Here is a 266,039-nt window from a genome sequence, read left to right on the forward strand (position 1 = left end):
AGTGAGATTGAGGCTACTGCAAGGGAAGACCGCTTCGGGTGTGGGAAGTTGAGTAAAGGGTCAGTGGGTTGTATTGATGGGAATGGTGTGGAGGGAACAGTGGATTTAATTTAGCGGTTCAGCTGATGTGTGAGGGACTGGATGGGGTGAGGGATATTGCTGGCTGGTTGTGTAAATGTGTTCCGTTCAAGGAGATTGAGAGTTGTTTTTTGGGAAGGGGTGGTGTGTGTTCTGTGATTGACCAGTTAGGGATGGGGAAGAGATGGTATGGAGTTAGGATGAAAGTGATAAGGTGGCTTCACTGTACTGAAAGAGGTTTTGTTTGCTTAGTTAATAGTGGTGAAACATTTATGTAGTGGGGTGTGGGTGGAAATCCTGCACGTGTGTATCTCCATATCTTGGGAATTGAGAGACGTTGTTAAAATGAGACTGAACCCTCAAAACAGATGTGAGTGGTATGGCTACTCCTTAAAGAGTTACTGTTGATTGAAACAATTATATGAATAAACAGTGTTTTACCTTTTTTTAAAATCTATATTAAGTTGTAATACTAAGAGAACTTCTTGAAGAGGTCTTAGTGTATGACGTAGAGCAGCAGGTGTCTTTTTGGCAGTCTCAATCCTTTGGATTGACGAGTTTATTTTTTATTTATTTATTTTGAGACAAAGTCTCTGTTGTCTGGGCTAGAGTGCCGTGGCGTCAGCCTAGCTCACGGCAACCTCAAACACCTGGGCTCAAGCGATCCTACTGCCTCAGCCTCCCGATTCGCTGGGACTACAGGCATGCGCCACCATGCCCGGCTGATTTTTTTCTATGTATTTTTAGTTGTCCAGCTAATTTCTTTCTATTTTTTTAGTAGACACAGGGTCTCACTCTTGCTCAGGCTGGTCTTGAACTCCTAAGCTCAAGCCATCCTCCCTCCTCAGCCTCCCATAGTGCTAGAATTACAGGCGTCAGCCACCATGCCCGGCCTGATGAGTTTAAAGATTGTCTAAACTCTACGGTCCAAGGGAAAGGTAGCTTGAATTAAAGATAGAAAAAATGCACTAAAGCTGATTTTGAATGCTAAAATAATTATACATGATTTTTTTTGGTCTTCTTAGTTTGTCTTATTTGAAAATTGGCACTTTTTATTGTGAATTTGAATTACAACAGATTACTTGGACATTTTGTTCTCCGAATACATTACTTATCTTCCAGTAAGGATGTCTTGTGATGGTCTCATTCTGTTCTAGGTCAAAATTAATAGTTACAGATTCTTACCTTTTTGTGATTATTTTTACAAATTTTACTGACATGTATTCAATTCTCTTGGAAATGTTGCAAATCTGAGGACATCCCCATGCCATTTTTCTTTTATCCTGCTTTGATGTTGGAAAGAGTGTAATCCTTGTTTTGGCTACCCATAGTTCAAATATAAAAATTAATGCTGTGTTTGTAGTCTCTCAGATTGAGATGAATAAAAATTAGTGTATTAAATGATACAGTAGAAGTATAAAGGTACTGGTGAGAGCCTGGAAATCTTACACTAACTCAGCCAAGCAAAGTGGTCTCCCAGTTTTGAACTAGATGTTCCTAGAGTGGAAGGACATTTAAGTTTTGAGGCTTGAAAGTATAAACATAGTATATTTGGGGAGTGGAATGAGATGAGGCTGGAATCTTAGTTTGAGGCTAGGGTGAAGGACTACCCTAAAAGAGTCAGGAGGCCTTGATTGTTTAAAAAGGGGAATAACATAAGCAGACTTGTGATGTTCCTCTCTGCCTTTGCTTCTGATGCCCCTCTCTACCTGGAATGATCTCACTTCCCCTTCCTTTGAATTTGAACTCATTCTTCTAAGACTTCTGTCATCAGCTATTTCTGAAAGCTTCCCCTTTCTTCCTTTTTCCATTATCCTCTATCAAGCTAGATTGGGTGTTCCCCCCTTAGAGTTCCCATTCACACCTTATACATAATTTTATTACTGTAATTCAGTTGGCAGTCAGGCAGGAAAGGTGTTTCTCCCTTATGTGAAACAGAAAATGAAGCTCAGAAAAATAAGACTTGCCCTAGAAAGTAAGTGGTAGACCCTGGAGTTCTGACTTCTAGACCAATGTTGATCCTCATATTACAAGTCTACATTTGCTGATATATTTATTCTACATTGTTAACTTTCTTCCATAAAGTAGAGGAGTTTCTGTTTTTACTACATTGTTCATTGCTTAGCCAGTAAATGATAAAGCCAATGGGTGCAAAGAACCACAGTAGGCAGAAGTAAAGAAAATGAGGAATGTTATATTAATATCATGATCAGATTTCTTGGTAGATAATTGAATTAAAATAATTAATGGAGGGCTTAAATTTTGTATATATGTTTTTGTAGGGGGAGGAATTGTGTATAAATAAAAAAACCCTCTTTTTTTCAGTCTCTCATCTTAGTAAAACAGCTCTATTTGCAGATATACTTGATTATGGCTCTTGGCTAAAAGCCAGAATTCTTCCAAAGGGGTGGGTATTTTTCATCTTTGAGATCATAAAATTTATGATACTGTTAGGAGGTTAGGAGATATGTGAAGACTATAAAGCACATCCATAAAGGCATTCATTCAGAAATTTTCAAAGCTTCAAAAGTAGAATTGATACAATTTTTAATTGTTTTGGTAGAGCTTGTTTTGAGATATTTGGTTTAGAAAATGTTGAGATAAGTAGAAATAGAAACAAAGCACATTCATTGTTTTCTGTGTTTTAGCATGGTAACTTTTAAAAATCGTGATAAGGCTGGGTGTAGTGGCTCACACCCGTAATCCTAGCACTCTGGGAAGCTGAGGTGGGAGGATTGCCTGAGCTCAGGAGTTCGAGAACAGCCTCAGCAAGCGTGAGACCCTGTGTCTACTAATAATAGAAAAATTAGCTGGGCGTCATGGTGCATGCTTGTAGTCCCAGTTAGTTACTCAGGAGGCTGAGGCAGGAGGATCCCTTGAGCCCAGGAATTGGAGGTTGCAGTGAGGTATGATGACACCACTGCACTCTACCTGGGGCTACAGAGTGAGACTGTCTCAAAAAAAAATTGTGATACAATTCATAAAACGTAAATTTAGCATTTTAAAGTATGTAGTTTAGTGGTATTAAGTAACTTCATGATGTTGTGCAGCTAGCACTACTGTCTGGTTCCAAAACATTTGTGTCATTCCAAAAGAAAACTTTGTACCCAGTAGGCTGCTACTTCACACTGTCTCTTCTCACCAAGTCCCAGGTGACCATTAATCTGCTGTCTCTATGGGTTTGCCTATTCTGGATATTGCACATAAGTGGAATCATAATATATGACCTTTTGTGTCTGGCTTCTTCCACTTAGCCTGCTTTTGAGATTCACCAGTGTGGTGGCATGTAGAAGTACTTAACTCCCTTTTATGGCTGAGTAATATTCTGTTGTATGGATGTACCACATTTTATTTATCTGTTCATCAGTTCATGGATATTTGGGATGTTTCCACTTTTTGGCTTTTGTGAATAGTGCTTGTATGAATATCATGTACAAATTTTGGCTTGAACACCTGTTTTCAATTATTTTGGGTATGTACCTAGGAGTGAAATTACTGGGTAATATGGTAATCATCTGTTTAACTTGTTGAGGAACCACCAAACCGTTTTCCACAACAGCTACATCAATTTACATTGCTGCCAGCAATGTGTGAGGGTTCCAATTTCTCCACATCCTTGCCAACACTTGTTACTGTTTTTTTTTTAATGGCCATCGTAGTGAGTATGAAGTGGTATCTCACTGTGGTTTTGATTTACATTTCCTAGTGATTAATGATGTTGAGAATCTTTTCATCTGCTCATTGGCCATTTGTGTATCTTCTTTGGAGAAATGTCTGTTCAAATGCTTTGCCCATTTTTAATTGGGTTACCTTTTGGCTGAGCTACAGGAGTTTTACATATTCTGTTTACTAGTCACTTATCAGATATATGATTTGAAAATAGTTTCTTCCATTCTGCGAGTTGTCTTTTTCTTTTTTTTTCCTTTTCTTTTTTTTTTTTTTTTTTTTTTGAGACACAGTCTTGCTCTGTTGCCCTAGCTAGAGTGCAGTGGCACATCATCATAGCTCACTGCAACCTCAAACTCCTGGGCTCAAGCAATCCTCCTGCTTCAGCCTCCTGAGTAGCTGGGACTACAGGTGGGCACCACCATGCATGGATAATTTTTTTCTATTTTTTTTTTTTTGTAGAGATAGGGTCTTGGCTCTTGCTCAGGCTGGTCTCCGACTCCTAACCTCAAGCAATCCTCCCGCTTCAGCCTCCCAGACTGCTAAGATTACAGGAGTGAGCCACCGCTCCTGGCCTTTTTATTTTCTTAATGTGTTTTGATGCACAAAAGTTTTGAAGTTTGATGAAGTCCAGTTATCTATTATTTTGTTGTTTTTGCTTATGCTTTCAGTGTTATGTCTAAGAAACCATTGCCAGATCCAAGGTCATGAAGATTTACTCCTATATTTTCTTTGAAGAGTTTTATAGTTTTAGCTCAGAATCCATTTTGAGTTCATTTTTGTATATGGTGTGAGTTAAGGGTCTAGCGTCATTCTTTTGCATGTGGATTAACTTGAAGCTTTAATCAATAAAATACATAATACTATAAGCACATATAGTTAAATGAAGCTATTTTGTGGTGATATTCAATCACTGTTTGGACAATTATGGGGGAGAAATGTTTCTGAATGCAGTTTTGAAGGCCATGCCTTAGATTTGAAGTGTGGGGATATTCTAAAGCTACTTATGAGTCAGTAAAACTTTTATGATCAGAAAACTTCAGTATGGCAAGCTAGATAATCCTTATGTTAAAGTTATATAAGTGATTTTTTTATTAAGAGTATTTTTGTTCTCAGATTGTGTAGGGTGAAATCTTTGCTTAAAACTAAAAAAAAGATTTGGTCTATAGTTAATCTATTTAGCTAGAAATTGGCATTAGATATATCTTAATAGCAGTCATATTTATGTGTTATATACTAATAGTTTGTGATTGTTCAGATCTGGAACCTATCCAAATATTTTGAGCCAACTTTTTATTTAATATACAAGAGTCTCGGCCGGGCGCGGTGGCTCACGCCTGTAATCCTAGCTCTGGGAGGCCGAGGCGGGTGGATCGCTCGAGGTCAGGAGTTCGAGACCAGCCTGAGCAAGAGTGAGACCCCGTCTCTACTAAAAATAGAAAGAAATTATCTGGCCAACTAAAAATATATATACAAAAAAAATTAGCCGGGCATGGTGGCTCATGCCTGTAGTCCCAGCTACTCGGGAGGCTGAGACAGTAGGATCGCTTAAGCCCAGGAGTCTGAGGTTGCTGTGAGCTAGGCTGATGCCACGGCACTCACTCTAGCCGGGGCAACAAAGTGAGACTCTGTCTCAAAAAAAAAAAAAAAAAAAAATATACAAGAGTCTCACTATGTTGTCCAGGTTGGGGTGCAGTGGCTATTCACAGTAAAGATCATAGTGCACTACAGCCCTGAACTTCTAGACTTAAGGGATCCTCCTGCCTCAACCTCCCAAGTAGCTGGGACTACAGGTGCATGCCACCATGCCCAGCTAATTTTTCTGTTTTTTCTAGAGACAGGGGTCTCACTCTTGCTCAGGCTGGTCTTGAACTCCTGAACTCAAGCTATCTTCCCGACTCAGCATCCCAGAGTGCTAGGATTACAGGTGTGAGCCACTGCACCTGGCCTAGTGGATGTGTTTTAAAACAAGTGTGGGAAGTCTGTGCTTAATCAGCCCCAAGATGATAGTTCAGCTCTGATTATATCCACTGCTGGCCAGAGAATAATTTTTGTTCTGCTGGCTACTGTAGCATTTCCATTCAAAATTAGCCTTTGAAGATTTCTAGCAAGAGAAAAAAACCCTTGAAGATATGTGCTACGGAACCTTTTCCCATCCAAGTACTAACCAGGCGGGACCCTGCTTAGTTTCCAAGAACAAGATCTGGAACATTTAGGGTGGTATGGCCGTAGGCTAAGGAACCTTTTCAAAGGCACTGATAACTTAACTCTGAGGCTATTAGCTCCAGTGAATTGTAGAGTATGACTTACCTGAGATATACCTGAGATATTCAACAAATATTTATTGCATTCCTTCAATGTGCCAGGGTTGGGAGTAGATGAAAAGGAAACAAAAGAGGCAATGACCCTGTCCTCTTGGAGCTTTCGTTACATCAGAAGATGACAGACTGTGAACAAATAAATCATATGAGAAAATAGATGCCAAGAAGAAAACTTTTGAAAGGGTGCTGGGATGTTGGGGGAGGAGCTTATTTAGCTCAAGTGGTTAGGGAGGGCTTCTTTGAGGAGGTGACTTTGAATAGAAACCTGAATGTCAAGAGACCAGCTAAGATCTCCTAGTGTAGGCTCCAGGCAATGAAGTCAAAGACTGACTCGTGCTACCTCTTTTTACCGTTTTCTCCTTCCCAAGTGCCCAGCATATTCTTTAAACTGGCTGTATTATTGAACAAAAATTCTTAGTATACCTTAGATCCCTTCACATCTTCGATTTCTTACTATTTGAAATAGATGAATTACTGTTTTGCTTCTAAGCAAAACAGAACAAAACCAGGTATTTTCCTTATGAGAGGAGGCTGTGTTCCCCAATGGAAATGTTAGTGGAGTAGGAGTCAGCCTGGTCTTGCCTCAGTGTAATCTTGTTTAAGTCTGTAAGCATCTGTTTCCTTATTTGTTATTAAACAAAACAAAAGCCCTACCTACTTTGCAGGGTTTCTTTGCTAATCAAATGAGAAAATACACTTTGTAAATTATACAAGTATGTGTGAAATGCAGCATATTCTATTAATATACTTTTCGAATCAAAGTATCTCAATGGAGAAATGTTTTCCCACCAATTTAAAGATTTTATCTTTCTACCCATCTGGTAAATTTTAGCACCAAATGTCTAAACTCATTGATTAATCAGCAGGGGTTGGGTTCTTAGAAAGTAGTAGTGTGGTAGAAATTGTGCTGAATTTGGAGCTATTAATAGATGAGAAGTTCTTTGGGAAACTATAAAGCAAGGATTGATAAACTTTTTCTGTAAAGGGCCAGGTAGTACATATTTTAGGCTTTGTGGGTTGTGGAGTGTCTGTTGCCAATGACTCAGCTCTGCTGTTGTAGCAGCCATAGGCAATGTGTAAATGAATGAGTGTGGCTATGTTCCAATAAAACTTTATTTATGGACACTGAACTATGAATTTCAAATAATTTTCATGTGTCATGAAATACTATTTTCTTTTGATTTTTTTTAAATGTAAAAATGTAAAATGTAAAACCTTTAAAATGTAAAAACCTTTCTTAGCTCACTGGCTGCACAGAAACAAGTAGTGAGGTGGGTTTGGCCTGAGAGCTGTATGTAGTTTGGCCATAGATGCTATTAAAGGTTGGGCAGAATAAGGTGTTAATTAGGGATGGGAGGGTAGGTGATTGATACATAGAAATTACAGAATTTTGATGATGAAAGAGATGGAGATGATTTTAACCCCTCTTATAATTTGGATCCAGAACTTTTTCACATAAAATGGGCATGTTTAATTGAGAAAATGACTTTGCCAAAGCAAAACTGGAGGATGGAAGCAAGGAAGAAGATAGTTTTAGTGTTATAAACTCCCAAGGATTATGATGTGGTTTTGCAGTGTATGTATCTGTGCAATTCAGGGTTGTATATAGTGTGTGCATGTGGTTCCAAATTATATTTGGCCGCTTATTAGGAGTAGTAGTTAAGAGTGGGCTTGGGAGTGAGATGCCTGTGTTGAATTCTGGCTCTGGTTTTTACTAGCTATGTGATCTTAGTAAAGTTACTTAATTTTTTAAGCCTTAGTTTCCTCATTTGTAAAATGAGAATAAAAATATTACCTCAAGGTTCTTGTGGTGATTACATGAGAAAATGCATGAAAGGGTTTACAAGTGCTTGGCACATAGCACTCAGTAGGTGTTAACTGATAGTATTCATTTTAATATATGTTGTACATGCCTTATTTGTTTTGTGCTTCCTTTGGTTCTTTTAAGAAACTATAATGTCCTTAACTGGTTCTTTTGCACAGGTTGTTAATAGAAAACTCTGCTTTAAAGGATTAAAATAATATAGAGGTAGATTAAACCCTTTTTCTACCCAATTTCCTGCTCTCCCAGAGGTAACCATTTATTAAGAGTTGGCTGTGGACTTGTATGGTCCTTTTTCTCTGTATTTACATGAATATGTGTGTGTATGTAGAAATGAAAAAAAATTATATGACTTACCTTTTTCCCAAAGATTATGACTTAGGACTCTTTTCATGTCAGTATGTCTATGTCCACTTCATTCTTTCTAACGGTTACATAGTATTTAATACTATATGTTTCTCTAGCTTTAAGTACCAGGATCAGTTTAGAGTATATTCTTCTAGTCGTTTTAATATGTGTTTACACATATATGAGTACCTTTTGAAATACATAGTTTTGTAGGTTTTTTTCACATAAATGATATATAGATGTATATTTTGCACTACAACTTTTCTTAATGGTGTATATGTAGGAGATTTTTATACATCAGTATATGTCCATCTCTCATTTTAATTTATTTTATTTTATTTTTTGAGATGGGGTTTTGCTCTGTCGTCCAGGCTGGAGTGCAGTAATGGGATTATAGCTCACTGTAACCTTGAACTGGGCTCTGGCAATCCTCCTGCCTCAGCCTCTCCAGTACCTAGGACTACAGACTCCCATGCCCAGCTAATTTTTAAAAATTTTTTGTAGAGACTGGGTCTCGCCATGTTACCCAGGCTGGTCTCAAACTCCTGGCCTTAAGCAGTCCTCCGCCTCAGCCTCCCAGAGTGCTGGAATTACAAGTGTGAGCCACCATACTCAGCATGGTTCTTCTATTCCATTAGTCCATTTGTCTATTTTTGTTCTGAAACCACATTGTTTAAGTTATTATAGCTATATTATATGTAAATGTCTGGTAAGGCAAATTCTCAATGTTGTTTTTGAAGATTTTCTTGGCTTTCTTTGTACTCTTTTGAGAATGAGCTTGTCAGTTTTGGACAAAAACACCTCTTTGGGATTTTTTTTTAAGAGACAAAGTTTTACTCTGTCGCCCAGGCTGGAGTGCAATGGTGGTATAATCATAGCTCATAGCAACCTCGAACTACTGGGCTGGCTCAGGTGACTTTCCTGCCTTAGCCTCAGAGTAGCTAGGACTACAGGCAGGCACCACCATGCCCAAATAATTTTTTTATTTCTTGTAGGTATTGGGTCTCACTATGTTGTCCAAGCTGGTCTCGAACTCCTGGCCTCAAGTTGTCCTCCCACCTCAGTCTCCCAAAGTCTCCCAAAGACTACAGGCGTGAGCCACCAAGCCGAGTCTCTTTGGGATTTTGATTGAGTTTGCATGGATTTTGGAATAATCTGGAGGGGCTGGGGGAATTGTAAAGATGTTGATATTGGGTCTTTCCAAGGAACATGGTACAGTTTATGTATTTCAGTAAAATTTTACAGTTTTCTGTTTTGTTTTGTTTTGTTTTTTATTTTTTTTTTTGAGATGGGACCTTGCAGTGTCACCCAGGCTGAGGGACAGTGGCATGATCATAACTCACTGTAACCTCTAGCTCCTAGGCTCAAGAGATCCTCCTGCCTCAGCCTCCCTGCCAGTAGCTGGGACTACAGGGGATGCCACCAGACTTAGCTAATTTTTTAATTTTTTTGTAGAAACAGGGTCTCATTATGTTGCCCAGGCAGGTCTCGAACTCCTGGTCTCAAGCAGTCTCCCACCTCAGCCTTCCAAAGTGCCAGGACTACAGGTGTGAGCCACTGTGCCCAGCCTAGTTTTCTTTACATAGGTGTTGCATGTTTCTTGAGTTTATTCCTAGAGTAATATTTTATAGCTTTGTTGCCCTTGTGAACAGGATAGTTGTTTTTTTTTTAATTATATTCAGAGTGTTGATTTCTGTATGTTAATTTTGTCTTTGGCCTATTTGCTGAGCTCTCTTGTTAGTTCCTATTATTGTGTTTTAGTTGATTTGTTTGGATTTTCTAGGTAGATAATCATATAGTCTGCAAATTTTGAGTTTTGTCTTCTGCTTTCTAATATTTGTACATCTTGTTTTATTTCCTTAGTTGGTAGCAGGATTTCTTGGCTTATTCCTGACTTTAATGATTGTTTATGTGAAAGATGCTTACTCTCACTCATAAGATATATGCTAATTGAAACCAGACTGAGATTCCTTTTTTAAAATCTATCAGAATGTTAAAAATCAAAATGTTTGATAACACTTTTTGTTGTTAAGGCTGTGGGGTAAAAGACACTCTCACACATTGCAGGTGGGAGTTTAAATTGGTACAATGCCCATGGAAGGCAATTTGGCAGCATTATATAAATATATACATGTATTACATGCACTTTTCTGGATATATTAGTATACTTCAGTAATTCAAAATAAATATGCAAATTTCCTTTGATCCAGTAATCCTAGTTTATATATATGTATATATATGTGTGTGTGTGTGTGTGTGTGTGTATGTAAAGTGAAATCTGCAATGTTATTTGAATACTACAAAACAAGAATGAGAAACCTGTATGTACTGAAAAGAAAAGAAAGTATCTTAAGTTATTATGACTGTAAAAACAGTTTAGTGTATACTATGAAACTTTTTGTGTAGAAAGGGAAGGAGAGAACATATATTCACATTTACTTATTTGCCTAAAGAGACTCTGGAGGAATACACAAGAATCTAATGAGTGGTTACCTGTTAGGTGGGGTGGGCACTGAATGGATAGGAGGCAGGATTGGGAATACACCTGCCTGTTATATACGTCTTTATTTGATTTTTAAACCATACAATTGTATTATACTTTTAAACATTAAAATATAAATGGTTTCTTGAATTACTTTAGCTCCTCCTAGGACATTTTTTTGAGACAGGGTCTCACTCTTTTTCCTGGGCTAGTGGTGTCAGCTCACTCCAACTTCAAACTCCTGGGCTCAAGCGATCCTCCTGGCTCAACCTCCCATGTAGCTGTGACTACAGGCACGTGCAACCACTCCCAGCTAATTTTTAAAATTTTTTGTAGAGACGGGGTCTCAGCTGTGTTGCCTAGGCTGGTCTCAAACTCCTAGCCTCAAGTGTTCCTCCAGCCTTGGCCTCTCAAAGTTCTAGGGTTATAGGCATGAGCCATGGCACCCAGCCTTTTTCCTTTTTCTTGATCTTTCTCTTCTATGTTGCAGGCTTTCTTCAAATGGATGGCTTCTGAATTTGTTCATATTTAAGAATGAGCTAGTAGAAGGGCTGACTGGGAGTTCTTTGCACCTGGACAGGGTTGTCAACTTTGAGGTGAATGGGTAGGCAGCTGGCTATTACACTTGGAGGGCCCAAATGCCAGAAGGCAGAGGGCTTTGCTCTAGGGTACCCTAATTCTTCTCAGTTTATTGAATTTGGTATTCTATATGCAGAGATTTATTTCTTTTGTGGGAAGGACTCATCAACTGTATCATAATTTAGACCTCAATTTCTGTTTTCAGCCTTTTTCTTATTCTGGACCTCTGTGGGATCAGCCTTCTCTTGTGTGTGGAGCCTCTCTGGGATTTTGCCCTGCAAGTCTGCTCTCTCCTGGGTTGGAACCCTTTCTATTACATATTTTAGATTGTAGCATCCTTTATTTGTGTTATCAGCCAGTTGTTTTTTGTCTGCTCTCTGTCAGAAATTGTTGAAATCTCTTTTTCCTTCTTCCTGAAATGGAAGAAATTGTTGAAATCTTGTTTCTGCTATGCCATTTCCCATTCAGGTCCTTGACTTGTGATTTATACTTTTGTACTCCTTTACTGTCACTTTTCTGGGGTCTTGGAAAGTACAAGAGATATAGATGTTCAATTCACCTTGTTAAACCAGAAGTCAACAGTAATACATCTTATGCTTGGATAAACTGTAGGCTCCTTGAGGACAAGGACTGATTTTTGTTCTTTTATCCTTAGACCTTGATACAATGCCTGGCACATTGGCACATGGTAAGTGTTTATTGGTATGAATATGAATATATGAAGAGAGAAGATTTATTATTATTATTTTTTTTTCTTTTAAAATTTGAGACAGAGTCTCACTCTGTTGCCCAGGCTAGAGTGCCGTGGTGTCAGCCTAGCTCACAGCAACCTCAAGCTCCTGGGCTCAAGCAATCCTCCTGCCTCAGCCTCCTGAGTAGCTGGGACTACAGACATGTGCCACCATGCCCGGCTAATTTTTTCTATATATATTTTTAGCTGTCCAGATCATTTCTTTCTATTTTTAGTAGAGACGGGGTCTCGCTCTTGCTTAGGCTGGTCTCGAACTCCTGACCTTGAGCGATCCTCCCACCTCGGCCTCCCAGAGTGCTAGGATTACAGGCGTGAGCCACCGTGCCTCGCTGAGAGAGGATTGTTAATGGAAAATTTACTGTGTCACTTTGTTTAAATATGCATTTTTTCAATTGCTGGTTATAAAAATTGAAGAAATTATTTGAGCCAACCAATGGGTTGAGCAAGTACTGATTTTATCAGTGCTGGATTTCATATGGATAGAATCATGGTAATGTACAAGGGGAAAAATATTTTGAACTTTTAATGCAAATGCTCCAAGCTTATACAGTCACGTGTCACTCCATGATGAGGATACATTCTGAGGGATGCATTGTTAGGTGATTTTGTTCTGTGAACATCATAGAGTGTACTTACACAAACATAGATGGTATAGCCTCCTACACACATAAGCTAAACGGTAACCTATTGCTCCTAGGCTACAAACTTGCACAGCCTGTTACTGTATCTAATCCTGTAGGCAGTTGTAACACAATGGTATTTATGTATCTAAACATAGTTAAACACATTAGAACATAGTAGAAAAGGTATAGTAAAAATAGGGTATTATAATCTTATAGGATCATCTTCATATATACAGTCTTGTTACCTGAAACGTCGTTATATGGCGCATGACTGTATATCAAACATGTTGAAGGAGTAGAGATAGAGTACAGATTTGTGAGATTTTTCCTGTAATTTCAGTCTCTATAGAAGTACTTTCCCAATTACCTTTATATACATTCCTCAGGCTTAGATAAGTTTATTTTACCATTTTATGAAGAAAAAATGGTCATACATAGGTTATGATATATAGCTGTGAACTTAGTAAGAGACTCCAGGTTTGAAGCTTGATTTTTATAGACTTTTTCACTGAGTTATGTTTTTACATTGCTGCATGTAGAACAGATATTATCCTGGTCACTGCAGCATTTATCTTTAGCAATGCCAATATGGTTTATTATTGGAAAGCTTTACAAAATGTATTAGATACTTTTCTGCCTTCCTAAATAGAGTCTTCCGAAGATCATTTAATGTTTTCTTGAGTGTTGTTGAATAGTGCTTTAATATAGTGCTGCCCCTTGGGTTATTAAGAGATAGAAAATAAAAGCTTTCATTTATTGATTATTATATTGTGCCTGGCACTGTGCTAAGTATTTTATATGTATATTTTCACGTTAGTCCTGTGAGACTTCACAAATAAAATCAAGAATGAATGAGGTTAAATAGTTTACCTAAAATATCCTCTGAGGAATGAAAGGCAGAACCAAGATTCGATTCCAGGTTTCTCACACTCTGTGTTCTTAAATTCTGTTTTATGGTTAAGAAACTGTTGGATCCACGATGGCCCCAGATGTATTATGTTTGGTGAAGTTCTTGGCCTAGTTTTTAAAATTGGTTTTTCTTATTCATTGTTTAGGGTACCAACTATTACATCTTATTGTTGTCTGGCTTTTCCCCTCTAAAATAGGGATTCTTAACCTAGGAGGCCAGGCTGAAGATGAGAGTGGACAGAATTAGAGTAGGAAGGTAGCATAGTTTTAAAAAGGCATATTTGATACTATGATGGTTTTGACTTTAGTAAAAGTGTGTTACTTTAAGTTTCTTAAAGAGGACATCATATTTATTGAGATATTAATATAAAAATAACCAATATAAATGTAAAAGTCAATTTTTAGTAAATCTATAGAGTTGTAAAACCTTGGTTACAGTCTAATTTTAGAACATTATCATCACCCCTAAAAGATCCCTCATGCTCATTTGCAGTCATTCTTGCTCCTATGCCCCAGGCAACCACTAATCTAGTTTCTATTTCTATAGATTTGTATTTTTCTGGACATTTCATATAAATGGAATCACACAGTATGTGGTCTTTGTTTTTTTTTTTTTTTTTTTTTTTTGAGAAAGAGTGTCACTCTTTTGCCCTGGTGATCAGCCTGGCTCACAGCAACCTCAAACTCCTGGGCTTAAGCAATCCTTCTGCCTCAGCCTCCCGAGTAGCTGGGACTACAGGCATGTGCCACCATGCCTGGCTAATTTTTTGCTATATATATTTTTAGCTGTCCAAATCATTTCTTTCTATTTTTAGTAGAGACGGGGTCTCACTCTGGCTCAGGCTGGTCTTGAACTCCTGAGCTCAAATGATCCACCCGCCTCGGCCTCCCAGAGTGCTAGGATTACAGGCGTGAGCCACCGCGTCTGGCCGGTATGTGGTCTTTTCCTTTGGCTTCTTTAACTTAGCATAATATTTTCAAGGTTCATCCTTGTTGTAGAATGTATCAATACTCCATTCCTTTTTATTGCTGAGTAATATTCTATTACATGGCTATAATACCTTTTGTTTATCCATTAATGAGTTGATAGACATTTAGATTGTTTCCACCTTTTGCCTATTGTGAATGGTGCTGCTATGAACACTTGTGTGCAAGTTTTTATGTGGACATATGTTTTCATTTCTCTTGGGTAGATGGTATCATATGGTAACTCTGTTTAACTTGTTGAGGAACTGCCAGATTGTGTTCCAAAGCAGCTGCACCATTTTACATACCAGCAATGTATGAGGGTTCTGTTTTCTCTACATGCTTCCCAGCGCTTGTTACTGTATTTTTTTATTGTAGCCATCCTCATGGATATGAAGTGTTATTTCATTGTGGTTTTTGATTTGCATTTCCATAATGAGTAATGATGTAGAACATCTTTTATGTGTTCATTGGCCATTTATATATCTCCTTTAGAGAAATGTCTATTCGGATCTTTTGCCCATTTTTCAATTGGATTATTTGTCTTTTCATTATTGAGTTCTTTATATATTCCCGATACCAGTCCCTTATCAGATATATGATTTGTACATATTTTCCCCAAGCCTATGGGTTGTTTTTTCACTTTCTTGATGATGGTATCTTTTGAAGCTCAAAAGTCCAAAATTTTGATTGGGACAGCTTTTCAGTTTTCTCCTTTATTACTTGTGTTTTTGTTGTTGTATCTGGGAAATTATTGCCTAACCCAAGGTTACTGAGATTTACTCCAATGTTTTCTTTTAAAAGTTTTATAGTTTTAGCTCTTACATTTGGGTCTGTGATCCACTTTGAGTTAATTTCTGTGTGTGGTGTGAAGGTAGGGGTCCAATTTTATTCTTTTGCCTGTAGATTCCGTTTGTTCTAGCACTTTTTGTTGAAAAGACTGCTCTTTCTCCATTGAATGGTCTTGGCCTCTTTGTTGAAAATCAATTGACCATGAATGTTAGGGCTTACTTCTAGACTGTCATTTCTATTCCATTGATCCTATATGTCTATCCTTAGTCTGTTGTTCATTTCTAATTTAATTCTTTTGTGATAGGTTAGCATAATTTGTATGATTTGAGTCCTTTTAAATTTATTGAGATTTGTTTTATTACACAGAATATGATCTTTTCCAGAGAGACTGTTCCATGTGTGCTTGTAAAGAATTTATATTTTGCTTTTGTTGGTTGGAGTGTTCTAGATATTGCTTAGGTCAAGTTAATTGATAGTATTGTCCAAGTTTTCCATATACTTGCTGGTTTTCTGTCTAGTTGTTCTCTCCATTATTGAGAGTGGGGCATTGAAATCTTCTGCTATTATTATTGAATTGTCTATTTCTCTCTTCAGTTTTGTCAGTTTTTATTTAATGTATTTTGGGTCTCTATTGTTGGATGTGTATATGTTTATAATTGTTATAGTGTCTTGATGATTTAACCCTTTCAGTCTTATAAAATGCCCCTCTTTGTCTCTGGTAACATTTTTGTCATAAAGTACTGGTTTTTAAAAGACTAAGGAAAGATTCCTTTTCCCATTCCTCTTATTTGTGTCTTACCCTATAGCTTGAGAAACCAGGTGTTAGAATTATTATACCATAGCACTAATACTTGCCACTCTTTTTTATATTAGTGCTCTAAGATTTCTTTCTTTTTTTTTTTTTTTTTTGAGACAGAGTCTCACTCTGTTGCCCGGGCTAGAGTGCCATGGGGTCAGCCTAGCTCACAGCAACCTCAAACTCTCAGGCTCAAGCAATCCTTCTGCCTCAGCCTCCCGAGTAGCTGGGACTACAGGCATGCGCCACCATGTCCGGCTAATTTTTTCTATATATATTTTTAGTTGGCCAGATAATTTCTTTCTATTTTTTTTTTTTGAGACAGAGTCTCGCTTTGTTTCCCAGGCTAGAGTGAGTGCTGTGGCGTCAGCCTACTCACAACAACCTCAAACTCCTGGGCTTAATAGATCCTACTGCTTCAGCCTCTCGAGTAGCTGGGACTACAGGCATGCCCCACCATGCCCAGCTAATTTTTTCTATATATATTTTTAGTTGTCCATATAATTTCTTTCTATTTTTAGTAGAGACGGGGTCTCGCTCAGGCTGGTCTTGAACTCCTGACCTCGAGCGATCCACCCGCCTCGGCCTCCCAGAGTGCTAGGATTACAGGCGTGAGCCACCGCGCCCGGCCTTTGTATATATACTCTTGTATGTTGTTTCCCAAGTCCAGAGTTATTTCAAAATAAAAAGTTAAAAAAAATTTCCACCTAAGTGAAGCTTTACTAGTTATCTTTTTTCACTTGCAGGTAATACTATTCTTATTAAGTGACTTTGAAAGTATATCGATTTGGCAATGTAACCTCATAGAGCACTTCATGAGCACTTAGTTCATTCTTAGCTCTGGTATTAACACAGATATGTCCCAGTAGCATCATCTGGTTGGCAAGTTTCTGGGAGTTGTTATACGACTCTTTCTTTTCCCTCACAGAGATATCCATTCAGGCAGTAAAACTTGCATCATTTTTTAATACTACCTTAATGTATCTTTCTTCTTTTTTCTTTTTTTTTCACGTCAGACAGGTAATGTGCCAATATCATAACAAGATTTTAGGGAGGCACATCTCACACGTGTGTGAACACCCAGTCATCACATTTATGAACTACAGAAGGATCAGTGTATCTTGAATCTATCCTTCCTGCCATGATTTTCATTTAAACCTCATCATCTCTTTTCTGAATTATTGCAGTAGCTTTTTAATCAGTCTCCTGTTTTGCATTGTATGCACAGAAGTCCTCGGTGACTCTTTGCCTCTCTGTCCTCATCTGCCTGCTTCTGATATGCATGTAAAGTGCTCGTGGTAACACTCATATACTTACTCCATGCTATTTCATGCCTTTGCTTATGATCTTCCCTCTGCCTAGATGAGCTAATTTTCTTTCTTTGAAACTCAGCTCAGGTATCTTTTCCATGAAACCTTACTAGAGATTCTGACTTTATTCTTCTGCATGTGGCTATCCAGTTGTCCCAGCACCATTTGCTGGAAAGACTATTCTTCCCCATTGAATTGTCTTGGCACCCCTGTTGAAACTCAATTGACCATACATATGTGGATTTATTTCTGGACTCTATTCTGTTTATATATACACTATATGTATGAGTACTATAATATCTTAATACTGTAGCTTTGTAGTAGGTTTTTAAATCAGAAAGTATGAGTCTTCCAAATTTGTTCTTTTTCAAGATTGTTTTGGCTTTGGTTATTGTGGATCCCTTGAAGTTCTGTGTGCATTGTAGGATTAGCTTGGTATTTTCTGCAGAGAAACCAGCTGGAATTTTGATGGGAACTGAGTTGAATGTGTGGAATGATTAGGGGTGTTTCTCTCCATTTTGTTTGCTTTAGTTCAAGTTTTTTTCCTTCAGTTTTTCAAATTTGATATTTCTGTGTATTTTTGATTTGACATAATTCTTAACAAATCTTTGTGGCAAATTGTGCCCTCCAAGGTATGTAACATACTAACAGGTATACAGGCTTATCTTTATAATACATGATTGTGATAAAAAGGGAAGAATTTTCTTATTGGTGATTTGACCATTCACTTGAGAAACTTTTGTCCTTATTATGTTTCACATTTTTACATGTTCATTGTGGAAAGTTTTAGAAAATACAAAAAAAAAGCAGAAAAAAGTCCATAATTCTACAGTTTAAAGTTAATTTGTGTGTATGTGTGTATTCAGAGTTAATATCATTTGTGTATATGGAAGCTCGTGTATATGTAACCATATAATGTACAGGGAACATCTTTTCATCTCACTGAAAACTGCAGTGTTATTTTTAATGCTATATCATACCTCATTTTGAGATATTTATTTTTTTTTTTTTTGAGACAGAGTCTCACTCTGTTGCCTGGGCTAGTGTGCCGTGGCATTAGCCTAGCTCACAGCAACCTCAAGCTCCTGACCTCAAGCGATCATCCCGCCTGGGCCTCCCTGAGTGCTAGGATTACAGGCGCAAGCCACCATGCCAGGCCTGAGATATTTAATTAAACCTCTATTAGGTTTATGTTTAGTTAAGTTTTTCCAAATTACAAGTGTTGTAATGAATGTCTTTATAGTTAAATCTTTGTGTAGATTCTCGACTATTTTCTAAGGCAAGTTACTATATAAGTGGAATTGCTGGCTTAAAAGGATACATGCTTCTAAGTCTATCTTGCTATTCTTTTAGGATGGTATATTAACATTTGATAGTAGTTTTTGTTAAAATCTGATGGCAAGCTCATAAATAAGTCATTTGTGCTATTTAAAAGTAATATTGGATGTTCATAGGAGCATATTCATAATAGAAGATAGAAATAATCCAATCCATTGACAGAAGAATGGATGAACAAAATGTGATATATACATACAATCGAATATTGTTCAGCCTTAAAAAGGAATAAAATTCTGGTTCATGCTACAACATCTATGAACCTTGAAAACATTATACTAAATTAAATAAGCCAGACACAAAAGGGCAAATGTTGTCTGATTCTACTTACATGAAGTACCTAGCATAAGCAAATTCACAGAGACAGAAAGTAGAATAGAGATTACCAGGGGTGGGTGGGAGTACAGAGAATTATTGTTTAATGGGTATAGAGTTTCAGTTTGGGATGATGAAAAAGTTCTGGGAATGGATAGTAGTGATGATTGTACAACAATGTGAATATACTTAATGCCAGTGAATTATATACCTAAAATGATTAAAATGGTAAATTTGATGTTTTGTATGTTTTACCACAGTAAAACAAACTGCTATTGGATGAATTTTAAACAAAAACCACCTAGAAATCATGTGGTTGTTTTTTTTTTCTTTTTTTTTTTTCATGTCCCCATATTAATAGAGATGGGCACGGTTGTTTTACTTATTGTGTATGTCACCCTGTAGCTAAGTGAACTCAGGGTTTGGGCACTTGTTTTGTATTTGATGGATTGATAGATTGGGCTGAGAACTAGGTTCCTAACCAATATTCTTGCATACGAAGACAGATTGAGCTATATACCAAGTAGTCTGCTAGGCACCGATGGCTACAGTGGTAAACAAGATAAGACACAGTCCCTGGAGTCTGCTTGTTGCTAAGATTGAACAGAAAAAAGAATAAACTTCTTATTAAGAAAAAAGGGATTAAAAATCAGGTGACTTGTTTTCTCCTTAATGATTTCCTTTGTGGGGTGATTTTAAAATATCCTTTTTCCCCCTTCAGGTTGCTATGGAAATATATGACCACATAAAAGGAAGTCCATTCTGCTAATTCTGATACCTGAGATGTAACTGGATTGAAGAGTGGAGCAGGAAAAATTTTAGTGCCAACTTTAATTACAATGGCCACTGATTCAGGGGAGCCAGCCAGCACAGAAGATTCTGAGAAACCTGATGGAGTTTCACTTGAAAGCAGAGTTCCTCAAGTTGCTGCAACTTTGACAGTAGAAGCTAGGCTAAAGGAAAAAAACATTACCCCCTCTGCTTCTGGAGAAACTGTAGAAAGGAAGAGATTTTTCCGCAAGAGCGTTGAGATGACAGAAGATGACAAAGTTGCTGAATCCTCCCCCAAAGATGAGAGAATAAAGACTGCAACAAATATTCCAAGAGTAGATAAACTTCCTACAAATGTGCTAAGAGGTGGACAAGAAGTTAAATATGAACAGTGTTCAAAGGCAACTTCAGAAACTTCAAAAGATTGTTTCAAGGAGAAAAATGAAAAGGAAATGGAAGAAGAAGCAGAAATGAAGGCTGTAGCTACTTCTCCTAGTGGCAGGTTCCTGAAATTTGACATAGAGCTGGGAAGAGGAGCATTTAAAACAGTATATAAAGGACTGGACACTGAAACATGGGTTGAGGTTGCTTGGTGTGAACTGCAGGTGGGTATATAATCTTGGTTTTAATAAATTCCATTCTTAGCTAGCCTGGCCTTCTGAGTGATCTGGGATTGAAATATATCATGGATTAAAATAAAATGAAGGGCTTGTCCCCCACCTTGCAGAAATTATGCTCCTTTCTTAGATCCTCTTAGGAGCTCATGACAAACTTTTTTTTTCTCCTGTTGTTTTCCCCTCAGTTTTAAAGGGGGAAAAAATCTGTCATGGCTTTTTTTGGGGAGAATTCTCTTGATTTATTAGCCTTAGGAAATTCCTGGAATTCTTAATGGCTCCGTTTGAAAACTTTTCATAAATAGTGCCTTATGAGTTGATTGTTATACTAAATACTTGAGAGTGGGATATAGGGATATATTTAGTGTGACATATACTTTTTCTCTTTCTTTCAACAAAATTTTAGGGGTTCATATGGTGTTTTTCAGAACAGGAAAGGTTTTTCTTGACTCTTTGAGGGTCTCTGTTGATATAAACTCACCATGCCTTTGAGTTTACCTCAGAGAGGATCTCTGGAAGAAATAATCACTAGAATCTACTGAGCTTAGTCCATTAGAATATGTTTAGAAATGATAAATGAAAGCAACAGGAGAATGAATTACCTAGGTATTTGGTTCCATAATAAATGTTTGTGTAGTACTTTTAAGTAATGAATGACTAACCGGGGACAGAACATCATAGAAGAGGTTATAATGAGAATAGTTTCAGACAGATGTAGGTCAGGTATAAGGAAAACCCTTGTGACCTCAATAAGCTCATGGGAAATAGTGTTCACATGGGTTGCTTAAAATTAAGATTGAATAAAGCCAATCACTAAGTACAGGTTTTTTTGGTGTTTGTTCAAATTCCAGTGGTCTTTGTAAGTGTGGGTTTGTATGTACAAAATACCATGATTTGACCTGTTCTGAATTTGCCATAGGTTGCCATACAGATAGGTTGGAATTTACTCCAGGTTCCTGCATTTCTAGGAAGCTTTTTGTTTAATGCCATGGTTTCCAAACTTTACTGTCTACAAGCATCAGCATTTGGTTCATAGGCCGATTGTGGAGCCTATTGCCACAGATTTTTGATTCAGATCTGGATTGGGGTGCAGGACTGCAATTGTAATAAACTTTCTAAGTGCTTCTAACTTAGGAAATTCCTTAACTACTCTTTGGAAAGCAAGTTTTACCTATCAGTCAAGCCATTCAAGTGGTCCTTGAAAAGTGTGTGCATGTGTGAGATTTGTTTGGTTTTCTTCTCACCTCCTTTTTACCCTTTAAGAATTTTGTAAGGTATATGTTATAGTAGAAATTTTAGATAATACTGGCAAGCAGGCATCAAAATCACCTTTCTACCACTTTGAGCACAATGCTTTAAAAATTTTAGTATGTCTATCTTTCTGCTAAGTATATATATGTCATTCTATAAGGTTTTATAATCTTTATTTTCACTTATATTGAATGTCTTTTCATCGTAAGTGTACATTTACATAATTATTTTCAATAGATGCTTAGTATTTAATCATAAGGTTTGTATGAGTTATTTATCTCGTCCTCTGTTGTTGGATATATAGGTTTTTCTCTAATATTTCACTATTAAAACCATGACTGTGGTGACCATCACTGTATATATATTGAAAATTATGTAAATTTTAATTTCATCTCTGCATTATGATATCTTTTAGTTATATCATTTAGTCTATAAATGAGGGAAATAATTTTCATTCACTTGGTAATAGGGTATATAGTGAAGATAAGTTAAGTATTTTGCAAATTGTGTACTCTAGCTGTGTTAAAGGATGTTTAGGTAAAACATGAAGAAAATATTCCCATGGGAGAAACTGCTTAGGGGACTGCCTTCTATCATTCACCCGTGGAAAGATTGAAAGATCTCATAAGGTATTACTACTCAAATTGTGGTCCTTGGACGAGCAGTATGAACATCACCTGGGTGCTTGCTGGAACTGCATATTCCCAGGCATCATCCCAGACCTTCTGGATCAGAATCTACCTCTTCGTAACACTTCCTGGTGATTCACAAGCACAGTAAATAGAGTATGGAAAGCACTGAAATATGGGACCAATCCAAACAGCTAGCTGAATCAGAGTAGGAATTCCCTTAATACAATAACATGAACTTTATATTATATCATATGTACTGATTTCTGGCCTCCACTGCAGACTTCTCAAATTAGAATCTCTAATAAATGGGTCCCAGGAACTTGTTCTTTAAAAGTCCCCTGAGTGATTGGATACATAGCCAGCTTTGGGAATCTCTAATGTGGAGCAAATGTAATAAATGTATGAAGTACATTTTAATTTACACAGAGAGCAACAACTGCAATTTTCTGTTCTGAAGGGAATGTGAGAACTAGTGGGCTTATTTGATCTGTTTTTGGATATTGCTTCATCTTCTGCATATTTGAAAATTAGAAAAACTAGCTTATTTAAAATCTCAGGAGAATAAGGGATATCATCTTTTAATTACTTTCCTGGGTACTATGCAGTTTGTAATGTACAATTTCATTCTTCTACAAACTCCTATTTATTGTATAAAGAATTTTGTAGAAAAATGCCCCAGTGAGAGGTTTAAATTATTCTACTTTCTTTTCCAATATTTATTTATATATATGTGTCTGAGATTTTTTTATTTTATTTTTTTTTTTTTGAGACAGAGTCTTGCTTTGTTTCCCGGGCTAGAGTGAGTGCCGTGGCGTCAGCCTAGCTCACAGCAACCTCAAACTCCTGGGCTTAAGCGATCCTACTGCCTCAGCCTCCCGAGTAGCTGGGACTACAGGCATGTGCCACCATGCCCAGCTGATTTTTTCTATATATATTTTTAGTTGTCCAGATAATTTATTTCTATTTTTAGTAGAGACAGGGGTCTCGCTCTTGCTCAGGCTGGTCTCAAACTCCTGACCTGGAGCGATCCACCCGCCTCGGCCTCCCAGAGTGCTAGGATTACAGGCATGAACCACCGCACCTGGCCAGATTTTTTATATATATATAAATTGATATTTCCATACTTTTATCTTCTTATCAATTTGGTATATATTTTCTATTTATTAACATTATTAAAACTATATTTTATTGCATTCACACTACCTCTTGCTTAATCTTCTCCCCTAATGGTTAGGCAATTCTTTTCTTTTTTTAATTTTATTTTTGCATGTATGATTTGAAAATCACAGCTCAACAATAGGGTGTGGTGGTTTTTTTTTTTTTTTGAGACAGAGCCTAGCTCTGTCACCCAGGCTAGAGTGCATTGGCATCATCATAACTCACGGGAACCTCAAACTCCTGGGTTTAAGCAATCCTTTTGCCTCAGCCTCCTGAGTAACTGGTACTACAGGCATGTGCCACCACGCCTGGCTAATTTTGCTATTTTTAGTAGAGACGGGGGTCTTGCTCTTGCTCAGGCTGGTCTCAAATTCCTGAGCTCAAGTGATCCTCCCACCTCGGCCTCCCAGAGTGCTAGAATTACAGACATGAGCCACCTCGCCTGGCCCCGTCCATCCGTCTTGCTCTATTACCAGGGCTAGAGTGCAGTTGTATCATAGCTCACTGCAGCCTCAAACTCCTGGGCTCAAGCAATTCTCCTGTCTCAGCCTCCCAAGTAGCTGGGATTACAGGCACATGCCACCATACCTGGCTAATTTTTTTAAATTTTTTAAGTTTTTGTAGAAACAGGGCCTCACTATGTTGCTCAAGCTAGTCTCGAACTCCTGGCCTCAAGTGATCCTCTTGCCTTAACCTCCCAAAGTGCTGGGATTACAGGCATGAGCCACAGTACTCGGCCCTTTCTGCATTTATTAATTGGAATTACCTCTTAGCTTTTTGTGGTCTCTCCTCAATATGTCTGTTAAGTTTCTGAAAACCCAACAATAGTGGTAGAGATACTTTAGTACAGTTAGTAATATGGATATTATATAATTTCCATTTATCAAAATTAGTATTAATTGATCACTTATGCAGGTACTTAATTTGAATATTTTCTTTAATCTTTGCAATAGTTATATGAGGTAAGGATTATTAGTTTTCATATGGTAGAACTAAGGTATAGATATATTAAGTAACTTGCCTAATGGGGCAGATTTGGGATTTGTATTCCATCAATTACATATATATAACATTTGCATAGGTGATTTAAGAATTCCCCTCCACTAGTTATTTGAGCAGATCATTCTTTCATGTTTTTAACCATTTTAGAACAAATGATTTCTTAAATGGAGTCTGTTTAAAATAAGGTTTTTAACATTAAACTGATGAAACTCAAGGGATACCAGTTAGTGGTGTCATTGAAGGACACTCCCTGGCATAGGGGCCTCTGAGGAACAGTTTCATAGTTGGGTTGTCATGGTGCAGTATTTGGCCTTCACCTTTTATCAATGTCCAGAAGTGGTCTGACATGTGAGGAGACTGACTTGTGCTAACTCAAACTCCTAAATCTAGGATACAAATTTATTAATTTAGAATGAGAAATATAGTTGTTAGGTAATGTGCTGCATGTGGTCTGTAGGCTAGATGCATGGGAAGCTAAATTATAATCAGATAAACTGGTTTGGTAAGTATAGAGTCAGAACAAAGTACTAGATGTTCCTGTGTATCTTCCTGATAAGGCAATAGACTGAGCAAATGAACTGAATGTTCAGATCCTGGCTGGATGAGGGCATCCTCTTTGTTCAGCAATTCTGAAAGACAAATGAACCTGGTTCTGTATGACTACCATTTATGAGCACTTTTTTCTTTTTGTAGACACAGGGTCTTGCTGTATTGCCCCGGCTGGTCTCAAACTCCTGGCCTCAAGCGACCTTCCTGCCTCAGCTTCCTGAGTAGCTGGGACTAAAGGTGCAAGCCACCTCACCCAGCAATAAACACTTTTTTTAGGTGTTAATGCCATTGCTGTCTCAAAGTTTTAACATACTAATATGGCTAGACTATGACTATTATACCCTGATTTCTTGGTTGATACTTTGATGTCACCATTTACAAATTATCATTACCCCAGTGTGTGTTTATTTCATTTACCATTAGTTCTGGGGTGCTACACCATCCCTCCACAGAAAGTGGTTTGTGAATGAGATGTTTGCAGTCATTGGGGTAAATGGTGTTTCTGAGAGGCAGAGTGATGAACTAGAAAGGATTCATTGTTCAGTGTACTGGGGTTCCAGTGTTGCCTGTGCTAATTAGTACCGTGGGCAAGCCAAAGAGCTTAACATTTTAGAGCTTTAATTTTTTATTAAATACTTTTCCTTTAAAGAGAAATACAATAACTGTTTTGTATGTACAAAAAAGAATAACATATGGAAATTGTGTACCTACTGCTCAGCTTAAGAAATAAACATTGACAATTAGAGATAATGCTTGTAAAGCATGTGACACATGTTTGAGTGTTCAATAAATGGTAGTGATAAAATACTGAACAACCTCATGTTTATCCAGAATATTCGTTGATAGAGTACTTTGTAAGCTAAGCACAATTTTGAAGGCTTTGTAGTATTCATCATTACCTGAACAAGTTATTTTATAATATCGTTTTTATATAGTTGATGATTTCTTTTTTTGCATTTGCAGAAACAGATCCATGCAGCCTCTGACTTGGTTCTGTAGATCATTGTTGGTGTTTGCATTAAGAGACATAGCTGATAAGGCCATAGTTTACCTTTTGGAAATGAAATGCTTCTTATCTTGAATAAATACATAGGCAGGTTAGTCATGTTGGTATTGTGCCACCTCTCGTGAAAGGTTTTTTTTTTTGTTTGGTTTTTGAGTTTTTTTGATCATGGAAGGTTTTGTGTATATTTCTAGCATTCCATATATTATTAATATAATTAAGTGTTAATATTCATAAAAGGATAATATTTCTTTTTAAAGTAGTATGGAATAGTTGAAATCTGTTGGGTAAATTTGACTTCTTTTTATCAGCCATATAAATTAATATTTATAACACCGAAAAATTGATGTTTGATGCTTTTTATTTTTGGTGGCCTTACCTTGAGACAGCAAGATTCAGGGATCATTTTCATAGACTAGAATTTTCTTGGCTTCTGACTATGTCAACTGTATTAGCTGTCACTGCTTTCTAGTTTGCCTTTCTTGTGTAACAATTCTTATTGGCAATGTGTGAAAGTTGTTATTCTATCGAAGTGGTTATCATTAATACAATACTGTATGTTGGTTTGTGTGTCTGTGTGTGTGTTTAAAGGAGGATTACCATAACAGCTAAAAGCTCTACTTTATTTTCCTCTGGATTTTGGTGCTAGTTTAATAGGTTTACTTTTCCCTCACTGAATTAGAAGTGGATTTTTGAACATCTTGGCTCTACCTTTTTAGTGGACTTTATTTCCAACAGTATGACTGGGATAGCAGTTATAATTTTGTAAAGTTGTTTACTCCTAATGCTGACTACTTTTGGTCTATGGGATCAGAGGATGAAGTGGGGTAGTTTAGTTTGGCACATGAAAGACTCGTATTCCACTATTTTAATCAGAAGGCATCAGAATTTATTCATTATTCTTCAGAGCAGATCTGCTAATCTATCACGAGTGGATAACTTCTAGCTAATTATAGGGGCATTTAGGACTTATTAGTCATCTTAGGTTAGATAAAAAAGCATAAAGACTCTACTTGTTTCCAGGTATCTTCCAAGTTTAGCATTCCTTACTTTTGTTCTTTGAGTTCCTAAACTTTTTAAAAAATATTTTTTATTGTGGCAAAATGCACATAAAAAATTTACCATTTTAGTCATTTTTAAGTGTACAATTCAGTGGCATTAAGTACATTGACATTGTTGTACAGCCATCAGCAGTATCCGTCTCCAGAACTTTTTCATCATCCCAAACAGAAATTCTACACCTGTTAAACAATAACTTCCCATTCCCCACTCTCCCTAGCTCCTGGTAACCACTCTTCTACTTCCTGTCTCTATGAATTTGCCTATTCTAGCTACCTCATATAAGTTGAATTGACTAATGTTTTCCTTTTGTATCTGGGTTATTTCACTTAGCATAATGTTTTCAAGATTCATCCATGTTGTAGCATGTATCAGAATTTCATTTCTTTTTGAGGCTAAACAGTATTTCATTGTATGTATATACCACATTTTGTTTGTCCATTCATCTGTAGATGGGCATTTGGATTGTTTCTATGTTTTGGCTATTGTGTATAATGATGCTGTGGATGTGGTTGTAAAAATGCATATTTGTGTCCCTGCTTTGACTTCTTTTGAGTATATACCTAGAAGTAGAATTGCTGGATCATATGTTAATTCTCATTTTAATATTGTGAGGAACTGCCATACTCATTTTCCATAGCAGCTGCACCATTTTACATTCTCACTAGCAGTGCACAAGGTTTCTCCCTATTCTTGCCAACACTGGTTATTTGTTTGTTTATTTGTTTATTTTGATAATAGCCATCCTAATGGGTGTGAAGTGGTATCTCATTATGGTTTTGATTTGCATTTCCCTAATGACTAATGATGTTCAGCATCTTTTCTCAAAGTTCTGGAGGCTATAAATCCCAGATCCAGGGTCTGGTAGAATGGGTTTCTGGTGAAGGGTTTCTGATGAGCGCTGTCTTTCTGGCTTGGTGAGAGGAGTGGAGAGAGTGATTTTGGTCTCTTCTTACAAGGATACTAATCCTATTGGATCAGGGCCCCACTCTTATGACATCATTGAACTTTAATGACCTCCATAAAGGCCCTACCTCGAAATACAGTCACACTGGGGGCTGGGGCTTCAACATATGAATGAGGCTGGGTGGGCACAAACATGCAGTCCTTAACACAGGGGTTGACCTGCTGATCTCCTTGCCTAGTTCTGTCCCCTCAAAAGTGTGAGGGGAGCTAAAAGGCTGGTGGGCTGAGTCATTTTTAGTCTAGAGAGTAGGAGAGAGAGTTAGCTTTTCTAGTCTGGGGGATAGGGAGCAAAGAAACTTCCTCAATGTCTAACAACTTGTCAGTTGGTACAGAGCTGGCCCTCAGGGGAGAGACGTCTGTACCTCCGCTATTCATGGGATTGTCACTACTTAAGGTATCCTAGTGTCCCTCTGAGTAAATCAAGGACCTACAAGAGGGAGATTGAATGTTAGGAGAGAATAATCACTTTTCAGACTTGAATTAATAGCCTGGATAATCAAATAGAAGTAGTGTCTAAAAGTAGACACCTAGGTAAAAATCAGGTAAATATCTAGACTCACCAAGAAAAAAAAATCATACTTACATCTAACTTCTTCAATGCTAGAAGCTAAGCATATGGTAGATTACAGATTATTAAGGGGAGAAAGCTGCACCATCCAATAATCTCTAACCAGTCAAGATGATATTCATCTGCCAGGGTGAAAAAGATATTCATGGACCATAGTGCAGAAAACTGTACAACAGTTAAAAAGAATAAGATAGACCCATGTAACTAACATATATAGACATTGAATTGATGAAATATTTGATATCTACAGCTAGAATAGACTGAATGTAGGGGGAAACAATAATTTATTACTTTAGTTCTAAACCAGTTTAACAAAACCTAAGTGTTGGTGGGGGAATGACAGAAAAATGGGAGTGACAGTGTAAGGGTGATTAAGTCTTCTACATGTCTCATCTATATGGTGTGATAGAAAGAGAGGAAGTATTAGTATTTTAAATTATCTATTTATTTGTTTATTTTAGGTAGATGGACACTAGATGCAGTAGGGAGAACTGATGGATAACTTACTTTCCTATAGTAGAGAAATATGTTTGATTTTGAGTGTCTAGAAAGGGATGCTAACCACTAGTAAAAAGGAAAAATATGATATACCTCTTAGATAATAATAGAAAGAAAACAAAGTAAAAAAGGAATATAGGCTGAGTGCAGTGGCTCATGCCTGTAATCCTAGCACTTGGAAGGCTGATGCAGGAGGATTCATTCACTTGAGTCCAGGAGTTCGAGACCAGCCTGAGCAACATAGTGAGCCTCTATCTCTATAAAAAATACAAAAATTAGTGGGTTGTGGTACTGCATGCCTATAGTCCCAGTGACTTTGGAGGCTTAGGCATGAGGATTGCTTGAGCCCAGGAGTTTGAGGTTGTTGTGAGCTATGATCACACCACTGCACTGTAGCCCGGGCAACAGAGCCAGACCTTGTCTCAGGTAAAAAAAAAATTTTATATATATTTATGCATATATATGTGTATATATGTATCTATATGTATATATACAAATAAGATGGAGTAAAATTAAGTATGTCACTTGCTATATAAAATGTGGACATGTTGCATTTGCTTATTAAAACTTAAGACTGTCAGATGGGGTTAAAAGACAAAACCCACATGTGTTCACTAAAAATATACTTAAAGCAGTGATGAAGGTTAAGGTAAAGGCATAAACAAGCAAAGGGAAAGCAGGAGTGGCAATGTTAATATCTATCAAAGGAGGAGGAAAGTAAGATTAAAACATTAGGCAGGATATTATAAAATTACATACTTCATAATTTAAGAAGATACATCAAAAACCTGTAGATACCAAAAGTATTTTGTCTAATAATTTAAGCTCAGAACCTTTTTAAAAAAGGATAAACATATAATTTTAGTAGGAAATTTCAGGTACATTTCTTTCAGAATAGGAAAGATCTAAAAATACACACAAAAAAAGAGTAAATATAGAGGAATTGAATAATCTACAATCCAAAAACTTCATTTGATGAATACATAGAACTTTATATCCCTCAAACAGGAAATATACATTTTTATGTATACAAGCCACTAAAAACAGTTATATATGCGGCCCAAAGAAAGAGATTTTACATTTTGCATTACCCAATAAAATTGGAAATAAATAATGAAATAACCAAAAGATTGTTACCTAATTGAAGAACAGAAATCACACTCCTAGATAAATTTTGAATCAGAGAGAAAATAAAAACTGAAATTATAAACTAGAAAGCAATGAAAAAGAGAAGACATTACAACAAAACCTGTGGGTCATTGCAAAAGTTTTACCCAGTAGAAAATTTATAGCCTAAAATATCTAAATATCTTCATTTTCTTTCTTTTTTTTTTTTTCAAGATGGGCTCTCAATATATTGCCCAGGCTGGTCTCTAACTCCTGGCCTCAAGTGATCCTCCTGCCTCTGCCTCCCAAAGTACTGGGATTACAGGCATCAGCCACCATGCCTGGCCAATATCTTTGTTATTAATGAACAGTAACCAAAAGGAATTTAGTGCTCATTTTAAGAAATTAGAAAAATAGCAGGAAAAGAAAGGAAGAAGGAATTAATAAAGATAAGTGAAATTCATTTAAAAATTGTAAATGTAAAAATAGTAGGATAATAGATTCTACTATTTTTGGCCCTCTGAAAAATGATTAATGAACCTGATAAAGAAAAGAGGGCAAAAATACATGAGGACAGAAATGAAAAATGAAACATAGCCATGTTCTTTGTAAAAAAACTATAATGTGCAGCTTTTTTTTGGTGGGGCGTTGTGAGGAGTGGTGTTCAGTTGGTTTGTGTTTTTGTTGTTGTTGTTGAGACAGAGTCACCATGGGTAGAGTGCAGTGGCATCATTGCAGCTCACTGTAACCTCCAACTCCTGGCCTCTAAGTGATCCTTCTGCCTCAGTCTCCTGGGTAGCTGGGACCACAGGTGCGCACCCCAATGCCTGGCTGGGTTTTTTTTTCTTTCTTTTTGGTAGAGATGGGGTGTCACTCTTGCTCAGGCTAGTCTTGAACTCCTGAGCTCAAGTAATCCTTCTGCCTCTGTCTCCCAGAGTGCTAGGATTACAGGTGTGAGCCACTGCGCCTGGCCTATAATGTACAACTTTGATGACAAATTTTTGCCAATATTTAGTGTGAAAGAGTTTATTGAACAAAGTTGAGAGATTTGCTGAGAACATCTATAATATCCACCATCTAGATTCCACCTTTAACATTTGATGAGGAATCTTAAATCTTAACAGATTACTCCTAAACAAAATATAAATCTAAGTGTACCCAAGAAAAAAATAAAAGCAAAGATTTAATAGGGTAGTTATTATAGAGGTTATAGAAAGGTGATTATTTTTTCTTAATACCAGGACAAGAGGGCATCCGAGAATATGCATGCAGCATTGTGTATTATTGAGAAAAATTGGATCAACTCAAATGTCCATCAGTGGATGAATGGATAAATTGTGGTAGAATTACACAATGAGATACTATAAGTAGTTAAACAAACAAGGACTGTGCATATTAAAATAGATGAACATAAAAATATAATATTGAACAAAATAATTTTCAAAAGGATATATAAATACCTATATGAAATTTTAACACTTTTAAGACTATATTGCTTATGGATACAATTATACAGTTAAAACAATTTTAAAAACTTGCATGAATTGAGATATTGGTTACTTCTGGGATAGAAAGGAAGAGGATAGAATCAAGGAGGGATACTTAGGGGGCTTCAACTATATCTGCAGTATTTTGTTCATTTCAAAAATGGAAGGAAATATGGCAAAAATGTTAAAATGCAACAAAGCTGATTATTAATATTAATATCTTTTCCCTTTTATTGAAGCTTTATTTTTAAAAAATTAAAATTTGAAATTGACAACTTATGTATGTATTTATAGAGTACAGAGTGATGTGATGATTTATGAATATATTGTAGAATATTGAAATCAAGTTAATTAACGTATCCATCATCCCAAATACTTTTGTGGGAGAACATTTGAAATTTATTCTCTTAGTGATTTTGAAATGTATGATACATTATTATTTACTATGTTCACTTCACTGTGCAATATATCTCAAAGAAAAAATCCTATTTCTCCTAATTGAGGCTTTGTACCCTTTGAAGATCATCTCTCCATTCTCTTTATGTCTCAATTTTTTGAAAATTTAAAAAGAGCAAAAAAAAAAAAAAAAACCACATTAAGAACACATGGATTCAGAGCTTGAGTTCCTGGTAACCTTTAAATGATAAGTGATTCCGGTGTTGAAACTACTATACCTCAATTAATTTCATGAAGCTTGTGTAATATTAATACTGAATCTTTTTTTTGTTTGTTTTGTTTTTTTGAGACAGAGTCTTGCTCTGTTGCCCGGGCTAGAGTGCCGTGGCGTAAAGCTCACAGCAACCTCAAACTCCTGGGCTTAAGCAATCCTTCTGCCTCAGCCTCCGGAGTAGCTGGGACTACAGACATGTGCCACCATGCCCAGCTATTTTTTTTTTTCTATATATTTTTAGCTGTCCAGATCATTTCTTTCTATTTTTAGTAGAGACTGGGTCTCGCTCTTGCTCAGGCTGGTCTCGAACTCCTGAGCTCAAACGATCCTCCTGCCTTGGCCTCCCAGAGTGCTAGAATTACAGGCGTGAGCCACCGTGCCCGGCCAATACTGAATCTTTATATCATTTTTAAAAAGAGAAAACTATAGCTAAATTTCATATAGGTGTTAAATTCTTTAGTAAAATGTAGCAAATGGAACTCATCAGTGGATCAAAAGAGTAATATGCTGTAACTGGGTAGGTTTTGCTTTAAGAATTTAAGAATAATTTCATATCAGGAAACCCATCTACAAACCATATGATCATATCAGTAGGTGCTGAGAAAATATTTGATAGAATTCAGCATCTACTCCTAATTAAATAACAAAAGTAAAGTGGGAATATAAGGAAATTACTTCAACATTTTAAACTATTTATGGAAACAAAACCAAAACTGAGTAAATAATCTAGCTATGAGCTGATAAAGCTGTTTTTATGAAGATCCAGTGTAAAGGAGTGATGACTGTTATCATTTTTTCCTACTATTGTGGCTGTTTTAGAAAAATCAGTTAAGAAAACAGAACCATAGAAACATTGGGAAAGAAATAACATTATTTCTTTCGGCTGATGATTCTGCTCTGGTGTAGGATGGCAGAGTGGAGGCCCAAGCCTTCATCGTTATACTGACTTTAACAGAGCAATGATTGCCTCAAGACAACAGAGCACTGGTCAAGTCAGAGCCTACCCACGTGACACCAAAACCAGATGTAGACTTTACATTACAAGAAAAGGAAACTACAGATCGAAATACCTCACAAACATAGATGAAAAAATGTTTGGTGTAATATTAGCATATCAAATCCTGCAATATATAAAAAGGATAACACATTGATGACCATGTGTTTTCCCAGAACTGCAAGTATTGTTCAACATTTGAAAATCAGTGTAATTTGATATATTAACAGACTAAAGAAAAAACACCATTTCAACAGATGAAGAAAAAGCATTTGAAAATACCAGCATCCATAGATAAAGGGCATCTATAAAGGAAAAAAACCTACAGCTGACATCATACTTAATGGTGAAAGACTAGATGCTTTCCCTTTAACAAGGCAAGGATATCTGCTCTCACCATTCCTATTCAACATTGTACTGAAAGTTCTAGCCAGTGAAATAAGACATGAAAAAGAAATAAAAGGGATGAAGATTGGAAAGGAAGAAATAAAATTGTTTCTACTCACAGACGACACGATTATCTACGTAGAAAATTCCAAGGAATCCACAGAAAAGCTCCCGGTACTAAGTGATTTTTCTCAAGGTTGCAAGATGCAACATTAATATATAAAAACTAATTATATTTCTATATGCTAGCAATGAATAATTTAAAATCACAATTTTTAACAAGTACCATTCACAATAGCATAAATATAACAATATGTACAGAATCTGTATGCTGAAAACTAAAACACACTGATGAAAAAAAATCAAAGAAGACCAGAATAAATTGATTGGGGCTGGAAGACTCAATATTGTTAAGATGTCAGTTCTCTTCAAATGACCTAGAGATTCAAGGCAGTTACATCAAAAGCCCAGCAGGAATTTTTGTATATGGGCAACCTGATTCTAAAATTAATAGGAAAAGGCAAAGGAACTAGAATAGCCAAAACAATTTTGATAAAGGAAAACAAGTTTGGAGGATTCATGTTAACTGATTTCCAGACTTACTCGGAAGTTACAGTAATTAAGACATGTATGGTGTTGGCAAAGAGAGAGACACAGAAAAAAAAAACCAAACAGAAAAGAAATGAGAAAGACACAGATCAGTGGGAAAAAGTAGAGTTCAGCAACAAGACCCAAACAAATGGTCAAGTGATTTAAAAAAAAAAAAATGCAAGGGCTCTTATCACTGGCTGCTCTGGCTATGATCCCAGCCGTCGGTTCATAAGTTTGCAGCTAAGGCTCCCGAGGTGGCCCTGGTCCTTCCTGATGGCAGCAGTGGCCCTGGCAGCTGCTGACTCTTCTTCTGAGATGCCGCAGGCGACAGGGGCCGGAGGGCCCACCGCCTGCGAGACTTCTACTGGTTGCGTTCATTTCTGGCAGGAAGTATTGCTGGATGCTGTGCCAAAACAACAGTTGCCCCATCGGATCAAGTAAAGATTTTATTGCAAGTTCACAATCACCATTATAAACATTTAGGAGTATTTTCTGCATTGTGTGCTGTTACCCCAAAAGGAAGGATACCTTGGGTTGTATAAAGGAAATGGTGCAATGAAGATTCAAATCTTTCCTTGTGGTGCAATCCAGTTTATGGCATTTGAGCATTACAAAATGTTAATTACTACAAAGCTGAGAGTTTCAGGTCCTGTGCACAGATTAATGGCTGGATCCATGGCAGGTATGACAGCAGTTATCTGTACTTAAACTCTTGACATGGTTACAGTACGCCTAGCATTTCAGATGAAAGGGGAACACGCCTATACAGGAACTATTCATGCATTCAAAACAATTTATGCAAAGGAAGGTGGTTTCCTTTGATTTTACAGAGGCCTGATGCCTACTATATTAGGAATGGCTCCATATGCAGGTATTTCAGTTTTTACTTTTGGAACCTTAAAGAGTATTGGGCTTTCCCATGCTCTTACCCTTCTTGGCAGACCTTCATCGGACAATCCTAATGTCTTAGTTTTGAAAACTCACATAAACTTACTTTGTTTGTGGTGTTGCTGGAGCAATAGCACAGACAATATCCTATCCATTTGATTTAACTCATCGGCGAATGCAATTAGGAACTTCTCTGCCAGAATTTGAAAAGAGCCTTACCATGCAGGATACTATGAAGTATGTCTATGGACACCATGGGATTCGAAAAGGATTATGTCGTGGTTTATCTCTTAATTACATTCGCTACATCCCCTATCAAGCAGTGGCTTTTACAACATATGAACTTATGAAGCAGTTTTTTCACCTCAACTAAAAAAAAATTGTGGTTTGTCTTACTTAATAAACTCTGAGGGGGAGCAATAAAATGTTAATTTAATTATGGGATGAACACTACTTGAATCGGGATATTTACCCTTGTTACAGGAACCATTGGTATTTTAGTACTTGATTTTTTTTCATTTTTACTCACAAATCAAAAGTGCTTACCATACTTTTTGATGCCAAACATTATACCTTAGAACACTGAAAAAATATTTCTAAGCTGATGCTGCTAAATAATTAGGTTATTTGAAGCTGTTTTAAAGTTTTATTTGGAAGAAGAACTAACTTCAAAACAGGGTTCAAGAGGTTGCCATTAGCTTTATCATGCTGTTCCAGGTTTTTATTATAATCATGATTTTTAAAAAACTCTAACATTGTTTATTATTAAAATAAGCAGTCTTGGCTGTATTGCAGCAGAATGATGAGAACTGAATTTTTGAGTTCCATAAGACAGCCAGCATTGAAGTATTATTATCTCTCTTATAATTCTGCTCTACTACATAAAAGGACACTTTTTTCCTTTATTTTTAAAATAAAATTAATGTTGTACTTAAAAAGTAGCCACATAGAGACAAAGATAAATGAAGAGGCTGGATGCTACAGCACGATGGCATGTGAATTTAGTTCCAGCTGCTCTGGAGGCTGAGATGGGAGGAACTCTTGAGCCCAGGATTTTGAGGCCAGCCTGAGCAACATAGTGAGACCCCATCTCTAAAATAAATGAAGGAAAGATAGAAGGATGGATCGGGTTTTGCTCAAATGTTATTACCAGGTACTATGTGTGATTTCCAAATGTTTTTAAGAGTCAGTGTATTTCCCAAAGGTAGTAATAATAAATACTAAATATCTTTGCTCTCAAAAACAAAGTAGCACTATAGATTTGTTTTTGTTAGATGATTTGGTTTATATTAGAAAAGTTATTTAAGTGGACTGTGAAGTATCCATTAATGTAGATGTGAATATCAAAGAATGTTTCTAAGGTATTATGTTGTGATACATCAACTAGTTCTTCCATGTAAAATAATTTTAGTGTAATATAAACAAGTAGAAATGTAAAGTATGATTTGACTTATTTATACTAAGAAAATCGTGAAATGTAAGAATTCCATTTATTGTGTTTAGAGCAGTTTTATTATTATTATTATTATTTTGAGACAGAGTCTCACTCTGTTGCCCGGGCTAGAGTACCGTGGCGTCAGCCTAGCTCACAGCAACCTCAAAGTCCTGGGCTCAAGCAATCCTACTCTCTCAGTGTCCCAAGTAGCTAGGACAATAGGCATGTACCACCATGCCCGGCTGATTTTATATATATATATATTTTTAGTTGTCTAGCTAATTTCTTTCTGTTTTCTTAGTAGAGATGGGGTCTCGCTCTTGCTCAGGCTGGTCTCGAACTCCTGAGCTCAAATGATCCGCCCATCTCGGCCTCCCATAGTGCTAGGATTACAGGCGTGAGCCACCGTGCCCGGCCTATGTTTTATTATTATAAGCATGATAGAAATGAGAGGGGAAAAATTAAAGTTCTGTCTTCAGAAATAGTAATTTGTAGAATTGATATGATTTTTAGGACATTAGAAAACTAAGTTGAAAGTGTTATTTTTGCTTCAATTTTTATTTTTTTGCATAAAAGACTTCTTGTCATACTTCAGTAAAAATTTGATGAGTTGGTTTCATTTTGAAAGTCTTTATTTTAAAAATAAATATGTATCTTTGTATGACCTATAAGTGTACCAGCAGGTAGAAGTACTTGTGCTCTTAAAACTATTTTGTATAGTTTCATTTCTGTGTCACATTGTAGCTAATTACTGTTATTAAATCTTAAAATAATTTAAATGTATAAAATAAGTATCTCAGTTATGTTATCAATAAAAGGACACTGCAAATAAAAAAAAAGTGCAAGGGCAGTTCAGCATAGAAAGGATAGTTGTTTCAACAAAAGATGCTGGAACAATTGGACATGCCTATTCAACAAAATGAACCTCAACCTGAATCTCACAGCTTATACAAAAATTAACTCTAGGCCACGTGCGGTGGCTCACACCTGTAATCCTAGCACTCTGGGAGGCTGAGGCAGGCGGATCGTTTGAGCTCCGGAGTTGGAGACCACCCTGAGCAAGAGCAAGATCCCGTCTCTACTAAAAATAGAAATTAGCTAGACAACTAAAAATATGTACAAAAAATTAGCCGGGCATGGTGGCGCACGCCTGTAGTCCCAGCTACTCGGGAGGCTGAGGCAGAAGGATTGTTTGAGCCCAGGGAGTTTGAGGTTGCTGTGAGCTATGCTGATGCAAGGGCACTCTAGTCTGGGTAACAGAGTGATACTGTCTCAAAAAAAAAATAAAGAGTGAAGAGAGGGCTTGACTATAAAGGGACAGCACAAAGGAATTTTTTTTGGGGGGGGGTGATGTAACTGTTCTGTATTTTGTTTGTGGCACTGGTTACATGACTATGTATTTGTTGAAATTTATGGAACTTATAGTCAATTTTGCTAAATTTAAATTTTAAAATAAAGTTAAATATGTGGCTTAGGAAAAAGGAAGCTGAAATATTATCAGCTTCCCCTGTACCCCCTACACAAAAAACATCTTAGGCTCTGGATAAATGGAAAGATACATACCATGTTCTTAGATGCCTTTCTGTTTTTTTTTTTTCTTTTTTTCATTGTGTGCCCATTCTTGGAGGGTCTGAACTAATTTTATTCCTCAAAATTGGCCTTTACAATCTCCCATGACGACCTCCCCCATAGTAGTTCCTGGGCTTGTGGGGGAGGGGTGTCTTGTTCAGCAGCAGGGTATTGGCAATCAGGCCCAGTGGGATGCTAGATGCAGAAGATTTGCAGGCTTCCTCAGATCATCTCTAGTCTTCATGATATGATGATTCACAGATCAGGAAATGTTACAGATGAAGTACCAGGGCAGTTTTCCCAGAGGGCTTTTTATTATCCTTATAAAGTTAACCTAATTCCTCAAAACAATCTGGGCATATCTGAAAATATGCCATTTCAGTCAAAGCCTTGATAAATTAACCAGTGCCTTCCATTGTGTCCATTTTGTTGTAAGCTATAAATAATTAAACAGAAGGAAAAAGGTTTTCTTGACTTATTTTTGTCGGGCCATATTCTCTAGGGTTTCTGCTTCCCAGTGGACCACTTACATACAAAAGCCTCATGTGCTTCTCATAGGTGGAAGAAAACAGGAATTTAAATGTCTGCTTAGATGGCCTTTAGATGCAAGTTTTTTCCAGATTAATACACACATTTAATATAATTCCAACTAGGATCCCAACAGATTCTTTTTTATTTTAATTGGAAAAATGATCTTAATGTTTGTATGAAATATAAACAGATAAGAATAGCCAAGAAAATAATGAAGAATAGGAAAGTGACTTGCCTTACGAAATATTAAACAAACTGGAAGCCACTGTATTCAAACAGTATGGTAACTGACATAGGAATAGATTGGTGGAAAGAAGCAGAACACAGTATAGATGGAAACTTAATATACAATAAATGTGTTCTTTATGTCTATGGAAAAATAGTTTAAGTGATGCTAAAGCACAACTGATTAACCATGTAGAAGAAAATACTGCATAAACTACAGTGAATTCCAGATGGGTTAAAAAGTTAAATGTCAAAAATGAAGTCTTAGGAAACTAAAATTTAGGTATGTATTCATATATTGCTGAGTGACTATGGTTGTCATTGAAGGAAAAGACTCTTCCATGCCAGTCTTCTTCCCCTAGTTTTCCAGAGATAACTGTAGCTACTCATTTATGTATCCATCTAGTCTTATTTCTGTGTATTTAAATATATGCAAGAAAATGTGGCTGTAGAAAACAAAGGATTATTCAGGATGGTTCTTTTTTAAGGTACAAAGTGTCATATTGTACATTTTTTTGAGATTTCATTTGTCACTCAGCAGTATGTCTTAAAGATCTATCTACCTCAGTACACATAGATCTATGTTGTTCTTTTTTTTTTTTTTTTTTTTTTTTTTTTGAGACAGAGTCTCACTTTGTTGCCCGGGCTAGATGAGTGCCATGGCGTCAGCCTAGCTCACAGCAACCTCAAACTCCTGGGCCGAAGCGATCCTACTGCCTCAGCCTCCTGAGTAGCTGGGACTACAGGCATGTACCACCATGCCTGGCTAATTTTTTCTATATATATATTTTTAGTTGTCCAGATAATTTATTTCTATTTTTAGTAGAGACGGAGTCTCGCTCAGGCTGGTCTTGAACTCCTGACCTCGAGCGATCCACCCGCCTCGGCCTCCCAGAGGGCTAGGATTACAGGCGTGAGCCACCGCGCCCAGCCTGTTCTTTTAACTGTTACTTGGATATAACCAAGTTTAGCATGCTGTGACTCATTTAATCCTGGGTAAGTTACTTAACCATCTTAACCTCAGTTTCTTTATTTGTAAAATGGAATGATAGTGTCTCAAATGGTTGTTGTGGGGGCCGAATGTGTAAAGTTATATATAAACTGTATAGAACAGTACATGGCATGCAATAAGCTTTATTATTGACATTTTGGTTGTTTCTAATTTTTCACAATTATAAACTATTCTGCATTGAATATCCTTTTACATATTTCCTTGTATACATCAGGGAGTTATGGGAATAAAGTAACCAAAAGTGAATTTTTCAGGGCTCTGGTGTGCTGTGCACACCATATAATATACATATAATATAGAGCTATTATGAAGTCTTAACAAAAAACCCTTTTTAACGGAAGTCTTTTCTTTTGCCTCTAACAAGTTACCTTTTTCTGGATACTCTTGAGTTTCATAAAAATACATTGCTATCAAGGTAAGTTTTTATCTTTATCAAACAAAAAAAAAATGTTTTGTTTGGATCCTTTTCATATTTTTGTCACTACTCTGGATTTATTTATATATTTCCTTTGTTATTCTGGGAAGGGAAAGGAATTAATTTAATATGTTGTCAACCATCTTGAAGTGAAAATTATTTTTATTTTTATTATTTATTTATTTATTTTTTCCTTATTAAAATGTGTCATCCTGGCGCAGGGGCCATGCTAATCTTATCTGTGTCATTCCAATTTTTGTGTATATGCTGCCTAAGCGAGCACTTGAAGTGAAAATTATACCTGAATGTTTATTAACAGGCATATTTGAACTTATTTTTTTATAATATCAAAACTTAAAATGCTTCTATCATTCCCTTCTCTCCCACTCCCCCTTGCACAAACAGGAATTGTTTTTATTCTTCTTTCTCTACTAATTAGGTTTTAATGAAGTAATCTGGAATTTTAATTTCAGACTGTATTTTTACATTATCTGTCATCTATTTTAGTTAATGTTTAGAAAACTCATTCAATTTTACCAATCACAGTAGCCATGATTACTTAGGCTTAACTCTAAGTAAAATTTATTGGAAATTTCTTATTATTTTTTTTCCTTTTAAAGGGCAGTTTGCTATTTATTTGTGGTTTCTTACTATTTATTATATGCCACACCTTCCTTTTCCAACAGGTTTATTTGGCCACATTTTTATTGAAGTTCTTTGAGCAATAATTTCAGAAAGGTTTACTTTCCATGTCCCTGTTGTCTGTAAATGTAGGTATTTTTCTCTTTTACACTTCATTGATAGATTATCTGGGTGCATAATTTTAGGCTCACAGTCTTCCCTCAGAATTCTGTATAATTGCTTCTTTGACTTCTAGCATTTAATGTAGCAGATTAGAGGTCCAATGCCTGTTTGAAGGTTTTTCCCTGGTTAATAACCTGATATTTCTGTCTGGAAACCTAAAGCACTTTTATTTTGGCAGTTCAGAAATTTAGCTAGAATAAATGTCTAGTTGTCTAACATTTTGATTATGCTTGCCCTGATATTATAGATCTTTCAGATGTGGAAACTCAGGGATTTCTTAGAGAAACTTTCCTGTTGTCTGTTTTATTACTTTTTTTCAATTTATTTTGAGATATTTTTCAAGAAACTGATTTATTATGCAGGCAGGTTTATAATGTAGTTATGAAATGTAACAACTGCATTGTGTGGGAGGTGTCAGTAACTATTAATATCTAAGAGGATATCAGTGATTATATAGGTCTTGAGAAAAGATTTGACAGGCTAAAATAAATAAATACACAAATACATACACAAATACAATAAAGCACTCATTTGAGTGGTGTTGGAAATGTGCTTGAGAATTTCTATGACTTTAATTTGGAAATTGTTCCTCCATTTCAGGACCGGAAGTTAACCAAAGCTGAGCAGCAAAGGTTCAAGGAAGAAGCAGAGATGTTGAAGGGTCTCCAGCATCCTAATATAGTTCGATTTTATGATTCCTGGGAGTCTATATTAAAAGGAAAGAAGTGTATTGTGTTAGTGACTGAACTGATGACATCCGGAACCTTAAAAACGTAAGTTGACCCTGATATTGCCAAAGAAGTTTTATTTGGAAGTAATTTTCAGGAGTCATAAAAGGTGTTTATAAAATAATAATACTTAATTAAAGAATTTGTAGAATCTGAATCTAGTGACTATATTTCAAGGTAGGTTAAAAAATTGAGATGTTAATGAAGTTTATTAGAAAATACAGTGCTGAGAAATTAATATTTGTGGGATATCACAATTTTAGAATTGGAAATCATTGTGGAGAGAATATAATTTCATTTTGTAAAAGATAATCAAAGGTTGGGGGGCTTGGCCAAGTTCATATATCTAGTGAACAATACTATATAATTATAGTCTTATTTCTAACCACAATTTTTCATTTGATAGTATAATCACTTGGAAATATTAAATGTGGGGTATACTTTTTGTTTCCTAGCATTTTTGCACTAAAATTTTTATAGTTAAACCCTCTGGTGACTCTATGTAAGCAGTTATTAGGAAGTAGAGAAGGACTTTTTTTTTTAAATTGTGCTGCCATTCGACAAAAGGCCACTTTTGAATGATTTCTTGTTTTGAATTAAAAATGCTACACTTGGTAGGATGACTTACCTAAGAATGAGATCTTAGATTTAAAATTGTTTTGCTGTAACAAATGATAGAAAACAACTCAGTAGTGGCAATCATAGTATATACATTAACAACTCGCTTGTGTGATTTTTCACTAATAATGTTCATACAATAAGCTGGGTATGTTGGTTTATACGTGGTTTTTTGTTTCTTTGTATAGGTACTTAAAACGATTTAAAGTCATGAAACCAAAGGTCTTGAGGAGCTGGTGCAGACAAATTTTAAAGGGGTTGCAGTTCTTGCACACTAGGACTCCTCCTATTATTCACCGGGATCTGAAGTGTGACAATATTTTCATCACGGGACCCACAGGATCTGTGAAGATTGGTGATCTAGGACTAGCCACCTTAATGCGCACATCATTTGCTAAGAGTGTCATTGGTGATTAACATTTTACAGTTTATTGGTTGGGTAAAGGGAGATTTTTCAGTTGTATACATCTAGAACAGGGATCAACCAACTATGGCCCAAGGGCCAAATTTGGCTCACTGCCTGTTTTTACAAGTCAAATTTTATTGTAACACAGCCACCCCCACTCATTTACCGATTGTCTATGGCCACTTTTGCACCACAGTGGCAGAGTTGATTAGTGTGACAAAGACCGTATGGACTGCAAAGCCTAAAATATTTACTGTCTGGCTCTTTACAGAAAAGTTTGCCAATCCCTGGCCTAGACTGGGAATTTGCTTTGAAATATCTATTATATATTGACTTATTTCTGAGACATCCTAGTGTATTTTTGAGGGGATATATTTAGGATTATTGAAAGGTTCTGAGGACTTAAGGAAAAGAATTATATTAAGTTAATTCAGAAAAATTTGAATAACTAAAAAGGATAGAAATAAAAACATTTTATTAATCATTACCTAATCTTGAGCATTACAAATTATACTTTATCAGTACAGAAAGTTAAGGAAATTCTTTAAGTACTTTATGTAGATATAACAAGTATTCAATGAATTTTATACTTATAAATTTTCTCTTTTATGCTTATATATTACCTGTGTAGAAATTAACACAGGTAATCTTTATGGGAAAAGGAATGTGATCTTGGTGGTATTTTTCTCAAATGTGGTTGTGGTGTTATTTTGTAGGGACTCCTGAGTTTATGGCCCCAGAGATGTATGAAGAGCACTATGATGAATCTGTAGATGTCTATGCTTTTGGAATGTGTATGCTGGAAATGGCTACTTCAGAGTACCCTTATTCTGAGTGTCAGAATGCAGCTCAAATATACCGTAAAGTAACTAGTGTAGGTATAACTTTATTCTTTTTACTTTACAAATTGTTACATTTCATGTTGAAATTAGTAAAGTTGACCTAGTCAAGCCTAATTTTGGTTTAGTTCTGTATAACTATGCTAAATTTAACAGTTGTAATGAAACAAGCTTTGTATTTATATTATATACCTATACTTTATTGGGTTCATGTAAAATATTGTCTCTTAGTATCTTTGGGAATATCTACAGATATATTATCTATATCCATTTGTTTGTAAAGAGTGTTTAGATATTTATTAGGCAGATTTTATTTTTCAAAGCTGAATAATAGATTGGCTAAATGGTTTTGAAGGTTTCTTCTAGTTTTTTTTTTTTTTTTTTTTTTGAGACAGAGTCTCACTCTCTTGCCTGGGCTAGAGTGCCGTGGCGTCAGCCTAGCTCACAACAACCTCAAACTCCTGGGTTCAAGCGATCCTCCTGCCTCAGCCTCCCGAGTAGCTGGGACTACAGGCATGTGCCACCATGCCTGGCTAATTTTTTCTATATATATATTTTAGTTGGCCAGATAATTTCTTTCTATTTTTAGTAGAGACGGGGTCTCGCTCTTGCTCAGGCTGGTCTCGAACTCCTGAGAAGGATCCACCCTCCTCGGCCTCCCAGAGTGCTAGGATTACAGGTGTGAGCCACCACGCCCGGCCGAGTTCGACTTTTTAAGATTCCAGATATAAGTGAGATCACGTGGTATTTGTCTTTCTGTGTCTGACTTATTTCACTTAATGTAATGTCCTCTAGGTTCCTCCATGTTGTCACAAATGACAGAATTTCCTTCTGTTTTTTAAGGCTGAATATAGTATTCTGTCATGTCTGTATGCCACATTTTGTTTATCCATTCATCCATTGATGGATACTTAGGTGTTTCCATATCTTGGCTGTTGTGAATAATGCTTCAATGAACATAGGAGTACATATATCCTTTCAACATACCGATTTCAATTCCTTTGGGTATATAGCTGGAAGTGGAATTGCTATGGTAGTCCTATTTTTAGTTTTTTGAGGAAACTGCACACCATTTTCCATAATGACTGTACTAATTTACATTCCTACCAACAGTGTACAAGGGTTCCCTTTTCTCTGCATCCTCACCAATACTTGTTATCTTTCGTTTTTTTGATAAGAGTTATTCTAACAGGTGTGAGGAGGTACTGTTTTTTAATGCATGCTGTATACCACATGCTTTAATCTTTATAAGATAGGTGCAGTCTTCAGTTTACAGATGATGAAGCTGAGAATCAGAGGTTGTGCCTTGCCCAACTTCCCACAGCTACTGATAATGGTGGGTTTTGACCCCAAGTCTGTCTGACTCTACAGGTTTGTGTAAGGAGACAATAAGAAATAAGGCCACAATCCAGAATGTGGGGCATCGTACAGGACAAATGCCCTAGTTTCTCCAACAAATCAATTTCATGAAAGAAAGGAGGGAGGCTTTTATAAAATACAAGAGACTTAAGGGTAATGGTGATCTGGTAAATGTTTAACAACTGATTCTCTGAAAAGAGAAAAAGTGCTGATCTATATAGTATTTGCTGGTTTTTGTTTAAATCCACTCACTATGGCTGATTTCAGGTTACCAATGTGACCTCACTGAATGCAGAGTTGGGAAGAGATGCACAATTGCACTCAGTTTGTATAGTATTCCCATCATATAGATACAATAGCTATAAACAACCTCATATGCATAAATAATAGTAAAATATAGCAAAGTAGGGAGTGATGTTTTTAGTATGTATTACCTTGGCTTTTAATATAATTAATTGTCTGTTTATATAATTTAATTTTTTTAAATGGGCATGTTTAACAATTGGCCTGCAGAATTCCAGAAAATGTAATAGTTCTTGTGAGCTGGTATGAGCCAGCTCCAGTGTACCTTACATGTAATGTATAGACCTAATTTAGATCCTGATTTGAACAAACCAATTATAAAAAGACATCATTTAGACAATTTTGAAAATCTCAGTGTGGACTGGGTATTAGATGACATTAAGGCTTACTGATGATTATTTTAGGGTAGATAATGACATGATTTTTTAAAAAGGTCCTTATCTGTTTGTTAGAGATATAAACTGGAAAATTTATGGGTGAAATGACATGATGCTTGAGGTTTGCTTTGAAATATTCCAGGATACAAATGGTAAGGGGGTAGATAGCTTGATATAAATGTTGACTGTTGTTGAAGCAAATAATGGTTACATAGGACTTGATTATACTATTCTACTTTCAAATATGTTTGAAAATTTCTGTAAGAGCTCAGAAAAAAGAGATAAGGCTAGAGTGTCTTTAGTTTGGGCCTGTATTTTAGAGGGCCATGAACAGAAAAGGATTTTGTGCTTGATTTTGTAAGTTACAGCTCCCCAACTATTTTCACTTAAGAGTACAGAAATGCAATAATTACTCAGAGATGGGAAATGGGTAAGAGATCAGTAGAAAGGTCAAAGAGGGCTTTTTCTAAGAGTAGAATGATATAAGTCTAATTTTTGAAAATGACTTTATTATTTTACATTAAAATCACAAAGATGTCACATTACAATTCAGATTTCCATCTGTCTTAAAGCTTCTTTTTTTTTGTTTTTTGTTTTTTTGAGACAGAGTCTCGCTCTGTTGCCTGGGCTAGAGTGCCATGGCGTCAGCCTAGCTCACGGCAACCTCAAACTCCTGGGCTCAAGCGATCCTCTTGCCTCAGCCTCCCGAGAAGCTGGGACTACAGGCATGCGCCACCATGCCAAGCTAATTTTTTCTATATAGATTTTTAGTTGTCTGGCTAATTTCTTTCTATTTTTAGTAGAGGCGGGGGTCTCGCTCTTGCTCAGGCTGGTCTCGAACTCCTGACCTCGAGTGATCCTCCCGCCTTGGCCTCCCAGAGTGCTAGGATTACAGGCGTGAGCCACCGGCCAAAGCTTCTTGATTTGGGGTCCAAATTCACTCCTAATCTCACCAGATTTATGTAGTATATGATAATGGGCCTTCTTATTCTGTGTCCTATGAGGTGGTATGATAGGCCTACAAGTAGACCTTAGATTACCTCATTCCATAACAATTATTCTTTCTGTTATACCTTTTTGCTTCCAGCTTAATTTGAAAATTTCTATTAAATGACTGCAATGATCTTACTTGGATTGTTTTTTAAAATCTAAAACTCATAAATAAAAGGTAATCTAATGTAAAATAAGTAAATTCAGGCAGCTGACACAGTAATCACAGGAACATTTTGAATTGTCTGGACCTCATTTATTTCTTATTGAATTTCTAGAACCTGATAATTAGTTTGAGGTAGGTTCTCTCAATATTTTAGTCTTGCTTAGGGATAAAAATAATATAGATTTCTCAGAAGTTTTTATATATATATATATTTTCATACATACATAGATATATGTATATACATACATATCTAGTGATTGCTGACTGCTTCTAGCCATTCTTGAAGACTTTTAAATATATTGAATTGGTATGTTTGAAATAGAGAAGCTCTTATTTTGAATTTTCAAAAGTTTTAAAAACATTATTTCTCATTCCAAAAAATACTTGTTTATTATGTTTTGTTAATTGGGATTATACTGTATGTACATTTTGAGATCCTACATTTTTCCCTGCTTAATATTATGACAATTCCTCGTGTCATTCATTACTCTGAGGAGATTTTTAGTTTCTGTATAATATTATCGTATATATATAACATGTGTAATTTGCCTCTATTGTTGGAGATTTAGATTATTTTATAATTTTTTACTATTATTTGTAGAACTATGACAAAATCCTTGTCAGAAAAGTTACAAAACATATACTGCATGCATATATTTATCTTGTTTAAAACTTAAATATGGTTTAGTGATTTAAAAAGTACATGTCATGTTGACTTGAGCTTTCAATGCTTAATATGTAACTAGAAACCACTTTTCTTCTACCAGGGCATAAAACCAGCCAGCTTCAATAAAGTCACTGATCCTGAAGTGAAAGAAATTATTGAGGGATGTATTCGTCAAAACAAATCTGAAAGGTGAGTGCAAGTGCAGTGAAATGACGTAAATGATGGATGCATTTTTCTTTTATCTTGCAGTGGGTCATTTTCTGACCTTTCAGTCATGCTGAGTATGATTTTTTAGTGGAAGCTAAACCATACTGTCTATAATTAAGTGTATCAGTACATGTTGTTTGCCATTTTAGACTTTTGATATCATGTGCTGAATTTTTCTTGAACCAACATTTGGGTTGTATTTGTGTATGTGTGTGTTGTGATAAGCGTTTATCACTTTCAGCCATCAGCTTAACTAACAGTCAGTAGGCCCTCACAAGGTAACTTGCTTCTAACACATGAGAATAGACAGATATTTTTTATTCGATCATACATCTTTGTGTCATGATAAAGCTAATATGGATATCTTTGTTCAAGAAATAGTATTCTAGATTTATTTGTGTCATAATTCGTGTTTGTCTTATGAAAAACTCTCTTTAGTCTTAGCTTTCATTTCCCTTTAATTTGAGCTTTGGACAATTGCCGACTAAAATTGGTGGGGTCATGTTTTGGTTTTTACCTCCTTATTGATGATAATTAATAAAGGTGACTTATCCTTTGTCAAAATTATTTCCACTAGCATTTCATTGACCCTCCCTATTTTTATTAATATTAGTTTCCTATTTAGATTTAGTGTTGTATATCTGAGAATATGTAAAGCCACCAAGGTAAGGCCTGTTTAATTATAGCTTTTTTATAAAACATTCTTCATGTTTGTACTAACAGGCTACATCTAGGTATTTTTTAAAAAAAATTTTGGTGCAATATGCACAACCTAAGCTTTATCACAGTAGCTATTTTTAAATGTACAATTCAGTAGCACTAAGTACATTCATATTGTTGTATAACCATTACCACTATTTATCTCCAGAGTTTTTTCATTATTCCAGACAGAAACTCTATACCCCTTAAAAAATAGCTCCCATCTCTTCTTCCCTCCAGCCCCTGGTAATCTTATTCTACTTTCTATCTTTATGAATTTGCCTATTTTAGGTAGCCCATATAAATGGAGTCAAACGATATTTGTCCTTTTGTGGTTGGCTTATTTCATTTATCATAGTATTTTTAAGGTTCATCCAGGTTGTAGCATGTATTAATTTCCTTTTTAAGGCTGAATAATATTCCATTGTATGTATGTACCACATTTTGTTTACCCATTTACCTGTTGATGGACACTTGGGTAACTTCCTTACTTCCACCTTTTGGATTTTGTGAATAATGCTGCATGGATATTGGTGTACAAGCATCTGTTTGAGTCCCTGCTTTCAATTCTTTGTGGAGTATATACCTAGGAATGGAATTGCTGGGTCATATGGTAATATATTTAACTTTTTGAAGAACCACCAAACTTTTTCTGCAGTAGCTATACCATTTGTCATTCCTGACAGCAGGTTACAAAGGTTCTAATTTCTCAACATCCTCACCAACACTTGTTATTTGCTGTTTTTTTGGTATTAGCCATCCTAATTGGTATGAAGTGGTGTCTTATTGTGCTTTTGATTTGCATTTCCCTAATGATATAGAATGCCTTTTCATATGCTTATTGGCCATTTGTATATCTTTGGAGAAATATCTATTCAAGTCCTTTGCCTATTTTTAATTGTTTTGTTTCTGTTGTTGTTTTTATTGTTGTTGACTTATAGGAGTTTAGGCATACTTTTTAAAATGAGGCGAAAAATACTATGTAGAATTAGCTATTTTAGTTTGGATTCTGATTGTTGTTTGTGTGGCTTTTTAATTATGGTCTGTTACCAAAGAACATTGAAATATTCAAAAGAATTGATGCCATATTAGTGTATTGGAAAAAGCACAGGATTAAGCATCAGACCAAGAGTCAAATCTGGACTCACACTTAGCTAGTGTGATCTTTAGCAAGTTACTTAGTTCCTCAAAACAGGTATTATTTTGTTGATTTTTAAAAGTATACATCATTATTTATTTAGTTTATTTTTATTTCGATAGATTTAGAGGTACAAGTGGTTTTTGGTTACATGATGAATTATATAGTGGTGATGTCTGGGTTTTTAGTGTACCTGTTGCCTGAACAATATACATTGCACCCAATATGTAGTTTTTCTTCCGTCACTCTCCTCCCATCCTCCCCGCTTCTGAGTCTCCAATGTCCATTGTACTACTCAAAGCAGATATTATTTTGATGACTAAAAGGATAATGAATGTATAATATATAAAATACCTAACAATAATAGGTAGTCAATAAATGATGTCTTCTGCTATTGTTATAATTATTGTTATAATTATTCGTCAGTAAAAATACTTAGACAAAATTTTCATTGAAAGGCCAAGGGGCTGAACTTGGTTGTGCCTCCGTAAAACGCATCTTACATTAGCCTTAAAACTAATTAGTTTGAGCAAGCTTATTCTTTTTATGACACTGTCTTAGTTAAATGTTTGTCTCTTGATCACTAGAAATGTAGAGGGTTGAAAATCCTCAACTTGAAGGATAACATGCTGTCTATATGCTTTTTCTGTTTAAATAGTACAGGAGGGGCTCTCTATGTAGGCATTATGGAATACATCAGTTTCAGCTCCCTAGCCTGTAATACAGATAGATTAAATATTATATATCTGTTTTAAAAATTAGTAAAAGAAAAGTAAATTAAATTCCCTAGCTTGTAAAAAAATCCTTTGCAGCCATGTCCTTTGTTTCTCTTCAGAGATGGTTAATCCCTGATATTAGGCTGGAGTTGTATCCATTATATACTCTGGCCTTTTAAAACCAGAGTTAAATACTTTAAGAAAACCACTGGACTTTGCCAAACTACATTAGCTTCACCCATGGCATTCTCTGAAGAGTAAAGTGTACTGACTAGATTATTGTTAATGGAGTCAATGACTTCCATTTATAACATTTATAAAAGAGTTAGAATTTCTTTTTTTTTTTTTTTTGAGACAGAGTCTTTGCTCTGCCCAGGCTAGAGTGCTGTGGCGTCAGCCTAGCTCACAGCAACTTCAAACTCCTGGGCTCAAGCAATCCTCCTGCCTCAGCCTCCCGAATAGCTGGGACTACAGGCATGTGCCACCATGCCCGGCTAATTTTTTGTATATATTTTTTTAGTTGACCAGATAATTTCTTTCTATTTTTAGTAGAGACGGGGTCTCGCTCTTGCTCAGGCTGGTCTCGAACTCCTGAGCTCAAATGATCCACCCGCCTCAGCCTCCCAAGAGTGCTAGGATTACAGGCATGAGCCACCACGCCCGGCCCCAAGAGTTAGAATTTCTAATTTACTTTAGAGTTTATATATCTACAAGAGTTTTTAGTTTCCATTGTTGAGAATCTGTTGTTTGAGTCTGAGTAACTTAAGCAAGTGGCTTAGGGAAGCTAATCAATTCATCGAACATGTACTGTAGTACATCTCCAGTTTTCTCTAGGCATACTTTTAAGTATGTTAAACTTCATTATCCAAATGTATTACTGATAATAATCTTGAATTAAGATCATTATATAAGCATGTTAGTTGGGATTTCTTTGCATCCCTGATAATCAGTGGGATATAAGATTTGGTTTTTATAACCAGGCAGATTAATGATTTAATTAATAGGAAATTTAAAATAAGGTTGTTGCATTGATACAATTAATTTTTATTAATTAGAGGTCTACATCTTGGCTATGATTGGAATAATTGATAATGAGATATGTATTTTGCTTATTAGGTTGTCTATCAGAGACCTACTAAACCACGCATTTTTCGCTGAGGATACAGGACTGAGGGTGGAGTTAGCAGAGGATGATGATTGCTCAAATTCATCCTTGGCTTTAAGACTCTGGGTTGAAGACCCTAAAAAATTGAAAGGCAAACACAAAGACAATGAAGCTATTGAGTTCAGTTTCAATTTAGAAAAAGATACACCTGAGGAAGTGGCATATGAAATGGTAAGTAGATCCTACCGTTGTTCCCCCTACCCCCTTGTAGTATCAATTCCTTTCTCCTTCTCATTGCTTTCTTTCCTCTCATTTTCTCCTTTTTTAAAAATTTAAATTGTTATATTATAAATGTTTTCTCTACAATAGTATATTAAATTTGTATGCACAATATAAAGAATAATAAAACACTACCTTTGTTAAGAAATAGAACATTACCAATACCTTAGAAGCCACCCATGTGCCCCTCCCAGTTGCATTTTCCTCCCTCATCACCACAAGGAATATCTACCCTGACTTCTGTGTTACTCATTTCTTTGCTTTTCATTATAGTTTACCTAAGTAATATATTGTTTTGTTTTGAAATCCTAAATGACAAGCACACACCTAGGCGGTTATGGAAGGGGTGATGTTGGTATGATTAGATGAAGTGTCTCAGGAGAGGATAAGCTGAAGAGAATCTCTTGGTCATAGTCTGGCTTCAGTTTCCCTAAGAGTTTATAAGAGCTGCTTCTGAGGCTATTGTGTGAATGAAAAATTAATTGTCTGGTAACCACGTAGTTTGACAGGGAGTGGGCCTCTCTGACTCTTCCGTTCTCATCTCCCTGTTACAAGCCGCAACCCTTAATAGTAGATCACAGCAGGTAACTTCTGTGGGGTGAAATGCATGTCCACACCTGCTCCAGGCAGGTGCAGTGCTGATGGGAGGGGTGTGCAGGAGCTGTAGCAACATGTGGTCAAGACCAGGCAGTACAGACCATCTGATCCAGGCTCACCTGGGCATTCTGGTCTTAAGTTAAAAAGAAAGATGCAACAATGACAGTGGGGATCTTGGAGATGATAGCCTTTAACATGTCTGTCTTTCTGGTTTGGTTCCATTGTTCTAATGTAGAATGATTACCTTAGGGATCTAGAATACAGCTACCACCCTGGTATTTCCCTTTATTATCTCTTCCTAGACTTCATTCACTGCTGTTTTGTATTTCATATTTCCTAAATCTCATATATTTCTCTTTCTTGGCTTATCATTTTATTTCATGGCACATTTCCTATGCTAGTTTTTTTTTTTTTTTTTTTTTTTGAGACAGAGTCTCACTCTGTTGCCCAGGCTAGAGTGCCATGGCGTCAGCCCACCTCACAACAACCTCAAACTCCTGGGCTCAAGCAATCCTTCTGCCTCAGCCTCCCAAGTAGCTGGGACCACAGGCATGCGCCACTATGCCCGGCTAATTTTTTCTATATATTTTTAGCTGTCCAGCTAATTTTATATTTTTTAGTAGAGACGAGGTCTCTCTCTTGCTCAGGCTGGTCTCGAACTCCTGACCTCAAGTGATCCTCCTGCCTCGGCCTCCCAGAGGGCTGGGATTACAGGTGTGAGCCACCGCGCCCGGCCCTCTTTCTTTTTTTTAAGGATTTTTATTGTGTATATATCCGAAGATCACTGAAAGCTTATGCAAGTCTTTCTCCTTACAGTCATTTAATCTTTTTAATGAAGTGATTTAAAGTATTTACTGCCCAATATATTATCTTCTTTACATAAACTCATATCAGGGCTATCCAACTTCTATCAAGTGGCATACTGGATTCCTACATGTTTGGGCTCTGCATTAAAAAACAAAGTCTGACCTCTAAGAGATTAGTTTCACTGAAGAACAGCGGGGCTTACCTATTTTCTTTTTAGTATGGCTGATTAAAGAAAGTTAAATTGAGGAAAAGGGAATTTCAATTCAATTAAAGTAAGGTCTCTTTCGAGTAACCGACAATAAGATAAAATGCTCAGAGGTGGTTATTATTTTGCTCAAGTGACAGAAGTTGCAAGCAAAGAATTATAGTCTATGAAGCTAATGGTAAAGAATGTTAATTCTAAGAGGCCAAGAGAAAAACCTGATTTTGATCAAATTATGATAGGAGATAATGGAATAGTCTCCTATGGAAATATATATATTCTGAGATACTGGTGAACCTTTCAAGGTGAAAAATTCTGCAAATTTCTGTAATAGTGGGGTAGATATAGGATAATGTTTATCCTGCTGTTCAGGACTGCAAGTTAAAGCTTAATTGTAAACTTGAAAATAAAGAATTCTTAGGATACTATCCCTAAAACATAGTATTTGGAAGCTAAATATATTGGGTGTCACATTTACTGAGGTACTCAATTAAAAAATAATAAGATATGTCATAAAATATGTTTATATTCCTCAAAGTACACATAGGAGTTATGTATTTAAAATTTTAAAGCTTAAAATATTATTGCATTACTAACAAATTTTTTTGCGATTGCAAACTTTTTTGTGATTATTTTATAGCTTGGCAGAATGTAACTGGGAAGTGAATTTTGTGGTATTATTTTCATATTCAGCACATTTATTAAGTACCTACCACGTGCAAAGCACTGTGTTAGGTACTCTTATAGAAGGATAAAACAGACTCTGATAGCCTCAAAAAGCTCATCACCCTGTAAGAAAGATGTGTAAATTACATACCGCTTTCATATGTAGTACTTCCAAAAGTAATTTGGAGTAAGTTGGTTAAAACAAGCAAACAAATCCATACCCATGCCATTTAAGTCTTGTAATGAATCACAAAAATAATTAAGAACCTGAGGCCACAATTTAATGCTAATTCCACAGGGGAGTATGCCTAGTTCACCATTTTATCGTCAGTGTTAAATGAAGTCCGTGGAATGTTCGTGCTCAATATATCTCTTTAATCAAGATTATCTTTAACTCTACTAAAAAGCATTATATTGTAAAATTCCAAGCTGAGCTCAAAGATGATACCCTTAAAATGCAAAGTAGTTCCTGAGAGCCTGAGAATAGAAGGGTGAAGCAGATGCCATCAAGATACTGGTCAAAACCAGGAGGCCAAAGATGAGAGGATACTTCCCCCCTACTGCTTTCGCTGGTCTTTGTAAGAGTATACGAACATCTCTCTTGTTTGTTTCACTAAAGAATAAAGTAACGAGATGAGAGGAATAATATAAAAGATAAATAATAATTCCTAGGTAAAGAAATGGAACAGCTTCTCAAACTCAATGACTTAAAGTGGCTCAAAGGACTGGAACTAAAGGAGGAACACTAACCTTCTTCTAACCTCACCTCCATTGCTTCTGCCAGTGATGTATCTTGATTTGGGTCTATATTCCATCCACTGTTTTGGATGCTCAGTGGACTTTTTCAATCTGTCAATTCATATCCTTTAGTTTCTGGGAAATTTCTTGAAGTATTTTGTTGATCACTTCTCCTTTGTTTCCCCTTTCTGGAATTGCTATTATTTGGATTTTTGGCCTCTTGGATTGGTTCTCCAATATTCTTTTCTATTTTCCACTTCTTTGTCTATTTATTCCGCTTTCTGGCAGATATTATCACCTTTACTTTCTAACCCTTCTATTGAGATTTTCATTTCTGCTATCATGTTTTGAATTTTAAGAGTCTGTTTTCATTTTTCATCCATTCCTTTTTTAGAGTAAACTTCTTGTTCTTTGTTTTGCAGATACACTATTAGTCTCATCTCTCTAAAGTTAGTGTTTTCTGACATTGTTTCTCCCTGCATAGTCTGTTTCCTCCAAGTTGTTGTTTTTCTTTGTTGGTTTTGTGTTCTGTCTTCTTGTTAGAGGCTTTTCTCATATTTCTCATAATTCTTGGCTATCTGCTCATGATTAATAGTAGGAGACTATATTAGTTTTCTATTGCTATGTAACAAATTACAACAAATTTAGTTCCTTAAAACAATATCCATTTATTATTTCACAGTTCTGTAGGTCAGAGTCCTGGTGGGCTTGGCTGGATTCTCTGTTTAGGATTTCACAATGCCAAAATCAAGGTATTGGCTGGCCTGGGCTCTTATCTGGAAGCTCTGGGGCGAATCTGCTTTCAGACTTATCCAGGTTGTTGGCAGAATTCAATTCTATGTGCTTGTAAGACTGAGGTCTCTGTTTTTCTTGCTCGTTGTTAGCCAGGGGGCCACTTTCAGCTCCTAGAGGCTGCTCTTCAGTCCTTTCATGTGCCCCCACCTCATCTTCAGAGCCAGCAATGGCATGCTGAATCCTTCTAGTATCATCAACTAGTAGAAGATTTACCCAGATAGTCTCCCTAGCTTAAGGGCAACTGTGCTATATAGCAAACACAATGATGGGTGTGATATCTCATCATATTCACAGGTTTGAGGATTAAGAGGGGACATCTTTGAGGGGCCATAATTTTGCCTACCACAAGGACTAATAAGCTGATGGTTGGTGTGATTGCTTACATAGGACTTATTAACTTTAACATTTACTGTAGGATATCTGGGTGGTCTGTTAATTGGGGAATCTCTGATACCAGAATTTATAAGTCTTTCATCTTGGGTTGGTTAGATTCCTTAGAGAAGCATCTTTCAATCTACTTCTTGGAGGATAAAAGTTTGGTTACTAGTATTTTGGTAGCCCTGTAGGGAAGAAGGCTGGGCGTTTCTGCATTTGGCATTCAGCTGCATATGGTCACAGACTTGTGGGGTAGGGGAGAAGCAATCACCCAAAGGTGTGGAAGGGAAGGTGGGATGCAGGGACCTAAGTAACTGCTTCTGGAAACCCTTTCACTTAGTCTTCCTTATTTAGCCATCTCTTTTGACTTCACCCTCAGTTCTGGAAGTACCTAGTATTGCCCGTTTCTGTGCCTTATCAGTATCCTTTGGTATACATGGGAATGATTCTCAGTTTTCCTTTGTTTACCTTTCTCAGGTCTGGTAGGTCAATTATTACTTGTCTTATTTATTTTCCATATTCTAAGGTATCCAAAATCCTATTGCTGTTGTCTTTCTCTTATTCGCCCTGTCATTGTGGGTTTACAACTGAAAACTCCACTTATTATGGGGTTTTCTTTTTTGAGCCTTAGGAGGGAGCAGAATTAAATATCTGTGCCCCATTTAACATTTTAATCATCTTTCAACTACCATGAAATTTCCCGGAGTCTGCAGACCTCCTATACATGCTTTAAAAAGCAGATTGTGGGACTGAGAATGATATGTCATGGTACCTCAAGTGAGCTTCTCTGATGCTCAGCCCTAGTCCTGAGACAAGGCAGAACACTTTCCTGTTCTCATTTTTCTAATGCCTAGTAAGATATGGTACTTTGCTATGAGCATACTTCCTTCTGCCTAAAATGTTGGTCTCCACTCCAGATTTGGTCTCCACTCCACTGCACCTCCCTCAGTAGCCTGAAAGTTTCTTTTTTGGCTTTAATCCAGGTCAGAATTTACCTTCTGCTGTGATACTTTATTCTCTCCAGAGAGGCATGTGCTCCTACTTTAGGGCTATTGCAGCAACTCATTTCTACCTCATTTTAAGTTTATGGCCATCTCACACAACCAAATTGTGTGTTCATACAGGACGTACAAAGGACCAACTTAGTCACCTATATTTCTCTGGTGTCCAGTACTGGGCACATTGTAGACACTTAATGTTGCTAAATGAGGAAACCGTTTTTAATCTTTTACAAACCTTAATGGTAGTCATAAATTACCTGTAATAAGGCTGCATGTACTGAAACATCAAGTTTTTTTTGTTTTTGTTTAAAGCCAGAATCATTTTTAACAATGCTTGGTAAAACTATTGATTTTCTCATGCCAATTAAAGGCTCTGGCATTTATGTATGTCTTTGATTAAGGGAGACTATAGAAACAAATTAACTGTTATTTAATAGTGTTTGGAATTTGGGGGCATAAAATACTAGTAAAATAAAAGTTAACATCTTAAATGTTAAAGAAGTAGTTTGCTTATTATGTACATTTTGTTTGTAGGTAAAGTCTGGATTCTTCCATGAAAGTGATTCCAAAGCCGTTGCTAAATCCATTAGAGACCGGGTGACCCTGATAAAGAAAACGAGGGAGAAGAAACCTGCTGGCTGCTTGGAAGAACGCAGGGATTCTCAGTGCAAGTCGGTGGGGAATGTAGTCCCTCAGCACCAGAATACAGCTTTGCCCCCTGCTCCTGCTAAGCACGCCAGAGCTGAATGTGAAGAAACTGAAGTTGATCAACATGTTCGACGACAGCTTCTACAAAGAAAACCACAGCAGCACTGCTCCTCGGTTACAGGTAACACCATTATAATTTGTAAAAGCAAACAAATGTGCAGTTGTATTCCCTAATCTTTATTTTTTTGGAAGGGGGCAGTGGTCAATGGCCTATTTTTTTTTCTTTTCATATATTCCCTTATTTTTAAATAGCACTTTTGTGTTTTTTTGTTTTTTTTTTTTTTTGAGATAGAGTCTCACTCTGTTGCCCGGGCTAGCGTGCCGTGGTGTCAGCCTAGCTCACAGCAACCTCAAACTCCTGGGCTCAAGCAGTCCTTCTGCCTCAGCCTCCCGAGTAGCTGGGACTACAGGCATGCGCCACCATGCCCGGCTAATTTTTTTCTATATATATTTTTAGCTGTCCAGATCATTTCTTTCTATTTTTAGTAGAGACTGGGTATCACTCTTGCTCAGGCTGGTCTCAAACTCCTGACCTCGAGCGATCTGCCCGCCTCGGCCTCCCAGAGTGCTAGGATTACAGGCGTGAGCCACCGCGCCCAGCCACTTTTATGTTTTTCAAAGCATTCTATTATCTATCATTTCAGCAAGGCTTTTACAAGACCCCTGAAATAGGCCAGCTAGTTGCTTTATTTTAAAATTAAGAAACTGTTTTGTTAAGTGACTTGTCTAAGATGCTAGTTGCATAAGAATTATAATCTAGCATCTAGTTTTGTTTAGGGAATAATTAAATGACTTAACATTCTTGAGGGTTTAACATAAATCTTTTAATAATGAAAATTTGGAACTAAAGATACAATTTATTCCTCAAGAAGGAATTTTCTAGACTTCAAGACCCTTTGTATTTTAGGCTAAAGTATAAAATTGACACAATTCCTTTTATTTTCTGCTGTAATGTATTTATTCTCTTCTCCAGAAGGATACAGTATTTGCATAGTAACATCCAGTTGTTCTACAACGACAGTATTTTTTCCCCTAGGTTCTAGGATAAAGAGAATATGACACTTAGCATTTTACTGAAATCCTAATGTCAGGTGTTGATTAGTTAGGGATATACATGAAATGGCCAGCAAATGGAGTTGATTTTTATGTGATTCTTTGTTTTTAGGTTTGCTTCACTGAGAGAATTTTAGCTATACCACAATGTCAATATTTCATTGCATGATGGTTTTTGATTAATTCTGCAGTATTCACATTTTATTTGAAGCTGTCACAGGTTGCCAGAGTAAAAAAAAAAAAAAACATTAAAGAAACACTTATCATTACCTATACCATTTGGACATTGTGCTTCGAGTCTTCCCTTCTACCTGTTGCTTATTTTCTTTGTTATAGGTGACAATTTGTCTGAGTCAGGAGCTGGATCAGTTATACATTCAGATACTTCCAGTCAGCCCAGTATAGCCTATTCCTCAAACCAGACGATGAGCTCTCAAATGGTTTCTAACATCCCGCAAGCCGAAATAAATGTTCCAGGGCAGATTTACCCATCTCAGCAACTAGTAGGACATTACCAGCAAATTTCAGGGGTGAGGTGAACTGTTACATTTTCAAATGTGTAATCAGTATATTTACTGTAAATGGGGGAGTTTATCTTTAATCTTTTTTTTTCTTGTTTAACAGTTGCAGAAGCAGCCAAAGCTGACTCAGCCCCATATTTTGCCTTTGGTTCAAGGTCAGTCCACTGTTTTGCCTGTACATGTCCTTGGAACTACCGTTGTTTCACAACCCCAAGTTTCCCCATTAACTGTCCAGAAGGTCTCACAGATAAAGGTAGGACACATTTTAGAGGCTCTGTATTCATTTAAACAAATTTAACACTGCCTATATTTTCTGACAGGCAAAGGTTCTCTTTCATAAATTCAGCATAGTTTAGGTAAAGGTCACTGAAAGCTAAGTTTTTTATGTTTTCCTTCACCCAAGACAATGCTATTGAGGATGTGCCTAATATTGTACAATGAGAATCTTGAGACACTGCTTGTATAATTGGAGAAGAAACAGAGAACTCAGTATATATGGACAAAAGATTTATTTAGGGCTCTGATCTCTTCTTCTTGGCAATGATGGTTTGTTCTTTGTATTGAACTTTTCCAGCCTGGTTTGAATCTGGAGGGATGTCTGTTGCAGTTAATTAGAAATAGTATTTCATAGACTTTTTTTTTTTTTTTTGAGACAGAGTCTCGCTCTGTTGCCTGGGCTAGAGTGTCATAGTGTCAGCCTAGCTCACAGCAACCTCAAACTCCTGGGCTCAAGTGATCCTTCTGTCTCAGCCTCCTGACTAGCTGGGACTACAGGCATGTGCCACCATGTCTGGCTAATTTTTTTCTATATATATTTTTAGCTGTCCAAATCATTTCTTTCTATTTTTTAGTAGAAACGGGATCTCGCTCTTACTCAGGCTGGTCTCGAACTCCTGACCTCAATCGATCCTCCTGCCTTGGCCTCCCAGAATGCTAGGATTATAGGTGTGAGCCACCGCGCCCAGCCTAGTATTTCATAGACTTTCATAATTTTTAGCATGTTCATCTAAATTTTTTTTTTTTTTGAGACAGAGTTTCGCTCTGTTGCCTGGGCTAGAGTGAGTGCCGTGGCATCAGCCTAGCTCACAGCAACCTCAGACTCCTGGGCTCAAGCGATCCTACTGCCTCAGCCTCCCTAGTAGCTGGGACTACAGGCATGCGCCACCATGCCCAGCTAATTTTTTGTATATATATTTTTAGTTGGCCAGATAATTTCTTTCTATTTTTAGTAGAGACGGGGTCTCACTCTTGCTCAGGCTGGTCTCGAACTCCTGACCTCGAGCGATCCACCCGCCTCGGCCTCCCAGAGCTAGGATTACAGGCGTGAGCCACCACGCCCGGCCTAAATTCTTGACTTGTTTTGGTTCATGTTTATTTCTGTGGGAGAAATAAGTGTTTTTGTCTTTCAGACTCCTAAAGTCAGTGTTATTCATTTCTGACCATGAGTAAACAGTCTGTGTGTGAGTTCATGTATCAAGACTGTATCCTGGTTCCCTAGGTTATGGACTCTGTACACATGGTTGGGCTCTTCTTTGCCATCACCCTGTTTCTCCCCTCACCCCCCACCAATCATACCCTGCGTGTGCTTTCCCTGAGAGTGAGATAGTCCAAGCTCCTGGGCATTCTCTGTTTAGCTAGCATGCTGTAGCTTAGAATGCAGCTAAACAGAGAATGCCTGGTTTAGCTAGCAATTGGTGCATCTTTAAGAGATTGGTATATAGTCAGTCATAGTTCATCAGCAAACTTTTAATGACTACCACCACCTTCTGGGGATATGAAGTAAAATAAAATATGGTTCTTGCCCTCAAGGAGCTCAGTCTTGTAAGGGAAAGCATACATGTACTTGACAAATGCCAGATGCATTTAAAATCTGCTGGGGATAGATTTGGTCTGATAGAATTAAAGGTGACTGGTATTTGGCTAGTGTTGATAAGTAATATGGTATATATCTGTAATTGAGCTCATTGTGGTTTGATTTGTCTCTTTCTAAGCCTATAATGCAAAGTGCATTGAATGGGTGCTTAAATTTAACTTAAGTTTCTTTTTTTTTTTTTTTTTGAGACAGAGTGTCACTTTGTTGCCCGGGCTAGAGTGAGTGCTGTGGTGTCAGCCTAGCTCACAGCAACCTCAAACTCCTGGGCTTAAGCGATCCTACTGCCTCAGCCTCCCGAGTAGCTGGGACTACAAGGCATGCGCCACCATGCCCGGCTAATTTTTTCTATATATATTTTAGTTGGTCAGATAATTTATTTCTATTTTTAGTAGAGACAGGGTCTCGCTCAGGCTGGTCTCAAACTCCTGACCTCGAGCGATCCACCCGCCTCGGCCTCCCAGAGGGCTAGGATTACAGGCGTGAGCCACCGTGCCCGGCCTTTAACTTAAGTTTCAACCACATAAGTAGATAGGTATGTGTATTTTAAACTGTTTCAGAAATTTAAAAATTTTAAAAATGAAAGTGTTATTTGCTTATTTAAAAATAAAGGCCATAAAGTTATAAAGAAGAAAGTGAAAATCACCTGTTATCTCTCCAGCTAGAGGTAACTTATTATTTATGTTTGAGGCATAACTTCTAGATTTGTCTTTTTTTCTATGTACACATATATAATTTTGTTTATATATACATATGTATATCATATGAATACTATTTTTATAGCCTACCTTTCATACAATATGTAGGGACCACATAAGCAAGCACCTTGACCTGACCATTTTGGTCTTTTTATGAGCATGGTCGCCCATGTTCTAGGAAATTATTGCAGCCAATCTATATTTATTTCTGCCAACTCTTCTCCTCCCTTCTTGAGGGAATCTCTACATTCATTTTAGCTATGATATTGAAATTTTTTGCACTTTCTCTTGGGACTTCCTCTGTTGGGTGTGTGAAAGTATCAGATTCAGATACTTTGAATCTCTGCCAGTGTTTGAATGAGTTATGTGGTAAGTGCCATGAGTAATATATTGCTGTGACTGGTCTCAGCCCCTTAGTGCATTTAACTAGCATTTATTCACATTGTTAGGATTTTTATAGGACTAATGCTATACCTAACACCTTTTTGATAACTTGCTGAAATTTTTAGAGCATAGCATTATTTTATCTATCAATCTGTCTGGGACAGTCCCATTAAAATGGGCATAGTATATGCATTTATAATTTGAATTTTCTTGCACCAGCACCAGGAACTACAGCTGGCCTTTGGAGCAGATAGACAAACTTCACCCCAACCTAAGACTTTAGACTTTTCAGTTACTGGAGTTCCACAACCAATCCTTTCTACAGTTTCTCCTCAGACATTGCCTGCTTCCCAGACAACTTCCCAGCATCCAACAATTGATCTTCAGCTTGAGCCTGGCCCTAGAAATGGGAATCAGGCATTAACCAAAGCACCAGATGACAGTCAGACTTCTAGTTTCTTACCGGTTAATCACCCTCAACCGTTGTCAAGTCATTCTTCTGCCCAGTATGTGAGCAGTGCACAGAATGCTGCTGGTACAGTTCAGCTCCCTTCTGATTCCATCTGGGGGCATTTAGGGGCCCATCAGCCTTTAAAAAAGATACATTCAGTATCACAGCCTTACCCAGTGGGTACCTCAGGAGTCTGTAACTCCTGGTTCTTCAATGCCACAAAGCCAGACTGTGCATTGAAGGAGCCTTGTTTCCAAGCCTCTATTCAGCAGGAGCCATTAATTTTACAACCTAAGATTATGGCATTGCCACAGAAAAATGTTCAGCAGGATTGTATTCTGCAAGAGCCTGAAGCTCTTGCAAGTCGGCAACAGCCAAAGGATGGTATTGAAAGTGTGATTCAGCCCCTGGAATGGCCACCTTATTCTGTTCAACACACTTATCCAGGGCATCTGCAGAACTACCATCCTTACCATTGAAGGCTCCTGTGCAGCTGCCCTTTGTGGTACATCCCCAGGGACAAACTTCTTACTCATCACAGCCAACTTACCCAATCCAGGCTCCAGAACAGCCTGTTTATTCACTGCCAACCCTGGAGCATCCTCTTTACACTGTACAGCCACCGGGATCATAGCCAGACTATTCTATGCAGACTTCTTTTCCAGTCCCACCTGCAGTACAGCCCTCTTATTTGGCACCAGCCCAAGGGCAGCCTGGTTATCTAGTGCAACCTCCGGTTCGGTCACATTTTCCAGACCAGCCAGCATATGTGATCCAGGCAGCTTACCCTGTGCAACCTATGGAACAACCTGCTTATCAGGCACTACCTCTTGAGCATGTCTCTTATTCAGGACAAATTGCTTACAACATCCAGACAACTGAACAGGCAACCTTCATAACCCAGCAAGTATACCCAATAAACCCTCCTGATAATAAGCAAGTACATGTTACAAATTCTGCAGATCAGAAGTTATACTCTGTATCACCTTTTGTAGCACAAACTTGTGAGCAACAAGCTTATTTAACACAACCCCAAGGTAGTTCTTCTTTAACGTTGGAACGGCAAAAGATGCATTTAACATCAACGTTAGATACACAGACGTGTTCTACTGAACCTTTATTTAATGTCCAGCATTCAGTGACTCCATCCCAAGCAGATGCCAGTTTTGGACACCAGCAGCTAAAAGCTCAGGCTCAGTCAACTAGCATTACATCTCAGAGGGCAGTGGAAGGACAGCTTCAAAACCCTGGGCAGATGTCCTTCATTCAGCAGGCCTCTTCACAGGCCCAGATCCAGTCCCCGCATTTTTTAGTACAGCTTTCCCAATCACATGTAACACCAAGCCAGGTTTCTCACTCAGCTTTCATTCAGCATCAGCAGATGACTCATTCATCTCATAGGCAAGCACAGAAAACCCATCAATTGTGTACTCAAGAAGGTCCCATAAATCAACAGCAATCTTTGTGTAGTCAGTGTGCTCCTCTCCAGCAGCAGGTACCTCATTCACAGGCACCTAACCAAGTTCAGTCATTACTAGGTATTCCAAAGACCATTACAAACATGGTCCAGATTATACCTCCTTTGCAAGAACATTTGCAACTGGCGGCAGTGGAACAACAATATGTAATATAGCCTTTAGAGCAGCCTCAAGTGCTTCAGGCATTAGACAACAGTCAAACTTTTCCCCTACAGAAAAACCTAGCACAGCATCAGCCAGCATACATCCAGCAGCAGTCTGCTTACCAGCCACAGTGGCGAGCATCTTCTAGCTTAGTGCCCGTTTCTGGGTCATCAGAACCACAATTACAACAGCAGACCCTCTATCAAAGCTCTGGGATAGCCCTTCCAAGTCAGCCATCTTCTGTTCATCTTCTGACTCTTAGCATTCCAGTACAGGCTTCCACTGCCTTTCAGAGCATTTCTGTGTTACAGACATAGCAATATTTACAAGGCCAAGAAATTCTAAAGGTAAATCCTCCTGGGGGAAAATGTGAATGATTGTGATTTTTCTGTAATGTTCAAGGGTCAGGAAGATAGTGAACTGGATTGGGAGTCACAGTCCCTGTTCTGGCTCTTTTCCATACTCACTGGGTGATCTTGATTCAAGTCTTATCTAAGTTTCCTCATGTGTAAAGTGAAGGTATTAAACCAGATGACAACAAAAAAAATACTTGAGCACCTACTTGGGATATTATCAGTGAATAAAATATAAAAATCCCTTCTGTCATTGAATTTTGTTGTCTAATGAGGAAAGACTGCCAATACCTATTATAAGAAAGTAAATTATACAGTATAAGGAGCTTTGGGGAAAATACAGAGCAGGGCAAGGAGGAAAGTGGGTTGCAGTTTTAAAGAAGGTGGCCATCAGAGTAGGTCTTATTGAGAAGGTAACATTTGAGCAGACACTTGAAGGAGGTGAGAGAGTCAGCAATACACATTTTAGGCAGAGGGAATAATGGGTGCAAAGGCCCTAAGGAAGGAGTGTGTCTGGCGTGTTTGAAGAATAGCAGGGAGACCAGTGGAGCTTTCCAAGATCTTTTAGTCCTAAATGTTAGGAGCCTATGGTTCTCTTACTGTTCTACATTTATAGTAAAGCATTTGCTTTCCATTCTTGAGATACTTCACTTAGGATAATGGTCTCCAGTTCCCTTTGTGAGATAAAAATTAACACTGTCGAGTGATTCTTATGTGCCAAATACTATTCTAAAGGCATTACATGCATTATCCTCACACCAACTCTAGGAATCCTATCATTATCTCTGTTTACAAGTGAGGAAACTGAGGTTCAGAGAGGTTAAGTAATTTTCCCAGTGTCATACAGGAGAGCTAGATTTGAACCCAGCACTCTCAGTCATTTCACTACATAGTCTCTTTGTAAGATAGTTATCCTCCCTGCCAGAATTGGAGGAAAAGGGTCTGATGACTTCAGTGAGATTTAGTTTACTCAGGGGATTGGTTGAATTAATTAAAGGAAAGAAATGAGAATCTGACTTCTTTTTTTTTTTTGCTCTTCTGCTCTGCTTTAGGTAATCCAAAGCAATCTGAATTTATTGAGTTTGGCTAATAAAATGCTTTGAGGTCCTTAGATAAAATATGTGCTGTGCTGTAAGTTATTTTCTAGTGGTGATATATTAATCTTCCAAACATTTATTACCTCAAATATTATGTGTTTTATAAAATTCTCTCTTCATCAAGGGCATAAATTATAATGAATTCTAATATGTACATGCTGACTCCTAACAGAAGTGAGCAAAGATAAATAAAAACCTTTGCAGCTGAAGTTTCTTCAGACAGGGCATACTATTCCAGGATTAATTTTTTAAGAATAAAGTGTTTCACAAAGCATTTCAGATTGAAATGTTCATTTCTGTGGGCAGATTGCATGAATTGTATACTTTCTTTACCTAATTAAAAAATTTTCCCAACATCTTATTATGAAAGCTTTCAAGTATATAGAATAGTTGAAAAAATTATAGCATGAACACTCATATACCTAACACCTAGATTATACAGTTAACTTTTGCTATATTTGCTTTTTCACAGTATTTATTCATCCCATTATCCCTTTATTAATCCATCTTATTTTTCTACTGCATTTCAAAGTTTAAAGTAAGTTGCTGACATCAGTATATTTCATTCATACATACTTAGCATACAAAAACTGACTAGAACTCAGTATTTATTTTTTAGTTTGAATTTATATACAGTAAAATCCACAGATCATAATTCAGTGAGTTTTGACAAATGTGTACACCTGTGTAACCCAAATCATTATCAAGATATAGAACAGGTGTTAGCACACGTGTTCTGTAGATAGTATTTTAGGCTTTGCAGTTTACATAATCTCTGTTGCAATTACTCAGTTCTGTTGGTGTATAAATGAAAACAACCATAGGCAATATGTAAACAAATAGGCATGGCTGTGTTCCAATAAAACCTTTTGCTCACAGAAAAACAGGTGGTGTGCCAGATTTGGCCTGAAGGCTGTAGCTTGCCCACCTCACGTCGAATATTGCCATTACTCCAGAAAGTTCCTTCATGCCTAGTCATCGTCCCCACACCCTGTGAGAGTCAACTACTATTGATTTTTTTTTAACCGTAGATTTGTTTATCCCGTTCTAGACCTTCATATAAATGGAATCATATAATACATACTCTTGTGTAAGGCTTCTCTCACTCAACATGTTTCTTAGATTGACGCACGTTGTTGTGTGTATCGGTAGCTCATTCTTTTTTTTACTTCAGAATAATATTCCATTTTATGAATACACCAAATTTGTTTATTCATTCTACTATTCACAGACACCTGGGTGGTTTCTGGTTTTTGGCTATTATGAATAAAGCTGCTACGAACATTCTTATAAAAGTCTTTTTGTGGACACGTTTTCATTTCTCTTGGATAATACCTGGAAATAGAATTGCTGGGTCATAGAATAAGTGTCTAACTTTTTAGGAAGTTGCCAGTTTTCCAAATTGGCTACACTATTTTACACTAACACCAGTAATGTATGAGAACTCCACACCTTCACCAACATTTGATAGTGTATTTTAAATTGCAGCTATTCTGGTGGGTGTGTAGTGGTATCTCATTGTGGCTAATTTTTATTTCCCTGATGACTATGATGTTGAGCACCTTTTCATGTATTTGTTAGCCTTTATATATCTTTCTTTGTGAAGTGTCTGTTCAAGACATTTGCTCATTATATTTGCTTCTGTTTGTCTTTTTATTATTGGCTTGTAGGAGTTTTTTATGTATTCTGGATTATACCAGTCCTTTGTCAGATACATGTTTTTTGTTTTTTTGTTTTTTTTTTGAGACAGAGTCTCGCTCTGTTGCCCAGGCTAGAGTGAGTGCCGTGGCGTCAGCCTAGCTCACAGCAACCTCAAACTCCTGGGCTTAAGCGATCCTACTGCCTCAGCCTCCTGAGTAGCTGGGACTACAGGCATGCGCCACCATGCCCGGCTCATTTTTTTCCATATACATTTTTAGTTGGCCAGATAATTTCTTTCTCTTTTTAGTAGAGACGGGGTCTTGTTCTTGCTCAGGCTGGTCTCGAACTCCTGAGCTTGAGCGAACCACCCGCCTCAGCCTCCCAGAGTGCTAGGATTACAGGCGTGAGCCACCGCGCCCGGCCCAGATACATGTTTTATAAATAATTTGTCCAGTCTGTGGATTGCCCATTCATTTTTTTTTTTTTTTGAGACAGAGTCTCTGTTGCCCGGGCTAGAGTGCCGTGGCATCAGCCTAGCTCACAGCAACCTCAAACTCCTGGGCTCAAGCAATCCTTCTGCCTCGGCCTCCCGAGTAGCTGGGACTATAAGCATGCACCACCATGCCTGGCTAATTTTTTAATATATATTTTTATATAATATTATATATACTTTTAGTTGTCCAGATAATTTCTTTTTATTTCTTTTAGTAGAGACGGGGTCTCGCTCTTGCTCAGGCTGGTCTCGAACTCCTGAGCTCAAATGATCTGCCCGCCTTGGCCTCCCAGAGTGCTAGGATTACAGGCGTGAGCCACTGTGCCTGGCCTGCATATTCATTTTTATAATAGTTTTATTTGAAGAGACAAAGTGTTTAATTTTGATGAAGTCTAATTCATCAAAATTTTCTGTTATAGTTGCTGCTTTCTATAGCCTAAGAAACTTTTGCCTACACCTAAGTTACAAAAATACTCTCATATGTTTTATAGTTTTATGTTTTATGTTCAAGTCTGTAGTCCACCTTGAATTAATTTTCATGAATGTTGTGAAGTTAGGGGTAAGGAGTCAGGGTTATTTTTTTCCTATATGAATATCCCATTGTTTCTGCTCCACTTGTTGTAAAGACTTTCCTTTCCCTGCATCCAAACTAACACTTGTTATGTCTTTTTGATTGTGGCCATCTTAGTAGGTGTGAAGTGGTACCTCTTTGTGGCTTTGATTTGCATTTCCCTGAAGGCTAAAAATGTTGATCATCTTTTCATGTGCTTATAAGCCATTTGTATATCTTTTTTTATCTTCTTTGGAGAAATTTCTCAGCAACAAAATCAAACAAGCCAATTAAAAAATGAACTAAAGATTTTTTTTTTGAGACAGGGGCTTCCTCTATCACCCAGGCTGGAGCACAGTGGCCCCCCTGCAACCTGAAACTCCTAGGCTCAAGTGTTCCTCCTGTCCCAGCCTCCTGAGTAGCTGGGACTACAGACATGTGACACCACTCTTGGCAAGAGTTCTTTTCTTTATTGTTTGTTAATTTTCTGGGGTAGATATGGAGTCTTACTATGTTGCCCAGGCTGGTCTGGAACGGCTGGCCTCAAATGTTCTGTTCACCTTGGCCTCTCAAAGTGCTGTGGTTATACCTGTGAGCCACCATACCCAGCCTAGTTATAAGAGTTCCTTATGTATTCTGGATACTAGGCCTTTATCAGGTATATGATTTACAAAATTTTTTCCCACTCTGTGGGTTGTCTTTTCACTTTTTTGATGGTGTCCTTTGTGGTATAATTTTTAAAAATAATTTTATGAAGTCCAATTTATCTATGTTTTCTTTGATTGCTTTGTGCTTTGGTGTCATATTTAAGAAACCATTGTCTAATCTAAGGTCATGAAGATTTTCCCCTATGTTTTCTCCTAAGATTTTTAAACTTTAGCTCTTAAATTTAGATCTTTGATCCATTTCAAGTTAATTTAGTTTGAGGTAGGGGTCCAATTTCATTTTTCTCATGTGGATATCCAGTTTTTCCAGCGATATTTATTCAAAAGACTATTTACTCATTGAATAGACTTGGCACCCTTGTTGACAATCCATTGACCATAAAAGTATGAGTCCTCCACATTTGTTTTCCTTTTTAAAGATGTTTTGGTTCCTCTGGGTCTCTTGCATTTCCATATGAATTTTAGGATCAGCTTGCCAAGTTTTGCAGAAGAGCCAGCTGGGATTTTGCTAGGGATTGTGTTAACTCTGTATATTGCTTTGGAGAATATTATCTCCTAAAAATATAATCAAGTCTTCCAGTACATGAACATAAGATGTCTTTTCATTAAATTAAGTATTCTTTAAGTGTTGGTGAAGGTGTGGAGAAAAGGGAACCCTTGTACACTGTCAATGGGAATGTAAATTGATACAGCTCTTATGGAAAACAATATGAGAGTTCCTCAAAAAATTAAAAATAAAACTACCATACAATCCAGCCATCCCACTTTTGGGCATATATCCAAAGGAAATGAAATCAGTATCTTGAAGTGATATCTGCACCCTCATGTTCATTGCAGCATTATTCACAATAGCTAGGATGTGAAAGCAATTTAACTATCTGTTGATGGATAAAGAAAATGTGGTGTTTATATATACAATGAAATACTATTCAGCTATTAAAAAAGAAGGAAATCCTGCCATTTGTGTCAATTTGGATGAACCTGGAGGACATTATGCTAGCTGAAATAAGCTGGACACAGAAAGACAGGTACTGTATGATCTCACTTATCTGTGGAATCTAAAAATGTCAAACTCATAGAAGCAGAGAATAGACTGGTGGTTGCCAGAGGCTGAGGGGTAGTGGAAATGGGGAGATACAGGTCAAAAGGTATAAACTTTCACTTATAAGATGAATAAGTTCTGGGGGTCTAATGTATAGCATGGTGACTGTATAGCTAATAGCACCATATTATTTACTTGAAGTTTGCTAAGAGAGTAGATCTTAAGTGTCCTCACCCCTCCCACACACACAGTAATTATATGTGGTGATTGATGTGTTAATTTGATTGTAGTACTCATTTTTACTATATATCAAATCAATTTTTGTCAATTATTACCTCATAAAGCTGGAAAAATAGGCAATCTTTTTTTTAAATTTTTATTTATTTATTTATTTATTGTTTTATTTCAGCTCATTATGGGGGTACAAAAGTTCAGGTTATATATATTGCCCATGCCCCCCCCATCCCCCGGAGTCTGAGCTTCAAGCGTGTCCATTCCCTAGACAGTGCTCATCGCACTCATCACATAGGTATGCACCCATAATAGGCAATCTTTAATTTCAGCAATATTTTGTAGTTTTCAGCATACAGATCTTATACCTCTTTGTTAAGTTTATTCCTAAGTTATTCTTTTGGATGTTATGATAAATGGAAGTTTTCTTAATTTCCTTTTTGGATTATTCATTGCTAATATTTACAAATACAACTGGTTTTTGTGTGTTGCACTTGTATTCTGCACCTTTACTAAATTTATTAGCTCTAATAGTTTTCTTGTGGATTCTTTAGGATTTCCTATAATAAGATCATGTCATCTGGGAATAGAGATAGTTTTAATTTTTCCTTTCCACTTTAGATGTCATTTCTTTTTTAAAAAAAATTGCTCTTGCTGGAACTTCTAGTGTAATGTTCAGTCGGAGGTTAGAGCAGATATCCTTGTGTTGTGCCTGATCTTAGTGGGAAAGCTTTCAGTCTTTCACCATTAAGTATGATGTTACCTGTGGGTCTTTCTACTTTTGAAGAACTTTATTCAGGTATAATTTATGTACAGTAAACTATATATATTTATAGTGTACAATTCAATGAGATGACAGATACAGACCATGATCAAAATAGTGAACATTTCCAAAACACCCAAGAGTTTCTTGTGTCCCTTTTCAGTATTTTTGTGTGTTTGCTCTAGGGATTTTAATTTACATTTTTAATTCTTCACAGTTTCTACGTAGATTTAATATTGTTTTTAATATCATATCATAAAATGTAAGAACCATGCAATTATTAATTTCTTCCAGGCTTTAAGCTATAATTGTTATATATATTACATTTACATACATTATAAGCTACACAATGCAGTGTTCTAATTTTTGCCTTATGGCCAGGCATGGTGGCTCACGCCTGTAATCCTAGCACTCTGGGAGGCCAAGATGGGAGGATGGCTTGAGCTCAGGAGTTCGAGACCAGCCTGAGCAAGAGCGAGACCCCGTTTCTACTAAAAATAGAAGAAATTAGCCGGGTGTGGTGGTGAGTGCCTATAGTCCCAGCTACTCTGGAGGCTGAGGCAGGAGAATCACTTGAACCCAGGAGTTTGAGGTTGCTGTGAGCTATGATCATGCCACCCTACTCTAGTAGGGCAACCGAGTGAGACTCTGTCTCAAAAAAAAAAAAAAAGTGTGTGTTTGTTGAACACTGTCAAAAAAATGTTCCCAAAAGGCACATATTTCTTGGTATATATTCACAATGTTGAAACTGGTAAGAATAAGGACATTAGTCATTTGTATTGATTTCCAGTGACATTATTCAGCCCTCTCCATTTTGTAATGTAAATCAGTTAGAATACTGACGATGTTTAAGTAGGGGGGAAACTTTCAGGTTGATTTTATTCTCCAGGAAGGAGCCAATTTCTGAAATAGCAGCACAGTTGAAATCTTCAATTAGGGATGTTGGTGGAATGAGTTAAGAGACTGATTATCCGTGAATTACCATTATAAGGTATTTAAGGAAAAGGCAAACTATTGTTTTAGGGGGATAACAATTATGAAAGCTGTTTTTTTTTTATTTTATCATACTATATATGTTATATTCTCAATTTCTATGTGTACATTCCATTTTGACACTGCAGTTCTAACAATTTGGACTTAATATTGATTACTGGCTTTAGTATGAACTACTAGTTTTTATACCACAACTACCCCATTCTTGATCCTTAAATTTTGCTAAGTGCTTGTGTAGTTTGGAGAATGGCTTTATGTAATTTTTTAAGGCTTCTTGGGTGTGCAGGTTTTGATTCTTTGGGTATCTGCAGAAACAGACTTGTCATTTACATTCACTCATGCAAGATAACTTGTCCAGGTATTAAAAAAAAATGTTTATAACCTTTTCTTCCCTTCTACATAATTTAGTTCTTTAGTCTTCTTATAGTTAATGGTTCAGAAGGGAGCCCTAAGCCCAGTCTAATTTTGGGTTCCTTTTTTCCCCTAAGTGCTTATAGGTAGTATTCTTTATCCTCATAAGTGATAAGTTTGGCATATATCTTTTATGTGTATTGATATGGATCTTATTATTTCTTCACATGAAAATAGCTTTTTAAAAATAACTTTTCTGCTGAGTGTGGTGGCATGCACCTGTAATCCCAGCTACTTTGGAGGGTGAGACAGGAGGATCTCTTGGGCCAAGTTTGAGACCAGCCTTGGCAACGTGAGACCCTGTCTCCAAAAAAAAAAACCCAAACAAACAAAAACAAAAAAACCCAACTTTTCTTCTTATAAATACTTTCTTAAAATACAGAAAAGTATAAAGAAAATTAAAATTACCTATTATCCCTCTTCTCATAAATAAAACCTTTTAAGTTTTCCAGACATTTTTTCTATGCATACATGTACACAAACATAATTTTTAGTATTTATTTTATCAGAATCAGATGATACCAGCTTTTTAAAAGATTTCTTTCTTTCCTTTTTTTTTTTATGGAGACAGGGCCTTGCTCTGTCGCCCAGGCTAGAGTGCAGTGGCCCGATCATGGTTTGTTGTAACCTCAAATTCCTGGGCTCAAGCAATCCTTCTGCCTCAGCCTCCCAAGTACCTGGGACTACAGGCGCATGCTTCCATACCTGGCTAATTTTTTACTTTTTTGTAGAGATGGGGGTCTCACTATGTTGCCCAGGCTTGTCTCAAACTTCTGGCCTCAAGCGATCTTCCTGCCTAAGCCTCACAAAGTGCTGGGGTTACAGGCATGAGCCACTGTGCCTCACCTAAATTTTTTTTTTCTTACTGAGGTATATAGAGCCACGTATATGTTAAGGCACCCTAATTGTAAATATGCAGCTTGATAAGTTTACACATATGTATACTTCCATGAAATGCAAATGAAGATAAAGAACAGTTCCAGCTCCCTAGGAAGATCACTAAGTTTCATCTACATTGTTGTGTGTATCAGTAGTTTTATTTCATTGTTGTGAGCTGTTCCATTGTAGAATATCCCACAATTCAGTTATCCGTTCTCCTGTCAATGTACATTAGGTTTGATTCTAGTTTTTGGCTCTTATGGATAAAGCTACTGTGAGCTTTCCTGTATATTTTTTGGAGGACATATGCACTCATTTCTCTTGTGTATATACCTAGGAGTGGGATTTCTGGGTCATAGGATAATGACGTATTTAGCTATACTTGATAATGGCAAGCAGTTTTCCAAAGCTGCTGTACCAAAATATGTTCCCACCAGCAATGTATGAGAGTTCCAAGTTACTCTGTATCCTTACCAACACTTAATATTGTCAGTCTTTTATTTTATCTTATTTAATTAATTCATTAATTTTTGATACAGAGTCTCACTCTGTTGCCCAGGCTAGAGTGTGGTAGCGTCAGCTTAGCTTACAGCAACCTCAATCTCCTGAGCTCAAGCAATCCTATTGCCTCAGCCTCCTGAGTAGCTGGGACTACAGGCGTGTGCCACAGCACCCCGCTAATTTTTCTATTTTTAGTAGAGACAGGGTCTTGTTCTTGCTGAGGCTGGTCTCAAACTCCTGAGCTCAAGTGATCCTCTCACCTTGGCCTCCCAGAGTGCTAGGATTAAAGGCGTGAGCCACCTCGCCCAGCCTGTCAGTCTTTTAAATTTTAGCCATTATGGTATATGTGATGTGGTATATATTGTGGTTTTTTGTTTTTCTGGGACAAGGTCTCATTCTGTTGCCCAGGCTAGAGTGTAGTGGCGTCATCTTAGCTCATTGCAACCTCAAACTCCTGGGCTCAAGCAATCCTCCTGCCTCCGCCTCTGGAGTAGCTGGGAATACAGGCACGTGCCACCAATGGCTAGCTAAATTCTTTTTATTGTTTTTTGTAGAGACAGGCTCTCACTATTTCCCAGTTTGGTGTCAAACTCCTGGGCTCAAGCAGTCTTCCCACCTCAGTCTCCCAAAGTGCTAGGAGTTCAGGTGTGAGCCACCACACCCAGCCCTATATTGTGGTTTTTAATTTGCATTTCCTTGATAAGTTGGGCATCTTTTCATATATCTGCGTGCCAGAATGAGACTTTGTCTCTAAAAAAAGAAACTATCATTATTTTATTTTGATGATTAACATGCTCCAGGTTTGGGGGCCCATTCATTGTGGTTCCTGTGTCCTTTAGATATGTCTCTATCATCCTTTGAATACTTCCTTACTTCTGGCATGGCAAGATATTCCAGGCTCATTTTGTTCTTTCCCTGTCCCCGCCTTGGAATCAAGCCATTTCTCCATGGAGCCCTGATTCCCTTTAGTGGGTAATGTATTTTAGAAAAAACCTGTGAGTACGGGTTATGTTTGCTGCTACTTAAGAGTCATTGCTTCTAGGGTTCTCAGCAGATCGGCTAGGAAGTATGTGTGTATGTGTGTGTCTGTGTTATATATTCATTCCTACACCTTCAGCTGACTTTGCTTTTAACTGTGTTCTACGAAAGAATTTTTTCTTTTGCCATGCATCTCCAGTGTGTACTCAACATTTCCAGTGTGTACTCAACATCTCCACTTGATTGCATGATAACATTTCAAATGTAATATATCCTAAATCAAACACTTTCATTTGCACTTCCCACCACACCAACACCAAGCCTGCTCTTTTCGCTATCATTCCTATCTCGGCAAATGGCAACTTTATTTTTCCTGTTACTCAAGCTGTATAGCTGTGGTCATCTCTTCTTCTTTTTCTCTCATATCCCACTTCAAACCATCCTCTTAGTTTAGAAATATATCTACATCCTGGCTTCTTCTTCTCAACACCTTCACCATTATCATGCTGCTCTATTATAATACATCTCTTACTTGAATAATAGCAGTAGCCTCCTAATTGTTCTTCTTTCTGCCTTTGTTCCTTCATAACCTTTTTCTCATTATAGGAAGCAGAGTGATCCTTTTAAAATGCAAGTCACATGTCTCAACTCTACCCAAGACCCATTGCCCATCTTACTCAAAAGTGAAAGCCACAGTACTGTACTTAATGGCCTATAATGCCCTGCATGATCTGGATTCCCCTGCCCAACTCTCTGACCTCATGTAGATTTTCTTTGATTTCCATTGTATTCTTGAGTGATGATTACATCCCGTCAGAGATCTACAGCTTGAGAACAAAGAGATGTATACTTTCTGTATGTTAGTACACTTTGATCTGTTGTGGTTCTTCTATACAGAGGTGTGGTTTACTTTTACCACCATAATGGCTTTTTTAATGCTGTGAAACAATCAAATACATTAAAGATCATGGTCTCCAACATGCGTAGGTACCAAAATTCTTCCTTTGTACATCCTAGCTAATTTGTGTTTACTTTTTTAGGGTCTGTACCTTCCAGAATGCTAAATGACTCAGTCAGTTCTCTCCTTTTCTTCAATGTGCATTCTCACTCCTGTCATTAAAAAAAAAGAAAACAATGTTAATTGCTCTCTCCAAATACCTGTAGAAAGCTTGAGACAAGCAGTGCCTGACTAGTTTGCTATTTGGTACAAACTCATGGTCACTCAACTGGGGGCAAGATATTAGGGTAAAAGTATGAAGTATAAGTCTCCTTTCAGTTAGGCTCCCTTTAATTCAGTTCTGTCTACCTTATAATTAATGAAACTTTTTCCTAGTTTTTGTCACTCTTGTATCTCAGTCTTTGAGGTGTTGGTATGTTTTCATCTTTTTGGCCTGTTTAATAGCCTGAGTGTCAGGAGTTTTATCCAAGGAACTGTCTTTTAGATGAGTTATTTCTTAGGGTAAATTTCATTATTCAGAATCTTGGCTTCACCAAGGATTGGGCTTAGATAAGCAATGGCTTTATAAGTGAAGGATTCTATATAAATATAAACATATGGAATTGGGCATCATGCACAATACCACCTTTCTTTAATTAAAAAAGCAAAAATTCTACTGTTAACCATATATACATTCATACATATAGGCTTGAGCCAGTGTGTGTCTTTAGTTAGACCTGACTTGGAAATCTGGCTTTTTAAATTACTCACTGTGCAATTTGAGGAAAGTTATTAAATCTCTCCAAGCTTTGGTTCTTTTCATTAGTAAAATGTTTTAAAATGCTTGTGAAAAATGCCGATCTTGCATTTGTAACTTACTTTGAAATATATAAAAATGAGATGGATTGATGGATAGATGTGTGATAATGTGTATATAATAAAATCCTGTAGACTATGGGTGATGGATATATGGATTTTCACTGAACAATTCAACTTTTCTATATGTTGGAACATGTTTACAATGTTAGAAAAAATGCCTATCTTGCAGGCTTATTAGGATTAGATGAAATAATGTGAGAAATGCCTGACATGTAGTAAGTGCTCAATAAATAGCGGTTGTTGAAAAGAACTTCATGGGAGAGACGTGCTTTATAGTGTCAATAATACAATCAGGCAGTTTATGAAATATTATATTTAAAAGTATCTCCCATTTTTACTGGTCTTCTTCACTTCAGAATAACTGAATAAGAATCTCTGGGATGTTGTACATAGGCTTGGCTTTTCTTTTCTTCTTTTTTTTTTTCTTTCCTTCCCTCCTCCCCTTCTGTTCTTTTCTCCTCCCTAGATATTATAAAGTATAGCCAGGGCAGAGAACCCCTGATGGGGGAAGGGAGGAGTGGTAGAGCAAGTACAAGAGAAAGTAGGGTTAGGTAACTAATAGCCTCTATGGTATAGAGAAGGGGTCCTCTTTGGAATCATTTGGGAATTGATTTCTTTTTTTTTTAACTTAATTTTTACCTATATCACTTATAGACTCAGCTTCCTCATTGGTAAAATAAAGATAATACCTACTGATTAGAGTTGTTGTAAGGGTTGAATTTAGTTAAATAATGTATATAAAGTCCTTAGCACTTAATACTAGTTGTTCTATATAATAATAAAAATAACATTATAATAATGAAAAGACATTTATTGAACAGTTATTCTTGTGTCAGGTATTGGTTAGGTACTGGGGATATTGCAATAAATCTTACAGATACAGTCTCTTTTCTCAGAAAGCTAATTGTATCGTGCAGGAGAAAGATCTAGAAACAAGTATACAAAAGGGCCAAGTAAGAAAGGAGAGAATGGTATATAGCATGGAAATCCAGGCCTAGTTTTGCTTCTCACTTTGGCCATGTCCTCATTCTTCAAGAGAATGCCCAGAGGTGCTTTAGGTTTATTGGACTTTGCTAACAAGTTATCAAGGTCTCAGATATCAGATATCAGGGTATCATTAGGAAAAGGTATTGGTGCCTATCTTTCATTTGGATTTGAAGGTGGGGGCAGGAGAGGTGAGCACAATGTACTATTTCCTGCCTCCCCCTACCCATCCTGGTCAACCTGTACTGAGAGATTTTTTTTCCTGGCTGAATTAGACTAGCTTCTAATTATAGATTAGATAATTAACTCTTTAACATAATCACTGTTTAAACATTGATAACAAATACTTTACCAAATAGTTTTTTTGTACACATAAGATTAAACAAAATTTATCCAACTTAAATGTTTATATGGTCTTGGCAAGTTGGAGCTGCAACATGGTGTCCTGATGTATACAAATCCAAAGGCAAAGCCTATGTATTAAGAAAAGAAAAACAAAACATACTTACTATGGCAATAATCTGGAATTATATTTTATAACTATTTGTAATTATTAATGAAGTTATTAATGCTACTTTGTGTTGATCCTCAGAATCATGGCTATGTTTGGTTTATCTGCCTTTTAATCTGTTAGCTTCAAATTAAGTTCTGTCATAATATTTCAAAGTTTCAAAATTAATATTTACAAATAGATGCTGGGCAATTTTTGCAGATGTCTTTCAAATTTAGCAAAAATTTTTGTTTTTACTTTTGTCTAAAACTATAGTTAGCCTTCTGTATCCATGGGTTCACATCCATGGATTCAACCAACTGCAGATTGAACACACAGTATTCTTCGAGTGTGAAACCCTCTAATGAGGGCTGACTTTTTGTATCCGCAGTTCTGTAGAGCTGACTGCAGGACTTGAGTGTCCAGGGATTTCAGTATCCTTGGGAAGTCCTGGAACCAATCACTTGCAGATACAAGGGATAACTATACTGTAACGTTGCATATTGAAATAATGGGGACCTGCCCTAAAATTATCAGATTTGAGGGTTGATAAGTTTGTTTGTACAAAGCAGAATTAATTTTTTTATTACCAAAGCAAGATAAATATAGATAAGCTTGTTTAACAACATGGTGTATATTATTCCAGACTGTTTTGTGTATGTACATACATATACGCACACACACACACACACACACACACACACACGTGTATTTTTTTTTTTTTGAGACAGAGTCTCGCTGTGTTGCCCAGGCTAGAGTGAGTGCCGTGGCATCAGCCTAGCTCACAGCAACCTCAAACTCCTGGGCTTAAGCTATCCTACTGCCTCAGCCTCCCCAGTAGCTGGAACTACAGGCATGCGCCACCATGCCCGGCTAATTTTTTTCTATATATATATTTTAGTTGGCCAGATAATTTCTTTCTATTTTTAGTAGAGACGGGGTCTTGCTCTTGCTGAGGCTGGTCTTGAACTCCTGACCTCGAGCAATCCACCCGCCTCGGCCTCCCAGAGTGCTAGGATTACAGGCGTGAGCCACCGCGCCCGGCCAACACACGTGTATTTTTTAAATGTAATCATAACGTATACACTCTTTTATAATCTTTTTTTTTACTGAAAAGATTATCTTAAATGTTTAAACATTTTTTAAAAGGTTGCATAAGATCCTTTAGTATGGATATACCATTATTTAATGGAGCAAGTAAGGGAGAAAAACATCTAACTTTTTTTGCTGTTTGCAGCTATATTCCATGTTGTGAGGATCATTCTTGTAGCTAAATCTTTATATGCATTCTTAATTATTTCCTTAGGAAACATTTCTTTTCTTTTTTTTTTTTTTTTTGAGACAGAGTCTCACTCTGTTGCCCGAGCTAGAGTGCCGTGGCATCAGCAACGTGGCTCACAGCAACCTCAAACTCCTGGGCTCAAGCGATCCTACTGCCTCAGCCTCCTGAGTAGCCGGGACTACAGGCATGCGCCACCATGCCCGGCTAATTTTTCTATATATATATTTTTAGCTGTCCATATAATTTCTTTCTATTTTTAGTAGAGACGGAGTCTCACTCTTGCTCAGGCTGGTCTCGAACTCCTGAGCTCAAACAATCCGCCTGCCTTGGCCTCCCATAGTGCTAGGAGGAAACATTTCTTACAATGGAATTACTAGACATTTTTAAGACTTGATATGTATTGCCAAATTGCCCATCAGAAAGATCTGCCCAGCTTACAATCCTACCAGTGATTTATAAAAGTACCTGTTTTCTTCTATACTTAGTATTTGCTATTCTTTAAACTTTCTAAATTATAAAATATGTGTAGTAACATAAAAAAATAGGAAAATGGGGAAAAAATCACCTAGAATGCTATTTCCCTAACATGGCTATGATTATAATATTTGTTATAGTATTCCAGGCTTCAGTCATATGCATAAATGCTTATAATTATACATACAGGATTTTTTTGTGCTTTTTTCGTTCATTGTGAAGTATTTTTTCCTGCCTTGGTTTTCATGATTCCAGTTTTTAATGGCCACATGATATAATAAGTATTCATATTTATCTAACTCTTCCTCTATTCCTGGACAATTAAATTGCTGCCACTTTTTATTATTTTATATAATACTACAATAAAAACAGATGTAACTATCACTTATTGAACATTTACTACAAGCTTTATACTATGTGATTTTTCCTTACTTTGTATTATTTTCTTAGGATTGAAATCCAGAATTGGTAACTTCAGATCATGAACATTTTTATGGCACAGCCATTGTTACTATGTCAGCCTTTCCTTTCTTATTCCTTTCTACCATCATACATTTACTGGAAGCCTAATATGTGCCAGGCACTATGCTAAGAGGCACTGAGACTACAAAATGGATCAGTTGGAGTCCTTGAAGTCAGACATTAAACATATATGGTAAAGAAGAATATGATAAAAGGCATTACTAGATGATGGGTCTGTCCATCATCTGTCTGTCTATTCATCCATTCACCTATCCATCCCACACACATGATTTTCCCCCTGAGCATAGGAGAGCTAGTTTCAGACATGATGCCCTTTTTCCCCTAAATATTTCAGTATAAGAATAAGAATGGCTGGGTGCATTGGGTCACGCCTGTAATCCTAGCACTCTGGGAGGCTAAGATGGGAGGTTGGCTTCCGGTGAGGAAGTTTGAGACCAGCCTGAGCAAGAGCAAGGCCTCATCTCTACTAAAAATAGAAAAAAATTAGCTGGGCGTGGTGGTGCACACCCGTAGTCCCATCTACTTGGGAGGCTGAGGCAGGAGGATCATTTGAGCCCAGGAGTCTGAGGTTGCTGTGAGCTAGGGTGACACCACGGAACTCTAGCTCAGGTGAGAGAGCAATACTCTGTCTAAAAATAAAAAAAAAAAAAGAAGAAGGACATTTTCCTAAATAAGCACAATATAGTGACCAAATTCAGAGAATTTAACATGGATGTATAATACTATTATCTAATCTGTTCTACCCATTAAAATTTCACCAGTTATTGACATAATGTCCTTTATGGCAATTTCCTTCCAACCCCTTGATTCCAGGATCTAAGTGAAAGTCTTTCACTGCCTTTAGTTGTCCTGTCTCTTTTGTTTCTTTTCTTTTCTTTTCTTTTTTTTTTTTTTTTTTTGAGACAGAGTCTCACTCTGTTGCCCGGGCTAGAGTGCCATGGAGTCAGCCTAGCTCACAGCAACCTCAAACTCCTGGGCTTAATAGATCCTCCTGCCTCAGCCTCCCGAGTAGCTGTCTATATAATTTCTTTCTATTTTTAGTAGAGACGGGGTCTTGCTCTTGCTCAGGCTGGTCTCGAACTCCTGACCTCGTGATCCTCCTGCCTCCACCTCCCAGAGTGCTAGGATTGCAGGCGTGAGCCACTGCACCCGGCCAATTCATGGATTCTTATTTTATTGAGTGGCTTCTATCCTCTTACTGTATTTACTTATTTTGATGCCCAAATTGTCCCAGATTTGAGCAGTGAGAACCCCTTCAGTCTGGCTACTATGTACTTTTGATATATTCCCATCATTTTTTGAGCAATTCTTTATTTTTTGGCTTAGCAAGATGATCCAGGCTCATCTTATTGTTTCCTTGTCCCAATGCTGGAATCAACCATTTCCCCAAAGAACCTTCATCCCTTTTAGTGTAGAAACCAAGATATGAGCTAAGGTATATGTTTTTAAAAGAATCCCCAAAGCGATTTTGCTTGTCTGTTTTTGGAACCTACCATAACAGAGGCCTCTTGTCTATAGGAGTTCCTTTAAGACAATTTTCCCCTCTTGATCCAGGATCTGATTGAAGATCATGCATTGCCTTTAGTTGTCCTATCTCTTTTGTTTCCTTTAATATGGAACAGTTCCAGATATTTGCTAAATGAATTGGACTGAGGAGGTGTTGAAACAGTACAGGAATATAAGTTGAGTCACAGCATATGGAAGAGCCCAACTCAAGCAAAAGAGATACAGTTTAGTCACTTCAAGCAGACAGATGAGGCTAGAGAATCAGGCAGGGACCAGTTCATTGAAAACTTTATTTGCCTTTTGAAGAAATTTAACCTTACAGAAAATGAGGAGCCATCATAGAGAGTTTAAACTGGGTAGGAAAAGATTGATTTTGTTAGATTTGCATTCTAATGTCACTCTGCTGTCACCAGTGGCAGTGTATAGAGGATGGATTAGGTAAATGTAAAATTATTTTCCAAAAGAGTTGGCATTTTCCCTCTTAAGGGCTTAAACTTTTCTCCAGAAGCCAGTGTTGCAGCTGCTGAATAGTAACACCTCAAAGGAATAGTTGGAAGTGGTCTAGTGAAAAGAGATGAGACTACACATCACATGATAAGTTAAGACTTAAGTAATTGATTTATCTTCTGGCAGAATGGCAATAACTCTTAAGTAGTAGTTTTACAAGCAAGACTGGAAGCTTAATAGTAGTGTCCTCCACTGAAAAATAACACAAACAAAAGTACATAAAACAGTTCTAACTTCATTTAATGAAAAATTTTGCTGAATAAAATGTACTTGATGTACTGCTACATTTTGTATTTCATTATCTTTGGTAATATATCAATAATAGGATCGATATAGACATTCAATAATATAGACATTCTACCTGATTTGCAAGGCAACCAAAATATGAAATGTAACAATCATGTTTTCTGAAACAACAGCAAATTGTATCTTTAGCTTGAATTTTGCCATTAGTATAATAAGTTTTATGTCTGTACTATTTACAGCCTGTATCTCAACCAGCTGGAGTTGAACAAGCAGCTGTTCCAAAACCAGACTTAGTTCGAAGGTAAGTATCTTGAAATTAATACCATGAAAACAATGAGGGTATGCTGAAATGTGTGCCTTCATTAGGTGCTTAGTGTATCCTGAGTAGAGAATCTTTTGTGTTCTTATATTTGTGTGGATGTTTAATAAAAATGGTAGATATTATTTTTACTTTTTATGTCAATAGGGATCATATGGATTGTGAGATTAATTTGCCATTTTCTTGTTCTCGTCATACTATTCTGTTTTAAGAAAAGCTGATAAAGATTAATTTTAAAAAAAGAAGTAAGAAATAATATAGAGTAAAATTCCAGCTAATCTAAGGAAATAAATTACAACCAGATATATAATTATATTATTATTTAGTTGTTGTAAACTGGTATTTTTCTGATGTTGTTTAGATTGGGTAATTTCTATTGTTCTGTCTTTAAGTCCACTGATTCTTTCCTTTGTCCTAGTCATTCCACTATTATGCACATTCAGTGAGTTTTTAATTTCTGGGATCATATGTTTAGTTCTGTAATTTCCATTTGGTTCTTTTTAATATCTTTTATTTCTTTTATAAGATTTTAGTTTTTTCATTTGCTTCAAGATTATTTGTAATTGCTCATTGAAGCATTTTGATGATGGCTGCTTTAAAATTCTTGTTAGATAATTCCAACATCTGATTCATCTTGGTGTTGGCATCTGTTGATTGTCTTTTTGCATTCAAGTTGTGGTTTTTCTGGCTTTTGGTATGACAGGGGATTTTATTTGCATTTGTCTCCTGGACAGTTTGGACGTTATGTTAGGTAACTCTAGATCCTATTTAAACCTTCTATTTTAATAGGCAGTCACCCTGTTTAGGTGCATAGGTCCTGGCCTACTTTTGTGGGCTGTGATTCTAATAACAATTTAGTTTTCAAAGTCCTTGTAATGCTATTCTGGTCTTTGTTTGCCTGGTATGGCACCACTGGCTCCCAAAGCTGGGCCAAGAGGTGGAGAGTGCTTCCCTAGGCCTGCTGCCCCAGGCCCACTTTCCAGGCCACACTCTACTTGCTGGTGGAGTTCCCACCAGTGCCATGGGGAAAGAAAGGGCCTGCTCAAGTTCTCTTCTGCTCCTGGGTTCAGGGTCAGGAGATACTGGGCTTGTGCTGCGTTTTGCCTCTGGACTAAGAATTGGGAGACACTGAGCCTGGACTGCCTTTTGTCACCGCATGGGTACTCGGAAGATAGGAAGTTGTGGGGTTCCTAGCCAGTCTGCTTTCATCTTTTTACTCTTCAGTACCCTCCTGTGGTTGTCTACTGTATTACTTCTAGAATCTTTAGCTGTGCTTAGGGGAGAGGAGCAGGGAGTGTTGAGATTCTGCCATCTTGTCCCAAACCCTAAACTAGTGTTTTAAGTAATTTTGGAATGTGAATGATATAGTCTCATTGGCTAAAATTATGTCCCTTTTATCCTCTGATAAGATTGTTACTGCTATTTCTTTGTAGATTTGAAATCTCTAAGAGCAATATTAATATATCTTCTTTCACCACTGATTGTGCAAATTCTTTTTCATATGGACACAGAAAACAATTTCAGAGTTATTTTTAGCTCTTCTTGTACATCTCTATACAGATGCTTCATGAATAGTTTTACGAGAAAGGACTTTCCTAAAAATTACTTTAAAAGATATCTGTTTGACAATGATGATGTCTGGTGCTTACCAATCTTATCATTTAAATTGCAAATGTGTTTATTGAAATTTTTGTATTTATTGAAATATCTTCAAGTTTATTAAAGAAAAAGCTGAAGAATGCCTTTGACACAGTTAAACTAAAAGGTAGCCTGTCATTTCATAGTTATATTTATTCAAACCTGTAAAATATGACTAATTAGAATTAATCATGTTGAACCATTTTTATATCATTCATTTTCATTTCTTGTTCTGCCTCCTGCACTACACTTGTCTCCCATACCTTGTCTGTCTATCCACTGTTGAGTTCATTACATAAATAGGTATATTTTGAGTGAGAATTTGTTTTGGTTTTAGAAGTTTTATTTGAACATATTAACAAAGTAATCCCCAAACAAACAAGATAAAATTCCTTGAGAACATCCCCTAGTAAAAGATTCCACAGAGCCAGGTGCAGTGGTACATTCCTATAATCCCAGCTGTTTGGGAGGCTGAGATGGGGGCATCACTTGAGACCAGTTCGAGGTCACAATGTGCTATGATCGTGCTTATAAATCACCATCGTGCCCCAGTCTGGGCAATGTAGTGAGACCCCATCTCTAAATCAAAAATTAAATTAATAAAATTTTTAAAAGATTCCACAAAAGGTCTACCAATGTTTTTCTTTCATGCTCATCACTGTGAGAAGATGTTTGCCAAATAAATACAGTGTAATCTCAGTTTTTCGTAACTTTAAAAAATAGCTTTATTGAAATATAATTAGCATACCATATAATTCATAATACATTTAAAGTGTATAATTCAATGGTTTTTAGTATAGTCATAGAGTTGTGCAATCATAACTTTTAAAAAGATATTGTTGTATTTATTTATTTTCCTTAAACTCATTATGATTGTATACTTGGGAGTTTTCCTTAGAATTTTACCATCAGGATTGGAATGAGTTGCTTTCTTTTTTAAATTACTAGCTTGAATCAAGATGTGGCAGCTGTGAAGGAAAACACCAATAATCCTGATAACCCAAGTGGAAATGGCAAACAGGATCGGATCAAACAGAGAAGAGCTTCCTGTCCCCGACCAGAGAAGGGGACTAAATTTCAGCTTACTGTACTTCAGGTCAGTGTGTAAATATGGTTTTGATTAAGAGTATGTGCAGAGGTCTAGAGGGTCTAGGGAAGGGAAATGCTGCAGAAGTGACTGTAGAATATTGGGAAACCCTCTAAACTAACTTTACCTCCATCAAAAAATTTCTCATAAGGGCATTATGTGTTAAACTTGGGAAATATAGGGAAAATATAAGGAAGAAAATAAAATTCACTTGTAGCTACCCACTCAGAGATAGCTCATGTTAATGTTCTAGTTTGTTTTTCTCTCTTTTTTCTGTATGTATATGTAGTATTTTACATTACTAGATTGTAATAGTATTAGTAATAGCAAAAATCTATTGGAAAAAAAAATTTTTTTTTGAGACAGAGTCTCGCTCTGTTGCCCCAGCTAGAGTGCAGTGGCATCATCACAGCTCACTGCAACTTCAAACTCCTGGGCTCAAGCGATCTTCCTGCTTCAGCCTCCTGAGTAGCTGGGACTACAGGCCTGTACCACCATGTCCTGCTAATTTCTTCTATTTTTAGCAGAGACAGGTTCTCACTCTTGCTCAGGCTGGTCTAGAACTCCTGGCCTCAAGCGATCCTCCCGCCTCAGCCTCCTAGAGTGCTAGGATTACAGGTGTGAGCCACCACGCCAGGCCAGAAAGAAATCTATTGAATTTTTTTGTGGTAGGCACCCTAAATAGTATCCATTTGTTTTATCATTTAATCCTTCAATAACCCTGCATGATAGGTAGTAATATATACTCGTCTTTACAAATGAGGATACTGGTTGGGCACGGTGGTTCACACTTGTAATCCCAGCATTTTGGGAGGCCCAGGCAGGAGGATCCCTTGAGGCCAGGAGTTCTAGATCATCCTGTGCAGCACAGAGAGATATGAGACCTTATCTCTACAAACAAACAACCAAAAAATACAAACAAATGAGATACTGAATATCAGAGGAATAATGTAATTTGCCTGAGGTCACTCAACTAGCAAGTGATAGAGTCAGATCTGAACCCAGTTTGACTATAGTAAAGCCCATGTCTCTAACCAATATGATACATGTTTTCAGATGGATGCTTAAACCTATATATAATTTAAACCTGCCTTTTAAAAAACTTGATATAGCATGTATATTTTCCTGTATCATTAAGTAATTTTTCAATAACATTTTTTTTTTTTTTGAGACAGAGTCTTGCTTTGTTGCCCGAGCTAGAGTGAGTGCCGTGGCGTCAGCCTAGCTCACAGCAACCTCAAACTCCTGGGCTTAAGCGATCCTACTGCCTCAGCCTCCCGAGTAGCTGGGACTACAGGCATGCGCCACCATGCCCGGCTAATTTTTTCTATATATATTTTAGTTGGCCAGATAAGTTCTTTCTATTCTTTTTAGTAGAGACGGGGTCTCACTCTTGCTCAGGCTGGTCTCGAACTCCTGACCTCGAGCGATCCACCCGCCTCGGCCTCGCAGAGTGCTAGGATTACAGGCATGAACCACCCCGCCTGGCCTCAATAACATATTGTAAATGGCTGCATTAGATAGCCTCTTCTACAGAGATATAATTTTGTCATTTCTTGTGTTGGTCTTCATTTAGGCTCTTTTTTTCTGTCTTTCTCCTAGTCTGTCTTTTTCCTAACTTGCTATCTTTCTCTCTCTCTTGTCTGTCTGTCTTTCTTTCTCTGCAGCAAACATCCTTGAATACAAATCTTTATCTATCCCTGATTATGTCCTTAGGATAGGTCCATAGGAGTAGAATTAGTGGGTCAAAAAATATGAAGATTTTTAAAGTTTCTAGATGCATGTTGCTAGGTTGCTGTTCGGAAAGCTTGGGCCAGTTTACATTTCCATTAGCCGTGCCTCTTCTTTTGCTTAGAGACAATTTGTAGGATTAAGAAAATTTTGGAAATAAATAACTGGATTTAGATCTTTGCATTGTGGATAGCTATAGTGACCACTGTAATTTTTTTTTGCTTTTTTATAAAAGTTATGTTCCATTTTCTTTTACACAGGATCATAGTTCTAGCTTATTTTTTACTGCATAATTTGAACCTGTTAGATTTGTCATCAAATGGCTATTTATGTGGTAGTTCAACAAAGGAAAACAGAATCTTTTTAGATTCTGACCTATTTAAACCATTTTCCGTACATATTGATTGTATGTGAACTAATCTAGATGTTTCCTGCATAATTGCAAAGAGAAGACAATGACTCTTAAACTGGTGAAATGTTTGTACTCAGGTATCAACCTCTGGAGACAACATGGTGGAGTGTCAACTAGAGACACACAACAACAAGATGGTCACCTTCAAGTTTGATGTTGATGGTGATGCACCAGAGGATATTGCAGACTATATGGTAAGTATAGTAAAACCAAATTATTTTCCCTTCAACATTCTATGTCTCTTTTTCCCCTCTAATTCTCTCTCCATTTATTTGGAGGCATCATTTTTTTTAAAGTGTACAGTTAGTTTTTAAAATTTGTACAGAGCTACCAGCCCTCTGGGAGGCCGAGGCGGGTGGATCGCTCGAGGTCAAGAGTTCGAGACCAGCCTGAGCAAGAGCGAGACCCCCGTCTCTACTAAAAATAGAAAGAAATTATCTGGCCAACTAAAAAAATATATAGAAAAAATTAGCCAGGCATGGTGGTGCATGCCTGTAGTCCCAGCTACTCGGGAGGCTGAGGCAGTAGGATTGCTTGAGCCCAGGAGTTTGAGGTTGCTGTGAGCTAGGCTGATGCCACGGCACTCACTCTAGCCTGGGTAACAAAGCAAGACTCTGTCTCAAAAAAAAAAAAAAAATTGTACAGAGCTAAATCAGTTATGATCAAGGGTAAGTCACTTCATCTCCTTCAGCTTAAGTATATTTATCTGGAAATATGAGGGGGTTTCATTAAGAGATGATCTAGATCAATGGTTCTTATCTCTGACAGCATGTTAAAATCACCTGATGAGCTTTTTAAAAACAATTCTGTGACCTGGGCTCCTTATTAAATCAGAATCTTTAGAGGTGAGGGTTAAGCATCAATAGTTTGTAAAGTTACCCAGGTAATTCTAATCTGTTAGTCACTGATCTAACACCTTGTATGTAGGTACTCAAGTTATATTCATCATTTCATTTAGTTTTTAATATTTTCTATGACTTGTAAGGTTTAAGTTAGTATTTTTTTCCTCTTTTTCTGATGGGGATGGGACTAGGGTAGAAGGAAGAGTCCATAATACTTTTGTTTCCACCAACTTTCTTTGTATATGCATTCCTAGCCAGGCAAAACTAAACATTTTAAAAGTTAATCATTTTGTCAGTTCTCCCTCTTGTTTAACATAGTATTTTCTGAACTGCCTCTTCTTTCATATTTTTCCTGAATGTTTAGCCTATTTAAAGATCTGTTGGGCCATTTTTTTTATTATCTTTGTAGATGTTTTGTTTTGTGATTTGTGATTTAAAAGTTTTTAGGGTTTGGATATCTTAGTTTTAAACATTGCCTTAGTTAGTTATATTCTTCAAATCATAACCAATTTATAGAATGCTGAATATTTTTTTTAAATGCTAGCTTCTTCTCTGGTAGGTAGTGCCATTGTGACAAATGTCTTTGGTCTCAAAATAGAATAATTTAATGTATTATGTGGCATTTTATTGGTGATCTTTGTTAATTCTGTTGTGGCACTTAGATTTAGATGCCCAATTTAAATTTTTTTCTTTATGGTAGTCACCATTAATACAATATTATAATTTTGAAGAAACTAAATTCATTCTCATGAATAGGCTTACTTTTACTTTTGGGCAGGTTGAAGATAACTTTGTGCTGGAAAGTGAGAAAGAAAAATTTGTAGGAGAATTGAGGACTATCGTAGGTCAAGCCCAGGAGATTCTTCATGTCCACTCTGCTGCAGACAGAGCCACTGGAGTTGACTCTATTACTGTGGAATCCAACAGTAGCCAAGTAAGAGAAATAGTTTACAAACAGGTCTTTTTGGATATGTATCAGGAACTTCTTTATTTATCTATTCATTTTTAATTCAGACAGGATCATCTGAACAAGTACAGATAAATTCTGCATCCACTCAAACCAGCAGTAAGTATATTTAATAAAATTTACAATTTGGCTTTTGAAGATGTTAACCAATAAAATGATTTGATAAGTTGTTAATGTAGGTTTTCCCACACTTTGAAAGGATGTAATAGCTCAGAAGTAAAAATCGATCCTCCAAATTTCCTCCAAGTGTTGGTTCTTTATCTGATTAATTTATTTCTGAGTTGTTGCATGGTATGTTACCAGAAACGCAGTCACATACCGATGACCTTTAACAGCATAACTGTTTGAAACTTGATTGGTAAGTTTTGTTTTTTTCTGATTTGAGATGGACAGAAACTTTTTAAACAAAAATAATTAGGTTCTAAGTTTGCCTCATGGTTTAAAAGTCATTCATGTCTTGATTTCATTCTCCCAGTGATATGCTTCTACATGCTCTGGTCACTAATAACTTCTTGCAAATCAGATACTGGATAAACTTGCAGAGAATAAAACTAGGGTCTTCTATTTTCTGTTCTGTTGACTTTATCTTTCCATTCTTCTCAGCTCTGGTGATGGGTATGTTAGAAGAGTGTCTGAGAGAGGGAGAAGAGCTGTAGACAGATGAGGACCTCTAAAGGAATTATGACAACTTGAAGAAGCAAAAGGTGGTGTAGGAGTAATAGAATCAGATAACATTATCCTGAAATTTAGTTTGACTGCATTAGGGTGGCAGAGTCCTCCTATATCTTATTTTTCTGGGTAGCTGAGATCTGAGCAGGTTTCAGACTGACGAAGTAAAGTTTAAAAGAAGAATTACTTATTTGAGTAAGTTTACAAAGTAGGAGTTAAGATGTAGGGGGTTATTTTACTTGATTTTAAAAATTGTCATATAGTAAAATTGACTTTTTTTCTTTTGGTGTACAGTTCTGTAAATTTTAATGCATGTATAGATTTATGTAAGCACCACCATAATCAGGATACAGAACAGAAGTGGTTCTGTAGGTAGGTTTTAGTGGGAAATGTGCTTTCCATTTTTTCAAAGAGTACCTTACTTCTAATTGCTATTGATAACAATGTTTTTTTCAGTAGAATGTAAAATCCTTCTCTAAAGATGTTATGTGCTTAGTTCTTTAGACTTTTTGTCAGGATTGGGAGATCTGGTCTCATAAATTACATATATCCTAGCACTGTTGGAAATGGAGATACAAGACAAATTGTTTTTTCAACCTGGCTTCCTTAGTCAATAAGGTAAACAAATTGACAGTTGCTGAACATATTCAATTTTTGCTAATTCTTTCCGCAGATGAATCTGCTCCTCAGTCATCACCAGTTGGTCGGTGGCGATTTTGTATCAATCAAACGATAAGAAACCGTGAGGTTCAGTCTCCTCCTTCTCTTCAGCATTCTATGTCTACGGTTCCTGGGCTACATCCACTTCCTAGTAAGCTTTTATTCTCTGCCAGGTTTGTCCAGACTCAAAGGATAGGGTTGCAAAACATATACTATATCTTTAGCTGGTTTCTATGGGTACTTTGTGCTCATGAGAATATTCATAACCATTTTTGAAGACATTAATATTAGGGTATATACTAAGCCATTTTTATTTGATATTTATGGGGGGAAAAGTTTTTTTTTTCCTTGACAGGTTGATTTGAATTCTGTTTATTTTGGTCTCATTTATAAGAATACTTTCTTTTTTCCTTTTCCTTTTTTTTTTTTTTTAACAGAAAAGGTCTCACTCTATCACCCAGGCTGGAATATGGTTGCATGATCATAGCTCACTTGCAGCCTGGGCTCAATTGATCCTCTTCTCTCAGCCTCCCAAGTAGCTGGGACTACAGGCATATACCACCATGCCCAGCTAATTTTTAAATTTTTTGTAGAGATGGGGTCTCACTATGTTGCCCAGGCTGGTCTCGAACTCCTGGCCTCAAGCAATCCTTCCTCCTCAGGCTCCCAAAGTACTGAGATTACAGGCATGAGCCACAGTACTCTGCCAGCCAAGAGTACTTTCATACAGGTTCTCATTTGTCCCTTGCTCCTTCTGTCTCTTTTGAGTTTGGGTACTAGTCCATGGTTTGTATGCATCAATACATGCTTAGCCATTCTTTGTTATTGTTCCAGGTCCAAGAAACACAAGTAATAAGGAAATATCACAGGACATACTGCTCCCTATAGAAAATAATCCATGCCAGCGTGCACTTTTCACCTCCAAATCAGAACACAAGGATGTAGTTGATGGTAAGATTTCTGAATGTGCTAGTGTAGAAACTGAGCAGCCACTTTATCAAGTGGAAGATAATGGGCAGATAATGGCACCAGTTACTAGTACTTCCAATTATTCTGCTACTTCAGTTTGTGCCATTCCAATTGAATGTGAGGGACTCACCAACCAAGCAGGCATATTCATACCTGTGTATTCATGTCACCAAGCTGCCAGTCAGGCTGACGTACTTATGGCCCATCCTGGTGAATCAGCTCAGATTTCTGGTAACTCTCTTACCACTCCGGCATTTGTATCTGATCAAAAGCCTCAATCCTTATCAGTACAACAGCCAACTATGGATGCAGAGTTTTTTTCCCAAGAAGGAGAAATGACACTGAACACTGAAGCAATTTCTCCTAAGACAGTTATTCCCACTCAGACCCCTGGCCTTGAACCAACTAGTCTTCTACCCACTACTGTCTTGGAATCAGATGGGGAACGACCTCCAAAAATGGAGTTTGCAGACAACCGAATTAAAACTCTGGATGAAAAATTAAGAAACTTGCTCTATCAGGAGCATAACATCTCTAGCATCTATCCTGAGAGTCAGAAGGATACTCAAAGCATAGACTCTCCATTTTCTTCCTCTGCTGAAGATACACTCTCCTGTCCAGTGCCAGAAGTCATAGCCATCAGTCACTGTGGAATTCAAGATAGCCCTGGACAATCCCCTAATTTCCAACAGACAGGCTCTAAGATTCTGTCCAATGTGGCTGTGAGTCAGCCTGCTAACGTGTCAGTGTTCAAAAGGGACCTGAATGTGATAACTTCTGTACCCAGCGAATTGTGTTTACATGTAAGTATTATTCTTTCTAACCCATTCCTTATTCTTTGCTTATGATTTTAAAGAAATGCCTTCTCTTATAAAATTCTGTGCTTTGAACTGAAACTGTCTATATCACAAGATTCTGAGGTGACAGGTATTTAAGAAGGCCATGACTTAGGCTGCAGGTATCCATAACTTCTCAGCAGAGATGGCAGAACTATCTTTGGTAAGAGAGCCCTGTGGTGAATTAGCTGGGAACTTGTGAGCAATGTCTATATTTGTATTAATGATGGAACAGAAACTGATTCATAGATTATTTCAGTGGGTAGAACTTACTTTTAGATTTCCACTTAAAATACCTGTTATTACTTTCCCTCCCCCCAAATTTTATGGTTTTAATTTAATCATGTTTGGAAGACTTTGATTTATTTGAAAAAAAAATTGAAAATAAAAATCATCCATTAATCCCATGACTTATTTTTTTTTATTTTAATTTTTCATTTTTGAGAGATAGGGTCTCACTATGTTGCCCAGGCTAGTTTTGAACTCCTGGCCACAAGTGATCCTCCCACCTCAGCCTCCCGAGTAGCTGGGATTACAGGCCCAAGCCACTGCGCCCAGCCCATGACATGTTTTTTAAGTATATAATGTAGGAACTTTAATTTCCCTTTTCTACCCATTTACATCACAGAGGTAACCATTAATAATTTGGTGTTTATCCTTGTTGACTTTTCTTAAGCTTATACAGATCTATTTACATACATATCACATTTTATTCACAAAACCAATATTGTGCTGTATACATATTGATCTGCAACTTAATTTTTTCATATTACAATATATCGTGAACATCTTTCTAAATCTTCACCACTGTATCTCTTTGTCATTGTTATTATTATATAAGTAATATATGCTTGCACCTAAAGTAAGATCCAACCCACCCCCAAACCTATAGACATAGCTGTTAACCAATTTTCCAGATATAGTTTTAATTAGTATATAAATATTTATATAGACATACTTCTTTATATATATCTTTATGTAGACATAGATACATGTTTTTTTTTTTGTTTTGTTTTTTTTTTTTAAGACAGAGTCTCGCTTTGTTGCCCAGGCTAGAGTGAGTGCCATGGCGTCAGCCTAGCTCACAGCAACCTCAGACTCCTGGGCTTAAGCGATCCTACTGCCTCAGCCTCCCGAGTAGCTGGGACTACAGGCATGCGCCACCATGCCCAGCTAATTTTTTCTATATAGATTTTTAGTTGGCCATATAATTTCTTTCTATTTTTAGTAGAGACGGGGTCTCGCTCTTGCTCAGGCTGGTCTCGAACTCCTGACCTCGAGCGATCCACCCGCCTCGGCCTCCCAGAGTGCTAGGATTACAGGCGTGAGCCACCGCACCCGGCCTAGATACATGTTATACATTTATATACATATACTTCTTTACATATATGTGCTATTCTGCATTTTTTTTTACTTATTATGGGCATCTGTTCATGTCAGTACACATGGTTCCACCTTAACTTTTTAAACAACTGTGTAATATTCCACTGAATAGATACAATTGAAATTTTTTGTATACTAGTAACTTTAAATTATGGAATTAATATACAAACACAAAAGCGATTGAAGAGGATAGAAATTAGAAGTAACCATTGTATAACATCCTTCCACACCCCATCCTACTCTCCAAACACTCTTAAGTCCCTGGTTTTAATTCTTGTGGTCATTGCCATTAATAGCTTATATATAATATATGTATTTATTTCTTGATTTAGTAATTTTAAGTAATACCTAATGACTCACTGCTATGAAGGGTGAGGAAATTATTATATTTTCCCTTCCACCTTTCTTTCTCATACACCTCTCAGTTTTTTTTTTACTTATATTACTTTCTTAACATTGGCAAAGTTTATGACATTTGCATTCCGTTCTTGAACAATTGGTTGTCTATGCCTATAGGTTGATTGTAAAAATTGACAATCAATAAACCATTTTATATTATGATTATGTGTATTATCCAATGATCACATATTATGATTGGAATCATAAAGTAATTTTCTGTCATTTAAACTTTGTTGCTCATATGTGACTCCCAAGTATTGAGGTCAAATGGATTCTTTTATTTTTTCTTTATTTTTATTCATTTATTTTTTTTCAGAGACAGGATCTTGCTCTGTCACCCAGGCTAGAATGCAATGGTGCAATCATAGCTTAATGAAGCCTCAAATTCCTGGGCTCAAGCAGTCCTCCCACCTCAGCCTCCTGAGTAGCAGGGAGTACAGGCGTGTGCCACCATGCTTGGCTAATTTTTTTTTTTTTTTTTTGTGGTAGAGACGGAGGTCTCACTATGTTCGTCAGCTGGTCTCAAACTCCTGGCCTCACATGATCCTCTTGCCTTGGCCTCCCAAAGTGCTGGGATTACAGGTGTGAGCCACTGCGCACAGCTGGATTCTTTTATTTGTTTCATGTCCACTGCTACATCTGGACATGTAGATATCATATTTAGCTGCTGCTGTTTCTGGTGACCTAGGATTCCTCTTTTTTCCCCTGAAATACTTCTTTGAGTAATATTTTCAAATATTTTGCATGGGTGACTAATTTGGTCTTTGTTTTGCTTTACACTTGATTAACTGAGTACAGATGGTAGGATCACAATGTTTTCCTCTGAGAATTTAGAAGATGTTTCATTGTCTTTTAGCCTCTAATATTGCTGATGAGAGCAATGTCACTTTGATTATCATTCGTTTATAGGTAACCTGCTTTTACTCTAGACCAATGCAATGCTGTCCACTAGTACTTCCTACAATGTAGAAATGTTCTGTATCTGCACTATCCAATACAGTAACCACTAGCCACATATGACTGTCAAGCACTTGAAATGTGGCTAGTGCAACTAAGGGCCTGAATTTTTTATTTACTTTTATTTTAATTAATTTAAATTTAGACAGCCACATGTGGTTAGTGGCTACTGTATTGGATAGTCGGGGTCTAGAGGCTTTTAGGAAACTTTTTTGGAGCTCTGATTATCAGAATGGTCTAGGTGTGTCTTTTTTCCATTAATCTTGTACATCACTTTTGTGGACTTTTTGAGTTTAAGGATTTGTGTCTTTTTCAGCTCTGGTAAACTTTACTTTTGTTTTTTTCCTTCCCCTTCACTGTCTTTCTTCTTTCCATTTAGAAATCGTAGGAGATAGACCAGGTGCAGTCTCTCATACCTGCAATCCTCGCACTCTAGAAGGCTGAGGCAGAAAGATGGCTTGAGCTCAGGAGTTAGAAATCAGCCTGAGCAAGAGCGGCACCCCAACCCCGCCCCCATCCCCACTCCACCCCCGGCCTCCCGTCTCTACTAAAACTAGAAAAATTTGCCAGGCTCACTGGCACACGCCTGTAGTCCCAGCTACTTGGGGGGCTGAGCCAGGAGGATGATGTGAGCCCAAGAGTTTGAAGTTGCAGTGAGCTGTGATGATACCACTATACTGTAGCCTGGGTGACAAGAGCTAGACTCTGTCTCAAAAAAAAAAAAACAGACAAAGAAGAAATTGTAGGAGATATATGGTATCCCTAATGTATGCTCCATATTTCTTAACAGTTTTCTCTCATTTTTAATTTTGTTTTCCTTTTACCTTATGTTCTCAGATATGTTTTCAGTTTTTTTCTTTTTTAATTTCAGATCACTGTTGTGGTATTTAGTCATATCCAGTTAATTTTTCATGTGGCAATCATGAATTTGATTTTTTAAATCTTTCTTATTCTTGTCTCCTTTTTCATAGCAACCTATTTTTGCATGTATTTTCTCTTAAGCTTTTTTTCTCAGAAAATTGACAGAAGATTAATTCTAGAATATATACAGAACACTTACAAATCAATAAGAAAAAAAATCAGACAACTCAATGGAAGAATAGCTGAAGCATCTGGACATGCATTTCACAGAAGTGAAAATATAAATGCCTGATATACACGTGAAAAGATTTTCAGCTTCATTAGTAATGAGAGAAATGCAAAATTTTAAACAGTGAAAAAAATTTTGGCTTATCAAACTAGCAAATGTTAAAGAGATTAACAATACCCAATGTTAAGGAAACGGTAATTTTCATTTTGTATTGGTAGGAATAAAATCAGTACATGCTACTTGGGTAATTTAGGACTATGAAAATTTGAAATATGTACATTCCTATGACCTAGTGATCTTTCTCTGAAATTCTGCCTGAGAGAAACATTTGCACATATGAACAAAGAGGCATGTATAAGAATTTTCACTGTAACATTGTTTGATTATTTGTAACAGGAGAAGAATCACAAACAACTTTGTTCATAAATAGAAATGGTTATATAAATTGAGGGACATTGATACTATGAAGTAATTTAAAAACATGAAGTAGACCTATGAATATGTTACCTGTTATCTTTATACTAGCATGGACATATCTCCAGGAAAAATCATTAGGAAAAATATATGCTGAATAATTCAGACAGTATGAGGGTATTTATATTTTTAAAAGAAAATACATAAATATATACATATGCATATGTATACAGAAGTGCACACAAACATTCTGAAAAGATAAACTAATATTAGCAGATATCTTCCAGAAAGGACTGGGAAGGAGGATTCTTACAGAGATTTTTTTTTTTAATCTAATGGTTTAGGTCTTTTACAGAAAAAAAATCATATATTGTAGTATTTTTAAAATGAAAAAATTCTTACTGAAGCACAGTATGTTAGAAAGAAAACAGCTATTGCACCTGACAAACCAGTTTCGAAATTTTGCTTTGCCATTTACTGTGTAATACTGGGCAAGTTATCTACACCCTTTACCTAACCTTAATTTTGTCATTTGTAAAATGGGGATAATAGTACCTACTCAAAGAGCTACTGGATGCTTTCAGTGTAGCCTGTCTTTTTTTAAATTAATTTTATTTATGTATTTATTTTTGAGAGAGAGTCTCGCTCTCTTGCCTGGGCTAGAGTGCCGTGGCATAAGCCTAACTCACAGCAACCTCAAACTCCTGGGCTCAAGCGATCCTCCTGCCACAGCCTCCCAGGTAGCTGGGACTACAGGGACATGCCACCATGCCCGGCTGATTTTTTTTTTCTATTTTCAGTTGTTTGGCTAATTTCTTTCTATTTTTAGTAGAGACGGGGTCTCGCTCTTGCTGAGGCTGGTCTCGAACTCCTGAGCTCAAGCAATCCTGCCTCGGCCTCCCAGAGTGGTAGGATTACAGGCGTGAGTCACCACGCCTGGCCAGTGTAGTCTCTTTATTGTTTGTTCATCTTATTTGGTATTCTTTGTGTCCTGTAAATCTGGGAACTTGTTTTTTCTTGTGATTTCTTTGAATATTGCTATTTCTTTGGGTGTTTTCTCTCATCCATTCTCTTGTTTCTCCTTCTAGATATTTTTTAATCTCTTTTTTGTGATAAAATACACATAACAAAATTTATATTGTAACTGTTTTACAGTGTTCAATCCAGTGATATTAAGTACATTCACAATGTTGTACATCCATCACCACTGTTTAGTTCCAGAACTTTTTCATCACCACAAAAAGAGAAACTCCATACCCATTAAGCCATCACTATTCATTCTCCTCTCCCCACAGCCCATTGCAACCACTAATCTGCTTTCTGTCAATATGGATTTGCCTATTCTAGATATTTCATATAAATGGAACCATACAATATGTGGTTTTTTTGTGTCTGGCTTCTTCCATTTAGCATAATGTTTCAAGGTTCATATTACATTGTATGACTGTGCCACATTTTGTTTATCTCTTCATTTAGGTTGTTTCTACCTTTTGGCTGTTATGTATAGTGCTACTTTAAACATTAATATAAAGTATTGGCTTGAGTTCCTATTTTCAGTTCTTTGGGGCATATATCTAGGAGTGGAATTCCTGGGTCATATGATAATTCTATGTTTAACTTATCGAGGAAATGCCTGATTGTTTTCCGTAGTGAGTGCACCATTTTACATTCCTACCAGCACCATGTGAGGGTTCCACTGTGTCCACATGCTCACCAATACTTGTTATTTTCCAGTTTTTGATCATAGCCATCCTAGTGGGTATGAAGTGGTATCTCATTATAGTCTTGATTTGCATTTCTTTAATGGCTAATAATGTTCAGAAACTTCATGTTCTCATTGGCCATTTGTATATCTTCTTTGGAGAATGTCTATTCAAGTCCTTTGCCCATTTTAAATTGGGTTGTTTGTGATGTTGAGTTTTAAGAGTTCTTTATATATTCTGTATACTAGACCTTTATTAATATTTGATTTACAGATATTTTTTCCCATTCTATGGGATTGTCTTTTCACTCCTGATAGTATCCTTTGATGCACATAAGTTTTTAATTTCGATGAAGTCTAATTATGTACTTTTTCTTTTCTTGCTTATGCTTTTGGTGTCATACCTAAGGAACTATTGCCTAATCCAAAGTCAGGTCTATGTTTTCTTTGAACAGCTTTATACTTTTAGCTCTTACATTTACGTCTTTGACACATTTTGAGTTAATTTTTACATGTGATGTGAGATAAGAGTCCTGCTTCATTCTTTTACATTTGGATATTTGGTTGTTCTAGGACTATTTGTTGAAGAGACTGTTTTTCTCCCATCGAATGGTCATGGCATCCTTGGCAAAAATCAATTGAGTATAGATGTATGGATTTATTTCTGGACTCCACTGAGCTCTATATTTTATTCCATTGAGCTCTATATCTATTCTTATGCCGATAGCACACCATTTTGATTATTATAGCTTTGTAGTAAGTTTTGAAATCAGGAAGTGTGAGTCCTCTAACTTTATTCTTTTTCAATACTTTTTGGCTATTCGGGGTCCCCTGTAATTCCATACAAATTTTAGTATCAGCTTTTCTATTGCTGTAAAAAAGGTTGTTGGGATTTTGGTAGGGATTACATTGAATCGATAGATTGCTTTAGGGACTTTTAACAGGTTAAGTCTTCCTATCCATGAACACAAGATGGCTTTCCATTTATTTAGGTATTCTTTTATTTCTTTCAGCAATGTTTTGTAGGTTTTGGTGTATAAGACTTTCACCTCATTCATTAAATTTATTCCTAAGTATTTTATTCTCTTTGTTGTTGTTATAAATGGAATTGTTTTCTAAATTTCCTTTTTGGATTCTTCATTGCTAATGTGTAGAAATGTAGCTGATTTTTATGTATTGATACTATATCCTTCAACTTTGCTGAGTTTATTAGCTCTAGCGACTTTTAGTGGATTCTTTAGGATTTTAATATATAAGATCATGTCATCTGTGAATAGAGATAGTTTTATTTCTTCATTTCCTTTCTTATCTATTAACTTTTCATTTCATACTTTCCATCTCTTTGTCCTTTTGCTTTTTGTACTGGGAAAATTTCTCAATTTCTAATCTTTTTGCAGTCTCCTATTCAGCTGGGTTTTTTGTGTCAAGGATTATTATTTTTTAATTTCTAGTAACTATAGTTTATTTTTTATGGATGTACTATATTCACACATCTCTCTGAAAATATTAAAATATTATTCTATGTTATTAATGTTATTTCCTTGGCTATTCTGTTTGTTGAGTTTAGTGTTTTCTTATAGTATTGATTTCACATAAGTGTTTAGTGATTCTTAGTTGTATACTCATCTTTTTTTTTTACTCATAAGATTCCTTCTTCATTTGTAAATGCTATATATAATTACTGTAGCCTTCCTCCAGTAATTGTGTGAAAGGCACGGGACATGCTTCCTGGAACTATATATTGCAACTTGTTTCAAATGCTGCCTGGAGGGTGGCCCAGTAGCTAGTCTCCAAAGGCAGGAGGGCTTACCCTTCTTCCTGGATGTTGTTTCCTTTTAATGTTACTGACCTTTTTCTTGGCCACAAACCTTTTCCTCTTACTACTCTTATTTGGGGAGGGGGGGTGATGCAGCAGGTGCCTTTGCTGTCTTTTGCTTGGTGTGGGAGAGGGTAGGGAAGGTACAGAACTGCCTGTTTCTTCTTTGGTACCTCAACCAGTTCATTCTTCTTCTATTTATTGAGTATCTACTAAGCAGTGAGTAAGTCAAAACCTCTGTTTTTGTGATACACACATTCTAGTGAGGGGAAATAGACCCTAAACAAATACAAAAGGGTCAGGGAAGGACTTTTTTGTGGTGGTGACATTCACAGGTGAAGACCTGTTCAAGGAACCAAAAGAAGTCCTGTAAGTAGGAGAGTATTATGAGGTAATGTTGAAGAAATGGATAGGAAACAAATCATATAGAGTTTTGTAAGCATTACAGCCAACTACTCATCCTTTTGGTTGGCCAGGACTCTCTCCTATTCCCCATATCTGCCACCTGAGTTTGCAGCATTTTGAAACAGTTCCTACATATATCATGGTCTACTTTTTCCCCCTTCAGCTATATACGCTTGTGTGTATATCTGTTTTTACTATTGTATCTGTGGATTTGGATTGGTAAGGGAGGTTAGAACATATATTTATTTTGCTGTCTTGACCCAGTCATTGCATATGAAAAATATTTTCTGTAATTTCAGTGGGACCAATGCACCACTTTCTAAATTGTAGTCTTGAGGGTTTTTTCTCCTCATGAAAGTAGTGTTATTAGTAGTCGAAAATGGGACTTCAGAAAATAAAAACGGATTGTTGCTAATTTTAATTTCAATAACTCCCGACCTTCCCTAAGTGTTACTAATGCTTACACAAGACAGTATACTTACTGCCATGTAGGCTGTCTTCCTTCAGACAATTGCTAAATCCCATTCTTTGTGCTTTTATATTCTCTTTTAGTCTTCTAGATTAGTATTGGTCATTATCATGTTTTCCAAAGTATTTGTGGTTGTCTGTATTAATTTTTGTATTAATTACTATAGGGGATTTATTTTTAAAGCACACATTTATATACAACAGTTAATTCTGGGGGGCTTTTGTTGGGGTAGGAAGACAAGAAGAGGGAAAAGTGATTTTATAGCTAGCATGGGCTGATGTTAACAATTTTTAGAACATGAATTTGAAATAATTCTCAGGTACTTTGTAAATTTCTGTGTGTTTACATAAAGTGCCTAGATATCTCCTTTTTCTCTGTTATCATGTGTGTCAGGCATCTTTAACTCTCTTAAATAAAATGAGTAGAAATGAAAATTTTTATTTTAATAGCATGGAGCTTTAGTAACCTTTTTAGTAAATTGGTACATATGAAAGAAATAATTTCTATTTTGATTTTTGGTTATCTTTTTTGTTTTTGTTTTGTTTCATTTTGTTTTTGAGACAAGTCTCACTAGGCTGCCCCGGCTGGAGTGCACTGGTGTGATCATAGTTTACTATAGCCTCAAACTCCTGGGCTCAGGTGATTATCCTGCTGCAGCCTCCCAAGTAGCTACGACTACAGGCATGCATCACCATGCCTAGCTAATTTTGAAAAATTTTTTTTTGTAGAAAAAAAAATTGCTATGTTACCCAGGCTGGTCTCAAACTCCTGGCCTCAAGTGATCCTCCTCCCTCAGCCTCCCAAAGTGCTGGGATTATAAGCATGAGCCACCATGCCTGGCCTTGATTTTCAGTTTTTAAAGTTTATATAGTGATAAAAAATATTCTGGGGTCGAAGATTAATAATCTGTTATCTGAAGTCTAAATAATGTGGGTTTTTTTGAGAGAGCATCTTGCTCTGTCACCCAGGATACAGTGCAGTGGCTTCATCATAGCTCACTGCAACCTCAAATCCTTGGCTCAAGTGATTCTCCTGCCTCAGCCTCCCAAGCTGGGACTACAGGCGTGTGCCACCATGCCCCGCTAATTTTTCTATTTTTTGTAGAGATGGGGTCTCTTATTCAGGGTGGTCTAGAATTCCTGGCCTCAAGCAATCCTCCCGCCTTGTCCTCCCAGAGGGCTATGATTACAGGCATCAGTCACTCTGCCCAGCCTAAATAATATTTTTAAAGAAAGGGAAAGCTTAATTTCTATAAATTGAATACTTCAGATTCAGTGTGATCTGATCTATTAATGCAACTATATAATAATATCCTATTTTTGACTAAAGATTAGTCCATACAAGAAACTCTGGCCATGCGCGGTGGCTTACGCCTGTAATCCTAGCACTCTGGGAGGCTGAGGCGGGAGGATCGCTCAAGGTCAGGAGTTCGAGACCAGCCTGAGTAAGAGCAAGACCCCCATCTCTACTAAAAAATAGAAAGAAATTAACAGGCCAAGTAAAAATGTATAGAAAAATTAGCCAGACATGGTGGCACATGCCTGTAGTCCTAGCTACTTGGGAGGCTGAGACAATAGGATTGCTTGAGCCCAGGAGTTTGAGGTTGCTGTGAGCTAGGCTGATGCCACAGCACTCTAGCCTGGGCAACAGAGTGAGACCCTGTCTCAAAAATAAAGAAAGAAAGAAAGAAACTCCGATGATATTAAAAATATGTCACCTTACCTAAATTATTACCACTTTGGTTTTTCTCGGTTTTTGTCTCCATTAGGAGATGTCCTCAGATGCTTCACTTCCAAGGGATCCAGAGGCCTATCCTGCTGCTGTGTCAGGCGGTGGAGCCATTCATCTGCAGACAGGAGGTGGATATTTTGGCCTAAGCTTTACTTGTCCTAGTCTCAAAAATCCTATTAGCAAGAAATCCTGGACTCGCAAATTAAAAAGCTGGGCATACAGGCTACGGCAGTCAACCAGCTTTTTCAAGAGATCAAAAGTCCGTCAAGGTAGTGTGCTTACAGTCAGGGACATAGACTAGGTAACATCACTTTTCATTTACTTATTTTTTTTGTTCATACACAAATCTTGCCACTTTTTCCACTTAGCCCATATATGTGACATATCCCATTAATGTCATTACCATTTTATTTTTCCTTTTGTAACTAATTTGGTTTTCCAATTTTTCATTTCATATAGATACTAAGTCTCGGGATAAATCTTGCAATGTCTGATTTAGAGTTAGGGACTTATATGATGTTACTTAATACATTAACACCTTTTAATTGTCTAGCAGGAGTTAAACTTTTTCTACTTTTCTTCATTTTTGGTCAAGTAAACAAATTTAGTCTTAACAAATAATTTTCTCTTTTCTACTTACAATTTGGCAAAATTGCAGTGGAAACAGAAGATATGAGATCAGCAATTGCTCCTGATCCCATTCCTCTGACACGGGAGTCCACAGCTGACACTAGGGCTTTGAGTAGATGTAAAGCGATGATGACTGGATCATTTCAGCGGGGTCGGTTCCAGGTTTGTGTCTTTGGTTGATTCCTTATCTACAAGAGTATTATAAAAGGTAACAGCCATTGAATATCTTGGTCTGCAGATGATACTTACTTTAAATGTAGATCATTCTCATATAATGGGGTATGAAAAAAAAGGAAGAAAAAAAATAAATGTAGATTATTGTCATATTTAAATTGTTCACCTTGCATCTATCCCCTCAACTTTTGTAGCTGTCATTAAAGGTGAATCTAAAGAAATGGAGATTTTAATAGCTGGAAGAGAACACAGAAATGGGTTATCATTTTTTGCCAGGTGGTTGCGTCATCTTTTTTATAAATTTAATTTCATGTTCTCTAGAATCTTTGCAAATCTAATTGTGGAATTTTATTTGAGCAATATGAAGCCAACTCTCTTTACTCAAGGGGCCCAATTGAAAGACTTTGAATATGGGGAGTATAGATGGAATTTTTAAGTTTTGGTAGTATCAATACATGTATATCACAGCAGACCATCCATTTATCTATACTGTGCCAGACACTTTTACCTTTTTATATCTCAGGTGATTACAGTTCCTCAGGAGCAGTCAGTGAAAATGACATCTTTTGAAATAGAACACATACCAGCATTCAATGAAACGACAAACCATTCCAGTGAAGAAACTCTAGCCTTTACTGAACAAGCAAAGTCTAAATTGGTAGAAATGGAACCTGCCATGCACAATCCACAAACTTCATTTCCTTCTCAGAAGTTACAAGCTCTTCATGAAACTTTTAAAGAAGATAAAGGAATTCCCAAACAAGGTGACAACTTCTTATCTTTCAGCACAGCTTGTGAGACTGATGTATCTTCAGTGACCCCAGAAAAGGAATTGGAAGAAACTTCAGCCACAGGAAGTAGCATACAGTCTGGATCTGAACTGTTGCTTAAAGAGAGAGAAATACTACCTGGTGGGAAACAGCCTAGCTCTGACAGTGAATTTTCAACCAGCCTTGCTGGCAGTGGAAAGTCAGCAGCAAAGACTGGTCCAGAGAGTGATCAGTGCTTACCACTCCATGAAGAACAAGCCTATGCTCAAACACAGAGTTCACTCTTCTATTCGGCATCTTCCCCAATGAGCAGTGATGATGAGTCAGAAATAGAGGACGAGGACTTAAAGGTGGAGCTTCAAAGGTTACGAGAAAAGTAAGCAGACTCTCTCTTCTGTCGTAAGTCTGGTTGCCCTGGGTTTTATAGAACTTAGTATTTGGTAGCTAATTTAGGATTGGTGACATTTTAATACTTGAAACCTTTTTATGATTGAAAACTGTAAAGACTGCTAATGCTAGACATTTATGAATGTTAAAGTCCTTATATATGAAATATTTTCATAGTCTGAAGACTAATTATAGTTGGTTTTTTTCCCCAATATGATTTAATTATTCTTTTTGGTGACCTTTTCAATCCTTATCCTTCAGGACTTTTGGTTTTAGATTTTACAACTATTCTTATTATATAATTTCACATTTGATAAGTAAATAGCTAATTTATATAATCAGAGATAGTGGTTCATCTTCTTTAGGAAGAAGTAAGATACTTCCAAGAAGATCAAGCTTGTTATTTGGTAACTGAGGTCATCAACCTTCACTAGTGATATATCATGGTGATATATTTTGTCATATAGAATGCTGTTTTGTATTAAGTTTTATAAATTTTGTCACTTTTTAAAAGAAATTAGTATTAAGTTGCTGAATTCTAATTCTATTCACATTATTCAAAATTCAGTAGGTACAAAAGGGTAACCAGTAGAGTCTTCCTCCTAGCACTGCACCCGAACTACCCAGTTTTTTTCCTTAGAGACAACAATTATTACCAGTTTCCTGTATATCCAGTTAGTGTATGTATATGCAAACAAATACATACATATTTTTTGTTCCCTACAAGTAGTAATTGTACTACAGACTGTTCTTATATCTTGCTTTTTTTTTTTTTACCATTTCACAATATCTTAGCTCTGTATCTGCATTATTCTGTTTTTTACAGTTTCATAGTATTCCATTATGTGTATATACCCATAAATTTATTACTAATTTCCTGTGGATGACCCCATGCCATTACTTTGTAAAGTTGAAACCAACTTTAGCAATATTTGAAATTATCTTATGTTTTAGAGAATTTCTATCCTGTTCTGGGTCTTGAAAAACTTATAAAGCAGGGAGAATCAGGAGGAGATAAAAATATAGGCATGGAAAAAGCTGGATTTTAGTCAGATTCTTACATGTTTGGATAATGATCCACTTGGATGCTACGTTTGAGTGCTTTACAAACTAAAGTGGGTTAAAATCCTTGGAAATTTCCCAGTTTTTAAGGATTTGCCCAGAGGAGGAAAAAAACTCCAAATCCCAAAACTGTTATTCCAATGACAGGTAATTATAATACCATTGTCTCCCCAGCTTGTTTCAGTTTTTTAAACTTGAGCCTGGAAAAAATGCAAATGTATGCTTTTAAACATTCATCACTGGAAGGTTGATATTCTACTTAAAAAAATACATACACACACACACAGGCTTGACGTTACTATATATTATGTATACATCAACTTTACTATATATTAAGTACTATGCAGTATATGTACACTGATACTTTTATAATAAAAGTAATTATTTTTAAGGTAGTTTAATGTTTGTGTTATCAGTACTCCATTGCTGTTTTTAATGTTTCTTTTAAACCATTCTCAAAAGGCTGGTGGCTTTTGTAGCTGGCCATAATGGTTATGAGTATGTATTTTATTTTGAAAGTGAGACATTGATTCTCATAACCTCATAGAACCGAAGACCAGGAAGGGATCATAAAAGATGATGTATTCTATTTTGTCTTCAATATTCTTTTGGCATTATGTTTTCTTCACAAAATTTTAAAACTCTTGAATAATGTTTCTCATGCCTATAGTCCTACAGGCCCACAATGGTGAGCTGAGTTTTTAGACCTGCATTATTTTGAACTAACTATACTCTCTTTTTTGCATTAAAAATTATATATGAGAAAAGATTCAAATAACACAGTAAAAAAGTAAACAAACAATCTCCCATTTCTCATGCTTCAATCTCACTTTTCAGAGGTAACTACTGTGAACTGTTTGATATATTTTCCTGGTCCTTTTTCTATTCATTTACAAATATATAATTTTTGCTTTTTATGAAAATAATATACATGTTCTACAATTTTTGACATAACATTGTCACATGTATATATATCTACATAAATAAATCTTACCTTTTTTCTTCAATGGTTGCATGCTGTTCCAAAATATGAGTATACTCAAATTTATTTAATCCCTCCTTAATGGAGATTTCAGTTTTTCCCCATGTTTTTCTTATATAAACAATGCTGAAGTGAACATTCTTATATTTTCACGTACTTACATATTTTTGTAGGATGGATGCCTAAAAGTGGAATTACTGGTAAAAGGTGTGTCCATTTTAAGTTGATTGGTATTGCTAAAACTATCTTCCAATGTAGCCACACCATTTTATACTCCAAACAAAAATATATGAAAGTGCCTGTTTCTCCACATCTTAACAACACTAGATTGGATATTACTGATCCTTTAATTTTATTCCAATCAGTTTAATTTAAAAATATTTTTTAAAAATCCTCTTCTTCTGATTAATAGTGAAGTTGTACATCATCTCATATTCAGTGGCTGTTTTTATTTCCTCTTCTTTGGAATTGCCTTTTCATAGTCTTTGCCCTTTTTAAAAAATAAGGTTTCTTTTTTCTTATTGATTTTTAGGAATTATTTACATATTCTGAATATTATCTCTTTATTATTTGTTAAAAATATTTTCTTCCTGTTTATACTTTCAACATATAATAAAGAAAAAGTTAATATTATTCCTATTATTTGACTTAAAATTTTTATTGTATTTCACTATATTGAATTTTTAGAAACTTGTTCTTATCAATTCGTTCATCTTTTTCTTTATGAGTGATTAATGTTATGCTTAGGCAGGCATTTCCCATGCTAAAATTGTGAAAATACTCTGTATTTCCTCATTCTTAATCTAAATTCCTTGTTAAACTTGTACCAGTGTAGAGTTTCTTGGAGCATCTCTATGGAGCCAGTGCGATTAAAATGCTTTCTGCATGATTTCCATTCAGACACATACAGGAGGTGGTAAATCTTCAAACTCAGCAGAATAAGGAGCTTCAGGAGCTCTATGAACGCCTTCGGTCAATTAAAGATAACAAAACCCAATCTTCGGAGATTCCTTTGCCACCCACATCACCACGTCGACCGAGATCTTTCAAAAGCAAACTTCGCAGCCGCCCCCAGTCCTTGACACATGTGGACAATGGCATAGTTGCCACAGGTAAATCAATCATACAAGGAATTTTTAAAAACCTGCTAAAAGATCAGCAAAATTGGAAAAATATGCTTTATATGAAGATTATTTATTATTTATAAGAATATTACTAAAATGTACTTCTTTGACTTTGAAAAAAAAGAGAGTCAGTCTCTACTTAACTAAAAAAGAAGTTGTTAATCAGGTCAGGCTTCTTTGGTTATATGTGCATAATCAAGGTGAGGGTTGAGGGTACATTGTAGGGACATATTGAAATCTTAACAGAATTTGTGGTAGGCAGAATAATGGCCCCTCAAAAATGTCAATGTGTAAATCTCTGGAACCTGTTACTATGTTAGATTACATGGCAAAGGAGAATTAAGTTTGCAGGTGGAATTAAAATTACTAATCTACTAACTTTAAAATAGGGAGAGTACCCTGGATTATCCAGGTGGGTCCAATATAATCATGAGGGTCCATAAAAGTGGAAGAAGGGGAAGACAGAAGAGAGAATCAGAGAAATGATATGACAAGGGAAACAGTGTCAGGGAGGTGCAACACTACTGGCTTTGAAGGCAGAGGAAGAGGGCCACAAACCACGGAATACAGGCAGCTTCTAGAACCTGCAAAGACCAGGGAACAGATCTCCCTTACACCCTCCAGAAGGAACACAGTCCTGCCAACACTTTGATTTTAGGCCTATGAGACCCATGATGGACTTCTATCCATAGAACTCTAAGATAAATTCGTATTATTTGAAACAGCTATGTTTATGGTAATTAGTTACGGCAACACTGAACAACTAATACAAATCTTGAGAACAGGAATTGTACTTCAGGTGATCCTCATAAAGATAGAACTAAAGGATAAACTTGCATGAAAGGCAGCTTTGAGGATTTAATAACAGAAACACATGGACCTTCAGTCTGATGCTGTACCATTAATAGTTATGCTTTATTCTGTTTTGTCCCAAAATTCATTTTTATGCGTAGTTTTTGCTTCCCCAGAACTTTGGCTTTCAGATAACTTTGGCTTGTTGTGATCCCAAAGCATTTCGGATCCCTGCTTACCTGACTTTTGTCAGATTCCAGAGATAGAAAATTTGGCTGTCTCTTCTCCTCTTTTTTATGCCAGGAAATGGGTCGAATTCCATAGCCTGGCCCATAATTGAGCTGTTCTACAGTCAGATGTCCACCTATTTCTAAGTAACCATGGCCAAAGGAGTGAGATATCATGATAAAAACTTGCCTTCTGAGACTGACTTCTTTGACTCAAAACAACATCTTTGGGATTCCTCAAGTTATTTTGTGTTGTAATAGTTTATTCCTTTACATTGCTGAGTAATATTCCATGGTGTGGATATACAGTAGCTTTTTTTTTATCCATTCATCTGTTGGTGGACATTTGAGTTGTTTCTAGTTTGGGGTTTTGCAAATAAAGCTGCTGTAGGTCGGGCACGGTGGCTCACGCCTGTAATCCTAGCACTCTGGGAGGCTGAGGCGGAAGGATCACTTGAGCTCAGGAGTTCGAGACCAGCCTGAGCAAGAGTGAGACCCCCGTCCCTACTAAAAATAGAAAAAATTAGCCAGGTGTGGTGGTGCACGCCTGTAGTCCCAGCTACTCGGGAGGTTAAGGCAAGAGGATCACTTGAGCCCAGGAGTTTGAGGTTGCTGTGAGCTGGGCTGACGCCATGGCACTCTAGCCCAGGTGAGAGAGCAAGACTGTCTCAAAAAACAAACAAACAAACAAACAAAAAACCAGAAATGAGATTGCTGAGTCATATGGTATGTGTATTTAAATGTTTCAAGAAATTGCCAAACTATTTTCCCAAGCAGCTATATCATCTTACATTCCTATTAGCGATGTATGAGACTTCATTTCTCTTGATGCTGTTCGGTAATTGGTATTATCAGTATTCTTTATTTTAACCTATCTAATATCTGTATAGTGGTATAAATGGTGATTTTAATTTTATTTCCCTAATGATAGTGATGGTGAGTATTTTTTCTTGTACTTATTTGTGTTGCATATATCCTCAGTGGTAAAGTGTTTGTTCAAGTCTTTTGCCATTTTTTATGTCCTGTTTTATATTTATTTGAAGTTTTCATTGAGATAATTGTGGGTTTATATGTAGTTAAAGAAATAATACAGAGAGATCCTGTGTACCCTTCACCCAGTTTATCTCAAAGGTAACAATTTTTGTCATTTTAGAAAATTAGAGTGTTGGTTTTCTTATGGTTGATTTTTGAGAGTTTTTTTCTTGTATTTTATGTAAAAACCCTTCGTAGGACATGTGATTTTCAAATTTTATATATTCTTCCAGTCTTAGCTTGTTTTTTCATTTTCCCTTAAAGTGTTATTGGCAGAGCAAAAATTTATGATTTTAATAAAGTACACTTTATCAAATATGTTTTAATGTATCATGATTTGGGTGCAATATTCTAAGAACTCTGCCTAAACTCAGGTCACAAAGGTTTTCCTCTATGTTTTCTTCTAAAAGTTTTTTAGTTTTATGTTTTACATTTAGATCTATGATACATTTTGAATTACTTTTTGTATAAGATGTGAGGTTTTGGGTGATGTTCTTTTTTTTGCATATGGATATTCAATTATTATATCACCACTTGTTCAAAAGATCATCCTTCTTCAATGAATAGCTTTGTCAAAAATCAATTGGCCATATATGTGCGGGTCTATTTCTGAACTCTTTATTCTGTTCTAATTAATCTATATGTCTGTCCTTTCACCAATACCATACTATCTTTTTTTTTTAATGTTTTTTTTTTTTGAGACAGAGTCTCACTCTGTTGCCAGGGCTAGAGTGAGTGCCGTGGCATCAGCCTAGCTCACAGCAACCTCAAATTCCTGGGCTCAAGTGATCCTACTGCCTCAGCCTCCCGAGTAGCTGGGACTACAGGCATGCGCCACCATGCCCGGCTAATTTTTTCTATATATATTTTTTAGCTGTCCAGATAATTTCTTTCTATTTTTAGTAGAGACGGGGGTCTCTCTCTTGCTCAGGCTGGTCTTGAACTCCTGACCTCGAACGATCCACCTGCCTCGGCCTCCCAGAGTGCTAGGATTACAGGCGTGAGCCACCGCGCCCGGCCCATACTATCTTGATTACTGTAGCTTTATAGTAACTTTTTAAATCGGTATTGTTAAAATTAGGTATTATGATTCCTGGAACTTTGTTCTTTTCATAATTGTTTTAGCTATTCTAGTTCCTTTCTTTTTCTTTTTCATATAAATTTTAGAATCAGCTTGACTATATCTAAAAAAAATCCTGCTGTGATTTTGATTAAAATTGTGTTAAATCTATATATCAATCTGGGGAGAATTGACATTTTTACTCTGTTGAGTCTTCCAATCAATAACCATAGAATGTCTCTCCATTTTTTAATGTCTTCTTTGTTATGTTTTTATAATAACATGCTTTGTTACATTTATACCTAATGATTTCTTTTATTTTGGGGACGTTTCCAATCAAACATTGCTAGAAAGATATTAATTTTTATATACCGAACTTGTAGCCTAAGATCTTGTTAAACTTACTTTGTTTTAAGAGTTTTCTTATAGATTCTTTGAGATTTTTCTGAGTGGGCAGTCATGTCATCTGTGAATAGGGAAAATTTTATTTCTTCCTTTTTAATCTTTATGCCTTTTATTTCTTCTTCTTCTTTTTTTTTAGAGGCCAAGTCTTGCTCTGTTGTCCAAGCTGGAGTACAGTAGTGTGATGTAGCTCACTGTAACCTTGAATTTCTGGGCTCACGTGATCCTCCCACCTCAGCCTCCTCAGTAGCTCAGACTACAGGTGCATGTCACCATGCACAGCTAAATTTTTTTTTAGAGATGGGCTCTTACTGTATTGTCCAGGCTGGTCTTGAACTACTGGCCTCAAGCAATCCTCCCTTCTCGGCCTCCTAAGGTGTTGGGATTACAGGCATGAGCCACTGCACCCAGCTGTTAATGCCTTTTATTTCTTCTTCTTGTCTTACTGCACTAGCTAAAACTTCTGGTATGACATTAAATAGGAGTAGTGGGATTGGACATCCTTGTCTTGTTCTTATTCTTAAGGGAAAGCCTTCAGTCTTTGACCATAATAAAGTATGATGTTAACTGTAAGTTTTTTGTAAAGGCCCTTTATTAGTTTAAGTTCAAGAAGTATGTTAGAGTTTTCATTTTTTTGTTTTAAATATTTTTTAATTTGATACTATCTTTTTCTGATTTGATATCAGGGAAAAGCTGCCTCGTAAATGAGTTGGAAAGTGTTTCCTTCTTTTGCTCCTTTACTTTTAATTCTGTTTTTAAAAATTACAGTTTTATTCAGATGTATTTCATATACCATAAAGTTCACTCATTTAAGTTGTATAATTTACAGTTATATAGCTATCATCACAATCTGATTTTAGAATATTTTTAACATTCCATAAAGAAACCTGTACATATCAATAGTCGTGCCCCATTGTAGCTCCTCCACCTCAACCCGCACCAACCACAAACCCCAGGCAACCACAAATCTGCTTTCTCTTTCTATACATTTGCCTATGCTGAGCATTTCATATCAGTGAACTCACATGTGGTTTCGTGACTGGCTTCTGTCACTTACAGTGTTTTCAAGGGTCAAACATAGCATGTATCAGTACTTCATTTTTTATTGCTGAATAATATTAAAATGTATTATATACATTAGAACATTTTAATCACCCCCAAAAGAAACCCCATTTCCTTTAGCAATAACTCCTCCATTTACTCCTACTTCCCTCATCCCTAATCAGTCGCTAATGTATTTTGTCTCTGTAGATTTGCCTTCTCTGGCTACGTCATATAAATGGAATCATACAATATGTGGTGTTTTATGACTAAGGTTTTTTTCACTTAGTGTAGTGTGTGTGAAGTTTAACCATGTTGTAGCATACATTGGTACTTAATTTCTTTTTATTGCCATATGATACTCCATTGTATGAATATGCCACAATTTATTTATCCATTCATTGGTAGTTGGACATTTAGATTGTTTCTATATTTTTGCTATAATGAATAATGCTGCTATGAACATTGGTGTTCAAGTTCTTATGTGAACATATGTTTTCATTTCACTTGGGTAGATATATAGGAGTGGAAATGCTGGACAACATGGTAACCCTGTGTTTAATCTTTAGAGGTATTACCAGGCCCTTCTTCCAAGGCAGCTGCAATCACTTTACAGTCCCACCAGCAGTACATGAAGGTTCAAAAACTCAACAATAAGGCCGGGCGTGGTGGCTCACGCCTGTAATCCTAGCACTCTGGGAGGCCGAGGCAGGTGGATCGCTTGAGGTCAGGAGTTCGAGACCAGCCTGAGCAAGAGTGAGACCCCATCTCTACTAAAAATAGAAAGAAATTATCTGGCCAACTAAAAATATATATAGAAAAAATTAGCTGGGCATGGTGGCACATGCCTGTAGTCCCAGCTACTCGGGAGGCTGAGGCAGTAGGATCACATGAGCCCAGGAGTTTGAGGTTGCTGTGAGCTAGGCTGATGCCACGGCACTCACTCTAGCCGGGCAACAGAGCGAGACTCTGTCTCAAAAAAAAACAAAACAAAAAAAAAACAACTCAACAATAAAAGATAAATAATCCAATTTTAAAATGGGCAAAGGATTCAAATAGGCATTTTCCCAAAGATGATACATGAGACTCATAAGCACTTAAAGAGTTGTTCCATAACATTATTTAGGAACTGTAAATCAAAGGCACAATGAGATACAACTTCACACATCCATTTATAATGACTGGATTTTACAAGTCAGACAGTAACAAGTATTGGAGAGGAGGTGAAAAAAGTATTGAACTATGAGTGTTTATATATTCTGGGTACTAGACCCTTAGCAGATATAATTTCACAAATATAAAGTCATTTTGCAAATGATTTTTCTTCCATTCTTGGGTTGTCTTTTTACTTTCTTGATAGTATCCATTGAAGCATAAAAATTTTTAATTGTGATGAAATCTAATGTACTTTTTTCTTTGTCACTTGTGCTTTTAGTGTCTTATCTAAAATTCCACTGCCTAACTTATGTTCGTGAAGATTTATTCCTATATTTTCTTTTAGGAGTTTTATAGTTTTACCTCTTACATTTAGATCTTTGATCCATTTTGAGTTAGTTTGTATATATAGTGTGAGTTAGAGATCCAGATTAATTTTTTTGGATATGGATATCTTGTTTTCCCAGCACCATTTGTTGAAAAGACTATTCTTTTCCCCCATTAAGTGGTCTTGGAACCCTTATTGAAAATCAGTTGACTATAGATGTATGGATTTATTTCTGGACTCTTAATTTTATTCCATTGATCTGTGTCTATCCTATGCTGATCCCATACTGTCTTGATTACTATAGTTTTATAGTATGTTCTACAATTGTAAAGTGAGTTCTTTAACTTTGTTCTTTTTCAAGATTGTTTTGGCTATTCTGGGTAAATTGAATTTTCATGTGACTTTTAGGGTCAGCTTATCAATTTCTGCAAAATAATACAATTTGAATTTTGATAGATATTATAGTGAATCTGTAGATCGATTTGAGGGGTATTGTCATCTTTGAAATATTAAAAATCTTCCAATCCATGAACACAGGATGTCTTTCTATTTATTTAGATTGTCTTTCATTTCTTTCAACAGTCATTTTTACTTTTCAATGTACAAGTCTTACACTTCTTTTGTTAAATTTATTACTAGGTATTATATTCTGTTTACTTCTTTTATAAATGGGGTTTCTTAATTTAATTTTGGATTATTCATTGCTAGCATATATAAATGCAATTGATTTTTGTTTATTGACCTATATCTTGCCATATTGCTAAACTCAATTATTATTTCTAATTTTTTTTAGTGGATTCCTTTGGATTTTCAGTTTAAAAGATCATGTCATCCATGACTAGTGTTTAACTTCATTTCTAATCTATACACTTTTATTTCCTTTTCTTGACTAATTGCTCTGGCTAGAAGCTTTTGTACAATGTTTAATGAAAGAGTTGAAAGAAATTTTTCTTGTCTTTGTTATTATCATAGGGGGAAAACATTCATTCTTTGTCCATTAAGTATCATGTTAACTGTGAGTTTTTCATAGATGTCGTTTATCAGTTTATGGAAGTTCTATTCCTAGTTTGTTGAGCATTTTAATCCTGAAAAGGCATTAGAGTTTGTGAAATGCTTTTATTGTACTGATTGTATCATTTTTGTCCTTTATTCTATGAACATGGTGTATTACATTGATTGAATTTCTGATTAAAACACTCTTGCATTCCTGGGATAAATCTCACTTGGTCAGGGTGTGTAATACTTTTATGTGTTGCTGGGTTTGGTTTGCTACTATGCTGCTGAGAATGTTTGTGTCTGTGTTCCTAAGAGATACTGGTTTGTGATTTTCTTTTCTTGTGATATCTTTGTCTGGTTTTGTTTTCAGAGTTGGCAAGTATTTCCTCCTCTTCTATTTTTTGCAAGGATTTGCGAAGAACTGGTGTTAATTCTTCCTGAAATGCTTGGTAGAATTCAGCTGTAAAGCTATCTGGGTCTTGGTTTTATAAGTTGGAAGTTTTAAAAACACTAATTCAATCTCTTTGCTTGTTATAGGTCTGTTAAGATTAACTTTTAAGTCACTTTCAGTGTTTGCGGTTATATAAAAATCTGACCCTTTCATCTAAGTTATCTAAGTTTTTGGTATACGGTTTTTCATAGTATTTCTTTATAATCCTATTTATTTCTGTAAGATTGATAGTGATGTCTTCTCTTTCATTTTGATTTTAGTAATTTGAGTCTTCTCTCTCTCTGTCTAGTTAAAGATTTGTCAATTTTGTTGATCTTTTCAAAGTAACAATTTTGGGAGTTTTTTTATTGCTTTTCTATTCTCTATTTTATTTATTTCCACTCTAATCTTTATTATTTCCTTTCTTCTACCCTTCAGGTTTAGTTTGGTCTTTTTTTCTAATTTCTTCAGGTGGAAGGCTGTGTTATTGATTTGAGATTTCTTTAATTTAGGCAGTTACAACTGTAAATTTTCCTCTAAGCATTGGTTAGCTGCATCCTTAAGTTTGGTAATTTGTGTTTTCCTTTTCATTCACCTCAGAGTCATTCCTGATATCCCTGGTGATATCTTCTTTAAACCAATGGTTACTTAGGAATGTGTTGTTTAGCTTCCACATATTTGTGAATTTTTCAAATTTCCTTCCTTTGTTGGTTTTTAATTTCATTCCATTGTGTTGGAGCACATACCTGGTTTGAGCCCTTTTGATTTTATTGAGGCTTTTTTTCATTGCCTATAGTCCTTCCTGGAATATGTTCCATGTACACTTGAAAAAAGTATGTGTTCTGCTGTTGTTGTATGGAGTGTTCCATATATGTTTGTTAGACCTAGTTGTTTTATAGGGCTGTTCAAGTCTTCTATTTCCCTGTTGATCTTCTGTCTAGTTCTATCAATTATTGAAAGTAGATTATAGAAGTCTCCAGCCATTGTTGAATTTCTCCCTTCAATTCTGTCAATTTTAGCTTCATGTATTTTGGAATTCAGTTGTTAGTTGTACATATGTTTATAATTATTATGTCTTCTTGATATTAGTGTATGTTTCTGATATTAGTATAGCTAATCCAACTTTCTTTTTGGTTACTGCTTATTTACTTTATCTTTTTCCATCCTTTTACTTTTAATGTATTTTTTAATGTATGTGTCTTTGAATCCGAACTGTGTTTATTATGGAATATAGCTAGATCGTGTTTTTAATTTATTCTGTCAGTCTCTTTATCTTTCTCTGTTTCATTTCGTTTCTTCTCTCTCTCTCTCTCTCTCTCTCTCTCTCTCTCTTTCTTTCTTTCTTTTCTCTGTTTCTTTTCTTTTCTTTTTTCTTTTCTTTTCTTTCTTATTGGAGACATGGTCTCACTCTATCGCCTGGGCCAGAGTGCAGTGGTGTCATCATAGCTCCCTGCAACCTCAAACTCTGGGGCTCAAGCAATTCTCTTGCCTCAGCCTCCTGAGTAGCTGGGACTACAGGTACATGTACCCACGCCCAGCTAATTTTTCTATTTTTTGTAGAGATGGGGTCTTGCTCTTGCTCAGGCTGGTCTTGAACTCCTGGCCTCAAGCAGTCCTCCTGCCTTGGCATCCTAAAGTGCAAGGATTACAAACATGAGCCACTGTGCCCGGCCTAATCCCCGTCTTTTGATAATGCATTATAACCATTACCATTTAATGTAATTATAAATAAGGTAGGATTTATGTCTGCCATTTTGCTCATTATTTTCTATATGTCTTATGACATTTTTCTTCCTTTATTCCTGCCTTCTTTTGTGTAAAATAGATATTTACTAGTATAACATATAAATTCCATTTTTTCTTTTATTATTATAATTTTTAGATATTTTCTTGTGGTAGCCATGGGGATTAAAATTAGCTTCTTAATTTAAAGCAATCTAGTTCAGATTAACACTAACTTAATTTCAACAGTATATAAAACATTAATATAGATATGTGTGTGTAATGTACACACGCACATATATATATTCCCTCTCTACTTCTTTGTACTATTATTGTTATACACTTTATATCTTTACATGTTCTAAGCCCATCAACACATTTTTATAATTATTGGTTTATGCAGTTCTTTGAAATCAGATAGGAAAAGAGTTATAAACACAAAGTACATTTATACTCGATATGATATTCTCCTATATTGTTCTCTTTAACAGTATGCTTTATTTTTCATGTCAACTTGAGTTACTGTCTAGCATTCTTTTATTTCATCCTGAAGGACTCCCTTTAGTATTTCATGTATGGCAGGTCAACTAGCAATGAATTTTCAGTTTTTATTTATTAGAAATGTTTTCACTTATTTCCATTTATGAAATATTTTTAAAAGCAAGGACATAGAGAACTAGCTTAAATTGAATCAAAGGCTATTAAAAGGCCTAGTATAATTCAACTTACAAAAACATAAGATATGAAAAAGCATGCCCATGTTTTATTTGGTGACTAGGGAATAAGAAGAAAATGTTGGTGATTTCCAATTCAAGTGTGTCACCACTGTGACAGCTTCCAACCCACAGAAACATCTGTTCTTAATACCGCCTCTTCTAGCCCAGGTTAAATTCCTTTAATTATTTACAAGTAGAACCCTATTATAATAGGAACTCTAAAATAGCTAGCTATTTAAAACTCTTCTCTCAAAGAAAATAGATGCTTCCTTTTCTACCATAAAATTGATAGAAGAATTAATGAAAAATACAAAATTGAAAGAAACAAAAATATTTTGCTTAGTAAGTCCATTAATACAGTTCCATTTTATGCCATAAGACACCTGAAAATGTGAAAAGATAAAATCATTTTTGTGAAATAAATCTAAAGCATTTAGATTTAGACTTTCCAGGATTTTAGAAAATAATATAAAATAATAAAGATTACATTCTGATCTTCACAAAAGCAGAAATCAAAATCATGGCATATTGAGGAAAGGCCTTATTCTAAAAATGGAATTGGTTCAATGGAAATTTAGATTTTAGGGTATTCTTTGTATTCCAGTTATCAAGAAGAACTAGTTATTAGAATGAACACTGAAATCATAAAGTTCCTTTTGCATGTTCTCATCTTCCATTTTTCAAATCAATTTCACAGCAAAATTTTTTCTTTTGATATTTCACATTAGGTCCCTGAAATAACAAAAAAGTAAATCTGGAACATTGGCTGTTTTGCCATTATAACTGGTTGTTTCTAAATCTAATTGAATTATTTGTCTTATCCACATCTGCTCTGGTACAGAGTTGCTTTTATCCACCTTTGAACTCTTACAACTGAACAGTTGGTTTCAGAAAGATGGTACACAGTTTAGTAACTCTATTATACACTTCCCATAAGGCACTCTTCTTTCTTTTTCTGTAGATTAAAATTCATCTGCCAAAAACTGTTATTCATTTCCCTAAAACATAATAATCTCCAACTACATGCAGAGTATGATGTCCGTTACTGTTAAGAGAAGGTTATCCCCTCAAGGAGTTTACAGCAGTTTTGTATGTGGGTCTTCTTTAGTTTTGAAAGAGGTTTTAGCTGGGTTCTTGCTTGACAGTCTTTCTCTTTTAGCACTTTGATGATGTCATCCCATTGTCTTCTGGCGTGTATGGTTTCTGATGAGAAGTTAGCTCTTAATTTTATTAAACATCCTTTGTACATGATAAGCCTATTATTTGTCTTCTTTCAAGATTTTCTTTATGTCTTCTACTTTCTTCAATTGATTATGAGTGCCTAGGTATGGATCTCAGTGAGTTTATTCTAGCTGTAGTTCACTGAGCTTCTTGAATGTGTAGACTGATATTTGTCTTTCAATTTTGAAAGTTTGGAGCCATTATTGATTCTAATTTTCATCTGCCCCATTGTCTTTCGTTTCTACTTTTGGAACTCCTGTTTTGCATATTTGTCATGCTTGATGGTGTCCAACTGGTCTCTGAGGCTCTGTTCATTTTTATTTTCATTCTTTTTTCTTTCTATCCTTCAGAGTGGATTTCTCTAATAATCTATTTTCTTGTTGGCTGATTATTTCCTTTGCCAACCAAAATCTCTTTTTGGGTTCCTCTATTGAATTTTTCACTTCAGATATTGTACTTTTCAGCTCCAGAATTTCTATTTTGTTTTTTAAATATAACTTGTACCTCTATTCTCTATTTGGTGAGACATCATTGTCACAGTTTTCTTTAATTTTTTAGGCATCATTTCCTTAAGCTTGAATTTACAGTTGTTCCTTGGCATATGCAGAGATTGGTTCCAGGACCTCCCTGTGTATACCAAAATCCACACATACTCAAGTCCCACAGGCAGCTCTAAGGAACTCATGTATGAAAAGCTGGCCCTCCGCATACACAGGTTTTATATTCTGGGAATACTGTATTTTCAATCCACGTTTGGTTGAAAAAAGTCTGCACATCAGTGGACCTTCGCAGTTCAAACCTGTGTTGTTCAAGGTTAACTGTATTTATAATAGCTGATTTAAAGGCTTTGTCTACTAAGTCCAAAATGTAGGCCCTCTCCGGGATATCTTTGTTGGCTTCCCCCCCTGTTTTTTCTATATATGTGTCATATTTTACTGTTTCTTTGTGTGTCTCTAATTTTATGGTGAAAACTGGACATTTTAGATAATATAACAACTCTAATAATAGATTCTTCTATCCCTCAAGGTTTGTTGTTGCCATTTTTTTTGTTATTGTTGTTTTTCTTGTTGCTACTGATTTATTTAGTGATTTTCCTAATTTAGTATTCTCTATAGTGTATGGCCATTGAATCCCCTGCTAGATTTTTTAAAATTTTTGTTTTTATTTTCTTTCTTTCTTTATCTATCTATCTATCTAACTATTTATCTATCTATCTAGAGACAGGGTCTCACTCTGTTTCCCAGGCTGGAGTACAGTGGTGCAATCATAGCTCACTGCAACCTCTCACACCTGGACTCAAGTAGTCCTCCTGCCTCAGCCTCCTGAATAGCTGGCAATACAGGTGTGCACCACCATGGCCATCTAATTTTTAAAAATTTTTTCTAGAGACAGTGTCTAGCTATGTTGCCCAGCCTGGTTTTGAACTCCTGGCCTCTAGCATTCCTCTGGTCTTGGCTTCCCAAAGTGCTACAGGCATGATTATAGGTATCAACCACTGTGCACAGCCTTGTTTCCATTTTTTAAAAGCCTGGTTTCCTAAGGCTCACACCTGGGCCGGTACCATTTAGTAGTGAGCCAATGATTGGTCAGAAGATTTCATTAAATGCCTTGCCTGGATATCTTTTCCAAGGAAATCTCTGTGAGAAGGCACACCTTCAAACTTCAGACAAGACAACCTTTTGCTTCCTGTTTGCCTAGGAACCCAAGGTCAACCAGAAGACTGGTGCCTTCTCCCTTCTCAGGTCTTTCCTGGGCATGCCAGACTTTTATATTCCCAGGGATATGTCAGAGATTTTCAAGGTTTCCTATAGTCATCTAGTTCTCCCAGAATTCCCTTTTAATTCTAGACTAAGTTCTTGTTTGCTCCAACTGAAATCACAAGTGAGTTGTTGCCAGCACTTTCTCATTGTTTAATTATTGCCCTGCAGGTAGCCCCATACTCTCCACACCAGTATGTTCCTCCACTGCCAGCTGAGTGCAGCTTTGAGTGAAATCATATACCCACCTCACTGGAGAGTGGAAAATTTTCCAGGTTGCTGCATAATATTGACTGTGCACCAGGGATGGTGCTGTTAAGGGAGCTCAAAAAGAAGTCCGATCTCTCCATTGTCTGCAGTGCTGCTGGCTTTTGGCTACCAAAACACTGAGCTGGGGAGGAAGAGGGAATGGGAATTGCCCCAACTTAAAATTTCAGACACACCAGTAGTTTCAGTAGTTTGTCTTGCATAGACAATTTTAGTTTTGTTTGGTGGCTTTGGGTAATTGTTTGAGTTCTCAAATGGTTGGTTTTAGTTGTTTTGCCCATATTTTACTGTTTTCAAAGACAAGAAAGTTCACTCAGCCCCTTATTCTGCATTTTTAAAAGTCTATATCCTCCCTCCTTTTCTATTTTCTAGAGTTTGTGTTGAATTGCTATTAATTCTTCTTTAAATGTCTGCAAAATTTCCCAGTGAAACTATCTGGGCTCAGATTTCTTTTGGGGGAGGTTTTTAACTGCAAATCCTTTTTTTTTTTTTTTTTTTGAGACAGAGTCTCACTCTGTTGCCCTGGCTAGAGTGCCTTGGCATCAGCCTAGCTCACAGCAACCTCAAATTCCTGGGCTTAAGCAATCCTTCTGCCTCCACCTCCCGAGTAGCTGGGACTACAGGCATGTGCCACCATGCCCGGCTAATTTTTCTATATATATTTTTAGCTGTCCATGTAATTTCTTTCTATTTTTAGTAGAGACAGGGTCTTGCTCTTGCTCAGGCTGGTCTTGAACTCCTGAGCTCAAACAATCTGCCCGCGTCGGCCTCCCAGAGTGCTGGGATTACAGGTGTGAGCCACCGCGCCCGGCCTGCAAATTCTTTAATAGTAGTTATAGGATTATTTAAGTTATGTTATTTCATGTTCAATGAGTTTGGATAGTTTGTAGTTTGGGGGACTTGTTCCATTTCATCTACATTGTTGGATTTTTATGTTTAGAGTTCATTATTTTTAATATCTGGGGAATCTGTAGTGATATCACATATTTCATTTGTGGTGTTTGTAATTTGTGTCTTCCCTTTTTTTCTTTGTCAGTCTTGATAGAAGTTTATCAATTTTATTGATCTTTACAAAAATCCAGTTTTTGCTTTTGTTGACTTTTCTCTATTGTTTTTCTGTTTTAAATTTCATTGATTTCTGATCTTTTATTATTTCCTATCCTTCTATATGTTTCATATTTATTTTGCTCTTTTTTATATTTTCTTAAGGTGGAAGCTTAGATTATTGATTTGAGACCTTTCTTTTTTTATAAGTATTCAATACTATAAATTTTCCTGTAAGCACCACTGTAGCTGCATCTCCTGTTTTTTTTTAAATAAGATTTATTTTGGGGGAACAGTTTTAGATTTATAGAAAAATTGTGAAGACAGTACAGTGAATTCCCATGTATCCCACACCCAGTTTCCCATATTATTAACGTCTTGCATTAGTATGATAAATTTGTCACAACTAATTAACCAACCTTGATACATTATTATTAAAGTCCATACCTTATTTTGATTTCCTAGTTTTCACCTTAAATACCTTTTCTGTCCCAGAATGCCATGCAGGATACCATATTATATTTAGTGGTCATGTTTCCTTAGGCTCCCGTTGGCTTTAACAGTCTCTCAACCTTTCCTTCTTTTTGATGACCTTGACAATTTTGAGGAGTACTGGTCAGGTAATTTGTAGAACTTTAGTTTTGAACACTTTCTTACTTTCTGGCACTATAAGATGCTCTAGGATCATCTTATTTTCCTAGAAGCAGCCATTTTCATAAGGAACCCTCATTTCTTTTATTGGAAAATTGTATTAGAAACCAAAATCTCACTCTGGGAGGCCAAGGTGGGAGGATTGCTTGAGCTCAGGAGTTCGAGACCAGCCTGAGCAATAGTGACTCCTCATCTCTACTAAAAATAGAAAAAATTAGCCAGGCATCATGGTGTGCACCTATAGTCCCAGCTACTGCAGAGGCTGAGGCAGGAGGATCCCTTGAGCCCAGGAGTTTAAGGTTGCAGTGAGCTCTGATACCACCATTACACTCCACCCAGGGTAACAGAGTGAAACTCTCTCTCAAAAAAAAAAAAAAGAAGAAACCAAAATCTGAGTGGTTGAGGTATCATTGCTTCTAGGCCCTCTTGCCCGATAGATAAGGAACTACATATATGTATACACACACACACACACCCCATGACCATTTCTATATGTAGCCATCTGTATACCATACTAAAGTAAATTTGCATTCATATTGATGTCTCTAACTCTAATCCATTACCACATGGATCATTCTACCCATCTCTTCTTATCTGTAACCTTATTCTAGCAGTGAGAAACCTCACTCTCACCATCTTCCTGCCATTTACTTAATTGTTCAATTTCATTATACAAGTATAGTAGTTTCAGAATTGTTAACTCGTACCCCAGTGGGAAACACCTTTATCAACTAGAATACAGTGCTTATGTACAGTTTCTTTTAGTATTACAGGTGTCACTCATTTCCAAAGTTATATAGTTCACCTGTTTCCTTATCCTCTTATATGAGGTTGTTTCATACATTTGCAATATCAGTAGATTCTTTTGTCACATTCTACATTCCATTCTTGGATTCTTTGACCTCCTAAATGATTTTTTAAAGTTCCAAATGTCTTCTAATTTTCCTTGAGACTTCCTCATTGATCCATGGATTATTTGGTAGTGTGTTGTTTAATTTCCAAGTGTTTGGAGATTTTACTCATTATATTTTTTTTTTTACTAATTTGTACTTCATTATGGTCAGAGAACCATCCAGTCAACCTAAGATATGTGGAGAATTTATCAAGCTTCCTATGGCTGTCTTACTTCCCAGAGCTCCCTGTTAACTTCAGGCTGATGGAATTCCTGCTTCTAAAGTTCCAAATAAAGTGATTCCTCTATGGTAGCAGCAGCAGCAGCAGCAACAAAACTTATTGTTTCCTTAGCCTGCCCTACTTCAGTAGAATTGTTGGGCAACAGAGCTGGGTGGGGGTGATGGGAACAGCCCTGTGCAAAACATCACAGATTGCATGGTTCTTACCTAAAGTTCAGTAGTTTTCTTTCTTTCTTTTTATTTTTTCCTCTCTCTCTTGTAAGAAACAGCATCTTGCTCTGTCACCCAGGCTAGGGTGCAGTGGTGTGATCATAGCTCACTGCAGACTTGAACTCCTGGGCTTAAGCAATCCTCCCTCCTCAACCTCTCAAGTAGCAGGACTACAGCTAGGTGCCACCACACCCAGCTAATTTTTATTTTTATTTTTTTTAGAGATGGGGGGGGTCTTGCTATGCTGCCCGGGCTGGTCTGGAACTTCTGGCCTTAAGCGATCCTCCCCCGTCACCTTCCCAAAGTGCTGGGATTACAGGCATGAGCCACTGCACCTGACCCAGTAATTTTCATCAATAAATGCTTCCGATTTTGTTGTATGCCTCTGGGCAAATTCTGGAGTGCTAAAATGGTTGTTTTTGAATTTTGTCCAACTTTATGACTGTTTTTGAGGGAGCAGATTTGTTAACCTCCTTACTCTGTTATGCTGGAAGCCAGAAAGTATTATTTAGCAGATAGGAAAGAGAGTATCTGACTATTGTACTTCTGTTAAATTAACTTATTCTTAAAATGTTTAGATCAGTTCCAAACCAGACTTAATATAAAATGATAATGTCTTCTTAAGTAGGAACTGAATTTTTATTTTCTCTTTCTTTTTATAACTCATGGGGCAACATTTACAAAGATAGGGTGCTCCACACATATTTCTAGTGGTTTTGTTACTTTATTGCCTGTCACAGAAACAGGTGATTTCCTATTTGTAGCTCTACTGGCGCTCTTTCAATACTTGCTGGCATTTCATATCGTTCCCATTTGGCCAAGGTTGGTGGACACATTTGTAGGCCTTAGCACAGCATTTCATAAATTATCAGCAAGGAGTTAATAAGTATTGCATGGTCAAATGCAAAATGTGGGATTCGATCATATGAAAACTGGTTTCTTCACCGTATAACCTCTTAACTCCTTTAATGTGCTAATATGAATTGAGAATTTCCAAGAAAGGAAATAATATATAACATTTCCCAAAACAATTTTACCAGAGAACCCATTTTCATAGAATACATTTTAAGAAGCACTGCTCTGACACATACATATATTATATGTATGTATGTGTGTGTGTGTGTGTGTGTACAGAGAGAGAGAGAGAGAGAGAGATCCACAGTCATCCTTCCCTGCCCACAACTATACCTGTTTTGTGGAAAACGTTAGCTGATGAATGGTATTGAAATTTAATGGTATCCATAATTCATATGTGTAATTATCTTACAATATGAGCACTGTGGTAAATTGTACAAAATAAAGTTAACATAATAGGCATGAGACCACTGCTATCTTTAGAAAGGCCTGCTTGCAAGGTTTGCACTTGGCTGGTATGTGGGAACTTGGTTTCCCTCTGTTCCCTAACTGGTAAATAGTTCACTTTGCCTAGTTTGTTGGTACAAATGTGATTTATGCTGAACACCTGTTTTCCTTCTGAGAGTCTGGAATTTTGTTATGTGCCTCTAGGACCAGCCCCCAGTGAAAATCTTGGACACCAAATCTCTAAAGGTCTTCCCAGGGCAGAAACTCATATACCTGTTGCTGCATTTTTTTGTTGCTGCAGAAATGAGCATACTCAACTATGCCCCCTCACAATAGGGAGAGTGCATAAAGTAGTATGTGCACGAATTTCTCTAGACTCCTGTCCTTTTCCTTTGCTGATCCTATTGTGTATTCTTTCACTGTAATAAACCTTGGCCATGAATACAACTATATGTTGAGTCCTGTGAGACCTTCTAGCAAATCACTGAATGTGTGGGTGATCTTGGAGATCCCAAAACATAATCATATTACATACATTGTCTTAATCCTCAAAACAGTATTGAAAGGTAGGTAAATATTAGTGTTTGTCTTTTATAGATAAGGAGACTGAAGTTAGTGAGGTAGGTTTAGCAACTTCCCTAGGATCTCAGTTAATAAGTGATAGAATCCAAATCTGTCTGACTCCAAAGTCTTGGCTCTTAACTATTATATTGTATTGCTTCTAATACCATAAACTGTGTCTGCAATGGGTTGAAAGGAATGAATGATGATAGTGATCTGAGAATACTTCGTGCAGGAGTTAGGATTTGAGTTGGTATTGAAGAGTAAATGGGCAGCATTAAAATAGATTAAGTGGAGGGGAATGAGTATTGTCAATTGCATGATATTAAGGCATGCATGTGGTAAAATGCAAGATTTATTTGGGAGACAGACAATATAACAGTTGGGTGAAATGGAGGAAACTCTAGAAAGTTTTTTTCTATACTTTTTTCTTTTCTTTTGAAATGGGTTCTTGTTATGTTGCCTAGGCTGCAGCTTTGAACTCCTGGGCTCGTGTGATCCTCCTGCCTCAGCCTCCCAAGTAGCTGGGCTTACAGGTACGTGCCACCATGCCTGGCTCCTTCCATACTTTTAAGAGAAACAAACTTTAGCAGCTGCCACAGCTTGTCATGCTAGTGTTTAGTGTAAAATAATGTATCTGATCTAACACACATATATTTAAGCTCAATAAGTGAGATATGTTTGTTTAAGGATAATAAGATAATGTATTTGTTCTGCAAAGACAACAATGATTTCCAAGGACTTTGCCACCTAAATAAGTTGAAGCCCTACTATTGTTAGCGTTAAGGAATTATGTATGTATGTATGTAGAGGAGGGAAATACTGAAAACAGCTTTTAACTGATACCAATCTGGTGACAGTATGAAGAATATATTGGTTAGAGCCAGGGAGTTAGTCCATTTAGATCATTACAATCACAGTGGTCCATGCATGAGATGATTAAGAGCTTAGAGAATTTTAGAAATGAAAATGGACAAAAGACACCATACAGGATGAATTGCCATGATGTAGTGATGTACTGGATATGTGTGTGTTTGTGGGGAGATCCAAAGGATCTGAGTCTGGGTGGTTTGGAGAAAATATTGTATGTTTAACAGAAATATGACATTTAGGCAAACTGTCATGCCAGGACCATGGATGTATTGAACTTAATGATTTATTAACATCCAAGTAGAAAAGCACATTTGAAGTTAGTTGTGAAATTGGGATTGAAGAGAGAAATCAAGGTTTGAGATGAGATGGAAACATTTGCAGTGGTGATCACTGAAGCTATCTGAATAGAGGCATCACCTTAGGGGGAAAGAACAAAAAAGAGCACCAAGGACTGAACTCTGGTTTTATTCATTCCATCAATAAGAAATGAATATTAAAGAATACCTTTGAAGTTAATAAGTAATGTTATTACTACCTATTATAAACCACATTTGCCAAGTACTTATTTTAATGTGCATTGATCGGGTACTTTCTGGTTTGTGAACTTTAAATTAAGTGATCTTTTATAGTGTGATATGAATACCTTTTAGATAAAACCAATAAATAAATGATCCCTACCATATACAAAGCAAAGTTAAGCACTGAATAACATTCAAATAGCATTTTTTTCCTTCTCATATATAGCACATTGTTCTTGGTGACTTTGGGTGTGTGTGTGTGTGTGTGTGTGTGTGTGTGTGTGTGTGTGCGCGTGTGTGTGTGTGTGTGTGTGTGTGTGTGTGTAGATCTTTATGTTGCCTGCTTAGGAGTGGAATTGCCCCAGCCTCTGTTTCATTTAAATAGTTGTTTTGGTTTGTTCATTAATTTTTCCTCCATTTGTCGGCTGTTGTACCAGTAGTGCAGCAGTTGTCACTGACTGCCATTGAGTATTCAAGATAACTTGTTCCACCAGATTTGTGCACAAGAGTCCTAACATTATATTTTCCCTTAGTGTAGAAATGTTCTTAAATGAATGACATTTATACTTACCTCTCTGCAACAAATTTTTTAGAAGCAGAAGGAATTGAGCACAAAAATATTCCAAAGAGAAGTTGGTGGACAAAACTGCTAGTAGCACTAATATGTTTATGTTTCTGACTAATCTTCTCCTTTTCATACTACCTGCTGACATTCTTCCAGGGTAAGAACACAGTCTACAAAGGCTTCAGCTCTTACGTCTTCTCCAACTTTATTGTTCTATTTATTCTCTCCCTGGAGTAGACAGAGAATTAAATGAATGTGTAAAGGGATAACAAGAAAAAATATTTATATTATAGGCTGACTTGTGTGTCTTAGGATTTTAAGTCTTAGAAAAATAGGAATTGCAACAAGGTTGGTATGTCATTTTAATACATCGTGGTTGCCTCAAATTAATAATAAACATTGTTGTTATAAAACTCTTATATATGTGAATGTTCCAATTAATTCATTAAAGTCTTTTTGTTTTTATGAGACAGGGCCCTGCTCTGTCACCCAGGCTGGAGTGCAGTGTGGCCTGATCATAGCTCAGTATAACATTGAACTCCTGGGCTCAAGCAATCCTCCTGTCTCAGCTTCCTGAGTAGCTATGACTACAGGCACATGCCACCATGCCCAGCTAGTTTGTAAAATTTTTTTGTGGAGATGGGGTCTCACTGTGTTGCCCAGCCTGGTCTTGAATTCCTGGCTTCAAGTGTTCCTCCCACCTTGGCCTCCCAAAGTGTTGGGATTATAGGTGTGAGCCACCACATCCGGCCCTCATTAAACTCTTCTTAAGCAATTTTCATTAATATTTTTATTTAATATTTAATCTCCTTGAATCTAAGCTTTCAGTAGTGCAGGGTTCATAGAGAATCACAGACTATGCATAGGCAGTCATGAGATTATCATGTTCCTCCTTATTAAGTAATGTCTTCATCCAAGATTAATCCAGAACAACAGCTTTAAACCATTTCCTAGTTTATTACATCAGCTGGCATGGTATATTGGAAAGCACACTGACTTGACAGTCAGGATACCTGGGTTCTAGCCCTAGCATATAACCCCAGTTGTTTACCTTCTGGGTCCCAGTTTCACTATCTATAAAATACAATGATATTTGCTGTCCCTGTATTACAGGCCTGTTTAAGTTTCAAAGAAGATAAAGAAAAGTACGTTGAAAATGTTAATATGAAGGATTCTAATATTATCTTTTGCATTTTCCATATTTTTTCGTGATTAAAAATTACCATAACAAATGTACAAGAAAGTTTCACATATTTCTTCAGTTAAATCCCTGGAAATATTATTGTGCTTAAATTTCACAACTATATTTAAAATTGATTTTATTTTATCTTTTTATTGATACATAATAATTGTACATATTCATGGATTACATGTTACATCTTGATACAAGCACACAACATACAATGATCAAATCAGGGTAACTGGGACAAGATTCACCTAAAACATTCATCATTGCTTTATGTTGGGAGCATTTGAAAACTTCTAGCTATTCTGAAATACAATAAACTATTGTCAACTATAGTTGTCCCATTGTACCAGTGAACATCAGAACTTCTTCCTTCTATTAAACAGAATTACCCCTTCACCAACATCTCTTCATTACCCCATCCCACCCCCCTGACCAATCTCTGGTAGCCACCATTCTATTCACTACTTACTTGAGATCAATTTTTTTTTAGGTCTCATATATGAGTGTTAAAATGAAATATTTGTCTTTCTGTGCCTGGTTTATTTCACTTAAAATAATGTCCTCCAGATCTATCCATGTTTCTGCAAATGACAAAATTTCCTTCTTTTTCATGGCTAAATAATATTCCTTTATGTACAAACACCATATCATTTTTATCCATTCATCCCTTGATAAACCCTTAAGATGATTCCATAATTTAACCATTGTGAATAATGCTGCAATAAACACTGAAGTGCAAATATCTTCTAGTTACATTTTATGACTTTGCCTCACCCAAGCGAGGTTTAGAGGCATGCCATTCCCCTCTACAATGCTCATTGTGTCTGTGACCCTTAGTTATGAGTTTGTCCCCCTCAACCCTCTAATCCCTGGAGAGTATCACTACCGTGTGAGCACCATAGTGTTGATCAGTTAGTACCAATTTGACAGCGAGTATACGTGTAGACTATTCCTCTGATCTTGTGATACCTCACTGCGGATAATAAAATTGATTTTGACCTACCGTGTAAGTTTTTGGCTTATAATTCAATCAGAGGAATTAGAACCCTATGAATATTTTCTATGAGAATGATTTCATAAGCATGGATAATAGTACTAAATTATCATTTAAAGACTTGGTGTGATGTTCAGATTAGGAAACTTTGTACTAGTCAGAGTCCTCTGTAATTGATTAATTTATTTAAACATTTTTATGCTCCAGAACTCACGAGGCTCATCAAACCATCTGCATCCTCATTTCTGCTATTGTAGATAACACATTCTTTTTTAAAATCATTAACAGAAATATTGGTAAAAGAATAATATGAGATTCTAGTTTTCTGAAGCTTGTTGAAAGTAAGTATAATAATATTGAAAAGAGAGAGAGTCTTTGTCTAGACTTTAGAGTTTCAGGTCTTTAACTAATTGTAAGAACCTGGGCATGGCAATTTACTCTTTCTGGGCCTCGTTTTTCCATTATAAAACAAGTGGTTTGCACTAGACCTCTAAGGTTTTTTCGTTTACTAACATTCTGTGATTCTTTTTTTAATGCTTCTAAGCATCTATCTGAGGAAGCTGATGAAAATATTAGAGTTTATACTAATTTTGGGAGATCCTATTTATTATACTTGATTTATACCTAAGGTAACCATATAATTTGCTGTCCAAACAAGAGGAAACTTTTGAGATTAAAAGGGAATACTGTGTGTGAGTAACTCCAGGACACCAGCTTTAAACCAGGAATATCCCAGGTAAACTTCAATGTCTGGTCACCCTAATCTGTATCCCATGTGCGGTTCTGTTAACTGCATTGTTGGCCAAAGAAGACTTATCAATTTATCAGTTATAATTCCTTTTCATGGTTTCTCTGTTTTTTCTTATAGATCCACTGTGTGTGGAGAGTAATGCAACATCATGCCAGCAGTCTGCAGCCACTAAAAAGGGGATGTTCACAGATGATTTACACAAGCTGGTGGATGACTGGACAAAGGAAGCAGTAGGAAATTCTCTTATTAAGCCAAGTTTAAACCAACTTAAACAGAGTCAACACAAATTAGAGACAGAAAACTGGAACAAAGTATATGAAGTAAGTTGTTTATGAGAACTAAAACCATAAAAATTGAATCACTTATGCCTATGGTTACAGTCACTATGAGAAAGTGGTGTGACTTGATAACATAGGGACTTTTATCTTTGTCTAGATTCATTATGCCTTTGAGCAGATTATCTTTTAGACCAGGGGTCAGTAAACTTTTTCTAGGAAGGGGCCAGTTAATAAATATTTTAGGCTTTTCAAGACATAGGATTACAACTACCCAAATCCATTGTAGTGCAAAAGCAGCCATACACAATATGTAAACAAATGGTGTGGCTTTGTTCCATAAAACTTGACTTACAAAAAGAGGTGGCAGACCATAATTTGCTTACCCTGTTTTAGACTATTCTAGCTTTAAAAAAAAACATCAAATATCAAAGAAGAAAGCATCTGGAGTGAGGGTTAATTCAATCCTGTGGTGCAAGAAGAGTTTGGGTTTTGAGGAAAAGCTATCCTATGTTGTACATCAGTATTCTTACAGCCAATAAGTTATTTGTTCAGTATGAAAAAGAATTTTAAAACTATTTAAGCTAGAATATTATAAGAGGTATCTTAATTTTATGTACGAGATCCCTAGTTATTACATGTGGCCTTAGGTATACATGCAATTGAAATGTAGAAAGATGTCCACAATGCATTCTAGAGTAGGAAGAAGGCAGGTTTATAGAACAGCATACATAGTATAATATAATTTAGGCAAAATTGTATATATTAGATATATGTTTATATGCATAGAGAAATATGAAAAGCCACAAAAAATATGCTGGATGGTGGAATTTGGGCCTTATTTTATTTTGTACTTTCCTGTGTTTGAATTTTTAAAGTAAGTGACATTTTTTCAAAATGAGTAAACCGATTAAAATGTGAATCAGGGCTTAGAATCTTAACCCTCATAATTGAAAGAGCTATATCTCTGTGTATGTGTGTTATGTTTGTGTACATATATAGTCATTGAATATAGTTTGGTAAAGTCTGATAGTACATTTATTATTAATATTGAATAAAAATTTTTAAAATCCTAGATTTGCCAAACTAATAACCAATGTATCTCCTTGGGGTTCTGTGTATTTTTCTTACTCCTGGCACCAGTTTATACACAGATAGTATCACCATTGTAAAAATTGGAAGCCTTTATAGGCAAATTTCAAATGTAAATGTATTTATATTGCCAGTGGGAGACCTTCTGAGTACTGTGTGAATGGAGGCTTTTGTTGACTAGTTGAGGGTGGTTTATTGCAGTATAATAGAGGATATTGGGAGGAAGGGCCAGTAGAAAATGATGTGTGAACAAAAGTAGTGAAGTTCATTTAACAGACTTGGGTTCCAATCTCAGCTTAGTCATTTACTAGTTGTGTGACTTTAGATAAGTCATTTGATCTCTCTGTGCCTCAGTTTTTGTATCTTTCAAACAGGAATAATACCTGCTTTCCAAGATTGCTGTGAGGATTAAATGAGATAACACCTATAAAGCTGTACCTTTACAGGTGTTATATAGTAGGTACCCTATATATGGTAACTATTTTTGTATTTTTAGGTTCAGTTCATTATATCTTTTTTTTTTTTTTTGAGACAGAGTCTCGCTTTGTTGCCCGGGCTAGAGTGAGTGCCATGGCGTCAGCCTAGCTCACAGCAACCTCAAACTCCTGGGCTTAAGCGATCCTACTGCCTCAGCCTCCTGAGTAGCTGGGACTACAGGCATGCGCCACCATGCCCGGCTAATTTTTTCTATATAGATTTTTAGCTGTCCAAATCATTTCCTTCTATTTTTGGTAGAGACGGGGGGGGGGGGGAGGGTCTCACTCTTGCTCAGGCTGGTCTCGAACTCCTGACCTCGAGCGATCCACCCGCCTCGGCCTCCCAGAGTGCTAGGATTACAGGTGTGAGCCACCGCGCCCAGCCAGTTCATTGTATCTTTATGTAGAGAGCCCATCGCACTAATATTCTTCCATGTTATTGTTCTGTAGCCTTAATTAGAAATATTTGTTTGCACAACATTTATGTAACAAGCCCATTACTGTGTACCAGGCTCTCTGCCAGGAGTTCAAGACCAGCCTATGTTGCCTACTGTGAGCAATATAGCAAGACCCCCATCTCTACAAAAAATACAAAAAGTAGCCAGACATGGTGGCATGCACCTGTAGTCCCAGCTACTCAGGAGGCTGAGGCAGGAGGATCGCTTGAGCCCAGGAGTTTGAGGTTGTAGTGAGCTATGATGATGCCACGGCACTCTGGCCTGGGCAACAGGCAACATAAAAAAGCATAAAAATAAATAAAAAATATTTTTAGAAAAGAAAGTGATGACTGAGCAGAGATCTGAAAGACGAGTAGGTATTAACTATGTAAAAAGGGGAGGGAATGTGATTCCATGCAGAAAGAATAACATATGCAAAGGAAAGCCCTGTATGAGGAAGGGAGCATGAAGGGACTGAAAGTTCGCCAGTTTGGCAGAAGTAAAGAGTACTGAGTTGGTACACAATGAATCTAAGGAGGTAGATGGGGTGTTAAAAGTGGTGATGATAAGGAATTTTGTCTTTATTTTAAGAAAGATAGATAGCCATTGAAGCCCTAGGGTTGACATGATCAGATTTATTTTTTTGAAAATATCACTGACTGAAGCAAGAGGAAAGCATTATTGGGGGTAAGGATAGATGTTGGCAGACCAATTAAGAGTTAGTCATAGTAGTCTAGATAAAGGGAAGTTGAGTTGAAGAGAAGTGAACAGATTCCAAAAAATATTTGAGAGAGAAAATGGACTTGGTGACAGAATGAATGTATAGCAGAGGGGAAGTATCAAGGCCGGGTTTCTGGCTTGTATAACTAGATACCATTCCAGTGGATGAATCCCTGAAATGGGGAACATGAGCAGTGTGCTTTGGTAGGGGAAGATTGCACATTTAGTTTGGGGCATTTTGAATCTGAGATGTCTTTGAAATATCCAAGAGGAGATTTATAACCTCTCCAATTTTTCTTTTTTAAAAAATAAAATTAGGTTATTGTTTGTAAACCAGTAATGTTTATTATAGTGATTAACCAATACAGAAAAGTACAAATTTAAAAATATTACCTTCAAATCCTACCACCCAGAAATGATTTTCATTAACTTTAGGTAAACATAATTTCAGATAGCATTTTAATAAAGTTATTTCCATGCATACATAGAAAGCTATCATACTCTATGTGCTGTTTTGAATCAGAAATATTAAATTTAATTTTACTTTAACAGAAAACACTGATATTAAGAAGGGATTGCTGAACTTTAAATAAATGTTTTTCACCTGAAAAGATATTGCCATTCATTCTTGAGTCAAACTAAAAATCTTTACACTAAGTTGAAAATTTCTAATTAAAGATTAGTTGAAACTTTAAAGTTTAGTTTTTAGCTAAGTGTAGTTGAAAATTTAGTTTTAGCTTGACAAGTGAATTTAGAAGAACTAAGCATTTGGGACTTATACCAAGCTCTCCTTTAGTCTAATGCTCTCCTAACTGAGCCATTTCTGCTGCCTCCAAGCTCTCCTTTAAATGAGAATTACTTTCATTGGACTTCTTATTCCCATGTGCATAAGATTTCAGTAATCTCTATACATATGAATAATTATAATACAATATGATAAGAGTCAGGAATATATTTTCTCAGTACTGCCAAAAACATAATTATCTCATCTTGAGTTTAAATTTCCGATAAAATAACATAAATGTCAGACTTTAAGACAGTGAATAGGAGGTAGGGGTAGAAAGGAGACATTTACTGAGCACCTGCTATATGCCAGGTTCTTTCCACTATGCCACACTAAATCATGCTCCTTTGTTTCCAAAGAATTATGTACTAAGATGGCTATTCTTGTCTATAGCACTGTATGAGAGAATGCTGACAGAAGGAAATAAAAATAGAAGAGTAGTGCTAGCATAGGAAAGGAGGGACTAAAAATGTGAACAGGATTTTAGTCTAGGCTTTGGAGTTAGCTAGAACTGTGTTCAAATCCCCGCCTCACTATTAACTTGCTTAGTGGTGCTGGGTGAGTTACCAATTTTGAGCTTCTGTTTCCTCATCTGAAAAATGCCTACCCTGCAAGGCAGGGCAGTTATGAAGATGAAATGAAATAAGGTATGTAACCATGCTTAGTACACAAAAAGGCACTCCAAAAATGGTAGCTACACACAATGGGAATAGTAAGCCAAAAAGAATAAGAAGGAATATAGACTGGTAAAAGCATATACCAAATAAACTGATCTTTTGTTTTTATTTTTGTTTCTGTTAGAATACTTCATCTACTATGGGCTACACATCAACATGGATTTCTTCTCTGTCCCAAATCCGTGGAGCTGTCCCAACTTCCTTACCACAAGGACTCTCACTCCCTTCATTTCCTGGGCCATTATCATCATATGGAATGCCCCATGTTTGTCAGTATAATGCTGTCGGGGGGACAGGGTATCCAGTACAGTGGGTAGGAATTTCAGGAACAACACAACAGTCTGTAGTAATTCCTACCCAATCTGGGGGACCATTCCAGCCGGGGATGAATTTGCAGGCATTTCCAACTTCATCAGTGCAGAATCCAGCCACAATCCCTCCTGGTCCCAAATGAATCAGAGTAGATGATGAAGAAAAGGGAGAATTTTTTCAGAATTATTTTCAGGACACCTAAGACATTAACATTTCTTCTTCTTGGGTTCTGCCATATTTTTCCTCATTTGAGTTTACCTTAGACTGTAATTTTTGTTGTTCCAATGTGGTATTTGGTACAGCTCATCATTCTGTAGAAATGTGCAGTTTGCACATAGAACACTGCACATAGAAATGTTTTTTCACTTTGAATCCTATCCTCTTTGATACTTGATTTTTTAAAAATACCATTCAGAATGCTTTAATAAGCTCTCCTTGAGCATTACCATTTCCAGGACATTTTCCATGCGTTGCTGAGAAGCCCCCATTTTTTTTTTTTTTTACTGCTGCTGTCTGCAGCTGGATGATACTTTTCTTTAAAATGTGTAAACATTTACATTGATTCTCCTGAAACATGGATAAAGTGAGACCCTCCAACAACCAGAGTCTTGGGATTCTTCACATCTTTATCTTCAGTTTACCTTTCACAGAAGGCAGGGTAACGTACTGCAGGAAACGTTCTGGTGTATAAAATTAGAATAACTTGTCAACCAATACAGAACATGAGCCCTTTTTAATGTGATTTTCTTCCCATCATCATGGCAGTAGGAGTGAAGTCTTGTTTTGGGTGAGGGGGAGGGAAAGGAAAAAACAGAACTGTAACAGTTCCTTGATTCTGCAGATACCGTAGCTGCTTTAGGATTTCCGTAATAATTCAAAGCAGCTATCTTCTTGTTTCTCACATGCACACTACATTGGTTTTGAGCATCTGAGAGGCATTGGTTTGGCTTGCATTCTTTTGCAAGGGATATATTGCAGCTGATATGCATCTCATTTGGGGGGAATCCTTGTATTCCTAACAAAGGGGATTCAAATTACACCTCAGTCCATTCTTCTGAAGTGAAATTTACTTGACATAGTAGGTTTTGTAGGTTTTGAGACTTACACATGAAACACTGGCTTTACAGGGTTCTAAGAGATGTAGGGTATACACTGTCCTGCAGTGAGATAGTAGACCCTAGAAGGATACTATTTAAATTGCCCTTAGCTTTTTTTTGGATTACCACTTTTTAGTTATAGTTTCTTTTTAGTATCTGTAGCATCTTAGATGATTTTAGATCTTAGATGAGTTTGGCAGCCTCTTTAGAATCTGAGAGAGATCACTGTCAAGTTGCACTTTACTGGGTTTTATCCAGTTTTAGGAGGAGGGGAGGCAATGTCAAAATGATCACCTTTGGTTTTTAAGAAGGTTAAATATAATACTCTTAAAGGCTGGTCACAGGGTTACCTAATGCTCAGTCTATGAAACCCAAATAGAAATATTAAATGGTATTTATCAACTACCAAGTATATATGTTCAAACTACTTACGTTCCACTCTGAAGATTTCAAGGTTGTTTGTAGTACACATTTACCTAATTAGTAGTTCTGTCTACTGGTAAACATTCCAAATCATCAGCTTACATTTCTTTTAACATATTTTCCTCCATATTCCTTAAAAATTGTACCCCATGAGCTTGCCAGGTAATGAGGAAAACTTAATGGGTGTACTTCTTCCTCTTTTTTTTTTTTTTTTTTTTTTGGCACAGTCTACTTTGTGACATTAAGTACCCCTTTTCAAAAAAAAAAGTGTCTTATATTGCTTACCTGAGGATCACACCCTCTATAATGAAGATTCTGTCTCTATCATTTGGGGCATCCAGGACAGCATTTTGAGAATTGCTGTTGCTAAGATCCACAGTTTCTTTTCATAGAACATACCCTGTTTTGGATGAGTCTTTCCAAATCTTATGTACAGATTCTTCAAATTTCTTCTACAGTATTGGTTTGCAAGTTGAAGTGATTTTAGGACACTAGTGTAATGCAAATGCTTGCATTGCAGTGTTTTCCATGTGTACAAAAACAATTCTCCTAAAATCCGTAATTCTTTAAAACTGCTCGTGTTTCATTATAACAGTTGGCTTTGTGTAATTACATTGAGACATACAACCTATAAAGTGAAAATACTGCAGGTTTTAAGACCCCTTCTTCTCTAGTCACAATCTTTTTAAACAGTGTACCCCAGGATGAAAAAAGCTCCATGGACAACATGTACAATTACATTTATTAATGGCTGCTCTATATCATATGTCCTGCATTTTGCTATCACCTCTGTTTTACATATAATTCATCATTCTTGTTTGCCTGCAGACTTTTGCAGTGCCTTGTAATATTTACAATCTTTTCAGGTTTTTGCTGGAAAGAAAAGTAGTCTTCTAAAGTTTGAAGATGGTGAATAGTGTACTGCTGTCTCCATGCTGACTGCAGTAGCTGGGTTAACATATATGTTATGTATACATTATGTATATGTAACATGTATAAGTTTAAAAATACAGAAAAAGTGAGTTTGTGCAGAAATGAAGAAAACAATGTTATTCTCATCACTGTGGGTTTTTTAATTATTTTTTTCCCATTACTTAAATGTTTGATTCAGATTATAGTCACTTTGTAAATATTGGCTAGTTTTCTATCTAGGGGTTTTGCATTATTTCATAATTTTGCTAAATCATATAATAGTGCTGTTTTCATCCTTGCCTGAGGTACTTTCCCTCCCCATAAATAATTAACTCTTAAGGTAAAGCTCAGAAATTCCCTTCTTACTTAACAAAGAGCCTACTATATAAAAGGGCCTTCTACCCATTTCCAAAACACACACAAACCTGTCCTTTTCATTTTCCTTCTTGTAAAGGAGAAAAAGGTTGTATTTAACCATCCTGCTTGTAAAGTTTATTTGGGGGATAGTCTGTATGTCCAGCCACCATGTTTACTTCTCAAAGTGCAAGTCTGATGAATAGTACTGTATCTCCATATGTGGCAATGTGAGCATTTCATCATGAAGTACCTGCTGCTATGTCTGTGAAGTTGGGTGTAACATCATAAGAATATGAAATCAGTATTGGTGTAAATCTAATGAAAATAACCCTATGTATATTTGTAGCAGTCTTGAATCTCTATTTAAGGTAATTTGCTGTAATATAACAAATATCCATTCTGTTTTTCATCCTTTCCTTGCCAGTTTTATATCAAGCATGAATTCTAATGGTTTGACAGCAAAATTATCTGTGAAAGTTTAAAAGGCACTTTTCTGCTGTGATTTTTTTGATTGAGTGTGGAGTGTTATGTACAGTATGATGGGATGTATCATTTTAGAGCCCCAGATTTAATTCCAGTCCAATTACTTTTGTTTATCTACCTCGTTTTCAGTGGTGTTTTGGGTGCAGAAGTAAACACTGCCTGTGAAACTTGCTTTTTTGCCTTGATTCTCAGTATTCTTTCAGATTATAAATCTGGCCTGCCTCTTTGTCCCAGTGCTAACCATGAGTTTCAGATGAGAGGGACCATCACTCTGCCACCAATCTGTGTTTAAGTGATGAGAGCCATGTGCCTCTGTGAAATAAGCTTTGGGGATTTAGGGATGGGGAGCAGAGAAATAAATCCAACTGGTGGCAATATAGGACATAGTTGTAGGAGTTAGTTGTAAAATAAACAAATAGTAAGAAAGTACCTGAATCAGACAGTCTAGTGCCTATAATTTTGCATTTTTAATAGAGATGCATTTCTCATCTGTGTGCCTAAAGGGCTATGGTTGAAATTGCTTTAACTACCACAGTAAAATATTTGACAAATCCTTCAGCAATGGCCTGTCATTCAACATATTAGCATACTGCTAGGTATTTGCAGTGATATTTTGTTACCTTAATATGGCCAAATGCATTTAGTTGAATTGTAGTTGATGGCAAGGGCTTTATATAACTGTTTAACTAATCTCTAAAGTTTATAGAGGCATTGACTTTCTTCTTTGCTGTTTTTTCTGATGAAAATGATTCATTCCCTTTTTCCCCATGAAAACTCAGCAGATGTTTGTAACCAGAAGTTCCTTGTTTCACATGTTTACTGTGTAATACTACAGCATATTTAATATTCATAAATACTGTATTTCAGTCATCATGCATAAGTACATTCCTGAGGTATATTTGCTGTCACTTTGGGATTCAGTTATTTCATCTCTGGTTCAGAAAAACTTGAGCTATTTGAGGTGGTGTACAGGCCATTTTCTAGAATAGATTGTTTTTTTGAATCTATAGTTTATTGAGGACTTGTTTTCCCCCACTTCGTTTAGAAGAGGAACCAGAAAGCGGGGGCGTGTAGAAAAGGCCTTTGATTTGATAAGTGTTATTTCTAGGATTGAAATTTTTTTGAAGAAAACAATCCAGATTATAAAATGGTAACACTCAAACTTGGTAAAATCCTTTGAAGTGAGAACAGTATGAAATTTTTATGGAGCCAAATGCTTTCAGGTCACCCTGGAAATAGTCTTTGTATGTGAAGGATGAACACAAATATTGGTCAGGGACCTTGACAGCCAACATATGAAGGAGCCTGGAATAGTAACCAGGTTACACTAAAGTTATTTTCAACTGAGATAGCTGGAAGAGTACGCAAACCAAGAGCTCCCATTCTGAAAGGTTTTCTTTTAATTTAAAAAAAAAAAAACTCAAGCAAAAACGCGCTAAAAGTCAAGCAAGAAGGGAAGAGAGAAACTGGGCTCTGAGAAAAAAAAATGTGCCAGTGTAAAATAAACTCTTAAATGCGTGCTTGTCATCCTGTAGTTTTTGTTTTTTTTTTTAAGTTGCATTTCTTTTCCACTGTTACTTAAGATTTGGAATTGAGGTTTGTGGTACAGAACATACCCTCAGCAGATATAGTGACTAATCAGAAAGTGCAGTTGTTCAGGTCTGTCATGCTCAATCACCTAAAGCTGTAATTTGTTTGATATTAATATTAAGCATGTAGACCTAGAGTAGCATGGGAGCCACTCAGGAAGTTTATGCAATTAGTAAACTTTCTTGCATAATTTACTATGAAGTATGCAGAATTTCAGGCACTTCTCTACATTTAACATTTAGTTGTATATGTGAAATCTCCCTTGTTAATTGGGGAATGTAGCATTATATAGAATGTTGTTAAACTTAATTTTATTCTTTTTTGACATAACTTTTCTTTGTTTTCTTTTTTTTTTTTTGTAAACCAAGTGATCTGCCTTTCAGCAGTTGTCTAATTTTGGTTCTTTGAAACTGTGATTTTTATTTCTATTTGTATTCAACCATTGTAAGTATTTTGTTTCCTGGAAAACTTTGTTTTGAAACAGAAAATAAAGGCTGTGTTAAATGAGTATGTTATTTTATTAAAATGCTGTCATAGTCACTGCAATCATCTGGTTTAAACTGGTTCTTCATTTACCAAATGTAATTTAGCAGATTTAGAAAATTTAATCCTGTAGATTATGCTGGCCTAAACTAACCAAACTATGTTTTATCTCTTGATTTACAGTTCCAGCAAAGTTTGAATTGGTTAGGGTGGAAAGCCTAATAGGTGCTGTACACTTGTAAATGAGCCATAATTACAACAGTCACTATCATTTACTGAATACCCACTGTGTTAGCTAGGTTTTTACCTGTGATGTTTTTACTTCGCATAATTCTATAAGATAGGCCTGTTAACTATATCCACTAACAGGGGAATTTTGAGGGTTAGAGAGATTAAAAAATTCACCAGGGTCACATAGCTAGTAAGCGGTGAAGCCTGGATCCAAACCCAGGTCTGTCTGACTCCACAGCTCATGGGAAAAACCTTAGGCCATACTGACTCTCAGATGTACTGTGTGCATAATGATTCAAATACATTTAGAAGAGGTTTTTATCTAATTATTAGGATTCATATATATATTTTTTACATGTCTTTCATGAAGTCGTATCCAGTGCTTGTTTAATAATTTCAGAAGTAGAAATATGTATTTATGGTGCAAGGATTCAAAGTGTACCCTGTGCACAAACTTAGTAAAGAGTATTTCTTTATTTCTCCTTGCAATTAAAAAAAAAAGAAAGTTAATACCTTTTGTATTGATAGTGTTTATGGTCCACCTTTAGAAAAACATGCATTTGGGAATGTCCCTACTACACCTCTCATTCACCAGTCTACCATGACTTGGGCAACTGTGAAACTGGGTCATTTGATAATTTAGGTAGAAGAAACATGCTTATGTTTATGCAAAGAGCCCTGGAGGAAGAGTAATAGGTCTATCAGAAATATTCACGATTAAATGAGGATTTTAAAAATGTTTCTAAAAATCTATTATTTTGGCTGGGCATGGTGGCTCACGCCTGTAATCCTAGCACTCTGGGAGGCCGAGGCCGGAGGATCATTTGAGCTCAGGAGTTCGAGACCAGCCTGAGCAAGAGTGAGACCCATCTCTACTAAAAATAGAAAGAAATTAGCTGGACAACTAAAAATATATAGGAAAAATTAGCCGGACATGGTGGCACATGCCTATAGTCCCAGCTACTTGGGAGGCAGAGGCAGGAGGATTGCTTGAGCCCAGGAGTTTGAGGTTGCTGTGAGCTAGGCTGACGCCACAGCACTCTAGCCTGGGCAACAGAGCGAGACTCTGTCTCAAAAAAAAAAAATCAATGATTTTGATTTATTGGCCCAATGACTTTGAGTTATTCTATCTTAGGTGATCCCTAAAGGGAGGCAACAGGTACACAGTGGAACAAGCATGGGTATTTTGGTTCACAGACCTCTCAAACCTCCATTTTCTTAATTGTAAAATGAGGTGGTTGTATTAAATGAGATATGTGAAGGCAGCTACCCCTGTCCCTAATTTGCTAATTGTGCCTAGTAGATATCACTGGTGATTTTCACACTACACTTGCACTTGGGAAATCAAATTGGTTTGGAAATGGGCCCCTGCTTCTTACTACAGTTAATACAGATACCTTTTCGAGTACAGCGGACCTGGATTTGTATTCTATTTTGTGAACTTGGGAAAACTGCTTGACTTTTCAGCTTCAATTTCCTTATCTGTAAAGAAGGATAATTGCCTCAGTAGGGTTGTTTCAAGACTGAATGAAAAAGCATTTAAAGGGCATAGCACTGTGCCTAGTATCATAATAGGTTTGCTCAAATAATGATTACTCAAGGGACCTTACAGATCACTATTTTAAAAGAGGAGAAAACAGGGAGGTGACAAAACTGAACCCAACCTGTGGGTAAACATAAGGCATATTGGTGGGAGAAATTGGCTATTGGCCCAAAAGGTGCAAGATGATGTATTAAAGTGAGGTTCAGAGGTGAAAGGTGATTAAGTTGGGGGATAAGACCAACATACAACCCATTTAAAATGTGCCAGCATTGGCCGGGCGCGGTGGCTCACGCCTGTAATCCTAGCCCTCTGGGAGGCCGAGGCGGGTGGATCGCTCGAGGTCAGGAGTTTGAGACCAGCCTGAGCGAGACCCCGTCTCTACTAAAAATAGAAATAAATTATCTGGACAACTAAAAATACATATAGAAAAAATTAGCCGGGCATAGTGGCGCATGCCTGTAGTCCCAGCTACTCGGGAGGCTGAGGCAGTAGGATCCTTTAAGCTCAGGAGTTTGAGGTTGCTATGAGCTAGGCTGACGCCATGGCACTCATTCTAGCCCGGGCAACAAAGTGAGACTCTGTCTCAAATAAATAAATAAATAAATAAAATAAAATGTGCCAGCATTAATGAGCACCACTAGGTAAAAGGAGATAACAGAATTACATCTGTGACTAAAGAGTTTGGAAGTAGTTGGGGGGGGGGGGGGCGGAGGGAAGAAGGAGGTGGGTCTTATTACCGGAGCTTAAGACAGGAGTGAAGAACTATAGCAAAAGGCCCAGGTAGGAGCAAGACCTTGGGATAGATAGAGAGAAGGCTGTCATAAAATTTTAGAATTGGAAGATTAGCTCACATATATGTTACAAATTAGAAAAAAGCCTCAAGTATTTATATGCTTTCTCCATTCCAGCCCAGTGGTTCTCAAACCTGACTGCCTATTAGAATCACCTGGGGAGCTGTTTTTAAAAATTAGTGTTTTGGGCTGGGTATGGTGGCTCACACCTGTAATCCCAGCAGTTTGAGAGGCTGAGGCTGGAGGATCACTTGAGGCCAGGAGTTTGAGACCAGCCTGGACAACATAGCAAGACCCCATCTCTACAAAAAATAAAAAAAAATTAGTGTTTGTACAACAATATTAATATACTTAATACTACTGAACCATACACTTAAAAATAGTTAAGATGGGCTGGGCATGGTGGCTCATGCCTGTAATCCCAGCACTCTGGGAGGCCGAGGCGGGAGGATCGTTTGAGCTCAGGAGTTCAAGACCAGCCTAAGCAAGAGCGATACCCCTGTCTCTACTAAAAATAGAAAGAAATGATATGGCCAACTAAAAATATATATAGAAAAAATTAGCCGGGCATGGTGGCACGTGCCTGTAGTCCCAGCTACTTGGGAGGCTGAGGCAGAAGGATTGCTTAAGCCCAGGCGTTTGAGGTTGCTGTGAGCTTGACGCCACGGCACTCTAGCCTGGGCAATAGAGACTCTGTCTCAAAAAAACAAAACAAAAAAAAATAGCTAAGATGGTAAATTTTATGGGTATTTTACAATTAAAAATAAAATTTAAAAATCACTATAGTTTTTAAAAGCTCCCCAAGTGATGCTAATAATGTGGACTAGGGCTGAGAACCAGTCATTGTTTTCTTTACTAATCAAATGAACTCCCTGCCATCAGCCAGTTACTGATTCAAGAAACAGAAGCAATGTGGCAGCCTCACTAGACCTTCTGATGAATTGTTTCCTACAACCCTATGAGCTTAGAGCCTCTCAAACAGGCCTCAAGGATTTGGGCAATAGAGAAAGTTAAGTGGGCCCCTTGCAGAAACTGAACAGATATTTACTACTTACGTGGAAGGTGACAGAAGACTAAGTTTAATGTGAACTCTCCATACAGCCTTTTTTTTTTTAAAGACAGGGTCTCTGTCACCTGGGCTAGAGTGCTGTGGCATCAGCCTAGCTCACAGCAACCTCAAACTCCTGGGCTCAAGCAATCCTCCTGCCTCAGCCTCCCAAGCAGCTGGGACTACAGGCATGTGCCACCATACCCAGCTAATTTTTCTATTTTTTTGGAGATGGGGTCTTTCTGTGTTGCTCAGGCTTGTTTTGAACTCCTGACCTCAAGCAGTCCTCCCACCTCAGCCTTCCAAAGTGCTAGGATTACAGCCATGAGCCATCACACCCGGCCCATACAACCACTTTATGCTTCTCTCCACCCTTCATAAGAGTTAGTATTTATTAGGTGCTTATTCTGCCAGTTGTTATGTTAGCGCTCTACAATGTCATTTAACCTTCACAAGCTTCGGAGATATTATTACTATTTCCCTTCTAAGCTCCTTGACTATCTTAAAACTGCTTAAAACTATCTTCCTGTGCCCAGCTTTATTCTTGGCATGCAGTAGGTATTAAATAAATTAATAAATTAATGATTCCCTATTTCACAGATACAGGAAGGGTTCAAAAGGATAAGCAACTTATTAAAGTTATACGGCTAATAAGGAGTTGAACTGGTATTGGAACCCAGATCTTGGCTCTAAAGCACAATCTGAACCACTGTTCTATGACATCTACTATCCCTTCTGCATTCAGGGCTTTGGCTTCTGTTGTCTCTATCCTCTCTATGGCCTACATCCAGCATAAAGTTTCTCCAACACTATGTATGTTAGGAATCTTGTTTTTGAAGTAATAGAAACCCAATTAGAACAAGCTTAAGCAAAAAAAGAGGCATTTATAAAGATAGGGTGCCTCAAAAACCCAGGGATAATGCAGATGGGCCTTAGGAGCAAGTGAACCAGGTGCTTGAATGCAGCCAGGATTTTTCATCTCTCCTCCAACTCAATCCCAAATTCTCTGGGAAGGTATATAAAGGATGGCTCCTGATGCAACCATGAATATAAGGTAGAGAAGGTGGTAGAAAAAGGGTGCTTCAGACATAATCCAATAGATGTTTATCTATAGTCCTCCTCTTGGCTGCTCCATAAACACACATGCCATTTTCCCCATATCTACAATTCCAAAAATGCCCACATCTAACATCAGCTATGGAGAGCTGCAGGTCATATGCAACTACTGCATCCAGAAGCAATGACATGGCATGGACACACCCCTTCCTCCTCTAGTGCAGTGACAGCCCAAAATGTGGCTCTTCTTGATCCTGCAACCTCTGATAAAATTAACTGCTACCAATAGATCTAATATGCAATAGTAGAGAAATAATTAGATAACACAATCAAAATTCCTCTTTCAGAAAGGAGGGGTCACACCATTATCAGCAACCAGCTCTGTTTCCACCTGGATAGGAGGACAGGCATAGAAAAACTCGGGAGTCAATTTATTGATGCACCTCCTTGCTTAACCAGTCCGGACTTGGACCTAGGGTACACTCTAGAAGAACAGTGATTCTCAAACTTGGGAGTGCTGGTTAGAATCACCTAGAGGGATAGTGAGACTTGCAAAAACTTGGCAGGAACACTCAATTCAAATCCCTGTACTGAGAGACTTGACCAACTTTTAGTATGGCTTCTAGCAACCTAAGACCAAATCCCTGGGAAGACCGAGCCCACTTTTGAATTTCTGCTAGGACAAGCTTTGGGCTGTCAAAAGAATTTACACTTTATTCTAGCGAACATCCCAGGATGGGCTCCCTTACTTAGAGCAATTACTTAAAAAGGGCTTAGAGGCCGGGCAGGGTGGCTCACGCCTGTAATCCTAGCACTCTGGGAGGCCAAGGCAGGCGGATCATTTGAGCTCAGGAGTTCGAGACCAGCCTGAGCAAGAGCGAGACCCCGTCTCTACTAAAAATAGAAAGAAATTACATGGACAGCTAAAAATATATATAGAAAAATTAGCTGGGCATGGTGGCACATGCCTGTAGTCCCAGCTACTCGGGAGGCTGAGGCAGTTGGATTGCTTGAGCCCAGGAGTTTGAGGTTGCTGTGAGCTAGGCTGACGCCGTGGCACTCTAGCCTGGGCAACAGAGTGAGACTCTGTCTCAAAAAAAAAAAAAAAAGAAAAGAAAAGAAAAAAAAGGGCTTAGAATTATGAATCCTTCCTCTGTCCCTTTCAGATATATATTTATATGTATATGTATATGTATGTATACTCTGTAGTATTTCTCAAGGACCTGAAAGCCAATCCCTTGAAATGTAACCATCAGGAAGGATAGGGCCTCTATCTTCCAGTCTCTATGGGAGGACAGAAAATTTATTTTTTTAGGGGAGACCCAGCCTTTGGAATAAAATGAAGGTGTGTTCCCGGGGAGGACAGAAATCTAGCTTCAGTAATTGTCAACTAACAAAGTTGGCCTAATCGTATTTATACTGACAAGTCCTCTGTAATTTTTCACTTCCCAGACTCTACTGAGCCCCCTTCCTCTACTCCCTCATTTTCCCTTTAAAATGCCCAGTCACCTCTGTGCTAATCAGAACAAAGCTCAGCTCTTTAACCTACTGTCAGTAGTTACTGAATAAAATCTGCCTTCACCAGTTTGCTTTAACTAATGCTTTATCTTTGATACTACTTAAACTGAAGATTTCTCGCCCCACACCCAGAGTTTCCTATCTGGAAGTCTGGAGGTGAGGCCTGAGAATTTACAGTTCTAACAATTTGCAGGTGATGCTGATGTGCTGATCCAGGAATATACTTTTGAGAATCACTGCTCTGGCTGATCAGATATGGTCCTTATTCCCCAGATTTTCTAGTGATACAACTTCCTTAAAATCTTCATTTGACTGCTTGTTAATTTCATTTCAGGGGACTCAGAATACTAATAACAAGTGCCAAGAATCTCATCCAGTTATGCTCTTTGAAGCTTAAGATCTGCTAAAAGGAATAGCCTAGATCAACCTGTTGCAGCTTCTATTTCTTAGCACTCTACCTAAGGACTTGGCTCATTCTCCCAGGCATTCTGCTCAAGGTCTCTGGTTCAGAGTTCTGATAGGAAACAAAAACCTGAGTTTAAGGCCGTGAATCCTTTCTTTTCTGATCTGCCCTGAGAATGTTACACTTGCCCCTTCTCCTTTGCATTGTGAATGCACACAGAGAAGGAGACATCATCACATTTGGGGGAGTTGGAGAACAAGGAATACTTAGGAGGCATAATCAGATAACTTCATTCCAATTGCCTAGATGCCAGTTTCCTAATCAGTGAAACCTCTATAATGAGGCTGAGAGTTCTGCTATAAGTCAGCAAGGCCTATGAATTATCTGTCCCTCAGCAAATGTAGATCTCTTCATACAAACAGAGGCGCTGTTCTTTTTTGAGTACCAAGAGCAATAAGCAACTGCTTCACTGCCAGATAACACAGAATACCAACTTCCTTCCCATCAGCTGATGCAGGAGATCTCAGATCTTTGTCAGTTCCACATTTTAAGGTCTATAATTTGCCACACCCATTTCTGATACCAGTTCTTGAATTAGTTAACATTCTTTTGGTCATAAGTAATTTCTAACCCAACTCTATCTTAAACAAAAAGATTAATAGTAAGGATATGGGGTTGTCTCAGAGAAACCAAGAACAGGAATGCCTCAAGAATGATCTGGAACCTGGGACCTGAACACAATGAAGACTCCCTATCTCTCATATTTGCTCTTCTCTGGGAGTCTGCATTTTTCTTCTCTTTCTGTAAACCGGCATCTTTTACTTCTGTTCCTCTGGTAGGAAAATTGATTGCTGACAGCTTCCAAGTTTTACATTTAGAGAGGAGCTTTTATCTCTGGTCCAATTCCATATTTCTAGGGAATGAGATTCTGATCATCCCAGATTGAATTAGGGGGTCCACCTCTGACCCAATAAGCCGTAGTTGTAGAAACACAACAGTTTTTGCTATAACTCTATAAATGGGGGAAGAGGAGGGTCAATTCCTAGAAAACGGAGGCAGGGCGGACAATCCAATATGTGTCCATCATACTAGAAAAAGAGTTACCTATGTGAACTGCCTTACCATCTACTCATTCTTTGCCAATCTGGCTTGTTCTATCTTCACTGTTTTTAGGATAAATTCCTTTATGTAGCTTGAAGCTTTTTGGTTTTGCATCCTAACAGAGTGTTCTCAGACCTCATTCATCTTGATCAGTCTTGGGTTCTGCACTTTGTGTTCCAATTCTGCCTGCCATTATCTCCCACCTTCCAGTAAGTTCCAAGCCAGATCAGACTACTACTCACTTCAGATCTTGTTTTCTGCTCTATTTCTGCTGAAAGAGTGTTACTGAAAGCACAGCACTTGTCCCCAAGGCTACATCAGAAGGAAGACAACTGGCTTGGGGAGATGGAAGGGGAGGTTTATTAATTTGCTGGCAAATGAGGAGGATGGCAGACTCCCGTCTCAAAAGTACCAGCATCCTCCCTCTGAGCAGAAGTACAGAGCTTTTAAAGGTTCTGATTAATCCCATAATCCCATCTTTTGCCAAAACAATCTCGTGATCTCCCCAGGGCAATTCCCTGGAGCCATCTCCTATGGTACAAAGAGCAAAGGACACTCTCCTGCCTGTCTCCACCACTAGCCTGAGACAGGGATGTAGGTTTTAGTTCTGGAAAAGGGTGAGGGGGTTTTGGAGAAACAGAAAACATTTTTACGTTTTTTCAGGCCATTCTCTCTAAGAGTGGGCCGTAAAAGCCAGAAAGAAGACAAGTGCTATATTGGTTTCATCTCAGGAGCATGCTGAACATAGACTTTTGAAAAGATTAAGATTCTAGGCCTTTTTGTTATGACAAGAGGCCCGTTTGCAGTTATGTGGTGAATGGGGTTTGCTCTTACTTTGTAAACCTCTATCTTGCTCTTGCTCTGTAAACCTGTCTTATCCTTCCTCAAAAAACTTTGGGGAAAAAAAGATTATGATGCTGTACGTCTGAAATTAGAGCCCTTGCAACTATTTTGAAAAGCTCCAGACTAATTCACAGTGAGGTTTGGAAACCAAAGGCCCTAACCATAGGACATAGAAGATCAGTATCAAAAAGATACAACTTGGCCGGGCGCGGTGGCTCAACGCCTGTAATCCTAGCACTCTGGGAGGCTGAGGCGGGTGGATCGCTCGAGGTCAGGAGTTCGAGACCAGCCTGAGCAAGAGCGAGACTCCGTCTCTACTAAAAATAGAAAGAAATTATCTGGCCAACTAAAAAATATATATATAGAAAAAATTAGCTGGGCATGGTGGCTCATGCCTGTAGTCCCAGCTACTTGGGAGGCTGAGGCAGGAGGATCGCTTAAGCCCAGGAGTTTGAGGTTGCTGTGAACTAGGCTGATGCCACGGCACTCACTATAGCCCAGGCAACAAAGCAAAGACTCTGTCTCAAAAAAAAAAAAAAAGACACAACTTGTAGCTTAATTTGTGTTAGTACTTATCTCCCAGACCAAGGAGATCCTGAGGGCGAAGGATATTCAATTTCTCTTTGTCTCTGCATTGCCTTGGGCAAATAATGTAAGTTTCGCCATTCTCAATAGGGGCCAACAACTCTTCAAAGTACAGTAGATGAAAGTGGATTCTTTCACATACGTTAGTGGTTATTTTCATGTTTCATATGTGTTCTTTCTCATTCATTAAAAGCTATGCATATTATTTTTTCCGTTGAGGGGAAAATTCTCCTTCCCGGGGAATTTTAGCTCACTTTACCCGAGTTCAAACCAGCCTACTTCCTTTCCCATGATGCGTCACTTCTTCCCCAAAAACTCCTTTTCCTGGAAAAGGCAGTAAATAGCCTGAAGCCACTCAGTGAGATGCAAGGAGTTGGAGTGCAAATCCTAAACACTGATCATCACGTCCCGCCTCTTGTGACCCTGCGAGCGCAAGGGCTGACAGGTGTGGTAGTCTTATTCCTTGACTGCATTCCCGAGGCCATAAAGGAGACAACTACAACTCCCAGGATGCCCCTCCGCCCCGCCCCACTCCCCTTCCTCCAGCTAGAAAGCGTGTACCATAGAGAAGACGAGGCAACATGGCTCCCGGAGGTGGAAGGAAGAGTCTTCACCCTTTCTGAAGCGGTGAAGACGAGCGGCCAGAGAGGAGAAGGAGAAGTGACTAGAACCGTCATCGCTTTTATCCTCCCGGCCTCTCCAGAGTACGGTCTGCCTCACCCCTCCTCTCCACCCAAATCCAGTTTGTGGTCTCCTCCCTACCCCGCCCCGCCCTCATTCCCTCGCTCCCTCCCCCCGAGAATCCTTTTCCCGCCCCCCTCGCCCTCCTCGCCCCCCGCGGAGTGCGCACGCGCCCGCCCCCAGCTTCGCGCCCAGATCGCCGCCTAGCTTGCTTGCGCAGCCGCTGTCTCATCTGCCCACGGACCAAGCATGGGTGTCCAGGGCTTCCAAGAGTTCCTGGAGAAGCGCTGTCCCGGGGCCGTGGTGCCCGTGGACCTCCTTAAACTCGCGCGCACGGTCTCGCGCCAGCAGCAGCAGCAGCACCTGCATCGCCAGCTGCCACCGACAGCAGCCCTAGCGCCTGGGGCTCCGCGCGCCGCCAGGGGCTCCGCGCCTCTGCAACCGCCTCTCCCGCCCGCTGCCTTGGGTGCCTACTCCGGGGGCGCGGGGCCGTCTCGCCATCATCACCCTGCTCACCACTTCCACCACCACGGCCAGGCGCAGCCCGGGCTGCACCCGCCGCTGCCGCCGCCGCCGCCCCCTCCGCCTCCGGGGGCTCGGGTGCTGGTGGATGCGGGCTCGGCGCTGCCGCGGCTGTATGGCGGCTACCAGACGGATTGGGTGTGTGGCGGCCAATGGAACGCCATGCTGGGCTACTTGTCAGCGCTGTGCCAGGCTTGTGCCTATCCCGGCGGCGACGGCCTGGAGCTCGTGGTCATGTTCCCTGGGGGCCTGGGCAAGGACCGGCTGGCCGAGTGGGGCCGTCGGTGCCAGGCCGAGCGGCAGACAGCGCAACTGATCGTGGGACACGTGGGCAACAAGGGCACCCCTCCACCACGGGCCTGGTTCCTGCCACCGGCCTGCCTGAGCCACTGCGTGAGGCTAGCACTCATCCGCTTCCGGGTCAAGGTGAGGGAGGGGCCGGATCTTAAATAACACGCCCCACACCTATTCCCTCCCAGCTAAACACCTAACCACCCACCCACCCGCCCAATCAGTTAACCTACCTGCCTAACTACCCTCGATCATTTTATCATCTATCCCCCCTTCATACCACCCCCTACCGATTTGCTCACCTACATGATCACATCTCATGTCATCCCAATAGCTCCCTTCACCTTCACTTACCCAATTGGCTTATCTCTGGGTTTTAGCAGAATTTAGGCAGAATTTCTCTGTAGCTGCACCTTATTCCTGCTTTCTTCTGCCTCAAGCTGAAATGCCTTTCCCTACTTTCTCCAGTTAACATCTCCTGTGTCTCTTTCCAATCTCACAACAAATCAATTAAACAGATGTTAGTTGAACACCTTTCTTCTGCATTTTTCCTTATCTTTACCCAGTGCCTCTTTTTCACCCATCTGTCCATTCAACCTTTTTCATTTCAACATTCTTCTGTCTCCTTCTGCCTTAGCCTTAAACAAACAAAATCCCACCGATTCGGTCACTGTTCAACAAGTACTAACCCACTGAAGGGGTTTGAAAAACATGAGACACGGTTCCTGCCTTTAAGAAATCAAATATATACACATGAATCATTTAACCATTTAAATGTAGATGTGATTATGCTTTATGGAACCGACAGTAAGTACAGTACCTGTTTGTGTGTGCGTAAGGGAGTATCTGTGGACTAAAATGGTCAGGGGAAGCTTCCCTGAAGAAGTTGGACTTCATCAGGGTCTTCAAAGGTGGGTTAGATTTGAATGGGTCACAAGTTTGGGAGGAGGTTGCTTTAAGTGGGAGAAAGAAAATGAGCAGAAGCAAAAAGGAATATCAAGTGTGTGAGGCCCCATGGGCAGTTAAGTCCAATCTGCATGTAGTTGGGTCACTGCATATGGGGCCTGGGGAACAGCTTGGCAGCATCCCCAGTTCTTGGCACCACTGCTGTTGCTCTGTTGCTTTCCCATACTCTTAGGTTTCAAGTTCCTACGTGTGGAGAATAGCAAGGCTTGAGAAGTAAAGGAGGTGGGCAGGAAGAAGAAAAAAAAACGTAGTACAGGGCTGGGTAGCATGAAACTGCAAACCCACTCCCCCAACATAGGTTCTTGGAGTTGTCCTCACAGTTTGACAAGGTGGGGGATTGTGGGAATCACAGACTACAGAAGTGGTGCCTGGTGGAGTATTGAGGAAGAAAGAAATTTGAGCTGAGTTACTGCAGGCTCTACAGAGAGAAGCTTGCAGTGGTTATAGAGCTTGTGGCTAGAGTCCAGTCATGCTAGACTCCTAGTGCCCAGCATCAAATCTGTGCCTAGGCTGGATAGATTATAGCTATTTTTAATAAAAAAATCCAATCAGGAGCTATCTCAGAGTAGAGAAAATAATATAACAGACACCCATTTGCTTGCCTTCCTGACTGAACATTTTTAAGTAGATTCTTCATTCACAGCCATTCTTTCCACTTTGTTTTCATTGCTATCATCCAGACTTTAAGGACTGGTTACCTCATTGTCATTATTAACCTGGTTTCTGGTAGTAGTGACTGCATTGATGGAATGTTTACTATGTGCCAGGTACTAATCTGTGTGCTTTTTTTAAAAAAGAAAAGTATTATTTGATCCTCACAATAACTTAAGCAGTATTATCCCTGTTTTCTAAACGAGGAAACTGAGGCACAGGAGGTATAGACATTTGCCCAAAGTTACCCAGCAGTACATGTCGTCTGCCTCCATAGCTCGTGCTCTTAACAACAGTGCTCTAAGATGAATATTTCTGAAGTTCCACTGTGATAGAGATCATTTCCACACTTCAACTAAACTCTTTTCTGGCTCCTGGGAAAAGACTGGTTCAGGACATTCATTTTTATTATTCTTTTACTGAGTGGTGGTTGTTCGCTAAGTACTAAACTGGTTTCTGAGGAGTCATAGGTAAATAAGGGGGTTCCTGACCTCAAGGAGGTCAGGGTTTTGTAAAAGAGACAGACTGAAAACAAAGTCATAGTAGATGCTGTGTTCTAATTGCAATGATGAAAAATGTGGCCCCTACAGGGGTTATGGTTAATTCTGGGTGAGAAAATGAAAGATGGAGGAGGCTTCACCAATTTGTGCTAAGCGATGAAGAGGGCTGAGGATAGTTCAGATAGGGGACAAGGGTGTGGAGACCTAAACAGCCAGTTGTGAGCTCTAAATAGATTTTGACTAGAGGTTGGCAAGAGATTTGAACACAATATGGGTTTGTGGTATCTAAACTTTTTTTTTTTAACCCTCACCTGGACCTTGGAGGTTTCCAAACTTTTTGTTCAAATACCCCATTGGTCAAAATTTTTGAGAATCAGCCCTTAGTATATTTTTGTCACACTTCGTCACACAAAGTCTCATTTTTTAAATCCCAGCAGTTGATCAAAGAATAAGATAGACTGGGTAGATAGCTGGATATGTGATAAATCGGGTATAGTGAAAATAGTAGAATTGGTGGGGGTGGGGGGAGGGGATGGAGGTATGACTGCATGGTGAGTGCCAGGTGCACTGTCTGGGGAATGGACACGCTTGAGGCTCTGACTCAGGGGGATGAGCGGGACAAGCGCAATATATATAACCTGAGCTTTTGTACCCCCATAATAAGCTGAAATAAAAAAAAAAAAAGAAAATAGTAGAATCTCAGTGGTGTGTATTCAAATGTTCACTGGAAAATTATTTCAACTTGTTGGGGAAAAACTTCCCAGCAGTTCTCTTCACTCCTTAGAACCATCATTTTGGGAATATATAAATCTTATTCCCCATGCTAGATTATAAACAAACTCTTTGATCTTTTCAGTCTCCATAATGTCATGTATACTTCGGGTACAGGATACATTTTTCCCCTAAATGAATAGTTCAGTGATCCTAAGAGAATGAGATCGTAGGAGTGACTTAAAAAGTATGTAGTGTGGTTCTTAATGTAATGGATTTAAGACTGGCTCTAAAATTGCATATCTAAAGTGTCTGTGGATATTATCAGTGACTTTGTTGTTGTTGTTGGAGTGATGAAGAACTTCCTGGATTGTAGCACTGACTTGAAAGGTGTTAACTAATAAATGATAGTGGTTTCCCTTTTCAGAGGGAGTGTTTCAGTATCTTGAAGGTGGCAATTTTTCACTTGGATGAGCAGCATGCCTACCATTTCTTTTGACTGAATGTTAGTGCTTCAGAACAAAACCCACTACTGTATTTCTCCCCTCCTTGGTTTTGTTCTGCAGGTTAAACCACAAGATGGGCCTTTATTCCCAGTTTCATTTTCATTTGTGATAGAGAAAGTAAAGGTGGAAGGATTAAATAATAGCTAAGTTGTTGGGTTGTCTGTTTAGCTTTAGACAACTTAGGACTTCCCATGAAAAGATTCAGTGTATGTTGTTGGAATGAATTTTATCATTTAGTTGTTTTCATTTATATGTTCTACAAACCTTTGTAAATGGTAATCACCAGTAGCAGAAAAAATTAAATGAACCCATAAATTGCTTTCCTGATTTCTTCCTAAGTGTCTCAGAAGTAGACCAACCTAAAGAAGTTTTAGATTGCAATTCAGGAGATGATACAGGGTGTGATTAGGGGGATGAATGCTTTATTTTAATGGTTAATGTATATTAGAAAAAAAAGATAATCAGCACATGAAACCCACCATTTCAAAGCTGTAATTTTTTAGAACGGGGCCAATTGAAGAAAAATGAATTGATGTAAAGAAAAATATTAAGTTGCACTGCTTGGATGTGGCAGAAATCATGTTAGGGTACATGAATAACCAGACTTTGAGAAGTCTAACCAAGAGCTGGTGTCATTTTGTGCTTTGGTTCTCTGGAATACAGTAAAACAGTGGCTAATATGCCTCCTGATTGTTTACTTATACATATCTTGAAAAGTCAATGGCTCTTCTGGATGTTCTTGTGTTAGGAAAAATAATCATAATAGTAATTACTGCTACTTCTTGAGCAACAAATTGTATATAAAATGCTTTTCAAATATCTGGTTCAATCCTCACAAGCTTGCAAGAAACATAGTATTCTTCCCATTTTACAGCTGAATAACTGAGGAGGTAAAGGGATTTTTCTTTGATCTGGGCACTAGTAAGTGGTGGATAAAAATTCTTGTTCTAGGTGTGTATTGTACAAAGTCTCTTTCCCCAATCCACCACCATGCTTCTTTTTGTACATTCTTGTGTAAGATTATATGCTTTTATTGGCTGGATAATAGGTATAGATACACAAAGAACAACAATAAGTAGATTTATTGAGCACTTAGTTTGTGCCAGCATTGCTATCTAGATGTACAGTACTGCCAACACAGGCAAATGTGTAAGCTAAGTGCTGAGTGACTCATACAGTGATGTTATAGGAATTCAAAAGTAGCAATCCCTTTCCTTTCTGCATTTTCAGTCTCTCCCTCTCTGGCATCTTTCAGTTACACCATGCACAAATAATCTTTAAAAAACAAAAACTTCGCCTATACTTTGTAATTCCCTTGCGCCATTGTCCTTATCCCCTTTCTTCCCTTTTCACCATTATTTTTTTTAACTCTAATCCTGTGACAGATTACCTTTTCACCATTATTCTTTAAAAAAAAAGACTACATTACTTCCCATTTCCTAGCCTAGTGCCACTTTATATCTAATGTCACCACTTTGAAGCTGCCACATCTATTTCCATTCTTAACCCTTTCTTGGTCTTCTTTGAGATAATTAAATCAATCCATCCAATCCTTGAACTACCTTCATTGGATTTCATAATCCTACTCACTTCTGAATCTCCTTGTAAATCTCTGCTTCTTTCTCCTTTGCTTATTCCTCCTCCTCTGTCTGGTTCCTTAAATGTTGATACTCTTAAGGCTTTTGTCCTAGTCGTCATCTTCTCCTATGTTTCTTTCCTGAGCAGTCTCATCCATTATTATGGCTTTAAGTATTAATTACATCCTGGTTCCTAAAGCTCTACCCTCAACCTCTCTCATGAACTTTCAACACATCTTTTCAGCTGTCTATTATTGCTCGATGTCTTATAGGTCACTGAAACCAAAAAATATCCAAGATGGAACTCACTATCTTTTCCCAAAACTTGTTCCACTTCTTGTATTCTCTTTTTCTATGAATGGTGTCTTTCATCCATTTCAAGCTGGAAACTGGAGTCCTCGATTCTTCACTTTTCTGTCACTTCCCACATTCACTTGGTCATCAAATCCTTTTCAGTTCTACCTGAAATATGTCTCCTAAGTCCAGCTACTTCTTTCTGTCCCCGCCCCCTGCCATTGCTTTAGTTCAGGCTGCCAGAATTTCTTATCTGAACCATGAAAACAGCCTCAATTTGTTCCTTTACCATAGCACTGTCTGAACTCCATCCGCTACACTGCTGCCAGAGATACCATCCTGAAAACCAAAGCTGATTCTGTTGTATGCCCAAAGATGGGGTTGCTTTTTGCCTATCCTGCCAAGTCCAAACTTCTCTCAGCATGGCAGGCAGTGCCTTTCACAGTCTGATCCCAAACTCCCTCCAGACTTACCTGGTGCTCACCTCTCCCCATGCCTGTCCCAGCCATTCTGAACTTTTTTAGTTTCCTAGACATACCATGTCCTCTCTCGTGCTTTTTTATGTTACCTTCGCCCTTGGATTGCAAATTCCTGTTTATTCCTGCTCAAAAGTTATCACTATAAAATCCTTCGCAGCCAGCTTCTGCTGGCTATGGTGGTGAATGATGCCTTCCCTTGCACTACCAGAGTACTCTTCTTATCTCACTCATTTTTCCCTCATAGGATTTTCATATCACATAACTCTTATTTTAAATGAGTTCCTGAGGACAGGGATTTGTTCTAGGACTTGACATATTATATGTAACAATGATGGTTGTTGAAAGAGAGAGAGATTGATTGACTTAACTTACTGAATGATTGAAGAGGGCTTTAAAGGTCAGATAATGAAGAATTTAGAACTAGTATTTTACAATGTTGTATGTTAATTGCATATAAATTGATTCAAATTGTAAATTGATTTGTCAAACCCTGTTACCCAGAAGTAAGTTTACAGCTGCTTATCAATGCATTTATAGAATATATTCCCCTTTAGTGGTAATAATAAGAGCTACTCCATGGGCTTGGTACTGTCCATATATTCATTATGTCATTTAATCCTCACAACCACCCATCAGGATAGAGTTTAATCTCTATTTTTTTATAGCTAAAATAGAAACAGGCTCAGCATAGTCACGGGCCCAAGGTTGCACTGCTGGAATGTGGTTGGACCAAGATGTGAACCTAAATATATTTGGTACCATATTTAACATCTCTTAAAACAGTATAGTTGCATTTTTCTAGTTGTATTTTAGTAACTTTTTCCAGAACACTTTCTTATATTTAGTTTGTGTGTGGTATAATGGCTAACTGCACAGACCTTGGAGCCAGACTGGGATTAAATCCCCGTCCTTCTACCTACTAGTTATGTAAGCTTGGCCAAGTTAACTTCTCTGTGCTTCAGTTTCCTCATCTGGAAGATGAGGATAATACCTATATCATAGCTTTTGTTGTGAGTGTTAAATGATTTAATGTAAATAATGTGCTTAGAACATTATATGGCAAGTTGTAAATGACATATAAATGCCAGTTAACTATTATTTTGACCAAAATATCTTGTGTGCCAACTAGCTTTGACATTGATCATCTCACTCTCATGCTTTAAGCTTAGCATGGCATGGACATGCGGTGTCCTTCATGGTTTGCCTATCATTCTTTAGCCTCATTTCACCCCATTTTTCGTGTCAGGATGAGAAGTGCTTTTCAGTTCAATTAGTATTTTTGAGTACCTACCCTGTGCCAGAAATTGCTAAGTACTATGAACAATGGAATTCATTCATTCAACCAATATTTATTTGGGTGGCTACTGTGTGCCAGGCAAAGTTCAAGATTGTGAGGATACAGCAGTAAGTAAAACAGATTTCTGACGTCGTGAGGCTTATATTCTAATGGGGAAGACAGACAATAAAGAAGATAAGAAGACAAATACATGGTATTTTAGGTGGCATAGTAAGTGCTGTGAAGAAAAGTGAAGTAGAGAAGGACGGCTGAGGTCAGGAATACTAAGCATGGTACTCTACTGTTCCAGGAGCTCATAGTCTAGTAGAGGAGACAAGTGAGAAACTACTTATAAAGCCCTGAGGATCATTTCTCTAGCCCTTGTCATTGGCCCAGGGATATAACCAACAGAAGTGGCAGAACCAGGATTTGCATACCAGACACCAAAACCTTTGCCCTTTCATCTGCCACATATAGGAAATTATAAAGATGATGGCAAACTGGCAGCCCTTAGGCCACATGTGGCCCATGCATATATTTTTGCATTGGCCCACACATTTCTTTTTTTCTTTTCTTTTTGAAAGAACTTCATTTATGTTCATTGATCACTAGTGTTCACCAGGATCTGAAATCAGATAATGTGTTTGGACTGAATATTAAGGTGTCATCTAGTTGAATGAGTTGAATGATTTTTGTTTCCTGCTGTCGTTTAATTTGCGTTATATGAACACATTTCTTAACAAGTTTGAATTTGTTGTCAACTTTTGAAAATTGTGAAATGTTGCAAAAAAGTCTGACACTTTCCAACTACTCTTGAAATATCAAATCCTCTGGCAATACTGATTGGCCCCTTTTGTGAGCCACATGGTCTTTGTTTATTGGGCTCTATCACTCCATGGTGTCTCCCTGGCAGAGTGACCAAGTGCCACTTGTCGTTCATGGTAGGCATCTTCTGCAATGGCTCCCAGTGAGTCCTGCCTCCTGGTATTCGCACCCTGTATAATCTCTTTGCGCCTCTTTGTGTGGGCTGGACCTAATGGCTTGCTTCTAATGAGCAGACTACGACAAAAGCTATGGGATGTCACTTTCAAGGTTAGGTTATAAAAAACTGCGACTTCCATCTTGTTTGTGCTCGCGCACTCTCTCTCTCTTTCTCTCTCTCTTGCTCGCTCTTCTTGCTTGGTCACTCTGGTGAAGCAAGCTGCCATGTTGTGAGCTGCCCTTTGGAGAGGCCCACAGGACAAGAAACTGAGGGCAACCTCTGACCACCAGCCAGTGAGGAACTGAAACCCTCAGTCCAACAACCCAGGAGGAACTGAATCCTGCCAACAGCTACATGAGTGAGCTTGGAAGCGGATCCTTCCCCAGTCAAGCCTTGCGATGGCTACAACCCTGGCTGACACCCTGACTGAAGCCTGTGAGAGACCCTGAGCCAAAGGAACCAGCTAAGACATGCCCACAGATACTATGAGATAATAAATGTTGTTTTAAGCCACTACGTTTTTGAACTAATTTATTACACAGAAATAAACACCATTGATTATTGTACTTGTACTTTTTTATAGCCATTTTGATGAACATGAAATATTTATTGTACTCACATCTGTACAAAGTGAAAAAATCTTTTTTATGCAAGAAGGTCACATATTTAAAGAACAGGAGAGAGCCTATTTCTTTGTGGAATTAATGAATTTTCCTATATATCTAAATAAAATGTGTTGAAAGACTACAATTTAAGTTACTATTTAAAAATAAACCATTGTAAGAAATATGACCAGTATACAGAAATGATGATTGCTGAAACAAAAAGAACTTAAAGTAAGACTTGGGAAATTTCAACAGGCTATGCTTTTGAATACAGATAGAATAAGTGATGCTGCCATGAAATGCAATTATGTATTAAGTGAAAAAATTGCCAGGGCTTGAAAGCCTTTTGTATGTGGTGGTCTTATAAAAGAGTGTTGGTTCAGTACAGCAGAAATTAGGTCATAAACAAGCATTTGCAAAGGTAGAAAATACTATTTTCCCATTTTGGGGACAAATTGGATCAAGAATTTAAATTATTTGTAAAGTTTTAGATAGCAGCTAATTAGAACAGGTGTAAACACCACCCACATAGTTATACGTTTAGCTGTATGTCTAGCCAGTGGTTCTCAAAGTATGGTCCCTGACCAACAGCACTGTGCCACCTGGAAATTTGTTGGAAATGCAAATTTTTAGGCCCTACCTCCGACCTGCTGAATCAGAAACTGGGATTGGGTCTTGTCAATCCATTTTAACAAGCCCTCCAGCTGATTCTGATACACTCTAAATTTTGAGAACCACTGCATCTACATGTAATTCATGTGTTAAGAATTTTGATGTAACCTAACTCTTTTGGACCTAACTGTTGTAGCCTGTCACAGGTATATCTAGAGATACCTGGATTTTGTGTGCTGAGAAAAATCTTGAAACTTTTAATATCGATTGGTCAAAATTAGTAAATATGACTATAGAGAGTGCTTCAGCAATAGTGTTAAACTGTTGGACTTTGAAAACTTAAATTTGAAGGAGAAACACTTTCCAGGGACCTAAACTTAAAAGTTGTTTGTTGTATCACTTCTCAGGATTCACTTAGTGTTAACAAGTTTAAAATGAATTAGCATTGTCTTTTGCGCCAAACACAGTTGATGCTTTGCTTGGTGAATTATTAGGTGCATATTATGGAAATCTGCCCTATTATATGGAGCTTGATTGACTTAGGTGAGGCACAGTACTCACGACACTGAAAAAAAAAATGACCTGTTTGGCATCCAAAAGGGCATTCAGTGCACCTGCAAAGATTGAAATAAAATATTTGATTTGTTTTGTTGACTTTACAGCTCATCTAGACACTGAATAAAAACAGGGCTGTTCAGAAGTACCTTCACAAATGTATGGTTGTATTTGCTTGTTCCTAGCAAAATTATGCCTTTGAGAAACTCATTTGGCAAGAGAGAAACTGGTTGACTTTTCTTTGCTGAAATTGGCTTCCAAGAAATGAAAGTGATGGCCTGAATTACATTCCCACAATTGTGGAGTTGTCTGTGGAATTCCAGAAAAGGTTCTCTGACATATTTTATGAAAATGAACTAACATCATTCAGTTAGCCTTTCTCAATGTTCACTCACAGTGTAAAATAAAAGCTACAGTGAAGATACTGAATTACTGTGCTATGGTACTGAAAATGAAGCATGGTATCATTGAAATACCGGGATTCTACAAATATCTTGGCAGTAGTTACCCTAAATATATATATTAAAAAAAAAAGCTATGCCAAACGTCTGTGTTTGGAAATGCCTACATTTCTAAACATCTGTTTTACATTATAAAATAGGATAAAATTAATCAATCACTCCCAGTAAAAGGATTCAAGGCTAAATTCTGTACTGCACATTGTAACACAAAAATATAGGACCTAACATTGACCTCTTGGTACATAAAGGCATAATCAGGCCCCTAGTTCCAAGTCAAAGGAGACTAAACTATTAAAAAAAATTATCAAAAGTTTCTATTTTTCACTTGTGTTTTTAATTTAAAATCTAAACTCCAGTATCTTGCATGTATATATTAATACCTATAGCATAGTTTAGTAAAGAAAATTACATTTCTGGAAGTTAATTTTTCTTAACTCAGCCCTCTTTATCATTCATGTTAGTTGCCCACCCTTGTAAGTATTTGCAGCCCTGGTTCAAGGACTTTTGGAAATTTCTTGCTATCATTGCCTTCTCTGAAGTTCCTGTCCTTTCTCAGGTAACCCAGAACTCCCTTGGACTCTTGTTCTTCTCTTATTCCTAAGGATACTTTTCAAACTTCAGTATTTGCTTTGGGCAGAACAAGTATCTATTCTGGTATCTACTTGTCTCAAATGATTTATGAGGACCTCCAGATAATAGTACATACCATAGACTTCTGCAGAACAGACTATGATTTATTTCATAGCTATTTCAGAGCCTATGTGCCAGGTATTTTATATAAGTAATTTCTAAGTCTTACAACTGGGTAAGAATTAGCTAATTAGCTTCATCCATTTTACCCATGAAGAAGCTAGGTGACTTGCCTGTGATTTGTCCCCACAACTTCAATTTGATGCCAAAGCTCCTGGTGTATACGCTGATTACAAAAGTTAGTCTCAAAGTGTAGTCTCCAGCCCATGGATGAACTGCAATAGATTTTTTAAAAATCTTTTTCCTTTGGTTCTTAAATGTGACAGAAAGATTCACCTATAGAAATGGGCTGGCTCCTGGCAGCCTAAGAGTAATTAAGGGTACTAAAATTGAGTACTCACAAATTAAAATTAGCACCTAAATAGTGTATGCTGAACACTGGATCAGTATTCTGCTACCTCCAGCTTGATTGCCATATTTCATGGCAAAGGCTCTACCATTGTATGTGCACGTAGATAATTGCAATTATTACTACAGTTGGAAGGGAAGGCCACTTTATCACTGTTGCCTTGAATTGGTTGTGGTTTCTGATTGCTGCTATTCTTTTTATACACTATTCTTTCGCTTTGTGATTATCTCTTAATGGTCATTTGTTGAACTCCACAGTGTGCAGTGATCCATATTTGCATCAACAGTAGTTGCAGTCTGTAATTATTCAGTAGTTAGACTTCAAGGTACATAGGCCACCCACTCCTCGAATTTTCTTATAAGATGATGCTTCCCTGTTATCTCTGATTTCTTTTTGCCTTGTCATTGAGAATAGATGGAGAGGGTGGACCACAGTACCCTGCCTGAGTCAGCCACTAGTTTGGTGTATGTAACATGATACATAGGAGTAAAGGTGGTATCCCAATGGAATATAGGCCATGCTGGAGGAAGTCAAGTATTCTAGATGTCAGAAAGCAATATTGCCTCTGGTTTGAAGTTTTATTTATTTTTAATTTCTAAAGAGAATCACTTAGGATGAAGTTACTTTAAATAACAAGCATTTATTATGCTCTATCTGTGGTCCAGGTGGGGTGCTAGAGACACAGATGGCTGTAACATAATTCTGCTACTAATGGGCTCACGGTCTAGTTATTCTTTATGTTCCTGTGTTTATGGTCTTATTTGTGGATTGATCTGAGATTAGTAATGCCCACTTTCCCAGTTGCCTTTATTTGAGAACATACTTGGTGGAAAAAGAGCATTATTTTGAAGTCAGACCTAAGTGAGTTCTAATCCAAGTTCTGCGACATTGTTAGCTGTGTGATTTGGGGCAAGTTATTTAAGTTTTCCAAGCTTTAGTTTTCTCTGTTTAAAAAAAGGAAGGGGCAGGCCGGGCGCGGTGACTCACGCCTGTAATCCTAGCACTCTGGGAGGCTGAGGCGGGTGGATCGCTCGACGTCAGGAGTTCAAGACCAGCCTGAGCAAGAGTGAGACCCCGTCTCTACTAAAAATAGAAAGAAATTATCTGGCCAACTAAAATATATATAGAAAAAATTAGCTGGGCATGGTGGCACATGCCTGTAGTCCCAGCTACCCGGGAGGCTGAGGCAGTAGGATTGCTTAAGCCCAGGAGTTTGAGGTTGCTGTGAGTGAGGCTGACGCCACGGCACTCACTCTAGCCCGGGCAACAGAGCAAGATTCTGTCTCAAAAAAAAAAAAAAAAAGGAAGGGGGCTGGGCGTGGTGGCTCACGCCTGTAATCCTAGCACTCTGGGAGGCCGAGGCAGGAGGATTGCTCGAGGTCAGGAGTTCGAGACCAGCCTGAGCAAGAGCGAGACCCCGTCTCAAATAAAAATAGAAAGAAATTACATGGACAGCTAAAAATGTATGTAGAAAAAATTAGCCGGGCATGGTGGCGCATGCCTGTAGTCCCAGCTACTCAGGAGGCTGAGGCAGTAGGATCGCTTAAGCCCAGGAGTTTGAGGTTGCTGTGAGCTAGGCTGACGCCACGGCACTCACTCTAGCCTGGGCAACAGAGTGAGACTCTGCCTCAAAAAAAAAAAAAAAAAAAGGAAGGGGAGAGGGGTTAATGATACCCATTTCATGGGGATAGAAGGATAAATAAGATATGTTTAGCCCAGTGTTTGTTTTGAAATATTAGTCACTACAATGTCAGCTCCATGAGGGCAGGGATTTTTGTCTCTTGTTCACTGCTATAGGTCCACACCTAGGTCAGTGTCTGGCATGTATCAGTGCCTGGCTCAGGAAAATATTCATTGAAAGTTGAAATGATTCATTGCCTGCCCCTCTGTGCCAGTGTTCTATGTATTGGAGATACAGTAGTGAAAAAAATAGATTAGAAAATCCCAGCCTTCTTGAAGCTTATGTTCTAGTAATTAATATTCCTAGTTGTTTTTAATGGCAATATTTTCCTATTAAATATTGAATATTTTGGTATTAAATATTTTGCTATTATATATTTCTGTAAGAGCCAAAATATATATAAAATGGGGACTGTGAGCTCAGGTTGAACAGAAAATAGGAACACTGATCCACTCTGGTTATTTGGTCCAAGCTCCAACTACCCAAATCCTGGTTTGGGGAAGCACAGTTTGAAAGCCACTGCTTTAGACAACTTATGGTTGGAAATGAGACATTAACCTTTTCTCAGCTGTTTTCCCCTGAGTTTTATAAATAGGTCTTGCTTCCTCTAAAAGCATTACCCCCATGACTGGCTAGGTGCCTTCCCTCTGTGTTCCCATGGCACCCTGTGCTCATAACCTCTCACACATATTATAAATGTCTTGCTCTGTGCTATCTGCATCCTGACACTTAGTAGGGCCTCAATCCATATTCATTGAACTCAACAGTGAACCAGCAATTAAAAGCTATAGAGTTGTTCAGAATCTCCATTCTCACTTTCTTTAAAACTCAAGTGTGCTGCTTTTCTGATTAGTTATTTGAGTATGTTATGGTTTGATCTCCCCTAAATCATTTTACCCTCCTGGAAAATTGCAAGGTTAATAACTAAACCAGACCAGTTTTGGCCAGGCACTGGAAGTCTTTGTGATTGTAGGTGGTAGCAGTCATCGTAAATGTGTAAAGGGAGCCAGAGTGCTCACTGTTCTGAGGTTCATTGTGGCTGGAAGCCTATTTCTCTTGGCCCTGGTCAGGATTGAATGACCATCAGTCACTCTAGGTTGTATTTTGCTAGGCGTAAATTGCCATGCTATGTGATCTGACCAGAGAGCTGTTTCTTAAACTTAGCTCATCATGAGAATCATTTAGGATTTTTTTTTTTTTTTTGAGACAGAGTCTCACTTTGTTGCCCGGGCTAGAGTGCCGTGGCGTCAGCCTAGCTCACAGCAACCTCAAACTCCTGGGCTTAAGCAATCCTCCTGCCTCAGCCTCCCGAGTAGCTGGGACTACAGGCATGCGCCACCATGCCCGGCTAATTTTTTCTATATATATTTTTAGTTGTCTAGATAATTTATTTCTATTTTCAGTAGAGACGGGGGGGGGGGGGGGGGTCTCGCTCAGGCTGGTCTCGAACTCCTGACCTCGAGCGATCCACCCGCCTCGGCCTCCCAGAGGGCTAGGATTACAGGCGTGAGCCACCGCGCCAGGCCCATTTAGGATTCTTGTTAAAAATAGATTACCGGGGGAGGAGAAAGGAGGGAGAGGGGCAAGGAGGGAGAGGGGCAAAAACCTACCTAACAGGTACAGTGAACACTGTTCAGGTGACAGGCACACCTATACCCTGACTCAAGCATTACAAAAGCTATCCACGTAACAAAAACATTTGTAACCCCTTAATATTTTAAAATAAAAAAAATAGATTCTCAGCCTGACCCTAGACCTACTGGATCAGAATCTTCAGGGGAGGGGCCTAGAACAGCAGTTACCTCTAGGAAATGGGGGTAAAAGGACTTACATTTTTCACTGTACACTCTCCTATGTTGTTTGATTTTTTTTTTGCACTGTGTACTGCTTTTATTCAGCTGTAGTTTATCTTTTGAATAAGTATTATAATTTATGGTATAAAAGGATATATGATAAAAAAACTTCATTCTACCCCTGTCCCCAACCACTAGGTTCTCCTCCCCTGAGGCAACCAGTATTGTCAACTTTTGTGTATTCTTTCCGAAATAGTATGCATATAAAAGCAAATACTTGTAACTAGACATACAAATACATATTATATATGTGCACATTACACATACATATTTTACACAAAAAATGCCTTTTAAAAAACAGCATACTGTACATAATGTTCTACACCTTGCTTTTATTATTTAATGTATCTTTGTAATTTTCCTATGTGTACACAGAGTTTTTTGGTTATTTTTTATGGTTTCACACTATTCCATTATATGCATATATTATAATTTAGTTCCTTATAGATAGGCAATTAATTAGGTCTTTTCCAGTCTTCACCTATTGCAAATAATGCTGCAGTGAATATTTTGTACATTTGCAAAGTAGTTGCTCACACTTAAGCAAGCAGTTGCATTGTTGTTCTTCTGAGTGCTTTACATATCTAAAAGAGAAATCACTGGAAGCAGAATTGCTGGGTCAATAATTGCTGCATTTGTAATTTTGAAAGATCTTGAAAACTTGCTCTCCATAGGGGTTGTGCCATTTACACCCCTACCAGTAATGTTTGCAAGTGCCTGTTTCTCTCCAGTAGTTTATTTGCTCATAGGTGAAATACCATGTTTCAGTATTCTTTTAATTTTCACTTCTCTTATGAGTGAGTTTGTGATCATCTTTTTATATACTTAAGATCTATTTGTGTTTACTTTTTTGTGAAATGTTCCCTTGGATTGTTAGGGTTCCCCCCCCTTCTGTATTAAGGAAATTAGCCTTCTGTGCTATGAGTTGCAAAATTTTTCCAGTATGCCATTTGTCTTTTGAGTATACCTATATCGACTTTTCTCAATATTTTATGTTAATTCATCAGGCAAACATATTTGCATTCATACTATGGAAGTGTTTGATTTTTATGTACTAAACGTATTGATTGTTTTCTTTTGTGTTACTGGATTTTCTTGTAAACTTTCCCCACTCTGAGATTATATGAAATTTCCCTCATGGTGTCTTCTATAATTTTTATGGATATACTGGTTAAAGTGTGAGGTGTGGATCCATCTTTTTTTTCCTTCTCAAATGACTCCCAACACCATTTGTTAAATAATCCATATTGCTTTTCTAACTTAAAAAATGAGGTAAGTTTTTTTTTTTTTTTTTTTTTTTTTTTTTTTTTTTTCAAAAAAAATAGCATTTAAATAAAGAGAAGGGGAACTGCTATAAATTAAAATACTTAGGAGCTGTTAGGGTGGAAATCCTAGTAGGTGTTCACAGCGAGGGTGGAGAAAGATTTCTCACGCAGAGATTAGGATATATAGAAGTAAAAACGTTTATTTTATCCTCTTAAAGGAGAGAAAGAGAGTGAGAGACTGACTAAAAGAGAGGGGGAGAAAGACAGCAGGGAGACGGCTGGCTTGACATCCCAAAGAAAGAGAAAGGGGTGTCAGCAGTGAGGCTAAATGGCTTACTGATTTTATGGGAACAAAGAGAAAGAAAAAAAGTGATTGTTGTCAGATGAAACAGAAGCAGCTGTGGAGTAATTAGCAGGCAGCTGCAAGATGTTAGGTTGTCTGTCTTTCTTCTGTTTTTCTGTTCCTGGAGACTTGGTTATCTCCGAAATGTAGTCAGGCTTATCACAGTGATAGGGGATGTGATTTTGCATATGGGTTAGGGCAGGAAACAGGCCTGGCGGGTGTTTGCTCCCCTGCTGTCCATTCTGGGGCTTCTTAAGGAACACCTTTGTGGGTGTAAAACAAATTCTAAAGGCTGGGAGCTGGTGAATGTAAAGAGAAAGATTTACATTTCCTTTCTGTCTTTTGGCTCCTTTCAGGTGTTTATGAAAACAGTTTGCCTGCCATCTAGGGAGAGAAAGCCAGGAAAGAGCTCATGACTAATCTTTAGCTAGATGTTAGGAAATTGCAGGATTAGATATTTTCCTGTTATTTTAGCAAGGCTGCCCCTTTCGGGAGCCATATCAACCAAATATACCATGTGGATTCTATTTGGATCCTAATTTGAACAAACCACCTATCAAAAGACATTTTGGGGGCAATCATGGAAAATAGAATAGGGACTGGATATTATGATATTAAGAAATTGTTAATTTTGCTGGGTGTAATAATAGGATTGTGGTTATATTATTCTTTAAATCCTTATCTAAGAGAATTAAACAATGAAGTATTTTATGGGTGAAGTGATTTGATGTCTGGAATGTGTTTCAAAATGTGCCAGAATGACTAATAGCATATGAAAAGATATTCAATATCACTAATCATCAGAGAAATGAAAATGAAAACCACAGTAAGATATCATCTCACACCCACTAGGATGGCTACTATAAAAAAAAAAACCAAACACACATAAAGTAAGTGTTGAGAAGGATGTGGAGAAATTGGAACCTTTATGCATTATTGGTGAGGTTGTAAAATGATGTAACCTCTGTGAAAAACAGCATGGAGGTTTCTCAAAGTTTAAAAACAGGAGTAGCAATTCCACTTCTGGATATATATCTGAAGGTATTGAAAGCAGGATCTCAAAGAGATATTTGCATATCTATGTTCCTAGCAACACTGTTCATAATAGCCAAGAATTGAAAGCAACCCCAATGTCTATCAAATGATGAATGGAGAAACAAAATGTGGTATATGCATGCAATGTAATATTCAGTCCTAAAAAGGAAAGAAATCCTGTCACATGCTACAACATAGATGAACCTCAAGGATGTTATGCTAAGTGAAATAAGCCAGTCACAAAAGGACAAATACTATATGATTCTGCTTATATGAGGTATCTAAAGCAGTCATTCATAGAAACAGAAAGTAGAATGGTGGTTGCCAGGAGCTAGAGGAGGGGAAAAGGGAAGTTGTTTGGCGGGTATAGAGTCTCAGATTTGCAAGATGAAAAAGTTTTGGAGATATGTTGCACAACAATGTGAATATCCTTAACACAACTGAACTGTACACTTAAAAATGGTTAGGATGATAAATTTTATGTGTTTTTTAATCACAGTAAAAAATATATTAAAAATGCCATAAAAGGAGGAGGACAAGGTAGATGAAACAAGAATGATTTAATATTGATAATAGTTGATACTGAGTAATGCTTTCATGGGGGTTCATTATGCTATTCTCTTTACCTTTGTATGTTTAAATTTTTCCATAATAAAAAGTTCTTACAGTGAGGGTTAGGGAGCTTGGGCTTTGTGAACAGAGCTGGGTTTGAATCCTAGCTCCACTTTCTAAAACTCAAGATATAATTCATATACCATAAAATTCACCATTTTAAAGTGTACAATTTAGTGGTGTTTAGTATATTCACAGAGTTGTGCTATTGCCACTAATTCATCTATATGGGTTTGCCTATTCTAGACATTTCATATAAAAGAAATCATATGTGGCTTATGTCACTTAGCGTAATGTTTCCAAGGTTCATTCACATTGTAGGTTCCAAGGTTCATTCACATGAATCAGTACTTCGTTCCTTTTTATGGATGAATAATGTTTCTTTGTATGGTTTGCTTATCCATTCATCAGTTGATAGACATTTGGGTTGTTTCTACTTTTTGACTTTTATGAATAAGGCAGCTATGAACATTCATGTACAAGTTTTTCTGTGAACATAGTTTTTTTTAATTCTCTTGGGTGTATACCTAGGAGTGGAATTGCTGGATCATATGATAGCTCTATGTTTAATCATTTGAGTACCTACCAGACTGTTTTCCAAAGTGACTGCACCATTGTACATTCCCACCAGCAATCCATGAGGATTTCAATTTTTCTATATCCTTGACAGCACTCATTATTTTCCATTTTTTATTATATTTATTTATTTATTTTTGAGACAGTGCCATGGTGTCAGCCTAGCTCACAGCAACCTCAAACTCCTGGGCTCAAGCGATCCTTCTGCCTTAGCCTCCCGAGTAGCTGGGACTACAGGCATGTGCCACCACGCCCGGCTAATTTTTTCTATATATTTTTAGTTGTCCAACTAATTTCTTTCTGTTTTTAGTACAGATGGGGTCTTGCTCTTGCTCAGGCTGGTCTTGAACTCCTGAGCTCAAATGATCCACCTGCCTCGGCCTCCCAGAGTGCTGGGATTATAGGCATGAACCACTGTGCCCAGCTCCATTTTTTAAATTATGGTCATCCTAGTGAGAGTGAACTGGTTTCTCATCGTGGTTTTCACTGGAATTTCTGTAATAACTAATGATGAGCATCTTTTCATGTGCTTATTGGCTATCTTACCTTTTTAGCTGTGTGACTTTGGTCAAGTTCTCTAACTTCTGAGCCTCATTGATTGCTCATCTGTAAAATGGAGATAATCCCCATGATGTTATTGCAAGGTTAGTGGACATAAGGTGGGTTTGGAACAGTGCCTGGTACATAGTAGGTACTTAATTGATACTTTGCTACTTAAGCTGTAGGTAGCCTGCAATCCAGGTAGACTTTTCCCAGTGACTTCAGTGTATCTGCTGTAGACGTCAAATGCTAATATGAGAGTACCCTCTCATTTGCCAGGGCTGCTTGCCTTTTTCCCAACCTCAGTAGGTTTCTTTACTTTCTTTACTATTCTGTACCTGTCAGCTCCTGCTCTCTGTCCTTCCTAGTTGGAGGGACATAGGACCATGGAGAATGCACACAAGAGTAAAATAGAACCTATGATCTTAAAACTTGATGATGATATTGCCAAATTAGATCTGTGACTATGTCATCTGTCTCAGTGCTGTAAGAGTGAAGAGGAGGGAGATTATCAAATAATTTGTCTAAAAGGTGGCAGGCCTACGGAAACTGGAGCATTGGGAAAGAGACACAATAAAGCATTCTAGGCAGGGAGACCAAGTGAGCAAAGACAGGAAATAGGAGTAATCTTGGAAACAGGTAGTTAGGAAATTAGCCTGGTAGGAGTGGGATATTGGGGAATTGTGAGAGAGATTTGTGAAATTCTTACTCTATTATTTTCCATTACCTACTCCAGAAGATACAGTGAAAGAAGTCCTATACCTGGAATCATGAGACTTGTTTTAATCTTGGTTCTGCTGCAAATTAGCTAGGCAATCATGTTAACTCATTCATCTTTTCTAGGCCTCAGTTGCCTAAGCAATAAAATGAATAATTGAATTAGTTCAATGGATCTTAATTAGGGGTATTCATGAGAACCTACTGAAAGCTATTTTGAAATATAGCTGTTTGGTTTTTTTTCTTTTTTTTTTTTTTTTTTAGTTATTCACTCTGCAATATTAAGAAATATAGCTGTTTGGATCACACTCAGGAAATTGTTTCAGCAGATCTGAGGTGAGGATGTTTTTATAGTTTGAAAAAGCTCTCCAGGTGATCGTGATTTACATTCTTCATATTTTAAGAGCCACCAGATTAGTTAAAAATCAGTAGTCCTTCGCTTTCTGGAGTTGAAATCACTTAGATAGTGGCATAATCAGCCTCAGACCCAGCTAAAGATTATGTGTTGTAACAGAAAGAGCATAGACGTTGGTGTCAGTCTGACCCAGGTTGCTATTTTCCAGCTCTATATCTCCTAACATGGCACCTCACTTCTCTGAGCCTCAATTTCCTCATCTGTAAAATGGGGCTTATAATGTCTATATGGGCAGGTTGTTATGATGAGATAATCACACTTAAGCAATTATGCCTGGCACAAGGTAAATGGATGCTCAGCCAGTGACTTGTATGAGAGGTAGGCCAGAAGAAACTATCTGCAGGGGACAGCATAAAACTATACTCCTACCCTGACACAGCTGGAGTTAATCATATCTCTAGATGTGAATATGTTGCAGTACTTTTTTGTTCCTTTGGCTGGATGTCAAACAAGTACAAACTTGTTTCACTGTCTGCTTACCAATGTCCCTCCCCTTGTGTATGACATGACTATCAACTGTGACTAGAGTATTTTTCCGTAGCCTGGCAAAAGTTTAATGCATTGAAATTCCTGTTAGACTCCAGAAAACTACCATTCCTTTACGACTTAAGTGAAAAACAGCTTATGAATTGAACAAAATTATCAAGATCCATGGGCTCTAGAGTCAAAATCTGGGCTTTGCGTCTTCTAGCCAAATGACCTTGGGGATAATAATGTAAAATGGGGATAATAATAGTTATGGCCTCATAAGGTTGTTGTGAGTATTAAATGAATTAATGCATGTTAAGTACTTGGAACATTGCTTAGCACACAGTACATATTCATTATCTGTTTTCCATTATTATTAATATTACTACGTACCAGGTCTTATGTGGGAGCCAGGAATACAGAGGTAAACTCTCTGCAGTCAAGGAACTTAGTCTGATGGAGCCAGTACACAGATGATTCCTGTATGTTTCAAGTGTAACAATAAAAGCATGTGTAGGAAGAGTACTTAACAGTCTGCCTCTGTTACATAAAAAATAGTGCTCTCCAGGAAGAACCCTGGTACAACAGAAGTGTGCATTCTGGAGTCAGATTAGCCTGGGTTTGAATCCTGTCTACCACTCACTCGTAATGTATGTAACATTGAGGGCAACCAACCTCTTGCAGCCTTAGTTTCCCATTTCTAAAATAGGGTGAAGTTTGTGACTCCTGTCTGTTGGAAGACCCCTATTTGGGTGCCCTGCAATCTAAGGTGCTCCTAAGAAAAAAGCCAGGTCTTTTAAGAAAAAGACTTAGATGATCTTCGATTTCTGTATTTATTTCCACATCTAAGTTTTTCATCCGTATGTACCTTGCCATGGTTGTTCTGACAATGAGATAATATATGTAAAATACATGCAGCACATAGTAGATGCCGAGCAATAAATAATAGCCTTATTATCTTTCTAACAAAAATCTCTTCAATTATTGTTTTGAAGTAAAAACTTAAGTAATATATACTATGTTAATTTCAGTATTCTAATTTGAATGGCCTAAAGCCAAGTTTATGAAAGGAGTCAAAAAAGATTGGACGTTTGAATGAACACATGTATAATGCTGTCTGTGCTATGTTTACAAGAATAATCAGGTTGTAGCCTGGGAGAGGGTTTTTGTTTTGTCATGTTTTGTTTTTTCGAGTATTCTATTCAGCCACATGTAATCCTAAATTTCATCAAACTTTAACAGTTATTAACCTTGCTGACTTCTAACAAAATACAAATCAGCTTCTGTGGCGTGACATGTTCTTTTCTTCCCTCCTAGGTCTTTCAGAGCCTTGAAGACCACCATTTGGAAGTGGTGGCTTTTTTCAGGGAAAATGGCTTCCATGGCCTTCTTGCCCATGACTCCGAGTATGCTCTCTACAATATTCCCTCTTACTATAGTTCCCATGCTCTGAAGCTGAGCTGGAATGGGAAGAACCTTACTACCAACCAGTTCCTGATGCAGGAGGTGGCCAAGCAGCTGGGCCTGAAGCGAATGAGTTTTCCCATATTTGCTGCACTGCTAGGTAGGTAGACCAAAGGAAGAGACTCCAGTGATTGGTAGTTTCCTCTTCCAATGTTAAGAGCTGAAGACTAGAATGATTTAGCCTGTCTTCACTGGATTTGTATTTTTAAAGTCCTCATGCCAAACACTGTGCTGGAGAAAACCCAGCAGACTTTTGGGCTACTTGGTAGACTACACTAAAACTCAGCATATTTGTCTTATGGATTGCTACAGGACATTCCAGAACATTATTTTGATTCTTGTAAAACTTTTTCTTTTGTTACATTTCATAACTGTTTTATGCTGAGTAACATCTGAAGCCAAATATTTTACTAGCCCTAGACAACTTTGGTTTTCCACTCATAGCATCAGCATTTCTTCCCCAGTGTCTAAATTTAGATCAGAAACACAAATTGTTGATTATGTTTTTCTCTTTCGTTCTTTTCTGCTAATATTTTATTATGAAAATTTTGAAACATACAGCAAAATTGAAAGAATTTTACAGTGAAAACCCTATTTCCACCACTTATATTCTGCCATTAACGTTTTACTATACTTGCTTTATCATATATCCATTCTTCTATCCATCCATCAATCTATCTTTTTAAGATGTATTTCAAAGTAAATTACAGAGAGTTATGTTTTGAATTGGTTTTCCAAGTACTAACAGCATGAAGGTAAATATCCTGTCTCATGTGTGACCTCTGCTCTGTAATCCCAAAGGGCATGAGTTTGGATAATGTAATAAAGTCAGCACAAATTTTGGAATTAGGCCTTAGGCAACTCACGGAAGTCACAGCTCCCCGTTTTCAGTTTCCTCATCTGTGAAATGGGAATAATAATACCTCATGGTGTTATTGGTAAGGTTAAATGAAATGAAGTATACCAAATGCTCAGCACTTATTAGGCAGTTAGTAATTGGTGGCTGCTATTTTAAAAGGCATTATGACTAGGTGATAGGTAACGGCATGGACTTTGGAGTCAGACAGTCTTAGCTTCTTATCCTGGTGTGTGTACTTACTGGCTGGACCACATTGGGACAAGTCACCAAACTTGTCCAAATCTCAGTTTCCTTATCTGTAAAATGGGGATAATAATACTACCATGCACGGTCATTTTAAAGATGATACATACACTGCACCCAATACATAATAGATAATCAACACATAGCTACTATAATTATTACATTAAAAATACAGACTTATATGAATTATTTGATCATTTTCTCTCTCAGGACCTCTTTCATGGCCTGGAAGTTCTAAGAAAATTTTTGTATAGTCAATAAATGACAAATGTACTTTATAGGTAACCACATTCTCCCAGATGAGGACCTGGCCGCTTTTCACTGGAGCCTCTTGGGACCAGAACATCCTCTTGCATCACTTAAGGTAATGTTCCCCATTTCCTGCATATACGGATTAGGATACATCTGGTTTTGATAGGAGTTTTAATGGAATAATTATCTTCTTAGATTTAAAATATTTCACATATAGATAAATTAGTTATTATCAATACCCTTAATATCTCAAGAATTCATACAAATCTATGAAGAAAAATGCTAATTCCCTAATAAGGAAATAATGAACAAAGGACAGAAGCAGAAAATTCACGGAAGAGGAAATACAGTGACTAAATGATCAACCTCACTAGTGATCAGACATGTAAATTAAATGAACATTGTGATTTTTTTTAACTGAACAGTTTAGCAAATATTGAAAAATGAGTGTACCCACTCCTGTCAAGGCTGTGGCAAGACTGATACCCTCATATATTTCAGTGGTAGTGTAAATTGGTGATTATATCCTATTTCTCTAGGTCTTTCCCTCTCCTAGATAACTATTTCATAGCTTCTCCTCCCTCCTTAAGCCTCTGATACTTCCTCCTCATCTCCTCACTCTCAGTTCATGACCTTCCAATTTTACTGAGAAAACAGAAGCAATGGTAAGAGAATTTATATAAGCTCCCAACCTCTCTTCATCTCACCTACATGGATCTCTGTGCCCACATGTTCTGCCTGCCTTCTGTTAACTGTGGCTGACTCCTGCACTTATACTAACTCCCATTTCCTTTTATTTATTTATTTTAATTTTTTTTTTGGAGACAGAGTCTCTCTGTGTTGCCCAGGCTGGAGTGCAGTGGCTATTCACCGGCCTGATCACTGCAACCTTGAACTCTGGGGCTCAAGCCATCCTCCTGCCTCAGTCTCCCCAGTAGTTGGAATTGTAGGCATGCACCACCACGCCCAGATCCCATCTCCTTTTGCCAACTTAAGGGTGTCAGTTCTCCCCCTCCTTCTGCATCATCAGTTTTCCTCTCTCTCTTTTTTTTTTCTTGAAACAGAGTCGCACTCTGTTGCCCGGGCTAGAGTGCCGTGGCGTCAAGCTCGCAGCAACCTCAAACTCCTGGACTTAAGCAATCCTTCTGCCTCAGCCTCCCAAGTAGCTGGGACTACAGGCATGTGCCACCATGCCTGGTTAATTTTTTTTTCTATATATATTTTTAGCTGTCCAGATCATTTCTTTCTATTTTTAGTAGAGACGGGGGTCTCACTCTTGCTCAGGTTGGTCTCGAACTCCTGACCTTGAGCAATCCTCCCGCCCCGGCCTCCCAGAGTGTTAGGATTACAGGTGTGAGCCACTGCACCTGGCCTAGTTTTCCTCTCTTTATTGGCTCTTTTCTATTGGATGTATAAGCGTGCATCCATCTTAAAAAATAAAACAAAAACCCGCTCTTGACTTCACTCCCCATGCCCATGCTACTACCCCATATTTCTTTTTATAACTAGCTCCTCTAAAGAGTTGTCTATACTTGAGCTGCATATTATCTCCTTCCCCTGTTCTCTGTTCAGTCTGATTTGCTGAAATTGCCTTTGTTTGACAAGGTCACCAATAATCTCCAAGTTAATAAACCCAGTGGCCAGGTCTTAGTTTTCACCTTACTTGACCATTTTGCAGTATTTGACACAGTTGCTCACTCCTCGTTCCTTAGAACGCTTTTTTCACTTGGCTTTAAGGACACCACTTTCTTCTGGTTTCCTCCCTGCCTCACTGACTGCTGCTTCTCCTCAGTCTCTTTTGCTGTTTCCTTGCCTTCTTTTCTGCTTCTTAACTGTAGAGTGTCCCCAGGGTTCCATCCTGTTTCCCTTCTCTTTTCTGTCTACACTGGATTGATCTTATCCTGTCTCATGACTTTAAATATACTGTCTGTCCGTTGATGACTCCTAAGTTTATGTCGCCAGCTCTGACCTCTCCCTTACACTTCAGATTCTAGTATCTAACTGCCTATTAAACATCTTCATTTACTTATCTAATAGGCATCTGAAAGTAATATGTCCAAATAGAAACTCCTGATGTTTCCCCTAAACCTCCTCCTCCCACAGTCTTCCTTATTTTTGTTGATGGCAACTTCATCCTTCCAGTTCATTAGGCTAAAAACCTTGGGATCATCCTGACTTCTCTTTCTCCTTCTCACACCCCCATATCTCATTTGTAAGCAAATACCATCAGCTCTCTCTTCAAAATATATCTACTTCTCACTATTTGCACTGCTACTACCCTGGTCAAGCCACCATTATTTCTGGCCTCATTACTATTATATGATAGCTTATTAACTGTTGGTGTTGTGCTTATACCCCTCTCCCTACCCCCATTTATTCTCTTTTTTTTCCCCTGAAACAGTCTCACTCTGTTGCCCGGCTAGAGTGCCGTGGCATCAACCTAGCTCACAGCAGCCTCAAACTCCTGGGCTCAAGCTATCCTCCTGCCTCATCCTCCTGAGTACCTGGGACTACAGGCATGTGCCACCATGCCCAGCTAATTTTTCTATTTTTAGTAGAGACAGGGTCTTGCTCTTGCTCAGATTGGTCTCGAACTCCTGAGCTCAAGCGATCCTCCTGCCTCAGCCTCCCAGAGTGCTAGGATTACAGGTGTGAGCCACCATGCCCGGCCTTATTCTCAATATAATAGCAGAGTGATCCTTTTAAAAAAAACTAAGATCATGTCACTTGTCTATTCAGAATTCTCCAGAGGCTCATTATGTCACTCACCCAATCCTTACCATGGCCTACAGAGCCCTATGTTGTCTGGCCCCCATTATATCTCTGCTTTCATTTTTCTTTTCTTTTGCTCTTAGAACCTTTGCACTTACCATCCCCTCTACTTGGAATGCTTTTTCTTCCCACATAGCTATTTCCTCACTCCTAGAGGTTTTCTTTATCTCAGTGAGACCTTTCCTGATCATGCTATTATATGCACATGCATGCATATACACACTTGCACTCTCTAGCCCCTTCTCTACTAATATTTTGTCCATAATACTTATCTACAGCTAGCACACTATAAATTTTACTTATTTATTTTTTTAATTCCCATCACCCCATCCTAACATACCTACAATAGAATTTAAGCTCCCATGAGGGCAAGGATTTTTGTCTGTCTTGTTTACTGCTGTGTCCTTGGTGCCTAGGACAGTGTCTGGCACATAGTAGGCAGTAAATATTTGTTAAAGGAATGAATGGTACAGCCTTTTGGCAAAACAATTTATATCAGAAGCCTTTAAGTTTATACCCTTTGACCCAGTAATTATAGTTTGAGAAAGCTTGTAATTAAATAATTGGAAAGTGGGCAACAAATAATACCCACATATCATGATAGCATTAAACATTTTTCTTTTTAAAATTGTCAAGCATCACAGAAGTAGAGAAGACAACATAATAGTATAGTTAATTGCAATTGTAATATCTTTCAGATCCAACAGTTATCAAGATTTTCCTACACTTGCTGGGTTTTGTTGTTGCTAATGTATTTTAAAGCAAATGCCAAACTTCAAGTCATTTCACTCCCACATTCTTCAGCATGCATCTCTAAAACACTTGGGTATTTTCTTAAGTACAATGCCATTATTACTGCTAACAAAATTAATGCTAATTTTTTGGTATCATCGTAATGTCTAGTCCACTTCCAGATTTTCCTGATTATCTGAAAAAGGCCTTTTTTTTAGTTCAAATCAGGATCCAAACATGGTCTACACATTACAACATTACTTTTAGTAGGTAAAAATTGGAAGCAGGGGCGCAGTGCAGTGGCTCACACCTATAATGCTACGATTTCAGGAGGAGGATTGCTTGAGGCCAGGAGTTCGAGACCAGCTTGGGCAATATAGTGAGACCCTGGCTCTACAAAAAATAAAAAAAAATAGCTGGGCATGGTGACATGCAGTTGTGGTTCCAGCTACGTGGGAGGCTGAGCCAGGAGGATCACCTGAGCCCAGGAGTTTGAGGCTACAGTGAGCTAAGAAGACATCACTGTACTCTAGCTCAAGCAACAGAACAAGAGCCTATCTCAAAAAAAATTGGAAGCAGTCAAAATATCTAATGAAAGGAAACTGATTAATTATGACAGTGTCATAAAACAGTAGTTATCTCTGTAGGAGAATTATGAATGATAGGCTTTTATTTCTATATACTTTTTGATCTTTTCCAAGTATTCTGTACTGAGAATTAGGGGGGAATATTATTTTTAAAGAAAATAATTTTAACTCAGTGTATTTAGATTTACTGAATTTGAATTCCCCATCTCCTCACTCACCTCACCCTTTTTCTCACTGATCCACCTTTGATGTCAGTGTCCTATGTTTATTGTACCTTTTCTAGGTCCGGGCTCATCAGCTGGTTCTTCCTCCCTGTGACGTGGTGATCAAGGCTGTTTCTGAGTATGTTAGTTCCATCAAAGACCCCTCAAACCTGGATGTGGTTGGGAAGGATGTTTTCAAACAGTCTCAGGTGAGGTGGGCTTCCCCTTCCTAAGAGCCGCCAGTTTTCTTATTTTCTCCTGCAACACCAGCAGGTCTCATGTCTCCTGATCTTTCCCATGATACCTAATCTCTTTCCTCCTACCTGTATATCTTCTCCATGCTTACAAACCAGAGCCCCAGAATTTCCTTTAGAAAAATTAATAGATATGAATTGAAAGGGTTTTTTACCTTTTTTCTACTGATGATTAAAGTAATGCAAGGCTGTTCTGAAAAACTTAGAAAATAAAGAAAACAAGTCACTTAAAATCTCATTACCCAGAAACAACTTGCTACAGTTACCACTCAGGCATGTGTCCCTCTAGACTTTTTTTGTTTCAGGGTATACACAGGCCACCACTTATGGTGGTTCAACTTAAGATTTCTCAACTTTACAATGGTGCAAAAGCAATACACATTCAGTAGAAAATGGCTTTTGAGTACCCATGCACTCATTCTGTTTTTCACTTTCAGTACTGTATTCAATAAATTACATGAGATATTCAACACTATTATAACATAGGCTTTGTGTTAGATGATTTTGCCCAACTTTAGCTAACATAAGCATTCTGAGCATGTTTAAGGTAGGCCAGACTAAGCTATGATGTTTGGTAGGTTAGGAATATTAAATACATTTTCAACTTATGATATTTTCAATTTACAGTGGGTTTATCAGGATGTAACCCCATTGTTAGTCAAGAAGCATCTGTATATTTTAACATAAAAGTGGTCTTCCTCAGTGGAAGATAATGGGCAATGAAGAAGACTACTTAAAGTGAGTCTACATAAAATAAGAATCGAAATTTCATTATTATGGAAAAAAGGCTCACCTGGGATTTTATCTTACAAAATGAAACTAAAAATTATGAAAATACGTTTTATTTTTAACAATTTGATTTATACTTAAACTGTGTTTTTCCTTTGTTTTTTTTGGTTTTTTTTTTTTTTTTTTTTGAGACAGAGTCTTACTCTGTTGCCCTGGGTAGAGTGCAGTGGTGTCATTGTAGCTCACTGCAACTTCAAACTCCTGGGCTCAAGCAATCCTCCTGCCTCAGCCTCCCGAGTAGCTGGGACTACAGGCGTAAGCCACCATACCCAGCCTGAGAATGGCTTCTTTCATTCAACATAATGCCTTTGAGAGTCTTCTAAGTTGTTACATATTACATGTGTCAATAATTCATTCCTTTTTATTACTGAGTAATATTTACTATATGGATATACCACAGTTTGTTTATCCATTTACCACTTAAATGAAATTTAGGTTGATTCCAATTTTTGGTGTTATGAATAGAACTCTTATGAACATTTGTATACAAGTTTTTATATGAACATAAGTTTTCATTTCCATAGTATAAATAAATACCTAGGAGTGGGATTTCTGGGTGATATGGTAAGTGTATGTTTAAATTTATGAGACCCTACCGAGCCATTTTCCAGAGTAGCTGTTCCATTCCTTACCAGCATTTGGTATTGTCAGTATTTTTTTTAATTTATTTTTTTAAATTGACAAATACAGCTAGGTGTGGTGGCTCACGTTTGTAATCCCAGCACTTTGGGAGCCTGAGGCAGCAGGAACACTTGAGGCCAGGAGTTTGAGACCAGCCTGGGCAACATAATGAGACCCCTGTCTCTACAAAATAAAAAAAAAAAAAGGAAAGAAAGAAAGAAAAAAAACTAAATTGACAAATACAAATTATATATATTTATCATGTACAAGATGTTATTTTGAAATATGTATACATTGTGGAATGGCTAAATTGAGCTAATTAACATATGCATAACGTCACATACTTTTCATTTTTTTCTGGTGAGAACACTTAAAATATACTCTTTTAGTAATTTTCAAGAATACAATACATTGTTATTAACTATAGTCACCATGTTGTACAATAGATTGTCAATGTTTTTAATAGCCATTCTAATAATGCATAGTGGTAGCTCATCATAGTTGTAATTTACATTTCCCAGTGATGAATTATGAACATTTTTTTCTTATGCTTATTCCATCCATATATCCTCTTTGGTGAATGGTCTGTTCACAGTCTTTTGCCTCTTTTTAAAATTAGTTTGTTCTTTTACTTACTGTTGAGTTCTGAGAGTTTATATATTCTGCATACCAGTCCTTTGTCAGATATCTGGTTTGCAAATACTTTCTCCCAGTTTGTAGTTTGTATTTTAATTAGTTTAACCGCATCTTTTGCAAAACAAGTTTTTAATTTCAATTAGTATTTATCTTTTACGAGTCATGCTTTTTCGGTGTGACATCTAAGAACTCATTGCCTAATGACAGGCGTGACAATTTTCTCCTGTTTTCTTATAAAAATTGTATAGTTCTACATTTTACATTTTTAAAAGATCATCCATTTTTAGTTCATTTCTATATAAAGTGTGAGGGGTTTTGTTTGTTTTTCATATGGATGTCCAATTATTCCCACATAGTTTGTTGAAAAGATGATCTTCATCGAATTCCCTTGCACTTTTGTCAAAAATCAATTAGCCATATTTGTGTGGGTCTATTTCTGGACTTTATTTTTTTCAGTTGATCTATGTGTCTGTCCTTTCACCAACAGCACACTGACTTGATTACTGTAGCTTTATTGTAAATCTTAAAATTGGGTAGTGATTCCTCCAATTTTATTCTTTTTAGATATTATTTTGTCTATTTTTGTTCCTTTGCCTTTCCATATAAATGTTAAAATAATCTTGCCTATATATACAAAAAAAGAAATCCTACTGGGATTGTGATTGAAATTATGTTAAATACATAGATGAATTTGGTGTTTGAACTCATGGATATAATATGCTGGGCGGGGGGGTTGTTTTTTTTTTTTTTTTTTTTTTTTTGCAGACAGTCTGGCTCTGTTGTCCAGGCTAGAGTGAGGTGGCATCAGCCTAGCTCACAGCAACCTCAAACTCCTGGGCTCAAGCAATCCTCCTGCCTTAGTCTCCCAAGTAGCTGGGACTACAGGCATGTGCCACCACACCCAGCTAATTTTTTTCTGTTTTTAATAGAGATGGGGTCTCACTCTTGCTTAGGCTGGTCTCAAACTCCTGCCCTCAAGTGATCCTCCCATCTCAGCCTCCCAAAGTGCTAGGATTACAGACGTGAGGCACCTTGCCTGGCCGTATAATATGCCTATTTATTTGAGGTCTTTTTTATTTCTTTCATCAGCTAAAAGTTTTATAGTTTTTAGCATGCAAGTCCTGTGCACATTTTTTTAATATTATACTTAAGTATTTCAGATTTGAGGTGCTTATTATAAAGAATATTGTTTCTTCATTTCAATTTCTAATTGTTCATTGCTAATATATAGAAATGTGATTGATTTTTCTGTATTGACTTTATACCCTGTGACCTTTCTAAGCTCACTTATTAGTTCTTAGAGTTTTTTGGTAGATATCTTGGGATATTTTGTGTAGGTGGCAGTCTAACACAAACTTGGATATAATGAGTAGAATTTAAATTAAAAGTCCATTCTCGGCTATTGTTTGTATCCAAAGTGTGTGTGCTAATCCAGGCCTGCAAAGGGTGCAAAGCAGCTGATAATTTCCACAATTGATCGTGAATAAGGCCATCTAAAATATGAGGGGCTGGAGAGCTCATACTGTTACTGAGCCATGTAATATGACTTTTAAGGTCAGTGTCTCTTACAGACATCGAGGTGGCAATTTTATTCCAATGAAGCTTTTTAAGATTGTGAGAGGAGGCAGGATGTCCATAGAGACTCCAGTCTAGGACAACGCCATAAGATGTGGACCCAGCAAGAATGCGCCCCATGTGAGCTCTACAATTTTCCAATTGTACCCAGGTTTTAGGGTCAGAAATTATTACTTTCTTACAAATGAGTACATCTGTGGGTGAAATTTTAGAATGCCCAAAAGGAGAAAAAGAAGAGACAGTTAGAAGGTATAACTGGGCTTTAGTTTTATTACCGGTTGAATTGCTGGTGACTAACCAGGTTTGGGTAGCAGGTTTTAAACAATGAATACCTTTGCCAATACATATAGGAGGGCCTTCTGTCCCAACTTCATATTTATTAATTCTGGTGCCCTCTTCATTGGGTTTCATTGGACCATGATAATCATAAGGCCCTGGTAGCCAATTAGAATCATTAACAAATACTAAGAAAGGCATGTCAGCCCAATTGACAATCTTATTTAAAGGTGGATTAGGAATATAGGCCCAATGGTGATGTATCTGGTTGCCAGACACTCTTACCGCCATGCTCACCACGTAGATCATGGCAAGAAAAAGGTTTACAGACGTTTTAGATACAGATGTCCAGTCCAGTATCCTGTCTGCTTCTTCGTATGTTCTCTTCAGCTGTCCCCACGTCATGGTCTGTGCCTGACGTGTCTTCCACTTTGGGCTTGATTCTTCTGCTTGGAATCCAGACTGTCCATCATCTGTCAAAACACAAGCAAAAACTTGCCCCACACCTATGCCCATCCTTCTTTCCATTTATTTTCTATATCATCTTTTCACCAGATAGGCTGGTGAGGGAAAGAGTCTAATTGTGAACTCCCATTCCAATGCTTCTCTATTGCTGTTAACTTCTCTTCCTTACGAATATTCAAAAAGTTTAAAGTAAATAAGGCTTGATTTATTCTATCTATGGGAGACTGTCTACTTCCCCCTTTTTGTTTTAATAACATGTTCTTTAAAGTTTGATGAGTATGTTCTATAATACCTTGTTTTTGAGGATTATAAGGAATGCCAATAATGTGTTAGCAGGAGCAGATATATTAGGTATACTGATGTATGCTCCCCATTGTTGTATCAGATCTCTTTTTCATAGATTAATAGCGATGTTAGCCACGTAAGGTTTTAAAGTGGCTGTCCATTTATCAGGGCCTGAACAATTTAAAATTTGTTGACTTTGAAATATATCAGTCATAGTTCCAATTCCAGTGAGAACAGTAGGAACTTGTTGTAAAGGCCAAGGCTTTGGCCAAAAACTTTTAGAAATAATTGTAACATCAGCTCCAGTATCTATAAGTCCAACAAAAGATTTGCCATTTAACTTAATTTCTAATTGAGGTCTCTGGTCGTTAATAAAAGTTTGCCAACATACTTTAGTTCCAGTACTTCCAAAACCCCCTTGCCTTAGAACATCAGATTTTCCAATCTGCATATAAGGTAACAATAGAAGTTGTGCAATACGGTCTCCAGCCTGAATAGGATAATCAAAATTGGAACTCATCATAACTGATATTTCTCCTGAATAATCTGAATCAACTACACTCAAATGCACTGAAATTCCTTTTAATGTAAGAGAGCTCCGATCATTGATAAAAGCTCTGGAAAGTTGTTTACAATCTTTTCTTAAAAGTCCTTTACGGCCGTAATTGAGACATTTTACGACAGTTTTTTGTTTTCCAGGATTGCTTTTCCCGCCACTAGACTCAACCAACATTTGCATTTTAAAAGCGTTTGACTCGAGTTTTTGGCAAAATTTTTAAAAAAATTTTTTTTGAGTGGCGGATGTAAAAGCCGCTAACACTTGAATTAGCATTATTAAAAGTCAATATATGTAACATCAAATTTTTTAAGTCAGGCGGACTAACCGTTTTTTGCACAACATCTTGCAATCTAGCAATAAAATCTACATAGGTTTCATTAACATTTTGTTTAACACTTTACACAAGAAAGTACAGACTGTTTAGGAGAAGCTATCTTTTCTTATGCTCTGATACAGCACTGTTGAATTTGAGCAATAACTTGATCATCATATATTAATTGAGCATTTATGTCAAACCAGTTTCCTTGTCCTGAAATTAATTTGTGCCTCCGAAATTTTTAACGGCGGATCGCGAGATTGGTTTAGCTAGGCTTGCTGGTGAGCCTTATCTCTCCACCAGGTAGTGAACTATAAAAATTTAGATGGATTTAACTGTTGGCACAAGAAAAAAAAATTTAGATGAAGAAAAAACTGTCCGCGCCAGAGATTTCCAATCCCAAGGAATTAATCTTTCTGTTTGAGCCAATCTTTTAAGCAAGTTTTTTGAGAGTTTTAAATGGAATAGGCTCATGTATATAGTGGGGGCTCTGAGGTGTTTGCCCCGCCCTGTCCTGATTATCAGAATTTGATAATCAAAATTTGAGCTTGGCTGTATTATAGCAACAGGATAAAGATATGCTTCTAAATTCTCATTTAATTGTGCTTCCCTGATATCTTTTCCAAGATTTCAGTTTGTTCTTTAAAAGTTTTTCTAACAGCCTCTCTCAAGGGCAGATCATGCTTCTGGGAACCATTTGCATTAGAAAGCAGTAGTTCCCAAGCTTAAAGCCACTGACTTGAGCCCTGCAGAGAGAGCTCTTGCTTTAAGTGAAAGTTCATCTTTAGAATTTTTTTTTTATATTTTCTATAGACCCCAGAAGAGAGTTGGTAGCTATTTCTACTGGCTCTGTTTTATCCTGGCCCAATGCAGACGGAAGGTTCCAATTGACCTCCTCTTTTCTGCTAAAATCAGGCTCCGGATCTTTCACTAAGCTTTTTTTAGGATGGAAATCCTCTGTCTCGCTAAAAGAGAATTCTGAGTTAGAATGAAATAGTTGTAGAGCTTGAGAAATTAAAGAGCAGAGTTTTCAAATGCATAGAGGAATCTTTTTTCCTTTACGGAATGCTTTTCGTAATGTTTTTAGTGCCAATTGCCATTGCTGCAGCTTGAACTCACCCAGAGGTGGGAACCAATCACAGTGTTTGGAAATTAAAGGAAACAATTCCTCAAGATTTTTCTTTTTGGCAGCTATTCCAATGTACTCAACACAGTCATCATTAAGTATATGAGCTGTAGTTTTTGTATACATTATCAAGTTGAGGAAGTTCTATTCCTAGTTTGCTGAGAGTTTTTATAATGAATGGATGGTGTATTTCTACGTCTATTGATAGATCATTTTATTTTTCTTCTTTATTTTATTCTTTATTATTATTTTGAATTGCTTTTTGAATATTGAACCATCCTTATATGCCCATGACATGGTAATGGTGTATTATTCCTTTTTTGTATTGCTGGATTTGAATTACTGGTGTTTCATTGAGTACTTTTGTATTTATTTTCATGAGGGATATTGGTCTGTACTTTTTTTGTGCTGTCTTGGTCTGATTTTATTATCAAGGTAATGCTGGGCTCATAAAATGATTTGGAAAGTGTTCCTTCCTCTTTTGTTTTTGGAATAGATTGTGCAGAAATGGTGGTATTTCTTCTTTAATTGTTTGGTAGGATTTGCCAGTGATGTGTCTAGCATGGATTTCTTTGAATTTATCCTGTTTAGAGTTTGCTGAACTTCTTGAATCTCTAAGCTTGCCTTTCACTAAATTTGGGAACTTTTCAGCTATTATTTGTTCAAATAGATTTTCTGCCCCACATTCTCTCTCCTTTCCTTTTTTGACTTCAATGACACCACTGTTAGACCTTTTTGTATTATCCCATAGATCCTTGATACTCTATTCTTTTTTGTTGTTAATTATTTTTCTCTGTTTTACACAGAAGATAATTGCTATTGATTTATCATCAACTTCACTGACTTTTTCCTCTGTCATCTCTATTCTGCTATAGAGTCCATCCACTGAGTTTTAAAAAAAAATTTGGTTATTATATTTTTAAGTTCTAAAATTTCAATTTGATTATTTTTTATATATTTTCTTTCTTTGCTTAGACTTTCTATCTTTCCATTTGTTCCAAAAGTGTTCTCCTGACATTTTTATAATAGCTTCTTTAAAGTCTTTGTCAGGTAATTCTAACAAGTGTGTCATCTTGGCATTGGCATCTGTTGGTGGTCTTTTTCCATGGGAGTTAAAATTTTCCTGGTTCTGCCCTTATTGAGTAATTTTGGATTGTATATAGGACATTTTGAATATTATGTTATGAGACTCTTGGTCTTGTTTCAATATTATGAGGAATGTTGATATAGGTTTAGTATCCCTTATCTGAAATGCTTAGGATGAAAAGTGTTTCGGATTTTGGATTTTGGAATATTTGCATTACACTTACCTAATCTGAAAATCCCTCAAATTCAGAATACTCCATTGAGCATTTTCTATCAGTGTCATGTTGATGCTCACAACGTTTCAAATTTTGGAGCATGTCTGATTTTAGGTTTTCGGGTTAGGGCTATTCAACCTGTCATTTTGTTTTAGGAGACAATCAACCCATTCAGGTCTTTGGCCACTGGTTCTCACCATCCTTCTGTGGGCTGCGGTTTCAATGTCAGTGCAGTTTTCAAAGCCTTTGAAAAGGTATTTGGATCAGTCCTGTGTGTATACTACCTAGTGGCTAGTCTGGGACTTGGGCCATGGTCTATGTCTCTTTTTTTTTTTTTTTTTTTGAGACAGAGTCTCACTTTGTTGCCCGGGCTAGAGTGAGTGCCGTGGCGTCAGCCTAGCTCACAGCAACCTCAAACTCCTGGGCTCAAGCAATCCTCCTGCCTCAGCCTCCCGAGTAGCTGGGACTACAGGCATGTGCCACCATGCCCAGCTAATTTTTTCTATATATATTTTTAGTTGGCCAGATAATTTTTATTTCTATTTTTAGTAGAGACAGGGTATTGCTCAGGCTAGTCTCGAACTCCTGACCTCGAGCGATCCTCCCGCCTCGGCCTCCCAGAGTGCTAGGATTACAGGCGTGAGCCACCGCACCCAGCCGATATCTTAATTCAGTTCTCAGAGTCTGTGGTCCACTGTTTAGTGTCAGATCCTTGCATGTGCAGCTCAGGAGTAATCAAAGGAGTTCATAAACAACTTTATGGTATCATTTCTTGAGCTGCTCCCTCTCTGTGATCTCTTCAGTACTTCCTGGTTTATTGGACTACCCCCTTTTCAGTCCTCATGACTTAAAGTCAGAGCTTTAATTACCCAGCTCTGCTGTGTACTTTTTTTGACTGTGCCCATAGCTGGGGCCAAGCAGCAGGAAGACAGAGAAAAATAGCATTGGAGGCTCACCTCACCTCACCCTCTTGAAACCACTTTTCCTCTGATTGGGGAGGAAGGTTATCATCATTCAGAGTTTTAGTTTCCAGCTATTTTCCCATTGCCACTGCTGCCACCAAAGGATTGCCTTGAGCTAGCACACACAGAACAGAAAAAAGAAAAAGAAAGAAAAACAGGGGATTTCTATACACTCTCTGAGTTTTCAGAAACCCCTTTCCTACTCCTTGGGCCAGAATAAGAGTAGGGTTTCTTCTAGAACTCTGTGTGTCCTAGTCAATGGACACTTCCAGGTTTCAGGCTATGTTGTGTCCACTCCAGTGGATAGTAGATGAAAAAGAATTGCTAAACTCATTAATTAGTTCAGTGGTACTTTGAGTCCCGGTCTTCTCTAATCTGCCTGCTACTGTTTACTTTTTTTTGAGACTGGGTCTCACTGTGATGCCCAGGCATCATCATAGCTCACAGCAACCTTAAACTCCTAGGCTCAAGGGATCCTCCTGCCTCAGCCTCCAGAATAGCTGGGACTATAGTGGCGCATCACCATACCTCACTATGTTGCCCAGGCTGGTCTCGAACTCCTAGCTTCAAGCAGTCCTCCTACCTCAGCCTCCCAAAGTGCTATGTTTACTTTTTGGCATCCTCAAATAGCTACCCCTGGTTTTTATAACTACCTTCATTAGGAACAGATGGACTGTGCTTAGTCCATTTTATCCCGAACTGAAACCTCTATGGATTTTTTAAATGAATAAAAAATGAAATCAAGTATTTGGTTTGGGGATATAATTTTATCAACAAAATTTTATGATGGCACAATCTAACATCTGTTACTTCACATTTAACTTGCTAGTGCATTGCTTCTTGGCCTTTGGACTGATCAAGAGTAGTATCTGTTCTTATCAGTTTAGCTTGCTAGTGTAATAATAGAGAGGGCTGTTTTTTATAGAAACTATACTCAGACTTTATTTTCCCCAAGGGTTTACATTCTTTTGATATTCAAATGATTCTTTTTTCAAGTATCTATCTTTTTTTTTTTTTTGAAACAGAGTCTCACTCTGTTGCCCAGTAGAGTGCCGTGGCGTCAGCCTAGCTCACAGCAACCTCAAACTCCTGGGCTCAAGCGATCCTTCTGCCTCAGCCTTCCAAGTAGCTGGGACTATAGGCATGCGCCACTACACCCAGCTAATTTTTTTTTATATATAACTTTAGTTGCCTAGCCAAATTTCTTTCTATTTTTTAGTAGAGACAGGGTCTCACTCTTGTTCAGACTGGTCTCGAACTCCTGAGCTCAAGGGATCCTCCTGCCTCGGCCTCCCAGAGTGCTAGGATTACAGGCGTGAGCCACCATGCCTGGCTCAAGTTTCTTTCTTGCCATCGTTTTTCTTGATTCTCTCTTCCACTGTTGTTGAACTGCACTGGATCCTTATGTGTCCATGGCTTCTAGCATGATGTGAGCAGTCCTCCATCATTTTCCTTGACTTTAGAAAATCCTGACCCTTATGATAGATTTTCTCATTTACTTTGTTGATTTGCATTGTCCTTTCAGCTTTTTGCATCAGACAGTTAGGAAGGGACTGACCCACAAAGAAGGAAATCAATCTGTTTGGTAGGAAGAGATGTTAGTGTTAAGTATGGGACACTGTTTAAATGGAGACTAAATTTTATAAGTGCTTAGTCAAGTGGTAAATATTTTTTAGCTTTTGCTTCCCCTTGTAGCTTTGTAAATTTTGGAATTTGGATAGTGATTATTCTTAATCATAAGGATCCCTTTTTCATGAAAGAAAACCCCCAAAACTGGCAAATAGAGATATCACTCCTAATTCTATCCTTCTTTATATATGTTTTGATGAGGTAGCCATCTCAGTGTAAAAAATTTTAACCTGCTGTTTTCACTTAACATTGTCTCTTGTTTTTTTTTTTTTTTTGAGACAGAGTCTCCCTCTGTTGCCCGGCTAGAGTGAGTGCCGTGGCATCAGCCTCGCTCACAGCAACCTCAAATTCCTGGGCTCAAGCGATCCTCCTGCCTCAGCCTCCCGAGTAGCTGGGACTACAGGCATGCGCCACCATGCCCGGCTAATTTTTTCTATATATATTTTTAGTTGGCCAGATAATTTCTTTCTATTTTTAGTAGAGACGGGGGTCTCGCTCTTGCTCAGGCTGGTCTCGAACTCCTGAGCTCAAACAATCCGCCCGCCCCGGCCTTCCAGAGTGCTAGGATTACAGGCGTGAGCCACCGCGCCCAGCCAACATTGTCTCTTAAACCATTTTTCATTACTGCTGTATAATCGTCACTAAATCATTTTTTACTTGTAGGAGTATTTAAACAATTTATTATTAATACTATTTTTGATTGAGAAATCATATTTGTATACATTATGGGGTATAATGTGATGTTTTGATATATGTATACAATTTGGAATGTTTAAATCAAGGTGATTAACATTCCAAAAAATAAATAAATAAAATAAAATCCTTGAGCTAGTTGAATTCAGGTTCAATTGCAAGACCACTATGGACTGTACTCTTATTTCTCAAATAGTCATCTCTGAATCCCTCAATGTAAAGAAATTTCTTCATGTTTGTCCCAACCTTGGCTTTTCCATGAGATTTTACTGTATTGTTATTAATTATAGATCTTTAATTTTGTCTTTAAGCTGTGGTTGGTGTAGACTGAGTTGATAACACTGATTTTAAATGAGAGAGGTTAGATAGTTACTCAATGCATAGTAATGAAACTGATTTTTATAATTTATTAGTAACCATCATCTATCCCTATCCAGGATCATACCTGAATTTAATAATTTCGTTGAAAAATGTATTCACTTTATAATTCCGCTTATTTTTACACTTATGATGCTGCATATAAATCATAAAATATAGGGATATATGTACTTCTTTTCTTTTTCTTTTTTTCTACTAGTCATTTAGTGGCTTTATGTATTTTGACAGAGCTTAAGAAAAAGAATAAGAGTATGGGGACTAATGAAAGAAAATGCAGAGTTTTAGTGAAAAGTAGGGTAAATTGGAAAGGTAAGAAGTTTTAAAAACAGGCTGGAGTTATTGATTGTTGTTATATCTAATGCACTTGGTAAGAAAGTAAACCTGTTGAGGTATAAATTATTCTACTTTCTCTTTGTATATGTAAAGGTAATTCCCTCTATATAGGTAATTCATCCACAGGCAGAGGTAACATGTAAATTTCGTAATCCTTCTGTATGCTTGTCACAAATACATTTTTTAAAATACATTAATGAAGAATAATAGAATTAATTCTTCATTAAAAACGATTTAATAGGCCGGGCACTGTGGCTCACACCTGTAATCCTAGCACTCTGGGAGGGCGAGGTGGGAGGATCACTCGAGGTCAAGAGCGAGACCCTGTCTCTACTAAAAAAATAGAAAGAAATTAGCTGGACAACTAAAAAATATATATAGAGAGAAAAAATTAGCCTGGCATGGTGATGCATGCCTGTAGTCCCAGCTACCCTGGAGGCTGAGGCAGGAGGATTGCTTGAGCCCAGGAGTTTGAGGTTTCTGTGAGCTAGGCTGAGGCCACACACTCTAGCCTGGGCAACAGAGTGAGACTCTGTCTCAAAAAAAAATAATGATGTAATGAAGAATACAATTAAATTATTTTTGACAGCTGTGGAATTATGAAGCGAGCTCTCCCAAGAAAACATACAAGAACTGTTAATAGTGTCCAAGCGAGAGGTTCTATTCTGCTATCTGAGGCCTCTATGAATCTGTAAAAGAAAGGGTAGGACTTAATTAAATACCATAGTAAAGCAAATACTGAATGAATTTCTATTTGCAAGGTCCTGTGGTAGGCACTAGGATATAAATGTGAATAAACCATTCTCTTTCCTAACAAAACTTGAGATTAAATGGGGAGGCAGAAGCAAATAATTACAATAAAGAAAAAACACAGAGGACCAAGCACGAAAGGGTGGTCAGGAGAAGTTTCACAGAAGTGGTGCCCCTTAAAGGAAGAGTGTTTGCCTGTCAGGGCATAAGACAGAGGGGTACATTGAGGGAAGTTTATGTAATTCAGTATTTCAGGGGATTGGGGCATAGATCTCTACTTACTGGCATTAAATAATCTACCAAACATATTGTTAAGTGCAAAAAGCAAGACAAAGAAAAATGCAATGATATGATTCCATGTATGTGAGAAAACAAAACCATATTGGTGTCCATGTATATATGTGTATAAACACACAACAAAATTTATGAAAGAATATCTACCAAACTGGTAACATTAGTCACTTCTGGGGAGGACAGTGGGTGCATAGACAGAGAGATTAAGGGAGACTCCGTTTATGGTTTGTCTTTTTTAGACGATTATTTTCAATTATTATGTGTGTCATTAAATATAATAAGGAGATAATTATGAATAAATAAATAGGACATTGATACAATGGAATGTTATTCAACCACATAGATGTCATTCTCTAAGTCAGTAATTTGCAGATATTCTTTAGATTTGGAACCATTTTTTCAAACAGTTGTATCAAATCTAATTTTTTGGAGAAAGCAGAGCGATTTTGTTTTTAAGTTAGACTGGAGGACCTGAAGATCTCGATTCCTGTGTTTGTGTACATGCACGCACGCAAATAAAGAGGTGTGCAATGCTATATAGGTCCTGGGGTGTTAACAATCACAATCTATGCGAGATAACATTATAAATGTTTTAAAATTTTCTGTTTTATTATATATTCTAATTTTTAATAAAAGACAAATATTGTTTTGTTAGTAGTTACTCAACACTGGGGCTGTATGGTGAATTAGACACTCATACATTGATGATGGGAGTATAACTTGAGCCCTCTGTTTTGGAAAGAGATTTATTACCATGTGTCAAGACTCTGTGAAAATGATCATATCCTTTGACCTGGTAATTACACTTCTAAGACTTTGCCCCATGAAATAACTTCTGTAAAAATATGCTTATGAGAGCATTATTTATAATGAGAAATTGGAAATGACTTTAATATCTTACATTCCATTCGATGAACTATTATGATGGTCTTAAGATTATATTCAAGAAGATTCTTAACTAGCATTGGAAAAGGCTTGATAAGTGAAAAAACCCCTTCTCAGTCAGCCCTTTCCCCACTGAGATAAACACTAATTTCTGCCCGGGTGCGGTGGCTCACACCTATAATCCTAGCTCTCTGGGAGGCCTAGGCGGGAGGATCGTTTGAGCTCAGGAGTTCGAGACCAGCGTGAGCAAGAGTGAGACTCCATCTCTACTTAAAAAAATAGAAAGAAATTAGCTGGACAACTAAAAATACATATATAAAAAATTAGCCGGGCATGGTGGCGCATGCCTGTAGTGCCAGCTACTTGGGAGGCTGAGGCAGTAGGATCGCTTGAGCCCATGAGTATGAGGTTGCTGTGAGCTAGGCTGACACCATGGCACTCACTCTAGCCCGGGCAACAGAGCAAGACTCTGTCTCAAAAAAAAAAAAAAAACAACTAATTTTTATTTTTTATTTCTATTGCCATAGATTAGTTCTGCCTCTACCTGAACTTTACATGTAATCTTTTGTGCCCCCTTCTTCACTCAGCATAATATCTTTGAGATTTATACATATCATTGTGATATGGCTGTTCTTTGTTCTTTTTAATTACTATATAGTAATCCATTGTATGAATATACTGCAATGTATCCATTCTTCTGTTGATATGTATTTGAGTTGTTTCCAGTGTGGGGCTATTATGAATAAAGCTGTTGTTAACATTCTTCTTCATATCTTTTGGTGGATATATGCACTCATTTCTCTTGAGTAAATACTTAAGAATAGGATTTCTGTACCACATGGTGAGTGTATGTTTAATTTTATAAGAAACTGCCAGGCTGGGCGCGGTGGCTCACGCCTGTAATCCTAGCACTCTGGGAGGCCGAGGTGGGTGGATTGTTTGAGCTCAGGAGTTCAAGATCAGCCTCAGCAAGAGCGAGAACCCATCTCTACTAAAAATAGAAAGAAATTATATGGACAGCTAAAAATATATATAGAAAAAATTAGCTGGGCGTGGTGGCACATGCCTATAGTCCCAGCTACTCGGGAAGCTGAGGCAGGAGGATCACTTGAGCCCAGGAGTTTGAGGTTGCTGTCAGCAAGGCTGACGCCACAGCACTCCAGTCTGGGCAACAGAGCGAGACTCTGTCTCAAAAAAAAAAAAGAATCTGCCAAACTGTTTTCCAAACTGTACTAATGTGTACTGCCACCAGCAGTGTACTGGGGTTCTAGGTACTCCATATCCTTGCCAGTGTTTGATGTTGATAGTCTTTATTTTAGCCATTCTGGTGGACACATAGTGGTGTCCCATTGTGGTTTTATATATATTTAAGTGTTTTTGGTTTTAACATTCATATCTTTTGAACCAATAGTTTAATTTTTATGATATTTTCCTAAGACCATAATCTGAAAATCCATAAACAACCTATGTGACAATATATGCACTTTACTGTATAACTTATAATAGCCAAATATGAGAAATAACCTAACTGGATATTAAGAAAATGATTACATAATTTATGATACATTCATAGTGATAAAATATGCAGCCATTCAAAATTATTTAGATAGATCAGATTAGTATAATATAATAAAAGCAGGATACCAAATTGTACATAGAGCATGGTGTCAACTATAGAAAAATATGTGTATTAAAATAGACCAGCTATACTTCAACAACAAAGATTATTTAAAATAATACTGTAAGGGGCCGGACACAGTGGCTCACGCCTGTAATCCTAGCACTCTGGGAGGCCGAGGCGGGCGGATCGTTTGAGCTCAGGAGTTTGAGACCAGCCTGAGCAAGAGCGAGACCCCGTCTCTACTAAAAAATAGAAAGAAATTAGTTGGACAACTAAAAATATGTAGAAAAAATTAGCCGGGCATGGTGGTGTGTGCCTGTAGTCCCAGCTACTCTGGAGGCTGAGGCAGAAGGATCGCTTGAGCCCACGAGTATGAGGTTGCTGTGAGCTAGGCTGATGCCATGGCACTCTAGCCAGGGTGACAGAGCGGGACTCTGCCTCAAGAAAAAGAAAAAAAAAAGAATACTGTAAAGGAACATTCCAAAATATCTTTGGATGGTGGTACTATGTGGGTTTTTTTTCCTTATCCCTATGTATTTTTTTCTAATGATCATGTGATCATTTTACATTAGCATGAAATGTAAGTAAATTTTATTTTTAAGTATTCCGTATTTTGTGTTCCATAATGCTTTTTCCCTACCTAATCTTTTCTGCAAAGTGAAAATTTGTTCTCTTGGGTTTCTTTAAATATTTCATTTCTTATATTATTTTGACTCCCAAATTATAAGTTATATGAAAAAGATACTTTCATGTTGTTTCTTCTTCTGAAAATCTGATATTCCAATATCCAGTCCAGGACAGAAGATAAAATAGAGCGATTCAAGAAAGCAGTTGAGTACTATTCAGTGACAACCAAACTCTCTTCGCTGCCAGTGGGTCCCTCCTTTCTAGGTAAGGCTTCCATCTGACCCCAGGCTGCTCTATTCATAGGGGAATCTGAGTTGGTTCCTCAGGAACTGTAGGGCCAGAGTGGAATCACTTATGTTGTGTCCTCCTAGAAGTCAGTCCTATTTGATAGACATTCTCCTTTTCATTTTCAAGTCATAGGAGAGGTGACATAAGAAGGTCCTGCCTTCTCAAATTTATATAGATAAATAGGTAACAGATGGGGTGCAATGCCATTTCCTTAACTTGGGCTTCTTCCGGTACTAACTTCCATTCTGGCCTGATATATGTAAAATAGCCATGTCTTTGGGGTCAGGCCAGAGTGTGAATTCCACCTCTGCTGCCTACCAACTGTGTGACCTTGGCAAGTTACATTTGTATGAAATGTGGCTCATGATACCAACTTTATAGAATTGTTATGAGATAAAATAATTTATGTAAGGCTCCTGGCATGGCACATAGTAGCTATTCAATAAATTGTAACTTATTTATTAATAATAATTTTTAGGTGATATGGGGTGAGGAGGATATAACATTGTAGCATTATTAGGATTGACTGAAGTATAGCCCTTTCTCTTGGCTTCAGGTTTTCGGAATAATAGGCTTGGAAATCCTCCCCTTCCACGACATCAAATGGGCACCATTTCTGCTGGCAAGCCAATGGTAAGCATCCTTTAAGACTTCTGAGACTATTTGTTAGCATTAGTCTTGGGTTGCTTCCTGATTTTTATAACCCAAGTTAAGGAGTTAGGCTGATTCAGTGCTAGCAGACTGTCAAGGCTGTATATACCTACATCACATTTTCAACTTGAGGCTGGCAGACTATGTGGAAAAAGCATCCAAATCAGAAACCACCAGGGCATTGTGAAGGTAGATTAACTAATGTCAGAGAATGGTCCTAGGAGACTTGGACTGGTCCATTGTCCTGCCTGTGGAGGATTCTGTTCATATATCACTATTAGAATTATTTCTCATCATTCTTAGTAGGTACTTTGTGTCTCAACAGCCCCTGCTACTGGCATCATCTACTGTGTCACAACTTTTGAGGGAAACTTCTTGGAGCCTGGTAAAATATTAAATAGCTTTTCTGTCTGTTTTGTCCTTTAGTTTTCTCACCAAGTACCCCAGAAAATGAAATATCCACCACCATTCCCAATGGGACCCAACTCATCTCTTCTCTTCTCACCCAATGCTTTGGGGGAATCCCATGCTTTTTCTGAGGATCCCATGCTGCAGGACAGCCCCTTTGCCAACTGGGCTGTTTCTTATGACTCCTCTGCATCTCAGTTTCCCAATTACCTGACTTCTAAAGCCTCACCTCCTTTGGGACCAGACTCTTCCCACTCCTCTTCCTCTGATGGTGATGAGCCAAATGGAGCTAGCTCCGAGTAAGTACCTCTGTAGACACCCATGGGAACAGACTTCTCAGGCATCTGTATTCCTTTGCTGGTAACCTGGGTAGGGGTTATGGGGAAGTGTACATTCCTGGATTTCTTCTGTAGCTCTTTGCTTTCAGGAAAGCAAAGTAGGAAAGCTTTCTCTGTGCTTGCCTGCTTCATGCTTATTTGAGCCTGTGCAGGTGGTAATTTTCAGATACCCAGGCCACTGAGGTAAAAGACAGCATAACAGCTGGTGAGGGAAGCCCTGGTATGGATGTGCTCCATATCGTGGCTATCATTTTTTAGTTTGTGAGGGGGGTAGGTTGAATGTAAAAGAAAACAAAAGGAAAAGAGTTTATAGAGTAGAAATATTGGAACAGTTGAGTAGGCAGTTACATTGCTTAGTAACTAAGACAGAGTTCTGAGCATTAAAACAGTAGGATTTTATACTAGCTCATTTTTTTCACAGATTATGCCTCCAAGCAGATTATTCCTGGGAAACAGAGCTGCTTTGAGGTTGTAACTGGAAATATTTTCTTAATACATAAGCAGACTCTAAACATGGCCTCTTCTAAGGTGTAAAGGATCCAAAGTGATTCTCATGACTTTTGATTGCTTTGGTTTGTGTCAGGTGAAAGAAGCCAGGAGGGTAGTGATGGCCTCTGAGATGAAAGGTAACAGTTCCAGTGCTAACCCAGTGTCCTGACTTTCAGAGGGTTTATGAGATTTCTTGGGCCCAGAGTGGACACCCTGAGTTGAAATACCTTTATCAACCTCCCATTTCTCTTCTACACTGTCTTTCTAAATTTTTTAGTCATATTACAGAAGCACTTCAGCAGCAGCCTGAATGGGAAGATCCCAATGGTAACAGAGGTTCTTGGGTACAGCCCGTTGATCCTGGAGTTTCAGAAGCCAGCCTAGGTGATGGTGAACCCCACATCCCATCTCTGCTGTCTATGTCTACGAGGAACCACATGGACATCACCATTCCACCCTTACCTCCAGTAGCTCCAGAAGTCTTGCGGGTTGCCGAACACAGACACCGGAGGGGTCTTATGTACCCATATATCTATCACGTCCTCACTAAGGTGAGGCAGCCCATCGGCACCTACCTCCCTGCTCTTAACACTGTACTTCATGCTTACTAGGACTGTGAGTTACCAGAGGAAATTTTGATCATTAGTTTCTGAAGGGGAAATAAAAGGAGACCAAGTATGCTGGGACCCCTCATTGTATTAAGGGCCTCAGGTTAGATGAGACCTGCAGGAGATGGGACTGTGCAGTAAATGAGGCCCCTCGACGAGAAGTGTAATTGTGAGATTTTGAGGTAGATAATGTACCAAATTGTGAGACTCTGGTTCTACTGATGGACACAGTCTAAGAAGAGGCTTTATACCCTTGTTCCTTATCTCTTCCTCTACTTCTACAGAACGGTTCCTCTCCTCCAGTTTTACCATACAAATCCATCTACCAGCAAATTGTCTAAGATGGACTTTTCCCATTAGTCAGTTCTAGTTGAGACTTTTTTATTTTTTTTGGAGGTAGAGTCTCTCTCTATTGCCCGGGCTAGAGTGCCATGGCCTCAACCTACCCCACAGCAACCTCAAACTCCTGGGCTCAAGCAATTCTCCTGCCTCAGCCTCCCAAGTACATGCCACCATGCCAGGCTGATTTTTCTATTTGTAGTAGAGATGGGAGTCTCACTCTTGCCCAGGCTGGTCTCCAACTCCTGAGATCGAGCGATCCTTCCGCCTCAGCCTCCAAGAATGCTAGAATTACAGGCGTGAGCCACCACACGTGTCCTAGTTGAAACTTTAAAAATTGAATATAGCTTATAAATTGGCTATGATCATCTGGGCTCGTTACGGTTTCTTTTTAGCCTGAAACTCTGTCTAAATACAAATAGAAAATGTAGTAGCTAGGCTACAGTTTATTACTGGTTCTTCTCAGCTCAGTTTGAAACCTTGAGATAATTCATTTTCTCCTTTCCCCTGAACTGTTCTTTTGTTAGGGTGAAATTAAGATCCCTGTATGTATTGAGGATGAGTGTAACATGGAGCTGCCTCCAGCTGCTCTCTTGTTCCGGTCAGCTCGTCAATATGTATATGGAGTCCTTTTTAGTCTGGCAGAGACACAGCGGAAAATGGAACGCATGGCCATACGGCGGCGGCTGCCTGTAGAAGGTAAGTGTAGTTCTAGATTTGACAGTTCTGTCAACACTTGACACAGAGCAAAAATGTCTGTGTAAACACATTATACTTTTTGGCTATGGAACAGTCTTTAAGAAAATGCATCATTCACTGGAATACATACTGGTATGGGAAATACATTAAGTTCAGCCCCAATTCTGCACTTACCAAGCATTCAGAGTGACTATCACTTATAATAACCATACTGGGCTTTGGGAATATAGAGGTGTATCTGCCACAGTCTCTTATGCTTCATGAGGTTTTTTTGTTTGTTTGTTTTGAGACAAGAGTCTCACTCTGTTGCCCAGGCTAGAGTGCGTGGTGTCAGCCTAGCTCACAGCAACCTCAAACTCCTGGGCTCAAGCAATCCTACTGCCTCAGCCCCCGAGTAGCTGGGACTACAGGCATGCACCACCATGCCCAGCTAATTTTTTCTATATATTTTTAGTTGTCCAGCTAATTTCTTTCTATCTTTTTGGTAGAGACAGGGTCTCAGTCTTACTCAGGCTGGTCTCGTACGCCTGAGCTCAACTGATCCTCCCACCTAGGCCTCCCAGAGTGCTAGGATTACAGGCGTGAGCCACCGCGCCTGGCCCTTCATGGGTTTTTTTGTTTTGGGATTTGATCCTATAGTCTGCGGTGCCCCACCCCTGGTACCGGTCCACGGCCTGTTAAGGACCCGGCAGCAGAGTTCCCTGCGGCTACGCCGTGCAACCCCCTCACTGACCGCCCAGTCCATGGAAAAATTGTCTTCCATGAAATTTAGAAAGGTGAGGGGAGGCACACAGCAGGAGGTGAGCTGCAGGTGAGCAAATGAATTTTCATCTGTATTTATAGCCTCTCCCCATACCTGAGCTCCACTTCCCCTGCTACTCCCCCACGTCTGTGGAAAAATTGTCTTCCATGAAACTGGACCTTGGTGCCAAAAAGGTTGGGAACTTCTGCATGTAGTTGGAGCCATTGAGGTGTTTTAAGCTGCAGAGTGATGTGGTCAAATTAGTGTGTTCAAAAGAATGCTCTAGATTTCTGTTTCTGGGAAGATGGAGTAGATTAGATGTACTTTTCCCTATTCCTCCCGCCAAGTACAACTAAAAGCCCATGACTTGTATATTAAACAATACAAGACACTCTAGAAGGCAGACTGGCTGAGGATCTTGGGACCCAAGGAATGACACAGTGATACAATGGTGAGTTACCTGGGCTTTCTTTTGTCTCACATATCCCATACTGGGTGTGAGACAACCCCAGAAATGCCAACAGCAGCAGACCAATATGAGCCCCCCCCGCCAAAAAAAAGCCTGCCTTCTCTGGCCAAAGGACCAAAATGGAGCAACCTAGCAACACAGAAAATTTTTAGGTAATAACCGCTGCACTCTAGCCAAAGACCATAGAAACACTATGTTCTGACCCACTCCCACCAACAAAGACCAAATGAAGAACCTACACTTCTACCCTTACTAGGCTGTAAGGAGGTGTCCCACCTATTTCTGCTGGGGAGGTGTCAGACAGGGTCAAGAGGGGAGCCAAGACTTCTACTCCCACCTAGCAGTAATGAAACAGTGTCCCCTTCACCTCCTAGAATGATGTCTGAAAAGGCCTGCTACAACACAAGATTTAAATAAGATCTAGAGTCTTTTAAAATAATACCCCAAATATCCAGGTTTCAGTTGAACACCCCTTATCATACCAAGAACCAGAAAGATTTCAAATTTAGATCTCAAACTGACTGGGGAAATAAAATGAACACAAACATGGCAGAAGTTTGAATTATCTGATAAGAATTTCAAAACAGCCATCATAAAGATGCTTTGACAAATAATTACAAACATGCTTGAAACAGTTAAAAATAGAAAGTTGCAGCAAAGATATAGAAGATATAAAGCGAAATCAAATGGAAATTAAGAACTAAATATTATAATAACCAAAATAATATTCTCAATGGATGGGTTAAATGGCAGAATGGAGACAGTAGTGGAAAGAATCAGTGAACTTGAAAGCAGAACAGTGGAAATACCTAGTTTGAATAATAGAGAAAATAGACTAGAAAAAAAAATGAACAGAGATCTGTAGGACTATAACAAAAGACCTAATGTTTGTGTCATCAGAATCTCAGAAAGTGAGAAGAAAGAGGGTAGAGCTGCAAAAGTATTCTAAAAAATAATGGCTGAAATATCCTCAAATTTGACAAAAATATACACCTACACATTCAAGAAGCTGAGTAAATTATAAACCCAAAGAAATCTATGGCAAGATACATCATGATCAAACTTTCCAAATGTAATGATAAAAATATTTATTAAAAGCAGCCAGACAGAAATGATGCATTACCTGTAAGGGGAAAATAATATAAATAACATCTGATGTTTCATCAAAAGCCATGGAGTTCAGAAGGAAGTAGCATGAATTTTCAAGTGCTAAAGGAAAAGAATTGTAAACTCAGAATTCTATACCAAACAAAAGTATCCTCCAGTAATGACGAGGACATCAAGACCTTTTCAGCTGCAAAAAAACCAGGATAATTTTTCATAAGGAGACCCACCGTAAAAGAATGGCTAAAGGTAGTTCTCTACACAGAAAGGAAATGATAAAAGAGGGAATCTTGGAACATTAGGAGGGAAGAAAAAACAGTGGAGAGAACAAAACTATGGATAAATATGATAGACTTGCCTTTTAAGTCTCTTGAGTTTTGTAGATTATATTTCACATTGAAGCAAAAATTATAACATTGGTTAATGTGGTTCTCTATGTATGTAGCGAAAATATTTAAAGACAATTATAAATGGAGGAGTGTAAAGTCACAGCGCATAGGTCATGTTTCTACACTTCATTTGATAAAATGTCAACACCAGTAGACAGTGATAAGCTATGTACATATGATTTAATACCTAGAATGGGCACTGAAAAAAATACACAGAGAGATATACTCAAAAACCCTATAAATAAAATGCAATTCAAAAATTAGTTCAGCCAGGCTCAGTGGCTCACGCCTATAATCCTAGCACTCTGGGAAGCCAAGGCAGGAGGATTGCTTGAGCTCAGGAGTTCGAGCCCAGTGTGAGCAAGAGTGAGACCCTGTCTCTACTAAAAATAGAAAAATTAGCTAGGCATGGTGGCGCATGTCTGTAGTCCCAGCTACTTGGGAGGCTGAGGCAGGAGGATCGCTTGAGCCCAAGAGTTTGAGGTTGCTGTGAGCTAGACTGACGCCACGGCACTCACTCTAGCCCAGGGTAACAGAGTGAGAAACTACCTCAAAAAAAAAAAAAGGAAAAATGAATTCAAGTAATCATAGGAAGGAAAGAACTAGAAAGCAGAGTAATGAAAAGCAGAGAGAACTAACAGAAACAAAAATAAAATGACAGACTTAATTCATAACATATCAATAATTGCATAAATGTAAGAGGTATGACTATATCAAATTAAAATGTAGCGATTGGCAGACTAGATAAAAACATAAGCCATCAATGTGCTGTCTACAAAAACTTACTTCAAATATGAAGGATATAGGTAAGTTGAAAGTAAGAGGATGGAGGATGATATACCATGCAAACATTAATCAAAAGAAAGCTGCACTGTAATCCTAGCACTCTGGGAGGCCGAGGCGGGCGGATTGCTCAAGGTCAGGAGTTTAAGACCAGCCTGAGCAAGAGCGAGACCTCGTCTCTACTAAATATAGAAATAAATTATCTGGCCAACTAAAAATATATATAGAAAAAGTTAGCCGGGCATGGTGGCGCATGCCTGTAGTCCCAGCTACTCGGGAGGCTGAGGCAGGAGGATCACTTAAGCCCAGGAGTCTGAGGTTGCTGTGAGCTAGGCTGACGCCATGGCACTCTAGCCCGGGCAACAGAGTGAGACTCTGTCTCAAAAAAAAAAAAAAAAGAAAAGAAAGAAAAGAAAGCTGCACTTCTGAGCAAGGAAAATTGCCAGGGACAGAGAAGGACATTATACAGGTGATAAAAAGGTGAATCCACCAAAAAGATATAGCAATCCTAAATATGTATCACCAAATAACAGAGCCACAAAATATGTGATGCAATAACTAATAGAACTGAAAGGATGAATAGACAAACTCAAAATTATAGTTAGAGACTTCAACCTCCTTATTAATAATGAGTAAAACAACTAGAGAGAAGGTAAGGATATAGAGGAACTCAACACCACCAGTGAACAGGATCAAATTGATGCTTATAGAACAGCACAATACATATTATTTTCATGCATTCACAGAGCATATACTATGATAGATCATATCCTTGGCCATAAAACAAACCTCAGTAAATTTAAAAGAATTGGGTCAGCTGTGGTGGTTGCTGTGTGCCTGTAATCTTAGCTACTCAGGGCGCTGAATAGGGAGAGTCACTTGAGCCCAGGAGTTTGAGACCAATCTGGGCAATGACCAAGACCCCATCTCAATGAAAAACTTTAAAATATTTAAAGAATTTGAATCATACAGGGTATACTTTCATTCCACTATGGAATCAAACTAGAAATCAATAACAGAAAGATAACAAGAAAATCTAGAAATACTTGGAAAATAGCAAAGCATATCTATATAAATCATGGGTCCAGGATGAAGTCTCAAGGGAAAGAAAGAAATATATTGAACTAAGTGAAAATAGAAAGATATTAAAATTTGTGGGATGGAGGTAAATCATTGCTGAGAGAAAAGTTTATAGTACTAAATGCTCACAGTAGAAAAGAAGTCTCTAATCAATAATCTAAACTTTCAGGCCGGGCGTGGTGGCTCACGCCTGTAATTCTAGCACTCTGGGAGGCCGAGGTGGGTGGATTGTTTGAGTTCAGGAGTTCGAGACCAACCTGAGCAAGAGCAAGACCCCGTCTCTACTAAAAATAGAAAGAAATTAACCGGACAACTAAAAATATATATAGAAAAAATTAGCCGGGCATGGTGGCACATGCCTGTAGTCCCAGCTACTCGGGAGGCTGAGGCAGTAGGATCGCTTGAGCCCAGGAGTTTGAGGTTGCTGTGAGCTAGGCTGACGCCACAGCACTCTAGCCTGGGCAATAGAATGAGACTCGGTCTCAAAAAAAAAAAATAATAATAGTCTAAACTTTCAGCTCAACAAACAAGAGGAGGAGGAGTAAACTAAATTCAAACCAAACCAAAGGGAGGAAATGATAAATATAAGAGCAGAAATGAATGAAATTGAAAACAGAAAAACAGTAAAGAAAATCAATTAAACAAAAACCTTATTCTTTGAAAAGAACAATACAATTGACAAACTTATAGCAAGACTACAAAGAAAAAGACAGAAGACCCAAATTTCAATGAATGGGAGAATGAACCAGGACCCTCACAAATACTGAAATCCATATATACCAGTTGGCCCTGCATAACTCGCGTATACAAGAAGTTGGCCCTACATATATATCATCACCGGACCTACAGACATTCAGAGAATTATATGGAAATAATATAAATAATTCTACACACATAAATTTGACAACTTAAATGAAATAGACCAATTTCTCAAAATATAGAAATTACCATCTCATCCAGCATGAAGTAGATAATAATAGGCCTATAAATATTAATGAAATTTAATTAAGAACTTTCCAAAAAAAAATCTGGTTCAGATGGTTTCACTGGAGGATTTTACCAAATATTTAACAAAGAATTACAATTCTACACAATCTTTTCCAGAAAATAGAAGAGTAGAGAACACTTTCTCATTCTATAATATGAAGCTATGATACTATTGCGCTGATAATAAAACCAGATAAAAACAGTATTACATAAAAAGAACATTTCAGACCAGTATCCTCTATCAATATATGTTATGGACTGAATCCATATGTCCCCCTCAAATTCATATGTTGAAATACTACCCCCCCAATGTGATGGAATTAGGAGGTGGGGCCTTTGGGAGGTAATTAGGTCATGAGGGTGGAGTCTTCATGAATGGGATTACTGCCAATATGAAATGGACCCCGAGAGCTTTCTCTGTTTTCCACCATATGAGGATACAATGAGAAGACAACCATCTGCAAACCAGGAAGCAGGCCCTAACTGGACTTCTCTGCCAGCACCTTGATCTTGGATTTCCCAGCCTCTAAAACTGAGAAACCAGTGTCTGTTGTTTATAAACCTCCCAGTCTATGGTACTTTGTTATAGCAGCCCAAATTGACTAATACAATATAGATGCAAAAATTCTTAACCAAATATTAGCTAGTAGAATTCAGCAATATATAAAAAGAATTATACACCATGGCCAAGGCCAAGTAGGGTTTATTCTATGGTTGCAAGGCTGGTTCAGTATTTGAAAAATCAATAAACGTAATCCACCATATAAAAAGGCTAAGGAAGAAAAATCATATGATCATATCAATGGATACAGAAAAAGCATTTATCAAAATTCAACATTCTTTCATGATAAAAAGTCTTAGAATACTAGGAATAGATGGGAACTTCCTCAACTTGATAAAGAACATCTACAAAGAACCTATGGCTAACATATAGTTGTCCCTCAGTGTATGTGTGGGATTGGTTCCAGGACCCTCACAAATACTGAAATCCATATATACCAGTTGGCCCTACATAACTCGCGTATACAAGAAGTTGGCCCTACATGTGTATATATATATATATATATATATATATATATATATGTGTGTGTGTGTGTGTGTGGGTTTCACATTGAATACTGTGTTTCCTGTGAATACTGTTTCTGATCTGCGTTTGGTTGGAAAAAATCCACATGTAAGTGGACGCACACGGTTTAAACCCAAGGTGTTCAAGGGTCAGCTATACTTAATGGTGAAAGACTGAATGTTTTTCTTCAAAAATCAGAAACACGGCTAGGATGTCAGCTCTTTCCAGTTCTCTTAACATAGTACTAAAAGTTTTAGAATAATAAGATAAGAAAATGAAATAGAAGGCATGCAGATCAAAAAGGAAGAAATAAATCTATCCATAATTGCAGATGACTTATAATCTATGTAGAGAATCACAAGGAATCTACAACAAAACTCCTGGAACTAATAAATGAGTTTATTAAGGTTCCAGGATACACAATAAAAACATAAAAATTGATTGTATTTCTGTATACTAACAATGAATATGTGGAACTGAATTTTTAAAATACAATACCATTTACAGTCCCTTCAAAGAAAATTAGTTATAAATTTAACAAAAGGTGTGTTCAAGATCTGTATGCTGAAAATTATAAAATGCTGATGAAAGAAATCAAAGACGACCTAAATAAATGGAGAGACATAGATGTTCATGAATTAGAAGACTCAGCATAGTAAAAATGTCAGTTCTCCCTAAATTGATATACAGGTTTAATGTAATTCCTATCCAAATCCCAGCAAGATTCTTTGTAGATATAGACAAGATTATTCTAATGTATATAGGAAAGATAAAGGAATTAGACTAGCTAAAACTATTTGGAAAACGAAGAATAAATTGGGAGCAATTGCTGAACCTAACTGCAAGACTTATTATGTAGCTAAAATAGGCTGCGCGCGGTGGCTCACTCCTGTAATCCTAGCACTCTGGGAGGCCGAGGCGGGAGGATCGCTCGAGGTCAGGAGTTCGAGACTAGCCTGAGCAAGAGCAAGATCCTGTCTCTACTAAAAATAGAAAGAAATTAGCTGTACAACTAAAAATATATATAGAAAAAATTAGCTGGGCATGGTGGCACATGCCTGTAGTCCCAGCTACTGGAGAGGCTGAGGCAGAAGAATCGCTTGAGCCCAGGAGTTTGAGGTTGCTGTGAGCTAGGCTGATGCCACGGCACTCTAGTCTGGGCAAGAGAGTGAGACTCTGTCTCAAAAAAAAAAAAGACTTATTATGTAGCTAAAATAATTAAGACTGTGTGATATTGGCAGAAGCATCAACACATAGATCAATGGAGCACAATAGAGCATCCAGAAATAGTCCCACACAAGAACAGCCAACTGATTTTTGACAAAGCTGCAAAAACACTTCATTGGAGGAAGGATAGGTAATATTTTTCAAAAATGGTGCAGGATCAACTGGACATCCATAGGTGAACAAATACTACATATCTGTGTTACTATCTACAATATATAAAGAACTCTCAAAACTGAACATTACAAAAACAATCCAAATGAAAATTGACAAAAGACACAGACATTTCACTGAAGAAGATACACATATGGCAAATAAAGACATGAAAAGATGTTCAACATCATTAGCCATTAGAGAAATGCAAATTAAAACCTCAATGAAGTATCACTATATACCTATCAAAATGGCTAAGATGTATAATAGTGATAACACTACATACCAGAGAGGATGAAGGGAAACTGGATCACTTATAAGTTGCTGGTAGGAATGGAACACAATAGGGCATTCGGAAATAGTCCCACATAAGAACAGCCAGCTGATTTTTGACAAAGCTGCAAAAGCACTTCATTGGAGGAAGGACAGTAGTTTTCAAAAATGATTCTGGATCAACTGGACATCCATAGGTGAACACTTACCACATATCTATACTAATATCTAAAATATGTAAAGAACTCTCAAAACTGAACATTGCAAAAATGGTGCTGCCAGTCTGGAAGAGAATTTGTAATTTTTTTTCAAAACTAAAAATCGACTGGCCAGGTACAGTGGCTCACGCCTGTAATCCTAGCACTTTGGGAGGCCGAGGTGGGAGGATTGCTTGAGGTCAGGAGTTGGAGACCAGCCTGAGCAACATAGCAAGACCCCGTACCTACAAAAAACAAGAAAAATTATCTGGGTGTTGCAGTGTGTGCCTATAGCCTCAGCTACTCTGGAAACTGAGGCAGAGGATCATCTGAGCCCAGGAGTTTGAAGTGCAGTGAGTTAGGATGACTCCACTACCCTCATGCCCAGGCAATAGAGCAAGACCTGTCTCAAAAAAAAAAAAAAAAAAACCTAAAGTAAACTAAAAGTAGACTCAGCTTATAGGTCAACAGTTATATTCGTGGGCATTTATACTAGAGAAATGAAGACTTATTTTCATGCAGGAAGTTGTTCACAGTGCAGCTTTTTTTTTTTTTTTTTTTTTTTTTTTGAGACAGAGTCTCACTCTGTTGCCTGGGCTAGAGTGAGTGCCGTGGCGTCAGCCTAGCTCACAACAACCTCAAACTCCTGGGCTCAAGCGATCCTCCTGCCTCAGCCTCCTGAGTAGCTGGGACTACAAGGCATGTGCGACCATGCCTGGCTAAATTTTTCTATATATATTTTTAGTTGGCCAGATAATTTCTTTCTATTTTTAGTAGAGATGAGGGTCTCGCTCTTGGTCAGGCTGGTCTCGAACTCCTGAGCTTAAACAATCCGCCCGCCTCGGCCTCCCAGAGTGCTAGGATTATAGGCGTGAGCCTCCACGCCCGGCCCACAGTGCAGCTTTATTCTTAATAGCTCAAAACAACCTAGATATCTTTCAATGGGTGAATGGTTAAACTGTGGTATATCCATACCATGCAATACTACTCAGCAAGAGGATAATGAACTATTGATACATGCAACAACATGGATGGATCTCAAGGGCATTATGCTAAATGAAAACACCAATCTCAAAAGGTAGCATACTGTATCATTCTATTTATATAACATTCTCAAAAATGACAAAACTGTAGAGATGGAGAACAGATTTTCATGGTAGTTTGCATGAGTTAGGGATGGTGCTGGAAGGCATTGGGTGTGACGGTAAAGGCTTGGCACAGTGGAAATCTTTGTGGTTATGGATTAGTTCTGTATCTTCATTGCAGTGCTAGTTACATGAACCTACACAACATAGAACTATATACACACATTGTAACAATATCAATTTCCTGGCATTAATAAGGTATAACCATTGGAGAAATTGGGTGAAGTGTACATAGGACCTCTCTCTACTATCTTTGCAACTCCCTATGAATTTATAATTATTTCAAACTAAAAAGTTTTTAAAGAAAAACAATATTCTAGTGGTTGTGGAGCATGGGTCTAAGGCAGACCAAACGAGATGAAAGTAGGAACAAATAGTCTGGAGACTCTTGTCAGGTGAAAGATGATATTTGAGCCACTAGAGTATTTGTTGTGCTGGAGAAAAGGGAACAGATAGAAGGGATGATAAGGAGGTAGAATCAGCAGGGTGTCGGTGATATCCAGCTGTGTAGGAGGTGGAGGGGAGAGAGGACTCTAGGATGACTCTCAAGTCTCTAGCTTGGGTGATTGAGTAGATGCTAGATGTCTCAAATAAAAGAGGCCATAGCTTAGGAGGCTGAGATGTATTAGAAGTGTATAGAAGCCATGTTTTCTTGGTATGCTACACCTTTGTAAATCTAAAAGATGTTGGTTTTTTGAGAATTTTCTGAAATTTCTTAAAGTCTTTTGGAGTGTCCTATTGTCTATTATGAAGCCAGATAGTCAAATAATTTTTCGTTGGACTTCTTTCCTTGCCTAGCCTGGAACATCAACTTAAGAAATAAGTTTCAAAGTAATTAAAAACTGTGTGACATTGGTTTCCTTGATTTCTTTATCTACAAAATGACCACTGTTTTGTGATAATGTAGTCATAATAGTTCTCTCTCAAGATTTTTATGAGAATTAAATGAGTTAATATATGTAAAGTACTTAACACATCAAGCACCTAATAAATGCTTACTATTCCTGCTGTTACTGCTGCTAATAATAAAAATTATAGTAACAAAAAATTAACAGTTGTTGAAATGCGATGGATCTTGAAAATTGTGACTGGCTGTAGAAATGCTCTAGAACCTATTTTCCCTCAATTTCTGTTTTCTAGTTCCTTCAGTGATCCTTAAAGAGTGGTCTGCCTATAAAGGGAAGTCACCTCAAACCCCTGAGCTGGTGTCTGCACTGACATTTCGAGAATGGACTTGCCCAAACCTCAAGAAGCTCTGGCTCGGCAAAGCAGTTGAGGACAAGAACAGAAGGATGCGGGCCTTCCTGGCCTGTATGAAGTCAGACACACCCAGTATGCTCAATCCAGCCAATGTCCCCACCCATCTGCTGCTCATGTGCTGTGTACTCCGGTAAGCCATGAGACAGAGAGGCAGCCAGTTCTTTTCTCTTTTACTTTTTTGACATTTCCTTTAAGCAAGTGTTTTTATGGTATTTCAGGGTGGGAATACTTTTGTTTTATGTTCATTTGAGACTTCAGAAACACTGAAAATGATTGTTAGGATAGTTTCCTCAGTTTTGATCTTTTATGTTTGGTTTTACTTTAGTTTTTGTCTACTTCACTCCTCATTCCTGATCCAGTTCCCTTCTTTCCACCCATAGTCATCCACTCTTAGGTATTTGATGTGTATCCTTCCAGGCCATCTTCCATGTATTTATTTAGACATGTGCACCCATGCACAGTCTCTACTATTTTTTGTATGTGTAGATATTTTTTCCTTTTTTGACATGAAAGGTATTGTGCTGTATACCTCACTTTGTTTCTTACTTTTTTTCACTCAATGTTATTTTTGAGATCTATCAATATTGATATATGGTTCATTCCTTTTGACTGCTAGATTATGTTTCGTCAAATACTAATATCACAGTATTTTATTTATTGATTGATGGATAGTTATTTCCAGTACTTTGATATTACAAACAGTGCTGTAGGGAATATCTTCATAGATGTTTCTGTCTCTCTGTGTTCCTTTGTCAGTTTATCTGAAGCCCAGGAGTAGAATTCCTGGATCCTGTAAAATATGCGTGTAGATTTTTCACTAGATATTGCCAAATTGCTCTAGGTTATAGCTGTACTAATTTATATTTCTATGAACAATGCATAAGTGTTTCTATTCGTTCATATTATTGCCAGTGCTAATATTATACAACTTCTTAATTTTTACCAATCCAGTGGATTTCAAGTAGTGTGTTTTAATTTGCACTTATTTGCTTACAGATGAGGTTAGTCTTCTGTTTTTATGCTTATTAGCCATTTGAGTTTTCTCATTCTCTGAAGTGCTTATTTATCTTTCAAATTGGCTATTATGTTACTTGTCTTTTTCTTGCTAATTACAGAAGTTTCTTATCACATGTGTGTGTATACACAAGACACATATATAAGAGATATCTTTTTTATATTTGTATGTATGTGCATGTGTCTGTGTATCAAATATCTTTTCCAGTTAGCCACAATTTGTTTAAACTTTATGTACAGTATCCTTTGTTGAACAGAAGTATTTCATTTTTACCAACCTTTTATTATTATAATTTCACATATACAGAAGAATTAGAAGGCTAGTACAGTGAACATTCATATAACCACCACCAAGATTCTGCAATTAATATTTTGCTATACTTGCCTTATTCTATATAACCAACTGTGTATTCATCTCTAGTCATCTATTCATTCTTTTTAATGCTTTTCTGAGGAAATTGTAGATATCAGCATACTTCTCCCTTCAAAAAGAGGTATTTATTTTGGTTTTGTCCAACCCTTAAATACCTTTATGGTGTATGCTTTGATGTCTTTTAAAATAAATTATCCCTTACTCCTGGGTCATAAAGATATTTTTCTACATTTTCTTATGGTTTTATAGGGTTGTCTTCCATTTCAGGTCTTTAATATAGTGGGTATTTATTTTTTACATGGTGTGAGAAAGGATATAACTTTCTTTTCTATACATGCTAAGCCACTTTCCCAGCTCCATTTATTACATGATCTCTTCTTTCCTCACTGATTTGTATTACCACCTTTCCTATGTATCAACTTCCTATATATACATGAGTTCATTCCTGGATTCTATTTTGTTCCATTGCCTATTTGATCCATCATCAATATCACATCATTTCAATTATTAATGGTTTACAATTTGCCTTAATATCAGGTGGAGAAAATCTTTGCTCTTTGCTTTTCTTCTTTTAGAATTGTACTAGCTATTTCTGTACCTTATGAATCTTTATTCTTCCATATATAATTTGGAATCAGTCTACAAAATCTTGTTGGGATTATTTTTGTCATTGAATTAAGTTTATAGATTAATTTGGGGAACATTGACATCTTTATAATGTTCAGTCTCCCCATCCAAAGATAATAATTTACCTTTCCCATTTGCTCAAGTCTTCCTTTATGTCTTAGTAGAGTTAATTGTTTTGTATACAGGTCTCCTGCATTTAAAATTAAATACTAGGCATTTGATATATATTGTTGTGATTATGGATGATACTTGTTTCTATTATACTTTCTCATTGTTTATTTGCTGATGTTTAAAGGGGAGGTCAGGCCCTGCGAGTCACCAGAGAGTTATAGAGCACTAAGGTGTTTTTATTTGTTTGTTTGTTTTGCCCCGGCTAGAGTACCATGGCGTCAGCCTAGCTCACAGCAACCTCAAACTCCTGGGCTCAAGCGATCCTCCTGCCTCAGCCTCCTGAGTAGCTGGGACTACAGGTGCGCACCACCATGCCCAGCTAATTTTTCTATTTTTTAGTAGACATGGGGTCTCACTGTTCCTCAGGCTGGTCTCAAACTCCTGAGCTCCAGCAATCCACCCGCCTCGGCCTCTGAGAGGGCTAGGACTACAGGCATGAGCTGCCCCCAGCCAAGCACTAAGCTTTGAAACTGGGAAGACCTTAGTTTGAATTTTGGTTCTGGCATTTTTCAGCTTGGATAAATCACTTTAGCTTTTCTGAGCATCTGTTTTCTCACTATAAATGGGTATAATAATTCTTCTCAGAGCTGTTTGAACATTGAAAAATGCATGCACAGGCCCTACCACATAATAGATGCTCAATATATGTTAATTCTCTAAATACTTGACATTAAAATCAGTGACTTATGAAGTTTTCCCAATAATAATAATTGTTCAAAAGTTACATAGTATAAAATCTGGTTGGAAATCTAGAATTAAATACTTCATTGCCCAGCAATATCAAGTAAATACTGGGTAGGAACATTGAACTTTTTTAGCCTATTAAGTACTAGAAGTCTAAACTCCTCAATTTCTTCTACTAATTATAGGTAAAAGGATTTATTCTTCCTACTTCCTGACATGTTCCTGGGCTACAGCTCTACATTGTCCCACATTAACTCTGGAATTGCATATTTTGTTTATCTTCTTTCTAAAATATATAGTAATTGCTCATTTTCACATTTATTTGGTGCTCTGGGTAATGGTCACGCTTGAATGTGCTGACTAAGGGAGACGGGGGTGGGGGGAGGGGATGGGGGTATAACTACATGATGAGTGCAGTGCACACTGTCTGAGGGAATGCATACGCTTGAAGCTCTGACTCGGGGGGATGGACGGTACATGGCAATATATATAACCTGAACTTTTGTACCCCCATAATAAGCTGAAATTTAAAAAAAAAGTCACTGAAAATGGCTTATGAACAGCTGTTGTAATAACTATCACAAAGACTATGCTCTAATAGTCTAATAGGTTCTATATATTTCCCCAAAGAGAATCTCTTAGCCTCCTGCTCTACCTACTTATTATTAATTTTTTGTTGTTTAAATTTTTTTTTATTATTTTGTAGAGATGGGGGTCTCATTATGTTGCCCAGCCTGGTCTCAAACTCCTGGCCTCAAGCAATCCTCCTGCCTCAGCCTCCCAAAGTGCTAGGATTACAGGCCTGAGCTACCATGCCTGGTGTATTTATTCATAATTTAGACACATTTCTGACAGTTTGGCCATCTGGTTTTCTAGTGTACAACAGATCAGAAGCAGTAAATTGTAAGGGAAGTAAGACAGGGAGTAGGAGCTACTCTTAGAACTAGCCCCACTGACAGCAGTGATAAGTGATAACTAACCTACTGCCTGAATACAGGGGAAAGGATAGAAAGACTTCTTTCGGCCGGGCGCGGTGGCTCACGCCTTTAATCCTAGCACTCTGGGAGGCCGAGGCGGGTGGATCACTAGAGGTCAGGAGTTCAGAGACCAGCCTGGGCAACAGTGAGACCCCCGTCTCTACTAAAAATAGAGAGAAATTATCTGGACAACTAAAAATATATGTACAAAAAATTAGCCAGGCATGGTGGTGCATGCCTGTAGTCCCAGCTACTCAGGAGGCTGAGGCAGTAGGATCGCTTAAGCCCAGGAGTTTGAGGTTGCTGTGAGCTAGGCTGACGCCACGGCACTCACTCTAGCCCGGGCAACAGAGCGAAACTCTGTCTCAAAAAAAAAAAGAAAAAAAAAGAAAGACTACTTTCTTTTTCTGGTATCCAAATATCTTATGAAGGATTACTTCTTTTTAAATTTATTTATTTATTTATATTTATTTTAGAGACAAGGTCTCACGTTCATCCAGGCTGGAGTGCAGTGGTTCAATCACAGCTCACTGCAGCCTTAAACTCCTGGGCTCAAGCCATCCTCCTGCCTCAGCCTCCCTGGTAGCTTGGACTATAGGCAAACACCATCACAGCTGAGTAATTTTTTTTTTTTAGAGATGGAGTCTGGCTATGTTGCCCAGGCTAGTCTTGAACTCCTGGCCTCAAGTGATCCTCCCGCCTTGCCCTCCCTAATGTTCTGGGATTACAGGTGTGAGCTACTGCACCCGGCCAAAAGATTGCTTTTTTAAAAGACTCAAAAAAAAAGAGGCAATATTTGGAGTCATTTAGTGTAGGGTGAAATTGCCCTATATAAATCAGTAACCCATTGTTTATAAAATCATCAACAAGAGCTACTATAATAGTACATATATGTACCTGGCAGGGTGCTAAGTCAGCCCTTTGTGTGCGATGCTTTCGATCTTCATAACATGCTGAAAAGTAGGTATCATTTATCTCCACTCACAAATGAGGAAACAGACTCAAAGAGCAGTGACTCACAAAGATTACGTATAAAAAGATATACATACAAACAACCATAAGAGAGCTGGATAACAATAGTAATATCAGACAAAATAAACAGTAAGACAATAAAAATGTTATTAGAAACTAAAAGGAATATCTTATAACGACAAAATTTATCAGGAGGATAACAATTATAAATATATGTACTTAACAGGGCCCCAAAATAGATGAAATGAAAACTGACAGAAATGAAAGGAGAAATAGATAATTCAACAATGATAATTGGAGATTTCAATACCCCGCTTTCAAAAATGGATAGAACAAATATGTAGAAGATCAACAAGAAAATAAAAGACCTGAGCTATACTATAAACCAACTAGATCTAGCAGACATGTATAGAATACTCCTAACAGCAGCAGAATGTATTCTTTTCAAGTGCATATGAAACATTCTGCATGATAGACCATATGTTAGGCCATAAAGCAAGACTTACTGAATTTAAAAGTATTAAAATCATGAAATATCACCTCTTACAACAATGAAATGAAATTAGAAATCATTAACCAAAGGAAATTTGGAAAATTCACAAATATACAAAAATTAAACAGAACACTCGTATATAACTAATGGGTCAAAGGAGAAATCACAAGGGAAATTAGAAAATACCTTGAATTAAAACAACATAAAATTTATGAGATGTAGCTAAAGCAATACTAAGAGAGAAATTTATGATCACTTATAAAAGAAGAAAGATCTCAAATCAGTAACCTAATCTTCTACCTTAAGAAACTAGAAAAAAGAAGACTAAATTAAACCCAAAGAAATCTAAATGAAGGAAATAATAAAGAGTATATTGGATATAAATGAAATAAATAATAGAGAATAGATAAAATTAAACAAAACCAAAATTTTTTTTTAAATCCAAAAAATTGATAAGCCTTTATTTAGCTAGAGTGACCAAGGAAAAAAGAGAAAAGACTCAAATTACTAATATCAGGAATGAAAAAGGAGGCATTACTATTGACTTTAGAGAAATAACCAAGAGTATAAAGGAATACTATGAACAATTATATGCCAACAAATTAGATAACATAGATGAAATTGACCAATTCCTAGAATGTTACAGATTTTCAACACTAACTCAAGAAGAAAGATTAATAGAAAATCTGAGAGGACATATAACAAGTAAAGGGCTCAAATTCATAATTTAAAAATTCCCAAAAAGTAAAGCCCAGGCCCAGATGGCTTTGCTGATTAAGTCTACCAAACATTTAATGAAGAATTAAAGCCAATCTTTCACATATTGTTTTAAAAAATAAGAGAAAGGAACACTTCCCAACTTATTCTATGAGGCAAATATTACCTTGAGATCAAAACTAGACAAAGACATTGCAAGATAAGAAAATTATAGAACAATAGTCTTATGAATGTAGATGTAAAACTCAACAAAATAGTAGCAAACTAAATAAAGCAACATATAAAAACATCCTACATAGTGGTAAAAGACTTTTCCCTCAATAATGGGAACAAGGCAAGGATATTCACACTTACCCCTTCTTTTCAACATTGTAGTAGAAGTTCTAACCAGCATGATAAGTCAAGAAAAAGGAGCTTGGCTGTTGAGGTGGTTCACGCCTGTAATCCTAGCACTGTGGCAGGCAGAGGCAGGAGGATCGTTTGAGCTCAGGAGTTCACGACTAACCTGAGCAAGAATGAGACGCCTGTCCCTACCAAAAAGAAAGAAAGAAAAAATACCAGCCAGCCATTGAGGCATGCGCCTGTAGTCCCAGCTACTCGGGAGGCTGAGGCAGAAGGATCACTTAGAGCCCATGAGTTAGAGATTGTAATGGGCTGCAATGATGCCACTGTACTCTACCCAGGGCATCAGAATGAGAGTCTGTCTCAACAAGAACAACAAAAAAGAACAACAAAACAAGGCAACTGAATACTCCTCCTCACAACCCTCTACCCCTTAAATTAAAAAAAAGAAAAGAAAAAGGAACTTTTCTGATATAGGCCCTGGTGGTTATTGTCAAAATGGGCAAGTTCATGAAATCTGGGAAGGCGGAGCTGGTCCTGGCCAAATGCTAGCCCGGAGACAAAGCCATCATCATGAAGGACTTCAATGATGGCACCTTAGGCCACTCTACAGCCAGGCATGCTCTGCAGATCACAGGATATAAGATCAACTACAAATATCAATTGTATTTTAGTACACTAGTGATTATTATTTCAAAAATAAAATTAAGAAAACAATCCTTTTATGATAACATCTAAATGAAATACTTAGGTATAATTTAACAAAAGAAGTACAAGACTTGTACACTGAAAATACGAAACACTGTTGAAAGAAATTATAGAATTTAAATAAATAGAAGGCACCCCATGTTCATGAATAAGGTAAAATATTATTAAGATGGCAGTACTCCCTAAATTGATCTATATATGCAATGGAATCTAAAATCCCAGCTGTTGTCTTTGTAGAAATTAACAAACTGATGCTAAAATTAATGTGTAAATGTAAGGAACCTTGCTGTAGTTTCAATGTCCCCTCTAAAACTCATATTGAAACTTAATTCCCGGTGTGGCAGTATTGGCAGGTGAGGCCCCTAAGAGGTGCTTGGATCATGAGGGTTCTGCCCTAATGAATGGATTAATCCATTCATGGATTAATGGGTTAATGAATTAATGAGTTATGGGAGGGGAACTAGTGGCTTTATAAGAAGAAGAGAGACCTGAGATGGTATGTGAGCACAATCACCATGTAACCAGCAAGAAGGCTCTCACCAGATGCAGCCCCTCAACCTTGGACTTCTCAGCCTCCATAACTGTAAGAAATAAGTTCCTTTTCTTTCTTTTTTTTTTTTTTGAGACAGAGTCTCGCTCTGTTACCCAGCTAGAGTGAGTGCCGTGGCATCAGCCTAGCTCACAGCAACCTCAAACTCCTGGGCTTAAGCAATCCTACTGCCTCAGCCTCCCGAGTAGCTAGGACTACAGGCATGCACCACCATGCCCGGCTAATTTTTTCTATATATATTTTTAGTTGGCCAGATAATTTCTTTCTATTTTTAGTAGAGACGGGGGTCTCGCTCTTGCTCAGGCTGGTCTCGAACTCCTGAGCTCAAACAATCTGCCCGCCTCGGCCTCCCAGAGTGCTAGGATTACAGGCATGAGCCACTGCGCCCGGCCCCTTTTCTTTATAAATTACCCAGTTTTCAGGTATTCTAAGTAATAGGAAATGGACTAATACAGACCTAAAATAGCCAAAATAATGTTGAAAAAAGAAAAAAGTTACAGATTCACACTGTACAGTTTCAAAATTTACTACAAAGCTACAGTAATCAAGACCATGGGGTACTGGAATAAGGATACAGGTATAAATTAATGGAATATATTTGAGTGTCCAGAAATAAACTGCCATTTATGGTCAATTGAGTTTTGGCAAGGGTACCAAGACAATTCAATGGACGAAAGATAGGCTTTACAACAAATGGTTCTGGGACAACTGGATATCCACATGTAAAAGAATGAAGTTAAACCTCTACCTCATTCCATATACAAAAATGAACTCAAAATATATCAGATATAAATATAAGAGCTAAACATATAAAACTCTTAGAAGACAACAGGTATAACTCGTGTGCCATCAGATTAGGCAATGATTTCTTCAATATGATGCCAGAAGCTTAAGTTGACAAAAAGAAAAATAGGTTAGAGTAGAACAAAATTTAAAGTTTGTATGCCAGAAACAATGCCACAAATAAAGTGAAAACACAACCCACAGAATGGGAGAAAATATTTTTGCATCATATATCTGTTAAGAGCTAAGTATCCAGAATATATAAAGTATCCTTACAACTCAAGCAATAAAAGACAAACATTAAGTCAATTTTTTAAATGGGCAAAAGATTTGAATACACATTTCTCCAGAGAAGATATGCAAATGTCCAACAGGCAAATGAAAAGATGATCAATGTCATTAGTCATTAGGGAAATGCAAATCAGTATTGAAGGGGATATGGAGAAATTGGAACCCTCATACATTGCTGGTGGGAACATAAAATGACACATGCCCACACAAAAAATATGTTCGTAAATGTTAATATAAAATTATTGATAATAGTCAAAAAAGTGGAAACAAACTTAGTGTCCATCAACTGGTGAATGGGTAAACAAAATATTGTATATCCATACAATAGAAATTTTTTTGTAGAAACAGGGTCTAGGTATATTACCCAGGCTGGTCTCCAACTCCTGGCCTCAAGCAATCCTCCTACCTCAGCCTCCCAAAGTGCTAGGATTACAGGGATGAGCCACGATGCCCAGACTATACAACAGAATATCTTCAGTTATAAACAGGAGTTCACTAGTGATTCATGCTACAGCATGGATGAACCTTGACAACATTAGGTTAAGTGAAAGGCACTAGTCACAAAAGGCCATATGGTATATGATTCTATTTATATGAACTGTTCAGAATAGGAAATCTGTAGATATAGTGATTACTGGTAGCTAGGGGCCTAGGGGAGGAGCAAATGTAGAATGATTGCTAATGGATAGGGGATTTCCTTTGGAGGTAATTTAAATGTTGTGGAATTAGATAGTGGTGATGGTTATACAACCCCATGAATATACTAAAAAATGTTGAATTGTACACTTTTAATAGATAAATTGTATAGCATGTTAATTTTATTTCAATAAAGTTATAAAAAAGTGAAATAGATTTCCAGATAACCCAAAGACTAAGACAATTTAATGCTATCAGTTCACCTTAAGTATTAACTGATGTCCTTCAAACTGAAAGGAAATGACACCAAAAGAATAATGACTACCTATAAAGATAATTACATAGATATATATGAAGTAGTATAAATATATTTTTTCTCATTTATTCACTTAAGTGATTTAAAAGACCACTGCATTAATCAATAATTATAAAATTGCATGTTAGTTTTACAATAAAGGTATGCTATAAGTGACAATAATAGCACAATGGAAGGAATAAAGAGAACTATATTGGAGCAAAGTTTCTACATACTTAAATATACTGAAATTAGTATTAATTTGGAGTGTGTGATAAAATGTATATTATGATCCACAGAGCAACCACTATGAAAATAACTAAAATATAGTAAAAAACCAACATAAGAATTAAAATACTACACTAGAGAATATCTGTTGAATACAAAAGAAGACAATAAAAGAGGAACAAGCAAAAAAGGTATGAGACCTTTAAATCTAACCATATTCAAAATCACATCAAATATAAATGGATTGAAAACTCCAGTCAAAAGGAAGAGATTGCTAAACTGGATAAAAAGCATGACTATGCTGTCTACAAGAGATATACTTTAGACTCAAAAACATAAATAGGTTGAAATAAAAAGAATAGAAAAAACATAATATGAGGGCTAGGGATGGTGGCCCACACCTATAATCCTAGCACTCTGGGAGGACAAGGTAGGAGGATCGCTTGAGGTCAGGAGTTCTAGAACAACCTGGGTAAGATCGTAAGATGGAGACCCCTCCTCTAAAAAAAATAGTAAAAATTAGCCAGGCGTGGTGGTGTGTGCCTGTGGTCTCAGCTACTTGGGGGGCTGAGGCAGGAGGATCGCTTGAGCCCAGGAGTTTGAGGTTGCAGTGAACTATGATGACACCACTGCACTTTAGGCAGGGTGACAGAGCAAGACTCTGTCTCAAAAAAAAGAGAGAAAATATATACCATGAGACAATAACCATATGAAAATTGTAATGGTTGTACTAATATGAGACAAAATAGACTTTAAGACAAGTAATGTTACTATAGACAAATAACATTTTACAGTGATAAAGGGGTCAATTCATCAGGAAGATATAATTATAAACATATGTACCCCTGATGACCATTCTCCATTGTCATTGAATTGAGAATGATGATCAGTGACAATTGTTGAGTGATGAATTTAGACCCTTCCTTCACACTATAATTACTCAAAATGAATCATAGACCAAAGGTAATAGTTAAAGCTACAAAACTTATAGAAGAAAACAGAAAATTTTCAGTAACTTTGGGCTGGGCAAAGATTTCTTAGAAAATATATATGTGATTTGATCAAAATATAAAACTTTCTTGTATTTCAAAAGCCACCGTTAAGAAACTGAAAAAGAAAAGCCACAGACTGGAGTAATATTTACAAATTATAAATCTGATAAAGGACTTGTATCCAGAAATATATAAATCTCTTACAAATCAATAATAAGAAAACAAACAGCCTAATTAAAAAATGAATAAAAGGTGTGAATAGACATTTCACCAAGGAAGATACAGGGTTGGAGCATAAACATGAAAAAATGTTCAACTTCAGTAATCATTAGGGAAATGCAAATTTAAAGCACAATGAAATACCACTTCACTCAGCTTGAATGATTATAATAAAAAAGACAATAACAGATGTTGGCAAGGATGTGGAAAGACTGGAATTCTCTCATACTGATGATGGGAACTTGAAGTGACATAATTACTTTAGAGATTAGTTTGGTATATACTTAAAAGATTAAACATAAATGTATCATATGACTCAATTTATTTCAGTCCTAGGTATCTATGCAAGACAAGTTAAAGACTTGTACATGAATGTTCACAGAAGCATTATCATAATAGCCAAAAAATGGAAATAACTCAAATATCTATCAATTGGTAAATGGATAAACATAATGTGGTATGTCCATCAATGGAATATTATTCAACAATAAAATCAAACTACTCTTATAGGCCAGAGCATGAATCAACCTCAAAATCATGCTAAATGTTGATGAAAGAAATCCAAAAGGCCTAAATAAATGGAGAGTTTATGGACTAGAAGATTCACTATAGTAAAGATGTCATTTCTCTCCAAATTGATCTAAAGGTTTAATGCAAGACTTTTTGCTTTAGACGAACTTATTGTATATCAAAAAGCACAAACTCTTACAATAGCTAAAAAAAAAGTGGAAGAATCACTCTATCCAATATTGAGGCTTACTATGTAGCTAAAGTATTCGAGACAGTGATATATTTGCTAAGGAAAGGAATAAACACATAGATCAGTGGAACAAAATAAAATACCCAGAAATAGAACTACACAAATATGTTCAACTGTTTTTTTGTTTGTTTATTTGTTTGTTTTTTTGAGACAGAGTCTCACTCTGTTGCCCGGGCTAGAGTGCCATGGCGTCAGCCTAGCTCACAGCAACCTCAAACTCCTGGGCTTAAGGGATCCTCTTGCCTCAGCCTCACAAGTAGCTGGGACTACAGGCATGCGCCACCATGCCTGGCTAATTTTTTCTATATATTTTTAGTTGTCCAGCTAATTTCTTTCTATTTTTAGTAGAGGTCGGATCTCATTCTTGCTCAGGCTGGTCTCGAACTCCTGAGCTCAAATGATCCACCCACCTCAGCCTCCCAATGCTCAACTGATTTTTGACAAAGGTGCAGAAACAATTCATTAGACAAAGGATAGCCTTCTCAACAAATGGTGCTGGAGCAATTGGACATCTATAGGCAAAAAAATGAACGTTGACCTAAACCTCACACCTTATACAGAAAATTAACTCAAAACACAAAACTATACAACTTTTCAGGGGAAAAAATCATAGTAAATCTTCAAGATCTAGGGCTTGGCAAAGAGTTCTTAGACTTGTCACCAAACACTCAGTGCATAAAATAGGAAATGATAAATTGGACCTCATCAGAATTAAAAATATTTGCCCTTGAAAACCCCATGTAAGGCTGGGCGCAGTGGCTCACTCCTGTAATCCTAGCACTTTGGGAGGCCGAGGCGGGAGGATCGCTGGAGGTCAGGAGTTCGAGACCGGCCTGAACAAGAGTGAGACCCCGTCTCTACTGAAAAAAATAGAAAGAAATGATCTGGACAACTAAAAATATATATAGAAAAAAATTAGCCGGGCATGGTGACATATGCCTGTGGTCCCAGCTACTCGGGAGGCTGAGGCAGGAGGATTGCTTGAGCCCAGGAGTTTGAGGTTGCTGTGAGCTAGGCTGACGCCACGGCACTCTAGCCCGGGCAACAAAGTGAGACTCTGTCTCAAAAAAAAAAAGAAAGAAAAAGAAAATCCCATGTAAAGAAGATAAGCTACAAACTGGGAGAAAATGTTTGAAAACCAAATGTCCAACAAAGGACTAGTATCTAAAATATATAAGGAACTGTCAAAACTCAACAGTAAGAAAAAGCCCCAATAATCCAATTAGAAAATGGGCAAAAGACATAAACAGACATTTTACTGAAAAGGATATACAACAGCAAATAAATGCATGAAAAGATGTTGAAAATCATTAGCCATTAGGGAAATGCAAATTAAAACCACAAAGACTTATCACTACACACCTTTCAGGATGGCAAATATAAGAAACAGTGATAAAACCCAGTGCTAGGGAATATGTAGAGAAACTGGATCACTCATACATTAGTGATAGGAATGTAAAATAGTATAGCCACTTTGGAAAACAATTTAGCAGTTTCTTTAAAAACTATCATACAACCCAGCAATTGTACTCTTGGGCATTTACACCAGAGAAATCAAAATTTATGTCCCCACAGAAACCTGTTAATGAAGGTTCATAGCACCTTTATTCTTAATAGTGCCAAACTGGAAACAACCCAGATGTTTTTCAGTGGATGAATGGTTCATCTGTTGTACGTACCATGGAATTCTACTCAGCAATAAAAAACAGCAAACTATTGATTAAAAAAATGAATGAATCTTGTGGGAATTATACTAAGTAAAAAAAATACCCAATCTTAAAAGATTATATACTATGTGATTCCATTTATATGACATTGTTAAAATAGCAAAATTATGGAAATGGAGAACAAGTTAGTGGTTGCGAGGGATTAGGAATGTGAGTGGAGTGGGGTAAGGAGATAGATGTGATTACAAAAGATAACTTGATGTCTCAGAGGGAAGTAGCTCTCATGACTACGTCACCCCTCCTCCCGTAGATAGGGAAGGGTAAAATTGACAGGGGAGGGGGGATATGTAGTAACAGAGTAGTCACCCTTTCTCCCATAGATATGGAAGGGAAATAGTGAGAGTGGGAAATACGTGACAGAGGGAATGGCCTGGAAAAAAAAAAAAAACAGCAAAAATATTTTCTGTCTCTTTAACACATCCCGCACTCCTTTTTGAGAACTAAATCCTGCATCCTTGCTTCAGGCCAGTGGTTGGGAGGGGCAGGGTAAGTCTTTTGTTATTTGTGTTAAAGGAGATGGCTCAACTCTGACCTGGTAAAGGGAGGTCCTGGGTGGAGGTCCCTGGATTAAAAACGCTGTATTTCTGCTTATTGGGAGGATGATGGCATTTCAGACAGGAGTCTACATTCACCTCCTTTGCTGGCAAAGTAATAAAATGTTTCTTTCCTTCCTCCCCGCCTCCCCCCAAAAAAGTAACTTGATGGATCCTCGTAGTGATGGGACTGTTCTATATCTTGACTGGATCAATGTCAGTATCCTGGCTGTGATATTGTACTACAGTTGTGCAAGATATTGCCATTAGGAAAACTTGGTAAAGTATTCAAGGGATCTCCCTTTTATTTCCTTACAACTGCATGTGAGTCTACAATAATATCAAAGTAAAAAGTTTAATTAAAACAAAAATTATGCTAAGGAAAGAAGCCAGACAGAAAAGACCATGTATTTTATTATTCCATTTATATGAAATGTCCAGAACAGACAAATCTATAGAGATAGAAAAGTAGGTTAGTGATTGCTTTAGGTGGGAATGGCAAATGACTGCCCATGGTCATGAGAGATCTTTCGGGAGCAGCGCAAATGTTCTAAAAACTCAATTGTAATGATAGTTGTACAACTCTGTGAATTTACTAAAAATTATTGAATTGTGATGGATTTATAATGGATGAATTTTATGGTATGTAAATTAGACCTCAGTAAAGCTTTTTAGGATAAGTTTCTGTCTATGCTAAAATTATTCTAAGTAGGCCAGGCGTGGTGGCTCACGCCGGTAATTCTAGCACTTTGGGAGGCTGAAGCGGGAGGACTGCTTGAGACCAGGAGTTCGAGACCAGCCTGAGCAAGAGTGAGACCCTGTCTCAAAAACAAATAAAATAAAATTAGAAAAAATTATTTCAAAATAAAAAGTTTATTTTAAAAGTGAGTAGTGTTAAAAAAAATGAAGACATCCCTACCTCAAAAAAGTGAAGATTATTAATAAAAAGGTGAAGATCAATAACTGACTATATTTTTGTGCCAAAATACATAAAATTTAAAAAAAATCACAAAGTGGAGAAATATTTGCAACAGTTAGGACACTGTGTTAATGTTCTCAATACATAAAGTCTTAGCTACCAGAACTCCAAATGGGTAAATGACATTCTCTTCAGACCCATTTGCTTATAAGAAACAGAGGCCTGGCCGGGCGCGGTGGCTCACGCCTGTAATCCTAGCTCTGGGAGGCCGAGGCGGGTGGATCGCTCGAGGTCAGGAGTTCGAGACCAGCCTGAGCAAGAGTGAGACCCCGTCTCTACTAAAAATAGAAAGAAATTATCTGGCCAACTAAAAATATATACAAAAAAAAAAAAATTAGCCGGGCATGGTGGCTCATGCCTGTAGTCCCAGCTACTAGGGAGGCTGAGGCAGTAGGATCGCTTAAGCCCAGGAGTCTGAGGTTGCTGTGAGCTAGGCTGATGCCACGGCACTCACTCTAGCCCGGGCAACAAAGTGACACTCTGTCTCAAAAAAAAAAAAAAAAAGAAACAGAGGCCACTCTAGTTATCTTATATTAAATATATAATAGGTAGTCTCCTAGTCATGCAAGGACAAAAAAAGTGGTACACATAGGGAATGGTCCTGGAAAGGCAGAAACAGACACTTCCCACTGTCTCATGGGCCTGCGTAGATAGCTCTTTCCGTACGTGTTTGATTGGTGTCTGCATCTCTTAGTCACGTTCTCAAAATGTGGATTGGCAAGCCATGGATTGGTTTGACTTGGGCTGTCCATCACTTGTCTAAATAGCTGTCAGTATTATAAAGATATGGCTTTACATTATCTGAGAAAGAGGTATAGACAGAACAGACAAATTAACTAATGTGTCTATGATAGACATAGACTAGTCATAGAAGTAAGTGAGTGTTTGGAAAAATATGTATCTTCACCCTTAACAAGCAAAGAAACAAATTTAGGCCTGGCGTATGATAGGTCATGCTTGTAATCCTAGCACTCTGGGAAGCTGAGGTGGGAGGATCGCTTCAGGCCAGGAGTTTGAGACCGGCCTGAACAACATAGTAAGACTCCATCTCTACAAAAAAAATAGAAAAATTAGTGGGGGATGGTGGTGCATGCCTGTAGTCCCAGCTACTTGAGAGGCTGAGACAGGAGGATTGCTTGAGACAAGGAGTTTGAGCTGTGATGATGCCACTGCACTCTAGCCCAAGCAACAGAGTGAGATCCCATCTCAAAAAAAAAGAAAAAGAAACATTTAAATATGAGGGACTTATTTTTGTCCATTAAATCATCAAATATTAACAATAACAATCCATGCTGACATACTTCTGGGAAATAGGGTATAAATTGGGTCTGGAAACTGGTCTGGAAACTAGTCTGTAAAACACTTTTGCTATATGTATTAAGGACCTTCAAAATGGACATAACCTGTGACCTCATGATTCCACTAATAGGAATCTATCCTAAGGGAATGAATGATCAGATATAGGCAAGATTTAATATGTGACTATCTTTGTAGTATTATTTATAATGAAAGAAAAAGTATAAATAGTAAATTATAGGAATGTTTAAGTAAATTAATATATATCCACATAATGAACATGCAGTCATTAAAAATCATGTTTTTGAGCTGGGCACAGTGGCTCACACCTATAATCCTAGCACTCTGGTAGGCTGAGGTTGGTCAGGAGTTTGAGATGAGCCTGAGCAAGAGGGAGACCTTGTCGCTACCCAAAATAGAAAAAATTAGCTGGGCATGGTGGCACGTGCCTGTAGTCCCAGCTACTCAGGAGGCTGAGGGAGGAGAATTGCTTGAGCCCAGGAGTTTGAGGTTACGGTGAGCTTTGATGATGCCACTGCACTCTATCTAGCCCAAGCGACAGAGTGAGACTCTGTCTCAAAAGAAAAGAATAAAAAAGAAAGAAAGAAAAGCAAGTTACAATGCCCTGTATATAGTATGAAAGAGAAAATTGAGAATTGAGATGTTAGGAAGAAGCCAAAATCATAACAACCTTTACAGTGGTTCTATCTGAATAGTAAGATTATGAATTATTTCATTTTTTATTTTTCATTTTCTTTACACTTTTTTGCTTTTTTGACATTTTTATAAATAAGAATGAACTTGAACTTTTGTAATATACTTTCATATATAGCCTAAATTTATAAATGTTACTTAAAAGATGTGGAATAAAAGGGAGACTACCAAAAATATTAAAGCATATTTAAAATTTAAGTCAGTATGGTACTGGTGTGAGAAATAAACATAGGAAAATAGGGTAGAAACAGACCTTTGTATGTATGAGAATTTAATACATGATGAAAGGAGAGCTTCACCAAATCTTAAAGGAAGGATTATACTGTAATTGGTTCAGTTTCAAATGGTAACCAAGAGTGCCTGCTGAGTGTTTTTATGTGCTTTCTCTACTTATTTTACTTGCCTTTTGAGATGTAGGTAGTATCATCCCCATTCTAGATATGAGCAAACTAAATCCCCTAGAGGTTAAAGCAATTGCCCAGAGTCACATAGAAAAGGAGTAGTGGAACCTAGATTAGAACAAAGGATGTCAGCCTCCAAGTTTGTATTCTTTGTCACTACATTCTATGTATATAAAGTTCCTAGCAAGGTATCTAAAATATCAGAGGCCTTTAGTAAATGTTCTTCATGTGCATAACTTATAGTGTGCTGCATATATTATAATAGAATATATAATGCTCATATATAGTATGTATAATAATATAACTACTACTAATAGTAATAATAAAAATGTTATATTGTCATTGAGATTGAGGAAGTTCCTTGGGAAATAAGTAACACTATAGTTTTCCCAGAGAAAATCCACACTGGAGTTATATAATTCCAAAAATCACACATGATAAACATCACTAAATATTGGTTGATTTAGTAATTATTATTATTATTTTCTGCTGGCCCATTTCTGAGCCTATTACTCCTCTGACTCATTGGACCATACACTCTGTCTCATAATTCATTCAAGACTAGTTGAATAGCAGTGCTGGTCCAAAAATGGAGCTAGTATTTCCTTTTGAATGTCCTGACTTTGGCTCATTTGTTTAGCAAACATTTATTGAGCACTCACTCTGCCACACACTATATTAAGATAAGGGTGACATTTAAAATTACAAATTAACATTAAAGTATAAACCATACAAAAATGTCCAATCCCTAGGAAATTAAATGTTCCCTCTTCTGTGGAGCCTATTTTGATTCTCCCAGTTAAATTCAGTTGCTCTCTCAGAGCACCCATAACAATCTGTTCAACTCATAAAATCACACCCTTGTGTTGTATTAGTCTTTCTGTAGCTTGCCTGTATCCCACACTTGACTCTTTTAAGAGCTCCTTTAGGTCAGGTTTTCTTGCACAGTGGTCAGAATTTGACTGGTACAATTCTGCTTTGGAGGATGTGTTTTTGTTGATTTTTGTTTTGTTTTTTGTTTGACATGACCTGATTGATGCATCCAATCACTCCTCCAATAAGTATTTGCTGATATCTGTTCTATGCCATGTACTATGCTAGATAGTTCATGATATGTTGAGCCTAAGAAATATTGATTTATAGAAATGCCCCATATATTTTTAGAGACAGAAATGATTTAAGAAGTCTGGCAAGGCTTTACCCTAAAGGAAAATGTAAACGTTAGTTCACATATCAAAAGTTGCCTCTCCTCAGGAGGGCCTCTCAATGGTCAGTAGCAATCTGGTTATGGCTCTCACCTGTTTTGAAAGACAAAGCCACAGGATGCCAGAGCTGATCAACAAAGACAGGCCGCCAGAGGTGAGAGCTGATCAAATAGATATGCTGAGAGAAGATCAAATAGATATGCTGAGAGCTGATCATAAGATATGCTGCCCGAGCCGCTGCCTGAGCCTTGACGGAGCGGGGCCCAGACGGAACCATGCGGTTAAAGTAAATAGCATAAGGCACAGCTCAGATTGACCTCTAAAATCTCTGTTCTAATACACAATTACCAGAGCCAGGATGTCTCTGTTTTTGCTAAAGTAATAGCGTTATCATAAAACTTAGAAGTTTGACCTAAGAAGATTTTATCACTCATTGTTCACTTAGATAGAGTTAGTTAAAGGATCTGTAATAGCCTTTTAGAAGGTTTTGACCCTAAACCAAACTACCTATTATTATGTAAAGCTCATTGCCCTTGGCAACTGAAAACCTGTACCTGTGCTATAAGTATCTGTAAAACTTCAATCTCGGTTGCTTTATCTTTATCCCTGCTTTATCTATCTTCATAAATCTTTACTTTATAAACTATATCTTTGGCTGTGTGTATAATTTTTATTTCTTTCTTTCTTTCTTTTTTTTTTTTTTTTTTTTGAGACAGAGTCTCGCTTTGTTGACCGGGCTAGAGTGAGTGCCATGGCATCAGCCTAGGTCACAGCAACCTCAGACTCCTGGGCTTAAGCGATCCTACTGCCTCAGCCTCCCGAGTAGCTGGGACCACAGGCATGCACCACTATGCCCGGCCAATTTTTTCTATATATATTTTTAGTTGTCCAGATAATTTATTTCTATTTTTAGTAGAGACAGGGTCTCGCTCTCGCTCAGGCTGGTCTCGAACTCCTGACCTCGGGCGATCCACCCGCCTCAGCCTCCCAGAGGGCTGGGATTACAGGCATGAGCCACCGCGCCTGGCCTATTTCTGTTTCCTACTATTTTTTCATCCTTTGCGGCGACCCCTGTCTGAGGGACCTGAACTTTTGCTGGGAGCATAGCTAACTCCCCACAATAATAAATAAGAAATAACGATGACAAACAAGGGGAAACAAGCAAGGTCCTAGACCTCATGGGAATTCACATGGGCAGTTGAAAAGAATATATTAAATATTTTCTTTGTACAAAGTCAATCAAGCATTTAAACCTTATTTATCATATTAATATTATTCAAATCTTCTGTGGCTTTAAACTTATTTTCGGTATATTTTACATGTCATAGCTTGACGGTGGTATATTAAAGTCTCCCACTGTAATTGCATTTATTTTCTTCTATTTTTGCTTTACATTTTGCCAACAAAATAAGATGGAAAGGTTAAAAATGAAAGAATGGGCAAAGGCCTTATAAAAAAAATGTTACTACTATATAAACCAGGCAGAAATAATAACCACAAAAATCAAAAAACTAAAAAAAAAAAATCCAAAAAAAAAATTAAAACAAAACTAAAATTTCAACTTAAAACAATAAACTTCATAACTACTACCTCTAACTGGGCCACTAATAACTATTCTTCTCCTTCTCACCATAAGCCCCTACATACTCAACACAATTATTAAATTTATAAAAACAACTATAACCCAAAAAACAACAATTCACATAATAGCCTTACGAAGCTATCACCCACTAGAAAATGATGCCCTATAATAAACATATAAAGACATCAAAGAAAAAAATAATTAAAAAAAACCCATCTATTACTTAACACAGCAGCCACCTGAGACCCCCACCCCTCACGGAAGGCCCACATTAGCATACCACTAACCTAACACCTGGCACATTAACATATCAGTAACCTAACATCTAACACATCAGCATAACACTAAACCTAATTACCTAATACAAGACACTAACCTAACACCTGGTACATTAACATATCACTAACCTCACATCTGACACATCAACATAACAGTAATCCTATTACCTGGAGCAGACACTAAACTTATTACCTGGCAGATAATGTCACCTGAGACCCCTCCCCTTAGATCACCCCAACTTAATAAAAATAAAAAAAAAATTGAGTAGACAGGGCTCAAAATTTAGTGGCCAGACCCCTCTGAGCCTGCCGGCAAATAAACATTAATTCTCCGACTCTCCGTGTGCCACTCAGTTTGTCCTCAGGACCACTCGCTATAACACTTGCCATAACAGGCTCATTGTCTTGTGGGCCTTCAGAGAGCTAAGGGCATAGACTTTGTACTGATGTATTTTTTTCATCTCTCTCTCCCTCTCCCCTGCCCACCCGTCTCCTCCCCCTTCCTCTTTCTGCATTCTCAGTATCTAGAAGAGTAAGGCATAGTCAATTCATGGACATTCAACTCAAGTACTCATCAATGTCATCTAGCCATATGCCCAAGCCAGAATTCTAAGTCTTAGACTCTTTCCTTTTCTTCACTCTCTTCCCATAAATTCCATGACCAGGTCCTATGGATTTATCTCCTTAATAGCTCTCATATTTGTCCCCTGTTCTCCTCCATCCCCTCAGCCTTTGTTCAGTTCTTCTTTGGCCACAGATTGCTGTAGTCACCTCCCAAATGATATCCACGCCTTGTCTCTTCCCCTCTGAGCCAATCAATATCACTCTGCTGGTTAAATGTTTTCCTACAATTGCAGTGTGAAGGTCCAAATGCTTTAATCCTGGTTTTGAGACTTTTCAGGATCTGGCCTACTTTCTGATCTCACCTCCTGTCGCTCCAAACATGCTTAGCTTCAGCAATATGGAACCTGTGTATCATGCTGAACCATAGCTCCATTCCTTCACACATACTCTTCCCTTAACCTAGAATATCCTTTCCTCATCTTTTGTCTCACTAAATTCTATGAGCCATCTGAAACTGAGCTCCCGCTGACTTCTTTCAGGATGTGCTCCCTCACCCTTATAGTCGTGGCCCTCTTCTGTGCTCTCATAGCACCCTGTGTGTTCTTCTATCTTGGTACTTACCATATTGTCCTGTCATTGTCGATGCACATGCCTGTCTCCTCTACCACTCAGACCGTAGGTAACCAAAGCAGAGATTCTTTTTATTTCATTCGTTGGAATTGCCAAAACCTAGACTAGAGTGTGGCTCATGATAGGTTCTTAGCTAGTAAGTGTTTTTGACGTGAATAAATGTACTTTTGTGGCCTAATAACAATGCTTTTATTTTTCTAGGTACATGGTTCAGTGGCCTGGTGGCCGAATCCTGCATCGCCATGAGCTAGACACCTTCCTTGCACAGGCAGTGTCTACCCAGCTTTACGAACCAGATCAACTCCAAGAACTCAAGGTGATTTGAACCACCCTCATTTAAATTATTTCTTTTATGAGCTTATAGCTCTACTTTAGGCCTTTTTTTCCTGGAGCTGGGGAGAAGAGTAAGTTCTGCATGTAAGTGTTTGATTTAATTTAACCAAATATTTATGTCTATTAATAAAACCACGAGGTGCCTGCTATATTGCTCCCATACTGATAGATGAGAATGGACAGAAAAGATAGATATTGTGCAAGGCAAATAAATCATGGCCCATAGACCATGGTAATGTTTCTAACTCCTACAAGATACAGTACAAGGAACTTATCCTGGTATCCTCTGCTTGTCTGAGTAAATGTCTACTCCCCCTTTTAATAATAGGTATTGGAAATTAGGAGGAAGTATAGAAAAGCGTAAGGAAGAAAATCCACCCACTGAAGGCAGTAGAACATAGTAGTATAGAAGATAGCATCTGAAGCTAGGCTGCCTTAAGTTTGAATCCTGGCTTCATTACCTCCTAGCTATGTGACCTTGGGCAGGTTACTTGTCTAGCTTCAGTTTCCTTACTTGTAGGATTATGAGGATGTTAAGTAAAATAATCTGTAAAAAAGAATAGTTTCTGACTTATTTTAAGTACCCAGTACTCAATAAATATAGCTATTAATGCAGAACACCTCTCCCCTGACTTCACTAGCCATGCTCCCTTGAGGCCCTAGGGTAAAGGAGAAGACCAAGTTCAATAAGACTTGCAAAATTTTAATTGAAGTGAGGTCAACTAAGGGAAAGATGAAAGAGTATAAGACAGTGAGTGGTTCCTATTTGCAGTAAATGTAGTATCGCTTGGTCCTAGAGCAGCTGCTAATGCTAGTACACACCTAGGAGAGGTGCAAATAGTTCCCCTTTTCCTGTTAAAGCCATCTTCTAACACACCAACTTGAAATAACCACTGTGGAAATTTTCTTCCAGTCTTTATCATGCACTTTTATGTAGTTGCGATATTATTTATGTAATTATATATTATGTTTTTTCATTTAACGTAGCACATGTTTTCTACGTCTTAAAAAATTTTAGTAGGCCGGGCACGGTGCTCACACCTATAATCCTAGCACTCTGGGAGGCTGAGGCAGGAGGATCTCTTGTGGTTAGGAGTTTGAGACCAGCCTGAGCAAGAGCGAGACCCCATCTCTACTAAAAATAGAAACAAAAAATTAGCTAGGCATGGTGGTGAGTACCTGTAGTCCCAGCTCCTTGGGAGGCTGAGGCAGGATGATTTCTTGAGCCCAGGAGTTTGAGGTTGCTGTGAGCTAGGCTGATGCCACAGCACTCTAGCCCAGGCAACAGAATGAGACTCTGTCTCAAAAAAAAAAAAATTTAGTAAATAATACTTTATCATATGGATGTATTATTTAATTATTATAATGTTGGTGATTTATATTATTTTCAGTTTTCCCTACTATGCAGAATGTTATAATTAACATCTTTATGCACAGAGCTTCATTCACATCTCTATTTCTGTAGAATAAATTCTTAAAAGTAGAAATTCTGAGTCAACAAATGTGAACATTTTCAAGGTTCTTAACACATATTGTTTAATTGTAATATACATTTCTCACCAGATTTATATGAGCTCCTGTTTATTTCACTGCATCTACATCAGCATTGAGTATTCTTTCATTCTTCACTTTTTTAATTTTTTCTAATTTGATAGGCAAAAATTAAAGGTATCTCAAGTAGGTATCTTTTTAATATTGTGATGAGTACCTTTCAAATCATCTCATGGAAAGACATGGATAAAAGCTATTTGTGCACTCAAATGTCTATACTGAAGGGCAACATGTTCAAATTTAACTGGAAGAATCAACATGACAGGAATAAGAGTAAATGTTATTAACAGTAGTTTCTTAGTAGTAATTTTTCCTCTGTGATGATTTCAGATTGAGAAACTGGATGCCCGAGGGATCCAGCTTGCTGCCCTCTTCATGAGTGGGGTCGACACAGCTCTGTTCGCTAATGATGCCTGTGGCCAGCCAGTCCCTTGGGAGCACTGCTGCCCCTGGATTTACTTCGATGGCAAGCTGTTTCAGAGCAAGCTAATTAAAGCAGGCCGAGAACGAGTATCCCTGGTTGAGCTCTGTGATGGCCAGGTACTAGCATGTTGGGTAGCTGCTAAGGGCCAGTTCTGATTTGCTGTGGAGATGAATGAGCAGGGAGGGGAAAAGAGCAGAGACATTGGGGAAGGAGGGAGTAAAAGTAGGAGAATGTATCTGACCTGAACCTAACTTAGTCGACAGTGGTCCCAAAGGCCCATAGTCTGGTACGTACATGTTATAAAATCGTATGTTGGAAAGTTTTTTATGAGCTTGAAGTTTTCTTATCCCTTTTCTTACTCCAAGTATTTCTTCCCCATGGAATACTCAGGTATACTAGATGCCTTTCCTCTAACAAGAGTAAAGGAATTCATTTCCTTTATTTACAAAAACTGTAAGTCCCTTTTACAAATGATGATATTTTTTGTAAAGGACTATATTTGGAACTAGAAGAGGATAGTAAAGTAGATGACAGAGTAGAAGCAGGGGACTTTTTAAAATGAAACCTTGGGAAAGATGAGAGAAGGCAAGGGAAAGGAAATCTTACTTACTCCTTTATCCATTTTCTGGAGAATGAACTGAGGGACTAGAACAGAGGTCAGCAAACTACCCAGCCTGTTTTTCGTAATACAGCGCACCCCCTGTTTTTGTAAATAACATTTTATTGGAACACAGCCACATTCATTCACACATACTCTCTGTGACTACGTTCATGCTACAATGGCAGAGTGGAGTAAGTGTGACAGACATTATGACCTACAAAGCCTAAACTATTTACTGTCTATCCTTTTTCAGGAGTTTGCTGACCTCTAGACTAGAGGTATGGGCTTATCCTGGACAGAGCTCAGGGTCTCCGATCCTGAGTATGGGGGAGAAAGCTAAAAGGCTTTGTATTTGTCAGATTTTTGTTCTCTCTTTTACCTAATTCTGTTACCTCTCCTTTAAAAAATGTCCCAGCCCAATGCTGGCCATGTAATAGACCATTAGTAAATCCTTATTGTTATGTTTATCTTCCTTGACTTAGTCAATGTACCTCACAAGCCTTGGTCAGAGCTAATATGATGTCATGTGGAGAGTGGGCGTTTTAGTGCCAGATAGGCTTCCTGAGTGTGTAGCCTTAAACCATTTAACTATAGGCCCCAATTCCTTAATGGAAATAGAATTGTGAGACTGTACCTAGATTGCTCAGTACAGTACCATGCCTGAAACATGGGAGAAGTTCAAAATGTGGCAGCTGTTATTATTATTCTACTCCTCATTTGAAGGCTGACCTGGCAACCAAAGTGGAAAAGATGAGACAGAGTATCCTTGAAGGAGTCAACATGAATCATCCACCGCCTTCTGCTCTACTTCCATCACCTACTTTTGTGCCTCCCATGGTGCCCTCTCTCTACCCTGTTTCACTGTATTCCCGAGCCATGGGCTCCATGCCACCTCCTCCTCAAGGAAGGAGCCGGGGCTTTTCAGGTCAGTACCTAAGAATGAGGTATTTGCCATCCTCGATTTATTTCATAATAACCCATCCAGTAATTATTGCCAGATACAGAAGCAACAGTTTCACATATATCTTATAATCATTTATTAATACTTTCTGTGCCATGTAGTGGTAGTGTGAAGACAGATTATATCCATTTTGACTTCCCAGACCACTCTCTATAGAGGTGGTTGGTCCTTAGGGATTTGACTGTCACCAACCAAACTCATGAAGTGATTGATGGGGAATCCAGAAGCTACTTTATTACTTTTGCGAACTATAACTCATATGAACTGAATCTTCATGATTGCTGTTAGTTCATTCCTTCCGCTATAGGCAGATGCACATAGGAGCTTGCAGAAAGAGCAATGGGAGTAAATGGCCCATGTTGGCAAATGACTATAGCTTGATGTACCCATTTCCACTCTGGGGGTAGACCTGACACATTTTCCTTCCTTCAGCTGTAGAAGCGTGGAGAGAAATAAGTCACTGACCGTGCCCCCAAAGGATTGCAGTTTAGTGAGGAAAACAAATGCACACACGCAAACGCATACACAAATACATACGTACATACATATGTATAAATTGTGGGGACACCTGAGCTACCACTTAACCATGAATAGATAGTCATGCTTAGGTAGCTCAGATACTTATCCTGATAATTCAAACATGTCCCTGGTGAAACAGGATATTTTAATGGGGACATTTTAACATGAAATAGCAAGATTCTGTGATTGGGTAAGGGTGTCATTGCTGTGGTTGAAGGTTTGCTGTCTATTGCTCCTTGCTTTAAAAATAATAAAGCTGGAAGTTGAAGTTAGTTTTTTAGTGTCATAAAATTCAGTATGGGTGTTTAGCTCAAGACTGGGCTTAGATGAGCAGCATGAAAATCTACTCTGGTAACTCCCTGTTCAGTCAGGTAATGATCAAGTCTTACATCCAGGGAGCCAGCCATTTCATCCCTTTCAGATGACTTTATAGATCCCTTCTCTGATTCTTTACGTGTTGATTTTATTATGTAAATCTCAGAAGACAGTCTTAATTAAGGCCAAGTTCTCGAAAGGTCACCAGTGCCTCAGCTACCAGTGATGCTTTGTCTCCAGTTACTGGTGGTTCATGAGGAGCCTCTGCCTTCTGAAAGGCCACAGAAGGATCCCCAAATGCAAATGTTTCTTATCCCTCTTAGGAATGGCTATCACCCTAGTTCCTTGGACTCTAAATTTTTATATAAGCGAAGAGCTCTTTACTAACAACCCGCTAAATGAGTTAAGGATTATTAACATTTGGTTTCTTTCCATAAACTAAAACTAAAGGCCTACTAGGACTCCTTATTCTATGAACGCTTATTTTTGTGCTTAATTACAAAAACTCGACTGTGTTTGTAAGCTTACACACATAGTTGGAATTTCCTCTGTTTTAAGGAACCATCATGCCATCTTGTCTTGCATTGGTTCTGGTTTCTACCTGTTCTTGCTTTTTAATTATAAATTACTATTAGTTTCATTATTTTTTGTTTAATTTGGTTGTTTGGCTAGTCATACAGTGTATAGTGATGCATATTTGTATCAAAAGTGGTTTTGGCCCATAATTTCCAATAACTAGATTTTAAGACATTTATTATCTTGACAAATACTGAATTTCTACTATATGCCAGAGTCGGTAGTTAAAAAATTAATCACCCACACCCCATTTGCTAAAGTAGATATGTACAGATCTTCAAACTCCTCCCCCTAAATTCACTTCAATCATAACCCCTTATTGTTATCACAGAATCTTTTCTCAGAGAGAAATGAAAATAAGAAGAATAGGTAGGCTGTAGGATCTTTTGTTCCACCTCTTGTCCTACCTTGTACTTACCATTCATTACTGATATTCTTCCTCTCTTGCCAGGTCTCCATCCAATCCCACCTCAAGGAGGAAAACTAGAAATTGCTGGGATGGTTGTGGGCCAGTGGGCGGGCAGCAGATCGTCTAGGGGCCGAGGATCCTTTGGCATGCAAGTGGTTTCTGTCGGTGGGCCAGGAAAGGGGTATGTATTCAAACAGGTTGGTATCAATCAAGGTGCCCTTGGGAAAATGCCCAGCCATTGAATCCTTCTATTAAGGTAAAGGCATTAACTAACTTTCCCTTTTTAAAGCCAGTTTTCAGTTTAGTTTAGCAAACATATAAAAAAAATGCCCTGCCTTGATAAAAGAATTTCTGCCCTAGAGGAGGACATGGGACATAGAACAATTCAGTTCAGTATCATGTAGAAATGGCAGAGATAGAAGGTTACAGTGGCAACACAGAGGAAGGACATCTAACTTAAGAGGGTCAAACTTTCTAGAGGAGATGAATAGTTAACCAAGTGAAAATGAGGATGTAGGCTTTATATGTTTCTCATGATCGCTTTTTCTCCCACTTGCTTAAAGGCATGGAAAAGAACAGACTGGCAGAGGATCCAAAGGACACAAAAAAGGAAATAAACAAGTAAGTACTTTTTTGAGATTATCTCACTTCTGTTTGAAGCCTCTTGCCTTTTCAGCTAAATTGCAAGAGATCAGGTCAGGCATGGAAACTTGAGCTGCTCAGGGGAGCTTCACAGCTTCTCCAGGCATTTGACTTCATTCTCCCACTCTCTAGTGGTCTAGTGACGGTTAGCCTGCCCAGAGCTGTTCCCACAGGGCTGCAGAGTTTTATCCTTTTCCCTGAGTGAGGCTACAAGATAGAAACCAGGTACTGTGTCCCAAAGACCTATACCTAGCATAGTATGTGCTACATGCAGCCAGAAAGGGGCCAGAGTGAAACTAACAGTGAGATTGCCTACAGCCTGCCTGAGTTTCTGAGGAGCCACCAGAGATGCTTGGAAAATTGGGCTTTGCCTTTGCTGAATATGAGCGGGGGGAGCATCACCATTCTGCTTATTCTTCATGACTCGCAAAGGTCTTAAATTTTCTTGTAATCTATGCCTTGAATTATTTTACGGTTCCCACTGGTCCTCATTAGACACACCCCCTTCCCCCACCCCAAATACAGACTATGTGAACCTAGTCTTGTAGTGATCCACATTCTTATACTGGACTCAAACCACTGGGCTCATAGTATAGCAACAGCCATTTCTTGAGTACCTACTTTCTACTAGGCACGCTCTAGGCATTTTACATGTAGTCTCTAATCCTAGGCAATTTTGTCATCAGCTCTCAATCCTAAATTTGCTCTCCTGTATACAGCCAGTCCTCACTATATCCATGTTACCCACCATTATCTAATGTTTTCTCAAAGAAGATAAATTTGCTCTAATGTTATTTTAAGCCAAAAATGGAACTAGAATGGTAAGTCCCCCACACAAAGCATTTTATAATGCACTCCAAAGCTAGAGGGCAATGACTTTGTCCTTTTTTCAAAGCTTCTCAGCTTTTTCTAGAAGCTGCTCAGTAAGGTAAAAAGGATTGCACCTAGGAGGAAAGATAGTCCACCCAGGTAGTTTCCCATAAAATGATACAGCCTTGGTGAATTCATGGCTCATCAGATTCAGGGTCTGATCATCAGGCATATGGTCTGAAAAACCTGATATTTCTGGTACAATAAGAGTAGATACATCTCAGTGATTGACTCACACTAACCAAGATCACAGAAATAGCTATGTGGATATGGCTAAGGGGGAGGGGAGTAAGAGAAAAAGTACTGATTTATGATAAGAAGAAATTAAGAAATAATCATTGTAATATATTGTACACTTATTCTTCTCCAATCATTTTTTTTTTACTAGTCAAGTGCAGTAGTGAGAAGGGGGGAAAGAGTAGAACAAGGAGTTCTATCTGTAACTGACTGTGAACAATCAACTGAGATAACTACCTTCAAACCAACCTCTAGTCACTCTTATAAATGTATGAGTTCATTGAAACCACATAAATACCCTGTGAGGTATTTATTATTCCCTATTTTAAACAGGAGGAAACTGAGGCTCAGAAGAATGAAGCATCTTGCCCCAAATTATCCGTCAAGTCATTATCACAGTTGACATTCTAGCCAGAGCTAACTGGTTCCAAAGCCCTGTGTTGTGCTGATTGCAATACAGTTTAACGTCTCTAATTGTTAGAGGCAAGAATCAGACTCAGGTCTGGCTGACTTTTTGCGCATACTCTAAACCATTACTGCTGGAACTTTCTTTCTCTAAGGGCAAGCTGTAAGAGATGCCATAGTATCAGAAGTTTGCTTGGGGGCATGGAATCAGAACAATGATATTAGCTAGCATGTATTGAGTTCTTACAGTGTGCCAAACACAACATGTTCTAAGTGTTCTACATGGACCATCTCACTTGAATTCTTACAGGAACCTGTGTAGTATAGTAGATACTCTTATTCTCTCTATTTTACAGATGAGGAAAAAAACAGAAAACAAGGGATGGTAGGTGATATTAAATTTCTCTTAGCTAAGATTGCTGCCAATACTATTGTCTACTCTATGGGTAACCTGGCCAAGGAAATCCTCATGTTGACTTTGATTTTAGCTAAGGCATCTTCCCTGGACAGAGATACTGCTGACTTCCTTGTTGACTTTCCTTTTTCTATTTAGTCACCCTTTTTCAGAGTATGAGAAAATTAATTGTTCCAGTTTATTAAATCTGCTTACATTGTAGTCCTATCTTCCTGGGCTTATTCCTAGGCCATTAGAGTTTTATATGTTCTTAAATTCTTAAGTCACTTATTTGTAGTGTTTTGATTTCTTTACTGACTCCTTCAGGTGGCTAATTCTATCCATTGTGTGAATGTTTACTTGTTTCATCTTATTTCCAGGTTCTTGGGCAGCACTTCATAGTAGCCCCCATGTTGTACAGACTTTGGAGCCAAATGATCTAGCTTTGAATCTGGCTCTGCCACTTACCAGTTCGGTGACCTTGGGCAAATTACCTAGCCTCTCTGTGCCCTAGTTTCCTCATCCTTAAAATTGGAGAAATTGGTATCTACCTTGCAGGGTTGTTATGAGGATTAAATTAACGTCATTTTACTTTTTTGAGCCTCAGTTGTCTTATCTGTAAAAGGAACAACAGAGGATGTAGCATGTCCAACCACTTAGTAGTCAAAAGCTGTTATTATTCCTAATAACATTTATTGAGAGCCAGTACTACACTGTAGAGTTACAGAGTTCATATCATTAGCACTAGCAGTCACATTCCTGGGATTAAAAGAAAAACAAGCTGGATGTGGTGGTGGTGTGTGCCTATAATCCCAGCTACTCAGGAGGCTGAGGCAGGAGGATCGCTTGAGCCCAGGAGATTGAGGCTGCAGTGAGTTATGATCACACCACAGCACTACAGCCTGGGCAGCAGAGTGGGACCATGTCTCTAAAAAAAGAAAAAAATTAAAAAACAAACCAAAACAACAACAAAAAAGAAAAACAGGTGATTATTTTTAGTTATGAAGGATTCTGTGGAATGTTGCACATAGATCTCTTATGTTTCTTTCCTTTCACTTACACATCTACATCGGACTTTAGAGGCTGACCCACCAGGAATGGAATCCTAGCCCTATGACTTTCTATTTAGGTGTCCTTGAGCAAGTTACTTTAATCTTTCTGAGCCTCAGTTTCCTCATCTGTAAATGGGGCATCATAAGATCTACCATTTAGGGTCCCTATAAGTATTAGAAAAACATAAAGCTTTGTGAACGGTAGCTATGTCATTGCCATTGAATTATAGTTGAGTCCATCTGTTGTCACCGTAAGTTCTCAGGACAGTATCACAATAGACTAGGTATCAACAAGCTTTAGGTTTTCTGGTGTTTTTGAAGAACTGAAGCAGCTTCTTCAGGCTAGCTTATGAACATGCTTAGGAAGGGTCAGCCAGTTTGGGATTACCATTTCCACTGAGTATCTCTGTTTTTGACAGAGCTTTTCAGATGGAGTCTCTAAATCCCTGGAGCTTCATCAAGGTCGATCTCGCTCACAGGTAAACGGAAACAATGGCACATTGGTCAAGGAAGAGAAGAGTGATCATCATCTTCCAGTCCCATCACAATGTGCCTTATCCAGAGACAGCAACGTGTGTAATAATGATAACCGCTACCTCCCTGTGAAGAATGGGGAGAAGAACCGCTTACAGGAGCAAAAGCTAGAAACTGTGGCACAACGGAAAGAGGAATGACACACTGAAGATGGCTTCACCAGATCAGGAAGATGGGAAAACCTGTACTTTTCTGATTCTAGGCCCAAGTTAGAGGAGAATATAAATGCTCACCTTAGATTTATCCAGTATTTGGATGGGCTATCTTATTGTATCCATCTTTTCCCCTTCTCTATCTTTTTCTGGGCTTCCAGACTTAGTGGTCTGTTTATGGGGAAGTTCTGGTCAAAGATCAATGGCAACAAGACTAGCTCCTATTCTCAAATTAAAGATATTCTCTTTATCTCCCCTGGGAGCCTAGTAAGGTAGTAACTGTCAGAAATTGGATGTCATCACGTAAGGTCTTATAGAAAAGTTCCAGCTTTGGTTTTCTGAGTATTTATCACCATATTCATTTGCATATTTACGTGATGAAACTTCGGGGTTGTGGGGACAGCTATCATGGCTTCCTGACTTGTTTTTTTCTCTATGAAGTGGTAAGGCCATGATATATCATTAGTATCCACCACCTCCTCACTCTTTCTCCCAGCCCACCTACCCCAGGATTTTGTACCACCACCTCTAGCTCTGGCCTGACAATCAGATAGGTAGATGTTTTCAGGAAAGTAAGGTAGTATTGGTTATTTTATTTTATTTTATTTTTTATTTTATACACTTAAACTACCAATGGCCTTTGTACTGGGAGATTCAAGTGAGTCAGAAAAGTACTGGGCAGATTTTTCCTGCCTCTCAACCAGTCATTGTTTGTAAAATAGAAGATGTGGTGCGGTTCTCCTACTCCTTACTGCCCACACCCTGAAAGGGTTGGAATCAGTGTAGTGAAATTGAAGTACGAAAGGGACTCAAAAGACTGTGTGTGTGTATGTGTGTGTGTGTGTGTGTGTGTGTGTGTTTATGGGTGTGTGTGTGGGTGTATATATGAATACGTGAATCTCTCTATATGCATACACATACCCTTTATATAAAGAGACAGATCTATTTATCTATACATATTTTATATATATATGTGTGTGTGTATGTGTGTGTATACATATGTGTATGTATACACATACATACATACATACATACATGGTGATGTCCCAGAGGATTTACTGAATTTCCCAGAAATGCTTCCACTGCTATGGAGTGGTGGGTTTCAAAAGACCACGCTTTAAATCTGAAATCCTTACTAAGTCACAGCCCATCACAATTATAAGAAGATGGGCTACTCTAAATCAGACAAAAAGTACTTTCCAGAGATTGCCTGTTCAGAACAACAAACACTTAGGTTGTTATAAGCTTAATCTCGAACAGAACCCTCACATCCCATATGGTGAAAACAGGAGGTTGGAATGGGATTGGGAAGAGTTAGGCATTTCCTTATGAAGGTTTGGAGAGAAAAGGGGGAATGGGAGGTGACTACCATTTATTTGAAAGGGCTTTCAGCCAGTTGGGAGGAAATCTCTTCCAGAACTCCAGGGTCAAATTGGTTTCAGGATAGAACTGATTGACATGAATCCCCGAAGGGGAGAGGACTAGAATTGGAAAGATGGGATAGGGAAGTGTGAGGAAAGTGACAATTTGATTTTACATGCCTAGATTGTTTCATTTGTTCATTGACATTCTGACTACCGGATCTTTTCATTTGCTTTGCAAGGAAGACTTCAGAGGACTCTGGCCTGGGCCTTGAGACATATTCTGTAAAAGATTCTCAGCCCCCTGTGTGGCCAGTATCTGCCCAGGATAAAGAGGCTGTTCCTCCTTGCTGGAGTTAATCTTGAGACAACCTTGCGTTTCCAGTTTCCTTCCTTGGGCAGCCTAAGTATGAAGGATGGAAACATGGCTTGCAACAAATTAGCATGGTGTCTTCATTCAGGAATTGAGGTTTCTGGCCTCACACACCTCCTGTTGGGCTTTGTGATATTCTTGCCCAAGAAGTACCATTTCTACTGGAATACAACTGACTGAACTTCTAGCAGGGTTCTCTCTTTTTGAAAAACCCCATGCACCTTAATCCACTGCAGGTCCTTGGAGATTTTTTCCCAGACAACCAGAAGGCTGTTTGCTCACTGGCCACCTATAATGACCTTATCATGGGAAATTGAAATCAGTCTCGGACTATTTAATCCTAGTCTGGCCCAGTTTAAGAGAACCCACAATTTACAGGGAGAGGGAGCCCTGGAATGCCTTGCTCCCTGGCTAGATACTTCTTACATAAACCAAGGGACGACAAGAGTGTATACCTAGATAGATACAAACAAAAAGTATACATTTTATTCCTCTTTGGAATCAGCTCCCCTAATTTGGTCCCCCTTCTTCTCTTGGATCTACCCAAACTTTCATAACATCTTGAAGGTTAGGATTCTATATCCAGTAAAGGAGGGAATTAGTAGTAAATTTACATGGCTTGGAATTTTCTTTCTGGAGCCACAGAGGGATGAATCCTTTGGAGCTCTGAAAGTAACCAGAGTCACTGAGCTGCGAGATATATATATATCCATTTTCTAGTAGGAAGTACTTGGAGTTAATTGGTAAGGTATTTTTTTCAGTTGCTGTTTCTGTGCATCTTTATCTGACACAATCAGATGACAGTATTGTTAACTCTCACAGCATTAAGAAGATTTCTTATTTTGTAGGAATTTACTGTGAGAAGTAAAATTGCTGCTTTAACAGGGATGATTCCAGTTTACTAAAGCTGGATGATTCCACCTTGCTTTTCTCCCTTCTACACACCTTTACTTTCCCCTAGCCTGGCCCAGGGTGAAACAAGTAGTTCACCTCCAATCTTGATTTTTATTTGGATTCAGCATTTTGGGTTTGGAAGCTTACAAGAAAGAACTATAAATGGCCATATTCCTAGATTTTAATTTATCTGACAAAATATACAACTTAAAAGCCAGAAAATGTTAAGGTTCATTACTGGGAGATGAACTTTTTCTAGTTGTAAGACAAATTGGGGAAGGTGGAGCCTGATCTTTATTGTGTCACTTGAAGAGACTGTCATCTTTCACTTGAGGTTCCATTTCTGACAGTGATGTGGCCTCTCTTGAACAAAGTCATATGGGAACCCCCAGAAATGACCCCTTTACCTTATAGGGCCACAAGCAAAATCACCCTGGTTGTGTATAGCCACTGATCCCCAAGGACTCGCAGTTCTTGATTTCTGCTGGTGTGTCTTGGGGTTATAACTCCTTATCCTTATTCAGTGGCCAGTCTGGTCTGGACCAGGCCTGAAAAACTTACGCTCACTCGTATCATTTTCATTCTGAGCCAGTAGGACTTCGGGTAGACTTAAAAGCCCAAGAAGTGGTACTTGCTTTGGCTAGTGACATTTAATTTTTGTCTCCATCTTGATTTTCTGACATTTTTGGCCAAGTCACACTAACTTTTTTTGATCACTAAGAAAAACAGCCCACAAGGTATTAGGGAGGGTAGTTAAGGTGGAGGGTGGGGGGCAGGGATCCTTATATAGGGTAGAAGGAATGTGGGGGTAGCTGTTTGGTTGTGGTGATTCAGTCCTTTGGAACCTTAGAAGGCTCCTGTGGGCATGTAAATGCTACCATTTCAGCTTCTAAGACCCCTCCCCCTTTGAAATGACAATACAAGTAGACCACAGTTTAAAGTAGTTAGTATACTTCTACTAAGGTTTAATCATTATACTTGTTCACTTCCTGGTGCATATTTGCGAAATATGCTTGGGGTTTGGGGTTGGGGCGTGAGTTTTCACTGTTCCATTGTGTGTCACCCTGTATTTTTCTCCCTCCTGTGACTTTGGCATCTTCTTTGACTTTCTATTTTCTTTTCCTTTGGCTTATTGCAGTAGTCTGCTGGTGCAGGTAGAGAGCTCAGTGTGCCTATTCCCCTATTACTGCTAATTATCTTCAATATTGTCAGAGGTTATTTTGATGTTCTAAGAAAATAATGTAATTTTTTACAAAATCATCTTTTCCAAGTTAAAAACAGTAAAATATCCCCTGTGCTAGGGTGCCCATTTCAGCTTTTGACATTGCCCATTATAGATGCTTTTTTTGTCTATGTTGGTAGTAACTAATGACTAGTGAATTTTCATGTAAATGAAGCAAATTAAATATTTCATTTTATTAATCTCTCATAACCCTGCCAAATCTGATGACTTTTTATTTTAATTACTTCCCAGAAGGCACTTCCCCTCCTACCTTTTATTCTATTCTGTTCTATTTTTAGAATAACACACTAGGTAAAGAAACTTTAACTGCAAGGAATCAGTGATTTTTAGTGCTCCCTGATAATGTTAATGACAAAAGTAAGAAATTCTTTCATTGTTTTTTCCTGTGTTACTATCTTCTCTCCTGTGCTCTTGACAGTGTGTTTAGTGGATGGATAATATGTATTTCTCTTTCCCACTCCCAGATTCCAAATACCCTGCCTTTTTGGCTCACCTCACCACAAAAGCTCCATAGTTTATTAATGTAAGTTTGAATGGATGCTTCTTTGGGGAAACTGCAGGAGTTAATGGAAGTGTTTCAGAAAGGAATGAGAATGTTTCAGGAGTTTTTCTGTGATGGAAATTGGTCTGTTGTTCTGTTAATGCTGATGGAAAGAAACTTACAGTGCTTAATAAAAATCTATTCTTTTAGTAAAAAAAAATTATGAAATAATTTTGGGTGTGTAAAGTTTGATTTCTTCTCCCATCTCTGGATCTCTTTCTGCAAATGAGGGATATACTTGTCTCAATCCAGAGTATTACACATAGATTTAGAAGTCCATTTGCAGAATATCAGGACAAGAGACCCAGTACAAGAATCACCAAAAGGAAGAACATATTTAGCTTCCTGGTTAACATCTTTATTTGGATGTTCTAAAGGCACTTTTATCTTGTCTTGGCATTTCCCAAACTGAACCCATCCTTTTTTTTGACACAGAGTCTCACTCTGTCACCCAGGTTAGAGTGCCACGGTGTCAGCCTATCTCATAGCAACCTCAAACTCCTGGGCTCAAGCGATCCTCCTGCGTCAGCCTCCTGAGTAGCTGGGACTACAGGCATGTGCTACCACGCCCAGCTAATTTTTCTATTTTTAGTAGAGATGGGGTCTCCCTCTTGCTCGGGCTGGTCTAGAACTCCCGAGCTGAAGCAATCCTCCCGCCTTGGCCTCCCAGAGTGCTAGGATTACAGATGTGAGCCACCATGCCCTGCCCAAAAACATGATTTTTAATGACTGCATGTTCATTATGTGGATATATCAATTTATTTAAACATTCCTGTAATTTACTATTTATACTTTTTCTTTTATTATAAATAATACTACAAAGATAGAGCCTGTGACAGTCATCTGTCTGGACGCGCAGGGAGGATGCGGGGGGCTCCTGGGAACTGGGTTGGAGCCCAGCGAGCACTAGCCAGGCGCAAGCGCACACAGACTGCAGCCACCTGAGGGCCCCCCGCCCCCCGGCCCACCCGGAGACACCCGAGCAGAATCGCCTCTGGAATCCCGACAGTGGGCGGGAGTGTTGGAGGTTGACGCCGGCCCCCGCCTTCCGCGCCCCCCACGGGAAGGAAGCGCCCCCAGTATTAAAAGGAGCCGAGCGGAAAGAAGTTTGCAGTCGCCAGCCAGGAGGCGAGCTGATGCCGAGCTCCTCCGCGTCCACCATGCCGGGGATGACCTGCAAGAACCCAGACCTCGAGTTTGCTTCCCTGCAGCTCTGCTTCTACCCGGACGAAGATGACTTCTACTTCGGCGGCCCCGACTCGACCCCCCTAGGGAAGGACATCTGGAAGAAGTTTGAGCTGCTGCCCACGCCCCCGCTGTCGCCCGGCCGTGCCTTCACGGAGCCCAGCCCGCAATCCTCGTACTGGACCACCAAGATGGTGCTGACCGATCAGGACATGTGGGGCAGCCCGGCCGAGGAGGACCCATTCGGCTTGGGGGGACTGGGCGGCCTCACCCCCAACCCGGTCATCCTCCAGGACTGCATGTGGAGCGGCTTCTCAGCCCGCGACAAGCTGGGGCGCGCGGTGAGTGAGAAGCTGCAGCACGGCCGCGGGCCGCCGGCCGCCGGCTCTGCCGCCCCGGCCCCGGGAACGGGCGCCGCCAGCCATGCAGGTCGCGGGCACCGCGGGGCTGCGGGAGCCGGCCGCCCCGGGGCCACCTTGCCCGCCGAGCCGGCCCACCCGGCAGCTGAATGGGTGAATCCCGCCGTGGTCTTCCCCTTCCCGGGGAACAAGCGGGAGTCCGCGCCCGCGCCCGCCGCCCCGGCCCTGGGAACGGGCGCCGCCAGCCCTGCAGGTCGCGGGCACCGCGGGGCTGCGGGAGCCCTCCGCCCCGGGGCCACCCTGCCCGCCGAGCTGGCCCACCCGGCAGCCGAATGGGTGAATCCCGCCGTGGTCTTCCCCTTCCCGGGGAACAAGCGGGAGTCCGCGCCCGCGCCCGCCGCCCCGGCCCCGGGAACGGGCGCCGCCAGCCCTGCAGGTCGCGGGCACCGCGGGGCTGCGGGAGCCCTCCGCCCCGGGGCCACCCTGCCCGCCGAGCTGGCCCACCCGGCAGCCGAATGGGTGAATCCCGCCGTGGTTTTCCCCTTCCTGGGGAACAAGCGGGAGTCCGCGCCCGCCGCCGCGGCCAGTGCCCTGGCGGCGGGCGCTGCGGTCGCCTCGGGGGCGAGTGCGGCCGCCCCAGCCGGGGCCCCGGTGGCCTCCCCTCCGCGCGCAGGCGGCCGCCCGGCCAGCGGCGGCGACCATAACGCCCTCAGCACTTCCGGAGAGGACAGTCTGAGCGACTCAGATGATGAAGATGACGAAGAGGAAGACGAAAAGGAGGAAATTAATGTGGTCACCGTGGAAATGCAGCGCTCGTCTTCCAACAGCGAGGCTGACACCACATTCCCCATCACCACGCGTCCCAAGAATGCAGCGTTGGGCCCCGGGAGGGCTCAGTCCGGAAAGCTAATCCGGAAACGATGCCTGCCCATCCACCAGCAGCAGCACAACTATGCCGCCCCGTCGCCCTGTGTGGAGAGCGACGATGCACCGCCCCAAAAGAAGATTAAGAGTGAGGTGTCCCGATGTCGCCTCAAGAGGATCATCCCCCCAGAGGCTGTGAGCTTGAGCCCCCTCAACTCTGACTTGGAGGACAGCAAGCGTCGCCTCTACCACTGCATCCTGGAGCGCCAGCGCCGCAGCTACCTGCGGTCCAGCTTCCTCACGCTCAGGGACCACGTGCCGGGGCTGGTGAACAACGAGAAGGCCACCAAGGCGGTCATTTTGAAAAAGGCCACTGAGTATGTCCATTCCCTTAAGGTGAAAAAGCAGCGGCTTTTGCAGGAAAAGGAAAAATTGCAGGCAAGACAGCAGCAGTTGCTAAAGAAACTTGAACGCGCTCGGTCTTGCTAAATGCTTCTCAAAACTGGACAGTCGCTGCCACTTTGCACATTTTGATTTTTTTTAAACAAACATTGTGTTGACATTAAGAATGTTGCTTTACTTTCAGATCGGTCCCCTGTCGAGTTTGGCCCTGGGTGGGGAGCAGGACCACCCAAGTGGGGTTCTGCCAGGACCTTGGAGAGCCTGCGTCTCCGTATGCTGGTGGCGCTGCTCCCTCCTCCACCTCACCTCCGGGACAGGGATGGGAGTTCCTTACAGTTGGGAGCCTCTGGGACTGTTGAAGTCACCTTGTTTGTTCCAAGTTATAAACAACAGAAAGTCATCCCTTCTTTTAAAATGGTACTTATGGCCAGCAGTATTAGTACGTAGACCTTGCACATGTTATTTTTGTTTTGCATATTTTAAACATTTCTTGTTTACTTCTCTTTAGAAATAGCATTTTTACAACGTATGTGCTTTTTTAAAGATATTGTGAATGAGAACCCTGTGGACTTTTTCTTTATTCTGTTTGTCATAAATAAGCTAAAGTAGATATGTTGTGGGTTAACTGTATCTGTGGAGATATGCAACTGGAAGTCAGAGCCTGACATCACACAAGTTTTGCCAAAGAGAGAGTGCTAAGCTGGAAGATGTGTTTGATATTTGCAGCTGTAAACATTAAAGGATGCTTGCACAGACTAAAATAAATAAATAAATAAAATGGTGCTTACGTTCCAGCAGATGCCATGTAAGGGGTTTGCCATTTGATACCCCTGGGGAACCTTTCTGTAAATACCATTGACACACCCGCCTTTCGTATATGTCCTGGGTCATGAGAGTTGGTTTTTGCAGCCAGTATTAGACTTGAAGTTCATACCTAAGTACTGTAATAATACCTCAATGTTTCAGGAGCATGTTTTGTATACAAATATATTGTTAATCTCTGTTATGTACTGTACTAATTCTTACACTGCCTGTGTACTTTCATATGATGCTGATACATAACTAAATTTGATACTTATATTTTCGTATGAAAATGAGTCGTGAAAGTTTTGAGCAGATATTAAAGTATCACTTTTTGAACTAAGAAACTTTTGTAAAAAAATTTACTATATATATATATATATGCCTTTTTCCTAGTCTGTTTCTTCCTGTTAATGTATTTGTTCATGTTTGGTGCATAGAACTGGGTAAATGCAAAGTTCTGTGTTTAATTTCTTCAGAATGTATATATTTAGTGCTGCATCTTATAGCACGTTGAAATACCTCATGTTTATGAAAATAAATAAATAAATAATACTACAAAGATAGTCACATGTTAAATCTTGCCTATATCTGATGGTTCATTCCCTTAGGATAGTTTACTAGAAATGGATTCATTAGATCACAGGTTATATCCTGTGATTCTCCTGCCTCAGCCTCCTGAGAAGCTGGGACTACAGACCTGTGCCACCATGCCCAGCTAATTTTTTCTATTTTTAGTAGAAATGGCTGTGGGGGGGGGTCTCTCTCTTTCTCAGGCTGGTCTCGAACTCCTGACCCCAAGCAATCCTCCCACCTCGGCTTCCCAGAGTGCTAGGATTATAGGCATGAGCCACTGCACCCAGCCCCATCCTTTCTTCTGAAGTCTGCTCCTTTCCATGATGACATTACTTTCTACTCAGTTGTCTAAAACACAAACCAACCTTCAAGTTAATTATCTTAAACTGGCCGGGTGCTGTGGTTCAACCCTGTAATCCTAGCACTCTGGGAGGCTAAGGCAGAAGGATTGCTTGAGCTCAGGAGTTCGAGACCAGCCTGAGCAAGAGCGAGACCCCCATCTCTACTAAAAGATAGAAAAAAAATTAGCCGGGCAACTAAAAATAGAAAAAATTAGCTGGGCATAGTGGCGAGCACCTGTAGTCCCAGCTACTCGGGAGGCTGAGGCAGGAGGATCGCTTGAGCCCAGGAGTTGGCCAGATAATTTGTTTGTATTTTTTAGTAGAGACAGGGTCTTGCTCTTTCTCAGGCTGGTCTCGAACTCCTGAGCTCAAACAATCCGCCCGCCTCGGCCTCCCAGAGTGCTAGGATTACAGGCGTTAGCCACCGCGCCCGGCCCTTTATTTTCTTTTTAAATATTTTTATGACATATGTAATTATACCTGAACTACATATTATTTTACTTCCTTTTTAATTTTATAAAATGTTATGTAGTTTTATGTAACTTCCTTTTTTCACTTGATTTCTCTAAGACTCAGATGTGTTGCATGTAGCTGTAGTTAATTCATTTTCACTTCTGTATAGTATTCCATTGTGTGAAAATGCCACAGTTTGTCTACCCGTTTTTCTGTCCAATGGAAATATGGGTTGTTCCCATTAATGTTGAAATGAATGGTTTTATACATGTCTCCTGCTGGTCAGGCATGCTAATGTTCACCTTTATGAGATAGTGAAAATATTGTTTTAAAAAGTCATATCAAATAGGAATAAAAATGACTGCCTTACCTCTCTTACAGGTAGTTTTGAGAATAACACAGCTAGTGGACGTGAAAACATTTTCAATACATTAGGAAGAGATGGATGACATACTGGTTTTGAGTCCCAGGTCAAACTCCTAAATGTTGCCCCATATGCATACTGGTTTCACGAACCAGAAAAAGACTTTTTCATCTTAAAGTATTTCTAGAATTTTCAAATGAATTTTGGATTCTGAGGCAGCTGTTTTCCTACATGACCAGTGGCCTTTCCTCATTTCTTCCAGTAAGAGCACCTCAGTTTTCCAAGGAAATACCTCTATCTTAGTTTTGGAAGTGTCATCAAGTGCCCTGCTCATTCCAACCAGCTCACTGGGGTTTGTTGTTGTCATGGCTTTTGTTTGTTTGCTTGTTTTGTTTTGTTTGCTTCTTGAAGATTCCTTTTACTTCTAGTAAATAGACGATGGATAAATTATTGATAGATAGACTGATTATAAAAATGGCCATAATTGTTTACATCTCCCTGTATCTATGCCCTTTGCAGCTCCTCCCATTAAGAGATGGTATCTATTTCTCCACTCTTTGAATGTGGACTAGTCTTGTGTTTTGCTTTGGTCAACAGACTGTGGCAGAAGTGATATTATGTGAGGTCTGAGCCTAGGCCGCAAGAAGCTTTGCGTGCTTCTACTCATTCTCTTGGACCCCTGGAACTACCATGTGAGTGAGCCTGGGCTATCCTTCTGGAGGATGAGAAGCCCAGTTATCCAGCTATTGCAGCCAAGACCACCCTAGACCTGTGAGCCCCCAACCAACTCACCAGAAGACCACAGATACGTTAGTGAACCTGCACAAGATCAGCTAAGCCTAATCCGGATCAGCAGAGCTATTTAACCAACCCATGGACTCATGAGCAATGCTAAATGATTTCAAGTCACAGAGTTTGGGGATGGTTTGTGATATAGCAATTGTTAATTCACACATCCAGCAATGCAATAAAAGTTATGTTTTCTGCAGTATCTAGTTGCCCTGTAGTTGGAGGACCCTTCAGAGTATCTAGTCTTCTGTACTGCCTCCCTGACTACTTCTTCATTTCCTTCCTTAGCATGTCTCTTAAGATTAACATTTCTGGGCCAGGCCTGGTCATCCCAGCACTTCAGGGGGCCCAGGTGGAGGATCGCCTGAGGCCAAGAGTTGGAGACCAGCCTGAGAAACTACAAAAAATTTAAAAAATTAGCTGAACATGGTGGCACATGCCTGTATTCCAAGCTACTTGAGATGCTGAGGCAGGATTGCTTGAGCCCAGGAGTTCAAGGTTACAGTGAGCTACGATTGCACCACTGCACTCCAGCCTGGGGACAAAACAAGACCCTGTCTCTTAAAAAAAATATTAACTAACATTTCCCAAAATTTCTGTTCTCTCAGCCATTTTCTCCCTGGTCAGTTTCATCCTAAGCTACGGCTTCAACTCTTACCTCTATAGAGATGATTCCCAAATCAACCTCTAACTGAATTCTACTGAGCTCCAGAAGGAGAGCACAAATGGACTGCTGGAAAAATCCACATAATACTCTCCTAGATAAATCACAATTTAATATGTTTAAATATGAAGTCTTACTCCCACTCCTCTATTGTTTCCTGTACCTTCTCCTTCTCCAGCTTGCTTCCTCTATCTCTGGTTAATGTCACCATCATCCTCATAGTCACCCAGGACAAAAATCTCAGTCATCCCAGATTCTTTCCTTATCCTACATGCCCAATCATTATACTTCTGCAGTGTCTCATATCTGTTCCTTGTTCATCTTCATGGCCCTGTTGCCCTCTTCCTACTTCCTCTTTTTTTTTCTTTCCATTCAAAGTGTGATCAGTGGTTCAACATCATTAGCATTACCTGGGAGCCTCTTAGAAATGCAGAAAGTCTTCACCAGCTTATAACCTATACCCCATGTCAGTGTCGCCCAAGCCTGGCTGCACATCAGAATACCTGAGAAGTCTTTACTTTTCCATTCATCTTATCATGATTTATTACATTTATTAGTTGTTTTTCCAATATAGAAATACAAAGAAGGAAATTAAAATTGGCTTATGTCTTGCCCAGATAGCTCCAAATGATATTTTCTTTTTTTAAAAAGGAAAACTTACCTAAAGTTAGACAATTCAAACAGAATAGAAATGCACACAGTGAAGACTAAAAAACCTATAGCACCACCTCAATCCCAACACCCCCAAATATCACCATTTTAAATCATGACTTCCTCTTAGGAAATAATTAAGCATAAACGCGCATATATTTAACTATTTTTTTAAAAAGCATAAAATTTTGTCATCATGATTTTTTATACTTATCTTAGAGATATTTCTCTAATAGCATATACAAAATATTTAATACTTAACACTAGATACTATTCCATTAGATGGATTAATTCCCAGTGGTTTGATTGTTTCCAGTTTTAGCTATTACAAACAATGCTGCTGTAATCATCCATGTACATATATATTTTGGTGAACTTCTACAAAGATATCCACAGAGTACATTTTTAGTGGCAAGATTGCCCAGTGTATTGGTTAGGATGCTTTTGGTTGCAGGTAACAAAACACAATTCCAGCAGTAGGATGAGCTGGAGCTACTCAGTTTCTTTCAGTCTTTCTGCTCTGCAGTCCATATTTTTTCCAAGCAGTTTTCTAAGTGTAGACCCATCACTCTGTCTTCATCCCTGGACCAGCAGTATCACCTTCACCATCACCATCACTTAGCAACTTCTTAGAAATGCAAATTATCAGTTCCTACCTCAGAGCTACAGAATCTGAAACTCTGGGGGTGGAAACCAGCAATCTGTGTTTCAACAAACTAGGTCATTCTGATGCATGCTTAAGGTTGAAAACCATGTTGTAGCCAAGGTGGCCATAAGATGGCTGCCAATGGCGATGGAGGCTGATTCTCTTCCTTTAAGTCCAACAGGAAACAGAAAACTTCTGACCCAGCATTCCAAGCAGGACTCCCAAGGCTCACCCTAATTGGCTTGTATAGGTCACAAGTCCTCCCCTGAAGTAATAATGTCTGTGACCAGAAGAACTGGGATTAGGATCAATTTACCCCAAAATACATGGGCTATGAGTGGAAAGAATGAATACACACATAAAGATATAGGAATTGTTAGGAAGGAAAAAGTGGGAATGATTGCTGGGAAGGCACTAGCAAAGCCTGCAACATTTAGTTAAGGAATATGTGCGTGTTCTATTTTGATATATATTGCCAAATTGTACCCTCAAAACGTTGCACTTGCTTATAGTCCTACCAGCAGCAGTGTGTGAAAGTTTCTGTTTCCTCATACTCTCACTAGTTCTGCATATAATCATACAATCTGACAGGCGAAGATGGTATTTTATTGTTTTGATTTCCATTCAATCATGGATGAGGGTGAACATCTCAAATCTCTGTTGATATGTGTATGTCTTTCTCTATAAACTACTTGCTTATTCCCTAGCTGATTTACTATTGGGTTTTGCCTGTTTCATATTGATTTTTCTGAACTCTTTGTAAATTAAAGAAATTAGCCCTTTGTCATATATGTTGCAAATACGTTTTCCCAGTTCTAGTGAATTTGTTTTTCTTTTTTTGAGACAGGATCTCACTCTGTCGCCCTGGCTGTAGTGCAATGGTGCTGTCATAGCTCACTGTAGCCTCAAACTCCTGGGATCAAGTGATCTTCTCACCTCGGCTTCCCAAGTAGCTAGGACTACAGGCTCACACCACCACGCCTGGCTAATTTTTCTCATTTTTTGTAGAGATGGTGTCTGGCTATTTTGCCCAGGCTGGTCTAGAACTTCTGTCCTTAAGCAATCCTCTCGACTTGGCCTCCCACAGTGCTGGGATTACAGGCATGAGCCACTGTACCTGGCCCAATCTTTTGATTTGTTTATGGTGTTTTCTGGCCTCACAAATCTTTTCACTTTTATTCAGTCAAATCCATCAATTTTTTCCTTTATAGCATCTGGGTTTGGGATTGTGCTTTAAAAGGGCCTTCCCCATTTCTAGAGTACAAATAAGTACATTCATATTTTCTTTGAAAATTTTTATATTTTCACTTTTTTTCTATTTCCACTTCTGATACATCTAGAATTATATTTTGGTATAAGGAGTGAGATGAGGATACTTCCCCCCACCCCCTTACCACCAAATAGCCAGTTATCTGAACACCATTTGTGGAATAAGCCCTCATTTCCCCACTGATTTCAACTGCTACCTTTATCATAAATGAAATCACTTTATGTATTTGGGTCTACTTATGGAATCTATTCTATTGATTTAATTTTTTCTGATACTAAACTATTTTAATCATTTTAGCTTTGTAGTATTTTAAATATCTGACAGAACTAGTTTTATATCACTTTCCTTTTTTTTTTTTTAGAAATGTTCTAGTTATTACTTTTTCAGGTGAACATTGATATCATTTGTCAAGTCAGTGAGGATTTTTAGAATTAGGAATGCTGGGCCTCTACTCCAGACACAGTCAAGCAGATTTTTAAAATATGACACTCTGTATTGGGTTGAATAGCATCCTCCCAATATTTGTGTTCACCCAGAACCTGTGATTGTGACCTTATTTGGAAATAGGGTCTTTGCAGATGTAATCACATTCAAATGAGATCATACTATATCAGGGTCACACCTAATCCAATGACTGGGATCGTAACAAGAAGAGAGAAATTCACACACACAAGAGTGAGTACACCATGTGATGATGGAGGCTGAGTGATGCGTCTACAAGCCAAGGAACATCAAAGATTACAACCACCAGAAGCTAGAAAGAGTCAAGGAAGATTACTCCCCTAGGGCCTTCAGAAAAAGCATGGCCCTGCCAACATTTTGATTTTGGACTTCTAGCCTCCAGAACTATGAGGTGATAAATTTCTGTTGTTTTAAGCCACCCAGCTTATGGTACTCAATTATTAATTTCTTCCAGGCTTTAAGCTATAATTGTTATATATATTATATCTACATACATTATAAGCTACACAATGCAGTGTTATAATTTTTGCCTTATGGCTAGGTGCGGTGGCTCATGCCTGTAATCCTAGCACTCTGGGAGGCCGAGATGGGAGGATCGCGTGAGCTCAAGAGTTCTAGACCAGGCCGGGCGCGGTGGCTCACGCCTGTAATCCTAGCTCTGGGAGGCCGAGGCGGGTGGATCGCTCGAGGTCAGGAGTTCGAGACCAGCCTGAGCAAGAGTGAGACCCCGTCTCTACTAAAAATAGAAAGAAATTATCTGGCCAACTAAAAATATATATACAAAAAAATTAGCCGGGCATGGTGGCTCATGCCTGTAGTCCCAGCTACTCGGGAGGCTGAGGCAGTAGGATCGCTTAAGCCCAGGAGTCTGAGGTTGCTGTGAGCTAGGCTGATGCCACGGCACTCACTCTAGCCCAGGCAACAAAGTGAGACTCTGTCTCAAAAAAAAAAAAAAAAAAAAAAAAAAGAGTTCTAGACCAGCCTGAGCAAGAGGGAGACCCTGTCTCTACTAAAAATAGAAAAAATTAGCTGAGCATGGTGGCGCATGCATGTAGTCCCAGCTACTCAGGAGGCTGAGGCAGGAGGATTGCTTGAGCCCAGGAGTTTGAGGTTGCTGTGAGCTAGGCTGATGGCATGGCACTCTACCCCGGGCGGCAGAGTGAGACTCTGTGTCAAAAAAAAAAAAAAAAAGAAAAGAAAAGAAAAGAAAAAATAGCCAAAGATTACAAATAAACAGTTCACAGAGGATGGGCCAATAAACATCATATGAAAAGATTCTCAACTTCACTAGTGATGGAGGAATGCAAATTAAAAAACAAATGAACACAGGTTATCATTTTTCATGAATCAGATTGGCAAACAATTTAAAGGACAGAGTCTTAGGAAATGTGAAGATACACTGCTGATGGGAGTGAAAGTTGGCATGGTGCTTTTGAAGGGCAATTAGGCAGTATGTATTAAAATTGTAAATATCCATACTCCATGACTCAGTAACCCACTTTTGAGTGGGAACCTAGACAGACATGCATGGTCACAAGTAGGCCCCTACCACGATGTTCCCTGCGGCCCTGTAATAGTGAAAAATTAAGACCATTTTATTTATTTATTTATTTATTTTAGACAGAGTCTTGCTCTGTTGCCCAGGCTAGAGTGCTGTGGCATTAACCTAGCTCACAGCAACCTCAAACTCTTGGGCTCAAGTGATCCTTCTGCCTCAGCCTCCCAGGTATCTGGGACTACAGACGTGCACCACCACGCCCAGCTAATTTTTTCTATTTTTAGTAGAGACAGGGTCTGCCTCTTGTTCAAGCTGGTCTTGAACTCCTGAGCTCAAGCGATCCTCCAGCCTCAGCCTCCCAGAATGCTGAGATTACAGGAGTGAGCCACCTGGCATGGCCAAATTAAGATCATTTTAAATATCCATCAGGAGAGTGGAGAAATAAATTAAGACCCTCTCCCTCCCCAATGATGGAATTCCCTGCAGTAGTCAAAAAGAAGGTTGATTTTTTCTTTTGGTAGAAAGATCTCCAAGACATACGGTCCAATGAAGAAAGCAATTGGCCACATATTATGTTCATGTGAGAATGACAAATATCCACACTAACTTCCATATTTCTATGTTATTATCCTGCCTCTACCCACCCCACCCCCACTCCCAGTGGTTAGGATTTTGGTAAGAGCACTGAGGCTGTTTGAGTGGCTGCAATCACAGTTCACCTCTAAATTACCACCAAGCAGAAGTGGGAGCCGGCTATGTAATTTGGGGGGCCCAGTACAAAATGAAAATGGAGGGCCCCTTGTTCAAAAAGCAGGGGACTTCCTTCCTTCTCTTCCTCCCTGCTTCCTTAAAAAAAAAAAAAAACAGGGAAGAAGGGGAAAGTTCAATTAAAGATCTTGAAATATAAAATTTTTCCCTTTAAAAATATTATGAATAAATTATATCAGGGGAAATACTGATGCATGAATAATGATATACACTTATAAATTGCAGAACAAGAATATTTTGGTCATACTTTTATATAATACAATAAAAAATAATACGTTATTAATGTGATGTCATTTTTTTTTTGAGAGAGTCTCACTCTCTTGCCTGGGCTAGAGTGCCGTGGCGTCAGCCTAGCTCACAGCAACCTCAAACTTCTGGGCTCCAGCTATCCTCCTGCCTCAGCCTCCCGAGTACCTGGGACTACAGACATGCACCACCATGCCCAGCTTATTTTTTCTATATGTTTTTAGTTGTCCAGCTAATTTCTTTCTATTTATAGTAGAGATGAGGGTCTCGCTCTTGCTGAGGCTGATCTCAAACTCCTGAGCTCAAGCAATCCTCCCACCTTGGCCTCCCAGAGTGCTAGGATCCAGGCGTGAGCCACCATGCCCAGCCTAATGTGGTATCTTGATCATAAGATTTTTCTGGGCCAGGTGCGGTGGCTCATATCTGTAATCCCAGTGCTTTGGGAGGCCAAGGTGGAAGATTATTTGTGGCCAGGAGTTTGAGATCTGCCTGGGCAACATACTGAGACTCCTTCTCTACAAAACAGTTTTTAAAAATCAGCCGGGTGTGGTGGTGCACACTGTGCACCTGTAGTCCTAGCTTCTTGGGAGGCTGAGGCGAGAGAATCACTTGAGGCCAGGAGTTAGAGGTTACAGTGAGCTAAGATGGCACCACTGCACTCCAGCCTGGGCAATACAGCAAAACCCTGTTTTAGGGGGAAAAAAAAAGATTTTTCTGGCTTGCTTTTCTGCAAATTCAATTATTCGGTCATCGAAATTTTTAGCAACTTCATTTTTAACTGATATGATTGAAAGCAACATCAGTCACAAAAAACAATAATATTTAACAGTTTTTCATTTTGAAAAGGATTTTTCTGCTGATACAACTGTTACTAGTGCTGTTGAAAGTATTTTGTAGGCCGTGAGAACATTGGGATCAATTTCTGATAAGCTGTTTCAAAATACAGTTGTTTTTTTTTTTTGAGACAGAGTCTTGCTCTGTTGCCTGGGCTAGAGTGAGCGCTGTGGCGTCAGCCTAGCTCACAGCAACCTCAAACTCCCAGACTTAAGCGACCCTCCTGCCTTAGCCTCCCGAGTAGCTGGGACTACAGGCATGCGCCACCATGCCCGGCTAATTTTTTCTATATATATTTCTAGTTGTCCAGCTAATTTCTTTCTATTTATAGTAGAGATGGGGGTCTCGCTCTTGCTGAGGCTGATCTCGAATTCCTGTGCTCAAGCAATCCTCCCACCTTGGCCTCCCAGAGTGCTAGGATCCAGGCGTGAGCCACCATGCCCAGCCTAATGTGGTATCTTGATCATAAGATTTTTCTGGGCCAGGTGCGGTGGCTCATATCTGTAATCCCAGTGCTTTGGGAGGCCAAGGTGGAAGATTATTTGTGGCCAGGAGTTTGAGATCTGCCTGGGCAACATACTGAGACTCCTTCTCTACAAAACAGTTTTTAAAAATCAGCCGGGTGTGGTGGTGCACACTGTGCACCTGTAGTCCTAGCTTCTTGGGAGGCTGAGGCGAGAGAATCACTTGAGGCCAGGAGTTAGAGGTTACAGTGAGCTAAGATGGCACCACTGCACTCCAGCCTGGGCAATACAGCAAAACCCTGTTTTAGGGGGAAAAAAAAAGATTTTTCTGGCTTGCTTTTCTGCAAATTCAATTATTCGGTCATCGAAATTTTTAGCAACTTCATTTTTAACTGATATGATTGAAAGCAACATCAGTCACAAAAAACAATAATATTTAACAGTTTTTCATTTTGAAAAGGATTTTTCTGCTGATACAACTGTTACTAGTGCTGTTGAAAGTATTTTGTAGGCCGTGAGAACATTGGGATCAATTTCTGATAAGCTGTTTCAAAATACAGTTGTTTTTTTTTTTTGAGACAGAGTCTTGCTCTGTTGCCTGGGCTAGAGTGAGCGCTGTGGCATCAGCCTAGCTCACAGCAACCTCAAACTCCCGGACTTAAGTGATACTCCTGCCTCAGTTTCCCGAGTAGCTAGGACTACAGGCATGTGCCACCATGTCCGGCTAAGTTTTGCTATATATATTTTTAGTTTTCCGGCTAATTTCTTTCTATTTTTTTTAGTAGAGATGAGGGTCTCACTCTTGCTCAGGCTGGTCTCGAACTCCTGACCTTGAGTGATCCTCCTGCCTCAGCCTCCCAGAGTGCCAGGATTACAGGCGTGAGTCACCATGCCTGGCCAAAATCTCTAATTTTAATTTCTATTTCTAAGCCTTTGGATATTTGCTTTGCAGTGTTGCACCAGTTTTCAAAACCAGAAGTTCTAAACTCTTAAAAGAATTCTGCAATGTCCACGGGTATGGTTTTGTATTATTTGTATTATTTTGTAACAATTTCCTGCCAAAGTTTACTGCCTTAGTGCTAGCAGTTCCTGCCTCCAGTGTGCAGGCCAAAGAGTTTCTTTTTGCAGCTCCTGCAGGGACAGGCTGTGATGAGAGTAGGACAATCTTGCCTCTCACTACAGGTCCCCTCATTGTCCCTATGCAGAGGCCTTTCTTTCTCCCAAGGTTATGGGCACTGCTACCTCCACTGCTGCTTCTGCTACCATTGTTGCTGGCCTTATGTCTCCCTCTAGGCCCTGTGGTGCCCTGGAGTGTCCCAGATGTGTTTATGCATACCAGGTGGCCTGGCCAACTGCTCAGCACGCACATTGCCTACAGTGCCCACAGGCTGTGTGTGCTACCACTTAGCATATCTCTTCTGCTCATCTGCATGGTCCATTGTCACATTGGACTACACTTATAAAACACAAGTTCAAAGATAAAATTATTAAGAATTTCAAGACAGCTTCAAATGAAGCCCAAGGCTCCTTCTGGGAGCAGAGCTCTGTGCAGGTGGCACACCTATGAAGCTGGTTTGGGAAGTGTGGGTTAGTGTGCATCATTCTGCTAGTTTTTATTTCAAGGGTGTGCAAACCATATTTTGCTTTTGTGATTCAAATTATGCAAAGAACTGTTGATTAACTTCCCCCATTACATCTATACACCAATCGCTGTTAAATCCACACCAGTGGTATAATGGACTGGTTGAGAGCCTGGACTCTGGACCTGCATCATTAGGAACCCCAGCTTGTATACATACTGACTATGTGACCTTGAGCAAGTGAATTAAAGTCTCTATACTCAGCTATGTCATTCATTCAATCAGGATAATATGGGTACCTACCTCATACAGTTGCTGTTAACTGGATTGAGTTAATGCACGTAAAGAGCTTATAACAGTGCTTAGCACACAATAAATTCTCAGATAATGTTGTCATTATTTTGTGTTTTTTTTTCACTAATACTTATACTTTTGGAGCAAGCCTGTTTTTCCTCATGTAATTTTCCTCCTATTTCTCCCCCTTTTCTCTTCATGTATTTTATTGTTCATTTTAGCCTGGACCCTTTTCATCTCAATAGCTGTATGTACATTTTTTGCAGATAAAGGAATTGGAAAAGATCCCCCTGAGGTTACCTCTAGGGAGATAAGCAGGGATTGAGTGGGGTCAGGGGGAAGTTCAAGCTAGCGTTTTGAATGCTTACAATGGGAATGCGTTTACCATTATGTATGTAATTAAAAAATGTTTACAACAGGAAACATTTGTAAGTTTCCAGTTAAAGTGGAAGATGGGGTAAGGGATTAAAGTTTCCAGGGCAGCCTGGAGCTATGGTGGCCAGTTCTGGCAGCTGGCTGCCTCCCACTCTTGAAAGCCCCAAGACGTCCTTTGTTGCAAATGTGACTGCCTGGGCGTCAGCCCCCTTGGCACTTTTGCCTTTCCCAGTATTCTTTAGCTTCTCACCCCCCACCTCTCAAGGATACTGGGGAGGAACTTTTAGGAGTGGGGGTCGTTACCACTAACTACATCTAGATCAAATGTTACCTCCTGTGAACCCTTTCCTGACACACTCACTGAATATTTGAATTAATTGTGGCTCCTTCTTTGTTCCCACACAGGTTGTTCGTGCCTCTAGGTAGCATTTAGGTTTGACCTTTTCCAGCCTTGTTATTGTTAATTTATTAGAGCGTATATTTCTTAAGGGTACGTACAGGATCTCTTATTCATGTTTGGAGACTCCACCCCAACCACCACCTGTAACCTGTGCAGCCCTCCCACAACCATCTTAGAGCCTTTGGGCTTTTGATTCCTTCTGACCTAGTTTCTGCCTAGCTCTGGTTATTCAGTCCTCAGCTCACATGTCACCTTCTTGGAGAGGCCTTCTTTGACTACCCTATCTAAAATAGACTATTTTCCCTCCAAATTATTTTATCTCATAACTTGTCTTATTTTCCTGATAACACTCACTGCAATCAGAAATTCTCTTATTTGCCTCATTTTATTGTCTGTCTCCCTTGCTGGAATGTGTCACAGGAAGGCAGGGACCTTGTCTGTTTTGTTTACCCCTAACTCCCTAGTGCCTAATAGTAGGTGCTCAAAAAATATGTGAATGAAATTTTAGTTACTGACTGATTCCCCCAGTAGAATGTCAGCTCCATGAAGGCCAGCACCTTACCTGGAGAACCTTAACATCCTCAGCACCTAGCACAGCAGTGCCTGGTGCATAGCAGATCAATAAAGAATTGTTGCTACATGATGAGTGCGTTGCACACCCTCTGGGGAATGGTCATGCTTGAAGGTGCAGACCCGGGGAGGTGGGGGGGGGAGGGGATGGAGGTATGACTACATGATGAGTGCCAGGCGCACTGTCTGGAGAATGAGAACGGACGCGCTTGGGACTCTGACTCGGGGGGATGGATGGGACATGGACAATGTATATGACCTGAACTTATGTACCCCCATGATGAGCTGAAATAAAAAAAAAAAAAAGAATTGTTGTGAGTGAACTAATGTTCTATACACACACACAAAGTCAACATATTCCAAATTAAACTTACTCTCTTCTTCCCCACCAAACCTGCTTTTCCTTCTTGTACCCAGGCTCATTCAGTGGCACCTGTCCAATCTGACACTCAACCCAGAAGTGAACTCACACCCCTTTCACTCATTCATCCACTATTTTCAATTAGTCTCCAAGCCCCACCTATTCAACCTCCAAAATATCCAAATTATCTGCTTTTTTTCTACCCCTTCTGCAAATATCCTGGTTCAGGCCTCATGTTTTTATCCAGAATAGTGAAACAGCCTCCTCCCTCCTGCCTCCTTGTGAAGCTAGGAAAGCTTAAGCTGCAGGACCTGTCACTTGCTATGTGGTCACATGGTCATACGTTTTATAAAGTTCACAAAATATATTCAAACCACAATTGGTTCAAACTGCTGTCCCTTTCCACTGAGAGCCTGGTCATTCCTTCCCTTGCATTAGATGGTGTTGGAGCTGCCTCAGACATTTTTGAGATCCACCTAAGGGGAAGTTGATTTAGGGGATACATTGAGTTTGGGTTTCATGGGACATTTATAAGTGGCTTGTATCACTTCTATTCATAGTTATTACCTAGGTGTAGGGATTACTTCTAGAAATACTCTTACTGCTAAATTTTGTATTTGTAAGTCTAAAAGAAGTCTCACTGCTCCTCCTCCAAACTGTATAAGGTTCAGGTCCCACTAAACCTGGACCTTCCTCTGGCTAAGAAACAAATGTGATTCAGTTACTCCTGCTCAAAAAACGTCAGTGGTTTCTTATTGCTTACAGGATAAAATCTGAACTCTTTTGCATTTTGAAATCTTTCGTGATCTGACCCCTCACTCAGTTTGACCTCCTACCCAACTCTTGTCCTTTCTCTTTGTTTCAACAAAATTCAAGTTCTTTTACTAAATGTTTTCCCATGTGCCTCCAGACATTTGTACATGCCGATCCTTTTGTGTACAATATTCTTGCTTGTTTTAGTGAACTTTTATATGGCCTCCAAGTCTCTCTGAAGTCTTCCTTACAGCTTCTGAGGAGGCTTTTTCTTAGTTTCATTTTGCACTTTGCAAAGGTAATTTGGCAGGAGGTATTTGTGTGCTAATTAGGTCTTGTATTCCAAACGTTTACTTGCAATTTATCCCCAGCCATTGGCTGGTGGTGATTTCCCACTGCAGAGGCCCTCCTTTTATCATTGTATCCCCAGGGCATAACCTACCATCACTGATTAGGAAATCAGTGTGCCCCACACGTTTTCTTTTTGAAAGCACTGGAACCCTTAAAGAAGGTGAAATAGTAAGAGAACCCCTAGAGAAATTTCTAGAACATTCGAGAAAAATCAGCACCATCTTGGTGTGTCAGCTCCACTCAGTCAATTTCTCCTCCCACCCCACCCTCAGGCCGTAGTCAGAAAACTGAGGAACAGGTGCATGGACATCCTTGAACCGTGTATAAACTGAAGTGAAACAGTAGGGTCAAAGAGCTAGTTCATGGGGAGCTGAGAGGTGGCAGAATCTTTATCGAGGAACTACACTGAGGGACTGTGTACGGGGCGCGAGGTTCAATTTCCCTGCTTTGAAACTCAAATCACTTGGCTTCTCCAAGCCCGTTGTCCTCATTTGTGGATAATCACAGAGCTTCCCTCACAGGGTCAAGAATAAAGGACCCGGAAACCGTGGCAAAGAGCCTAGCCGGCTGAAGGTGTTTAATGGACGGGA

General features: G+C 38.1%; 3 protein-coding genes, 2 non-coding genes and 1 pseudogene across 7 annotated transcripts; 4 read left to right on the forward strand and 2 right to left on the reverse strand.

Annotated features, from left to right (window-relative positions):
- Positions 1–17,143: 17,143 nt before the first annotated feature.
- On the reverse strand, positions 17,144–17,245 carry LOC123629002. Its single transcript, XR_006731875.1, has one exon. It is a non-coding gene; the product is annotated as a small nucleolar RNA U13 (small nucleolar RNA).
- Positions 17,246–19,932: 2,687 nt separating this feature from the next.
- On the forward strand, positions 19,933–136,309 carry WNK3 (WNK lysine deficient protein kinase 3). Of its 2 annotated transcripts, XM_045537623.1 has the most exons (23): positions 19,933–20,469; positions 41,880–42,052; positions 42,814–43,034; positions 43,748–43,905; positions 47,833–47,921; positions 51,609–51,828; positions 57,592–57,886; positions 59,155–59,348; positions 59,443–59,592; positions 82,989–83,050; positions 85,655–85,802; positions 88,014–88,130; positions 89,557–89,712; positions 89,793–89,844; positions 91,088–91,225; positions 91,909–92,846; positions 103,283–103,514; positions 103,904–104,037; positions 104,573–105,195; positions 108,151–108,362; positions 112,574–112,603; positions 131,429–131,631; positions 135,897–136,309. In XM_045537623.1, exons 1-23 carry the CDS (start codon positions 19,933–19,935, stop codon positions 136,224–136,226), a joined length of 5,412 nt encoding a protein of 1,803 aa, XP_045393579.1. In that variant the 3' UTR covers positions 136,227–136,309. The 2 variants fall into 2 exon arrangements, with proteins under 2 accessions (XP_045393579.1, XP_045393580.1); XM_045537624.1 differs by lacking the exon at positions 112,574–112,603 and having other exon boundaries at positions 103,283–103,373.
- LOC123628026 lies at positions 34,674–35,661 on the forward strand (annotated as a pseudogene).
- LOC123628954 lies at positions 40,651–40,758 on the reverse strand. The gene has a single exon (XR_006731833.1). It is a non-coding gene; the product is annotated as a U6 spliceosomal RNA (small nuclear RNA).
- A 15,051-nt stretch (positions 136,310–151,360) lies between the features above and the next one.
- FAM120C (family with sequence similarity 120C) lies at positions 151,361–242,807 on the forward strand. 2 transcript variants are annotated; one of them, XM_045537626.1, is made up of 16 exons: positions 151,361–152,177; positions 174,139–174,385; positions 175,669–175,751; positions 180,014–180,142; positions 196,473–196,572; positions 197,153–197,229; positions 197,674–197,954; positions 198,760–199,033; positions 199,957–200,128; positions 210,881–211,130; positions 232,943–233,057; positions 234,956–235,165; positions 236,374–236,575; positions 238,473–238,611; positions 238,994–239,051; positions 242,450–242,807. In XM_045537626.1, exons 1-16 carry the CDS (start codon positions 151,479–151,481, stop codon positions 242,702–242,704), a joined length of 3,291 nt encoding a protein of 1,096 aa, XP_045393582.1. In that variant the 5' UTR covers positions 151,361–151,478; the 3' UTR covers positions 242,705–242,807. The 2 variants fall into 2 exon arrangements, with proteins under 2 accessions (XP_045393582.1, XP_045393583.1); XM_045537627.1 differs by having other exon boundaries at positions 242,510–242,807.
- Positions 242,808–247,962: 5,155 nt separating this feature from the next.
- On the forward strand, positions 247,963–251,081 carry LOC123628028 (N-myc proto-oncogene protein-like). Its single transcript, XM_045537633.1, is given in 3 exon segments — positions 247,963–248,075; positions 248,077–248,148; positions 249,410–251,081. Coding segments are annotated over 3 exon segments (771 nt in total). The 5' UTR covers positions 247,963–247,992; the 3' UTR covers positions 250,026–251,081.
- The last annotated feature ends 14,958 nt before the right edge of the window (positions 251,082–266,039 follow it).

The sequence above is a fragment of the Lemur catta genome, chromosome X (assembly GCF_020740605.2).
Source record: "Lemur catta isolate mLemCat1 chromosome X, mLemCat1.pri, whole genome shotgun sequence".
Lineage (NCBI taxonomy): Eukaryota > Metazoa > Chordata > Mammalia > Primates > Lemuridae > Lemur > Lemur catta.

What these genes read in the sequence shown, in the direction of transcription:
- WNK3 (XM_045537623.1), top strand. Translation starts at nt 19,933, where the DNA reads ATGGCCACTGATTCAGGGGAGCCAGCCAGCACAGAAGATTCTGAGAAA. An exon ending in TATACCGTAAAGTAACTAGT is followed by an intron (nt 43,906 to 47,832) that starts GTAGGTATAACT and finishes TTCTTCTACCAG; the next exon opens with GGCATAAAACCAGCCAGCTT. An exon ending in CCAGCGAATTGTGTTTACAT is followed by an intron (nt 92,847 to 103,282) that starts GTAAGTATTATT and finishes TGTCTCCATTAG; the next exon opens with GAGATGTCCTCAGATGCTTC.
- FAM120C (XM_045537626.1), top strand. Translation starts at nt 151,479, where the DNA reads ATGGGTGTCCAGGGCTTCCAAGAGTTCCTGGAGAAGCGCTGTCCCGGG. An exon ending in CCAAATGGAGCTAGCTCCGA is followed by an intron (nt 197,955 to 198,759) that starts GTAAGTACCTCT and finishes TAAATTTTTTAG; the next exon opens with TCATATTACAGAAGCACTTC. An exon ending in GCGGCGGCTGCCTGTAGAAG is followed by an intron (nt 200,129 to 210,880) that starts GTAAGTGTAGTT and finishes TCTGTTTTCTAG; the next exon opens with TTCCTTCAGTGATCCTTAAA.